The sequence below is a fragment of the Ischnura elegans genome, chromosome 3 (assembly GCF_921293095.1).
Source record: "Ischnura elegans chromosome 3, ioIscEleg1.1, whole genome shotgun sequence".
Taxonomy (NCBI): Eukaryota; Metazoa; Arthropoda; class Insecta; order Odonata; family Coenagrionidae; genus Ischnura; species Ischnura elegans.
The window spans coordinates 11,271,640-11,559,997 of NC_060248.1; the positions used below are offsets into that span (position 1 = coordinate 11,271,640).

General features: G+C 38.3%; 4 protein-coding genes across 8 annotated transcripts; 2 read left to right on the top strand and 2 right to left on the bottom strand.

Moving 5' to 3' along the window:
- The first annotated feature begins 22,641 nt into the window (after window positions 1–22,641).
- Window positions 22,642–38,319, top strand: LOC124154912 (putative mediator of RNA polymerase II transcription subunit 12). The gene is made up of 5 exons (XM_046528685.1): window positions 22,642–22,793; window positions 29,206–29,836; window positions 32,036–32,268; window positions 33,077–33,244; window positions 37,822–38,319. The coding sequence occupies exons 1-4, from the start codon at window positions 22,642–22,644 to the stop codon at window positions 33,234–33,236; spliced, it is 1,176 nt and encodes a 391-aa protein (XP_046384641.1). The 3' UTR covers window positions 33,237–33,244; window positions 37,822–38,319.
- Window positions 32,275–75,867, bottom strand: LOC124155437. Of its 3 annotated transcripts, none has more exons than XM_046529252.1 (11): window positions 75,738–75,867; window positions 75,166–75,368; window positions 72,288–72,464; window positions 69,451–69,873; window positions 65,694–65,797; window positions 65,421–65,608; window positions 58,027–58,244; window positions 53,430–53,615; window positions 47,340–47,750; window positions 41,826–41,899; window positions 32,275–33,232 (listed from the first exon to the last, which is right to left on the bottom strand). In XM_046529252.1, the coding sequence occupies exons 2-10, from the start codon at window positions 75,346–75,348 to the stop codon at window positions 41,861–41,863; spliced, it is 1,929 nt and encodes a 642-aa protein (XP_046385208.1). In that variant the 5' UTR covers window positions 75,349–75,368; window positions 75,738–75,867; the 3' UTR covers window positions 32,275–33,232; window positions 41,826–41,860. The 3 variants fall into 3 exon arrangements, with proteins under 3 accessions (XP_046385208.1, XP_046385207.1, XP_046385209.1); XM_046529251.1 differs by lacking the exon at window positions 75,738–75,867 and adding an exon at window positions 75,434–75,684 and having other exon boundaries at window positions 75,166–75,354; XM_046529253.1 differs by lacking the exon at window positions 75,738–75,867 and adding an exon at window positions 75,434–75,684.
- Window positions 75,868–75,910: 43 nt separating this feature from the next.
- On the top strand, window positions 75,911–78,202 carry LOC124155439 (NADH dehydrogenase (ubiquinone) complex I, assembly factor 6). 3 transcript variants are annotated; one of them, XM_046529257.1, is made up of 6 exons: window positions 75,919–76,020; window positions 76,116–76,250; window positions 76,327–76,565; window positions 76,701–76,860; window positions 76,950–77,191; window positions 77,272–78,202. In XM_046529257.1, exons 2-6 carry the CDS (start codon window positions 76,190–76,192, stop codon window positions 77,455–77,457), a joined length of 888 nt encoding a protein of 295 aa, XP_046385213.1. In that variant the 5' UTR covers window positions 75,919–76,020; window positions 76,116–76,189; the 3' UTR covers window positions 77,458–78,202. The 3 variants fall into 3 exon arrangements, with proteins under 3 accessions (XP_046385212.1, XP_046385211.1, XP_046385213.1); XM_046529256.1 differs by having other exon boundaries at window positions 75,911–76,250; XM_046529255.1 differs by having other exon boundaries at window positions 75,913–76,250; window positions 76,343–76,565.
- Window positions 78,203–81,962: 3,760 nt separating this feature from the next.
- Window positions 81,963–184,928, bottom strand: LOC124155438 (5-hydroxytryptamine receptor 1-like). The gene is made up of 6 exons (XM_046529254.1): window positions 184,770–184,928; window positions 112,483–112,896; window positions 102,752–102,929; window positions 100,450–100,562; window positions 87,307–87,617; window positions 81,963–83,122 (listed from the first exon to the last, which is right to left on the bottom strand). Exons 2-6 carry the CDS (start codon window positions 112,820–112,822, stop codon window positions 83,102–83,104), a joined length of 963 nt encoding a protein of 320 aa, XP_046385210.1. The 5' UTR covers window positions 112,823–112,896; window positions 184,770–184,928; the 3' UTR covers window positions 81,963–83,101.
- Window positions 184,929–288,358: the final 103,430 nt, after the last annotated feature.

Here is a 288,358-nt window from a genome sequence, read left to right on the forward strand (position 1 = left end):
AGATTTGAATCGTGCACTCCATTCATCCCAGCATTTAATATTTAATGAAAAAATCCGCATTGATGAATCCGTAATCGTGATACTGGCTTTCATCAGAGAAATGCTTTGACATTTATTGTAAACTGTATAAAACACAAACAGGAGAGGACATAGATTAATTCGAAGGAAAATTACGATCAACAGCCAATCAGATGACATCTCAGCTTTAATTGTTGAGCTCGACCAGTAATAATTCCTGAATTTATTATTTTGCACGGAGAAGGGCGATTTTTGTCTTTCATCTCACGCATCATCCCCTCTGCATGTGATGTCCATTGTTTAAGGGGAGGGACTTCCCTTACGACACGGCGGCGTGGTGGGATTGAAAGGTCATTGGGTACGAACGAATGGACGCCTTTGCTGTCGTCACTTTATGCTTCACACAGGATCCGTGTTAACGAACATTAAGGAGTGATGCTGGGAATAGCAATTAAGGCGTTTTTTAGTCTCGTTATAAGGCTGCGTAACCCATTTCAGAAACTGAACGCAGTATTAGTTAAACGAATTTTTTTTATATTTCCGCGCGATTTATTTTATTTAACACGACGCGTGTCGTTGTTACAACAACTTGCCGTGGTAACAAACTATATTGTTAAAATAAATAGTATCAAAGCAAATCTTGTGGAAATATTTCAATGTCTCATTTAACTAATATTATGAACTTCCACGACATAATGCCGCATAACGTGCAAGATAATGAACGCAATGATTTATAACTCACCCGAATTTCACTAATACTTTTCAAAAGAAAAAGAATTTCATCGCTGAGAAAGGTCACTCGAGTACTTTTCTAATTATTTCCGAATACAAAGCCACAGCCATTAAAATAATAATAATTGCCGCATTCATCGAGAAGATAGTTGAATTGCGGTAATCACTTGGTTATATTCGATCATAATTTTTGAAACTAATTTCGGCATTCGAGCACCGTATTCGTATTCGAAGAAAAACGTATTCAACTTGATTACGCTTGATTATATCTCTCAAAATTTTTTATCGACCTGACGGTTTGGATAACGGTAAATTATTATCATAGAGCAACAACAGCTTTGAATGTCTATAGTAAGAATACAGATGGTTGTATGAAAAGGTTGGGACCATAAAATGAATGTGGAAAATAGCAAGGGTGGTCCTTTTATGATGAGTATAAGAAAGAGGGATTTTAATACTAAGCTACCGCATAAAACAGACCTCATTTAGGGCATCGAGACAAACAATCCAATACGACTCCGACTATTTAGCCAAAGGTAGACCACTTTGGACATAACCCTGAGATAATATAGTTTCCTTGAATGTTATCCGTCGATAGAATAAGTAATGTAACGAAATAACTGCTTAATGACCAGAATATAAATAGAATAAGTATTCTAGAACAAAACCCCGATTTAATTCTAATAGCAAACGTCATAGATCAGTCAGACTGTAGTTCTCATTTTCACCAAACATGGCTCTCAGCATAATTCCTCTCTTCTGCAAACAGAGAAAATTCTAATTTCTGAAGAACAGCAATGCCAGCAAACACGATGAAAGTAAAATATAAATCACAACGGTATGGACTTGGATGAGAAATTTAAAAGCCTCTTTAAAAACTATATTTCGCTATAGGTTAACGCCAATTGTCATGAATTACCTAAGTATCATACAATGACGGTAGGGGTAAGCAAGACACTATACATTTGAGTTCGTAAATGCAGCATAGTTTTACATCTAAGCGGCGATTCAACCAGATTCAAAATCCTTTTCGTGCTAAAATTTTGAAGCTGTCACGCATATTTTCCCCATCTGTAAAGCGATGGCCATATTTTTTTTCTCCGCCATAGGGAGCAAAGAATAAGGGACCGTAATATACATCAAAACCTCGTCACGCTGTTAGCAATAACAGTTTGTTACTCTTTCTTAGCTTCAAGTACATAAATATTCCACTTAAAATTATGTTGTAAAGAGCTGTAATCCGTTTCTCAGCAGTCCCATTATCACCAAATATGCAAAATACTCAAACCATTGTTCTTCGCTGCTACAAGAACTCAAATTACATCAGGTAACAAATTATAGAATTCAAAGAGGAGAATAACATGGTAAAACGTCACAAAAAAACAAGGATTCTAATCCACAGATAAATTAAATCAGTTTTTAAATATACATTCCATTCCAAAAAAGCATTTCGGCTATTGCGAAAGAATCGAACAAAATTACCATTCGACAGGGCTCGAGGTAAAATATTTCCCGGAGGAACGCTCAGCGAAACCTCGTGGGAGAGGCGCTGCGGAAAGTTCTTTTGAAATCTTTTGGAGGCGGCCAAGTCGTTGGGATTCACGCAGGCTTCGCAAAGGTCGGAGGAGTTGCACGGATCAGGCAGTTGGCAAGCGAGCGACCGATGACGAAGGACATACGGAGTCCAAGTCAGAGATTCTGCCGCATATAGGTGGACACTATTGTTGCCTAAAAAAGAATTCATTGAATGGGAACTCGAAAAATAAGAGTTATAATAAAAGGATGTTCAACTTTATAATATTTCAAACCTATTAATTCTGCATGACAACTTTTCCGCGTGGTCGTACGCATTCGGAGATTTTTCTGCATTATCGATGCCAAAAATTCACAGAAAACGAATAGTATTTCGCCTGAGATATCAGTGTAAATTACGGATTTCGGCAAAAAAATGGCTGAACAAACATCGACAGTATCTGTTATATGAATAAGAGTTTTTCTTCATGTAACCATGAACTAGAGAAAATTCTTCTCGGGATACCGCGCGGGTAAGATTATATGAGACGTTTCGGGTACCGACTCGCTACCCATTCTCACGGCTACTTCTACGGCACGGATTCTTGTAGCCGTGAGAATGGGTAGCGAGTCGGTACCCGAAACGTCGGCGTTCTCATATAATATTACCCGCGCGGTATCCCGAGAAGAGTTTTTACATGTTGTTCGCCGGGAAAGAGTTAAATCTTACATAGAGAAAATTGCTTACTGCGAGACAACTTGTAAAAACATCACCCATCCGATTAACCACGGTGACTCCCGGTCTAAATTAGCATCTATTAAATGCCGCATTATAGCGATTGTCAAAAAAAAATCTAATTAATAAAACCATATTCAACATTTGGCGCTGATCGGAGAGAAATGCGAGTATCGGCAATGATTGTAGAGAATGATGCTTCGCTGTTATCGCATGGCTTTCACGCGAATTTTATCCACCACGAGATAGCAGTAGGTTTAACGCGTTGACTGACTTACTTATCCTACTACACACGTCCGCAATATACTTATCCAAAAGCAAAAAAAAAAACAAAAAAAAAAACATTTCAAAATGAAAAAAGTCTATATAATCTTGAGCGGAGAATAACATCATCACGCAAAAGTACCCGTTTATTTCATTGCGTAATGTGGTGAAAAGTCAGTAAATAATTTAATAATTGAATTTTTATTACGCTGAATATGACGAAAAATTAATCCACCGCAAATTTCTGGCTACTTCTGAGTGTTCTCCAACGAAGATAGTTCGTTGCAAGCAAGGCCGTAGCCAGGGAGGGGGAGGATCAAGGGGGATTAATCCCCCCCCCCCCCGAAATTAAAAAAATTAAATAGATATTTTATGCTCGCTTGGTGATCACACGACGATATTATATAGCGGCGCAGGGACATCTAGTAGTCCAATGCGACTTAAGTCAATAATTATCTGAGCGAATTTGTAGGTGCAGTGTGTGAAATAATAGTGCTGTGAATTAGTAGAGAGGTGAGTGACTTATGAACCTCCTGAGGGACCGCAGAATTGACATCGACACCGAGGAGTTAATTCATTTGTTCGCTGCAAAGAAAGCTAGTAGGCTAAATTCAATTTTATAATAATATTTTTATATTTTCCTTTAAGGGTTTATAATAAATATGTATATTTAACCGGTTACGCTATTTTATTTGTCCTATTAAAGTATTTTCATGCATGTCTACTATTCCATAAACCCCCGAAAATATTTTCTGGCTACGGGCTTGGTTGCACGTGTATGTACTCCGCGTTGGTCCGCCAGCATGAGTGTGCTTTGGTCAAACGCAAATATATATGCTTTTGTCGAGATGATGTCTTTTTTTTCCTCTTCCTTTTTCGTGGAGTCAGATGAAGGGAGCATGGAACTAAGAAGCGTCCAAGCGCCCGTAACTGACCTTAGCCTTGAGTTTTTTCGTGGGTTTTTATTTTAATTGCGTCGATCGGCGAAATACCATTCGTTTTCTTTGAATTTTCGGCGGCAGAGCGGCGAAGGGCGTTTCTCGGAATACGCGCGCGGATGTGTGTTTGCATTCCCGCATGCGAAGGCGGCGCTCGAGTTCCCGATGCCGTTCACCGGTTTTTACCGCGAATAGTGGGCGCGCTTTTCAAGCAACGTGACGTGATGCCCGCGCTTAAAATTTATAGAAATTGCGATTATCATGCGAATGGTCACTTTGGCTGCGAATTCTGTCGTCGTCATCTTGAAATTGCACGCCTCGGTGGCGTCGAGGTTTAAGTCCTTTCCCGTTGATTCGATGGTCGCGGGTTCGGAGCCCCGCCCGGATAAGATAATTATATCCAGTGCAATGGTGTTTGTGCTCGTACAGTTTTTAATTGTTGGGATCCTCGATGATCGCATTCTTTCTTTCATTCGTGACCTATGATGCCTTGTGTAAACGATTGCTGTCGTCTTGAAATTTCAAAGATATACCGATCCGATTAAATCCATTTCAACATTTACATATCTTTCTAAAAGAAAAAAATGACCTCCTAGAAAATAATGACGTCAGATTTCCTTATTTATAATGTAACTCATATGTATTTTATGCGCAGTGGAAGCTGCTGGGCCCATAACCTAATGTAACTCAATTATTCTTCTTAATTATACACGATGTTGTTGTCTTTTTTTAACTTATTTATTCAACTGCACTCGTAACTAGTCAACAACTTTTTCTTACCCATGACAACCCTTTGCCTATTTGTAAACTTCAACACTTAATGTTGTTGATTTAAATTAACATTTCGTTAAAATAATTACTATTAACTTCAGCAATTTAAGGACCGGTCAGATGTGAAATGTAGTGAAAATTCATTAAATTATTTAATAATTGAATTTTTATTACGCTGAATATGACGAAAAATTAATCCACAGTAAATTTCTAGCTACTTCTGAGTCGCCTCCAAACCAAGTCCGGGCAGATGTGTGTCGTCTACTCAAAAATTCGAGATGAACAGCATTAGTTATTAAAACAGAAAGTAAACGTGAGGAAAAAATAGCGTGAGTGGTGCGCCCTGTTGGTTGGAGCCGGTCTTTCCGTTCCGTGCTCGGCTCGGGAAAAATGCAAGAGCCCACGCGAATCGTCAAGACGAGATACACGCGCGGGGGTGGTGGTGGGGAATTGGGGGTGTGGGGAGGGGGGAGGGGGGGGGGAAGAAGGAGGGAGGGGGTGCTTTCGTAGCACAACTGGTGGCTCCGTGGTCGTAGTCTCCCGAGATGATGTGCTCGCCCGGAACATCCGAAATTTCTATTGTCATCTGTTTGCAATCACTACGCTTGTTTATGCGTAATCCTTATGAGATGTTATGAAAATTTTCTTTCGTGACGTTATTTGGGCTGGTAACATGTAGTTGGTATAGTTTTTTTTAGGTAGAATGAAAGGGAGTAGGCCTTATTGTGAATTTTGGAGGGAAGTACAAGTTGGGAGGAGAGACTGCCTGGATGCTTCTAAAGGACTCCATGGTAACCTACATTAATCAATAGAAAACTTTAATAATAACCGTAAATTTCTAAATAATTATTATCGTAGTTATCAATAAATAGATACTGAGGGCTCTAATTAATTGTTTTACATGATTACATTAGCTCGTCGTTCAAAGAATCACGTCCATGGGAGTGTTTCTTATGTAGGTACTATTTTTTTGATTATTTTTTCTCTAGAGGCATGGTTACACGGTACATTAACACGTACAAGTTAATGTACGTTTGCGTGAATGATTTTGGTGGACTGGAACGGAACATGTACGAATTCATGAACCGAATTAGAACAGGTTCTATTTCCTGTGCATGCATTTGCACAAGTTGGGTAGTTACACGGTACATTTTGGCGTTTATTCTCGCGTTCATACTTAAAAGGCCTGGCTACACGATACATGAACTCGTACGGGTTATTGTCTAAATGTATGAACGCGTGAATGAACACGAAAATGCACCGTGTAACCACCCAACTTGTGCGAATGCATGAACGGAAAATAGAACCTGTTCTAATTTGGTTCATGCATTCGTACATGTTCCGTTCCGGTCCACAAAAAGCATTCACGCAAACGTATATGAACTTGTACGTGTTAATGTACCGTGTAACCAGGCCTTTAGACATTAACCTGTACGTGTTAATGTATCGTGTAACCAGGCCTTAAGATACAATAATGCATTTATATTTTGAATTAAAGAGAATTAGACCACGAAAAAAGAAGTTCGAACATAAATAATTGTTTATATCCCTCTAAATCTGCCTTAGGAAATTGTAGATGCTTGGTTAAACGGTACGTTAACACGCACGAATTGGGAGGTTACACTGCGCATTTTCGTCTTCATGCACGCGTTCTTACATTTAGACATTAATCCGTAAGTGTTAATGTATGGTGTAATCAGGCCTTATTAATCGACAAAACTTTATATTGTATTTTGGCTATCACTGTCTAAAATTGCGTCTTCAATATTACTAATGTATTTCGCAGCAGAGGCGCAGCTAAGAATTAAGGCTGGGGGGGTTTTAGGCGCAACTAAGTATTAGAGATGTGGGGGTATTGCATACCCGCCAGGGTAATCAGGAGTTAACCTCCACAAAAATTTTAATATTAATGGTTCAAAATGGCGAGTTTTACGGCTTTATTAGGGATATTTGATTAATCCTAACACTATTCTGTTAGTAATACTGATCCAATTAAGTACAATGGATTAAAACTTAAAAATTTCTCAGAGCTCTGGGGGGGGGGTGGGTTTTATCCCCCAAACCCCTCCCCCTCGCTGCGCCACTGTTTCTTTCTTCACTTTTAAATGAAATTGAATTGGCGTTTAGCATGATGCGTGCGACAAGATATACAAGTTAAGCTTCATAGAGCTATCCCGCAAGAATACCACTGGCAGCGCATTTTCTACCCTTCAGGCCGTTTTACACGGTACACGGAATTGCGCAATCTGACTTACGTGCGAAGGCGCAATCAAAATTGCGTCGTGTGAAGCGGTGAATTGCTAGAACACATGCGAGAATGCGTGGATGCGAGACGGCAAAATAGCCCCTGTTCTAATTTCGTTCATGCATTCGCGCAATTCCGCGCCATTTTAGAAATTAATGCAGCTCTAACCTGCGCAATTCCGTGCCCCGTGTAAAACGGCCTAGTTGATTGTCCAACAATAAGTAAAAAGCGTTCCGGCCTGTACACCTCGAGGAGGCGGTGGCCCAACTCTATAGTTGCCGAGCGCACGCAACTTTTGAGAACTCGTACGCGAGGCATTCCGAAGAGGAGGAGGTGATGGCGAGCGCCTTTTTTTCTGGCTGCACATTTTCGAAAGTGGCCTGCGCCGCGGACCACGTGTTGTTCCGCTTCTTCCACGCCGCTGCTCTCGCGAATGCGGTCACTGGGTGGGAACGCACGAGGAAAACCATGACGTGTCCATCGCTCGTCAAACGCACCCAGGCGACCGCTACTCACTTAGACGCGATTAACAACGGAATTAATGATTGTTCAAATCGAGGTCGCAACAAACGCGATCTGAGGAGGGAGAAAGAGAAAAAAATCGCAAAGGAGCCTGAGATGTTGACGTAAAAAAAAGCATTTAGCCCGATACAAGACTCGGTATATCTTCGCGCATACTTCGATTGAGGGTTCTTCAGTTGAACGTATGATGAGTTACCGACCACAGCGCATTAAAATGGGTTACTCGCAGAAGTAGAAACTTGCGACGCTGACGGTCCGAATTTCACCAGATAACAAGCAATAATTTGGGCTGTTTACTGATACATGAATTCGAGATGATTTAATTTATCGGATTCATAACTCTCTTCCATGGACGTACCCAGAATAAAAACTGGGGGGGGGGGGGTAAATAGCTTTGGTCGTTCAAGTTGTAACTTTTTTGCACAGAAAACGTTATTGAAACCAAAATTTTTAAGAAATTATGACAGCAATTTTTTATGTCTTATACTAATATTATTTTTCTTCAAAAGGAGAATTTGTTTATAACTATTGTTTTGAACTACATTTATTTTCGCATCTAGGAGGGGGCCAGTTACCCCCCTCCCCATGCTCCCCGCTGGGTACGCCCATACTCTCTTCTGCTTGCATCGCCGATCGTTAAAAATAAATACAGCATGAAAGAGGGCGTTACGTATAATTGCTATTCTACGGCGTGCTTTGGAAAAAATAAACCATTCATGCATCTCTAATTCAACACACTTCGATATATTACTCGATTCTGAGTAGGGATATAACCGGTAGCGGGAGTTTAACCACGTCAGGCATTAAATTAGAATCATAATAATATTATTCGTACTTTTACACCAAATTTTAAGTAGTACCGCAACATGTTTCATCGGCATCTTAACCCATTATTCCCCAGCCAGTATGTAGGGCTTTTAATTTCGGTTGTTTCGCATTTTACGATTTATTTTGGCCTTATTAAGATGAATTTTCGGAATAAAAATATATTCACCATATTATATAATTTTCATAATGCTGCGTATACGCAACGCTGGGAAAACTTCAGTAAATAAATAAAACAATAAATTTTAAAACTTAGGTTACATCTTTTATTTTTTATCTTGATTTGCACACTCGACATCTTCGCCGGGAGTTATCAGTATTCCTTTGGAGGAAATGCCCCATTCTGCCTTCACGGACATGTTGGGGTATGTCATTTTTATTAGGGTGTCTCGTATATGCGCATCGATTTTTATGCCAAACGCCATCAGTCATTAAAATGCAATTATATGAATGAAAATGTTGGTGGAAATGACATAATTAGAACTAGAGATATTAAAAAAAGTCAATAAATCGAATAAAAATTTATTCTGAAGTAGAAACTTGTTCTGAGAATTAGGATTCAATAATGTTGCGTTAACGCAACGCTGGGGATTAATGGGTTAATGTACATTTCGTTTAGTTTTAGCAGAGAGGAGATTTGCTACGAGGCGCCTTCCATTGAAACATCAACTCCTTTCGCAACGGTGAGGATTAAGCGCCAGAAAAGAAAAGAATTTGGACAAGTGATTGAACATATGGGGTTAAGCTTTTCCCTTTCGCCTCGCGGGCAGCCCGAGAGGAAAAAAATTGATTGCCAAGCCCCCTCCCACCTCCAACCTCCCTGCACTTGGCACGCAATGTATTTTTCGTTTCTCTTTCTCGGCTTTTAATTTCGTTTCGACTTGCCTGCTGCCTTTCTTTCAGCAGCGGTGCAAACGGCACTCGCTGGAGAGCTCCGTGGAAACGGAGAAAAATGTGGACAAAAAAAGGAAAAAAATAGAATAAAAAAATAAAACGTTTCTGGCGTGGAGAGAAACGAAAACCTGAAACCCGTATACCAACCTCCTCCTCCCCCCCCCCTTCCCCCCGCCCCCCCCCCGCGCTGCCCTCTCGCGTAAAAAAATTCGTGAAAGAGGGAATCTCAAAATTCGTCCACCCAAAGAGAGAGAGAGAGAGAGAGAGGAACAGAATAAGAGAGGAGAAGAACGCTTTTTTAAAAAAGGAACGTTTTTTTAACTAACGCGATGCACGGGCTGCGAGCGTGATTGGACGAAAGAAATAAAATTATATTACCGTGAACGGCATATGGGTGAAACATGTCGAATTAAAGAAATAATAATGCATACTGTCTCATAATATAATCCAAGTTTCAGTCCCGAACAATAATATTTTCTTTCCTGCAGTCAAGAGTCGACCACGAAGAAAAGTTCTCAAAACCTTCAAACTTAAACTCTTCAGAGCGGTACTCACGGTATATAACATTACGAGATGAAAGTGTAGGTATTTTCTAAGTATTAAATATCGATGGCTAAGTTCTAACAACACGTATTTCAAAATTTGGCCGAACTGAGACAGGTATCTTAAACAAAGAGTAATGACATTTAAAAAATAAAAGGCAAGCAAAAAAATTCTATGTTTACAAATACATTCTATGCTTCTTTCTCAGTTTTATGAATTTTTAGTTTTTAATTTCTCTGTACAATTAAAAATATTAATCGTTTCTTTTGCTCTCCTGAAAAGTTGCTATTTTTGAGATACGTGCTGTTAGAACTTAGCCATCGATATATTCTCTAGAAATTAAAAAAATGATTATACCTATTATTCACGGGTTGTCAACGAAATGAGTTGGCTTGTGAATAATTGACCTTGATGACGAGGGCATAATTGCACCTCGAATGACCGCTTGCCAAAACTGACTCAGTGGACAATCTGGCGTAAATTCACGTCGTGATTACGCAGGAAAAGCATGTTATGTTTTTATTTAAAAAAACACGAATGCTCTCTCAGCAAAAAATTAAAACAGTCGATGGGATTCCACAAAATATTTTACACCGAACCGAGTTTCAACGGCACCAAAGAATCAAGGTCGTACTTCCTAACTCGTTCATTGACTCTAGAAACACGTGAATATAACACTTTTAGAGAACAGTATTAAAGACGAAATTATTTTTAAAATATATCGTAACAAATGTTATAGACTGCAAAAAGTTAAAGTGTTCCATCCCGTTAAAACTCATTGTCAATACAACTTCATAATACAAAATCAACACGACGAAGGTGCTACAAACCAATAGAAAGTGGGGAGAAGGAAAAATGATGCAATTTTTCATTCGTAAGACCATGACTGATGCATGAAATGCTTATGTTGCCTCGATAAGTAGGCGTTACGGGTCAAATCTGACATTAGTTACGCCGGTGACTGACGCGACCGCATGTAGAGGGAATTTTTCCCAGTGATGGGTCGTTCACGCCGATTGATCCGTTCTTTATGATTGAATCATCGAGTGAATCGAAGAACTCATTATTCATTGTGCAAATACAAATCGATCGTCAGTCATTTAGACTTCCATTTCATCAATTCGATCACAACGACTACCGGTCCACCTAATTTCTTCCTCAGAGACTCATATTTAACTGTTTGAGCTTCAATTAATTGAGTCTTACCAATGAGCCTCCCTTGGTTCAATAAAAGTATAATTAATTGCCGAAAAAATATTTAATAGGACCCTGGAGTCTATTCCAGATTCTTCCTTTTTCTGCACTGACTTTACCATCTAATTTCTCTAAAGGAAGGGTTACACAGTTAATTGGAGTAATCAGCCATCAATTATTCCACTTTTCGGGGTGCTTTGATCATTCACCTACTGTCTAACAATCTCAATCGGAGTGAGTCGTTCTCGCTGATTGACGAGTCTACGATTCCTTCCATTCAATTTCGAGACGCGAATGACCGAAATGATTGAATCTCGCAAGTGACTTGATTCATGAGGATCGAATCCGTGCAAAGAACGACTCTGTCCGTCTCTAATTTTTACCTCGGGAGCAAAGCGGGCGTGATTCAGAACGGGCCAACAATATCATTTTCCCGCGCGAGCACGTGGTCATCAAAACCATTTACGCTATTCGTTTATTATTTTTTTTCATCACAAGGGTTTAAGCGCACCCTATAACCCTTTCCCATCCACCACCCCTTTTCAATTCCAATCCACGCCCCCAATCTACCCTGCGGTAGTTTTTTTTTCTCCCTCTTTCTCTCTCCTCAAGTGAGTGAGTGGGCGGTAGATATATATATATTTATTTTTTTTCAAATCACTTTTTTTTTCAAGTCTTTCTCTGTCGATAATTTTTTTTCACTTCTTAATCTCTCTCTACGCACGCCGCTCTTCCTCTTTTTTTCTTCTGTTAGATGGGGAGTGGTCCGCTTGCCCCATCCCCTTCCTCCTCTCCTCTAATAACAGGTCCTGGGCCTTCTTTTTCGGCTTGGCCATGAAAACAAGGGGGCCACGTGACCTGTTGCCGGGTAAGGATTTGCCGCTGTGCGCTTTCCTCTCTTCTCTTCTTCTTCTTCTTCTTCTCTCTGCCGCTGCTTTTTAAAAGAGGATGCATACCTTACCTCCTGCTCGACTGGTCTATCTTCAGTGACGGATCTCTCGCTTTAAACTTAAGATTTATTCTGGAAATTTTCATGCGTTGAAAATTTTCTTGTAACTAAAATTTGCGAAATTACCTCAGTGTTTTCTCTCATCTACAATTTTCTTCGTATTCAAGAAACTGAAAATTTTGAGGTTCGGGTCCGTGTGGATTCTTTCCACCATGGGACAAAATTGAGGAAAGGGGATACGTCCTCTTCAGCCCGAATCGTGCAATCATTTTTTCCCTCCCTATCGAGCGATAGCTCCAGGGATCGCTCCAATGATGTCGGAAAAATGACCGTTCCTCGCAATCATTGTTCACGATGGCTCCAGGGATGGGAATCCCATCCCTTTTTCCATCACTCGGCACGTCCTTTTTTCCGTCGCTGAAACCATCGCTAGCACCATATTTCAGCCAATCAGAACATATGACAGCGAAAAGCAATTGTAACACCACGTTTGGATTTTAATTGAATGGCAGCAGCAAAAGACGGAAAGAGAATGAATAAGTGATGGAAAAAGGGACGGTGGGAATGATCGTGTGATTTAGAAAATGATGGTTCGGGCGATCACTCGTTTGGTCCCTGAAAACCTATCGCTGGGGTTATAATTATGAGGGAACTTAGAAAATGATCGTTTTATTCAGGTTTTTAAGCTGTTCCTCTCCTCTCTCTCTTCAAACTTAGAGCTCCGTGCGTAGATTTTCGGCCGTGCGGTCCTTGCTGTTTGGCGTACGTGTGTGTTGGGGTAGAGAGGGGAAAGTTGGAGGGAGTGGCTAACAATGGAGGGGGGATGGGGTTTTGAGGGGACCAACACGAGGAGCAGTTGCCCCCATGGTGAAGAGAGGTCGCCTCCTCTCAAGAGAGCGAAAAATTAAAAAAAGGGGAAGAATAAAAAAAAAGAAATCCCCCCGCTGTCCTTGAACAAGAGCGAGGAACGTATAGTAAGGGGGAAGAGGGATGGGGGGAGGGAGGGAGAGCGAAAGAGAGAAGAGGAGCGTGCCGCTTGCGCTCTCCGCCCTTCAACTGTTGTTGCATTATGTGTGCGCGCGGGAACCGCGGGAGGAAATGACCATGTGCGCGCACTCGGATACTCCGCGATGCGATTTAAAATCGAATATCGGGCTGCTGTGTTTAACGCCTACTCACGCGGTACTTTAACCTGTACGAGCTAATGTCTAAATTAAAGAATGATTCACACACTACACCGCAAGCCGCGTAGGATTGTGGGGCGCGTGGCAGCGGGTGTCATGACAACAGCCGTTAACAAATAAAAATGAAATACACTGACGAAGTTCCGTCTAGCATTTATTTAAGTCGTTAATCGTTCGGGAGAAAAACGAATTTTCATACATCCGTTCGGCAAAATATCCCTCTTAGTTTATCGTTTCTGAAGGATTTGGAAATACAGTGGGGTTATAACGTGATGCTCTCCGTGAAACCAATTTGAGAAGATGGAGCCACTTGGCCGAAACACTAATTAAGTTCATATCCGAGTGAATGGAGTTAGTACATATCTACATCTACATACTAACCCGCAAGCCGCCTAAAAGGTGCGTGGCAGGGGGTATTAGGACACCAGCCGTTTAAGGCCACTATACACGGCGAATGATTTCATTCGCATGATCATTCAGCATGGTCATGCGCATGATCATTCATCGTGTATGGCCGAACAATTCTCGATTGAAGCTTCATGCGCATGATCTTTCAGTGAAAATTAGAACAAGTTCTATTTTGCTCGCATGATCATGCTGAATGATCACGTGATCATTCAGCATGATCATTCACCGTGTATAGCGGACTTTAAGTGCGAAATCACGATTAGCATGTATTTAAGTCCTATATGGTTCGGGGTAAAAACGAATTCCCATACCTATCCGTTCGACAAAATACCCCTCTTAATTTATTGTTTCTGCAGGACCTAGATATATAATGGGGTTCTAACAAGATGTTCTCATTTTTGCTCTGAAAAATACCCATTCTCAACTGCTCAAACAATCGAAACCAAGCGCTCAACATCCAAGTCTCTTGCGGCTTTCAGCCTCATTTGTTTAACATCTGCGTAACGCCAGGGGCGTAGCCAGGAATTTCGTTCGGGGGGTCCAAAATAAGGGGTGAAAGTCTTTGAAAAACAGGGTTCTAGATAATGGGTTTAAAACTAATAATAACCCTTTTTTATAACCGAAAAACTTCATTTGTTAAAGAAATATTTTTTTAAATTCACGATTTCTCAACATTTTGTTTTCTTCTATGAAGGAAAATTATTTTGTTTTTATATTTCGGGGGGGGGGGGGGGGTTCAGGACAACCCGGACCCCTCTCCCCCCTGACTACGCCACTGCGTAACGATTTCTGTTCTTCCGTAGCAGTGTTTGAGGAATCGCGCGGCTTTGGTTGACCGGACTGGACGTCATCCATCATTCTTCTGCAGTGATATATCAGAAAACTACCGCATATAGGGTATTGAAATTCAGTTGAGTTTTTCGATATATTTTCGGGCGTGAAATTGTCGATTCTTTTTATATTGTTCACGTTATTTTTCATTCCACTGCGTCTTCTTCCTTGATTCACGGTCAGAATCGACAAAACACGGATTCTAAGCGCATAAATGCATAATTGTTTGACTTTGTTTAAAAGATGTTTTTTGTATGTAGGACCAAAGGTTTTTAATTTGTTACCCCAGTCATGCTTTATTTCAAAGTCTTTAAAAAAGTTTTTGCAAAATGCACATTCCTGGCTTCTCACTATAGAAAGTGTAGAACAAATATTGCTATAAAATATTGATGTAAATGAATTATAAATACTACTTTAGTTGTTTTTTTTCATTTACGCACTTGAGCGTTGTTAGTACAGATTATAAAGTCAATACAAAATGAGATACACTATATGTAAAGCATAATGTATTATTATTTTGGATGGTAGACTCAAACAGGTTATCCTTCGCGCCTTCCTAAAATTACTAAATTTTGCTATTGTCATGTAATTTGTGTGTGGAGTAATAAAATTAATATTATTATAAAAAAATTGCAGTAACCAAATTGGAACATGTTCGCCACGTCACGCCGAGATTTCCTTTTGGTTGGTCATTGCTCCCAGCCAATTTGGTTGTCTACAATTTGTTTCTAGAATTTTCATTTCAGTTTGAAATAATCACGAGCGTGCTGCGCCCGCTCCCAGCGGGCTTCCCCCGCTCTTTTCAATGCAGGTCCACAGAGGGAAGGGTGCGTTTCTAATTTTAAAATGTAGAAAAAAAGGCAGGGTCTTATGTACAAATTTAATTGGAATGTTCATGTATAAATTGAGGTCAGAGGACCTCTTTAAACACAACATTGGAAGTAATTACACTATCCTCTGTTAAACGCACATGGTGACTCATACTTACGTATCAACAGGAGACTTGAATGTGGAATCAGCCGAATTTTGATAAAAGTTATTTAAAGAATGCGATATATTGTTGCAAATGATCAAATGTATCAGTTTGTGCGCCGTTAACGTCAGGAATATTTACAGTTTTTTTAAATTATTTAAAAACCAATTTTAGGAATCAATAGCAATATTTAGGAAGTAAGGTATGCCGTCGCATGTTCTATGATATATTCTGTGCATTTTGGTACCTCATTTGAAGAGTTTGGTTGCGTAAAGTTGAGAAAAAGGTATCTATACAGTAGAAATAATATAGAGGATATGTAAGTCACAGTGTGGCAGTAAGGAAGAAATTAAGGGGAAGGGATATGGTGAGGGAGGAGGGCAGATTTTGGGGTTTTATGCGTTTCAGAATGCAAAGGGGAATAGTTCCAGAGATCTTGATGCAAACTATTGTTCGTCGATGCCAGAGATTTTTCAAAGGTTATTAAGCCAGCCTTGAGTTCAGTTAGAATTGGGGTAATTTTCAAGTCTTTCCCCATATCTTTGTTCCGTACGAACTACGGATCCCCAACGATCTTTCTAACAATTTTATTTTCGGGTTCCATTTTCTGCTCACGCATTCGAACAATCTGGGTGGTCGCAAGGCGCATCGCTGCGCTCATCCACGCCATCAAAAATTCAGGCATCAACTCCTACGTAACCGCACCGTGTAACAAGAAGGGCTTTTGCCCCCAACAAGTTATATCCGCCCGATCGAAGCGCCGAAAAAATCCAAGATTACTCTTCCATCAACTGTAATTTCCGTCCCAACGATATAACTTCATTTTCTCTCCCTTCACGTTCCGTAAAACACGCAGCAGCTATCTTCTACTCACGTCACTCTCCTTGCAATCCCTAGCTAACTCACTACCGCAACTGTGCAATGCATTCTTCTACCTTCCACCCATTACCAGAGCTATCCTTCACCTATTCAATCTATTAACTCACGTAAATAAATAAATAAATAAATAAAATTAGAATTTCATAATACGACCGGCTTCACGTGCATACTTTTCGATCGTCAGGATATTTTTGCTTTTTTTTCCTCCTTGCGTGTGTGTTATGTAGCTGTTTATTTATTAACCATACCACGATAAATGTGAAAAAAATAAAATGTAGGCTCCCGACCACATTTAATTTAGAGGTATTAGCAAATGATGTCAAATCACGTTCTTTTCATAAAAATGGCGCCGAGATGTGCCTAATAAGCTTGAAAAAGTATAAGTTTGTACGTAAAAGCACTGCATAGTTCCCTTCTGAGTTTATTTTAACATGCTTTTTAACATCGATGCATTTCATGTATGACGCAAAACCATTTTTTGATAAAAGCATGCGAAAAGTACCCATTCGTTTTTCATTTCACTTTTAAAACTTTTGAACAATGGCACCGGCCCAACAATAGAGCAACAAAAATCGATGACTCTTCATCAATACCGTGCCGAAATCTTATAAATACACTTACTTACGCGTCCATAGGACGGCGTGTTCCGATAAAGCGATGCAAATGGTGTTGACGGTAAAGAGCTTCGCACCAATGTGTTCCGCGCACCACATGTAGCATAAGAGCACTTTATCTGCAAATGTTTTGAATGTACCTAAGCTTCTTATAGTTTACTTGTTTCGTTATAACTTGCCAATAATCCAATTACACAACAATCGTACCACAATACCTAGATTCGCCCCAAAAACGGACGTCGATGATAACGCGAATAGGGTATAGAAAGCGCAGTGTCAACTCCCATTTTATTGACTCCTCCACCTATAACGTAAGTGAAACTTTGAGTAATCGTGAAAATGTCCCAAATAACCCCATCGCCTTTCATCGAATGCCTTACCTGAAGTGTAAAGGGAGGTTACAGAATAAAAATTAGCTATAAATATGTACTAGGATTAACGAAAAAAATACATTCACACTTCGCGGGGTACATAGAAAAGAATAGCGTTAGCCGGACGACATTCATCATTTTTCTGCAGACATGTAACAGCAAACTACAGCCCTTTGAAATTGATTTGAGACTTATCGATTTATTTTCCGGCGTTCAATTATCAATTCCACATCATGTCCACGTTAATTTTCATTCCGAGGAGTCTTCTGCAACGATAAAACTAGAATCGACAAAACACGGTTTCGAAGCGCATGAAAAAATTGAGTTATACACTGAACGTTCCTAAGTTTCACGTTAATTTTTCCTTAAATTTAAAATCGACCAAACCCCTCGCTATATTTCTCCATGTTCCCGCGCGCATTGACGCACGAGTACAGTAATCTCACGATGAGAGATCCGCAAGGATGATATATTTCGATTTTTTTTCATTAAGCGGCCTCAACTTATGCCTCGTTCACATTACGATTGTCCGAGCGATCGTCCTAACGACAGTTGGCCGAACTAGCAGTGTGAATGCATGTCCTGACAATAGTTGACGTAGTTCCGAACGTTGCCACTTAACGATGGTTAGAAGCTGGGAGACCGGAAACGGATGCGCCAAGAGAAAGACGAAAAGTTCGTGAAGCTTTATTTTTTTCATGGATTTGTCCTAGGAAGGAAGAATATCCTAGAAGTACATATACGTAATACACATATATAAGAAATACACGTTGAACACAGTCTTGTCCCTTCATACCTCAGCAGCTTTGTTAACCGTCAATTTCCCGTTCACTTTAGATGTCAGCACTAGAGGGCAGCACAGGTTTTAACAATCGTCGTGTGAATGCACGATAGTTCCGACAATCGCTGGAACAATCGTAATGTGAATGAGGCATTAGAGAACCCGCTACAGAGCTTTAAATCGCCATCCTCACGTCCTTTGGAGAGGCACGTGGCTGCACAGAGCTGGCTCACTTGACTAAACATGCGAAAGGTCCTCGGTCGATACCCTGCGCAAAAGATAAGGACATTAACCTCGATACAAATGGCATTGATAACCAGTTGAGTTTTTTAAAGCTTGTTCACGATCGTGCAGGTATGTTTGGGAAATGGGCCCACATATATTAACGCAATCATATTGGAATTTTTAGAATAAGCAGAGGAAACCCTTTGCAACATTTAGTTCTACTCCGGGCGTAAACATTTTTTATTCTGAGAAATAAAAAAATAATGTGCAAACTTAAGATACAGGCGTCAGCTGGTAAGGGCGAACTTTGTAAAACTTGAAAATTTCAAGACGATTTCGTAAGTTTTTTTAAACAAGAAATGCGTCATAAAAAAGGCCGGTGGAATGAGGGTGGTGCGTTTAGCTAAACGTGAAGTTCGAGTCAGAGGTGGATTGAGGGTGAGGGAGAGGGCGACCGCCCCTATGTAATACCGGGAAAAAAATCTGCAAACATAGGAAAGATGGTAATCATTCGGGTAGTCCAATGCAAGTTTGCATCCCACCGATTCTAAAAACAATGTTTGAAGATAATGGAAGACCGAAGTGCAAGAACCAGATAATTACCACTTTTTGCTAATTCACGCTGATAACGAATTTCAGCGGACCACCGTTCTATTTTGTTATGAACGAGATTTCGTTATATTCATAATAAAGGATTTTGCTACATACACCTCAGGATTGTCAGATTAAATTCTGTAAATCGTCTTCATTCAAGCAACAGTTCCATAGAGTTCCAATGGACTCAAAGAATAGTACGTAATAGCAGGGATTTCGTATCATCCGTAATAGTTACATGCGGGAAAATTAAAATAGGCTATCATAAACATGTCCAAGGGATCGGGAACTCACCTCGTCATAGGCGGGATTTTGTTACATGCGTGATCGTTAGAAGCGAGTTTTACTGTGTTTAATTCCTGCAAATACGAGAAGCCCCTCCTGCCCTTTAGCAGCAAACATTGTTACGTTCAACAATAAGTTCAGAATAAGTTCAGCCGACATTGTCGTAAAATTTTGTTCCACTCTCTGCGTGCAAGAACCATTTTTTTCTCATTTTTCTCCAAACTTCTCCTTTAGTTACTATCTCGTTCTTGGACTCATTTCTTCGCTTCGAGAACAACTAAGTTGCCGCTTGTCTATGAGCATCCACACTAACGCTGAGAGGCATTGTATGCCACCAAAGCCCCTAAAACAAAGGCTTGAATCCGCCCCTGGTGTGGAGAAAATACTAAGCGGAAAATAGCTGAAGTATTTGTAAAATATCACGGACGGCGGTAATTTGAGAAGCCAAATAAAACTTTTCAATGACGAGGGCCATTTAACAGAACATGCGGTCGGTGCCAAAGAGAAGAGCATGAAACTCAACTCACGCGGTAACGAAAACCGGTCCGAGTCCCTTCAACATTCCTCTGTACCGATGCTGTTTTCATGAAAAGGCTCTTGGAAAATCTGAGAGACACTGCCGAAACTTTCGTTGGTGCATGAAAGTGAGAGGAAGGCATGAAAGAGGCATCGCGTGCCTCGAGGAGAATACCTTCCACATATCCCCCCCTCAACGCCAAGGGCCTTCGCACAACAGAGCAGAGAGAGACCATAGAACTATTAAGAGAGAAGCGACTTTTTGAAAGCCCTGCCGTACTAATATCCCACATAGCACAAAATATCTTCTAGGTGTCTACAAAATATCTAGAACGTCTTCAGCTAATGTCTAGAAAATATCTTGTAATATCTTCTAGAGATCTAAAAGATATTTTGTAGATATCTGAATGTCCACTTTTCTGATATCTACAAGATATCTTTGAGAAGATATTTTCTATACATTCATATTCAAATTGGATCCATTGAGAAAATTCAGGGTAAACGATTCGCTAATGATCTCAGCCAACATAGGAGGATTTATGGGGGGTGCAAGGTAGCTCGTGCCCCCCCAGATGGTTTAAAATTAGGCAAGAATTTCAACACAGTTTATCAAAATGATCGTTTTATTTTGTGTATTACAGAGCCTCAATCAGTGGAATAGCGAGTGAGTGGGTCTGGGGGGTCCGGTTCCCCCCAGTTTTTCATATATATACATTTCAATACATTGAAGATATTTTCTAGACATCTAGAATATATTTAAGATATCCAAGGCATTGAAGATATTTTCTAGATATCTAGAAGATATTTTGTGCTATGTGGGCAGGAGCTAAAACTAAGAAGAGCATTTTCGTTCGTGATAGAATCGTTTAGACAGAAAGATTCATTGGAAGGAACAGAATGAAATGAATCATGCAAATGCTCCTCTGGTGAGATCGTCCGAAATTGTTCAAAACAAACGACGAATCCAAATCTACTTGAGTTATTTGTGTTCGGCTGCGTTGCCAGTGAATCGAGTGATGCAGCTGCCAGCCGAATTCACCGAAAATTGATCGTTCTTACCAGGGGCGCAGCCAGGAATTAAAGCTTGGGGGGGGGGGGGGGGGGTTAGGTGCAACTAATACCGGAGTGTGTTGGGGCATGGAATATCCACCAGGATAAGCGGTATGTGCGAGATTAAAAAATTGCGGAATTTTTAAGATAAATGGTTCAAAATAGTGAGTTTAACGGCTTTCTGAGGGATATTTTATTAATACTAACACTATTCTATTTGTAATATCCATCCAATCAAGTAAAATGGATTAAACTTAAATATTTCTCTGAGCTCTGGGGGAGGGTTTTAACCCCCAAAACCCCCCCTCGCTGCGCCACTGGTTCTTACTGAACGATGGTAGCAGATTTGGATTATGCGAGAATAGTGACCAGGAAAATTTGGTGACTTGAAGTTTTACTTTTGTTTGCCATCTGTAAAAGACGGGTTGGGTGTTCGTAATGCAGATTGGTAGACCAAATGAATGAATTTTAAAGCGGTGAACTATATTGGCATCATTTTGTGAACATTAGACTTTATTTGAAATAAAATAAACAGTTCATCTATGATGAAATTAAAAAAAAATCAATTGGGTCCACTACATATAAGTCATGAATTCGCAGATTTATTTCAGTCCAAGGAATCGCGTATTTAAATGATTTCGTACATTATGAACGATTTGAAGAATAGAATCACTGTCTCAAGTCAAATCACCTGAACCGAATCCTCAAAATGAACCGTAACTCCAACCCCTAAAACGAAGACAATTGAAAAAGGGAACACAATCATTCATATTACATTCGTAAACGTAAGCGCTATTATTTCAGATTGTGGTAAATTATAAAATAATCCGAAACCATATTAGAGGGAGGAAGTCTTCTCTACATGCCTAAGTATACACATAAATACTTTCATATATGACAGGAATTTTCTTAAAATATTTCATTTTCCTGCTCTTCCGATCGCAACTCTTTCATTGTTTTGCGAACTTTGATGGCGGCCGCGGTGAACTTGGAGCAACAATGGAAGTTCCCTTCATGAATACAAAAAGAGAAAACACAAAAAAAGACACGTGATCGCACCTGTGGCAACCATAGCGTGGGCCCGAGAAGTCGAAGGCCCGTGGCTCAGGTCTCTTTTTCGTTCTCTTATACGCAAACTCAATTTTACCATCCAATTTACACCTGAAGATATTGCCAAGTTAAATGACGTCATTTTGAATGATTTTTCATCTCAAACGAAGAAGGCAATCAACAATTTTAAATAAATACGACAAAACATAGTTGTAAATAATGGCGAAGTCCTTTTTATAATAACTATTACTTGAATGACCACATTAATGAAAGTGATTTAGAAACTGATAACGAATAATTTGCCCTTTTCAATACGGAAGAATTACAAGTAAATATTACCTTCAAAGTATCAGTTTGCGGTTATTCGAATACGCACAGTTTTTTTTATGAAAAACCTTAACTTCGGATGACGACATTAAACTTCGGAGAAACCACCGCTTAAGGCAGTTTTACCAGTAAAATACTGTCATAGATGAATCTGACTAACACAAATTTCAAAAGGCTCAACTGAAATTGAGCTCGACAACGTTTTTTCTTCTTTTATTCCACCCGATATACTACCTCTAACAATCCCTACCCAGCTCTCGCCTATGACTAACAATGGTGCGTATTTTCTATACGAACGCACGCTGGTTTTTTTTTGTCGAGCATCACACTCGAATCTTTAGCAAACAGCGGAGAGGACTAAAAGTGGCCCCACCTATCTCTCTCTCCAGAACCCGTTCCTGCTCGCCCTAATGGTGGTGTCGCTGGCCGGCGCGCAGCAGCTGCAGCAACGCGGATTCGTCGGTGGGCAAGGTCGGCCCGGGGCGGCCGCGCTACTGCAACAGCAGAGGGGCGGAGGGGGGAATGTGGGGGTCCGGACCACGCAGCAGCAACCCGCGTTCAGGTGAGGCAGGAGATGGACCACGAGAGAGCATGGCTGGCGGAGAGTTTGAAAACACAGAAATGGGACGCGGATCGCGAGATGCTGCTCTCCGAGCGACCGACCCTAGTAGCAACAAAAGGATTATATCTAGATTTAATACGTATCATAGTATACACTGTACACATATTATATCTGTATAAAGTACATCCAAATGTCCTCTACGGCGCAGACAATATCTAGATATTATACGTATTATATCTGCTGCCATAATATGGATTTTATATAGATTAAATGCATATAACTTGTCGTAAATCTGTATAGGAGACCGGGGCAGGTTTTCGCATTTTTTTAAATTTATTTTTTATTTTGTTCCCCTGCATATTTACAATTACCAAAGGCGTGCCATAACAATTAGTAGTATATCACCTGCAATTAGAATTTATTGTAACATATGAAATATATGTACCTGTTTGTAAAAATATAAAGAAGTAAATGTAAGTCACGTGCGAAAACGTGCCCCGTGGCATGTTTTCGCGTAGCAATAAGTTATACTGGGGCAAGTTTTCGCATACACTAAAATATAACCGAATGGAAAATAAGAACACATATGTCAGGAGGTAACTGTATATTTAACACAAATGCATTAAGAAAGTTCAGCAAAACTCAGAATCATTGTCGCTCTCACAGTTAAGGCAAACAAAAAATAATGATTCCCCTTTGATGCAAGAATCGTGTGCCCATCTTTTGCAGCGAGTGCATTTGACCCACTGCTCGCTAGATTTGGAATTAATAAATTTTTCCAAGCAGTAAATGCACGTACAGTCGGTCTCATATTCATCAATGGAATGGATTTGAAATAGATTTTTATTTACTGACTTTGCCATTTTTCCATCGTTCTTCATTGTCTCTTTGTTCACCTTTTTCTGTTTCTTTTTTCCTTGCTGTAGCTTTTGCCATTTCTGTTTAGCTCGTTCCTGTTCCATATTTAACTGATTCTTAAATAGCCGAATTTCTTTTTTTTTCACCATTACCTGGTTTTCTTTCTGGGTCGAGCTTTTTCGAACGGCCTGACATCCTCTGGCGATGTACAAGAAGTAGCAGTAGTTGTAGGGATGTTTTCAGCTAACTGATCCAAATTAAATTCAGTGGAACAGTTTTCAACATTGATCTCAGTTGGATCAAGCCTATCCGTGAAATAACTTGGCATGAAGTCGGTGTCAGTAAACACCAACTGATTCCAAGGGGCACTTTTTCGATGGCGAAAACTTGCCCCGCATCGTATTCGAAAACCTGCCCCGTCGCCATTATTTTACTTTAAACCAACCTAAAATGGTGATAATAAATAATGCTTTGTCCAATACCTATATCGTTAAACACAGCAGTTAATGCTCAATCGAAATATATTATTAAAACAAGGTACAACTGAAACGGTATATGTTTGTTTTTAGTTTAAAGTAGGGCAGAAAAAGTTACTCACATGAGTAAAAATCAACAAAAGGTGACACTCCTCCACAACACTTGCGTCCCTGTCCTTGAAACTCACAAAACAGCCGTCGATGCATAGGCGCATCATTCGAGTACGATTTGTGTTGCGCTATAGCGGATAGTTTAGGAGGTAAAGTCAATGCGAAAACGTGCTCCATGCGAAAACATGCCCCGGTCTCCCCTACATATCTTGTACATGTCTCATGATCCCTGGTTACGCCGTAAGGATATTATTTGTATATTTTAAAGATTCTGGTATTCATCAAGGACCATGGATCATCCAACATGCATAAAATATGTATAATGTACATATTTGCAAATCCGTACACCGATGTATTTCGAAATCTTAAAAATATACAGATATAACCCTTTTGGTGCTACCAGGGGAAGCAGTGATTTCCGAAACGGCGCTCAATCGCAGTCGTTCTCGACAAACATTTCATTCATGCTTCCAATCAAAGAAATATTATAAAAAGATTCATTTTAAAATATAAAAAAATAATTAAAATTTGATGATAAAATATAAAAAGCAAACAAACAAGAGATCGATTAAGTAATCAATACTTCGGTTGTAAAACATCGAGTAATTCGCAATATCTATCATTTGACATAGTGAAATAGACTAGAACTTTTCATTATGTTAAATATCCAAGATTACCGGTGAATTGCGCCGGAAACTGTATCTTTTATTTTTCATTTGGAATTTCAATTTTTTAAACGCCATTTATTTGCAGATCCAGAACAATTAATATAAAATTTGCGGATATTAACATCAAGCTTTCATTTAATATGAAATAAACTATTTAAATCATATATTCTTGTCGTTTTTTTGGAAATTGTACCATGGATGTGGCACTATCAAGGCAAAATAATGACGCGAGTGTCAACGCACCATGGTCGGTAGTAAATTGTCCGCGTGAAAAGTAAATTTTCTATTGCTATCTCGTGGTTTTAATAAATAATGTCGCAGGCGTAAAAATGCACACCTCTAAGCTGCGATAGACTTCTTCGAGGTCTTTTTTTCTCGCTCAAAGACGGACATGAGGTCATTATGACTATATTCAGGTAAGACGACCTATATTAAATAGGATTCACCTTAGTCACTTATATTAAGAAGGTTGAAAGCTTTTAATATTCATCTGAAAAAGTTACACGATGCTTTTATTTTTTTCATAGCATGAAGTAGAAAATCAAATTCCTTGGCGCCGGGGTTTGGGGGATAAACCCCCCCCCCCCCAGTGCTCAGAGAAATTTTTAAGCTTAATCCATTATACTTAATTGGATTGATATTACTAATAGAATAGTGTAAGGATCGCTAAAATATCGCTCAGAAAGCCGTAAAACTCACCATTTTGAACCATTTCTCTTAAAAATTCCGCAATTTATTAATCTCCGTATCTACCGCTTATCCTGGTGGGTATTCCATACCCCCGCAAACCCCCCCAACCTTAATTCCGAGCTGCGCCTCTGCATGGGCGTACCCAGCGAGGGGCAACGAACTGCCCTCCCCCCCTAGAAGCATAAATCGCAAAGGTCTTTAAGCAAAATCAGTACTGAATTGAAACGAAAGTATTCAACAAATTTTCTTTAAACCCACGAAAAATGATATGCATTAGTATAAGATATATAATTAAAATAAAACTATTTTTTCAAGGAAATAATCTCATAAACTAATAAAGCGGTGTTATAATTCTCTTAAAATATTGGTTTCACTCACCTTTTCCATGCTAAAATGTCACAACTTGGCTTGCCCCCTCCCCTCCTGCGTACGCCCTTGGGTCTACAACGTCCATTGGATAAAATTTCACATTTGAGTTCATACGACCAAAAGGAAAACAATGAGGGGGATAACAGATATAATCTTTGTTTTTTTTTTTCCTCCCAATTTTTGGACACCCTAATGTACGCGTTTATGTACCTAAATCTATCGACATACTACCCCGCAGACCATCTCAATAGTCGTGTGACGGGGGTGTCAGGATACCAGCCATTACAAAAAAATAATTAATATGGAAATGCTCTAACGAAGTCCAGCCTAGTATTTATTCGAGTCTTCCATTGTTCGGGGGTAAAATTTCCATACCAATCCGTTCGGCAAAATATCACTCTTAATAGGGTAGTTTCCTTCATCAAAGAAAACGAAATGCATTGAATGCGATTCGTTACCCGCCATTAGTGTATTCATAATATACAAATTACTTGGTATTAGAAATACCGGTTCAGGCGAATGGCAATGATCAATTTTAACTGCATTTGAAAAAGGCCAGATTGGCGCCCATGCGATGCCACTCCACGTGACGTCTCAGGGACCTAGTTTCTATTCGAGTAGATAGGAGTTTTTCATCATCCGAGATTACAAATGCACGCATGAGGCACAGAGCTCAGGGAAACATGTCTTAATAATCACCTATTAAAACTGGCTAAGGTCGGAAAGTTTTCCTCGTTTGACAAGGTATTAATAATCCTCATTTAAGCCAAGCGCTACCAACTAGCAGGGTACTCTGCTACCTGCTAGCATCCTGCGCCGTATCAGCGCTCCAAGCCTCGCCCCAAGGTCACCTCACTTGCGGTAGCGGGAACCAGATTGACGTCACACGTAGTTTTCCCATCATTTATACTTACCCGTCGCGTTTTCGCGCGCTTGAAAATTTTCACTTTTCATTTAATCGCGAAAAATAGATATCGACATTTAAAAATCTAAAAGCGTGAAATGCGTTCTCCAGGAGTAATAATCTTTCGATTAAGGCAAGAGAAATAATAGGAATCCACCCTATTCATTTATTCCGTCGGACCTATAAATAAAGTGGGGTTCTAATAAGATAAGTTCAACAGATTCAGGCTTCAATTGGTGGAAGTTAGACATATTTAAATAAATAAAAGATCGTAACACTTTTCCGCAAGAATTACATTAATTCTTGCGGAAAAGTGCTACGATCTTTTATTTCTAATAAGATGTTCATCGTGTCGCTCTTAAAGATTTCTATTTTAATTGCTCAAGCAATGGAAGCCAATCGTGCTACCTACGAGTCTCCATCGTATCCCGGTCTCATTCGTACAAAATCTGCGTAACTCTTTCTGTACGCTCATTGCAGTTTTTGACGAATCGCGCACCTTTGCTTTGGATTTCATCGATATCGATAGAATACAAAACAATATAGATATATACCGAAATTCACGGATTTCTTCGCTGGATCCCAAAAGGTCGATACAACTCAAGGTGTGGCCGGACGAGTGCGAAATACTTTGTTCTGTATTTTACCTTTTCACCCGAAAACTTCCCAAAATCCACCAATATGTTGCCGAGTTGCCTAACTGTGAAGGATACGGCGAATGTGCACTTTCAACCAAATCCTTTTCACACTCTCCCTGTCATTAAGGTGCAAACTCTTTATTTCTTAGGGGGAGGGAATTGGCCCCAGAGCTCAAGAGAATTTTTTTAGTTTAATCCATTTTAAGTAATCGGATTAACATTACTTATCGATTAGTGTAAGGATTGATAAAATATCCCTCAGAGAGCCATAAAACTCACCATTTATCTTAAAATTTTCTGGGGGAGGGCCCCCGCACCTCCTGTGTACGCTGGCGAGTACTCTATAACCCAACCCCCCAGTATTAGTTGTGCCTAAAACCTCCCCCTAGCCTTAATTCCTAGCTGCGACCCAGCTCAAGTGCATACTCCTACCTGGATAGGGTGGTTTCCTATTATTTTTTTATTGCCTAAATCGAAAGATCATTACTCCTAGAGTACATAATTCATGCTTTTAGATTTTCAAATGACAATATCTATTTTTCGCGATTAAATTAAAAGTGAAAATTTTCAAGCACGTGAAAACATGACGGCTAAGTATGAATGCTGGGAAAAGCCCAAGTGATGTCATTCTGGTTCCGACTGCCACTGTGTGAGGCCACCTTTGTGCAAGGCTATCAGCACCGCTACGACGCAGGCTGCTTGTTGCCAAGCACGGCAGTATCGTAGAGTACCCTGCTAGCAGGTAGCGCTTGGCTTAAATAAGGATTTTTAATACCCTATCAAATGAAGGAAACTTTCCGACCATAGGCAATTTTAATAGGTGATTATTCAGAAATGTTTCCCTGAGGTCTGTGCCTCATGCATGCATTGGTAATCTAAGGCGATGTAAAACTCTATCTACTCGTATAGAAACTAGGTCCGTGACGTCACGTGGAGTGGCATCGCATGGGCGCCAATCTGGCCTTTTTCAAATGAGGTTAAAATTGACCATTCCCATTCGTCTAAACTGGGGTTTCTAAAACCAAACAATTTGTATATTATGAATAAACTAATGGTGGGTAATGATTCACAATCAATGCCTTTCGTTTTCGTTGATGAAGGAAACTACCCAACGCTATTTTCTGACAAGTCTGTACTCAGAAAATGATTATGGGAGGGCCAAATATGAGAGGAAATTCCTAATGGTGGGGAGGTTTAACTATGAGAGCTGTCAGCAAAAATTTTGAGGATGGTTTTAACCCATTCACGCCCCACCTGCCTCTCCTACTTGGAGCAGGTTCACAGCAACTCAAAGACATCTGCATGACGTGACCCATCCTAATTTTCTCAAAGTGTAAATTACCGGTGCAAAATTCAATAAAACAAGAAATGTTACTCTTTATCATTCGTAAGTGAAAAGTGTACTTCATTCTACGATCTTTCATTACTATGTTAAATAATTATGAATTTTTTTTATGGACAGCAATGATTGAACTTACATAAATATAAATTAAATAAAATTTGATTTTTTGTCCTTCAACAATATTGAGAATATTCAAGTAATTACCATTTTTCAAATTCGACACTGAACAACAAAGCGCTAAATAATCAATCATCTAAAAAAAAAAAGAGCCCACTTTTATGAAATGCTTACAGGTTAAGAACTCAAAAAGTTACTGAATACATATAAAGTTTGATTCACTAATTGATTGATTGCAGGCCTGTGCCCAGAGCTCAAGTCCAACAGAGAGTGACACAGCAGTCAATAAATACACAACAACGAGTGGCTCCACTCGCAAATCCACAAGTGAGCCCAGTCGCTCCAAATCCTATTCCACAACAGCAGCAACAACAAGCAATCAACGTGCAGCAAAGGACTGTACAGATTCCTGCAGCTCAACCTCAGCAGGTATCAGTGAACCAGCAGAGACCATTGCAAGCGATCAGGTTGCAACAAAAACCGGTGGCACAAAGGGTGGTACAGATACCAGCAGGATCACCAAAACCAGTCTCCTTCGCTCAACAGAGATTAGCACAGACAGCGATCCCACAACAGCAAGTCATCGTAGCACAGCAACAAGATGTCCAAATACCCTTTGCACAGCACCAGCAACAGTTTACATCCCCCATCACAACTAACCGAGAATTTCCACAGATCACCCCGCAGGAAGCAACTTTAGAAGATAACGTCAACACTGGCTTTGCCCAGGATAGTTTCCGGCCACAGGAGAATGCTGGAGTGTCCCAGGGAATCCTGAGACAGAGCCCTCAACCAGTTCAAAGAAAGAAGGTCCGAAAGCAGAAAGTCAAGAACATCAACAGCAACACTGGCAACTTCCCTCGAGAACTGGTAAGACAGTCTGATGAAGGGACATGTTATCAACTACACACAAAAGTATCAGTAAGGCCCATAACCTCTATAATTATTCGGCAACCTAACACCTGTAATTATTGGGATACCTCACTTCCAATGGCAAATAAATTCGTAAATAATCAAAAAGTGGTGAAATTTTGCGATCAAATGATGAGGGATACCGAAGAAATAGGTTCACAGAATTCCACTAATCCTAAAGCGTTTCCATTATGCTATGTTTAGCGAGATATTTTCTCACATGACAGTTTTATGCACGATACTAGGGAAGTTATCCATGGTAGAAAGATGAAACATAGTTCAAGGTGTTCCGCAAGGAATGCATCACTCTGTTTCTCCAATGCACTCACTTTAAGTTTAGCAGTAAAAGTTCATTCTCAGCAGCAGTAAAAAACCTAAAAATGGATTATTTGTGAAAGTTAAAGTAGAATTTCTCATTGTACCAAGCTGGAAAGTCACGTGGACAGCAGAGACTTCACCCACACACATATACTAGTAGCCTGCATCCAAACACAATATGTATACGGTTTCACTCTGCCAACAGATAGAGCGAATGCTCTGACAGAGAAGGATTCAGGTACCCTTCTTCATCCCCTGTCCTACTAGAGGTGAGGGCCAACAATTGGGTGCTTTCCTATTACTTTTTTATTGCCTAAATCGAAAGATTATTGCTCCTTGAGTACGTATTTCACGCTTTTAGATTTTTTTAATGGCGATATCTATTTTTCGCGATTAAATGAAAAGTGAAAATTTTCAAGCGCGCGAAAATGCGACGGGTAAGTATGAACGCTGGGAAAACTCCCATGTGATGTTGTTCTGGTTCCCGCCGCCGCAATTGAGGTGACCTTGGGGCGAGGCTCTGAGCACTGATACGACGCAGGATGCTAGCAGGTAGTAGAGTACCACGCTAGCTGGTAGCACTTGGCTTAAATAACGATTATTAATACCTTATCAAACGAAGAAAACTTTCCGACCTTTGCCAGTTTTAATAGGTGATTATTAAGGTCCCTGTGACATCACGTGGAGTGGCATCGCATGGGCGCCAATTTGGCCTTTTTCAAATGACGTTAAAATTGGCCTTTAGCATTTGTCTAAACCGGTATTTCTAAAACCAAATAATTTATATGTTATGAATACACTAATGGTGGGTAATGAATCGCAATCAATGCCTTTCATTTTCTTTGATGAAGGAAACTACCCTATTGGGTGGGGGTGCGAAATGCTACAGGGACACTTGCTACTTTTTCCCTAAGCTATGCAGTCCCCTTTCTGGAGATAATTGGGTCATGCCCGTGTTTCCAACTCCCTGCAAGCCTCTAATACATACCTTCACCACATTTTCTGAGGCTTAGCCTCCTAAGGCTACCGCCATGGCCCTCTATCAAGTAAGTGTTCCCAAAGGTCCCCCACAGGTAGTACTTTCAGCTGGCAAACCTTCTTAGCTAGAAGTAAATTTGGAGTGCATCATAGCCACGTTTCCCAGGGTCGTTGCTTGCTCAATGTTCATAGGAAACTGGGAGTGGGGAAATTCTACGACTCTGAAAAGAAATCCTCTTCACCAAAGAGGATTTCTAGCTGGAAACACTCACTTCAGTCAGTGTAACCATCAATCAAGACAGGTTTAAAGTCGGGCAGATTTCAAAGACAATTACACTCTAGTAATGCTGTCGACATGTAAATTACAACACAATCAAGAACAAAAATCTACGATGCTTCAGTTCTGTTTAGCCTGCATTTTACAAGATTGATAAGATGTCCTCTTGAGTAAAAGATATGAGATTAAAAATCCGAGCATTTATCATATGTGCATTTAACTATCACAGCAGTTTGGCTGCATCAAAATAAGATGTTGTCATGCTATAGGTTACCAAAGTAGGTGATTTTCTCCAACACACCCTGAAATGCTTGCAAGCACTTTTGTAGTCGCAACTGCGGCAAACACTATTAAAATGCCTTTCTAAGGCAAAATTTTACCCTGAAAAATGTGGAATATTTCTAGGAAAATAATGATATGATACGTTTCTGTGTTCTTCGTCATTATTTAGCTATTTGTTTCTATACTCAAGAGTAAAAATTTTTTGTGCAAATAGTATTTACCTAACTTCCAAGATAATATGTATGTTACCTTAAATGTACCGAGATATGCTTCCAAAATTTTCCAATTTTTTTTCCATTAAGACGGAGGATGAGCAGGAGGATCAGAGGGAATGGGAAGAGATCCTGGCTGAACAGGCCCGGAATGCCAAGTACAGCTACTCGTCCACCGTGGAGGACGGACTGAACGACCAACTAGTCTCACGGCAAGAGACCAGGGACGGACTTCTGACGACGGGCTCCTACTCGTACAGTGACGGCTTCTTCCAACGAACTATCCACTACGAAGCAGATGAAAATGGGTTCAGAGTGACTAGGTGAGCTTCAGTTCAATATATGCATGTAATCCGCTAAGTTTCACATACAGTAGGAACATATAACAATCCAGTTCAGTGATACACTGCCAGTGGTTATAAAATAACTATCAAATCTTTTACGTCTTTTCACTTACCAAACGTGCCGATACTGATTTAAAAATATAGGACATTTTCCTTGAAACTCAAGTGATGTGAGTATCCTCCACATAAATGCTAGTTTTCTGAAATAATCACACCTTTAATCTAACTCTACTTCACTCTCAATGATGATATCCATCACATTTATGTCTTCTCTTCATTTATTCATTTCATATTTTTGTTTAACTCACAGAATCGAGAGATGAAGAAGACTTAACAGATATTATTGGATTCCTTTCTGTAGACTAAAAATTGCCCTATAATTTAAATAGAATTACGTTCAGACTCAAAAAATATCAACAGTTCAAAGCTATTGTAAAAATTAAATAGCATTTTGAACACAATATCTTCATATATCCACAAATCATTGAAAACATTTACCAAAGTGGAATAAATAATGCTATGTGTATGCAGAATAATTCACTGAAAATTTGGAACAGAATCACTCAATTTCACTCATTCCCCTATTCTGATGACATTTACAAACTACAAATTTAACATGTGTAATTTCTTTTACAACTACCACAAACTCTCACTTAACATAATAAAGATACAATGGACAATTAAAATCACAGACTTTGATGAGAAAAATTAAATGCATCTTCAAGATAATAAGTTGACCACACACTGCTGATCCAAATGTTTCTCTCCTTGCAAATCCCTGGAGCAGACAGGAAATCGAAGCTATTGGAGATGGACCACAACCTGACCCCAACGGATCAGCACACGTCACCAGTGAGTTTGGCAACGCACGCAACGAGTACGCCATCACAGCAGCCGACCTGGCTCCACCCGCACCCCCCGAAGAGAGCATCACCGGATCAATCTAAAGAAAGGAGTAAGCATTGCATCATTCAAATATTTTAAGAGTGTGAATTTGATATTTACTACAATCACCAAACAACCTCAGATTGTTGTTTGAACGAAAATATTGATGCATATCAGGGTTTTAACGCTTTGTAATGTTTATTACATTATATTTACAGTAATAAATTATACGTCAAATGAAAGAGCAACTCAAACAGTTTTGTTTTTAGCAACAATGCGCATGTGCGTGAAATGTTTCTGCTGTGATCCGCTAGAAAGCGGTAGTAGCAAAGATGGCGACTAGTGAACAGAGAGAGTTTTGTGTTTTACATTTTGCAAAGACTGAATCTGTGCAATGTGTGTTCCGCATTAAATTCGGTTGTGATCCTTCAAGTGACAATAACATCCGTAGATGGTATCATCAGTTTCAAGATAAGAGGCTGCCTTTGAAAAGGGAAGAGCAAGGGACAACCAAGAGTTAGTGATGAGACTGTTGAGCGAGTGAGAGTCGTTCACTCGTAGCCCAAAGAAATCAGTCTGGAAGGCTAGTCGTGAATTAGAAATTCCTGTGTTGACTGCTTGGTAAGTTTAAAGCAAACGCTTACAACTACGTCCTTACCGGTTAGAGTAATTACAGGCTCTAAAGCCTAGAGACCACAGATTACCTGCCAATTTCACCATGGAAATGTTGATTCTTGACGATGATGATTTTCAGGATCATGTTGTCTTCAGTGATGAATCGACCTTTTACCTCAGTGGACATGTAAACACTCATAATGAGCAAATTTGGGGTTACTGTGCAACACACGTTGCACAGTAACTACAGATTCAGTTTTAGCAAACTGTAAAACACAAAACGCTTTCTGTTCACTAGTCGCCATCTTTGCTACTACTGCTTTCAAGCGGATTGCGGCGGAAAAATTTCACGTACATGTGTATTGCTGCTAAAAAACAAAACTGTTTGAGTTGCAAAGCTGTTTGAACTGCTCTTTCGTTTGATATTTAATTTATAACTGTAAGTATAATGTAATAACTATTACAAAGCGTTAAAACCCCGATATTAATTTATAAACACCCTTTTCAATTAAAACATTTATCCTCCTGATAGTACAATCACAAAAACATTCTTTTCCTGCTGATGCCACATAGCGGCCCTCTTTGTGAAAGTTTGTTCCTCGGAAAGAAAGCAACACTATTCTGCCGCCTTTTGGTGAGTGACTATGAGGGGCTTCTTCACAGCAGATATCTTCCCAAGTACTTTCTACCAATAAGACAGCAGCAATATTCCACCTCATTCCCACTACTTCCTAATGGCCTTGGCATTGCAATATTTTGTGAAACACTTCTTTGGACACAACAAAACATTTCCCTGTATCAAGCGCAGATTGATCTGATACACCTTAAGTGAACTGCCTCACTTTTTTTCACCAACTCCCACACTCGGAATTTGGCTTGAATGAGTAAAAGTAGAGCTCATCCCATTCTAAGCTGCAGACATTCAGGGCTGGAAGACCTTGCAGTATTAGGATTTTTGGTTTGAGCCCAACACACACTTAACCCAGGACCCTTCAGTGATTAACAAAGTGCTCTACTCGTAGACCACCACACTCCCCCTTCCCGTGTTGAGGAGCAGAGTCAGTCTGGTGCAGTGACAAGTCCATGAGTAATTTCACTCACTCAGTGATTCAACCCAAAGGTTGGTTGGCATAGGTGAGGGTAGAGCTCACCTTGAACTAAGCCAAAGGCAGGTGAACATCACACATTCAGGGTAGGGGGGGCTAGTTCCTTTCCCTGGGCCACTTCGTACTTCAAGGATTTGTTTGGGGGTGTTTGAAGGCTTCACCTGGGATTTGAACTCAGGACCCCAGGATCAGCAGAAGAGTGCTCTACCCGCTAAGCTACTCCCACTCCCACATCAAATGCATAGTTTAAGGAGGCTGTTTAAGGAGATCCCCCTTGCATTGGGTTGAAACTTATAACGGATAAATGTGAAATTTTTTGAAGGTACCACATTACACAAGTACCTACATATTTAGCTGTAATTCCTGACAAATTCACCAACCATAAAATACTTGTTACACAACTCATAAACATGCACAATTGAGAGAAGGGATAACTGATTTTGGTAGACTGGAGCAAAACATGTGGGAATGAATGAGCCTATTTAGAACAGGTTCTACTACCTGTCCAGGCCTTCACACAAGTTGCAATTTCATGTTCATGCAACAATACATTAACTTGAGCTTAGTAATGTACTGTGTAACCAGGGCATAGTGAAAAAACTGCAGAGAGATCGTACAATTATGGTCTTTTTATACACACTAATGATACTTTACATTCAGAAGTCTTGATTGAGAAGTTGATTAAAACTTTTGCTGCCCATAGTGTATGGTAAAGGGATCTTGGGCGATTCGTGGTTCTCTTGGTTCATCTACCAACATATTGGAGGGGAAAGGTTGGCAGAAGAGCCAAGAGAAGGAACGACCACCCAAGGTATATACAATTCATACATGTACAGCAGGCACTCATTAATACTAAAAATGTTATTACTAAGATCTCGTTTTTTTCGGAGCAAATTGTTGGTCCCAATGAAAAGGCTCATCCAATCTATAATATAAGAAATGTTATTACGAATTTTTGGTTATCACAAAATTACAAACCTTAGTCCCAGAGGTTATAAAATGAGCTTCATTACGAAGTTCCACAGATAAGCAACAGCATTTAGGGTGGATACATATGCACTACTCTACGTCATAATAATTGCACTTCGTTTAAGTTCTCCCCGTGCACTGAGCCCAAGAGTGTCAATAATGGTTCTTTCTTAAGTAGGAGATACTTCATTATCCACGCAACATTATATAATAAGCTTAATTCCTGTGCAATCATTATGAACCACTCATCACTAATCGTAAATTTGCTGTATGATAAGTCTTCTTCCTACAAACATTCTACTTTAAGCGGGGTGAACATTTGAAAAGTTTGAGCATGCCCCAAATTTCACATTTGGCGCCTATGGAGTTGGCTGACGCCATGCGGCGTGGTATAGAGGAATTCGCACTCTGGGCGCAGTCTGAACAAAGTATCAATTTATCAGTTGGGAAGTCAGGAACTGTTCAGCGTTTCACCGATCCTTCCTTCCCACGGAGACGTTGATTTTTTCCAGATCCAGCCGCGTTGCAGGCGCAGCTAGATCGGTTCCTTGCAATTGTGAGTTTACGTAAAACTGTCATGCGGTGTTGCATTCTGCAGGATAACAACACTTTTCGACACCCTGCTAAAGTTCATGGGCTTACGAGCAAGGTCTCGGAACACATCCTTTTGGTATGTTGAGGACTTACTTCATTTGTGCATTATTCAACTGTGTATATCACATACATGACTGAAGCTATTCCGCAGAGCGACTATGAGTATTGAGATTGAAAAGACAATGAATATGGCAAGGTGTGTTTTTTTTTGCGATGATTCGTTAAAGAAATGCTCCTACGAATTTCGCTATGACGAACCTCTGGTTTTTCGGTCATGTAAACTTCGTAATAACGAGAGTTTACTGTAGCAACTATAAATATGTATGGTGGTACTAGCCTAAATCCACCATTTTAGAGTCCTGATAATAAAAACTTTTAGGGGAGACAATCTGCATTCCCCTTCAGCTTGTACCCCCTTATAGTTGAAACTTGGGTCCACCAATGACCTGGCGTCATCATTGTAGCCACTCAACAGCAAACTAAATTAATTTTAGGGGGAAGAAACCAAATTTAATTTGATAAAACCCAAGCACTTCCAATTTTGTATTTGTTCTGTTATTCTTCCAACTGTTACCTATTCCCCTCAAACCTGATCAACCTCCCTTCTAACTTCTCTTGACTGCATCTGCATTTTATTAACAAAAATAGCTAAATATATAGAGCTCGTTCAAGTCCACCCAAACGATGCTCTCTTCTCCCTCCATCCTTTATCTCTCAACGGTCTCACGGCAGACTTAAAATGCATTTCCAATATTCTAAAACTCACCATCGACTGCTCGATATTACTTTCTTTCATCAACTTTTAAGTTCCATCACAACTGCCGGCATCCTCAACATACCCACACCATAACTACCGACGCTTATGTCTCTTCTCTAAACTGACTCCCTCCCTTCACACATTCATCCCTTGGCACTTCCACTCAGCACCTTTACAAGCCTCACCCTATCAAATCTTGACATCTACTAACATAGTTTTATCTTTTTCACACTTCATGCACTTTATTTCTCATTCTTGTTTTTCCCAGTAAACTTTACTGTGCCACTTGGCCACCAAATGTCTACGTTAATTTCTAAAAATCAATGCATGTTACTTGGCCACAGTAAATTGGCTCAGAAATAGTGAGTATTCAAGGCCTTTAAAAGGAAAACAAGTAAATGTGCTTACAGATGCCCAGTCAGGGCCCTTCACACCACCTCAGTGTGCAGACTTAGGCCAATCACTCACCAGCTGACCAAGCCAGACAACCTCTGCCAAAGACACTATAAATACTAGTACCAACAACACATCGGCACACAGCCTCAAAAAATACATGCTGCATTAAATGTATACGTACTATAGTTTTCCCTTATTTTCTCTTCACAGGTGACTTAATCTCCTCCTGTTCAAGGAATCCAGCTAAGAGGGACCCGTATTTATGAAAGACAGCACAATTTCCAGGACCAGCATGCATGAATATCAGAATTTTCAGACCTTTGTGCACTCTGATGATGCTATTCTTGTGCTAACAATAATTGACAACACTAATCGTACTTGTATAAATCTTGGACAGACCCTATAACTAGATTCAACCTTGTAGAATTAAAAAAATGACAAGTGTAAATATTTAAATGATTAATGATGATAATGAACAATGAAAATTTTTACAAATTCAGTTCATTAGCAGTATCCTGGTGATTGGAAGAGCTACAAATATCGTCTAACTTTTCTCGCATGAAATTGTACAGCATTTTTTTGCTATCTTTTCACAGAACTTATCATTCTATTTTTAATTCTATTAAACAGCAAAATCAATGATGTATGATGTAATATTTTTGTAATTATGAGGAAAAATAATTATATAAATAAAATTAAGAAAAAGAAGTGGTGGTATCATTTTCTCAGCATTATGCTTGATACCATAATAAGAAATTCGAAGAATGTACTCCGCTGATGGTGGTTCTTTCACGGTTACTCCCTCGGCTAGCACTGTGGGAACAAAAGTTTGCACAGTTAACATTTTACCCAGAGTGATTTCAAAGATCACATTAAATCAATGTAATGGCCATAAACAGTGCCCTTTAATGGCTATCAAGTTGATGCCTTTGAATACCGTATTTCTCCGAATATAGTCCCCCCCCCCCCCAATTTTGAGGCTTCAGTTTTGGGAAAAGTTAAAAAAATGTGTTTGAATATAGCCCTTTACTTTTACCACAGGTATTTTCGGGAAAAAGGGGGGACTATATTCAGACATACATGTACGGTAATTTCTAACCTCATATTTTTTCTTTTTCAATTTTTGTAAAACAAATCAAATTGTTCTCCGTAAGAAGCTACTGTCGTCTTCCCTGCCTCATTTCCTTTAGATTCCACTCCATCCAAAGTCAGCGATAACTTCTTTCCTTTTGGTTCCCACAATCCCCCACCAACAAACCCCTTCGGCGACAGGAAGTGCTTGCATGGCCACGTAAGGTACGACATCTTGCTTAAGAACGTGATCATGGTATGCACCCAAGAGAATAACGGAAACACTGAGCAGAGGAAGGCGACAGTACACTGGGCAGTCAGCGTGTGTACACGACGGAAGTAAGAATAAAGTGTGATTGTTGCCGACATGAGTTCTTCCCTTTTTCTGTGCAATTTTCCCGATCAATCCCCGGATGACGACGACGAGAGGGTCTTGGCGACTTATATCTCTCTAATTAAGGATGAAAACATGCACTTTGACAGTATGCATGGTCCTCTGCTGGCATACTTTGAGGGTAATTTTCACTTTGGGGGAAAAGAAAAAAGTCTTCAGGGGCAAGGTCAAGGCTATACAGAGGTTGGGGAATCACAGTTAGGCCATTTGTTTGCTAGGTGCTTGGTATCCACAAACCCTGGATGCTGTCAAAGTGCTTGCTCTGACAGATGTTTCGGTCGATCACTCCATGAAGGGTACGAAGAGTGGAAATCTTGCTTACAGTAGTGTTGATGTTGAAGGAGCATACTTAGGAGACTACTTGAGTTTTGTAGCATATCTGTAATAAATTTCTTTAAATGGCTTTATGCTAGGGATGGAAGGATCCAGGATTTTTTTCGGACCTGGATTCGGATCGGAACCTTGATTTTCGGAGCCGGATCTTCGGATATTTTTGGATCCTAATGCATTTTCAATTGTCTGCTATAAAACGAAGTAATTATTCAACTTTCTTCTAGGTACATGCAATCAAAAGAAAGCAATTTAGATTTACATACATGTTTTAATATTTTTACTGATTAAAATCATTATTAAGCTTTCAAATTATTTAAAAAAAATGATAAAATCTTTTCAATCTCAGGATGTAAACTGTTATGCTTACGTTTGGAAATGAAAATACGTTTCAATCTCTGGATAAACCATTAACTGAATTTTGATATTCCTCACATAAGTTTCCCCCGAATTTTGTCACTTTCTCATCGCATACTGACTTGTGTTTCGGCCGCAATTGCTCCAGTAGTGGTGAGGTGGATTTTGCACTTCCTCACGATAGTTTCACGTCACAGTGTATGCACATGTTTCTCTTTATGTCAATAAAAATGTTTCTACACAATGAAAGACATTTTCATCGGTATATCATTAATCGGTATATCATATAATATATCATACAGTGCAACTGCACAATCTGCAATACAATTACCCATGTTTAGAACAGCATTAGCATCACGTGCGACGAGTTGCGAGAACAGAACGAGACGACCGCTCAGCGAGAGGAAGGGTTTCGTAGCAGAAGCACGTGAAGGAGAGGTGGAGGGGAAGGAGCGCGATACCTCCGTCCCTTCCGTCTTTTAAGCAACAACACTACGAATGAGGGAGTCAAACGTGAACATGTTAGATCTTGCTATTTTGCGACGTCGTTACCTTCCAAGCGAAGCCGGGCGACCTATGTGATATACACAGTTGGCTTTTCCGGGCCATATCTTCTTGTTTGACGGCACTGCTGCCACGCCTGTTTCTTTGATAATTGTGCTGCTTGGACAATGTAGAATATTGGTATAGTCTTGTTGCAACTAAAAAAACTTCAATCAATTTGAGTTTCAAAAAACTTAAAAAAACCTGAATGTGTTAGAAATGCGACACGTTTGGTCTCATTCTTTTTTGAATATCGAGCACGTCATGCCCAAAATTATCAAGACATATTGGGTCTAGTAAGTAACTCACCTAGTATTTCTCCTCTAGAAACGTAGAAATGAAGAAGGTAAGATGAAAAAGGTCAGTGGGTGAGATGGGGTAGGGATGAAACACGCTTCCATTGTTCTCATGTACCTAGATATTTTCCTTTGAAGATAATTATTTACAGACTGTATTACCTTGGAAAGGAAAAAAAAATATCAGAGGCATGGGATGAATGAGGGCCGAGGGTGTTTTATTTTAATCTGCGACGTAAGTCACTTTTGACATGGTTGTTATCCTGTGGCGTTGAGATTCTCCCGATGGTTGTTAAATCTCTTAGTAAGAGTCACACTATGTGCCTGTGGTATTTTGGAGTAAGAATTTCCACGGCTGAAATTCCGCGGCTTATAAACAAAATGGTTCATGAGTAGAACAAGCATCGCAGTGCAACGGCACATCCAAAGGTAGGATCGGAATTCTTACGACTCCCTTGAATGCGACGCTGCATTCACTGAAGCATAAATTCAAAATTTCAAATACAGATCCGATGCTTTATGCGAATTTGGATCTGAAGTATCCGACAAAGGGCAATATCCGCAGATATTTGTATCCGAAGTATCTGATCCGACCATCCCTCAATACTTAAAATGCACACCCTGTATGGGCATGGTTGAAGATGAAATTATAAACTACAGGAAAACTCCTGAATAACAAACATACATAGAGTGAAATTAAATGAAAATGAATGTTATTTTATGAAGTCCTGGTCCTGAGCCCTTCCCACACTAAATGCATGGAGAAAAACTTTAATTAATGCATCCGTATAATTGTGAAACTACCTTAGAATGAAGTCCACAAATAGGACTCACATTTTTTATAAAAATTCTGATAAAAGTAACAATGAAATGTAACTTTGGTTATGCTGGTCGAGGGTATGCATGAGTTAATGTTATAATTCACCCTGGAGATATCCACAGCAATATGTGCAATGTTATTGCCTGAACAACAAAGACAGATGTGTAAATATGTAAAACAGAAATAAAAGAATCATCAGACTTCAGCTTCCCCCACAGCCTCATGAAGACTAACATTTTCCGATGGGTTAACGCACATTTACTTGAATACTAAAACTCATAACAAAAAATTTTACCATTGAATGCACAAATCTCTATTTTGCACAAATCACGGCAATGGAGATAATTCAAACATGCACTGATCAAGCATGCTACGTACGCATAATGGAATAATATTCACTCACCCAAACATTTCCTCTGATACCAGAGAGAAGACTTTTCACTCATCTGCATTCAATATTTCCTTGCCGGTTTCATCCTATAAAACAAATGAGAGAAATTAAAAAACATTTAAACTGAGCTACCATTTAGGTAAAGTTAAAAAACCTTTTGTGCTCCCTTCTACACTGGCAACCACAAAAAGTAGGATTCCATACGTTAAAAGCCAAAATAGAATGAAACAAAAGGGAAACAACATCTAAATAAGAATACCCACTCTCAGTGGTAAGGATAAACATATGGAAACAAAATAAGGTCATCGGTATTACAACAAGTTTCGAGGTAAATCCCTACAAGAAAATCAGTACAAAAAAAACAGGCAACTAACTCCCACAGTCTGAGAGAAAGAGAAAAAAAGTAATCACTCTAATGTAAATAAGAACATGTCCTGCTGTCAACATGTCATGCGGCCTTTTTCAGACAACCACAGCAAAACTTTTTGTACATACATTGATTCAACAATTCCTACCCTAATAATAGAGAATCATAAAACGATAATTCAGTGCATCTTAAAAATGGTTATTCAAAAGAAACACACTTTAGCCATACAATAACAGAATAAACACATTTTTGAAAAAATAATATGTAGCAGGAAACTTGATTGTGTAACCACAAATATTACATGGCATATGCATATTCTTCTTAAATGAAATATCAAAAACTCATTTCATTAAACATCCTACATATTTTCAATTTGCAACTGTGGGCCGAGGTCCAAATAAGCTGACATAATCCAAACCTTACTTCAAGACCCAATTTGCCAAAGGGCACTGAATCTCTCCCACCACTTTTCTAAGAGTCCCATTTTGCTCACTCATTAATTTCATCTGAATATTAGTTTGGATAGATGAGGATAGATCTCACCCTGAATGCAATTATGAGGGTAGGTAGAGAACTTTTATTCCTTAAGTTGCCTAAAACTTGGAAGAATTTTATTTGGGGGTGTCTAAAGGCAGGTGTCATGAATTTCAACTGAGAACATTTCATCGATAGGTTAAAAATAAGGATGGTCGGATCGGATACCTCGGATCCAAATACTCGCGGATATTGCCCTTCATTGGATACATCGGGTCCAAAGTCACGGAAGACATTGGATCTGGATCCAAAATTTTTAATAATAGCTTCAGTGAATGCAACAAGGATGGAAAGAGTTCTGATTCTATCTTCGAATGCGCCGTCGCATGCGATTCTTGTCCTACTCATGAACCGTTCTGTTCAAAAGCTCTCGCAGAGGTTACGTAGGAGAATTTCAGCCGTGGAAAATAAAAATAGCAAAATACGACTGGCACATAAAGTCTCTTCCCAAGAGATTGAACAATCATCGGGGGAATCTCAGCGTCAGGAATTTGAAAATGCATTTGTATCCGAAAATATCCAATCCGAAAGATCCGGCTCTGAAAATCAAAGATCCGATTCGAATCCCAAAAAAATCCTGGATCCGTCCATCCCTAGTTAAAAACTTTTACGGTTCATGACATTTAAGGGATCTTATTTAGGGTACACCCACGTCACAGTCTAAAATATCTTCCAACAGTTTCATATCTGCTGTAGGAGACCACAAAGTAATGACAGCTGTTTATGCATGCCAATGATTTAAACTGCCAGGTGTGAGAGGGGCTGAGGTTAAGAGTGGGGTGCTAGTTCATTTTTTCTCTTTACCCTGTGAATGATGTCATAGCAGAGCAATATACTCTCTAGGCCACGTCACTCCCTCCCCCCTCATTTATCCTATAAACCAGTGGCGTAACTAGGGACGTGCTTTGGGGGGGGGGGGAGGGGATAGAGTAGTGTGTGGTGGTGCCTCCCCTCCCCCAGGCAACATTTCGGGAATATTTTTGAGAAATAACAAGCCTGGATATACATTTTATATCATTTTGGCCCTAAAAAATTAACTTTAAGAAGATGCAGTTATTATTTGTCAAAACTAGACAATAATGTTGAATAACTTTTTTATTTCTCTGATGCTTTCGGGGGGGATCTATCCCCTCATCCCCCCATAGCTACGCCACTGCTATAAACATTTAATTCTTGCCAACCATAGTCGAATCACTGACACACTGCATGGAATGCTTCATCATTCAAACGGAATCTTTGAGTAGGCCTTCATGTTGTGGTGAAGATTAAGAACAGAAGTTACATTTAGTTACATTACAAAGGGCAGGGCATTGATTTTACGTGATGTACATGACCTGACTGATGCAGTGTGCGTAACCGAATGCACACGAAAACTCAAATGGAAAGGATCCAAGTATTAAAACAAAAGGGAAAAGAAAAACACGTCAGCGCAGTGGGCGAATGTGTCTAAAAGTTTTAAATTGATTTTTTAGATGCATTTCCTAAGCTCAGCAGCATGTACCATGAGTAGGCAACCCGCGACACACCTATTTGGGATATACATAATGTTTTTTTCTCAAAATTTCCCTATTTTGAGCTGTTCGTGTAGTGACTGGTACTTTTAGATCCAGCAACATGAAACATGAAACATGCAGAAAACTGTGCTGAATAAATGGAATATTATAAATTTCATGATGTTTCTTTGCATATTTTCTGGAAGCACTTACAACATTAACACACCCAGGAACATTACACAAAGTATAAAAAAAAGCTCAAAAACGAATATTTTGCATTTCATGTACATAAAAGTCTATTTATGAAGCAATAGTTTCCGAAAGAAGGTCGAGGTAAATTGGGCATTTTTGACATCATGTTGCCTTAGGTGGTATTGAACAGCAATTTCCATTAAAAGTAACTTTTCTTTACAACATTACACTTGCACGTTTAATTATCTTTATTTACATGAGAGTATGTTCAGTTGAAATGTACCTAACATTTCTAATCCATGGTGCGCTATAGAATTTCCTAAATTCAGGGAAATTACATATACAGTAAAACCCCGTATTTGCGTTATCGGAATTTACGTTTTCCCGCAAATTGCAAGTTTTTTTCTGGGTCCCGTCATATTTCCTATCTCTCCAATGTAAATAGAACCCTGTATTTACGCCGTGTTTTTTTCGTTTTCCCGCCATGTGCATCACGACGTGCCGACTTAAAAAAATTTTTTGCGTAGTAAAACAATTAATCGCGCATATCAGCCCTTAAAACTGTCTTTTGGCTTCTTTTCGCGCATTTTTATTTAAAAATCTAAGAGAGAAAGACATAATGAGAACTATTTTCGGGAAGAATTTGAATGTGGCGGGACAGAACGCCACTAACGTCGGAAAGTTGAACTACGTCATCGCGTTTTCTGTCAGCGGCGAAAAGATTCACGATATGAAAGTAGGTGTATTGAGCAATCGAGCTATGTATTAATTATAATGCAAGAACTCCTGAAGGAATGTTGACAATAATCATGTAGTCGATACTTGATACGAGAGTTTGAAAGGAAACCAGACGTGATAAATGCCGGAACTATATAACTTGACCGACAACTGGGATCATTTGCGCTGACTTCATTCAACAGTTGCGTAGCAATTATGAGTAAATTAAATACTTTTAAAAAAACTTATTTAAACTTGAATTATCCCATTCAAATAGCAGTGTATCGCAAACTATTGTAACTTTCAAAAATTATGAAGTCCCATGACAGTTTGTCCTACGCACTTGATCGCCGAGGAGTAGGTCAGATACTCGTGTGTTGCCGAGTTATCCTCAATTCGTACGGGAAATAGAATTGATCCGGCTTGAAAATAAAACGGACATTTTTAATTGACGAGAAAATGAAAATTATAGAGATAGTTGATTCCCACACCGGAACCCGCATCGATTCAAACGCTGGCGACTCGAATGTTGGGACTAGCAATCCGTTCGGATTCCCAGTCTCAACATTCAATACCGCGGTGAAAAATCGCGATGCCATTGTAAAATATGCAAACCAGTGCGGACATTTATCAAAAAAGAGAATATATGTGAAGAATTCCGGGTAAGAATAAATAGAACGAATTCTAAAAGAGTAGTTTTTAGGTGCAAGATCATTAAATGTCCCAGCAAATGGTGTCATCTAAAGGCCTGTTTACATAGTACATTAACCCGTACAAGTTAATGTCTAAATTATGAACACGAAAATGCACCGTGTATTCACCCAACTCGTGCGTATATGCACGAACAGAAAATAGAACCTGTTCAAATTTGGTTCATGCATTCATAGTCGGATTTAGGGGCAGGGGACGTGCCCCTCCAGATGCTTAAAAAAAGAGACAAAATTTGAATACGGTTATCATAGGAGGATCTATGGGGGAGGGGGGGGGGGGGCACGTGCCCTCCCAGACACTTAAAAATATGCAAGATGTTTAATACGGTCCGGTTATCATTGCGTTCGTTTTGTATAACGTGGTATCATTGTGCCCCCCCACTCCAGAACAAAATCCTGGATACGGCATTGCTTGTGCCCCCCGGAAAGAAATCCTGGATCCGCCCCTGATGGTCATCATTATGTTCGCTTTGTTTTGTGTATTACTCAAGGAGGCTCAATCATTTAATTCAATAAGAATAACTTTGATATAAAAATAAATAGAATTTTGTAAAGTCATTGTTATATCTTGTTTTTAATCTCAATTAAGACAAGATCTTTTGCCTGTCAGGCCCTCTGTGCCCCCCCCAGAAAAAAATCCTGGATCTGCCCCTGCCTCATTCGTACATGTCCCGTTCCGGTCCACAAAAATCATTCATGCAAGCAGAAATTAACTCATACGTGTTAATGTATCGTGTAAACAGGCCCAAAGGCCCTTGAGAAAAAGTATTTCCCCACAAGATTGGGAATCGAAGATTCCACGGCATCTATAATGGTTGGTTGGACAGATTCAAAAATAGGTACAGTCTTGTATATAAGTTGGTGAGTGGTGAAAGCAAAGATGTTAACATAGAGACACCAACTCAGTGGAAAGAATCTGAATATATTAGAGTTCTGGAAGGTTACAGCCCAAAAAATGTTTTCAGTGCAGACAAAACAGGATTATTTTTTAGTTTTTGCTGCCAGCAAAAACACTGTGCTTCACAGGGAAACAGTGTTATGGAATAATGCTTAGTGAACAATCAAAAAATTAACATTTCCAAAGCTAGTGTATGAATAAAAGTGAAAATTCTCTATTTCCCACGATTTGCATTTTCCCGCAATTTACACTTTTTTTCTTGGGTCCCTAGAAAAGTGTAAATAAGGGGTTTTACTGTATATGCACATATATATTTTTGTATTATAAGTTTCATATTCTTCAACATTATTAACATTCAATGCTAAGTTCTGAAATAGTGTTTGCCCTGAAAATACTACAAATACATACATGGAAAAATGTTGGCATGAATGGAATGTCTTTAATTGAGTAATATAAATGATTAGAACTCCGGAGGTAAAAAAAATCTTGAACCTTGAGCTAGAACCTTGTTCGAAATTCAAGTGTTATTTTTTAAATTATTGCTCACCTAAAAAATTCTTTCTTGCCCAGCCCGTGTAATTTCTAGCCAATTCATATGATCAATAAAATACTCACTGTTTCCACTATAATTTGCTCTCCTTCCTGCAGTTCGATGCCTTCACCAGTAGTCAGAATGATGAGAGAACTACCCGGAGGCAACTGCAACGCTTCCGTGCAATTGGTGGTGCCGTCCGCACCCACAAAAGACACCACGGAGCCCTCCTCCCCCTCCTTCACCGTCACCTCATTCTCCACGACCATTTCAAGCGTGCCAGAGTCCATCCCTAAATTGTCGTGAGCTTCCTTTGTGCTTGAATACACTTTTTCAATCTTTAAATTCGATTCCTCCCCTTCCATTTCCTTCCCCTCCTCCACCGACGCCTCCCCAATGACAATGGCTTCCCCGTCACCCTGGCCCTGACCACACTCCTCCCCATTCTTCTTTCGCAGCTGCTGAAGGCGTCGCCACAAGGTTGTTTTAGGGACCTAAACACAAAACGGATCAAAATTGGAGAATTTACATTAAAAGCAACAGTTTCAACTCAAACATATATTCAGGGGATAAATCTATACCAGACCATAGATTACATTTGTAACATACATACATGGCTCATCATGGTGGTAGATTTGCTTGCATCTTAAGTTAAGAAAGCCTTGACAAGCTACTAGGGTTTCCGACTGGGTGATAGCTGGCATTGCTGCCAGTGTCTCAATAAAACGAGTCGGTTTCCATTTTCAGGGCTGAAGATGGGAATCAACTCGGTTCTCAAACTGCCCACAGCAATGCCAACAATCACACAGTGAAAAACTGGAGTGGCATTCCATGGCACCAGGAAAATGCACGAGAATAGTAAGCTAAAAAGGATTCCCAATCAAGAATTTTAATCTTTTGTGCCATATAGTTATTGTTTCCATTCAACTGCTTTATTGATACAGTAAAACCTCTGTGTGGTGAACCTCTTTACATCGTAAGCCTCCATACTTCATACCACCCCTACAGTCCCGTCTGATTTACATGTAAATTTATAGGCAAACCTCTATGTAGTGAACCTCTTTATCTCATAAAACCTCCTCTTATCATACCAAGGAGACACCCCCGAGACAGCCTAACTACCTCCTCAAATCGTACCGAGACAACTGCATAGAGACCATTAATGCAGCCGCGACTACGTACATGGAATGACATTTTCAACGATAAATGTTTCAGGCTTTTTTTTTTCTTAAACAGCTTTAATATGCTGTAATTTGCATGTTAACCATTAGTTATGGCCTTTTTGTTCCATATGAGAGCATACCTAAGAGTAAATAAGAAAAAAAAAAGGTATCCAACTATCCTAATAATTTTAAGTGACTGCTAAATTAAGAGAGCTCACATTGTTTTCTCTCAAATAATTGTAAAAATCATGTGATAGCGCTCGCTTTCTGTTATTATCAAATAATAACTATACGTTCACTAATGCATGCATGTTTGCTTAAACACATAAATACTATGGTTTAAAAGACAGCAGTGCCTTTCATTTCCGAAGGATACGAAAAAATGGTGCCTATCACTAAAACCTCTCTATAGTGAACCTCCATACATCAAATTGCCCATATTTTGCTCCCCTTCATTACGATTTAAAGAGGTTTTACTGTAAATGCAAAAACAACAGAATTTTTGCTCAATAAAAAACAAAGGCCCAAAAGTACCAAACGAAGAAATGTGCCAAGAAGAAAATCATTCGGCTAAAATGGAGTGATACATAAAATGATTTGCCAACGCATATTTCTTCTTTGGAATATACAACACTCTTAAATTTACTCTATCTGAGGGTAGATAAGGCCATGGTGAGACATCTTCATCAAGAATTTATTGTCATGAATAGAGATGCGTGAAAACCGCACTTTCATTTTTATTTTATCGCACTTTCAATAACTGATAATCGCATTTTGTAGCGTCTATTTTTTATTTTCATAATGAGGTAGATGATGATATTATGTAGTGAAACATAGTTATATGACAAAATACAGTATATTTTAAATAATTATGTTGTAGAACAATAATAAATTAAGGAATAAGACATATAGTGGGGGAGGTGTAGTTTGCCCACGCCCACTTGTAGTTCGCGGCCTCGTAGAGTCCCAGCCAACTAGCAGCTGGCCAGTCGCTCACATGCTTTAAGGGGTGAGTGTCGGCGGAGCATTCGAACTGCGCTCGGCACAAAATGTACAAATTTTGCCATCGATAAGGCAAATTTGCGTAAAAATATCATAAAAGCCCAGTCATTGCATCTATGTTGCATTTATTTGCGCACATCGCATCTATATCGAATTTGCGATTTTCACGCATCTCTAGTCATGAACATATTCATCAAAATTTGGTAAAATGCCACTTTCCAGCAAGGAGGAAAAAAGAGTTTTGCTACTTTTATTTAATTTGATGTTAATATACAATTCATATGTTTGTAAAGAAGCTAATGTCAGCTTTACTAAAGCATCAAATATAGCATGACAACTCCAACTCCACTAAAAACTTGTGAGTTTCTGCTCAACTCAAGATAGATATTAGGTTTTGCAGTGGCCATAAGCTTTGAAACAAAATCAATTACATATCCTCCATGGTCCCCATAACTTCTTCCTTCCAAAATTTACAACTCAATCTACCTATGGGTTATCACATCAGTTAATTTTATATGCTACGATTAAAGGATATATAATATTATTTCATGTAAAATAATATTATGCATGTGATATAAAGATGCTAAATTTTAGTAATCATAGGAGATGAATGACCATGCAAATTGAGGCAGTGAGATTTTTAACTTAGCAGTTGCAGGGGAGGAAAGCATGAAAACCAGAAGCAGCCACTAAAATTACAGTCTAATGTTATTAATTAATGGATTACCAGAAGCTTTTGCTAAGTACAAGCAATTAATACAAAGAACTAACAGTTCGTCAAACCCAAATGACCAACCTGTGATCCCTTACCCTGTAAGGTTATTTGGTGACACAAATATAACATATATAATTTTTAGAGAAGTATTCCAAGGAGTAATGAAAAATAATTTATTAGCCTAAAGAATTGAAGAGTGAAATTAGATGGTGAATCAAATATAAAATTGGCTCCTTCCATTTCCATCTCATTCCTGATGTATTAAAAGTAGAGATGGGTCGAATAGCAGATTTCTAGAACTCGAATTCGAATAGTATATCATAGTTCGAATAGTCGAATATCTCAATTTTCGAGTACCTCGAATACTAGAATTGAACAAAGCATATTAAATGTCATCAATCTATTTCACTTGATAAATATATAAATAGATAGGTGTAAACCAAATACATGCTAAAAATCAACCTTTTATTTGAACTTCAATCAAATCATTGGCATCAATAACATCATTAAAAACCGTAATTAAAAATAACATTAAAACGAAGAATCATTAAAAATTAGAGATGGGTCAAATACCAGATTCCTTGAACTAGAATATCGAATTCGAATCATAGCTCGAATACTAGCGTCAAATAATAGCGGTCCCGACATATAATTTTCCCGCTTCCACCGTTTGACAAAAATGAGGCGAAATACATGCAATGTGTCATTTATGGCTAATAACTACAGGCACATAGTTTGAATTTTCCCCACAAGATGAAACTACCATAGGGAGAAGCTCAATGCCGTGGGATAGTAACATAAGCGCATTTCCCAAGATTCGCTATCCCCCTCCAGTCAGCACTAGCCTCCCCCCTCTAATTGTTAGCTTTCCTTTTCTCCAAAATCAAGCAAAAGATTCCAGCTCGCATATGGATCGTATTAGGAAGACCTTAGCTTCGAAAGAAAATATCAAGTTACACGATAACAAAAGAAACCTTTTTTCACGCCTCCCCCTTTCTCGCCCGCTGACCTTTCTCATATCTTACTCCCTTCAAAGTTCCCCATTTCTGGAGATCAACTGCAGCATGAGTCACCTAATAGCCCAAAAGGTGTCTAACACAATGACTTTTGGCAATTGGTATTAATTATTTTATTAGACTGAAATATTAATAATGTGCACGTCATTTAAAGGTTATTTTTCGGGTCGGCGTATTTTTAAGGTTATTTAAGCATTTTAAGCAAGGAAATAGTTGGAAAAATGCAATGGAGACTTAGATTTCTGCCTCCACCCATGGTAGACCCATGCCTCGCCTAGCGCAATGTTGATATAGTGCAAATTCGTTCCTCAGGGAAACATCCCAACGCTGTGTAGCCTAATCAAATACCTTTGACACTCTCTTGATAAAATGTGAGCATGCGCTAAGTACACATGAAATTGCTATCATTTTACGCAAATTAATAGTATTGCTTGCCTCAAATCTTCTTCTTTGTTTACATATTAATCGAAATATATTGTTTGCACAATGGCCAAAAGCATTACTCTTCATGCAGTCCAGATAGCTGGCCTACCAAAGTCATTTATCTCGCCTCCTTAAAAGAATGTCATTAGTGAATTTAGATCATTAATTAAGCATGGAGCTAGTGGAAATGAGATTTTTGAAAGCAATACTGTGTGAGACATAATTTTTGCCATCATAGGTTATTGGGCAAATTGATTTCAAAGTAGAGGGTCTACGCCTCAAGCATTCAAGGCCATCGGTATTCACGGGGGAGAAATGGAGCAGTGCCTGAGTTCCGTATGATTAGCATCAACACGTAGAAGGGTCCGCTAGAGAGTCTCAAACACAATGGATATTCCTTCATTCCCTCCCAGCAGTCGTAGGCCCTCTGCGTCTCAGGAAGATAGTGCAGCAGTTGCCCAGCAGTAGATGATTTCGATAGAGCCATACGGAGTACAAGCCAAGAGAACAACGACAAAAAATAGGAATGCGGGCAGAAAAATCAAGAAGCTATCACGAAAAAGCATAAACCTAGAAGAGAAACTTAAAGTGATCAATTGCTGTGAAAATGGAGAGCGTCAAAGCGATATTGCACGTTTATATGTTTAAACTAGAGATGAGTCGAGCACCAGATTTCTCTAACTCGAATGGTAAATCATACCTTGAATATTCAAATATCTTAAATTTGGAATGCATCGAATACTAGAATTGCGCAAAGCATACTAAACGTACGTTTTCGGATTTTTTTCCCGATCATTTTCGGTTCCCCACGTCGAACGATATCTGTTCACCACTCTTTTCCGCGAATTTGATGTAGTTCATCAACTTGCCTAAAATGGCACTGCATGCTCTAAACGACTAGAGTTCTTTACTTTGTTTCCGAGTCAACTACCAACAACGTGCGTCTGACAGTGTATGGCTCGAAATTCAAAGTATTCTAGGTATTCGAGGTCGTACTTTTACCATAATGGTCGACAAAGTATTCGAGGTGTTCGAGTATTCGCAGATATTATTCGCACATCTTTAATTAAAAGCAATTATGGTGGCTTTAAATCTTGTTTTACGTTAGGAGTTCCATAGATTTACAGATTTTTTTCTGGTGAGTGGAGAGCCAACTGACAGAATTAACCCTCACTGAAAGGAAAAAAAAATAATGGTCCAGTCTCTACTTGATGGAGCATACATTTTTCTCAGGAGAGAAAAATATGGTTTCACAATATAAATTGATGCCGATGCCATTGATGATTAAACCTACTCATGATGCTAAGGTTTTCTTCCTCTGGCCTGTTGGTTGATAGAAGGTATTCCAATTACCACTTATCACCCATACATAGGAGTCATTTCCCCGTACATGACCAAGAGACATATGTACCCTCTAGAGGTCTGAGGGTCTCTTGAGGGGGGAGATAGACTTGAGGGGAAGGGCTATGCAAGAGGTACAGATATGTTTTTTGGTGCAAATTCATTCATAAGCACCCCAGGCAACCTCTATTTCTACATTTTGATGAAAATAAGAAAACCACCCCAATGAGATGTGCAATTTTGATGAAATATTAGTCTCAAGCTTTTAAGAACATTTTGAGCAATCAGGTTGTTTTCATGCATAAGAAGTTTAAAAATGAAATTGCACCCAAAAATTTATCAAATTCCAACTTTCAATATCCTACGTTGAGTTTGGACTTGCCCTAACTCATTTAATGGCTTGTCTACTCGTAACCATGCCACTATACATTGCAAGAAGCAAGAAGATCCTACTAATGAGTCCGTCACCAAAGGATAAAAAAAGGAGAGGATCAAAATCAGGTAATTTTGTACTTGATAAGTGACAGCAGCAAGGGCATGGGTCATCCCCCTCTTCAAACACGCGGCAACAGCCAAATCCAGCTGTTCCTGAATGAGATTCCCTCTCCTGGTGCCGTCGTCCCGCCTGTGGGAGCTCGATGGAATCCGACCACAAGCAATGAGACGGGACCGCTCACGGAAGAGAGTGGTCTTGGGAATCTGAAAACGCAAAGCATTAAATTCACAAGGAAACAGAATCAAGGTGCTGAAATATGACTTTAAGGAAGAAAGGACGAGTCCTCAGCATGCACTCCTTCACTAAAAACTTGAAATTTTGGACCCAAAGTTTTCTTGCCCAGTGAGATGAGGAATACAAATTAAATGAAAACGTAACACACTGCTGCATTGGCTTTACAAGGTTTTAACTAGCATTTTGGTGGAAGATTACTCATTGCTCATGACATCCATTTACAAATTAAAAGTCTTTGTAGCAGCCCACCACTGGAAAATTAAGTCACAAGCGTGCAAATCTGACTTTTTGCCACATACTCAATCTGACAACTATTTCATTTTAAAAAATAACAGAAACAAGTTGAGAGTATTTTTCTCCAGCTAACGCCATTGCAGTTAAAACCCTGTCAAACCAATTTAAGGATTGGCCATGCACATGGAAGACTAAGCAACCCAAGACAATACATACATATTTTCAAGCCCACTGATGGCCAATTATGTCACTTTTAGGGATGGTTGCGGATTGGTTTATGACACATTAGGGATGGTCAGATTGGATACCTCAGATACAGATCTTCGCGGATATTACCCTTCACAGGATACCTTGAATGCAAATTCTCTTAAGGCATCGGATCTCGATCCAAAATTTTTAATGTATGCTTGAAAGACAGGGAGGTCCCTCCTTTTCCTCCTTCAAGCGCTTCTGTTGCCCACCCTTACCTCTTGCTGAGCAATCGTCTTGTTCCGTTCCCGCAACTCATCACACATGATGTGAAAGTTGTTCTAAACATCGTTAATTGTGCAGTAAATTGTGCAGTTGCAATTTAATTTAATGATAAACTGATAAGGATGTTATTCACTGTGTAGAAATATTTTAATTGACACAAAGAGAACCATGTGCAAGCACTGAGGCGTGAAACTATCGCGAGGACGTAGAATCCACCTCACCACAACTGAAGCATTTGCGGGTGTGAAACGTAAGTATGCCATGAGAAAGTGACAAAATACAGGGGGCACGTACATCAGAAAATTAAAATTCAGTCAATGATTTATCCAAAGATGAAAACTTAACTTCATTTCCAAACGCAAGCAAAACAGTTTAGATCCAGAGCATGTAAAGATATAAGTGTTTTCAAAAACTACAGTAAAACCTCTATGTAGTGAACCTCTTTACATCATAAACCTCCATACTTCATACCACACCTATGGTCCCATCAGATTTACATGTAAATTTATAGGCAAACCTTTATGTAGTGAACCTCTTTACCTCGCAAAACCTCCACACTTCATACCCAGGATACACCCCTGAGAAGGCCTAACTACCTTCGCAAATTGTACCGAGACAACTAGAGACCATTAATGCAGCCATAATTATGTATATGGATTAACATTTTGAGCGATTAATTTTTTACCCTTTTTTTTCTTATACACCTTTATTATGTTGTAATTTTCACGTTAACCATTAGTTATGGCCATTTTGTTCCATATGAGAGTATACCTAACAGTAAATAAGAAAAAAGATATCCAACTATCCTAATCATTTTGAGTGACTGTTGAATTGAGAGAGATCACGTAGTTTTCTCTCTAATCATGGTAAAAATCATGCAATGGCATTCACTTTGTGTTATCATTAAATAATAAATATATGTTTACTAATGCATGCATGTTTATTTAAACGCATAAATTTAATGCTTTAAAAGACAGTAGTGCCTTTCATTTCCAAAGGATATGAAAAAATTGAGCATATCACTAAAACCTCTCTTTAGTGAACCTCCATATATCAAATTGCCTATATTTTGGTCCCTTCCACTACGATGTAAAGAGTACTGTAACTTGAAAGCTTATTTAAAAGATTTTTCATCAGTAAAAAAATTAAAATGTGCATGAAAATCTAGAAATCATTCCTTTGATTGTACACATCCAGAAGAAACTTGAATAATTATTTAATTGTATAGCAGGCGATTGAAAATACATTTGGATCCAAAAATAGCCCAATATCTGACACCTGAAATCAAGTATCCGATCTGGATCCTGGTCCGAAAAAAATCCTGGATCCGTCCATCCCTAGTTCCCATGCTCAATGAACTCCCAATGTTCCCCCAACATTCCATGGGATCTCTGTGGTGCCACCTGGGTACAGGCACTGGGACTTTTGTCTACCTCGACGGACATATGTTTGCCATATGTATGACAAAGTATAAAACCAATTCACAGGCAGTAAATTTTAAGTACTCAACTCATATCCATAATAACGATGATTATTATTCTATGAAAGTCAAAGGAAAGAAAAAGCCAAGCAAGCATGATTCCTTAACATTACGATACACAACTCTTTTGCTGTGCAGGACATGGTCAGAGTCCGGCTTAGTTCATAGGGCAGGGTGTACCCCGCAAGGAAATGGAGAGTCCGGAAAATATTAACTTTGTGTTGGTGGATTATAATCAAAATGCTACATTAACCAATATTTCAAGGTCATTAAATCTTCAACAATGTAAAACTTCTGGAAGTCATTTTACCTGTTGAAAGATGAGATCAAGGGGAGGGGGTACCCTTAGATACCCACAGTCACTGCCACACGACAAAGTAATGGTTCTTGTGGACTCAGGAGACTCAACATGTAAGGTTATCATACATTAACCCTTTCACTTCCAGTTAATTTAAAGAAATATTTACATTAAATTGATGTTAATGATGCGTAACATTGTATGCTAACCTAGCTCATGGCATACGCCATAGTACAAAGTGTAAAGATAGGACAGCTGAAAATATTTCAAGTAAGAGAAAGTACTCAATGAGAAGAGTACTCCTAGAGTAGGCTAAATTTAAATAACAATTATAAGCTGAAATCACGGATAATGGTTGTAATTTTATGACAGTTAAGGTGATTAACCTTTAGGCATGAACATCTCACTTGTTTGAATAGTACCACTGACATACATTCTGTACAGATAAATTATAATATTTTTTTCTAAGACTCATACTCCAACGAGTAAGATCTAAACCTAATGCAGGAACTTTGTGAGCAAAGCAAGCTTGCAGGCCTGATAAGTAAGCATCAGCTTGAAGCATTTGACTTTAACATTGAGTTCACTCATGATCACTGATTCAGTCTGGGTGATAGAATGGCCTTTTTTTGGCCCACCTTATGCACAGTAATTCCACCTCATGGTAGAAGGATGCAATAACTGATATCCTCATAAACTGTAATTGTGGTCACTTATTTACACCAAAATTTACATATATTTCAAAATTTACTGGTGTATAGGGTTCACTGAGGTAGTAGTTTACCTCGGAAGAATCATAAGGACAAAAAAGGGATAACATTCGTAAAAGTGAATAATTTTATGTTAATTTGGCTTCTGAGAGTCAAAATGTGAAGTGATGCCACTCACAGACAGACATAGTTGTTTTGCGGGTTGCCTACACTTGATTATTTTAACATTATTATAATTATCTTTTTATAATCATTATCACCCATCAAAAGCCCATAACCTCTACAGACCCATGGTACACACAGGTGCACCTCAATGATTTTATTACTATAATCTTTCAAGAGTGAATTATTGTAGTTTAAACAGGCCGCTACCCTTCTTTGTACCTTGTAGTACACGGCTCTGTCATTACATGCCACATGTGCTTTGTTTTACACTCGTAAAACATGATTGATGACACAAGGGCAAGCAAGATGAGTGTGCGTCGTCAAGTGTTCTCGTTAAGCTATGCATTCAGTTGTTTGAAACTATTCAATAACAGGGTTCCCACTCTAACTAAATTATAAAATTCATTGTTTTTTCCATGTTTTCACGGTTTTTAAAGTCGTCAAATTCACGGTCTGTTGATAAGCTTGTTTAGGCAGAAATTTTGATCACGTAACAATCACCAGCCGCACGTTAACTAAAAATTTAATAAACACGGCGGACGCCGTGAGTGCAAACGCAGCAATGAAAGTAGTATCTAATATGACGTCACCTATTGATATCAAAATTCAGAGTCGGCTAACGGTTGTGAGTGGGAAAATGGAGGGAGGGAAGTGAAGAAGTGTCTGATTTTTCGCCAGAGTTAATGATCACTTTGGCTAACGATCTTCCGATCACAGGCTCTCGATCAATGTGTCGTCATGGCACACGGACCAATAATTGCACTTTGAATACACGTGTGGAGATAAATTTGTGGACAGTGTCTGCACATGACTGACCTTGAAACATGTTCGACATATCGATTTTTCTTAGATCTGTCAATCGTAGGTATACATTCAAGTTTGAGAGATTTTTAAGGATATATGACAAAATTCACGGCTTTTTCCAGGTTTTTTCACACAAGTGCTGATCATGATTAAATTTAGATGTAGAACTGGAAAGTTTGAGTTGGGAACATTTTCCATTAGCGTGACCTACTCACCTGATATTCTCTAAACACCTTTGATATGCTCTCTCCTCTGACGAGAGCATCTATAGCAGCCTGCCTCTGTTCAGCAGTGTACGGAGGGCAACGAACGATTTTGTCTGCCTTCCGATGATACTGAATCGTCCCATTCTCCAGCTCCCTCCTCACTTTCCTCCACAAAACTGTTTTTGGTATTTTGAAGTGATCTGCAGCTCTCTTGAGACTGGTACCACCTGAGTCATAAAACCATTCGTTCCATTATTAGGTTTACTTTCCATTTGCACACATAAATATAAAGGCTTGAAGTACCAGACACACAGTATGAAGTGTAATATACTGGTACATGCATTGGTACACTCCAAGTTGGATTATGGGCTTACTTGTTGGGGTGGAGCATATTTTAACACCTTAAAATCAGCCTACTTCGTGCAGAAAAAAATTGTTAGACTATTATTACTTAAAAAGCGTTACGAACATTCCCGTCCTTTATTCATTGAACTTAACATACTTCCGTTAAGATATATGTATTGTTATAAAGTGTCAAAATTATTTTTTTTGCGTAGTGGATACAGCCCAAAAACTTTTAGGAGCAATGTGTTGTTTAATTCTCACAGAGGTTTCTCAATCCCTATGCACAAGCCTAATTTAACGATGTATAAAAGGAGATTTTTGTATATGGGACCAAAATTGTATAATATGCCACCAAATACAATTAAAGAGACAAATTTTTTTGGCAAATACAAATGGCTGATAAAGAAATGGATAATGACTTTTGAAGACATCGAAAAGTTATGGTAAAGGGTCGGTATATTGCAGAAAATACCCTAGGCATCATATGTGTTGTACATTTCAAGTTGTATATCATCTTACGGTCAGCTCTGTTATGATATTATTACGCACATAATGTTTTTTTTCTCAAGGTATTGTGTATTTTGGTTGCATGTGTTATCATTTCCTCAATTTATGAAATTTGAAGTTAGCCTAAACACAGGCTTATTGCCTTATAGGCTTCCTTACTTCCTTGAATGGATGTAATAATCTGTAAAAAATATGTATGCATGGAAGAATACATTATTATTATTATACAGTAGACTCTCGTTAATATGAACAACCTTATTACGAAGTTCTCGTTATTATGAAGCAAATCCTAGGTCCCGATGAAAAGGCCAATCCAATCTATCGTACGAGAAACGTACATAAGAAATTTTTGTTATTAAGAAATTTCGAACCTCAGTCCCTGCGGTTGCACAAAGAACTTTATTACGAAGTTCCACAAAAAAGCAATAGAATTTAGGTGGATAAACACTATGCTTTGTTGTAATCATTGTGCTAAATTTAAGTTCTCCTCGTGTACTGTGCCCAAGAGCATCAATCATGGTTCTTTCTTCAGTATACACGCAACACCATATAATCAGTAGAATTATGGTGACCCACTCACTACCACCCGTAAACTGGATGTGCCATAACTCATCTTCTTACGAACATTTGACTTATGAACTTTAAGAGATAGATAGGAACATTTGAAAATATGAGTCGTGGCTTTTGGGCATTCCTCCATGTTGTGTTGTCCATAGATGACTACGTCCACAGGGACAGTCACTTATAGACAACACAGCATGGAGGAACGCCCAAAAGCATTGACTCAAATGGAGAAATGCGAGCGAAACCTTAGATCCAACTTGAACGTTTGAAAAATTTAAGTGTGTCCGAAATTCCAAATTTGGCACCTTTCGAGTTGGTCGATGGGACACACTGTGGTGTAGAGGAACTCCCACTTTGGTCATAATCTGAACAAAGCATCATTCAATCCATCGTGAAGTCAGGAACTGTACAGCGTTTTGCCCATTCTTCCTTCCTGCAGACAGCAATTTTTTTCAGCTCCGGCTGCTTCGCATGCGCAGCTAGATCAGTTTGTCACAGACGTGAGGCAAAGCATAAATGTAATGCAGAATTGCATTACATTTATGCTCTTTTCAGAATTTTTTTCAGAATTGCATTCTGCAGGATAAATGCACTTCTCGAAGCCTTGCTTATGTTTATTAACTTACCAGCAAGGTCTCAGAACACATCTTGTTCATATATCGAGGACTTACTGTATTCGGGAAGATATTGACCATTGATTGCATTATGCCGCATTCTTCTATTGAAATAGCCCAACGAATGTGCTTGTTTTATATATTTGCATGCAATTTAACTGCATATATTACACTCATGACTCTGATTCTATTCTGCAGTGTAACTACATAAAAGTATGACAGATTGAAGAGATAAGAAATTTTGGCAAATTATGTTTTTTTTGTGTTGATTCCAATAGGAAAAGCTCATTCAAACTTTGTTATTATGAACCTCTGGTTTTTCGGTCCCGTGAACTTCGTAATAACGAGCGTCTACTGTAATCCAGAGGGAAGCAGGGCCTGTTTCTCAAATTTTTAACCCTTTTAGTGCAATCCTATTTTGCCTCGTAGACTGAAATGCCAAGGCATTTTTGGCAAATTTGTAGGTTTGCACTTAAAAATTTATATAAAGCCTAATATGCATTTTATGAAGTTAATATTTTTCAAGAGTTCTTAATATTTAAGGGTATGTTAACACGTTGCGTACAGATGGCGAGAATTCTCGTCATTTTCTTCCCGAACGTTCCGGATGGATGACGAAGATTCTCATCATTTAGGCGCGTCAACCTAAACAATTTTAAAGCGTACAATACGTACTCGTTACTATGTTTTCAGTTGTTGTTCGTTACTCATAATGAATTGATGCATCATAATGTTTGATTGGGTAAAGTTATATTCTAAACATCAGCTTTTCAACCATGTTTAAACCAAAGGCATTGCACCCTAATGGGCACATATTTCCAATCTCAACACCTCCACCCAGAATCGGCATTCCTAGGAATTTAAATACCCTGGTACGCAACGTGTTAAAGCATCACAGATGCTAAAAAACAGTCACAAAAGCTACAAGAAGCACAAAAAAATAAAAGGTCCTCTTTTCTATTTAGAAATTAAATATTTCAGCAATTTCAGCACCCTTTCGGGCCTCCTTGATTAGAGGCCGTGTTGGAATGCCTTTGGCACACATCTTACCTGAAAGAAACATTTTTGCTTAGCCTTATTAACTAGACCTGAGGGGAGAAAAGAGTGTTGGAGGTGCATAAGCATTTTTCATTAACAATTTCAGTAAACTGACATGAGAATCGCTCATTTCAAGGAACCAATACAATAATACCAATACTCAAAATTAATTTTATCTTCCATAGCAAAACGCTCAAAAATTAATCTGGCAGATTAAAGTTAAGACTTTTTTTATATGCATCCATTTTAATCTCTTAGTGCCTTAACTAAAAGAGTGTTAGCAATAAAACAACGATTCTGATAAACCACGCAATGCTTATTCCAGATAAGTAAGATCTACTTGATAACACAAGTCAGTGGCAGTAAAAGAATATGTATACATTACTAAACAAGACCATACTTGCTATGCCCAAATTGATTTGATAATGATGTAGGTATTAATGTGCGAGTAGTACTTTTTGACCTCGAGTCGAGTTGAAAACTACTCGTGAGCATCGAGTCGAGTATTGCAATTCCTGAATTAGGCAATACAGCAATGCATGCTACAACATATTCTCTAAATTTTCTACTCTGAATGCTTATCTTTACCTAAAAGGGAAAAGATAATGAGGAACGTTGATAACGTTGATGGAACATCTTCTAATTGGTCACAATTCTGGAGATGAATGAAAATTCATGTCTTTAACAGTTCCATAAGCACAATTGAAATGAATTTACCTCTAGTAGTATGCCATTAATTTAATCAATGTATGTATCCAAACTGCTAATAAGAGCCCTCAGTAAAGGCATTTGTACAATTCTAATAAAGATTTTACACGTAAATGAATTGTACAACATTTGATCCTTTAAAATTCTCATGCAGAAAAACTAACTGTTCTTCATGCTCACGAAGCAGGTTTTGACATCTCCATGTTACAGTGTTACTGCTTGCAGAAAATTATCTTTCACAACACACATGTGAGGCTGCACTAGTACATACTTTTCTACTCTTGCCAAAATTAAAAGATTTTTGGAATCTTAGGAATTTTTATTCAAAGATATATCAATGATTTTATGGATCATGGACCTTCATGGAATTTAAGTGGACAAAGCAAAAAAACTATGAAACTAAGCTAAAGCTTAAGCTGTAGAACAAAATTTTTAAAAAATTTCTTACTTAGTTTAAGCAACCATAGTTACTCTTTTTTTTTGTTAATTCAAGGAGGAAACCAAACCCAACAAAAGAATAAACAAAAATTAACATCGGAAGTACGTAGAACTCAAAAAGGCTAAACGATGACAAGACTTGCAACGTCGAATACCGGGATATACAGGCATTGTCGGCTAAAACCTAAAAGATGCATTTTTTCCATATAAATCCTTGCAATTCTTAAACGCATTATTTCAGCGTTTGAGCAAAGAAAGTACTGCTGGGTATAAAAGTATCGCATATGAAAGTACGCGCGATTCAGAGGTCCAATCTGACGCCACCAGGTCGGAAGATGGTCGTCCGCCGCTGCTGACGAAATGGAAGGTATTCAGCGCCCTCAACAACTGCTACGCATACAAAAGCTGAAACTCGTAGGCTAAGGCATTAGAACGACTTATCGGCACCAAAAACGATATTTTTATTGTTTCATGATAGCGCCTCCAGTCGGCAGATTTCTGAACTTACTGGCCTCGACAGCTCTGTAACCGAAACTACTCGACTCGACATTCGCAATACTACTCGAAAAGCTCGAGTCGAGTACCAACTACTCAACTCGACTCGAATTTTCGAGTTCTCACACATCCCTAGATTTAGGTATAAGTGGTTGAAAAAACATTTCACCTTAACAATACTATATAATACACTTCACCTGTATTTATACATAGGATGCCAAAAGTATACAGTGGAACCCTGATTTATTGTTCCCGCATTCATCGTTTTCCCGCATTCATCGTTTGCCGCTCCTGGTCCCAAATTAAGTTCCATAAAGACAATGTAATTTTTTCCCGCATCTATCGTTCCCCGAAGTATCGTTTACCCGCATCGATCGTTCGAAGATCGCGGTCCCGTCGAATAATTTTCCCGCATCCATCGTTTTACAAAAATAAGACGAAGTGTTTACAACGTGTTGTTTATGGCTAATAACGAGAGACACAAAGTTTGAATCTTCCCCAGGAGATTGAAATGAGATAGGGAGAAGCAGAGTGCCGTGGGACATTATCGCATTTCCCAAGATCCGGTATCCCCCTCCATTCAGCACTCGCCTCTCCCTGTCTGAAGCTTTCCTCTTCTCCGAAATAAAAAAAAAGGTCCCAGCTTGAGCAGGGATCGTATTACGAAGACCTTAGCTTCGAAAGAAGATATCAGGTTACTCGAGAACAAAAGAAACCTTTTTCACGCTTCCCCCTTTCTCGACCGCTGACTTTTTTTTTGGCTGACTCGCTTCAAAGATCCCCCCTCTGGAGGTCAACTGCTGCATGAATCACCAATTAGCCCAAAAGTTGTCTAAAAATGAATTTCGGTAATTGGTATTATACTTTTATTAGATTGAGATATTAGTGATGTGCACGTAATTCAAAAAAGAATGATACCAAACACGACGTATTTCTAACGTTATTTAACCATTTTAAGCAAGGAAATAGTTGGAATAATACGATGGTGATTTCTGGCGAATATCGATATCCTCGCAGCTGATAGTGAGCTTCACGGCAGTTGATGCAGATTTTTTTGGAAAACAGGGCGTCTGGCTACAATTTACGAGTTATGCTACAAGTCTCACCTGTCTGAGGTGCTAACGAAGCGATGTCTTCTCAGGATATTTTGTTTCTCCCTACTAGCAATCTGAATTCATCTGCTCATCTAGAGCTACGCGACTTATTGTTAGAAATGAGTGGGTAAGTTGCCTTCTCTGTAGGATAAAAAAATTGCGCAGTCTTATGGTCATGCTTAACCCTCTGCAGTAAGCTCTGCTTACGCCGTACGCGATAGCATTAGTGCTGAACTTCACCTCGTACGAGTGGTTCTGTACTTTCCAGGGTGGGTTGACTTAAAACCGGCGAGTGTTTTCCGTGTGGGTTCTATAGAGTCCGGTTTCATTTTTATTAGTTTTATTCTTATTCGTCTTCGGACCATGGCCCTTTCGAAGACACGAGTGAGAACTTTAATAGATAGACTGAAAATAATTGAAGACGAAGAAAAGAATCCGGGCTAGAAATGTGTGAATATTACAGCACGCCTCGGTATGTCCGCTAGTACATGACGGCAGGGGTAGGGGTAGAGCGAGATCCCTAGTGAAAACAAGAAGTGGGATGAAACCGAGGATCAGTTGGGCGTGCCGCTGACGATTAACGCCACATTGCCTCAATCATATTAAAAATTTAATTGCAAGAAAGGAACATTTCAATTAATAAACTATTTTTGGCCTTCTTGATCCATCTCATAACCAATCACTGCGACGGCGAAATCGGTTGTTTAAGGCATAACACGCACATTTCTCTCGTAAATACGTTTACTTGAAATGGCATTTGATGGATAAGAATTTTTACATCGGACAGAAATGCATAATAGCAGTGAAAATTCCGAGTGGAGTGAAACATTTTTTAGCAGGGCGGCGTGTTTCTTCAGGATATTTGAAAGAGATATAATCCGAATCAACAATATGACCTAAGTGTTTCGATAAAGGAATAATATTCCTGTAATCAGCTAAAATCTTTTTGAATCCATTAATGAATATCATAATTTGCAAAAATCCAGCGGATCCTGGGACATAGGCAACCCGGACAATCATTCCCACATTGATCGTTTTCCCCCATTCATCGTTTTTTTCATCCATCCCCCTGAAAAATGATAATTCGAGGTTCCACTGTAATTGAATTTATGCCTTTATGTGTACACTTAACTAGGGGCATGTAATGCCTTATTGACTGTGGCACTACATGCACCCTTCCTCACTTCACACACATTGCACCGAGCTATGCGTAAGTATAACACAGTGCAACCTTGAAGTATAAATTAAGAAGATACAAGAGAGTAGCAGTTTCAATTTAAAAAATGCAAACATAAAACCTGCACACACTAAAATTTAAGTTTAAAAATTATTGAGATATAATAGCCACTTCTCTTTTCAATTTTCATCATCATAGAATTCATGAGTTGTATTCACTTAACTATTCTGGACTCTGATTACAGTGCTTACCATTGTTATTTGGCAGCATCAGGATCAACAGGTCACACACGTAAGGATGAGTTCTCATGACATGTTTTACCCAAAGTGACCACACAACCTTGGCATTCAGATGCAGATCTCTAGATACAGATGCTGCAGAATGTCTACTTTGATACAGACTAAACAAGGAAATAAGTCTCACTTTGGACAGCTTGTATGGCAGCAGACATCATTTCCCCAGGATACTCCTGGCGTGTCAAAGGCAGCTGGATCCCAAGGCCACGAGCACGGACATAGAGGGTGGAACGAGGGATGTGATGAGCAGCCGCTGTCTCGAGCAAGGGGCGCCCTCTCCTCAGTTCATCCAAAGCTTCCGAGAGAGACTCTTCACTGCAAAAGAATTCAATGGGCAATCACAACCCATGCATATGCAAAGGCATCCACAATAATGCAATACTTCTGCACCCAGGCTCACCTGTACTCCTTTCTGTATCGTTGCTTGTGATTTTTCTTCCTTGTTGTGATTTGAACTAAGCCTTCACATCTTTTCACATACCGTGGAAATGCCCGAATGGAAGACTGCAAAGGATATAGATTTTTTAAAATAAACTTTAAAGACAAAATATGTAGAATGGTTTGAACTGGAACAGGATACACCATGGCACAAGAAGTATTGTGTCAATATACCCTCCACAATATCAGATGTCTTTATCGTTACTCAATTATCAATGCTATTTGATGTAAGAAAAGGTCTCAATACTCAAAAAGCACACAGGATCCGCGGCTACGTAAGTGCAGGAAGAAAGTCCTGCAAATCATATTGCTCCGACAATGATAGCAGAATATTACCCTGAAACATCAGTCACAAAAATATCTCCTCAGCTATAGTCCCAAAAATTATTTATAAGTATAATTTGCCAAGATAGGACTTAATCTCACACATACATAAAGTGGAACTGTATTAAAGCAATTACCGGCTATTGCGAGACTCCCGCCATTACCAGAGATAGCAGATGCACCATTAGTTGACCCAATGATTAACATGTAAAAAATATTGTTTTCGCGAGGCCCTATTGGTGTTGGCATTCGCCAAAGCGAGAGTTTCCATCGCCGGAAAACCTTCACCAAGATTACAAAACTTCTGTAATTGCTGATGATCTGTTAGAAATGAAGTCAACAAGGGGAGCTCAGTCTTAAATTCATGTCGTACGCTGTCATTCAATAAATATGTAGTTCAATTTGGTGAAAATATTGTGTCATTAGCATCCGAATGCACCATATTCTTTTGTTCCTCAGGCGGCAGAAAGCAGCCAACAGCATACCCACACCTCCGTGAGTTGCGTGAATAGAGATCATTTGAAGGTAGACACCAAGGCCAAAAAATGCTAAACACGTCAAGTGAGAAAATGAAAATAATAGAACAATACGAGAGTGGCATCATTAATTTATCTTCCTCTTCGCTCTGCACAATTACAGAAAAACAAAGAGAAGACTAGGTCTGCCGTGGTGCAGGAGGGCAAACCACCACAGCAAAAGTGCCCACATGGCATAACACAGACAAAATGGAGCTCTTTTACAGCCTATTCACCAATGAAACCCTTTAAGAATGGGTGTTTCTTGCAATGATGATTCTAGAGGCAGGTATGGCACTGTTAGCAATAGCATCCATGAAAAGCTAATGCTCCGCCTTTATTTTATTTAATTAAAGAAATTCATTCTTTTTCATGTTTTGCAGTCATTATTGAGAATGCTAAATCAATAAATTCATACTTGCAAGTCTTTTTGGCCTAAGGGTCCATCAGATGCGCATGCTCTTTCGTTTCTTTGCTGCATATTACTCATGCGTGTTTTATATTAGTCATAGGTTCTTGCAGCTTGCTTTTGTTTTATTTAAGCGACATCAGCATATAATTTACATAATATTTTTCATGAAATAATATCACGTTAATATCTTTTCTCATATTACTAGTTTTAATTCAAATGGTTTTTATTGCAGCGCCGTGGATACACTCAAAATGTATTATTTAAATAACGTCACGGGCGTAGCGTAACACTGGCTATAATTTGCTCCAACTCCGTCTAAGCAACAATTCATGATAGCTTGTGTTATTTGAACACCGCAGTATCTCCTTTTATCGAGGTTGCACTGTCTATGCTTGCCTGTTTCTTTCGGCAGAAGTGAACTGGGAAAAGCCAATTACACACAATTATAATCAAAATTATTAAATTGGCAACTATGAACACGATGATCATAGCCAAAAGACAACTCAGTCTGGGAAGCTGAGGGTGAACAAAGGAGAATAAGGGAAATTTATAGATAGGAGCTGCACCTGCCTTGTGGAGATTACAACCTGCATCCCAGCAGCCAGGGATGTCTTTTAACACTAGAATGACCGGGGTAAGCCGCATATCTATAATGATCACCAGCTGTCAACTGACCGTTCGCCCTTTTCTGGTGCTCTTTCATTCCTATTCTCTCCATATTTTTACCAAATGCTTAGGAAGTGCTTCGATTATGCTTTAGGGTTATATTTAGTGAAAGGAAAAAAATTTAACCTTGCAAAAAGATATTAATTACACCTAAAAAATTTATTGTATAATAAAATCATGTCTCACTTTCATAGTTAAAAAAATAATACGTCATGTGTTTTGAAACACAAAGAGCATTTCAAAACATGTTATTGGCAGTAGTTTTCTTGGTTAAAAACATACGTCAGAGAAAAAAGAATAAAAATGACAACATTAAAATGAAGCACTGCTAATTGGTCTCAAGGTATATATTTCTTCACTCTCTTAGCAGGTTTTCAAATTTTCTGATTACGTTCACAGCATTCACACATGTCTTTGGGAGACACACATCATTGTTAAAATGAAATTTTTTCTGGAGCATCAAAAAACATTAGTATTTGCACATGTGCATAAAAGTACATGGGATTTTTCTGGGTCAGAAACCGTGGTATAAAGGTAGTATTCTCGTGTGGTATAGTGCATGCTACGATATTTGATGAAATTGATACCAAGGATCGGCAAATAGGGCTAAATTACAGTATAAAATTGTTGTGTTGCAATGTAACATGGGCAAAACCCAATTTAAAACACGCGCCCCCAGTGAAGAACGCGGCACCACGTGACCCTCCCCACTCCGCCCCGGAGCCTCCCCCTCACACGTGCCACCACGTGATTTCCCCCACTCCCATGCAGGAACGCTCCCCTCACACCACGAACCTTCCCACCCCAGCTCCGTCCCATCGAACGCATCACCACGTGTCCTAGCGGAGCACCCTCATTGGCCGGAGGGAGGCCAGGATTGGGTATATAAGGCACTGCCCGAGACCGTGGAAGGCAGTTGCGGTTGAGGCGGCCTCAGTGAGAACCCAAGCGAGCATATCCTCAGAGGTTCTACCACTAGGCACAGACGATTTGTCCCCTCACTTTGCCGGATGCCCTGTAAACTATGGGTGGATCGGAACTGCACTCGCACCCTCCGCGAGGAGCGCGCACGCCGTCCCAGGGGGTCCTCTCCTCGGACACCGCCGGATTTGGGAGCCACCCGCCTGAGGTCATCACCCGCGGAAGCAGACAAAGCACGTGGTCAATGACCCCGCCATAGCGCTTGGACCCGCCGCCAACGCCGGAACCCCCTGCCAGAGCTGTCATGGATCCACGGAGATTCCCAGAGAGGCAGTTCTGGACAGAGCTGGACCCAACCACGCGGAAGCAGCAGCCGCGGACTTCGCCCGCCCTTACGCACCCCCCGGGTGTTTTAGAATTCCCATCTCGGCCTTCGCGATTACCCCACTCCGGGTCTGTCTCGCAACCGAGAATGTCACTGGACCCGCGACAAAATATAAAAACAGTCAATTGACCTCTCGCGGTCATTCTAGGTAAAAGCTGACATTTCTCTGGACAACAATGTTTTACCTCTAAAGGAACTTAATTTTCACGTTATTTGTTCAAAAGTATTAAAAGTCAAAAAATCTCAGCGATATTGATCGGAAAATAACAAAATAGTGCGTGAAAGAAAAATGCAAACGGTTAATGGACCGCCCCCAGTCATTCTAGCGTTAAATGTATGACAAGGAAATTTTTATGGGAGGCTAAGAAAGAGTTTGACTCTACAATAAATAAATAATGTATTCCATCAACAAATGCCTAGTGAATTGCTTGGAAAAGTGCCAAGACAAAGAAACTGAAACAAGAAAATCTTCAAGAGGCAAAAAAGAATTCATTACCTTCATTCCATGCACAGAAATTTTTTGTCCAAGTTCATTTGTATTGTCAGCCTCATTCTTTTCCTCTCCGCCTCCTTTGATGATGAGTAAACCGTGGTCTTCAGCAAGCTCCCCTCCATCCCTTCCATCTGTCTCCGTCCTGACTTCTTCACCTCTGCATATCTCCATCTCTTGCCCGCAGACCCGTGAGACAGAATCAGCATCATCTTTAGAAGCCTTCCCCTCAGCCATAGCTTTGACAGCTTCAACTCCTTCCATGGCATCCACTTCTGGTATAGGGCTGCCGGGGATAGATTTATCGCTGTGAATGGCACTGGGATCACGGACGGGACTTTTGCCTTTGACACACTCATCATTGGGAGCACCATCAACCAACTGTTCAATCCCAGAAACCTCCTCCAAGCCAGGTAAACAATAGCTAACCTAGAGGGAGATTAAAAAAATCAAGTTTAAAGTATACCGGGACTAGCCCCGGTGATAACTTTTTGCACGAGTCACCTGCAATGCACAATCGTGCGAAAGATCCACAAAGAAAAAATCATCCACCTTGACCGGGATTCGAACCTGGATCCCCAGATTTCCGGTTGAGTGCTTTAGCCAGTTAAGCTACCGAGGCATCATTCTTCCCTGTGGATATTTTTGGACACTACCGGACAAGGTGTAGCTGGACTGCTGAACATATGATGCCACAAGCAGTCTAGATCGTGAAACAGCGCCACAGCCAGAGAGCAGGCCCGGACATAGAACACATACAGGTGTTCGCTCTTGACTAGCTCTCCAGCTGTGGCACTGTGAATGCTCTTGGCATCATAGCTAGCTCTCTGATCCGAAAGATCCGGCTCCGAAAATCAAGGATCCGATCTGAATCCGGATCCGAAAAAAATCCTAGATCCGTCCATCCCTAATATTGATATTTGTAAAAAAATTTATTTTGTAGCAATAAATGTCTGATTATATGCTTGAAGTTTCTTTTATCAATATTTCTCAGAGCTTATCATGAGTAAATTATCCATCACCAGCTATTTCCTATCAATACTTAGACTGAATTAATTAAACCATTTGCTTCAAGCCTCAGACCAAATGCAGTTTAGCAACAAAACTATCACTCCTTGCCCATGTAATCTGTGTTTCATGAAATTCACTTCTCACGCCATTAAATTTATTTAAAGCAATAAGTCAGAATCATAAGTACATACTTATGGTGTACCTTTGGATAATATATTGTGACATACCGACCTTATGTCACGTATTTTCTCTCGTTATGTAATGACCCGAGTAGGGGATGATCACATATGTGTGGATGAGCGTGGGTATGTCTGAGTGTGTGCGTAATAGTGTGTCATGCCCCGGGCATGAGGTAAAAGTGACTCACAAATGTTCAGTGTTTGGTCAGCTCGGACCGATGGTTGCCCCACCCAACAGTGAGGCCCAAGTGTAACCCCTCTTGTCCCAAAAAACCCATCCCCTGTGTATCATCCCCCTCCAATATCACTATAAAGCGGCGGACGGAGAGAGCCTCCGGGCGAGAAATTCTAGTTTGGTCGACGGGCGAGAAACGCTATCCTGATCGACGCAGAAAGGGATTGATGACGTGCCAGATTGGTCGTCATTTTTCTGGGTGTACCCAAAGAGTGCTGTTAGCGGGACGAGATTGTCTACGGAGGTAGCCAGCAGCGGAGAGCAAGATTGCAGACGAGCGACAGGCAGGACCAACGCCCAGAGGTCGGGAGGAAGACAGCCCCCGATCCCACGGACATTTGGGGTCCAACGTGTCGCATCATCGACGGCTCCTACTGCTCAAGGCTCCGACGAAACCGTAAGAACGTCGCAGTCAGCGACTTGTCCCCGTGCTCGTTCGCCCAGACCCGATTTAATCCCCAAACTGTGTAGCCAAAATATTTGGGTTTTTTCTCTCTATCCCGGTGCGCCGTATGTAATCACCAAACTGTTGACTCCTTGTCAGAAATCTGATTCAGTGTTACCACGAGAGCAGCCTAAAAACTTAATTTGGGCAAATTGTAAACTCGGCCCACGAATTCTACCAATCACAAATTGTTGCTTTTTTTGTATTTCTTTTGGAGGGGGGGCAATTGAACCATATCATCTTGTGCACTTTTCGTTCACCTCATTCTCATCAGGGTATTTAATTTCGATAAGTGTGTGTGTATGCTATGTCTGAAGTGGAAAATATATTTTTTTTATGTCTCAAAGTACTCAATAATCGTTCGATCATTCCGTACTCGGGACCATTGATGCCCTCCCCACCCAGTAAAATAGGTGGCGTTTTCATGTTCCGCCACAATATCTATGGCAGTGGATATGGAGAATCACATTTGCAAACTACCCACTGACTACTACTTTTCTCATTAGGTAGTTTTGCCTGGATAAGACTCTCACCACTATTTCTGAGCTTTCCCTAACATCACATCTTAATAGCTGAAGTATAAAGGTCAATTGTTATACATAGTCCAACGAGTTTTTTTAATGATGCAAGGCCCACTTTGTAACTCTGACATTGCAAATAAAAGTCATTAACCAAATCTCTCACTTTTAATGGAAAGTAGTATTTTACTAGAATGATCCATGCATCCTAGTGATGTGACATGAAATCATTATTCTGAACGAATTACATAAAAAAATACATACCGGCTTCAATAAAAATACTTGAACGACCTTCCCTCCCACACTTACATCACACAACTTATCAGCCAGGGTTAAAAAAGGAACAATGCTAAAAGAAGATAGCCCTATATAAAACTGTCACTCAAACAATTAATAAAAGTGGATTTTTTTAAAGAGGTGGTTCAATAAATTAACTGTATTTTTTTGAAACTTACCTCAGATAATCCTCTAATTTTTAAATCATTAGCAAATTTGAGGACTGATGAAAATCTTGAGGCCATTACACAAAGTTCTCCTCTGTAGATGAACTCTAAAACAGATTTTAAATCATCTGGATTTACATCACTGAAAATGACAGTTGGATGTGTATCTTCAGCTGTGGCTAAAATATCCTGTAACAGTAAAACCAAATCACTATCCAAACTGAGAATATAATAAGAAAATCAGTTTATGAATTTAAAATTTAAAAAGCAATTCCATGGCTATGCTAATTTATTCCAGGAATATTTTCTCAAACAATACTCAGGGAAAAATATTTGCTTTCCAACTGCTTTGGAACCCTTTTGAAACTGTTTTGAAACACCAAAATCTGTATTGGAACTGCTGTGGAACTCATTTCCACTCATTTGTACCAAAATTGGAAATATGAAGACGATTGTAAATCATTTGTAATCCCCTTTCGAACTCCCTTGTACAGAGTGTATTCGTGTGGAACTGCTTTCTACACATTTGAAACTCCTTTTGAACGATTCGACAGGATTTCCAGACGTCATCATTCGTATTGTAACTGCTGTGTACTGAGAAGATTCATGTGTAACTGCTTTCCATACGTTTGCAATTCTTGTTGAACGACTCCATGCGGTTTATAGACATCATCATTTGTTTTGGAACTGCCTTCTACGTGCCAACATCCCATGGCCAGGTTCAGTCTGATTTGTTTGGTCGAGAAAACGAAAATTCTTTAATATAAGCAATAAAATGCATAAATGGTTTAAGAAATAATCGGAAGTCAGTTAATAGAAACGGAACTCCCAAATATTCACTCCAATGGGTTTTTAAATTATTCTATTTTCCTTGTTGCTTAAATCGTATTTTTGGGGCCGTTTTGAAATGTGACAAGGTTATCTTCACTACGTAAGTACCGAGAATCTTGGTTGCGTAAATTAAGGTATACAATAGCAACTTCTTGGCAAACGTTGTTAATAATGGCGTTTTTTGGCGTTTCCAAGTAGATTATTATTGTAAAAACATCAAAGTCAATGATTTCAAAGTACATTTCGCACATAATATTTCCGAAAAAATAGTATTTTGCATCGATTTATATACATAACACAAACCGGTCGACGTATTGACTTCCCGATCCCCAGGCAATGGTTTATGCCCATCTTTTGTTCCGTATTTCAGGACTTTTTTTTCGCAAAAAATGAATCCCTCCTTCGAAAATCTGTTTCAATCAGGGGCGGATCCACGATTTCTTTCTGGGGGGGGGGGCACAGCAAGGCCATATCAAGGATTTTGTTCTGAGGGGGCACAAGATACCTCGTAATGCAAAACGAACGCAATGACAATGGGACCGTATAATATATCTTGCATATTTTTTAAGGATCAGGGGGGGGGGGGGGGGGGCACGTGCCCCCGTGTCCCCCCCCCCCCCCTAGATCTGCCTATGGTTTCAATGTCGCAGTATTGAGACAAGTTCAGGTACCCGGAAAGGCCGTTTTTCGCATTTATGCATCATCAAATTTTCGGATATTTAACATGATGGTTTGAAAGAAAAAATATTTAAAAACGGAGGCATTTCACTCAAAAATGAACAATGAATGATCCACGACAACCAAATAAGACCGGAGTTAAGCTCTCGATGTGGACTTTCTTGACCACCAAATTGAGTTCCCCCACTTCCTCTATTGGCTAAGACTGCAACGACGGCGCAATAAAGATCTTCGTGCATTTTGGAACTGTAACGGGATTACTCTTGGAGTGGTGGCTATTCACGAAGTAGGACTGCAGTTAAGTCCGCACATCACTCTGCCATTGTCCATCGTCGTCTGGCCTAAATTTATCAAACTCTCGCCATGAGTTTCAAGAGAGCTCTAGAAGCCATCTTGAACTGCTACATGCTGCTACAAAGCAGTATGCATGGTGTACATATGGGTACCAAATGGGTGTCCGACTGGTACAAATCAGTTCCAAAACAGATGAACGAGTGGTACAAATCAGTTCCAAAGTTAAATCCAAATGAGTTCCAAAGGTTGAAAATTAGTTTCATAGCAGTTTCCAATGGAGATCCAAAGCAGTTCAAAATGTGTTACAAATGAGTTGATGACATGGTAGGACGCTATGGCGTCATGAACTGCTGTGTACCGTGTTTCTATTCCACAGCAGTTCGAAAGCACATACAAATCAGTGGTACAAAGTAGATACATGACAGTTCCGAATGGCTTACACAGCAAAAATTTTTCCCTGAGTAATGAAAACAGTAAAAAACATATTTCATTTCTATGTTTAGATCTTATGTGAAAGAAAAGTGGACACAATTTATGTGCTAAAGGGGTGGATCTACGGTTTTCAGGGAAAAGGCACTATATTGAAGTCATAAACTTGGATTAGGGGAGAGAAATTTACAGCACCTGACAGTATAAAGATGACCTATTTACACGAGTAAGTGACCTGTACCCCAGCATTAAATTTGGTCACAAACTTAAAACCAAATGTTTCAAGAGCTATCTTGTTTTTTTCAAAAGGATGCAATTTCAATTCAATGTTGTAAACAGGTTCACCAGTTATTAATGCATTAGAAAATTGTTGCACTAATATATTTTATTACGAATATGTGAGAGAAAAATACACATGAAATATTTGTGACAGACGAGGCACACCACACGAGGACGTTCAACAGTTGAATATGAAGACAAAAATAACTGATTATCAGAGAAATGCTAGGGAATTTTATCCCATGATACATTCTAATACACTGAACATACACGAAATAAAATAGGGTACAACTTCATGCAGGGAAGAGAAAGAGCTCGTTCCAAGACGGTTTTGAAACAAGCCTCCCTCATGACAACACTTAACAATAGAGAAGCTCACCTGGAAATATGGGCTACAGGCAGACAGAACAATCTTATGAGCCCTAATTCTTTCTCCACCGGCACTTAAGGTGACATCCACCATAGACTCATTTTCAAGAAGCTGTAAAAATGCTGATGATAAATGCTGGTGGTAGTTATTCCACTTCAAACAGTAATCTTGAAATTTTCCGTTTGCAGCCATGATGGTCTAAAGAGATTAAACTGGATACGAGAATTATAAATAAATAACAATTTTATATCAATATCTATGAAAGAACAATGCCCACAGCCTGCTGGTAAATAACTAGCCTAAGTGTGTCCCTATTTTTTCTTATAAACACGGAATGTATGTGTCTGTGGTCCTCGACGATGTGTGACAGGAATAATTGGCCCATTGAATAAGAAAACGCTCCATCACCACCGTTGTTAAGAAAATCACGGGCAATTTTATCCGAGATAAGTTGTGTTTGCCGCTCTCGAATGAATGGAGAAACGGCAAGTCCATAGTGTTTTGACGAGGGAACCTTTTAAAACGGAACAATTGGACTAGCCAACTACGTTTTCTAATTAATACAAAAGTACCATACTCACAGGGATAATAATCGAGTAGAATCTTTTCACATAGCAGGCAATACAATTATACACTAGCTCTTCGTGCAAAGAGCAAAGAATAAAGAGATTTCAACAACTAAGAACAACAACGGACATGAACGAAGATCCTTTTCTAAAAACAATTGAATGATACGCTGCGCACCATGGGATGCTGAGAACTGGGTGGGATGTACGAAGTTTACGAATTGAGGCCATGAAACGAAGCACTCATTGTATCAACAGCTGTTGACTCTTGCTAACCCCGAGTTTAGATTTAAATAAGGTATTTTCTGGAGTTTCATTGTCACTCGACCATGAACGTGCGCTTAAGAATTTTACTATGACTTAGGTATAGGTTACATTAGGTTTTATTGATAGGTATTTCATGATGTTCTCGAGAACTATTCGCTGTGTATTTTCTCGGGAAAGAGGAAAAGTGGTAATTATGACGAATGCTCGTTTCAAGTCTAAAACAACCAGTTTCCCTGCCGAATATTGTATGGATCTTGTGCGGTAGGTATCTGTAAATAGTTTTGTTTGTTTAATGCATGCATCACGTTCATCCTAAGCTGAATCATTTTCATCGTAGAGTTCTTTATTTACAGACAGACAGATCACGAGGCCTTCCTGTGCACCCTTCTACTGCCTGATAATGTTCGCACCATAGCTTTTGCTGTAAGGGCCTTTAATTCAGAGGTTGCTCGTGTAGGCGATGTTGCTAGTAATTCCACCATTGCTCAAATGAGACTGACATTTTGGAAGGAATCGGTTGATAAAATCTATAGTGATTGCCCTCCGGAGCATCCAATCGCCAAAGAAATACATCGGGTAGGTGCACAGTCTTGAAAGGGCATTTACTTCTAGTTAGGCATCTTTGGTGCGAATTATGTTATCATAAATCAATGCAGGAATCGCATTTTGTCCTCCATAGACTTTTAATTCATGGTATTTATTATATTTCAGGCATTATCGAAGCACAAACTCTCTAAACCATATTTTTCCCGTTTGGTTACATCTAGAATAAGTCAGAATACAACGAGAGGATTTCCAACCATTGAAGCCATGGAAAAATATGCTGAAAATTCTGTTTCTCCTGTTTTCTACCTCATACTGCAAGCAGCTGGTAAATTGAATCGTTTTTTTTTAACGCCTCATTTACCCTCAACCCTTCCATACCCGATTTGTTTCATAATGAGGTTTAATTTTTTTTAGGGGTACAGGATGTAAACATAGATCATGCAGCTTCTCATTTGGGGAAGGCTATAGGTATAACAAATTCTTTAAGATCCGTGCCATTTATAGTTTCAAAATCAAATCCGGATTTGTTACCCATCCCAGTGAGCACTCTGGTCAGCCACAATGTGTCAACTGAAGCCATATTACGTGGTGGAAATGACTCCTTCAAAGATGTGACTTTTGAAATAGCATCACAGGCAAAATTACATCTAGATAAGGTAAAGAAAGTTGTGATAGTCAAGTAACCAATAGAGTCATTTTGAGATCGTCACATTGGTAATTCCAATTTTTTTTTCAGGCCAAGTCACTGTCAAAAAAGTTGCCTCGCAGTAAATTTCCTATATTTCTCCCCATTGTTCCTGTTAGTGGATTCTTGAAGAGATTGCAAAAGGCTAATTTCAATCTTTTTGATCCCACCCTGAGGCTTCGGGACAATTACCTGCCGTTGAAGCTATATTGGGCAAAAGTTTGGTCTACATGTTAGATTCTTTGGATAAGTTATGGGTGAAAATATGTGCATGCACTGAGTAGTTATGGCTGTGTAGAACCCTTTTTAAGCAATAACTTTTTAGAGAAGGGTGTGTTATGTTTGATATAATTTGACGTGCTGCTGATGATATGGCAGAGGTCTTTGTTGAGGAAGCAGGCAAGGGAATTGATCAACTATTTTATCACCAACCATAATTATCCATGGCAATGGCTTGATCTTGTTTTTCTTGATGAGTGGGTATTGATGAGTACCAGTTGAAGTGTGGTACATTTGATATCCTAAGCAACTGTCCTATGCTCAGCGCAGAGTATACTAATTGTTAACATTCATGTTATTACATGACAGTGAAAAAGAATGAAATGAGACATGAGAATTATGGAGCAGAGTATACATTCATTGTTATTTTGGCTATTCAGCGGAGTATCAGTTTTGAAGACTGACTTGTATTAATGTGCTTCAAATGCCAGTATTTGGGATTGAAATTGTCGATCATTTCTTATTTTTTCTGATGGTGTATGTATTAGAAAATATCATGTTGATGATGTACAATCAAGTTTTTGTTGCTGTGATATGCTTTTTTTTACTAGCAATTGGTTTTGATTACGTGGTTCTGTACAGCAATTTGCCAAAATCCTGATGTTCATTTATAGCCGAGTGTTCTACTTTTTATAAATGGCAGCATTCATATTGTGTGTACTCCTGCTGTTTATGGTTATAAAAAAGGTTAACTTATGGTAAATTGGTTTTCATTCAGTATTTCCTGTTTGTGCAAGTACTCAATTTTACCAGGTTTTAGAGTGCCTTCACTAGAGGTTGGCAATCTACCGAGCTTCTCATGGGTACGTTCAAGAAAAAGAGGAAACCAGAAGGTGACTACATAGAGCACTGCATGAAACAGGTAACTTTGCACACTGTCACTTGCATGGTGCAAAGTTGTATACACCGAGGTTGGAATATGCCATGAATAAATCATTTGGTCATCATAATTCAAAAGTTTTTTTTTCATGGCAAAATCCATATCCTATTAGTGGCATGTGGCTATCTAAGTTTGATGAATATTTCTGGAGTGTCTTTAAGTGGTGGGATTACCTCTCATCAGCGAGTACACTCAAAGCACTGGTACTTAAAGCACAAATGAACCCCCACCAACTTTTTGCTCAGGAGAGCTTGCTGCAGCGCTATCTGCTCCATAGGAAGGCAGTCGCTGTGCCTCTAAGCCATTGGTGGGTACCTCTTAAGACCTATTACATGATACATGTAAATGTGCAAGTTAATATGAATGTAAATGCATGGATGCAAAAATGCACCATGTGACCACCCAATTTGTGGGAATGCATGAACAGAAAATAGAATTGTTCTAATTTCATTTGTACATTTTCTGATCTTTTTGATCTACATTGTTCATGCATCAACTTATACACGTTAATGCATCATGTAACCTTGCCTTTTATGCCGAATGGACCTGGGAACATTCCCAATCCTGAAAAAATTGGATTTTCTACCTGCTTGCAGGCCTCCACTATTCGCACCAAGCCTTTCAGTGGCATGTCTAAGTGATCGGAATTGGCATGATCCTACTCTGTGATAGCTTAAGCTGCATCCAAGATTTTTTATCAATACCTCCACTGCACAAACGCTCCACAATTGCCCTCTGGATCCTCCTCATCTAGAAGTCCAACAATACGCATACGCTAGGCTGGCAGTAGACGGAAGACAAATACTCATCTCGAAGTCTCCAAGCTTCGAAGGTTTGTGCTTCGGCTACTGCCAGCTGAACGCATTCATATTGTTGGGCTCCTTGATGAGCAGATTTGATCCGATGGATGATTATTGACTGTTTGTACAATGGAGGTATCGATGTACTTGGGAAACTGCAGGAAAAACACTCTTATACATACTTTTGACTTTTTCTTAATGAAAATGATGACCATAGACACTTAATTGTCCCACATTCAATAATGTCCGTAGGTCAGTGGTGGACTAACAGGTTGGAATCTCTCCCAGGGTCGGAGGCCCCAGCTGGCGTCGGGGAATCCTAGTCTCTCTCAGTAATTTCCATTTTCCTTGGACCCTGTAAGTAAGTGAGCTGTAAAATGAAAGAACATGCAAGACCCCTTCAGTGGTTATGGCCCATCTATCTTTCATGTCACTCTTGCCAACGTTCTAACCAGGTAGTAATAAGATATGCTGGAGATGGGGACCCCATCTCTCTCCCTTCTCAGTTTAATTTTAGCATTTGTTTTTTTGAAGAGGATATGCTCATTGGGACCCTTGAGTAACCGGCCCACCCCTATTGTAAATGCTTAGTTGCTCCATATAATTTTTTTACATTTCAATAATGTAGTTTTACTTAATGTGGAACAGCTAAGATTCTATGTTCATTATTTCAATCCAAAAGCAATTCCTAAAAGTTGATGTGTAAGAATACAGTGAATTGCATCTCTCCTATTACCTGCTTTCCTTGTCCCCTCCTATCTGAATGGCCAAAAATGCCTATCTCTTGTGAGTGATAATTATCGACCCTGTCCTCTTACCCTCTTTTCTGGCCAACCCTTGCTAATTAAGGGTTGCATTTCATCTCCATGAGTTGCAAACTTTATTTTTTCCAACAGTCTTCAATATGCTCTTATTGACACCCTTGAAGTTGGTAGATATGAGCTGATTTCATTCATGTTTGGCATAGAGCCAATGAAAAATTATGAAAAATATCAATAAAATACCTTTTTAAAATTAGCTTTGCTCTTTCTAAATTTCATTCAATGATTAGAGGTTTCATTAATCCATCACCTAATTACGAGTGTCCTCCCCATGGAACATAAAAAAATGCAGTGGGGGATATAATGAGGATATACTTATTGCACCCTCTCTTGTTACCATTAAATCTATACTATGCACAAGATCTTCTTTTTCTTCCTTGGTGCCAACTCCACCTAAGCAATGGGGTTGTGGTCCCTTCTCTCTTCCAAAGGATACCTGCTGCTGGCAGAACATAATCCTCCAAAGAATAAGCTAACAGAGGGTCTGGTTTTCTTCGAATGTTCATGTCAGCATTGCTCACGTTCCCAATGGCCTCCTTCAACATTTTGTGGTGAAACTCGCTCACTGTCTGTCGCCATGAATCAGGCCTGGAACTAGGGTGGGGGAGAGGGGGAATGTGTCCGGGCGGCAGATTTAAGGGGGTGGCAAAATTTCAAACTTTATCTAAAAAAGTTACTTATTTTTGTTGGAAGATTTTCGCAGCTTCTTTTATCAAGGTCGTTAGTTTCTTTCAGAAAATGTTACCATTGCAGCATTTACCAAAAGGAACTAACTTGATAAGTCACTTATTTTTTAAATTTAAATTACTAAACAATAATTATTAATTTATAAATTATTAAACAACAAGACAAATAAAACTTCTTAACGAAGAACATTTGTTGAATAATTTCAACAACAGCATCTCAAGAAAATAGTTTACGGATGTACATGTTATATTTTAGTGGTTGAGGGAGTGAGAGGGGATCAGAGGAGAGGGAACTGATCTTTGCCTCCCCTGACAAAACTCCTATTTCCGGCCCTGCCATGAAACCAAGGGCCAATAAGATTTCCTAGCCAGTTTATATGCCATCTTCATCATCAGTTTGGTTTCCTCTCTCCGTGCATACCTCCTGAGTGGATGTCCACCTTTGCTGATATCCAAAAAGTGGTCCCATGTGATCGTGCTTTGAAGCTAAATCACTGCTAATCATAGATAGATTTGATTGATCACTGTGGGAACAATTTATATATGCATATTTATATTCATTTCCTAATTAATTTTGTCATGTTATTGAGGTTCTAATCAATCAAAATGTTAATAATTATTGGGAAGCATTTACATATTGTATAAATAAGTAACTTTGTGAACCTGGAAAAATAATTTAAAGCATTACGTTTTGGTGTGTTTCTTACAATTGAGGAAGCAGAACATTGAAAATATAAATTAATAAAGAAATAGTAGAATGGAAATATTGTGAGGAAAGCTAGATGTGGATTGGTGTGTGATCTAAACTGTATATTATTGCATCTTTTCCCCTCTCAGGAGTATGCACAAAAACATTTTAAAAACAAACTTGCAGGCAATATAGGGTGCGTATACCATGTAAGAAAATATTTACGTACATGTTTGGGAAATACTTCCAAATTTTTACTGAACCTAAAATGTAACTTACATATGAGTGGAAATTTGAAATTATATAACTTTCGTAGTGAAGTCCGAGGGTTAAATAGTCACGGTTTCTATTCCATTCATGTTCAGCATGGTTTTGTTGTTGTTGAAGATGGTTGGTTTTGTTGACAGAATTCAGTTGAAGATGTTCTTATGAAATCATTGGTTACCCATAATGATTACATTGCAATAAACATTTCAATTACTTAATCAAAAATGTATTTTTTGTCATCTAAGATACTATTACTAGCTACTTGTATAAGCTTAGTAAGATTATCTAAGTATTAGGACCCCTGTAACATTGAAAGTACTATTCAAATGGTCATATAGACATATTTATTACAAATTATTCTCAATATACAGTCATATTACTACAGATAGGACTACAAAAACTATCCACATTCTTCATTAAATAACATGAATGATACATTTTAATAGCTTATACAAATATTTGGTTAATACTAAAAAAAATATACATTAGTATGCATAGCTAAACCTTACTTGGTCACCATGATTAGCTTAAAATTCACAAGTACAAGTTAAAATGAGCAGCTGAAAACATGGCCCCCTCCATTTCTTTGCTGATAGGTAATTTATATATACATTAATAGCTGGAGTGAAATGTTTTCAGAGCTACATTAGAAGAAAACAATTACCTAGTTACAATCCTCCAGTATTTATTATACGCCTACCTTTTGCTGGAACAGTTAAACATGATTGGTAAATCTTATGTACACACATATCACCAGTTAGGGTTTCCATTGATTGTTCAATAGATGATAAGCTCATTGATTGCAGTTCATATGCCACTTTCTCATTATCTAATTACTGAATCATATTGAATTAAATGAATCCATAACCTTGACAATGCAATGTTCAATTACACTAACTGAGCATTATAAAATATTTACTTTAATGTGTCCCATGTAAAGTCTATGTCCAACATTTTTGTAACTTCATTGGAGTATATTTTCTGTTTCTAAAAATTAGTATGGAATTGAATTGGCATTGAATGATATTTTTAATAGTAACCACAATTATGATTATAAGAAAGTTTAAAAAATGATTTAGAAATAAAGTTTTTTGCTCCAAAACTTTTTAAGTGGATGCTGACAATTTTATAGTGATAAAGTATTCAAGAGTAAAACCTCCTACTAGATTTACATAGGAAAAATTGTCTTACCTATAGCTTTTACTTATGTTTTTCTTCTAGGAGAAGTTCAACACATGTGTTCCATATCAAAATAAAATGTAGCCTTAACTGCTTCCAAAATCTTAGAATGCTTGGAATTCAAAATCCAATTTGTTTGAAACCGTAGGTCAATTTTTTCCATATGATGGGAAGAATGGGCATCACATTGCTGATTCAAATGAAATTTTAAATCTAGCACAGCAAGGTATGCTTGGATAAATGCTCTCTTTGGTATGGCTTATCTCCAGTTCTTGCCCACTTTATGCCTGGCAAAGGTCTCCCTGTTTAAAATGATAAGGGATTTGATTCTGTTTTCATGCTATTAAAAAATAAATATGTAATCATGTACTATATTATAATAACTTACAAATTGATAAAATGCAATTAAAATTTTATGAGAAATATTTAGGAAGTTGAAATAATATATGAGAACTAGAAAAATTAGAATAAGTTCATACTTATATGTAAAGAATTAGAAAAAAATAGTGAAATTAGAATTATAATTAGCTACATTTGGACAAATTTTTGCACGATGAACAGAAAAATGGACATTCAAATTCAGAAATTATATGACAGGAACGTTCATAGCATATTAAAGAAAACTTCTGAAATGGTCCGAATTCATTTGTTTTTGGTAATTGAAATTACATAATTATGTAATTGTATTTTGATTGCAAAAAATTGCATGCTTCAATTTCAATCAATATGCATTTTTAAGGGTATTATTTGAGTGATAAATTTCATTAAGATAGACACCTTGTGAAATTAAAATTTTGTGAACGAGTTTCATTAAAAAGTTATGACATACATGTTTGATGATGATTCATAAAAAGGAATATATACCTATGTGCTTATTACCGAATCATGAAATTAAATATTTAATCGCAAACAAGAAGTAAATTGTTTTAAATTTTAAAACGAGATACAAAATGAATATGCGGACTTGATTGAACTTAAAAAAATAATCATAGCAGTATCACAAAAATTACTAAAAAGGAATAGCTAAAACAAATTTCAGCATCAGTAACAGTAAGCTGTGGAATAACTGTAACTAAATTTTCGTTGACTTAAAAATAGTGAAAAAATAAAAACTTCAATGGCCACAGAAAAAAAATCCCCTAGACCATGAATCAATCCGTAGAACTTTGGTTCTTTGGGCCCCTGGTGCAAACCACTGCACTATCTAGGTTCCTCAGTTCACATGAAAATTTACCAAGCTTCATGGTGATTGGTTGTTTGGTTTTTAAGGTCCATTGAGGATGGTAACTCAATTAGGAAAGATAAGCTTCCGTGAAGGCCCTACCAAAGTTGAACCCCATACCAGGGCTAAAGCTGCTCTTGGTTGTGGAATATTTAAATCCTGCCATCTGAACTGCCAATAAATTCATCTTAATTGGTCATTAAAAGAAATTCAATGTAAAAGAGCCTAATTTTTTTCATGGTAATTTTCCACTGTTATTCATACTCGCTCATTCAGCAATTCAACCTGAAGATTTAGTTAGGCAAGGGTAGAGCTAACCTCAAACTAAGCTACAGGATTGTGCATTTGTGTAGCTTGGTGAATCCAGTTAATTTCCTAGGGACATCTCGTACTTGGAGGTTTTTTTTTAAGGGGTGTTCAATAGCTTCACCCTGGATTTGAAGACAAGACGTGGCCAAGCCCTTTTCTCACTAAGCTACCAAACTCTCCCTCCCTTGTTATTCATGTAGCAGGATTCAACAATTACTGCCAAAAGTGGCTTCAACACTGGATTTGGGTTCATCTTCTGAAATGGCTTCTTGGAAGCCCATATTCCCTCATGTTGCCATCTTGGATTGACCTTGAGAGCCAAACAACGGTACACCTCAAGTTATCCTCGCTGTGTTGTGGGTGTGATTTTCAATTTGCTGCCATCATGGGTATCACATATTGAAAATTTGAACAACAGATTACACACCCCAGGTAACTGATCATACAAATGATCACAGTTTTAAATTAAGGATTGGGTACACAAGATTATGAATCATACTTGAAGTGCATTGGAACATGAATGGAGAAAGGCAATCATAATAATAAAAGAGGAAAATATTTCAAGTTTTTTGGAACTCATATCATCTTCGTGTACATCTTTGAAGTAAAGTTCCAGCACACCTATTGAAGTTCTTAGTTGGGCTTGAAATAGAGTGATTAAAGAGAAAATGGCTGATATGCATTGAGGGAAAATAGTTCACAGTCATTAATTACTGTAGTTTACCTAGAACTATAAAGATGATATATGTACACAGGGTATGCTGGGAAATAACTGTGACTGTTCATCAAATTACTACAGTGAGTGGTACATACATACACATGTGTTGCAGATCATCATAAAAGAATTTATTTCTGAGCGTGTGTACCATTATTATTCTCAAAAAGACTATTGACCCATGAATATTTCCAGAAGTATGAAGAATATTTTACCTTATGTATGCTATATGTTATAAAAATATATTATGAACCTTTAAAAAACTATTATTAGCATTGTTCACAAAAAATAGGAAACTTTTGAAGTCATGAAAGAAGTGACAGCAGTATAAGTCTGAGTCGGCTTTGAGTATGCTGAGAATTAAAAAAATATATCTTCTTTTGACTGAGGATATGACTTTATATCATGCAAATTTTTTATCCCATCCCAGTCTTATTGAGAATAATATGTATAGTATTGAAACCAGTTACTTACAGTATGTATTTACATGATGTCAATAATTTGACTGTACATTGCTTTTTCAATTTGACAATCAAACTTCAAGATAGTGTAAAACTAATTTCAGTATTCATTGCACAGATAATAGAGTCACTGAAATAAATTGTCCAGTATATAAAAAAAGACTTGCCCCATATTGCGCAGAAATGGGTACAAAAGTTTTTATAAGTACAGTTTTCCCTTGTGGTAGAAAGTCTGAATGATTGAATGAGTCTATGTTTTAAATAACTTTTGTCTTACTTAGAATACCATGATCCAGAATACCTATTTATTCACCATCCTGGGTATTTAGAAAATACATATTACCATCCCTTCCTCCTCGTAAAATTGAGCTGAATATTCCTTGAAGCAGTATTAAGTGTCTTTCTAGTTGAGGGATTCTGCCATGGCAAAACTCAAATGTTGATCTCCCTTACATTGATTTGCATCAACACATGGACTGAGAGGCATAAATATCAATGAGGCCTCTATTTTCATGACTAAAGCTCATTCATCAGCTCGCTAAGTCATTTTCATTGTAAATTAAGTACAAACCTAATTGCAAAGTAAAATTGTAAAAGAAGAAATGATCAAAAATCAAAATGGCGTAATTCTTAGAGGCTATTTGACGTCAATGGCAGGAAAATAATAATTTTGTATATTTGGGTCATGCATACACTATTCTAAAACTGTTCTAGAAATGTAAAAAATATAGATTTCCTGCATTTCTCTCTATTCAAGTTCCCCTGCTTCATGGGATAGCATTCATTTTGAAATAATACACATCTCTCTTTGCCACAGTTGGTTGAAAAATCAACCAATTTTCATCGCATTAAATATTCTAACTGCATATCACAAGTAATGGAGTAAAAACTTGAGCTAAGCCCCCTTAGGCTGGCTAGAGGTGTCTCTGTTGCAGCCAGCCAAAGGTGGACACGAGTTATTTAAGTACATATACTTAAAAGTTAGCTCTATCAATACCAAGGAAGGTACTCAAGTTTAAAGAATAAACTCAAAGATAACTTCCCCCTGTAAACATAATTTCTAAAATACATCCTGATAAAATCAGTAAGCATTCTGATCATAACTATGCTTCCACCCTATTGGAGATTACCCTGCACAGTTCAATTAATGCAAGACTCTGGATCACTGGGCCAAATAACATTATACTCTCAGCTAACTATGCATGGTGTTTAGGATGGACGTCTGCTTAGGGAAGTAAGATGGGTCCTTTAGAATTTACAATTAGGAAAGAATTTAAATGTTGCGGTTACTTTATATGCCTATAGCATCAAAATGACACTCACTTATGTGTAAGAAATTTTCCTTTTATATGTCTTGGTACTTTCTTGACTATAAACCCTCACTAAAGAACCTTAACCAGTTCTGATACTGCTTCAATTTTAACTACAGCAAGGCCATGACCAACATTAGGAAGGGTTTATTTTGAGGGAGATGAATTGGAGGGAGGTTCTTTAAAAATGTGCTCTTAAAAATTTAGGGGGATTTGAATTCCTTACCTCTCCTAATGGCTACAGCCTTGAAATACATTCCTTGCTCTCTGTAAAAGAACTTAGGGTACAAATATTTTTTAGACCATGTAAAGAATTTGTATGCACCTTTGATAATATGGTAAGGACATATGCAATTGGAATTTATGTGGAGGTGGCTTAGTCAACATCGACCACCATTATTGTGCCTGAGCCAAGCCTACTCAACGGGAGGACTTCTGTTCGAGCCGTTGCAGCATAACTACTACCAACCTCAAAATCTTCGTATTCTGTGGCCATAGCACTCCTCGGGCCGTTGGCATTGTGACGGAGGGTGCTTCTGAAGAGCGACTTGTAGTAGGAGCTGCCTCGGCTGTGGCCGGTGGTCGTCGACGCGTTCCTCGTCGAGTGTCCTCCCCTTTGCCTGCCCTTCAACCAACCCGTCATTCGCCAGCCACCCTTCTTGATACGAGTGCTTTTATCCATCAAACTCCCATTCACTCTCCTTCCAACTTGAGCTCTATCTCGTGGCCTATGCCTCCACCAGAAGCAGAAGGTTCGACGGAATTCTTTCCGAAACTTTCCTGAAGTGGATAAAAATGAGAAAAGTAAAGTATGCAATGAATGATTCTAGATTTTAAGTAATTCAAACCTAATTACTGCACTCGTGAAAAATGAGATGATTTTTTTGGGATGAGTTGGGAATGAATTTTTCTTTTGGGTTGCAAATAATTGTACTATAAAGCTATCAGTAAATGAGCATTAATTCTCATCAGTTATTACCTTCCATTCAAAAATCATACTTTGAACTGAACTACACTATGATAATAATTGAAACCATATCTGATGGTGAGAAGTGGTGGAACAGTGGAATGAACCATGCTAAGTGGAATAAGAAACAGCAAATGGCCATCAAAAATAATAGCCCTATGTTTTTTTCCAAATTAATGAATTCTATTCCATAGGGCCCATTGTTCATTCCAATTGTGTTTAAGTATAGATAGAAATACCGACTTCGATCATTTCAGGATCGATGCAAACCACTTTGGCTGTGTGTATATTGGGTTGCGTAAATCTAGGCATTTCTGACAAGCGAGGCCAATTGTGTGCAATGCTCCAATGAGCCTGCTCAGCAATTTTATTCTCTTGTCAATTGTGATAGAGTTTGAAGAATTAAGCATCTTATATATTTATGTTTTTCAACCCATTGATGACTTCTCAAGATATTTGGGACGAAAAATAAACGGCCTTAGCCCTTTTGCAGCTGAGTCAATGATGTCAAAAAATGGATGCACCTAAGATTGTAAAACTATCGTTAGCACTCCAATAGGATGTTCAGTATTTATTATTGTCGTAATCATTGATTAAACACAGCAAAATAATTATTTAAGGGATAAATGCATGAATGTCATAATTGCTTTGAATTTAAAGTAGATAAAATTATGTCAGCATATACTACTTTATTAGGCATTTTTCCACATGAAATCCACACAGTACACAAAACAGCACATATTTGTGTCATGTAGTCCTTAACATTTTTGATATGGTTACGAGATGTTAGACAATGGAGATACCGAATAAAAAAGTGCTGTATAGCACTCTGCTCTCCAAATTAGTGGCCACCAATCCATACTATTTGCAAGCATAAAAAATGATTCATTTCATGAAAAAACATTTTCCATTCAAGTATGACAATTTTTAAATTTCTCTTATCAGTGAAGTTGGAGCAATACCCATGACTGGATATTATTTTAATGAAAGTCTTCCAAATCAAGTTTGGTAAACACTTCCTATAGGTTATTGATATTACAAGCGCACAATTTCCCGAACTATAGGCTGGCAAATTATCCATATGAATATGGTTTCTTCAGCTAGTAACATATTTAAAAAATCTATCCTAACACTTACAAGAAAATTCTCAGTATTAATTTCTCCTTTAGGTAACTGTTTAAAAATTCTGTAAAATAAATTTATCTTCTAAATCATGAATCCATGAAAACTGTATCTGAAAATGATTATGCTAGAGAAATACACATATATATGTATTTTATTTATCTGGAGACGGAGATCAGACCTCAAATAAAAATTTTCTGACTGATATCTTGTTCCAGCCTAAAAGTTGTACATCCACAAAATAGGCAACATGAATTTCATGAGAATATTCAACCACATAGGAAAGTAATATGTGCATACAATACAAATAATACAGCTATATATGTTATCTTTTATAGGTACATATTGAAAAAAAATTCACCAAGGAGATACATCCTTAGAAATGACTATTTGAAAAGAAATATTTTCACTATGCAATATTTTTGAATTTATATGAAAAAAAGCTAAAAAGCTTATAAGTTATAATTAATTGTTATTTGAAGTAAAAAAAAACTATCATGACTTTAAATGAAAAATTCTATTTTTACTAAAATTTTTGCAATGAGTAGGGCCACTCTGGTTACCTTATTTGAGCTGCTTCTACATCTATTTATTAGGATATAGGATCTATAGGACACCTAGCTTAAAGGACATAATGGTCTGAGGATGAAAATCCTCAGAGGAAAAATTGGTGGGAAGAATGGTAAAGAAAGGCATCAGATTAAATGCATAAATGAGGTGATGTATAAGGCAGTACAAGAAAAATAATAAATATGCATGAAAATATGAAAGGCTTAGCTGCTCAGAAAATTAAGTTTAGATCTGTACAAACTCATCCAAGGATTTTTGGACAATTACGAGGCCCCTACCCACAGCCATTGGCACAGGAAAAGTGAAGGTGTAAAATTCTGCTGAGATGAACAAGGGTTTTGATGGTGGACCCTTTGCGATGCAAGGCCTTACCCATTTGGACCTATGAAACCTGCACTGAAATGCATTCAATGCATCCCTGTTTTTATAAGCCTTCACTATGTACGTTAGTTATTTAAAAATATTTGTTTTTTTTTTCTATTGCATACGTATCAAAAGTAATTAAAACTCATTTATATCATTTGGATATCTTAATCATATCATCTCAGTTAAAGAGAAAATGTATATTAACAGGGAAAGGGCACAACTCAAATATCTGCGGTGGTGCTCATAAATTATATTTGGAATTGCCAAACTAATACAATGCTCAAATAGTGGAGCTACCATTTTTGGAGTGTCAAAAACCATGATCATGAAAAACAAAAAATATGATTTCATACAATGCCATTTAAAAAATTGTGCTGAGAGAGTGAATTGCTGAAGATATTGAGAAAATGTAGAAATAAATTTCCTTTCATATCCAGTTTATTTGATAACTACCAATCAAGTAATTTTCGAAATGCAACACTTCATTCTTGGGTATCCAGACTTTTTTTCAAAGACAGTGTAGTAGTACAAACTCACCAGTAACCGATGACCTTAATCAGTTGGTGGAGATAAGCTGTCAGCAAAAACTTATGGAGAATATATGAATTAGAGGAACAGAAATTTTTCCAAATGTTGATGAGAAAATCCATTAATTACACTTCAATATGTAGTCGGTAGGTATGCATATTGTTATGACTAAGTATGAAGCATTATTTCCCTTAGCTAAAGATAATGAGACATAATAAGAATACTACAAAAGTTTCCAATACTTCGTAAAGTAATCCTGTAAAGCAACCAAGAAAGGAAAAAATAATGAAGAGCTCTGGCTCTAAAAAAATATGAAAACAGCACAGTGTCAACAGTCACAAAGCAGAATGAAACCTCAAATAATTGCATAGATAATTCCTTGGAAGCACAAAATTTAATACTAGGATTAAACATCTTACAATTAATGAGGACACAAGAGATAAAATAATGGATAAAAATATTCAGGTCGAATAACACTGAGTTTTCTTAGAACATATGTACTTTTAAGGTGTTTCAACAAGAATCCACTTAGAGAAATAAAAAATAAATCAAAATCATGTCACTTATGTTTTAAAATGCGTATACCCATAAATTTAGAATATTTTAACCACACTTTAGAAATAATATTTTCAATAATTGATGTACAATAAAAGAAGTGAAACGATTTTTGTAGAGTTAAGGAACCAAGGCAATCTTAAACATATTTGTAAAACAGTGAAAAATTCTAAAACCTAAGGTCTGCCTGTACAGGAAGGCATTGTTGGCAGGTTTAACTCCTAAACAATTTCAATTTTGCATAGGCTTATCTGTATTTAGCAAAAGCAAGCCAGATTCTCAACTACAATTTTTTTCAACTTAATCCATTTCTCAGAGATAATTCCCCTTTCTTAAAGCATTGGCAGCTCGTCACCTTTGAGAAGAGAGAAGTACCTACTGGCCTGATTCTCTTCATGGTAGAGCTTTTTCTGCCCCTCTTATCCTCCTTTCTCATAAGTTAATCAAATAACAGTCATGCAGCAATATTTTTTTGTAATTTCAGCATGTTATGATGATATAATACGCTTGTTGTTGTACATCGGATTCTTAGTGAGGATTATGGTTTATCACTTTGAATAAGACCCATATAATCTTTGGTATTCCATCTAGTAAATGGTATTTCCAACAAACTGAAAAGTGATGAAATAAGATAATGGCTTTCGCCTCACAAAGCTGAATTTCGTAAAGCATGCACAAATTCACATATTCCTCTGGAGGAACATGAATTTGTGCGTGGGTATGGAAGGATTCCCACAGGCAATGCTAACAGTGATGCAAAATTGAGCTGATGATGTGTTAGGGAGGCACTATCAAAAGCACGTCACACAGCAGGTAGAAGCCATGGCTACACTGACAATGCTTCTCGGGCTAACACGTTCATTCCACCATTTTCCCCTCCATATAACCTCACTCCCACGTGAAATGGCGGAGCAGGGCTCTTCTTGTGATGAGGCAACTTAAAAGTTACCGATTGGTCGGCAGAGCCCCATTGGACAACTCTTTGCTACTTATGATGATAATTGACATTCTCTAATACTCTGTCAAAATACAGGTGATGCAGCACTTCATTCACTTCACAGGACAAGCTGCCACTGACATTAGTTACCCCTTACCATCCTTTTAAGCTCATGTTTTCATTATCTAGTGGAAACCAGTTTGGCCAAGCTCATTGCAGTAATATACATCTTAATACTTGCAACCATTATTTTTTAACCAAAATGAAATTGTGGTATAATTTAAAGGACTTTTGTTATGAGTAAGAAAATATTTCTGTCAGGAATACATATTAAATGAAGATTTCACAAAATGTAGTCCACTTAAAATAATGCAGATTTTGGTGAAAAAAACGTAAAAAATTGAAAAGATTAAACTTTGGAATGACTGCATAGTCATGAATATGTACTCTTAAAACAGCCAAGTGAAGAACAACACACTTGATACAAAATTTTAGTTTACATAAATTCAGAGAGACATTAATTTTTGCTTTCAACAACCTCAGTATGTATATATTTCTCAGCATTTTTTGTGATTGATTAGCACAAGTGAGCAGTAAATTGTAGTGGTATACGACTTGAAATTCAAAATCACAATAAACATTGTCAACTGCACTACATTTGGAGCATAATTTTTGAGCAAAATATAAAACTTTTAGGTCTTCAGGACACACCAACTTGATTACAATATGCTCAATCAAACACCATGCTTACTCATGTAAAGGCTGAACCCATGAATTACTAATTTATAAACAAAATTATTTGGTGAAGAATGTAATGGGATCCTAATGCACTAACTGCAGTATTATAACAGTAGCAATGCCATCACAGCTCAGTATCATAGGAATACTATGGACACCAGGTAAAAGTTTTGCTTTTTAATCTTTACTTTCCACTGCACCAACTGTCAGCAAAGCATTTTCTCATCGAACAACTGTAATTTTTTTAGTGAAAGCAGTAAAATGAATGCCAGCATGCACAAAGGTGACCCGTTAAAAAATTGTATAAGCAATCACAAAGCTTTAAAGTGGACTTAAAAATTAGGTTGATCTTCAGGACAGCAGAATGTACGTCTACTGTTCAGAGTGAACTAAGTAATCGGACACATGTGCAACAATGATGTGGACGTGTTATTAAAAATGCTAGATTGGAGATGGGAAGGAAACAAATTAAATTTCCCCAAAATAGTGTTTTCAGTTATGTGAGAAGTTAAAGATGAATTTTTAGCTATCTCAGCAAAATTATATGTTGCCACGCTCCCACCAAATCTTATTTTCTTCCATAATTTTGTTTTCTTTTTACGATATTGTGAGTCTCATCACTAAAACTTCATGCACATTATGTACATACCAAATAACAGAAAATATTCTTACTATACATAGAAAAACCTTTGATTTATAATCGATGATGCGATTTTAGCCAAATATGAGGTCGTCAGCCAGGGACACTGAATTTCTGGACAAGTTAAATAACCACAAGTCTGGATAATGGATATTGCACTGTGTTATAATCTTGTTTGACAGTGATTGATGCTTCTTCAAAATTATTCCAGTAACACTTTGGAGTTATATCTTTTCAAAATTTCATCCATGTTTTTTATTTATTTATCCTCGAAGAGGATTACCATTGCATAGTTTTCTCTTTTCTTTGAGGGAAAGCCACAAGTGAGCCACTTCCAATAAAAAGAGTTCAGCCCCCATTGTGCCATGAAATTTTGCATTTGAAGCCAAATGCCCTCTTCCTTTTACCAAATACATAATTTGCTGATCCATTGCAGAGGTGGAAATGCAATAGTCAGGGCAGCAGCCATTGAATATTTTTCAAATCATGTAACTTGGATTGTATGTATTCATAGTTTACCAAAAAGTCTCTTACGCTGTATTACTTATTAGAGGTGATCTGCCAGCAATGGAAGATTTGCACTGAAGATAAAACTTTCATTTTGCTCAACGGTCTCTCCTATCAATATTCTAAATTTGAATTTCTCTCTCAAATTTCACTTGAGACCTAATAAAGTTCACTCAACTTGTGATCCTAGCTACTTCTCTGGGATTAATTCCATGCTTGCATTTTTTGATGAGTACAATACTTTTCTGGACCTTCTTCCATATCCTTCAGTTAATCTTTACTGTGTTTCTGGACTCACAACTCTTCAAAAAAGAAATCCGACCCATTTTTTCAATGGAATTTTGAATGTCGAGTCATTTGAAATTACCCCTAATCTATAATTCTTCCAAGTTGATGTTTGCTGATGTTATCAGTGATTCTATGGTCTAATTAATCAGTCTTGGGAAAGAGAATATTTCCCTCAAAATTAGTTTTATTTTTTCAGAGTTGAAATTATGAGTGTAGGAGCAGGAAAGAAGTCCATCATAGTATTGAGTAAGAATGAGGAACGAATCCAGGAAATCAAATGACCACCATTGCATCTTCTGAAGTCTACAAGCTGATGCTAATGAATCTGTTCTTTACTTCCCTTTTCCCCAGTAACTCAGCATACCCCCTGCTATTTTTTATTATTTTAATCTATAAAACACAAAAAGTTATCCAAAAAGTTTTGGAATTTTGCTAAAAATAATGATTGAATTATTTTATTAAAGTAGTTTTATCATTTCACACAAATTAACTATTGATCAAGTTTATACATAATTCATATTTATAAATATACTAACTGGTAGAATATGAAAATTTTTTGGAGAGAAAAAATTACTTGTTAATACTACTTATAGTTAACATGCAGGTTTTAATATAAATGGGAAAGAGAATTTAGATAGTCTGTGCTGTTCTTTGCAAAGAATCATCTGGAGTGCACACCCCTTACTCAGTGTTCTGCACGCAATGTTTTCTAAACTTGGATTTACACTATTATTTTTATTGTTGAAGTTTTACATATGCAAGACTTTTGTAATATTGCTGACCAGCCTATGACTTTGTGTTCATCTCTTTTCCTCAGTACTCTTCCCTTCCCGTCCCCGAGACATCTCTCTGCCTGTGTAGGCATTCCTTCTTCCACCCACTCCCGCCCACTTTCCCCCTTTCCTCTTGCATTGTCAGTGCCTCCTTCTTACCTACAGAGTAAGCAGTGTACTTTGTACCTACGGGGACGATGCACTGGTGACATCGGGAGCTAATGAGGGCTTCGGAGTTTGACACGAGGGGCTCGCCGAGACACCAAGGTGCTATTGGCACGCGGCAGTCGCACACGGGACGTAATCGAGTAAAGACAATAAACGCCATCTACCGTTTGTATGTCTGTCATTGCCCTTGGTTCCCTTCCTCCCTTCAGCCCAATCCGTTGATCGCTGTTGCTGGCGTTACACTTTTTAGAATATTTTAAGATGATCAGAAATGTTTCAGAAGCTAGCAGAATTCGGTTGTTGTTAACTAGCAGCAATATACTTCCACAAGCATTAATCAGAAGCAATGAAAATTTGTGACATTAACCTTGTGGTCTTTGGAATATGGTAATTTGCTCAAAATTGCAGTGTAAATACAGCTTAGAGATGAGAGTGGGAGACTTGAAATGGCAGTGTTTGGAGGGAACTACTCGCATTGCTGTCTCCACCTCCTTGGGGGCGTGGTAATGATTATACCTCCTTCATTTCATTGCTATCCCTATCCATGAGATGAGCTTCGATTGTTGCTCACTGCTCATTAAAACCACTCTTGGGGCTCGTTGGATAATACATAATTTGTGGTTTTAAGGAGCAGACAATCATTGATGAAAATGAACAGGTGCTAGGGAATCCATTTGAGTCTTTTCCCCACAATTATTTACCCAAGGGGTAGTGGCAGTGGATACGAAGATGGATCAAAGGGGTCATGACCTCTCCAAGACAGGAACTCTGCAACCGTAATGCTTTGAAGGAAGGTCATTATGTTAAACAGAGGAGAGGCAGTTAAAACCATAATGGTCAGGCATCGAAAGTATTTCAATGGCTTATTATCATGGTTCTGAATATGGATGAAGAGGAAGAATGTACAAGATACAGTGACTCTTAACCCATAAAAGTCTTAAGACTGTATCGGCACCTTCCTGAGGATGAGTTGAAAAAAATAATTGGATGAGCATAGTTACTCTTACAAAATATGGGTACTGAGAGAGGAGAAGAAAAGACTGGAAACCTTTGACAAGTGGATGTGGAGGAAAATAGAGAAGATGGTATAGAGGGAAAGGGGAAGAACCAGTGAATTGCTGGAGATGGTGGTCGTGGAGGGGAAACTTCTACGGGTGGTACGTGGGAGATAAAGATTGGATGGATGGAGTTCTAAGGAGGGGGGGGGGGGGGGGGTGTTGAAAACAGTGCTAGAAGGAAGAATCTTACGTGAGTAAGGGAGGGGAAGGAAGAAAAATGGATTTATGAGGAAAATGAAAAAGAGGAGGCCTTGCGGTGAATGTAAGAGAGAAGTCCAAGTTTGGGGGGGCTAACTTGCAAAACATTCACATAAACCTACCTTAACTAGTAGAACACCAACTTTAATACGTGATAAGTTAATCATTCATGGTATTCATTGTATGGAATAAGTGATAGCTCCATTCAGAAGGAACAATGTGTAACTGGTCTTACATGGTGTCACAATAAATTGTTGCAATTGATACAAGGCCTCTGGAGAAGAGGCATTCACATGATTTGAAACTTCTAATGAACATTTGGAGATGTACATGTGTCTCTATGATGAGGAAACGTGAAGATGTTTATGCATCTGCTAACTGCTTCAAAGAGATACTAAGATAAATAGAATGAAAACCAATGACGATGAGCCACATTCCTCTATTCTCTTGAGCCCATAATAAATGCACCTCTTCATTGAATTCCTATATCTTTATTCCATAATATATCAACCCCTACCATTTTCCTCTGAAAATCCAATTGATGCACTCACTTTTTCCCTAACTTATCAACTACTCTTTTCCAATTATTAATGTTAAAAGCTCAAATTTTATTGCAGTACCAGATAGTTATAATTCATGTCACCAATTGTGATATGTTATTCTGCAATTAATAACGTGAAAGTATTTCTAAACGTCATTTATCATTATTTATTGAGATACCTACTGATGCAATATTTCCTGTTACTGGAGCAAGTATGGACGTACATGCAATTTAAGTTCAGGGATCTAAAAAATATGATCAAAAACTAAATGATATCAAAGTAAATAAAATTCAACAACATAAAAATCAATCAACTCATTTTACCTGGCATAGCAGAAATGTGCATGGGTAAATAATTAATGAGTACCTACAGCATTAACAAATTTTGAATACTACATGAGAATAAAGGATTAAAAGCACGATTCACACCAGTGGTGGATTATTTTCTCTAATAAGAGTCCTACTTACAGCACCTTGATGGAAGATATTTTAAGTTATGAGGCATTTTGTAAGCAGCAGATGAATTGATTGTGGAGTTAATTTCAACCTCTCATCCCACATTTGATCACCTATCCATTGGCAGCGATCCCACCACTTCTGAGTGACAAAAATGACCTTAAATCTGGAAGAATCTCATGTTTTCCCACTGAACTGACTGTAAGAAGAGTACTATCATTTCCCGCTGGGTCCAGGCGTGGCACTTATGTTTCAAAGGCATAGTCTGCTATTTTATTTAGACTGAAAGTCCCAACAGTATTAGTTGTATCACAATTCTCCCTGAAGATGATGGCAGACTACACCTTCAAATCATTGGAGCTTGGGTGTTAACCCCTGGATCAGGTGGGAAACCCAATAACTCTTCTTTCGGACTTCAAATCTTACCAACTTCAATAGCAGCAAAACAATTTACTCAGAGCTCTAAAATGCAGACATAAAAATTTATAAATAATTTGTATCAGTTTTTACCAAATGTATCCACCATGGCAGTTTAATTTACTAATAGTCAAGTAAAAAAACCTATTGTAATACTTCTACTCTCTGTGTGGCTTTAAGTCAATTCAACCATGGCATTCTCACTGTGAAGCCATTAATGTAGATAAGTAAGACTAGTTTTTGGGGCCAGTCTACGATGTGAATGGGCTAATTATTAATAAACTGAAACATTCATGTTTACTTTGAATTCAAGTGGAGTTATTATACTGTACCCTGCTGAGGTCTCCCAAGATCTGATCTTACAAAAATCAAGGCAAATGGAATAGTAGCATAAGTAAAGAACTTATTTTTCGCAAAATAGATCATGATTCCATGAGAGATTCGTACTGAATAACCTTAATTGAATCACATACCTTTACATGAGTGAGCATACAGAAAGTGAGCCCAAAATTATTTCCAACAATTACTAATTTCTACGCGAGAGAGAATAAAACATCGTATTTAATCTATGGATGGTTTTGCAGGTGTATTTGATGGTTTCTGTGGTAGCTCCGCTGGTTAGCAATGTTCCTCTGGTACTGGCTGTTGCTGTAGTGATACTGGGAAGACGATGAGGCATCACTATCCCGACAGCAGGGCCCATATAGGAAAGCGTGCTTGAACTCTCTTCGAAATTTCCCTAAAGGGTTTTCCAGGGCAGGAATCGATGTGGGGAAAAGGCCAGAATGTTGTACAGAGTGGGAGGGAGGTGGGCGAAAGAAGGTAGAAGGGGCCATGAATTAAATCCATGATTGTGGAAATGAATGTTGTTATGGGAAGGAAGCCTTCAGAAGCATTAATTTATGGTTCTCTTAGATAAAAATTTAATGTTTAAATTAAGTTTAAACATATTTATCATTTTTAACCAATCTCAGGAATCAAACTCTTGTAATGCTATACATATAAAAGATTATAGTTGCGATACATTAGAGATTAATTCATTTTACCTTGTTAATCCAGAGATTCAGCTATTAATTATTTAATTAGTAACTGTGGGATGAAAACTTTGAGGTCATACCAGATGTACAGAGATTAAAATCAGTAGACAAATATTCTTGGGAAAATTCACTGAAAATTTCAATATGAGGCCATCTATTCCCAAATGCAAAATGGATTCCATACACAACATAAGGACCAATAGTGCCTCAAAATGAACACTGAATCATCTGCTACATCATGAAGCAATTATATGATGCATAGGGGAATCCTACTTTCTGTAAAGTAGTCTGTAAAGTATACATGATCCTCCATTTGCAAGAGAGTGGAGCATTACACTGAATTCCTTTTATGACATAATAAATTGATATGGGTCAGGATTTTAAATAATCAAATGTAAAAATGAAAGGCAGCATTCCTCAACTTCAAATGTGGCAATACATATCTTTAAAAAATTCCACATTGCATATATATAACAAGTACCTACATAATATATTCAGTCATTTCAACATAAGAAGCAATGAACTTTGGAAGAAACAGAAATATTACAGTTTACAAATAAGAAGGGGAGCAAACCTCTATCATTACACTCATTTTCAGTTGGTACAAGATTTGAGTGCCCACATTACTTAGAGACCTGCAAGTTTTGAAAATGCAAGGATGGCAACACTCTGAACATCCCATAATGTAAGTAAAACCTAAAGGCAAGGAATGCACTTGATTTGGAATTAGCCTAGCCAGAAAAATGAATTCCAGCTAGTCATAAATAGGTACTCACTCCAACCCTTGGACTAGAGCCCAAAGCCAAGAAAAGAGTGGAAAATTTTGGATTTTCTTACTGAAAATGAGTTAATGGTGTAACAACATCAGGCACACCCATGAATGATATAAGCATCAGCAAACACCTGTGCTAGTGACTGCATGTTTTGTGCTGTTCAGATATTTCATTTGCCATAGCTCTAGTCATAGTTTTATATGATTAAAGTATTAATACAAAGACCAGTAGATGAGCAGAGAAATAATAAATCAACGTTGATGGGGGAAAATAATGCTCCATCGACTTTAAATTGTCTTTAACATGTATATTCTCATAAATCCAGAGTACAAGTAAAGCTTGATGAAGCAGAATATTTACTGCATTAATTCTGCATGCATTACTGCACTCCTTGGAAAGTTAAGAGTTAGCTTCTGAAGACCCTTATACCTACTGTAGCAATGCAAATGTACTTTTTTCAAGCTACGCAAGTAATTGGAACTTTTTTGCTGTATCAGACAGTTTATTCTTTAATGAATAAAATATCAATGAGGTATTAAAAAATATTATTCTCATGTCATCGGCAATATTTAATCAGTGTGAGTCAATGGGAATCCATCCAAACAGTGGTGCAGCGAGAGGGGGGGATTTGGGGGATAAACAGTGCCATCATCCTTCGTTCTAATAAGTTAGTGATTGGCAACCTGTTCATAACCTGTTTTGATATCTATGAGGGATCCATTTACTCCATTTGTATTGTCTCAAGATATTTGTATTGATACGTAATAACCTCACTAAGTTTAATCAATAGCTGCCTCAAGGTGAGATCTTTTTAAAGTGTTAAAATAATCAACAGCTATTTATTTTCTGGGTAGCTTGAAGTTTGTTTGATCAGCCAATTTGTAGCAATCTCATGCTAATGTTGTTAAAAATATATGAAATATTTTCATCTTCATTTTTCTGAATTCATCAGAAAAACTTTGATCCTACTCACCACTCATGAAGTTGTAGATGACTGGATTCACAGCACTGTTGGCGTAGCAGAGCCAATGTGAGATCATTGAAAGCGCCACCCACTCATCTGTCTGCGGCAGCTTCACCATGTACCTTAGCAAATGGAATAAAAATTATGAAGGCCTTTATTCTCAGCTCAACATGGAGGTATAGTCCCTGGGCTATGGATGAGATTTCTGGGAATGCCTAACCTGGATCCTAATGAATAGTACATAGCATAATTGTGAAAATAGCAATATTTTACCAAAAAGTCTAGTTAAATTTCAATTTAAACAGCAAAAATAAAAACAATATTGTACAAAGGGTTATACAGGTTAAATTTATGACATAATAAATTGACGGAGACCTAATTTTGGCATGCTACCCGGGAGGCAGGTTGTAGGCCAATTTTTGCGAGTTGTTTCAGCTGAAACATCGTCGCAGTTACAGGAACCAAAATTACTGTGAACACGGTGAAAAAAGTGACGACAAAAGTTCCGAGTTCTACACGGAAAAATGCCTTGAAATCACTTTTTAGGTTAATGAAAACCATTACGTCAAGTAAAACCTTGTGCACCAACCTAAGAATTCATTTAGCTGAATATTTGCTAAAAACGTAATCGCAATTAACAATAAACACACCGTTTTACACTTTGTATAGACTGACTGTATTACCGCCCACAAAACGAACAACCTGCAACGCCTGCCGCTTCGCCTTTTTTTCTTGCGCGAAATTTAAAAGAGACGTTATCGCAAAGCGAAGGTGCGATGAACGAATGACGATTTCAAAATCTTCGTGATGTTATCGCGAAATGACGTTAAACGGGGTGACGTAAAACGAGGACTCACTGTATTAATAATCCTTATTTACGCCAAGCGCTACCTGCCAGCCGGGTACTCTGCTACCTGCTAGCATTCTGCATCGTATCAGCGCTCAGAGCCTTGCCCCAAGGTCACCTCACACGGCGACGCGACAGTGGGAGCCAGAATGATGTCACACGGGGTTTTCCCAGCATTCATACTTAGCCGTCGCGTTTTCGTGCACTTGAACATTTTCACTTTTCATTTAATTGCGAAAAATAGATATCGTCATTTAAAAAATCTAACAGCGTGAAATACGTACTCTAGGAGTAATAATCTTTCGATATAGGCAATAAAAAATAATAGGAAACCACCCTATTTATTAATGCAAAAATGGTTCATTTGCTTCAAAGTGTAATGAGTCACAGGCCATGGTGAACAAATATCAATGAGAACAATCTACTAGGACAAAAGAAAGGAGTCTACCACTTTCCTTCCTTGCCAACAATGTGACTCTACTCATGGGGTACTGTAAGAAGAATACATACAGTAAGAAGAATGCAAGTCTAAAATGGGAGACTAAGTATCTAAGGAATTGCTGAATGATTTCATAAAACTGACATAAAATTTTTAAGCATTGTAATCCACCTGAAATTACTACATGTTTTTTACTCTGAAATTTCTTTACCATTCCTGAGAAAGGAAAGAAAAAAGAACCCAGAATATATATATCTTATCATCCAACCATGTACAGGGTGTTCTAAAAAAAGTGTCCAATGCTTTGAGAGGTGGTAGAACCTAAGAGAACAAGAAAAAAAAGTCCATAACCCTTGGTCCAGAAACATATACATTCCAAGTTACATACACTTGTTCATAGCAGCTGAAGATGTTCGGTCCACAAATGCATATTGTCTGCAACCTGAAGTACACCTTTCCTTACGATAGGTTCAATGTGATGTGATGTGATGTCTGCCCTTCCAATGCATCCCTCTGCCAATCACCACAGCAAATCATACCAAGGATGTACCCAGGATCAAAACTAGAGGGGGCAAGCCGTGGTCGTTTAAGTTGTAACAAAGAAAAGGTTTCAAAGCCAAAATTTCCAAAAAGATACAATAGCGCTTTGTTGGTTTTTAAAAATTATTTGCTCAAAAAATTTTTTATTTTGACTACATGTTTTATAGTAATATCACTTTGCTTGGATTTAAAGAAACTTTGTTCAAAAATTTTGCTTTAAGCTAAATAAACTTTTGCTTCTTTGCACCCGATTTCTCTTGGAAATTCCTGCATGCATTTAAAATGCGGTCTTCATCTTCAGCTGCTCATGACTCATGACTCAGGAAGTTTGTATGTGTTTCTGGACCAAGGTTCATTGGACTATTTTTTTCTTGTTATGTTGGGTACTACCACCCCAAAAAGTATTGGATATTTTATTTTTCCAACACCTTATATCGCCAGAGGGAGGTAAGTAGGGGGGGAGGAAGAGAGGAATAACCAGTTACCTCATGATGCCCAATAAATGCACAGGAAAGTAGCACACAGCAAACATAAGTACGACTGCCACAAGCATTTTAGCTGCTTTGCGCCGAGACCTCAGCTGCCCTTCTGTGCTGACATTTGTGTTGGTCATCAGAACAGTCCCACCGACCGATGAGGTAGTGTGCCGAGATGCGCTAGATGCTGAATAGGATAAGTAGGAAATTATTTCAGAATTTGTTACCATACAAGTACCACAAAATAAATTAATTTTAAAGCTGTTGAGCAAAATGTGTATTCAGAAAAACATGCATATTTCCTTGAGATTGAAAAAAAACTTTTGATGCCTCATATCTGCTAGCACTTTTACTTCATCTCATTCAATTAAGGAGGATTTTATTGCATAGAAATTATATTGGATACCCCAATCTGCAGGATTGTTGCAAGCAATCCTAGGATAAGGCAAAGTCCTCATACCCAGTTGTCGACTTCGAATTCGACGAAATTTCGACGAAAAAGAGGGTCCGCCATTTTGTATCGTATCGACGATAAATATCGCAAGAGAGCGAATAAATTAGGTTATACTAAATGTAAAATAAATATGGCACTGAATAAATTATATCTTATACACAAATCACTTGCTAAAAGATTCACTTTCCAACGTCCGTCGATCACGGTACTCCCCGTGGCCTTCAGGAAGCTCCTAGCTACGCCGCACGTTCGAAAAATCGATCTTAATTTCGGCGTCGCAGGTGGTCGCAATTCTACTTTTGGTATCATACTCTATAGTTTTTTTTTGTATATATGGTGTAAATATCTCTTGGTAACTCGGTGATCCTTTTTTTATAATCCTACGCGAACACAAAATTTCGACGAAAATCAGGGTCCGCCATTTTGTATCGTATCGGCCACAAATAGTACAACCACGGCCGTCTTTAAACAGGCCGGAGGGATGATATTTGGCAACAACGCGGAGGAGGCCTGTTTATTATTTGTTTATTATTCTACAACAGTGGACTCGTGGTGAATAAGATACCCGACATGACTCGTTTGAAGTTAATTTTCTTCCTCTAAACCCTATTTTTGCAGGAGATGACGTTAGAAGATTAATTTTTTAACCTATCATATTAGCTGTAGTCGAAGGTAAGTTATTTATTTGTAAGTTGAAGCGTTGGAAGATGATGAGCTCATACTCAATCAGTTCGACCTCCTGGAAATTATGAGCAAACCAATATTAATCACTGCGGAGGAATATTCGGGTCTCATTTACGTTTGTGGGTATGCTGTCAGGAAGGGATTGCAGCACTTAACCATTGATATATGTGCATGTTCATGTATTTCAAATGAGGGTAGTGAAGATGCCTATTTCAAAGACTTTACACGGCACACGGAATTGCGCAATCTGACGTACGTGCGAAGGCGCAATCAAAATTGCGTCGTGTAAAGCGGTGAATTGCTAGAACACATGCGAGAATGCGTGGACGCGAGACGGCAAAATAGCCCATGTTCTATTTTCGTTAGAACAGGGGCTATTTTGCCGTCTCTACTTACTACTTCCTCGGCACCACAGCCCGGTATGGGCTTTGGCCTCCGTTAAGACGCCTGTCCATTCTCTCCTGTTCTGCACTTTCTCCCACCATCTGACAATCCTCATAGCATTTATGTCTTCTTCCACATCCTGCATCCATCTTTTCCTCGGTCTTCCTCTTTTTCTCTTTCCATCCATATTTCCATGTAGAATCTTCTTAGGCATCCATTCTTCACTCATTCTTTTTACATGACTTAGCCAAGCTAGCCGTTGGGTCTTCACAAATCTCACTATGTCTTCGCCTCGGATTATATTTTCTATTTCCTTGTTTGTTCTTATCCACCAAGTTACCCCATCTGTCACGGGACCATTTACCTTTCGCAAAATCTTCCGTTCAAATATCCGCAGAGCTTGCTCGTTTCCAGCGCAGATGCTCCACGTTTCTGCTCCATATGTCACGACCGGTCTGATAAATGTCTTATAGATCTTGAATTTCATCTCCTTAGATAGAAGAGTTGACTTCAAGAGCTTAATATTAGCAAAGTAAGCCCTATTTCCAGCCATTATCCTCTTGTTGATCTCTTCTGTCATTGGGTTCTTACAGTTTAAATTAGTACCGAGGTAGCTGAAATATTTCACATTTTCAAAGTTGCACTGCCCAAATGTAACGTCTTGAGTCCATCTTCTGTCTTCCGTGGTCGACATTCTCATGTATTTTGCTTTTCTCTCATTGATTCTGAGCCCTATATTCTTACTCTTCTGTTCTAAGATTTTGAATATTTCTTTCAGAGAATCCATATTCCGTGCCATTAGAACTATGTCGTCGGCATAGGCACATGCCTGAGTAGATTTATGCACAATTGTCCCCTCTAACCCCAGTTCTTTCATGGCTTAATGTGGACACAGATTTAATAGTACTGCTGATAGAGAATCTCCTTGTCTTACTCCAGTTGTTATCTTAAAGGCTTCAACAGTCTTGCCCCCGATATAGGCCTTAGCTTAATGAGATCCTTCCATAGTCATATTTACCAACTTAATTAGTTTTTTTGGTATTCCAAATCCCTCCAATGCCTTCAACATTTTTCTTCTATTGACACTATCAAAAGCTTGCTGGAAATCAATGAAAAGCATATGTAGGTCAATGTTGTACTCATAAAATTTCTCCATGCATGCATGTCTCATTAGAAAGATTTTGTCGGTTGTTCCTCTTCCCGGCCTGAAGCCACATTGGTATTCACCAAGGATTACTTCAGCATACGTGTTAAGTCTCCTCTGCAGTATACAAGAAAGTATCTTATAAGTGACATTTAGTAATGTGATTCCCCTATAGTTGCTGCATTGCAATTTTTCTCCCTTCTTGAATATAGGGCAAATTAAACCAATTTCCCATTTCTCAGGCATCTCTTATTTCTCCCATATTTCACATATCAGTCTATGTAGGTTCTTTGTTAAATTTTTCCCTCCATACTTGATTAACTCCGGTACAATTTGATCTTCCCCTGGAGCTCTCCCATTCCGCTGCCGTTTTAACGACTCCTCCACCTCCTCAATTGATGGCCTACAAATACTGGTGTCCACCCTCTTGTCCAACATATCTCCATCCTCCTCATCTATCTCATTGACATTCAGCAATTCCTTAAAGTACTCGGCCCATCTTCCCATTACTTCTTCCTCTGTTCCAACCAACCTCCCATTCTTATCCTTACATGCGTTTGTTCTTGGTTGAAATTTATTTGTCATCCGTTTGATTGCCTGGTATAACTTTCTACTTTCATTTTGTGTGTTCAGTTCCTCAATCTTTTCCACATATCCTTTTAAGAACTGTTTTTTTTTCCGTAGCATTTTATTTGCTTGTCTTCTGCTTTCTTTATATATTTCGACATTTGTCTTGTCTCTTTCTGGATGGTGTTTCTTCGATCTATAATCTTCCTTTCTATAGCTTTTCTGCACTCATTATCAAACGATTCTTCATTCCTTGTTCTCTTTCTTTCTCCTTCCTTTCTCCATTCCTTGTTCTCTGGTCTCCTTTGCAGCCTCTTCCATAGCCTTCTTTATATTAAGCCATTTTCTCTCTATCGAGTCATTTACACTCATGTTCTTTGCCCCTTCTTCTAGTTTCTTACCCAGGATTTCCTGGTATTGGGCTACACTTTTGCCGTCTCGTATCTGTTCTAGCAATTCACCGCAATACACGACGCAATTTTGATTGCGCCTTCACACGTACGTCAGATTGCGCAGTTCCGTGTACCGTGTAAAACGGACTTATTTGTCCTTGTATGTCTGTAATAAGTGTTGGTCTTCATGCATTGGCCATTATGATGACTCTAGCAGAACCCAAGTATGAGGCTACATTTCTTAAAATTATCCTCCTTGACGATAATTTAAGAGGAATTTATGAAGACAGCTGTTTTCAGTGCAATGTACCGAACAGTTATTTTTTTGCAAGATTTATTAAAACTCTGACAAATGTATTTCTAAATAATTATACTAAAGTGAGGAATAACAGATTGGATGTCGCTAGACACACTTCCAATAAGAGAAAATACTCTACAATTATGTGACAGCTTTCAATTCGGTGACTATATATTTCAATAAAATCATCTGTTTTATACATAACTAATTTGTATCATTCCTGTCTGCTCCTGCTTCACAATCAGCAATGGATGCACGCTTATCCCGTGGTAAGTAAAACAGCAGTTCTTTTAGTGGATTTCTTTGCCGCAAAGTGATTTCTTTTGCCGATATTCTACGCCGAAACAATAGACTTGGTCGCAGGTGAGAGCAATCCCGCAGGCCTCCTAGATGACGGGCGCGCGACGTTGCCACATCGGTCACTCCGGCCTGTTTAAAGACGGCCGTGGTACAACTGAGTCGTGAAAGTTGCCAAGAAACAACAATAATAAACTGCATGATAATATTGTAAATTTTTGTTTCTATTGAATTACTACAGAAGGTGTGGCATTAGTTTTAACATGCTGAATTTCGAAAAAAATTCAATGACGACAATTTTTGCGAAATTTGTTCAACTTTGACACCAGGTAATTTGTTTAATAAATTTACCAATGAAAAATGGTTTGCGTCAAAAAATGCAATAATGTATCGGGAACAACTATGAAAAATTTCAAATTCCGCCCTAAAAAAAAATCGTTTTTGAGGTTTTTTCCAGCCTTTTTCGATTTCAGCCCACTGTGCGCCGATGTGAACGATGTTCCGGTCCCTCATTAAAATGTGTTCAATATATGCAATTTAATTAACTGTGGCAGCGCTTTTATCAATATCTGGGATTGTTACGAATGTTAAATGAGTGAAATACATCCTAAATTTGTTGAGAATCTGAGAGAAAATTGGCCATTCGATAAAACTCGAGTGTCACCGAGAGGAGAATAGCGACCTCTTTCGGACCGAGTGGAAAAGAAGACGAATACGACGAGGCAGCAGAGGAGGAGAAGATGGCGGACTGAGTGACAGCGGGCGTCTGTTTGTTTCGCAAACAGTCGAGGGCCCTCATTCGCCCCACCCCTTGCGTTCGGTGGACCCTCGAAACGTCCGTGCGGTTCCCTCAAAGGCCATCAAAGGGACCTCGTGAGCAGAGGAGGGTTTGTGGCCGAAGGAGAACGGTCAAGCGACGGACGGAAAAAAAAGCTGCATGTGGGGGGGTGGGACGAGGACGGATAGGAGCCCACAGGATTACCCTGGGGGCTCGGGGGATATTAGAATCTGAGTCGGAGGAGAGCAAAAGGGAGTCGGTAGCGTAGTTCACAGGAGGAAGTACCGATTTGAGTTTTCGGAAGGGAGGATTAGTGGGAGAGGATCATCATCGCCGGGAGGGCCGCTTCGAGAGTTAAAGCGATTAGCGCGACGGGAGGTTAATGGCGCGGAGGGGAAGCGACCGGAAGGGGTACCTAACACGGCTGGATCGAGATGACCACACTGGGGATACGTCCTTCCACTCCAGGGGCTTGTAGGGGTGGAAGAGATACTCCGCATATGGACTGCAGAATATAACTGCGGCGGAAGAGCGAAGGCATGGCGCGATGGGGACATCAGTTTACAGAGTAGAAGCACATGCTGAAAACCTGAGAGAGGGCTTCGATGAATTGCGAAGGGCGAAAAGGTAACTCACGGAGAGTATTGTCGTTCGTTTCAGCTTTGCTGATCACCCAATCATGTTTCATACGGACCCAAAAATGCTTATCTTTTATTTTCGCAAGGAAAACGACGATTCAATGAGGCAGCCCCTTGCCTGAACTTTAACGATGGTATCATTCCTGTACATCATTGATGATTGGATAATTGTTTTTCGGGTTAATGCCGCGTTGACTCATTTTGATGGACGACAGTTTCGGGCGCATTACAGCTCCCATCTTCAGTCACTTATTATTGTTAGACCATCGCTTCAACAGATGCCATTTATATTACTTGCCTTCCTTGTCCTCTCGCTCTTCTTTATCAAAAATATTTACTATTAAATTATTGTCTTGGATTAAAAAAACTCAATTAAAAATATTTACATCATTTACCACTCCTTTGCGTGTTTATTGTTTACTTCTATGCAAACAAACTCCTTAATAACAATAAGAAAAGAGAAAAATGTGAAACCAGTCGAACCAAATTCGGCCTCTAACAAAGAGATTTGTCTTGGAAAAGTAATTATTAAATGAGGAAGACCCTGGAGTAACAAGCTAGCAAGACAGTGGAACTCATGCCGTACGGTCAATTTGGGGCTACCTAAGTAATTTGCGATTGTAGTAATTGAGTATCCATAACATAATAAAGTTTATGAGTGAGAGGTAACATATTGAAGTTAGGTGAATGTGTAAGACCCCCGATGCTCTTAGGGGTGTCGCTGATCAATTGGCAGGGATTTTTGAAAGGAAACTCATAGACTACGGAGAGATGATTTTATTCGACTCGTTTACATTCTTCGCCGCCACGCGTCCGACTACCGACGACCGCCTCTCAACGGCCCCCTCCGCTGACCTCCCCACCTCCTCCTTCTCCATCCTCAGCCATCGTCTTATTCTTTCGCCAAGCTCTGCAGTTTCCCACGGGAGGATAGAACAGCCACAGGATACGCGGGGGGTTAAGCGATCCGACTCTTCGCAGAGACAGAAACTTGGGAAGGAATATGAAAGAGAGTGTAGGTGATGGGTTGGGGGCGTGAAGAGGGTGGGAACGGAAGTGAGTCTGCTGTTTCTGTCTCTTACAAATGGACATTTTTTATCACTAGGCAGTAGCTTTATTGAATTTCGACTATTTGGTTTTCTTGTTTATGACCGTTGAAAAAGTAATGAAAAAATTCATATACACGAGGAAAAACTAACTTTAATCTGATTTAATAATATTGAAAAGAGTTCCAACAAAATATATGGCTTTGTAAAATTTAGCGTTATCAATAAATTGTGTGTTCCGAGAAAACCCGCTGAGAATGTTTTAATCACAGAATCGGCTTTATATAGGCTGGTATTTATATTTTTGCATTATAACGTCATGCGCAAAGTGTTCTTAGTTCCTAACACTTTCCATCGGTTAGTTGCAGATCGAGTGTTTTTGGACGTGGCCATATATGAATCATACTAAAAACACCATTTTTAAATAATGATAAAACATTCCTGGAGTATAGGTTATATGACCGATACTCCAGGAATTTTTGATCATTAATTAAAAGAGGTCAAGACAAGAGAAAAAAGAAAATCTAATTACATACGAAATACTCCATTTTTTACTCAAATAATAACTGCACAATCACCGTTTCGAATTTAATCGTGCCCGGTGACATTAGGAAGTATCATACTGAAAAAATAAGAAAAACTTGGAACTTTTGTAATGATCACTTTTCACTCAACATAAGACGTTATTGACACGTTAAACATAACACGTACTTCAATACCTACTAGCTTCAACATTATCATCAAGAAACAGACCGTTTAGTTTTTATTATGTATCGCCGACGGTGCAAAACTTCCAGTTTAACTTGTTCTCAGACTTCTGTTTCCTTTAAATCTATATTCAAACACTGGAAAAGTCGTTATCCACGATTATACTTTTTCAATTCCTCCCACATATTCCCTGTATTTGGTATAATATGCGTAGTAGCCCATAAGTATCAAATAGAAATAATGAGATAAACTTAGAAAATATTTAGATTCTAATTTTGGCCAGTTTATGGACGCTAATTATCGTTAGGCACACGTCATTTGTTGTTTCTCTTTATTATCTGAAGTAGTATTTTAGATCAATCTAAATTAATTCAACCGGTCGTGCGTACTTGGGCATCATTACACAAGATACCATACAAGATATTAAATGCTCTGAAAAATCATTAATCAGGAATTTTATTAAATTATTTAACGAAGCAATATATTATAAGAGCATCTAGGAGACAATATTTTAAAATTTGATAAGGAAAAGGTATCAATCGTTTTCTAAAGATAATAATATCTACAAACAAGGAGTAAGAAAATAATTTTTGAAGAACCTTTGAGGAGTCTACCCTATTAGATAACCACAATAAAAAATTCTTGAGACTTGTAAATCTCACCATAAGAATTGAAGAAAATGTATATTTAGGAAGAGCCGAAAAAAGTTTTCACCTAAGATTGAAGCCAAACGTGAAAAGTTTTACCAATAGTTGGTTTCATTCTTTCCGGGAAATACACCTCGCCAATTTGAAGAGGTTCAAGCAAAATCTTCTCAAGCCCAACAATGATGAGTAAATTATATCAAAAAATTTCAAGAAATAAGAAACATAAATATTGGTGACAATATATTGCAAAATAGAAGACGGGGCCGTTTGCGAAATAAAAAAAATGCAGTACTACTGAAATTGTCCTGTCTCACTAACAGTCGATACCGTTGAGTATGAAACAGATAAACAGAAGATAAAGTATAAGAAAATCAAGGAAACGAGTCAATAAGAAATTTCGTCTGACAAAAAAACTTAGCATGCGTGAGATAAGTACAGCTCAATGGTACTGAGAAAAAAATAAATCAATATTTCCTATTTTAAATTTACTTTGCCATAAAATAACATTATACACTTGTTAAAATGGGACTATCAATACTTAAACATGGATAGAGAATGAGAAATGCAATATTTTAGAAGACCTAACGGATTTGTATTTGAAAACGCCTGCACAATACTGGAACACTTCCCCAGTCACAATTAAGTACAGAAATTGCATATGTTGCAGGATACCATCATTTGTTGGCCAATCTTTGCCAATAAGAAGCATGTCCGATTTCATCACCAGCATGCGAGATAACAGGTAACTATTGAAATGAAAGCGTTTCGATGTTAAAATCAGAATAGAGCTTTTAATATTGTATTCTAGGAGGTGGAAATACGCTGTTTATCATAAGTTACATGGTATTTGGCTTGAACCAGCTGAGCATACTCAATAAATAGCTGTTCACTGTGTGAAAAATTTAATGGTTGTTAGGTTATTTATTGAAAACAAAATAAATTCATAGAATATGAAACTGCTAACTATGAGGACATCAAAAGTAGAATTACGTCAGCCACTTCATTTCTTACAACGATCTGAGTAATAATTTCTGTGCTCAGGGGAAGAAATTTCTAGGAGTGTTTTTCTACATTTAATTCTATGACGAATAGTCAGTAAATTTACTATGCAGTACGAAGTTGCTATCAAAAAAGAAAAGACTGAAAAAGACACATCAGACACATTCTCCGAGCTTGGAGGTGAGCATTTATGCTTCGGACACTGCCAGCTAAGCGGATTCATATTGTTGGGCTACTAGATGAGCGGATTTGATTCGGTGGGCGATTGTTGAGCGCTTTTGCAGTGGAGGTATGGTAAGAATCAATCAACTTCCATTTTAATAACTCACCCACAAACCTGTATCAATAGCAACCGTAATATACCTGTTTAAAAATGTTTGGTTTGTCAATCTGTGGGCTTCCTGAGATGTTCCAAAGCGTGGCCATTGTTGCGCATGTGTTTGGCAAGCCAAACTACGGCTTGCCGGATGGCTGCCACAAGCTGCGGCTAGCCATAGCCATAGTTGCCACAGTTAAACCACAATTCGGCCTCATTGTGGCCATAATTTTTGTGTTGACTGGGTGGCAATGCCGCGAGTGGTGATTTTGAAATCTGATTTCAATACGCGCGGAGCAAAAATTCTAGCGGTGGTTTTGAGAATCCTCTAAATTGCAAATATTCGTGGATTTCATGCTGACGCTTCCTCATCATAGAGAGCACTCACCCCCCGATATTCCCCTGCCGTTGTTGGTGCTGCTCTGCTGCCGTCCGCTGCAGTGCCCCCCCTGGTGGAAGCAGCACCGGATGGCCGCCGACCCGGCACTCGAGCAGGTGCACCCGGCGTGGCTGCCGGTGCCCGAGGACGAGGACGCCGAGGCGGCGGAGGCCGCGACGGCTGCGGCCGCGGCCCGCGCCTCCGTGTGTCCGGGGATGTTGGCCGACTTCCAGAGCACGCGCACGATCTGGTAGTAGGTGAAGGACATGAAGATGAGCGGCACCGTGTACAGCAGGATGCTCTTGGCCACCGTGAACGTCATCTCAGACGTCACGGACCACGAGGGCATACACTGCGTCAGCAATATCGTCTCGATGCGCAGCTCTTTGGGCTGTGCCTTCAACACCACCAGCTCTGGAATGTCTGCGAACAGATAATGGAGAGGGGATACGATAATGGAGGCTTCAACATCACCTAAAATATCCAAAACGAATTAATAATACACCAACTTCGTACGTTCCACACCTTTATATTTACTGGATCAGGAAAGGTGCGTTGGAATCAGTCAAAGTTTAGTAAAATTGATTGCATGGAGCATACCTGTTCGCGTATTATTCATTCAAAATGAATAACCACGAAGTCAAATCTCCAGTGATTAAATTAAGGCACCGCAAATATGTGGTGCTAAAATTTCGCAAATAGTTTTAAATAACCCTGAAACCTATCAAAGGGAAATGGACGGATTGGAATATACCATTAGCCGTTTTCAAAAGTAACAAAGTCATTATCTCCACTACCACACCTACCAGACTCTAAATTGCGTCGAAGTCACGGCACCAATATCAACATCAGCACCTAAGAATTACTGCCATTGATAGCCTGAATTTGGCGCAATTTGGTCTAGATATAAGAAGTGAAGATAAGGTCAATGGCATTTTCTGAGGTGACTGCTGATGACACAAAGGATTAATTGCACTCAAAATTACTATTATTTTTCAGGAGCTTGTACCGTCTGTAGTGTATTTTCGTATTTTTTTATTTAAAGTGGAACTTTTAGTTGCCCAAAAACAGAAGAATTCATTCGGAAAAGTACACACATTTATGGTTTAGCATACTTTCCAAATCACTTAACTTCAATAGTAATTCATTTTCCCCTATTTTTTGCTTAAGGGCACGAAAATGATTGATTTTTCTTGAACTTACCTTCATCCTTTCGATATCAAAGAAATAGAACAATAAATCTCTAAGAATTTCTTTTATTCCTTTGGATAAAGCTCGAAATAAAAATTTAGATCAAAACTCAAGGTTCTGAGGAAACCACTGGGCGTGTGATGACTTGAAAAATAATTGCGAACGTTATCCTGCGACCTCTCTGTCGCTTAATCGCTTGTGCTAAATCCATCTACTCCTTAATCCTAAGCGCCAAAGACCAATCCTCATCCCCTGGGCCATTGCCTCCGAAATATCCGATTGAGAAAGTTCAAACACAGCAATTCAGCAGAATGTTCCTATCCCTCTTACTCAAAAAACACAATATACAAGCTTAACTGGCACGACAAACTTTGACCTATTCACGACAACCGCCATAAGACCGTATGCAATCAACATTTTTTTTATAAATTCGTAATAAGGAAAATAAAAATCTTTATTTTCAAAATCGGCAAAGAAAATAGTTATCTGTTTCCACAACAGTTATGATTGTTACATGTATTTCCTTTTCAGTCGTGGATTATTGCGTATGATATGATATTTGGCCGAGAGTATTGATATGAGAATTCGTTTTCCCCGAAATAATAAAGCACACAAATAAATGCTGGGTGGAAATTTGTAAGAGCATTTCCTTTTTATCTGTCGACGAGTGGTGTCCTAACCCTCACCACAACACGCCTATTAAGACGGCTTGCTGTGTAGTATGTAAATATGCTCCTATATATTCCAATGGGAAAAATCCGGTGTGATGTATGCATGGGATCAAGGAGAAAGGTGGTGGCATGGGAGAAGCCATCGCTCGGATTGATGACCGTCATCGAAACACCCCACGTGAGCACACAAATCAACTTTCCCTCGGCGCGGGGATTAACTCTCTCCCGAAGACGGATTGGAAGGCTGGGATTCCCTAATCGCGACCCTTTACGAGGCAATCGGGACGCCACGCCTCGGTGGCGGCGAACGGAGGAAGCACTCAAGAGGCGGAGGCAAAGTGGTCTAATTTCGAGAAGTTCATTTCAAGCGAAGCAACCCTCCATCGCTCACTCACGCCACAAGTTCCTGCGGTCGGCGAAAGAAACAAACCCTTAAGCCAGCGTCCATGATTTTTTTTAAACTACCGGAGAGAGACTCCTCACTCAAGATGGATTGCATCGTCCAGCAAAATAAATTGAATAATAAGATTATCAGTGGATCTAACTGCAAAAAATGAAACTGCTAAACGAAGTCCTTCATAGTTTCTGAAATGTTTTAATTGCATGAAATGCTGGGAATAATTCCAATAAAGAAGATTTTTCCGCACAACTCAGAGTAAAATAATTCCTCACTTCTTCAAATTTCCCAAATTGGGTATTTGAATGCATTTATCCTTATATTGGCACTGAAATTATGAATTAGAAGAAAATATCTGGACTTTTTAATATTAATTTTTCCTTACAAATGAAACATTTAGTGACTTCTGTGGGAAATGAAAATTATAATTTTTTTTAGATAATTCCAGTTTTACCTATATAAAGCTAACCGATGGAAATTTTGCAACATCCAAAGCAATGTCAATACATCAGTTGTCTTTTTCTAGAGTCATCATTCTCAATAGGTACCCTAATCAAAGCAAGTGGTTCAGACGGCCACGAGAAAGTACAGAGTAACAGTGACAGTGGAAATTCTTCATGAAGCCTTCCATAGTAACTGACAGCGCATATTAAAACCTCATACTTGCTAAAAGGACTCGGAACAATTCCATTCAACGCAATTCAAACTATATGCTTCACGACCCCTTATTATATATATATATAATAAGGGGTCGTGAAGATTTCCGTCAAAGATTTGGTATTGATGCTACGCATGCCGCTAATGAAATTTCCAAACTTATGAGACGCTTAGCAAGTAAAAAAAACAGTCTCATTTTTTTGCTTAAATGTAAGAAATCAAACTTTTTTCCAACTCATATTGTTAATAACGTTAAATGTACCTACTCACTGCTTAATTCAGTTCATCCATTTTCTAATGATGTCGAAAAAATAGTTTACAAATTCAAAAGATCAATATTAATAACTGAAATAAGAATTTGCATTTGGGAAATAGACCAAACTAAGAAAAACCTTGAAGAAAAGAAAAAATCATTTTCAAATTTAACTCCGAATAGTTTTTACAATTCCTTTTTTAGACATCAGGAACAGTTATATGAAAAATATTTCAATCAAGTGAAACAAAGACACATTAAAAAATTTGAGAAACTTACCAAAAAAATAATTGAAATAGATAATTCCATATGGCTAAAAAACCTTACTTCCATTTCAATACCTAAAGATATATCTAATTTTCTCAGTTTTGGACCAAAATTTGGTCTGCCATACACAATCAAAGATTTTCCAATGTCTCAATTATTAGCTGACATAGACAGTATTATATCTGAACTAAAATATCCATCTGAAAGAGATACAATTAGAGCAAAATGCACAAATATAATAACAAACTTCATACATAAAGAAAAACAATGCCCACATAAATCTATTTTCATTAATCTTCTTCATAAAACTAAAATTTTTTTAAAAGATAACCCTGACATTATTATACTCAAAACAGATAAATCAAACAAAACAGCTATTATGTATAAACAGGAATATGACAAGAAAATACATGACTTACTTGATGATAACGAAATCTATGCTAAAGTTCCCATAAACAAAAACCTAACCACATCACTTCAAAATAAAGTAAATACTCTTGTTAAAAAACTTTTTAAGGAAAATAAAATTGATTTTAAAACAAAATTCAAACTAATTAAGCACAATAGTACTCCACCAAAACTCTATGGATTAGTTAAAGACCATAAACCGGAAAATCCTCTAAGACCAGTAGTAAGTTTTGTAAACAGCCCAACTTACGAATGTGCGAAATTCATTTCCAACATTCTTAATAATTTATCCTCAGATAAATACAATATTAAAGATTCTTTTCAATTCTTTGATAAAATTAAAAAACAAAATATTCCTTTAAATTATAACCTTTGCTCATTAGACGTCAAATCCCTTTTTACAAATATCCCCCTCGACTTGGTAAACCAAATTGTAATGGATAATTGGGAAATTCTAAACCAAAATACAACTCTAAACAAAGAAGATTTTTTTGAAATTTTTGATTTATGTATAAACCAGGGGTATTTACAATATAAAAATTGTCAATACCATATAAAAAATGGTGTTCCTATGGGATCCCCAGTGGCAACCATTTTGGCAGATCTCACCATGAACAAACTATTAGATACAGTGCTACCAAAGATACCTTTTAATATACCTTTCATCTATAAATTTGTTGATGACCTATATTTAGCAATACCAAATAATATACAAGATAACACTATTTTAAAACATTTCAATGATTTCCATCCCAAATTGCAATTTGTAATAGAAAAAGAAAAAAATAATGAACTTCCTTTTCTGGATATGATCACTAAAAGAAACTCTGATGGTTCCATAATAATAGATTGGTACAGGAAACCGCATAAAGCAGATAGATATCTAAATTTTCTTTCCCACCACCCTCTAAAGCACAAAATAAATACGGCCATGGCACTCAAATTTAGAGCACTCAGTTTAAGTGATAAGATTTTCCATAAAAAAAATTTGAAAATAATTGGTAATATTTTAGAAAAAAACCACTTTCCAAAAAAATTAATCAATAACATACTGTATTCAAATAAAAAATCATCTTCACAGACTCACAATACAATAACTACAACAAATATATCAAACACAAATACAGACCAATATCGAGGAATGATTTATATAAATGGATTATCAGAACAAATTACCAAAGTATTCAAAAAAACAAATTTTAAAATAGCACATAAAAACTATAAAACCCAACATAAACTCATATATTCTAAACTTAAGTCAAATACCCCTATGCAGCTTAGAAGCAATATCATTTATTCAATTCCATGTAAAGACTGTGATAAAAATTATATAGGCCAAACATGTCAATATTTAAAAAATAGGATCTCACAACATAAAACATCAATTAAGACCAAAATTCAAATTTGTGCATTAGCAGATCATGCAATTACAAACAGTCACTCATTTCGTTTCGAAGAGGCCAAAATTTTAGATACAGAACCAGTTTTATCAAAAAGATTATTCAAAGAAATGTACCACATATCCAGAAATAAAAAAAGCTGCAATAAAAGAACAGACATTACTTACCTTAGCAAAATTTATCATAATTTAATAAATGACATAACCAACAAAGAATGAAATCCAAGCAACCAAATTGTAAATAAATAAAAACAACATCAGACTTAAAGGTAAATTTTGAATATGTATTTCCATGTATTTTAATGTATAACAACTGTAAAATTGCCTGTATTTAACAAATTTTATATCATAAATTATCATTTTTATAGCCCTGAGGATGGACAAATAAAATGTCCGAAACGTTGGCAAAGTTTGGAAAAAATTAAATAATATTTACAATGACCCACATCTCGTGATTAAAAAAAAATATATATATATTCAACGCAATGTTCTCCACAACTCAAGAGTAAAGTATTACCTCATTCCCCTTCAATTCCGCAAACTTAGCATTCGGAAATACTATTTTACTTTATTTAGTCGATACCTACACCAAATAATACGAGAATATTAAGCATTTTCCATCTCATTTTTCCCTGATTGCCATATTATTCTCTGAAATTTCCAGAAGTTTTAAATATTTCATAAAATTCCAGACTTTTTTTTAGCTTTGCTGGAAACCGACCACTATTTGGAAGTTTTCAACATACAAAGCTATATTAATTAACCAGTCGCCATATTTTCCCGAGAGTTTTCATACCCTGTGACGTCTGCAAAGTCAACGGTTTAGGGAGTCACGAGATGAGATGAGGTCGCTTTACTCACGTCCTCGATAAACAAATGCATATTTATAGGCGCACGCGAGGGAGTTGGCGATGCACGTTCGACCATTTTGCCGAAACTATCTCTGATCCCGATGAGTGTTTGTCGGTCACAGAAGAGGTCGCTTCTGGGCGCGAGGGAGGACATGGCAAACATTGGTAAGCGCCGTGGGGAAGACAGTGTTCCACCGCTTCGCAGTGATGAGAAAATTAATCCACTGCCATTTCGCACCGAACCTTCCGGTTCATATCGCGGGTCGACCGGGCGATTTTAATTCCAGACTCTAATTTTAGGAATAAAATTCCCCATCATCTAAGAAGGCCGCCGTGCTCGCGTGCGTCGCGATGGTGAACCGGGAGGGCGGTTCCAAATTAATTCCTGCGCTCGACGCTCCAGATATTCCGCGCCAATCTCTTCCACTGCGTGACGCGGTCGTATTTTGATGGCCGCCATCCCCCGAGGGGACCAGTCGACCTAAATGGAAGCGGCACTGCGATGGAACTGACATGAAAACTAGTGCAGAGAGCAGACGTCGGTTTTTCTATTAAGATTTCGCTAATTAGCAGGGAGGATTTCCTTCTAGGGACAAGAGCCCGGGGCTATTCCATTTCATGCAGCCCATATATGAATAATTTCGGAATATTCAGCGTCATTTGTATGAGACCGTTGAAAAAGATAACTATACCATGTAATTTACCAAATGAGTTATACGGATTTTCCGCGACATATTTGAATGGTCAGAAAATAAATACCTCGTTTTCTAAGGAAAAATTAAACATTGAAAGTTTACGTCAAAATATGTGGTGAAAATTGGCGAGAATAATTTAAACACCCCCTTTAATACCTCAGATTTAATCTACTTAAATGTTTCTTTCTCTTCCATTGACCGTATCCATACTTTTTATGTTGACCCTCTCAACTCCGCAGTCGTTTCAAAATATCTTGCTGTTATTATTAATTTGAATCGAGTCGTTGAATATCGGCCAAATAAAAATATCACCGTATGACCATGTTATATTCCAACAACTGTATCTTATTTTAGTTATATACTTTCATAGTCTTGATGAAATACAGATTTAAGAGCAAAAATGTGGCCTAAAGTGAACAAGTGTTATTTTTTTATCAATTCTCCAATACCCTCGATGCCCTAGATATTCCAACCCAATATCTTTCATGAAGTAACGCGGTTGTATTTGATGGGCTAATTCTATTTCTCGAGGAGCCAGTAGACCGATTTGGAAGTCGTACTGTGATAGAACTAACATGAAAACTAGTACAGAGAGCAGACATAGATTTTTTCATTAAGATTTTGCAATTACATCGGGGAATCCCAATCCTTTGTAATTGCATTGTGAAAGAACCAAGTTTAGTCTTACTCGTTCTCCGCCTGCCCATAGCTATTCCATTTCATCCAGCCTAGATGTGAGTACTTCGTACATCTAGCTATATTTTTTAAAAGCCTTAATGAAAATAACGTTAATTCATAATTTTGGGACACGTAGAACGCTGCAAGTTTACTTCAAAATGCGTGATTAATTCTGATTAGGATTATTTCAAGAGTATAAAAGAGTTTATCACCAATCGACCGATTTCATATATCCTTTATTAAACCCCATTTAACATTCCCAGACATAAAGACATTATTATACGTAATATGCTGAATGATTTATTTACATCTGAATTGCGAATGAATGAACATGACAATGAAATTTTCGAAGTAAAAGAAAGACATATAAATTAAGCAAATCGACTGGAAAATAAAGGAAAAAAATCCCTGAATCAAACTCATGCCGTTATAGTTTTAAATGGATAACTATCATTCTCAAGGTGTGTCTATTCCACGCAGCTTTTTTCGGCACAACCTCGACCGGTTTCCTGTTTCAACCCTTCCACATCATTATCAAGAGGTTGTACCAAATTAAGCTGTGCGGCATAAGACAAAGTTATCAGCTTATTTATTGAACTATGAGCAATTTCCACAAAGTTAGCTCGCAAACAATTAAGATACACTACTTGAAAACGCAATAAAATATTGATTTAAAGTAAGTACAATATTTTGGTAAGTTGGTTAATGGGTTCATGAAATACATTATATCGAAACTGTGGCGGCTGAGTACAATGAGGGTAATAGAAACACAACAAACATTTTCTGTTATTTTTGATTAATGAAGAAATGAAACTTTAGAGATCCTCTAAAAATAAAATGGGAGACTTTTGGCTTCGTGGGTAGAGCGCTGGGCTTCTGATCAAACGGTCCTGGGTTCAGAGCTTGGGTGGTATGCTGGCCTCCATACCCTGAATGTGAGATGTGACACGCTCGTGGCTTAGTCTGGGGTGAGCTCTACCGTTACCCTATCGAACGGACATAGGGTTTACTCACAGTATTAATGTTAGAACGTCACTCACTCATACACTCAGTGATTCGACTCGAGGGTTGGTTTAGTCAGGTGAGGGTAGGGCTCACCTTGGTCTTGGTCACAGGAATGTGAAGTTCACGCATTCAAGGTATGGGGGCCAGGTCCTTTTCCTGGGCCACCTCGCAATCCGTGGACTTTTGATTTGGGATGTCCGAAGACTTTTCGAGGCCCTTCGATCATTAGCTAGGCGCATTACCAGCTGGGATACCACACTCCCTCTATTGAGTAAATGAGTGAATGCAAAGTGCCAACATTTCGAGGTATTTTCATCGCTTAAACAAGAGTGGATTTGGGGTAAGTAGTCAGAAAATAAAAAGAAAGCGCCACTCATGCGGTAGATTTTCCCAGCCCAGGTCCAGTATACCATGTTATTACGCCAGAAACAATTGTATTAGCAGGAGAAATTGGAATGGACTACCGCCGTTTGACGGATGATGAAATAATAACCATAGATAAGATGTGATGAAAATATCATTTCGTCCAAAAATCAGTGAAAAGTAGAAGCGTGGGATTAATAGCGCAATTTTGCAACGTGACAGTGATAATTATTGTAATACTCGTGCAGAGTCCTTACTAATCCAACATTTTTTTAAACACTCTTCCATATCGGAAATACGCACTGAAGCCCGTTCCAAGAAGTTGCCACCTGTGAGACCCACTCAAACGGCCATAGGTGGAGACAAATTTCGTTCCCATAAAAAAGTAACCCAGATAATAAAATGGCGGCTGCACGACCGAACGTATGATTTTTTTATAGAGGTTTTCATTGATTGCTTGGGCTCTGAAAGATGCGTGTTGAATGATAGGGACAGTACTTTTATTCTCTTTTTTTATTATCTTTATTTATTAAATTAAAAGAATTTTCCATTATTTTTCGTTTACATGATTTAAATAATTTTTATCTTTTTCCTCTCACTTTAGTTAATTCTCTGTTCAAAATGACAGTTCACAATTCATTGAAAAATACAAAAGAAAATAATAAATGGAGAACTAAAATAAGAAACAGATAAAAAAATGAATAAAAAATTTCTAAGGATTTCTTACGCTCATCTTCCCAAAACCTCATCTTCATGTCTTCCGATAAACTATCGCAAAGGGCACGTTTCACGGATAATCTCGTCAGTGTTATTCTCGAGCATGGGATAAATTCTATCCCAGCGCTTCTTTAGTGAAACTATTCCGCTCGAATTTACCAAAAATTCCGTCGAACTTCCCCTCCACTTCGAAACACAAACTCCCGAATCTACTCTCACTTTCCTCTCACAGAGAGTAATGAAAGACCTACGCAAGACACATCAAACCCTCAAACTGGGCTCTTATACGCTTCGAAAATTTTGACATTATGAAGTCTGATGGACCAATGCACATGCTTGGTTAAAACAAATCACACTGTTCATATTTTAACGTTGAAAAACCTACATAGGAATAATTCGCGATGATACTTAATTTATAGATGCCACTCAAAAACACATTATAATTAACATCCAATATGATTGAGGGAGTGACATTTTGTATTTAAAAATAAAAATTTAAAGTGAGTACCGCTGATGATGACGACGAACTTAGGTTTCACGTGATTTTTAAAATGATAAACACAAATTGTGGTGAAGCGATAAGAAAGTTAATTGACGACTCATGCCTTACTCTTACTATGTGGTACTTGAATATCCTATAGTTCACAGTTATTTATATGTAGCAAGTAGCCCTAGCAACTGCTATTCAAAATAATGTTTGGTGATAAAATAAAAGAAAAAAAATTAAGATTGCCTTAGAAACGAACGAAAGAAGCAGATTGAAAATTTGGAAGTAATATTTTAACTACGCTTGTGCAATACGCTAAGTTAAATAACATTTCAATTTTATTTCTTCTCATAATTTTATGCTTTAGGCGATGGATATTTAACGGAAAATATTTGGAACGAAGGTTACTGGAAATATAAGGATTGTATTTGCATTTAAATTTTTTTATGAGCAATGCTAGTTTGAAAACATTATCTTTGCATCTTATGATTCTTGAGGAAGGATGTTTATAAGAAAAAGACTCTACTACGGTTACTCTAGGCTACAGTTACATGAAAGATAACTTACCGTATTTGCATAATGCAACGTAGGATACTATGTACATAGAATAAGGACACCGGAGATAATTTGCGCTTCCACTGAGCCTCAGCTCTTACACTCAGGATGCGGAATAAAATATCGGGAGTGTAGGACAAAAGAAAATCTCCAGGCTCTCAAGCTTTCAGACGCCCATGCAAGAGATTCAGAATGGAGGAGCAGAGCTCTCCCTCCCACACTTAAAGGACATTGTGGGACTCACTGGAAAGGATTTCGGAAATGAAAGAAAAAGGAAGAAAAAAAAACACTCAAGATGATATTTCCTTTGTTCCAGCCGCGGAACAGTTATTGGTCCTCTTTCGGGTCTGTGAGAAAACAATGAAGTAAGCTCCTCCCTATGGGCAGCCGGTATCCAAAAACCTACCCATGTATTCCACCAATAATCTTTCACGAACGGAGCAATATAAGAAGGCGGCTCTTACTTTTGTGGCTCTCTTTTTTCCCTTCAAAGGAGGCCGGCAAAAAAAGGAGAAATAAGGCAAGAGGAGTTCACGGGGTGAGCTGAGTTCGGGACAAGGAGGGACGATAAAAAAAATAGAGGAACCAAAGTGACGCCAACAGTGAGGTTGGTGGCCCCTGAAGGCGCCTTGATGCACCCACCAACGGACGCACAAATAGTTTTTTTTCCGTTTATTTCATCTGAAATGTTTTAGAATGGAGGGAGGAGGAGGGCCAACTCATCTGGTCAGAGTCTTGCGCTAAAGAGGATGCAATCGTACCGCTCGATCGGTCTCCTTTAGATAAGTAGGTATCATTGACTTTAACCCTCAACCAGTGACGTGCGGTCCGGGAGACCTCAATAAAACAAAAATTCATAAAACGTTGCAAATTCATTTATATTGCTTAGTTCAACGTTTTTTTGACTGCTTAACTACTCTGAAACTTATATTTAATATTATACATTCCCAATACCAACCAATTTTTCACTAAAAATTGATATTTGAAATAGGGTCAAAAAATTGATATAAAAAACACTTGAGTTGTTATTATTATCGTATTTCTTTGAATATAGTACTGAATTATGCACGTAATGCCACTAAAAATGCTTCCTTGCAAATTATTAATTATTATAATGAAAAATCACTAGGGAATTGTATTTAAGAACCTTTTTAATCATTCCTACTAGCATTACGTTTGTTGTTTTTTTTCCAATTTAGTGACGTGAGGTCTCACAGACCGCTGCTAAAATTCAGTTGCAAATTTTCAGAAATAAATAATAAGAACGTTAAATTTTAAGTGTGATATGTCCTTATTATACAGCATTATGGACGCTCAAGAGGATTATAGATATTTTGAAATAGCAATTTTGAAAATATTCATAATTTTAGAAACGCAGCGGTCTCTCAGACCGCACGTCACCGGTTAAGGGTTAAACCTTCACTATCATCGTCTAAAGCAATAACGACGGAAGAACTATATAAGACTAACACGTCACATGGCCTTGGTTGATCCTCCGTGACTTCTAAATCAGAGACTGTTTCTTCATCGTGAACTCAGCAGAAATTTCAATTACTCTCTGAGAGGTAAATTCGTCGGGATTTTATCCCTTATTTTTGTGGTTCGAGAACTTTAAAAATTAAATGATACCAACTTAAGGGAATGGAGAGAGAAATCATTATTCACATGCTTGCGATTCTTAAGACATCTAAATCGCCAGTAGATAACCGATGGCTTATCTAGGCGCTACGCTAGACGAGAAAAAAAGTTGCTAACTACACAGACACGTCTTTCCACCTTCCGCTCCTTTGTTTTCCGTAGTCATATCAATATTTTTCATCCTCACTTATTGGAGATTTAAAAGAATAAACTCAGTATTTACATAAAATAAATTATTCAGGCGAGATATGTTGGGAGGATATCCTGAGTTATCGAAAAATGAATGGCACTTTTCCTCAAGCCTATTGAGTGCCGTACAACGCGTTTCGGCCGGTACGTCAAACAAATGCTCGAGAATGACCTGGAGGTTGAAACGAATGTTACGGTGTGCGATCTCTTTTTCGTTAACTCAGAATTTAAAAAAGTTACGAGCGTGCTGCGCCCGCTCCCAGCGGGCTTCCCCCGCTCTTTTCAATGCAGGTCCACAGAGGGATAGGCGCGTTGCTAATTTTAAAATGTAGAAAAAAAAGGCAGGGCCTTATGTACAAATTTAATTGGAATGTTCATGTACAAATTGAGGTCAGAGGACCTCTTTAAACACAACATTGGAAGTAATTACACTATCCTCTGTTAAACGCACATGGTGACTCATACTTACGTATCAACAGGAGACTTGAATGTGGAATCAGCCGCATTTTGATAAAAGTTATTTAAAGAATGTGAGATATTGTTGCAAATGAACAAATTTATCAGTTTGTGCGGCGTTAACGTCAGGAATATTTACTGTTTTTTTTGTTTTTTTTTTAATTATTTAAAAACCAATTTTAGGAAGCAATAGCAATATTTAGGTAGTAAGATATGCCGTTCTCTGATAAATTCTGTGCATTTTGGTACCTCATTTGTAGAGTTTGGTTGCGTATAAGTTGAGAAAAAGGTATCTATACAGTAGAAATAATATAGATGTCAAAATGTGATGAACTATGAATTCCTCTATCAATGATAAATTATCACGAGTATACGTGCCGATATATGTACCTACGCCTATGAGTCAAGACAAAAGCGATTGTTCTCTAAAAGCAGCAACCCCAATCCACCTTCGGACCCCGAGAGGGCGTTGCTGCCCCATTTCTGCCCCTCCCTTCCCACGGTCGTTATTTTCCTGCGTGATGGATACCAGACCATCAATCTCTCCCTCCATTCTTCTCCTCATCAGAAGGCAGGGAAGACGGAAATAAGAAAAAGGGGATATATATGCATCACGTGACACTTTCCCTCTCCTCCGTGACCTTCCCCCTCGCGATTCCCCGCGCGCGAGATTGAATAGTCATACCAAGTGATTCCATTTCCCGCTTTTTATGGCTTGGACCGGCTCACCCTCTGCGTAAATGGACGCCACACCAGGCAGGGAGAGAGAGAGAGAGAAAAAAGAACAGGAATGGATGTCCTTCTTCGTACGAGCAAGCTAAACTATATCTGTTTAGGCTGACGCTGCCGTTTTTCTGTCAATTCCGGGAAGATGATGGGGTGATCTTTCGTGGAGTCAAATCCTGGAGTATAAGGCGAGGCCGAGGTCTCGGAAATAAAAACATAAAGATAAGGATTGGCGAAATTACTTTCACGAAGTATTCCAGAAAAAATGGAACTTATAGATAGGTAGATATATTTTGCTATTGAAGCAATCGTGGACCTTTTTATGGCCAAGAAGAATGGTTCCACCGAGAAACCAGAAATGAAAAATATGTAAATGTATATTAAAAAATATGTATTCAAATGCAATCTTAGAGAACAAAGATACAAAATACCTGGAGGTGGAAGAATCCTCTACTAAACATTATTCATGCAATATTCCACAGTTGATAGAACTATGTAAAAAAATGATTACAAAAAAATATTGAAAGATACACATATCTTTATGTCGTAAAATCAAAGTGACTACAGTCTTTATTCAAACCATGAGTAAGTAATTTATATATCATTAAAAAACAGATTTATAAGGCATTAATAGTCATAATAATTTGTGTATTACAGTTTGCGTCAATGCTACATATGGAGCATTTTTCCCTATGAAATCGAGGCTTGGACATTGACAGCTGCAAAGAAATCAAGAACGGAAGAATTTGAAATGTGGCACTATTGAAGAATGATGAAGATAAAATGGATTGACCGTGTAAATAACGAGGAAGTGCTAAGAAGAGTGGGAAAATAGAAAAGTCTTCTAAATACCTTAAGAAGAAGATGGGACAACTTAGTTGGCCACATTATGAGGCATGATGGCCTGATGAAGACAATAGTTGAAGGACAGGGAGAAGGAAAAAAGGGCAAGGGACGGTCTACAATAAGTTACACATCACAGGATATAAAGGCTGTAAAAGAGAATAAATACATAGGTATGAAAAGAATAGCGGATAGGAAAGCGGAATGAAAAACTGTGTCAAAATAAACTCAGGGTTGTTGACTCATCATGATGAGTTTACGTCAAATGCATATTAATTCATGAGTAATGTAATATATATTCTCTATTGAAGTTAAAAATTAAGCAATGAATAATCAAGAGAAAGTATAAGACCAACAGGCGCGCCGACTTACAAAAAATATTGGGGGGGCCCTAACCGGGGATCTTGCCCTGGGAAATTTTATAAGTAGTGAGTTTTAAGTTTTTTAAGCATTTTTGAAGAGTCATATGATCAACATTAGAACACGATAACTCGAATCTCGATATCTGAACACTCCGGGGAAAATCTACAAGCCTGACACATTATTTCCTCACACCCATAACGAATTTTTGAGGGGGCTCGGGCCCCTTCAGGCTCCATGGAGTCGGCGCCACTGCATGATAATATCACTTAATTAATTTCTTGAATTATTGGGGGGGCTCCGCCCCCCCAAAAGAATTATTGAGGGGGCTCGAGCCCCCTCAGGCCCCATGGAGTCGGCGCCTATGAAGACCAACCAAATTAGGTAGTCATTGGAGCATCAAATTTAAATGAAAAATCCCTCCTGGGAGGTTCATGAATGTGATAATTCTTTAACTTATTCTTAACTTTAACGAAAAGTACTTAAATATAAGAACACAAAATAAATTATATTTTTTTGACAGTTACTATGAGGGAGAAAGAATCCAATCATTACTTTGGTCATCAATCGTGACGGAAGTGTAACAATTGCGAGCACTACGAGCACGAATATGAGATAAAATGATGAGAGGCCTCGACATAAATTTGAAAGCGCAAGTGACTGCAGAATTAATCTTGACAGCTTGTCCATTCACCAAATAGAAAAATTATGGAGAAGTTTTATCTTATGTTGTAAACTCATCATGAAGAATTAGAAGACTTTTATTTGGAATTAAAGAAGCTTTCAGAGGTTTTACGATTTGAAATCTCAGAATCTCTAGAAACTTGGTGATGTTCTTACAGGTTTTCAACCAGTTGAGGTTTTTTATTTCTCCTTCCAACATTTCGACGAGCGGTATCCTCATCATATTCAGGGATCCAGGAATTCCCATAGATTTTGGAGATAAGGAAAACCTCACTCGGTGTGAAACTCGAGAGATATTAACAAATAAAATTAGCTGAAAAAGCATCAGACAGTACTTAGAGAAAAACTACTGAAAAAACAGAGGATTGTTTTCAATAAGAAAATGAAATATTATTTTTCCAATCGAGGCAAAACGGTCATCGGTGAAAAGATGAAATTTATGAGTATCACGTTGACCCCCAGCTTTAAGTTTTGGTTAGGAGTCACACAGTGCATAATATACGCACCAGTTGACCTCCATTCAGGAACATCTAACTCTTTCATAAACCTCGATTTGGCAAGGGCTCTCTTTGCTGCTCCCACCGTTTGCCAAAACTCACCCTGGCTCCGTGCCCCTGTTACTCCGCCCACTCCACATTTTCGGTGTGAGTTAACAGCCATCCTTTAAAGGCCATTATTTTACGATAGCGAAAATGATCGTCGGGGAAAATACTCAGATATTTCAAGGCTCCAATAGACTTTCTTCAAACTACTTCGGTATCTGGGTGGCGTTTCTATTAGGTACGATAATAAAAATCTGCCAATCATGAAAATTAATGTTTACGAATAAGAAAAGATCTTTTTTACCCATAATAATAGTGATTTTTTATTTTGGCAATCAAGGAATCACTTAAAGGAATGACCTGGGAAAATAAAGTTCTGGAAAGAGTTAATAATTAAAACGTATGAGTGAGCGCATATTGCAAAGCCTGCCCAAGGCTTATGCAGGCCCATCACTTCATAGCAATATTATCCATCCTTGATTTCCTGTAAAATTTTGAAATAGGCAAACAAAAGAAGAATTCCTAGCGAATATAGATACATTTACATGGCAGAAAGCAAGTATGGAGGGGTTGTTCGAAAAACTTGAATATATTTACTTCTATTCTAATATACCCACAGGGCACAAGTAATTATGGCAGATGCGGTGTAGAGGAAAGATAACATGATGTCAAGGAAAGACTCCTTCTTGTTTCCTTACCATCTTTCTTTTGGGAGTAGAATCTATTACTTAAAGAAAGCATTGGAATGTGTCTCTCAATAGTAAGACATTTTGAGTTTTGAGATATATCTAAGTTTCTAAGAGTTCTAGATGTGGGTAAGAAGGTTGGCGAGCATTAAAATATTTCAAAGAGGAAAAATGAGGAAGCAGGCGCTAGGAAAAGGGAGCTTGGTGATTTGTGTGCCTAACCTAGAAATAACCTAGAAAATACGTTGCTAACAAAGAAGGGCAATAAGGAGATTAAATACGAGGGTGGTTTGAAAAGTTCTCGGAATCTCCACGAGTTGTCAGCGCTAGTGCAACAAACTTTTCACGTGATGTCCATAGGACTGTTCGCTGTAAACACATGCCAATGATCGTGGAAAAGAACTGTGTCGGTGACGAGGCTTTTTTGTTGTTCCCACATAGTGATTTGCGAAGATGGAAAAAATCGAGATTCGTGCAGTGATTAAGTACTTCGTAAAAATAGGTATGAAAGCAAAGGACGTTCATGCCGATTCCCAGAATACACTAAGAGACTCTGCTCCTTCATAGTCAACTGTTGCCAAGAGGACAATAGAATTTAAATTTGGTCGGGAGAGCTTAGATGATAGTCCGCGCAAAGGTCGGCAAAGAAGTGTCACTACTCCAGAAATCATAGTAAAAGTGCACAAAATGGTAACGGAGGATCGCCGATTGAAAGTGGGTGAAATTGCTCTTGCTTGCTAGATGTCATATAAAAGGTTATATTATAATTTAACGAAAAAATTAGAAATGAAAAAATTATCTGCAAGATGAGTGCCGCGACTCTTGACGCTGGATCAAAAAGACATAGAATGGACATATCGGAGCAATGTTTGACCCGTTTTAGGGGAAACGAACTAGTTTTTTTTGCATGGGATTGTGACCAAAGATGAAACTTAGGTCCATTACTATTCCCCAGAGACCAAAAAACAGCCAAAACTGTGGAAACATGATGATTATCCACCACTAAAGAAAGCAAAGACAATTCTTTCGACTTGAAAGGTCATGGCATTAGTGTTCTGGGATGTAAAGATAATTCTGTGTATAGTTTGTCTCCCCACTAGGCAAACAATTACTAGAAAATACTATGCTAACATCTGGGACTGATTTCAACAAAATATACGCGAAAAAAGGCCAGGTTTAGCGAGGAAGAATATCATCTTCCATCAATACAATGCGCGCCTGCACACATGTGCTGTCGCCAAGGCAAAATAACACGAACTATGGTATTAATTGTTGCCACTTCCACTTTATTCACCTGATGCGTTTCCGTCAGACTTCCATCTCTTCCCAAAATTGAAATTTCTTGAGGGTGGACCAGGTGGATAAAATGATTTACTTCAAATGAAGAACTCATAGCCGGAGTTAACAACTATTTTGCAGGGCTAGAGAAATCTCATTTTCGAGATGGGATCAAGGCACTAGAATTTCGTTGGACCAAATAAAGTAATCTACAAGGAGAATATATTGAAAAATAAAATAAATTTTAGTGATGTAAGAACATTTTTTTCTATTCAATTCCGAGAACTTTTCAAACCACCCTCGTACGTTAAAAAAATATAATGAAAAGACATGAGCTGTGCGCATAACTGACAAAAAAATTTCGATTAAAGCACTGCTGCGATATGGTGGCCATGTGAACCTACTTGAATAGGCGAATAAAAGAATACATCGTCGATGGCAATATATCCATCCTTTAATGGAAAACGCTTCTCTTCAATTTCCATTATATGATTCGAAAAATCATAATAAAATTTTTCAATTTAAAAACATTTCTAGCAGTTTAAACGAAACGAATGATACCAGCGGACATTTTCGTGATATTTTGCTGTGATGGCAATATTATATGTAAATATATCTATGAAATTATTATGCCGTGAAATTTACGTATTTTTTATCATTGCCACCAAGAAGCTTTTTCAACCAAAATTTTATGAATAAGATTGGGTACCGTCGAAAGAGGTGATTATAACCGAAGAACAAACAAAAAATTCTAACGATTGCGAGAATAACGCAGGGACCTTCATATTGATCCTAAATTTTTCCATGTCAGCCGCGACAAATGTAAAATCGATTGCATCCCTCACTTCTTTACCAAAATAGTCAGGCAGGGTATTTTCACAACATACCCTCTGACACTTTGCTGTCTTCTCTCTTTTATTTTCCCACAAAATCTAGAATTAATAGGATTTAAAATTACTTCATCATATCCTAAAATTGACTCCTAACGGCCTTGAATTCCATTCTCTGTTGAATCTTAGGATACCAATAACTCGTTCCACCCGCTCGCTCTCCCTACTCTGACATCTTCCTATTCTGAGGATTTCTCCCTTACCAAGCGCTTACCTTTATATCGCCTCTCCTCCCTTCCAAACTCACTCAAACCCTCCATAGATCCTTCTTACTCATACTTGCAACAATTTCACCGTACATGTACTTACTTCACACTTACAACCAGTGGGATTGGTCCCATCTGTCAGCAAATTGAGTGTTTAAAGCCGGAAATACACTATCATTTTATCCGTCATTTCCTAGTGATCACTATCGCGATCATTAGAGTGATCACTCGCGAATGATCGTCGCCGGCAATTGTTTTTCGCGATCACTCTAATGATGAGGATTCCCATTACTATTTTTCATAACTCCTCCGGTCGCTTTTTCCGTCGCTGAAACCGTCATTAAAACCCCATATATCAGCCAATCAGAAAGAATGCCCGTATGGAGCAATTGCAGCGCAACGTTTGACAATTGTGGAAACGACATAGATAAACAAACATGCTATATATTTTCGTTATGCGGGCCCTATGAAAACGAGCTGCGATATCGGAAGTGATGCGAAAAGCGAAGGCGGGAGGGACCGTGTGATTAAAAAAAAGGATCACTAGAGCGATCACTTAAATTCCCGTCTCGAAAAGCGATCGCTCAAGTGATCACTTTTCGCGACGAAAGACAATGATCGTGTGATTCAGGCTTAACCTACTTCTCTGGTTTATTATTTTTTTACGAGTAGATGTTATTATTTTGTTTGTTTTTTGTAGTTTTTGGTTATTTTTTTGTAGTTTTTACCTACATTGTTTTGTATTTTACCTCATTACATGCATTTGAGAAAAGTTTCACTTTAAAGTGGCGTCACAGCTGTATACGAAAAATTATTTGAATAAAGTGATGAATGATGGGGGAAGAATCAACAAATTGTTCCCGCGGAGGAACAGAAGGAGTCAAACGGTGCGACCGGGCGATGGTTGGAGTGAGCGAGGGACCTCGAGGGTGAAGGCGGAGTGACACGGGCACACAAGGGGTAAGTGGGAGGGGGAGGAGAGGGTTGAAGAGAGAGGGTATTGGTTGGGGAGAAAGGATCTCTATATTCACTCCCTTCCAGTCCCTTGGAGCGGAAGGGAACACCCTCGCCATTGATTTCACATTGGATGTCGTAACGTGCGATTTGGGGCCTCGGCGGGAGAACACGAGTTAATACGAGGGAGGGAGGAGAAGTGCCTCTCCCCCTCTGGAGAGGGCGTGACGAAATCGTGGAGGAGGAGAAGACAGAAGGACTCTTAAGAGAGGGAATGGAAATAGAGAGAAGAATAAGACACTTGACGAATGTGCAGGGTAGAAAAAAATGACTAATAACGTATATGACAGAGCTGGATCAATTATATGTATATATCCATACGTATGCATCATTACTCATATGACCAAAAACCTCGATGGTGGAATAGATGAGAAAAAATCCAAAAAAGAATTTAAAAATCTGTTTTTAAAATTTATAAATCTATAATATTTAAAATAAACAATCAACTAGTCTAAAAAATAAATCTATGGGAAAAATAAATAGTATTAACCAAGATAGGCTAGATTCTACCGCCACCATGGATTTACATGTAATTTCATTAAAAGCTTGGGAAATTCTAGAAATTATCGCGTTTTGTAGCAGAAAAATTAGTAAATGCAACTTCATTCAAACGTTTCACATATCATTTTGAAATTACACACAAATCATGCATTACGTAAGCATTAGGTGAAAATTGCGGATTAAAAATACGTAGTTCAGAAATTCAACTCGTTCACTGTCTCACGCTTAATGGTGCTGCTTTATTGCGGAGAAATAGTAGAATCTAATCAAGAATTTAAACGGAAATAAAATAAGCGAGAAGAAATTCATAGAACCGTTACAATTTTCAGGAAGCCTTCAGTATGCGAGGAAAAAAGTCAGTAGAAGTGATCCAAAGATACGCGGCAAAAAAAATATGAAGAAAAATACCATGTTTTCAAATATTTAAATTTATATTTTTATTTACAAACAATCATCTTGCTTAAAGCAAAGCCATGGGCAAAAAGAATAGAATTAAGTAGAAAGTTGTGTCGGAACAAACAGTAAATAAAAATTTGGCCGAATAAAACCTTTAATTGCGTGGACCATGGAAGAGATCAGATGAAAGTTCACATAGAGTGTTGGAGCGGAAAACAGAAGAAAATATATGGTATGGTATTTGGAGGAGGCGACCGACATCTGAGGTCATTTGCGCCATGAGGGAAGGGTATGGAAGGAAGGGTGGAGAGAAACCCGGCGTCGGCATTAGCGAGCTCTTAACGAAAGGCGCCAAGGAGACCACGGCTTAACGTCCCATCCGACGGACGGAGTGTTGCGCTTGAAATGTCCTCCATACAACATTCAAGCAGGGATCGGGCAGTCTCTGAAAATTCTCTGCCACTGCCGGGATTTGAACCCGAGCCCGCCGGGTGGGAAGCCAACACTCTAGCCACCACACCAACCCGATCCCCAGAAGAAGATATACAGACCAGTAAATGAAAAGGATCAATGAAGAATATGGTATATTACAGAGCTGGATGAATAACAGATCTTTAAGCATGTATCATTATTTGTGGGGCAAACATCCTCGCAGGGAATATATATGAAGAGCAAATTGAGCTGGGAGCCGCTATAAACACGGAGGCTGCGTGTTTGGCAGCAATTAAGAATTTATTAGATTAAATTTGACTAAATATTATATTTATTGAGCAATTGATAACAGATATCTTTTAGAGCGTTATATTAGAAACCCACTATGTTTCCAGGCGTGACATCGACTATAAATTAAGAGAGATATTTTTACGAAGGGTTAGGTATAGGAATTGGCTTTCCCTCAATATTAAAGGAATTGAATAAATGAATATAATGACTCAATAAAATGAATAAATAATATAATGACTCAATGGGCAGGATGAATAAAATTGAGCAAATGCTCATGAGCATAAGCTTGGAGCACTTGGGAAGAGAGAAACCTGGCGCCGACATTGCCCTTCTACCAGCAAAAGGCAACATGGGGACCAAGGTTTAACGTCCCATCTAAAGGACGGATTGCTGCACTTGAATTGCCCTCCTCTAGGCTCTCAGGCAGGGATCGGGCAGCCTCTGAAAAATCTCTGCCACCATTTCCCTACTACATTCCAATAAATTACCACATCCCACATCATTCTTTTACGATAACCATGTATTTTGAGCATAGTCCTTAAAAAGGTTGTAAGGTGTTTTTCAACTTGTTTCCTATCTCTCCGTTAATGAAAATCTGGGCATTATTAACATTTCAGAAAGTTTGAATGCGTTTCTTGGACGAAAGAGCACCTTTTGCATTTTCGCAGATTTCCACCGATATCATAGTTGTTCACACTTAAAAATCACTGTCTGATCGATAAAAACATATTTGATGCCATTATATAGCCATACGCAACGAATAATGCCCCTAATCACGAAAAACTTCCTTGATGCATCCAGTCCGGAGGAGATGCATTCATTTCTGAGCATTTGCTCACTCTCTGAAGCAATTGCTCCACTTTATTCATACAAAATGCTTGAAAATTGAGCATTTGCTTATGCTCCGCAATTAAAGTGAGCATTTGCTCACGCGCCGCCGACAGAGCTGAGCAAATGCTTATGCTCCCGATTTTTATTCTTACAAACTGAAGCAAATGCTCCAAATCCAATGAGCATAAGCATTTGCTCACTTTTATTCATCCGGGCCAATAAAATGAATAAATGCTAAGCGGAACTTTGTTAGAGCATTTCCTTTTTATGTGTTAATGGGTGGTGTCCTAAAACTCCCAGTCACACGCCTATTAAGGTGGCTTGCGGGGTTGCATGTAGATGTAGACATATTTAAGTGGCGCTAGTGTCCACTAATCGTTTTTTAGTACTTCAAAGCGAATAGATAAAAAAATTTCCCTTTAAATGGGATTTCCAGTACAAATTAGCATCCAATTCGCATTGCGGGGCAACTCGTGCTCTTTTTCTCGAAACCTCCTTTTGATCAGCGAGATGGGTATACACAATCCCCTGGACCACTCCACTGGAGTATGTTTCTTCCCTAACTTTTCAATGCTCAATGTCAAATTGAAATCTAATATTCGGTGGTTATCGCAAATGAGATCGTGAGAAAATAGCTCTCAATATGTGAAAAAAATCAGAGGAAAGTGCCGAGGAATTCTTTATTTTGCACCAAGTCACTACCTTGACTTTTATCAACCTTCCTATCGTCCATATAAATAGTAAATTTGCAGTTTGTAGACCAGTGGGAAACCCATTGTGAATAAAACTCGAGAGAAATATGAAATGTAATGAAATCGGTCGCGTGAACATTATTGTTTGCCGAAAATTGCGAAAGCAATTAATTTATAATGTGTTTGAATTCCGCCAGATAAGCTTGAATCAAATCTCAGCTGCGGGAAACTCGATTATAATTCATGGATTTTATGGGCCGGGAAAAAAGTCTGCATTTACTGAACGAATTAAAAAAAAGCCATTATTTTGTTTAGTTTGCGTCGAGAAGATTTTACGGTACACTTATGGAATCAAGGAGAAAATTTTGGACAATCAAAAATATCTCGTAATATTTCCTTGTTAGCTGTATACTCTGTTTGTTACTGTATCTACCTCTGCTGAGGGTGACGTTGAAATTAAGTCAAAGTCCCTCAGTAATTTATGCCGTTGTAGTCCACGGAAGTCATTAGTAATGAAAGAGCACTCGTTGCTGGCTGCTACTAAAACTCTTAAACTAGGAAGAAACTTTTACGAGGAGGAAAACATGTGCTGAGATTTACACTGAAACTTCCGTCGGACCTTGGCTTCGCCTTGTCTATTTTAATGAGATTTTGAAATGAATTACGGCTAACGAGGCTGAGTCCTGGAGGCAACGTGATTTCCCGTGTGGTGTTAATCTTTTGTGCACGCTTTAGCTTTTATTATTAATTTCGTGCCCCTGTGCAGATTAAACATCAGAAAGCCCTGCTGAAAAATTGCAAAATATGGTGCATAACCACTTTTCCTTAGATATAAGAAGAAAATAAATATATTTTAAAATTATCTTGCAATAGGAACAGTGAGATATATCATAAGGAGCTTTAAGAGAAAAATATGTTAGACGCTGGCCTGACCAGTGGTAATCTGCAGGCCAGAAATGTGGAGCTTAAAGAGGTAGGATGGAAGTGCACATAGGATGTTCGATGCACAATGGAAGATTTACAAACCAGTAAAGCAAAGGCCTAAATGAAGAGCTGGATCAATATACTGAAAATCAAGAAAATGTCATATACCAAAGTAAGGGTACAGAAAATGGAGAAGCTTGACCAATTAAAATGAATGAGAAAAGTAAGAATAATGACGGAAGAATAATCATACAATAAATTTTAATGTTTTGTCTTAATTGGCGCATTCTATTCATATTCATGCTGAAGGTGCCGAGTCTCGGATGCCAAAAAAAAAGAACTTATGATGAATGAGACTTAAATGAATGATTTACGCTTGACCACTTTTAATTTTGAGTTAATTTTTATTAAGCTACAGCCTCAACCCGGTAACGCCTGAATTAAAAAGTTTCTGCGATTTTTGTGGCAATCATGTATCCAAATATCAACGAAATTCTGAGTCATTAGGTGCAAAAAGTATTCTTTTAACACTAATAGTTAAGCCTTGCGGTACCATATGCAATCATCAAAATGTTTTGCATTATAGCATCCCAAATATTAGGCTCACATTAAATAACCATACTTTATATGAGATATACATGTTATAGCAATCATAATTAAATTTAAAAAACTTTGCATTAAGTGTACATAAGGCGTAAGTAAAGAAAATCGAAATGCTTGCTCTAAAACTTCCGTTTTTTGGGCTAGTTGATAATTCTCAATTTTCAAACGGCTCTAATAACGTTAATTACAACTTTAAAATAGCAAACTTTTTGGAAAAATGTTATTTAAAATATTTTTATCAATTTAAAACTCTCAAAAATCCTAATAAATTACGATGACAAAAAAGTTACGTTTAGCACTGCACTACCAGTTGGTACCATTTGGTACCGCTAGGCGTTAACGGGTTAAAAAAGCACTGGCATATTGGCGAGGTAGGGGGAACAGTCATTTTGCAAATGTTTACAATTCGGACAATGGTGAGGTTAAAATGTTCAACATTTCTTTTCTTTGTAGTGATTACTTATTCTTTTCACAATTTGGAAAGGAAAAAGTTTTACGTTTAGTGAGAAGTGAAATATAAATCTCGCAGTTGTTTAAAAATAATAATATAATCGCTTCAATATTTTTTTACCACCATTTAAAGTGCTATGAGAACAATAATGACATTGATATGCAGTCCTTGCACATGGTTTTGGCGACGTATTTTTGAATTCTTGCAATATTGTTGCTCTTTCATCAAATACGACTTTGAATTACGGACAGAGAAATTTTTGCATAAACAAAGTTGTAAATATCCAAAAGCGCTATTTTAAAATTTACCGAGAGTGGTTAAAATATGACAGAAACAGTCAGCATAAAAATTAATTAATAGAGTGAGCAATGCTTTTATTGTATTTACTTAAATATACTATAGCTTATATATAATGGTTTATAATTAGTAGTTATTGATTAATTATATTATAATTAGTATTAATAGAAGCTGTATTCATTTTCCAAATTCATTTAGCGCGTTAGCGTAGTGATGGAGCGAGGGATGTCTCTAGTAGACTAAAAATAGTTCTGCCACTAATGCAGCATGGGTTTTTCTATCAAAAATGATGGAAATCCATATGATAAGTACTTTTCATAAACCATCGATAAAATTAACAAATAATAAATGCGCACATACCGTGCATGCTAGGGATTATATTTTTACTTATAATACTGAGAAACATTTTCATAAAATACTTTTCGTATTCATATCGTTTATCAGAATTAACCAATTTAATCTGAAAATTTCAAGATTAAAGAGTGAGTCACATTCAAGTGATACGTCGCGAAAAGAGAACGGTCAAGGAGGTGGAGTAGAGCGTCTATTGAACAGAATATCGCATCAGAATGAGAGGGAAGTGCAAATGTAATATTCACGCGTCATTTGGCTGATACCCCCTCCCCAATACCTATATATTTCCACCCCGACATCCACTCTCGGATGACGCTGAGCAGTCGAGAGTGAAGCCATCACATTTCCGGAGACGACACTCGTGGAAGGAGAAATCCGTCAAGGGTGAGAGGCAGCGCGGAGGGTGGATGAGGAGTTTTCGGATTATATCGGATTGAGAGTCACCCACAAGAACTCTCAACATTCTGAGCAAAGGGGACTTCATAGAGGAAGCCCTGATGCGTTCCGTAAAAATCATGATTTATGTTCACACTTTTTCTGTATTTTAATCGGTTTTTTAAAAAATGTCCGTAGCGTGGCAGTAAGTGCCGACCGATCCATTTATTCATAACCCTTAACCGGTGGCGTGCGGTCTGAGAGACCGCTGCGTTTCTAAAATTATGAATATTTTCAAAATTGCTATTTCAAAATATTTATATAATCCTCGTGAGCTTCCATAATTCTGTATAATAAGGACATATCACTTTGAAAATTTAACGTTCTCATCATTTATTTCCGAAAATTTGCCGCTGAATTTGATAAGCGGTCTGTGAGACCTCACGTCACGAAATTGGAAAAAAACAATAAACGTAATGCTAGTAGGAATGATTAAAAAAGTTCTTAAATACAATTCCCTAGTGATTTTTCATTATAATAATTAATAACTTGTAAGGAAGCATTTTTAGTGGCATTACGTGGATAATTCAGTACTATATTTAAAAAAATACGATAATAATAACAACTCAAGTGTTTTTGAAATCAATTTTTTGACCCTGTTTCAAATATCAATTTTTAGTGAAAAATTGGTTCGTATTGGGAATGTATAATATTAAATATAAGTTTCAGAGTAGTTCAGCAGTCAAGGAAACGTTAAACTAAGCAATATAAATGAATTTGCAACGTTTTATGAATTTTTGTTTTATTGAATTCTCCCGGACCGCACGTCACTGGTAGTGTAACAATAATGGCACGTCACTGGTTGAGGGTTAATATATGGTGTCCTCGGATGAAGAGGAAGCGAAGTGATGTAACGAGTGTGTCTGCCAAGCTTCCATATTATTTGAAATGGTACCAAAATATTGGGGTTTATATTCCACTTGCCTTACCTTTGTCAGGAATAAATGCTGAAGTACCTGAAAATTACGTACTATTCGTAACGACTGATTCGAAACTAGTAGTGCGACGAAGTCATTGAAGAGGACACACCATAAACAATTTTGGGATTCATTTCGCATCATAATGTTCCACAGTTCCAGATGAGTTACGGAGGAGAACAAAGGTATAGATGGAGCGAGTACTGAGCGGGAAGGGAATTGACGTTAATAGTTTTAGAGGGTAGAATGTTGGGTAAACGAGGGAGAGGAAGGAAGGAAATAGGATATTTAGAAAGAATGGAAGGGAGTAGGCCTTATTGTGAATTGAAGAGGGAAATCCATGAAGGGAGGGGAGGCTGCCGGAATGCTTCGTCAATAATCCATGTAAAAAAATCCCTAATGGGCTGAATACTTCAATATTAAATGTATTCGCGATCGCAATATTTAGCATTGGTAGTTTATGAATTTCATAAATCACACTATGAAGAATACAGATTTCCATTAACAGTACTTATGTATATCTTGTATGATGTTGGGCACGATATGGTGGAAGTTCTTAATATTATTAAAATAAGACATTGAAATATTTCCACTCAATTGCAATGTCTTATTTTAATAGTACTTGCGTAGCTTACTTCATCGTGAAATTCGGATCACTCTGTCCGTCAGCGACGGAAGCGGCGACTCTTGTAAACCCATTTAAGTGCGCGGTGGGTGCTTTCACATTTTATAGACGACTGACGAATCCTCAATCGTAGTTTTCATTATTAAATTGTTTAGAGCCAATGTTCTCATGATGTGGCCGATAGTTTAATGTTATGCAGTACAGTATCTGCAGCCCCAAGGAATAGCACTGTAGAATTACGTATTTGATAGATTATATGATCACGAATATGAATTTTGCTGAATAGCTCTTATAATAGTTATAAACTTCGCTAATTATAGTTTAGTTCCCCGTGCAATTCAGATTGACTTTCCGTCAAAGAGGCTAGCAGGAAATTTATCAAATGCAATTCAAGACGTGATGGGTAACAATACATGCGGTGGCCGAATGGAGAAATCATCAATTGTAATATTCGTGAATCTAACGCCAAACAGGGTAATAAATCGCAGCCTACGTTGCTACAGATTTATGCTATCTTATATCTTTATGCACCTTCCACGCCCACTTGCTTACCCAAAGCTGTGACAGTGACAATTCTGAATGGATTTCTTACACTTTAACAAATTTATGCCATTTATTCGAAGGAATTCCTGGAGATGATGTGCAATAAATGGAAGATTAATACTGGAAGTTAGGAAATAAAACTTTGTAAGGTTCACTGTTATTTAATTATGGGCACGACCCGGGTATCGTAACTTGGTTACATGGTCAGGTCACCAAGTTACGAAACCCGGGTCGTGCCCATAATTAAATAACAGTGAACCTTACAAAGTTTTATTTCCTTACTTCCAGTATGGAGAGGTTTCACAAAGTAAAGCCTGAAGTTATTAGTTATATTTTGGAAGATTAATAGTTTGAAGAATTTTTACAGTAAAGTTAGTGCATGCGGAGCAAAAGAATTGGCTGTGAACTTGTATGAATGATCTTTTCACACTACAGCACCTTTGAAATATGTAAATTAAACTCCGTTGACAAAAAACCAACCTATATGACTAGAGATAGTTGCTCAAGGAAAATAATGACATGACAGAACTAACGACAGCCTACCTACTTAATTCTCCAAATTTATGACTGTCTGCGGGAGAATTACAGAATCAAGTTCAGGGTACATATTAGGATTAGGTAAACTACTTTCCAGGAATTCCCAGTGGATCTTGGGGGAAAAATTTCAAATAAACGGTGAAGATCTTTGTTTACATAAAGCTAAGATACATAGATGGAGTTAGGAGGCTGAACATATGAATGAAATCCCAAACAACATAGAACAAAATTTTTTTAGGTCTCTGAGAAAAATAAAAAAAAATTGCAATCAAAAAACTCGGGATAAAAGTTAGGTTGACGCGAACAGTATGAAAAAAATAACGAAAAAATGGAAAACCGTGAATCTTTAATTAACTTTAGCATCTATCATTTAAAAACATCCATGAAATCGTAATGGGGTTTTGATGCGTGAAGAGAAGGGAAGTCTTTCACTCGCGAAGTCTACTTTTTCATGATAAAGTGTGAGATAGTTTAAAGTGGATTTCTCCTAAACTAAGTGCACTTCAATAAATTTATACAAAAATCGCTGAGATACTCGATTTTATGATTCCACTATGGAAAAGATATGTGGCAGGGGATTATGACTAACTCTCCCATTAATAGCGGGTGGAATTCTGATACTGGCTCTCCTTAAAGGACGTAAAAAAATATGCTGGTATCTGGGCCATCAACAAACCGAACACTCGACCGAAAATCCACTCCCTCTCGCGATTGCATTCGAAGCATTTAAATTCAGTTTCCACAGAATCCACTCCTGCCAAACATTTAGAGCTTGCTACGCGAAGCATTCAATGTGGATGAAATGTGCGCCACGCACCATTAATTCGAGTTGGCCATCACTGGTATCACCGACGTCGATTCGCTCGGATACGAACGGAAACGCATCGATATTATTCCGGCATTCGCCTTTCATTCGGCGAATGTAAACACAGGTCAGTGACCCCAGCCTAAAAATAATTTTTATTCCTACTGTTCAAAACTGTAGAACATGCAGTTGAAATTTATGAATACAGAGACAAGGTCCCATCATATTACAAGGAAGAAATTGGTTCAAAGCTAGCAAAAATCAATATAAAAGATACAGGAGCAGAATTTTTATTTGAAAAGTATTCTATACGGAAGTAGTCAGGGTTTCCATTCTGGCAAAAGAAGTCTTGTGGCCACAAATAATGTAAAAAAGGGATGAAATACATATCGCGGTGCCGCTATTCCAGAAATAACAGAGTCTACTAGCGACTACTGCTCCCGCAAAAATCTAAATGTGCGCCTAAAAATGAGCCTTCGATTTTCGGCTCTTGACTATTTGTCCAGAGCGAACTGCGTTCACGGATTCATCTCGAGTGTAGCTGATCGCAGTTGACGCGAAATCTTTTTGCGACAGCTCGTGCTCCCTTTCCCCGCCGTATAATATCGTCTCCCTCTAGGTCCTCGCGTCATTTCTGCTGACCGGTGCCGTCAAAAATTCAGCAGGACCATTTTGCACCCGCGGGGGATCGACCAATCTCGAGCGGGGCGACAACTGCCAATCGCATTCCGTCGCGAGCAGATTACCCAGCGGCCAGCGCGTGCGAGGCGACAGCCCTTGCTTGTTCGTTGACAGGCAATCAGATCCCACTCGGTGGAAACCACGGGATGGCTGAGAGGCAGACCAGTTTTGACGGAAAACACGCCGTGAACTGGTCGCACGCTGTATGATTCCACACCACATTTTCCGTTTCCCGAGATGTCAGCCCACGACATATGCAGACGATACAATTACCACGGCCTCAAGCATTCTGATCGAGTACTCTCAGTGGTGTGACTTTGGACTCGTCCAAAAAATTTTCGACCAAAATGTTTGGTAGAACATAAAATAGAGTCATATGAAATGAAACTTGATCGAGCGATGAAGGGATGAAGAAGGAGAGATAAATGAACGAGCATATCTCTATCAATAAGAGGAAAACTAGGAACGTACTGATGTATTCAACGGTGTTTTGCGAGATGTCGTGGAACATATTGATGATAATTGAAAATTAAAACTTTGTGCTTGTCCACAGTATTTATTATTGTACTACGCGGTTCAGCGAATCACCTTCGCCATCATCAGGTACAAATGTTTTAATTTTCAATTATCATTAGGAACGTACGTTAAGGTATCCGACGAAACTGTCTGGAAATAAGTTCAACAGATTCACGCTTCAATTGGTTGAAGTTAGACATACTTAAATAAAAGATCGTAGCACTTTTCCACAAGATTTTTAATGCGCACAACGCGGTCAAGAAAGAATTTGACCATTTGTTTTCGGGAAGGGTATCTTAAGGAGAGGAGAGTGGGTGAAAAACACTTGTTCATTCATGAGCATATACATATCACTCTGCATAATTTTGAATTGCTCTAAAACATCAAGTCTTGTGCCCTTACTTTCGAAGTGTAGAATTTCAGGGTGAAAATGACAACAATTCAAAGTCTGTATTGAGTGTTTGGCGAGAAGTGACATTTAATCCCCATTTTTCAATCCTCCCCAACTTTCTCAAGGGTATAAAGGAGATTTTCAAATGTTTTGCAGTGTATTGTACCAGATGATGGCTCAGTGAGCCGAAACGCGTTGTAGGCATTAAAAAATCTTGTGGAAAAGTGCTACGATCCATTATTTATTTAAGTTGCCTGGAAATACTTAATCTCCATGGATCAGAAAGTACCGACCTGGTTTCGACTCTTTAGGCCATTATCAAGGTACAGGTAGCCTCCTTTAAACATCTATTTATACCGTTCAGCATGAGAGCAGTATGTAGGGGGTAGAAAGGGCAGTGGGGGAGGGGAAAGAGTTTGACTGGGGAGGTAAATAATAGGGCAGGCCATACATAAGGGGGGAAGAGGTTCACAATCCAAGATCCACTGGGCATGTCTGGAAAGTTGCACGACTAATCTAAATAGCCTGATCTCGATTCAATAATTCTCCGATAGTCTCATCATAAATCTTAAGAGTATTAAGTTGGAAGACTTTCGTCTGTTCTATCATGTTATTTGTTTTCCTCTAAATAATATCTCTAGTTCCTCTAGGTTGGGTTTTTGTTGAAAAAGTTTAATTTATACGTTTCAAAGGTGCTGTAGTGTCACACGGTATTTCAAGCGAGTTAATTGCTAGCTCTATTACGCCGTATACACTAGATTTACAGTAAAAATTCTTCAAACTGGTGATCTTCCACGCATTGCACATTATCTCCGGGAATTCCTTTGAATAAATAACATAACTTCGTCATACCATAAAACTTCCATTCAGAAATACAACTGCGCACCGTCACAGCTTTGAGTAAGCAATTAGATATGCAAGGTGCATAAAGCTGTAGCATCACGTAGGGAGCTATGTATTTCCCTGCTTGGCGTTAAACTCACGAATATTACAATTGATGATTCTACACCAGTCTTGTCACCCACTGCGGATATAAATGAATTTACGAAATTCTCCACTAGCCTCGCTGACGGCAGGGCGATTCAAATTCCACGGTGAATAACACACTATTCTGCCAAGTTTATGATTATAATAAGGGTTGTTAAGCGAAATTTATATTCATGATGGTTTAATCTATCAAATTCACAACTTTACAGTGCTTTTTCTTTGAGAGTGAAAATACTATGTTGCAAAATATTAAATTATCGACCTTATTAAGGGACCACGGACTCTTATCAGTGAGATCACGAATGCTACGACTGAGGATTCTTTATTTGGCCATCAAATGTGTCTGCCATCCTTACCAGACCTGTTGGAAGAACTACATCGGCGAAACAGGCAGATCAGTCAAAACACGCCTAGAAGAGCACGAGGGAGCGATTCGACTGGGGCAGTCAACAAAGTCCGCGGTAGCCGAACACGCAGCGCTTGGCCATACAATCGACGCCAAAATCCTTGCCAAAGTATAAGGTTTTAAACAGAGACTCGTCAGAGAAGCCATCGAAATATTCAATGAAGAAAAGAACAATATCAACAGGGACACCGGCATTAAAATTAGCCGTACTTGGCAACCTGCAATGAGAAAAAACAAGCAGCGACCCACTCCTCCAACCTGCCGCTCCCCTCCCACCACCACCTGACACAGATACCTATATGAAAGAATTTAAATTCCCAACTCTTCAGAATCCCTTGAGAAAGCGACCAGCATCGATCGGGAAACGTTGGGAGCACCCAAGAATTGACGCGGCGACATAGCCCGAAAGTTTTTATTCATAATGACGAGCACCCGCGAAATTTTTAACGAAGCATCAAATGTGTTGCCACTCACCGCGACAAGGTTGTAGTCCAAGGGAAACGTACGAAAATATATGTGATTAAATATCCATTGCATGCACAGTCTTTTTTTGGTGGAGAAGGAAAAACGTGGCAAAAACAAAAGCCTGTTTCATAGCGTGGGTCGCATTATGGAGAGTGGATAAAGATCGGGGATTACCCACAACGTGGAGGCTTTATGGAAGAAGTCAATGTGTCTGGCGGACTGTGAGAAAAGGTCACAGGGAACGAGGGAAATAGCCAATGATATTCAGGGGCACGAAGGGCACACGCTCCCAAGAGACACCCCTGGGGCTTTTGGAAAAATGATGAATGGACGATAAAAGGCAGAAGATCAATATTTGGTGACGCGGACCCGACGTCTGATGACAGGATTGCGTAAAAAGGGCGGAAATAATGCAGTAAAAACAAAAGAGCTTCTTCGAAAAGGCAGGATGCAAAGATCCGGGAAGGCAAAAGACGGCGAGAAAGGTGCGGAGGAAGGAAAGGAAAGACCAAGGGTGTTTGAGATACAGATTCAATGCTTTCAAAAGCCACTTTATTGTAGCACCGAGGGATTTACTTTGACAAGCCATCGAAAATAGAGGCAATTCGCATTTAAGGTGTCACTATATTAGGGTTGTAAATACCGGTAATGATATCTACATTTACGGACAGATGACTACAACAATAGCCACACCACCCTGGAAGCTACGAAAACTCATTCCTATTAATTTATTCGTCAAAAAATTGTATTAACCTTGAAAAAGGAATGTCGTGGATGCAAAATCTACGATGATAAATGGAAACTGATTCAAACTCATTCTGAGAAAAATATTACTTTTTGGGATTATTGACGTCATATAGAGCAATAATTCTGATAAATAAGCGAAATTAACGTGCAAAATAGCCGATAAAAGCATAAAAAATTCTGATACTGTAAATTTTAATCTAATATGCATATTTGACTTTAAATCTTATCTGTTATCCTTTGGCAGAAGCATGTGTAGAAGTACACAAAACAATGATAACACAAAGTTACCAACTTCTCACACTCTTTAAGCCTCTAATTACTTCTTTACCTCTACCACCTTTCACAATGATCGACAGAAACCCGACTCAGCAATGAAATTTCCACACAAACAACACTGGAGGTTAATGATATCGACACACAAAAATCGATGAAAACTATGGAGGGGGGGAGTTTCAAATGAAATTATTGAAGCGACTAAATTGTAGAAGATAATTCCTGCACAGAAAATAGGTACGTAGATCAATTTGAGATAAAACCAGAACTCAAATCCACTAAGAAGCCATCCATATCTATTGTCAAATTATAAAAAATGAGGTTTAGGGTAATTCTTCCATGGATTACAGTAAAAATGGTATATTTTATAGTTCATTTGAAAACTTAGCGAGCATATTTTTACTCATGGATCCTCCCATGAGCAATTTATCGCCCTCCATGAAAAAGTAACTCTTATATAATACTTCTCTTATACACTGCAAAAGCTCAAATTTTTCTTGATAAAAATTTTATATGTTAATTTGAACTAATTAAAGATAGAGGCATATTTGGAAACAATAAACAGCACATAATTAAGAGGGATAACTAACTTTTCAGTGAAAAACGTAAAAACATTATTAAAATCAGATTTTCAACTAGACACAATACTCTACTCTCGAATAATAATGTAAAAATTCTCTGGGTTAGTATCAACTATTTTATTCAGTGCATTATAAAGGAAAGTTAAATTTTGGATGAAAGGTTTGTTGATCAAGGAGCATTGACCCTTCGCTGCGTACAGTGGCGTAGCCAGGAATTTCGTTCAAGGGGGGGGAGGCGGGTCCAAAACCAGGGGGGGAAATTTTTGAAAAACAGGGTACTTAGTAATGGGTTTTAAACTAATTTTAACACTTTTCATAATCGAAAAACTTTCATTTGTTAAAGAAATATTTTTTTAATTCATGATATTTAAATATTTAGTTTTCTTTTATGAAGGAAAATGATTGTGTTGTTATATTTCGGGGGGGGGGGGGGGGTGGGGGGGGGGGGAAGGTTGTCCGGACCCCCCGAACCCCACCCCTGACTGCGCCACTGGCTGCGTGTCAAGAGGAATTCGTGTCCTAACGCCTCAGGTCGATGTATCGAAACATCTCAAATCGCAATATAGTGGAGTCCCGCTTATCCGAACAAATTGGGAGTGAACCCTGCTCGGATTACTCGATTTTTTAGGTTTAGCCGGAATAATGGTTAAACAAACCGGTTAGAAACGGAAGAACGAATCACAACCGTACGCAGTGCAAAGGAAAGCGTGACTGGACAAGATTGTACTCGCCCTAACCCTTCTTCGACGCACCACAGCACTCTACTAACTAAGCAGTCGTTACTCCCTATAAATGTAATTTATTTTAAATACAGTATGAATATTTGTTGTTGTTGTTAATGAACATAGTTGAGAGTTTACATTGTGTAATGTTATTCAAACTTAGTGTTTAAAGGAACTTTTGTAACATGTCAAGGGCTAAATATTAAAGAAAAGTACTGTACTGTAAATGTGAAAAGATTAATTTTGTTAGAAAAAAAATCGTCTCGGAGCAGCTTAGATCGAAAGCGTTCGGATAAGCTGAGCCCCACTGTTAAATTCCTGCAACCTATTGTGTACGAACATGCCTGATTCCAGTCAAAATTACGAATAATTTGATTATTACTGTTTGTTGGCTGAAGAAATTGGGGAGAAAGAGAAATGATTTTTCTGATTACTTAGCAAATGAGCCCTTATTTACCATCATCTGTGTCCCACCATTCTCTCCATTCTACCTGCCTTCTATTAAAACCATAAGGACCGCAACTAATCTTACAATTCAGCCTTCCCAATGAACTCGATGCATTTGCCTATGCTAATGAGCTATTAACTCTCTTGAATTTAATAACAATATGCAAAAAGTGCAAGAAACCGTAGGAAAGAATAAATTACCATAAATACTTAGTAAGAATATAGGAAAACCAATATTAAAGGATTACACTTACTACCCATGAAAAAGTTTTGTTTCAGAACATATCTTCATGAAAAGAATCGAGTTTTTTTTAACCATATTATTGCAAGAAGGGGTGATCGTAAATAAATAATTTTATCTTATATTTTAGAGTACTGATTTTTTCCTGTCTCTCGACCTCGATTTTACGTTGATTAGTGTCTTGGAGTATATACAATACAGTTACAATCAAAAATAGCAAATTTATCGCAAAAAAGTCCTGTTGAAGATATACCGTAAAGTTGGCAAAAATTTGCATTTATATTATTGAAGACCTACACTCCATGACACTAATCAAAGTAATACAGTACTTTTAAAAGATTGCTGATACAGGACGCCACTGCACTTACAGAAGAGTAAGCCACGAAATGATACAGGAACCCGAAGGACAAAAACTATCTTTTTACTATCCTATTATGCGCCGAGAAAAGATAAAGGGGTTAATTCTACGAAATAGATCGCCGATCGGTTGGCTGCAGTGCACACTGGCCTGGACGCTAAGCTCGTTCTCCATTTTCCATGCCGCCGCATTGAAAGGGCGGGAGTCCCACGGTAAGAGAGACCCCTCATGCATAATATTTCGGAGGAGCGAGGGCCGTAAAGGGAGCGACCGCACCCTAGAGTCGATTTTCGTTATTCACGGAGGCGAGAATCGCGCGCGCCGGACAGAACAGAGGGGACCACGGGAACAATCGCCGGCAAAAGACAAAGAGAACAAAGCTTCTTTTCCTCATAGGTGGCCCAAGATCAAGGAGATTTCATAGAGGAGGCCCAATTCCATCCCACAGAAGGCTTATTTCCATTGCAACTTCGGTCGTATACTAATCAGTTTTCAAAAATATCCGCGGCGCGGTGATGAGTGCAATGCTATCCAGAGTCCTCTGGATCCTCGAAAATACACTACATACGACCCTATGAGGGATAATGTAGTGTAGAGAACTGCCATCCAGAGGACTCTGATGCTATCCACATTTTTTTCCAATATTTTGCATTATAATGTTTGCTATTGCGAGTAATAGCATTGAAAAGTAATGAGTTTGTCAGATCACATCATCATGTATATAGATATCAGTGAATACCCCAATTATACCTTATTTCCTCGTGAAACTCGGATCAATTTGTCCGTCAGCGACGCGAGTGGCGACTTTTGTATACCCATTTAAATGCGCGGTGCATGACAACACATTTAAAGGCCGACTTGAGGATCCTCTATTGTAATATTCGTGCCCAAGATATTGAGAACCAACTTACGAGTGCGGCCATTTAGTGTAAGGAAACGACTGCGTAATTTACTGTCGCCGTAAGAACTAGATGAATAGAGGATGGCTCGGTGAAGAAGCAGCTATGGCGAGTCTCACAAAGATAAAATCTGTGATGCGAGAAAAAACAGAGAAAAATTTACATGTGTGATTCTGCAATAAACATCCTGTTAATAAAAACAGCAAACAGAGATCACAAGTTCCATTTATCATAATATTAAGGTAAGGGTACATTATTGAAATGGTAACTTTAAAATATTTGTACAAAGAGCTGCAACGTAACACTTAAGAAAAAAAAGAAGAAGAGAAAACTGACTACAAACCCACTGCCTAGAAAACTAGGAATTTCAGATATGAATATGGAAAGGAGTGGAGAAGGCTATGTGGACGGAGAGGATCGATGATCATGAAAAGTGTTAAAATTAGTTTAAAACCCATTACTTAGTATCTACCCTGTTTTTCAAAAATGTCCCCTCCTAGTTTTGGACCCCCCCGAACGAAATTCCTGGCTATGCCACTGTATGCAGCGAAGGGTCAATGCTCCTTGATCAGCAAATCTTTCATCCAAAATTTAACTTTCCTTTATAATGCACTGAATAAAATAGTTGATACTAACCCAAAGAATTAATATATTATTATTCGAAAGTAGAGTAGTGTCTCTAGTTAAAAATCTGATTAAAAAATTGTTTTTTCGTTTTTCACTGAAAAGTTAGTTATCCCTTTTAATTCTGTGTTAATGCTGTTTACTGTTTCCAAATATACTTCTATCTTTAATTAGTTCATATTAACATGTAAAATTTTTATCAAGAAAAATTTGAGCTTTTGTAGTGTATAAGATAAGTATTATATAAGAGTTACTTTTTCATGGAGGGTGATACATTGCTCAAGGGGGGATCCGTGAGTAAAAATATGCTCGCTACGTTTGCGAATGAACTATAAAATATACCATTTTTACTGTAGTCCATGGATAAATTGCCCTAAGCCTCATTTTTTATAATTTGACAATAGATATGGATGGCTTCTTAGTGGATTTGAGTTCTGGTTTTATCTCAAATTGATCTACGTACCTATTTTCTGTGCAGGAATTATCTTCTCCAATTTAGTCGCTGGGAGTGCTGTACATGGTTGGCGAGGAGAGGCAGCTTTTAGATGAGATACGGAGGAGACAGAAGCTATGGATGGAGTTAGTGCTTAGCGGGGAGGGGATGTTGCAAATGGTGTTAGAGGGTAAAATGTTAGGGAAACAAGGTAGGGGAAGGAAAAGAATAGGATTTTTAGATAGAAGAAAGAATTGAGATAGAATAAAGGCCATTGAGATAGTCAAAAGACCAGCGAACTTTAACAGGGAGGATGGCTATCCTTTGCACAGCGCGTGGAAAAGGTATATTCGACGCAAATACGAGGACGTTCCCTGATTGGTCGAAAGAAATCCACCGAATTGGCGCCAAAAATTGACTATATAAGAGAGGATTAAAAGCTTCACTTCATCCTTCACCTGAGGACGCTGGCAGGAGAGCTGGCGAAACTGTTGTGGTTCTTCGACAACGGACGCGGATGCAGCCCGAAAGAATGCTGAACTTATAAAAGCATACTTTTTTCGCATCAAAAAAGAAAACCAAATATTAAAAAATCATGAATTTACAAAAGATTTCTATGAAAAATGAATTATTTTTTTTCGATTCTGAAAAGTGTTCAAATTAGTTTAAAACCTTCAACTGTAAGTACCCTGTTTTTCAAAAAATTTCCCCCCCTGGTTTTGGACCCCCCCCCCCCCCGAACAAAATTCCTGGCTACGCCACTGGGGGAAAGGCCTGGGCAATTAATGCTGCATGTAAACCTCCTAGTAGAATTCTTCAATAACAATAATCATATTCGCCGTCAATGGGAACCAGGAGAATCGTCAGCAAAGGCAGAGGGAGCGAAGGCGACCCGCAAACGTGACCCTTGAGATTGAAGCATAATGGGCGTGTATGGATGGCCCTTTTGGGCGGAAACGAAGCTGCGCAATCAACACCGCCCATAAGAATTGCGCACAAAGAGGCAAGCTCCCCGTACGGTAGCGAGTTGAGGGAGCTACTTCGTGATACTCCGATGATGCGCGGAGGAAAAGAGGAAAGTAAAAAAAATACGCCTAAACAGAGATGGTTCCACCTAAGGATGAAGAAAATATCAATTTCACTAAAGTTTAAATAATACGAATATGAATTTTCATACACTAAAATTTAACCAAATTGACTTTTCCCTTCAGCCCTTTCTCGAAATTACATTTGCAGATCAAAATTTTCACAATTCCTCTTATTACGGTGTTTATGCAAGCACTGGAAACATAGAAAAGTTTTCTGCTCTGACAAAAACTGACGTAAAGTTATTCATAACATCATAAATATAAAAGGCTTGGAACTTCTTGTCCAATAATTAGCATGTCAATACGGTGACTGAAGTCAAGTCCTGCTAGTCGTGAGAAGGGAGATTTCCACGGTGTGCGATGAATTCCTTCATTTCCGGTTACTATCGCGTCGGTTGCTATGGTAATGACAACATCTTAGACCGGAAGACGCTGGAAGAAGTGCCAGAGAAACTGTTGTCATCGCCATAGCAACCGACGCCGAAGAAACCGGAAATGAAAAACTTCAAGTCATGCTAGTTGCATGCAGACGGCGCGACGGTAAGCTCATTAAGCTCCAAAATGAAATTTAATCACTAGTTTATACAATTTTTCTCTAGTTTATTCAATTATGCCCACATTCTGTGTGCCATTTTTTATATTTTTGGTTTCAATGGATATTATCAATGAAAGTAAAATATTTTTCAACTCAAACATAGGAAAAGTATTTATTTCAAATTCATAAAGAGAATCCGTTGCGGCTACGTACTTTAATACTACAAACTTCTTTTAACTTTTCAAGATTATTTATGAATGAAATAATGGAGGTTTCTTGCACGAAATACTGCGGTGAATAAAAGAACAAATAAATTTTTGTTCTTGTATGCAAGTCATTCAATTAAAATATTTTTCAAGGATCACTTATTCACGCAGTTTGAGCCGACTGAGGCAACATTTTGAATTAATTAATTTTGACGTCATTTAAATATTTGATTTGATCACCTTCCAGTAATATATAGCAGTAACATCGGTACTTCTGCCCAATTCGCATTATGCTTATTATTTTTTATGCAACGACGTTTTTAAACCATTGGGTATTATTAAAACTTCTTCGATTTTTAATACACATTCTACAAAAACATCCAGGAAATCCTAATTATATTAAACAATCGTGTAAAAAGACAATTTCGCAGTGGGTTACGGACGTTTTCTTTCGTTAAATCAAGGGTCTTTCCAACGACTCTAGGTTTTCTCTTTTAAGAGCACCCTTTTCAATGCAAGATTTTTATATTTTTTAAAAAGGAAGTTCACTTTCACGGTTTCAGCCTTAGTTGACTACGACATGCAACATAAATAAAATAGCTAGATCTATTAAACTTATATAACCCTTAAAGATACGATGCAGTGGTGCGATGGTGACTTTCACTTTTTATAAGAAACCTAAATGACGGTGGATATCCTTCCTTCTTTTCCCGTCCCCAAGATGAGAGGGGTTATTGACCCCCTCGACCCTTTGACGCACTCGATTGCACCTCGGGGCGTCTTCCAAGGCATTTCCAGATCTCCAACGAGCAAAGGAGGAGCCAGGAGAGGCTGAGTGAACGTGAGGGACACTATTGATGGCAGCGACTACTTTTGATACTAAATCAAAGAATAATGACGCAGAGTTTAAAGTTAATATGGATATTTTTTACCTATTTGAAATGAACAAACTCAATGATTATCACCAAGGGATGATTTTCTTCCTGATAACCGCAATTTCTGCCGTAGAATCTGTAAAAACATGGCAATATCCCCTATAACTCAGGAAAAAATTATATTGGCGACTGGTTCAAATATTAGCATTATCTACCTAAATTTTTGTATGGTTTATTTACTGTTGATGCCAAAATATTTACCCACAATATCAAATTATAGGATGCAACACTTGTTTTTGAGTTGTTTTGGGTTGGATGTGGCTGTGACGATTGATGGGAGAAGGACAATGAAAGGGGAAATAATGAGCAGCTGAGGGGAATGGAGCAATTGTTGTTGACGGCGCGGGAGGGAGAGTATAGGAAGTTGAATTGTAAAAGTTGTGGCGTGCGGGTGTGTCTTTGCTCCCGAGTTTATAACTTATAAATAGTGTTTTTAAAGTGTAATAACAATATTTGTGAAGTTTGAAGAGGAAATAAAAAAACGTCACAAGGAAAAATGGGTGTCCAGTGGTTCTGAGGGCATCAAAGGCGGAGTCATAGGGATGTGGGAGTTGAACAGGGGAGGAAAGATGAATACCGCAAGAAGGGGTTAGTGGAATAGGTGGTGAGTTCCCAACCCTCTCCCTTTGGGCAATGGAAATTCATATCCATTCAATTACCACACCGCATTACCGCTCTCTGTCTGCCCTCCACGCAGGCCTTTTGATCCAACTCACACCGAGATATAACTGAAGGCGCAAACATAGCCCTAATAAAAAAATTCAACATAGTTTATGATCAAATATCCTAGTCAATTATTCAAATATTCTATTTTGCGATCACTACTTCATTCATTCATACGGCGTCTTAAACGCAAACATACAAATAAATTCATAGGCAAGGAAAGAAAGGGATAGGACCATAAAATGGTAAAAGGACGAGGACAACGGTGCTGTGGTAGATTGTGGAAAAAAAGCCAGAAATCAGAGGGTAAGAATGTGGCCTGACTGGTACTCTTTGCCCTGTCGTATAACCAGGATTCTGGGTTCGAGTTCCAGTCAGGCCGCATTTTTATTTTTTTCCATCTGCCACAGAACCATTGTCCTCGTTCTTTTTCCATTATATGTTCCTATCCCTTTCTTTCCTTCCCTATGAATTTATTTCTATTTTACGATCAAATATTCTTACGTAAATCAAAATTTTCGCAAACATGGTCTTAATAACAAAACTTTTGCATGTGTTGTACCATCGTTGTCATCAACAGTAATGCTAGGATTTGTTTTGATGCATCTATCCACTCAATTTTCCTGTCGGCTAATCTTTTAACATCTACGTATTTCTTATACTTTACGTCCTTCATCTCCTTCTGTATTCGTGCCATCCTAGGCCTGTCCCTGTCGATCCTTCCTCCCACCTGTCCCTCAACGACACTTTGGTCATTTGATTAGACTCCTGAGCCGATTAAACTGTCTCATATTCTGCCCGGGGTTTTAGAAAGAATACTCTTCTCTCCCACTCATCTTAGAATGTCCTCATTTATCACTTTATCTATTCACTTGATCGTATCTATCTCCTGTAGCACTACGTTTCGACGGTTTCCAATCTTAATTTCTCCGCTGGTATCATAGTCCATGTCCATACCAGAAAGAAACTTGCTCCAAATGCTCTTCTACTCTTCTTAGAACTTCCGCATTACCCACACACCATAACGGTAAAAATCAAAGTAGAGCTGTAAAGTTTGACTATTGAATTACTCAGTCAAAATAATTATAAAATTACACATATATTCAACGTTTATACCAGTTTGAGTAAACTATTGCGCAATTTTTATTCAAATTATATGTATTGAATTCTGTTTCAACATTACGCATAAAAATCAGAACGATACATGATAAGGTACCTTTTTATATAATTTGTAACGATATTTTCATTTTTATCAAAAAGGGTTTTACATTTTTGTAGTGATATACATTATAACTTACTAAAGAGAAGCGTTGACAACGCTAAATTTGCGATTACTTCGTATCAGAATACAATCTCCTTAAAAGCAGGAATGTAAAGCGGGGTACATGAGGAGAGGATACAGCGTGCGATGCAAGGCAGTAGAGTATAAGGAGTAGGTTTTCCCAACCCTCCCGTGGTCGAAGGACATCCAAGCGTATTCAATTGCCAAGCCACGTTCTTCCTCCCTGCAGGAACTCGACGAAGACCATTTGAGCGACTGTAAACCCAAATTGCTCGGGACATGACTTGAGGATTAATTGCTGGGGTTAAAGGAATGAGCTAATTTGATATTCAGCACTGGTTGTTCCTTCCCCTCAGGGCCTGCCTCCATTTTGCGTGACCGCATTTTTAGGGACCATATTTCTTTGTGGCCACTTCAAAATTATGCTCAAAGCTACCTTTGTTACGGATTAAAAAAAATAATAATAGCAAATGTCGTCCCATCCACCAATTAATATGTTTTCAACGTCCTTCTCATTTATATTCTCTAATTATACAATACTGTTCCAAATTCTCTAAAACATATTGTCAAGCTCGAATTTTTTTTCAAGAAAAAGTCGAATCATTTTTATTTTAAAACTTTGTTTCCTGGTGAATACATTGACTCAATAAGGGCTAATGTATTTTATAGAGCGCTATATAATTGAAGTGAATGATTTTTGTTTAAATGGCTTGCTGCTAGATTGTTTTTTTTCTAGGAATTCGAGTCTTTTGACGTAAACTTGTCATCACGACTTATCTTTTTATATACGCATTTCAAAATCCACATTTAAAAAATTCCTAAAAATAAATGCACAGCTGCAGTATGATTTGAATTGATACCCACAGACTTTTTTTTCGCCGTAAGAGGGCAACCCTCCGACTGAAACTCAATTATACCCAATAGGAGCTTTTTATTTCGTCACGAGTCCTTCGTTTTATTTCGGCAAAATTCCTTCGGAGAGCGCATGAAGCGGACCAACCGGAAGTACCATTCAGTGGTGATGTCCTGCGGGCGTTTATTGGCGCAGGTGTGAGTGGGAAAGACGGACGCCATTCGGCAGTCCAGACGCACGGAGATTCGACGATGGACGGGACTGTACAGAGACTCCTATTGCCCTTTTCGCGCCTCTGGGGACACTCTAGTGCCTCTTGAAAGTAGCAGAGGAGGGTCTAGCACTCGCCTTCCAAGGACGTTGGAGGAAACGCCTGGAAAACTCTTTCGATGAAGAGAGCGATAAATTAAAAAGAGAAGAACCATTCCCAGACTCACTCCAGTGTTACTGCGGCAATAAACTCAGTCAGGGGACCAATGCATCCCTATAGTAAAAAGGCATTGGGCTGGACTCCAGACGATTTCAATTATAGATTACGCACGCAGCTATGGAACGATCAGGATAAGAAAAAGACACCATCGAAGACAGCTTGAAAATTAATTACAAAAATCGGTTCTCATGTGAGAGATTGTTCAAGCCATTTCATCAGTCCACATCAGTATGAATTAAAATGGAAACGACTTTATTATCCCCTATCCAAAGTATTACGACTTACGAAATTATATTGAAATGCGATGGCTACCATGTAATCAGCCGCTGAAAGAGCTTTTGGTAATTAAAATTTTTTAATGCGGAACATTTGTCATTTCTTTTTATACATACCATATTAATGTATTGTCAAAAATGGCATTTTCTTTGATTTTTTATTATTTCTTAAATGTATCATGATAAGCAGATTTTTTGTCTTCGAGTTCCTCACATTATGTTACCATAACATTTAGAACCAAAGAAACCGCGAGATACTTATGAGTTAATAAATACATATAACTATTCATAGTTTTTCTGAGCAAATCCACTATGAATGGCATGAATACAACTTCAAAATCACTGAAAAATTATAATCCCTTTACTCGTATTCCAAATCCAAAATATCGTGTTGATTTAGGTGCAAAAGGTAAATTCACATTAAATTTCTATTTCTTCTAATAAGTCCACATAATTACCAAAAATTACACCCCAGTTATAGTTTATTAGAGTTTGCCTGATCATCACATAATATGGAAGATATATGTGAATACCTGTGTAAAATATTCAAAGGTAAGTAGACGTTAACACGTGAAGTTTACGACATTTACATTTCAAAGTTTACGAAGTTTACATTTCAAGTTTACGACCTGAAACGAGGTCGGATGAATTGCTTCGTGAGGTACGAGACCCTTGAATTGCATTTGCGGCTATTCAAAGCTGGAAGGCCACGTGAAAGATGAGATCAATTACTCTATTCTAACTCTCTCACTCCAACCGAAAATTTTTTGGATGAGTGAGGGTACAGCTCACCCTGAATCAACCACAGGCGAGTGAATTTCACACATTCATAGTACTTTACCTTTCCATTGGATACCTTAAATCGGAGGATATTTTTGTTGGATGTCGTAGAATTTTAGCAACAATTTATTTGAAATACGCCGCCATATTTAAAAAATTCGCTACCAAACATTCACATCCAAGCAACGAAAAAATAAACAGCGGCGTCGTTAATTCTGACCATAAATTGAAATTCACTTTAAAGATTCAGGAGGTGGAAGGGAAATAAATAATATAAAAGGCAAAAAGCAATCTTCCCCAATCAGAATTTATCTGTTATTTTTAATATTTTTTAAATTACCCCAATTACCCCTAAATACAGCACAATGAGACCTTTACATACGGAGTTTTAAACAATCAACAACAGACGATCACACAAAACTATGTCCTGGAAGGGGCAACCTACCGAGGCGGGATTCGAACCCGCAACATTCGGTAGGGTAGGCGAAGACATCCCCGCCGCCACTGAGGATCTTAGAATTTCTACGAGAAAACATGAAAATAAGTTTCCTATAATTTTTTTATTGCCTAAATCGAATGACTATTACTTCTGGAGTACGTATTTCACACTTTTAGATTTTTAAATTACGATATCTATTTTTCGCGATTAAATGAAAAGTGAAAATTTTCAAGCGCGCGGAAACGCGACGGCTAATTATGAATGCTGGGAAAAGCCCGTGTGACGTCATTCTGTTTCCAGCTACCACCGTGTGAGGCCACCTTGGTGCAGGGCTATTAGCGCCGCTACGATGCAGGTTGCTAGCAGGTAACAGAGTACCCTGCTAGCAGATAGCGCTTGGCTTAAATAAGGATTATTAATACCTTATCGAGCGAAGAAAACTTTCCGACCTTTGCCAGTTTTAATAGGTGATTATAAAGAGATGTTACCCTGAGCTCTGTGCCTCATGCATGCATTGGTAATCTCAGACGATGTAAAACTCCTATCTACTCGTATAGAAACTAGGTCCCTGTGACGTCACGTGAAGTGGTATCGCATGGGCGCCGATCTGGACTTTTTCAAATGAGGATAAAATTGACCATTGCCATTCGTTTAAACCGGGATTTCTAAAACCAAATAACTTGTATATTATGAACACACTAATGGTGGGTAACGAATCGCAATCAATGCCTTTCGTTTTTTTTGATGAAGGAAACTACCCGATTCCTGCCCTCTATTCGTAACTTAGTGATGTCATTAGGAATCTGGTTCACCCATTAGTTCAGGAAGAATCTTTTTTTTTATGGAGGGACTCGATGAAAACTCTATAAACTTAAGTGAACTATTCGAGGCCCATGCACAAAGCCTAGGAGTGGCTGAGAAGCCGCGAACTGCTCGGCATATGCCTGTGACTTCAACAACGTATTTGCGACATGATTGAGACTCTCGATATTTCGTCGCAAAGAGCCCGAGAAGATGGGCGATGAATACGGGTATGATTTCATTTTAAAATTATATTGAAACGAGCGTGCTGCGCCCGCTCCCAGAAGGGCTTCCCCCGCTCTTTTCAATGCAGGTCCACAGAGGGATAGGTGTGTTTATAATTTTAAAATGTAGAAAAACAGGCAGGGTCTTATGTACAAATTTAATTGGAATGATCATGTACAAATTGAGGTCAGAGGACCTCTTTAAACGCAACATTGGAAGTAATTACACTATCCTCTGTTAAACGCACATGATGACTCATACTTACGTATCAAAAGGAGACTTGAATGTGGAATCAGCCGCATTTTGATTAAAGTTATTTATTTTAACAGTTATTTGAAGAATGCGAGATATTGTTGCACATGAACAAATGTATCAATTTGTGCGGCGTAACGTCAGGAATATTTACTGTTTTTTTTTAATAATATAAAAACCAATTTTAGGAATTAATAGCAATATTTAGGAAGTAAGATATGCCGTCGCATGTTCTCTGATGAATTATGTGCATTTTGGTACCTCATTTGTAGAGTATGGCTGCGTATAAGTTGAGAAAAAGGAATCTATACAGTAGAAATAATATAGAAGATTGTCAAACTACTTAGAAAGGTATTCTAAAGAATTCATGAACGAGGCATTTTGGAGGATGAGATAAATTAGTGAATAGAGATAGAGTTATAAAGATACTGATATAGTGGCATGATAAAAATCAACAGCTTAAAGATAGTCAAGGAAGCACTTAAGGGAAAGCCGGATGGCAGAAGACCTAATCAGGAACACAGATGAGAAGACCAGTTGGGGAAAGACCTTAGAAAACTAGGAGAGGGATGGAATGAGGATGCCGAAGGTGGAAGAGAGTTGAGGCAGATATGTGACAAGGCCAAAAACATTTGATTTTCAGCAAAGGGTAGAGAAAGTATATCGGATGTGTCGTTCGTTGACGAATCATTAGAAAAGAGCTATTTACTAGAAGGAAGTGAATTGATTGAATCGCGATTTCTAGTGAAATCGTTCACAATGAACGAAATCTTTCGTAGTGTACCATGATACCATATCCAGTTGAGTTGGTTTCGCTGATAGAGAATCTAGTGATTCAGCTGCTAGCCGAATCCGACGAACATACCATCTTTACCATCATTAAAAGCTAGTTGGGTGTAGGCAAAACAGAAATTGGCCGCCGAAGCAAAACAATTTTTATCGCCGTGAACCGATTACCATTTATTTTAGGTATATATAGGTATGAGACGTTAATGGTAAAAAATATATGGATATCCTTGATCGTTCATCAATAAAATGAAATCAAAAATACTTGGATCCTGTAGTCATGGGTTATGGATTCGTTGATATGGTTCAATCTAAAGCATTGTGTATTTTATGATTTAGCTCCTTATGATTGATCTGAAGAATCGAATTATGTCCATGAATCTAATCACATGAACTCATTCCCAATAATGAAATGGAACTCAAACCTATACAAAATATCGCAATCTACTATAAATTAAAATTTGTGAGCAGGTCCATTCCCATACAGCCACATTTCTTCAGAGGGAGTAGAGGCAGACAACAATGAAGTAATGAAAAAAAATAAACGAAGCACAGAGGGAGGCCGACCTCAGCAATTGGACAGTCTGACGTTGTTGCGTCACGAACGATGGGCACCGCAATTGTTGGTCTCATGGCGCGCACGAAAATTGCCATGTCGGCCGCGGACTCCTGAATCTGACACTTGTCATGCACGAAACGGTCACGAGTCATTATATTTCGGCCCAGTTTATGAAACGAAATGACCCGAGAGAAACTGTGTAAATAGACCGAGCTACTTCAAAGGCTGGTGATATTACTATGATAATAAAAAGGAGATGGAATTGAGCTGTCGGCAAAATTTGTCATACGGCTTCATGCTTTTTTTTTTGATAAGACTGGTTGGAGATGAGACATACTAATGGAGAACACATAAATACTGGAATCAACTCTCATTGTTCATCCATTACGAGTAAAACATGGAAAATACAGCGGCCATGACTACACAAACTCACTCATAGAACACAGAATGAGCTCGCAAACGAAAGGAGATAGTAAGGAATTTAAAATTAATACTTAAATTTATTTGTTTAAACATATTTCACATGCAGTATAGTGACGATAATTTAAAGTGAAATTTTTAACAAAAACAGGAAATGAGAGAAAGTAAAATAGCAACATAAAAACCAACACGCAATAAACCAAAGTAGGGAGGAAAACATTCAATTATCTGACAAATGGGACAAAAATTGTTCGCTGATATTATTGCATGATAAGTAAAAAGGATCGATGGAGGGAAGGATTGAGTTTAGCAGGAATGAGAGGCGATATAAAGGTGAGCGCTTGGCTGAGGAAATCCTGGAAGTAGGCAGATGAAGTACGGAAAGCGAACAGGTGGATAGAGTTGGTATTATAAAATTCAACGGAGATAGGAGTTCAGGGAAGTCAGAAGTCGAGTTTAGGGTATTACGAAGTAATTTTAACTCAATTTTAAATCTAAGGGTCTGTGGGTTATGATGGATGCAATCAAGGGATGTTAGATAAGTCGGGGATGATATGGACCAAATTATGGAGAAATCAGAGCCAATTATATAGTAAAAGGTCATAATGAGGATGAAAAGCAAAGATTATCGGAGATAAAAAAAAAACAAAAGCCAAACCGTAATCAAATAAAATGTTTTAAGCCTTATTGACTCCAAATAAAATTAGAGTAACCATGGAGATGAATAGAACTTGCCGGTTCACAACTGTAACCGGTATGAATCGGCCTAGCAAAGTCACTAGTGGTGGAAGTTCATATCTATCTAAATATGTGCCAGTGGAAAGAAATATATTATTGCCTATCGAGAGAATTTTCGGGAGAAGAAATTCCTCTAGAGTCGATTCCTCGATTAATGCACGGTCTCAGCTTTGATTGATGAAATCTTACATGTTTTGCTCCAGGTCGTAACCAGTTACGCTAAGTTAATTTATTGTGAACGGAGATTAAGTGTAGAGAAAACTACTTTTTACTTAAGTTCGTTCCATTCCAGGACTTCAAGAGAATAATTTATGATTTCAAGGGAAATTCTCACAATTTATCAATCTAAACCCTGCCGATGAAAATGGAATCAGAACAAGGCTTTCCACACATTCGTCATATCCACTTCGATGGCAGTTCCAATAATCTATACATTACAAATTTATCACACATGCAGTCAAAAGCTCTCTCGCAAAGTCCCAAATATCAGTCAATTTTTATTTGTTCTATCCATTTCACTGATAAATATTGTGCATTCATCTCAAGAGGATATTCCAATCAAACTGCAACGGAAACGATCAGCTTCAGATTTACGCCCGTCAATAAATTCTAAGCAAGGAAAATATCAGTTTCGAGGACGAAAACAGTATTTCCACGAAGACTTCATTACAATTAAAAAGATATTTGCGATTCTTCATGTGGTAAAAGCAAGGAAACAAAGTTTCTAGATATGTTTTTGATAACTCTTATCAATAAATTTGTACCACTGTAAAAAGCTGTCATTAATGTTTTCAAAATTAGTGATAGATTTTATCTAAACTATCTTAAAAAAATTCTAAAGTAAGTTTCAAGTTAAAAATTTCATATTTATAGACTTTTTACTCAATCCAGGCACCAGGGATGCACACAATCACAACTCGGTTAACCACAGAATACAAGCAGGGAGGAGAAACTTTAAAAAAGTATCAGAAGTGTTGTGTGATCGCAGAATTGGGAAGAGGATACAGAGAAATATGAATAAAACAGTTATACGGGCAGCAATGACATGTGGAAGTGAAATTTAGCCTTCTACCACATAAGAAGAACATGGATGACGTGGAGATGAGAATACTGATATGTATGATAGGAAATAGAAGAAGATATAGGATTAGGAATAAGATAATAAAGGAGACGGCAGGAGTGGTTGAGATCTCAAGGAAGGTGCAAGAAGGAAGGATGCACTGACGGATACAGATTGGGGGCGTAGGGTCCCGCGCCCCCCCTTGTGGGGCCACCCGTATTGACAAACATTGCAGAACCACAATTTTAGCTTCTTTATATCATAAGATGGCATTGTCTTGTATTTTTACATGATCACTTTAATTAAAAACTTCGAAACACTTTGAATTTGACTTGATTATATTTTATTACGATAAAATTAAAGGTAACTCAAGGTATCTTTTGCACCCCCCCCCTTGAGTTTTCTATTGTATCCGGTACTGTAAGGATGCAATGGTTTCGGAATATTTTTTGAAGAGATGATGAGTACGTGAGCAATAGAATTAGAAATTTAGATTGTAGAAGAGTGGAAAACGAAAGGAAGACCAATGAGAAGATTGTGTCGAGAATGATTTGAGGGAGAAAGAATGGTTTCACTGAAAGGGATGGATGCCCAGGATGTCATAGTGACTAGGAAGCGACTCATTAGGAACAACGACCCCTAACGGTAATAGCTACAGAGAAAAAATCTGATTTTTTGCACAATAATGGTAAAAGATATTTTCAATTTCTCCACGCAGCTTGGAGAACAACTTTATGGACTTGCAAGTCACTATTCGAGGAGTACCAATATAGTTATATGACGATATCCATACGATATCCAAAGACCTTATTTTTTCGATTTAGTCCGATTTACCCGACTTTTCTTTCACTGACCTTCGCAACCCACTCCTGCTTTCCGAAGCCTGAAAAATACTTGCGGTGGAAATCTCACCGCAAATCCCCATATTTATTCAGAGAGGATCAGAGACACAAATCCGTCGTATATTCCGCGTGGAATCAAGTTCGGGGAATGGCGGAGGAAGTTCGTCGAAGTCGCAGCCATTAAGAGAGAAAGTGAACGACTATTACCGCAATCATTACGGCGATAATGGGCGAGGAGTGAAAGGCCCCTGTGGGTAGGATTAGGTATTTGCGGTGAACCCTCTCCTCCGATTAAGCTTTAATCCTCAAAAAGCAGATTCGAGAGTTCTATAGCTCTTTAAACAGCCCACTTAAACGGAAAATACATTGCAGTCCCGCAAATCCGAACACGTTTAACCTGAGCACCCAGTAGACACAAACAACTATGAGACGAAATACATCCAAAGAAAATGAACCTTTTGCAATTAAGAGTACTGTTTTTTATTTAATTTTTAACCTTAAACAGAGTACAATGCTTTCTTTTTGCACTAAGTTGTTATTTTGTAAACAGTGTAATAGTGCACAGTAATGGGGTAGACTAAAGCCAAACTGCTTAAATATCTGCGCGCTTATGCAATCTTAAATATTACATCACATAAACTCATTGAGAGTGACAGGAATAAATTAACTAATCTTGCTGCGCGTGGTATCCATGTATGGTTGGTATACAACCGGGGAGTATCTTCATGTTCACGGTTTTGTGTTATAAAGTGTAAAATAAGCCTTTATTAATTAAAATGGATTCCCTCTGATATTAAAACATTCAATCCATTAGCTTACATGTCCGTACAAATTGGAGAAAATGTTTGTTCAAAGAAAATTACCTAAGTTATTTACAGTACAGCTATTTTCTTTCTAGGCGTTTTGAACAAGTACAATAACAAAAAAATTTTGTTGGAAAACTTTTTTATTTTAATAGCTGACCATTATAGATTTTGATGTGCCAAATCCAAACCTGACCTTAGTTTTTTTGTATCACCCATAATTTCCAAGCAATATGTATTTAATATTTAGTGTAATGCCCCTATACGGTATACAGGGAAATCAATGAAACACTGTGTTACATCATAAAATTGTTTGTATTTACTGTTCACTACATCGTGATAAATTTGTCTGTATTTACTACAGCGTGATAATACAGGGTTCACTTGTCAACTGGAATTGGTCGACATTTTATTTCCCTTTTTTCCTTGAAGCTTCTTGTGTAGCTTTCTCTGCGATGAATCGCTTGTTGAACTTCTCGGCGAAGTACCAACAGTAATCCCCCATTATACACGTTCATTAGACCTATTTTTTCCATTTTATTATAGCTATAAAAAAGCTGTTAAATTCTAACAATATTGCTTGATTTCATAAATTTAACTGTAAAATGTGAATAAATGGTGGGTGATACAACTTCAAAACCATCACATTTGGATTCAGCAACTTTAAAAACATAATAATAAGGTATTTTCAGTAAAAAAGTTTGTTTCTTTTTGGCCTGTGAAATTCATTTTTGTTCAAAGTTTGAAATATAGCACGAAATATAAATTATGAACTATGTACAAAATTCAAAGCTGTGTTTAAGGTATATTTCAGATGTGGGTAGAGACTACGGCCGAACGTGCAAGGCGCGCCTATGAGTAAGCAGCGCGGTGCGTCGAAGAATAGCGAGCAGAGACTTTTCAAGTTATGCGTTCCTATTCACTGCATACGCTTGTGATTAGTTCTTCCGTTTCTAACCGGTTTTTTTAACCATTATTTCGACTGAACCTAACAATGAGTAATCCGATCAGGTTTCACTCCCAATTTGTTCGGATAAGCGGGACTCCACAGTACTGATATTTCAGATGTTTCGATATCGGCCTTATGCGTTAGGACGCGAATAGGGTAGCTTCCTTCATCAAAGAAAACGAAAGGCATTGATTGCGATTCGTTACCCACCATTAGTGTATTCAAAATATACAAATTATTTCGTTTTAGAAATAGCGGTTTAAGCGAATGGCAATGGTCCATTTTTATCCTCATTTGAAAAAGGCCAGATTGGCGCCCATGCGATGCCACTCCACGTGACGTCACAGGGACCTAGTTTCTATACGAGTAGATAGGAGTTTTACATCGTCTGAGATTACCAATGCATGTATGAGGCACAGAGCTCAAGGAAACGTCTCTTAACCCATTATTCCCCAGGCTGCACATAGGGCTTTTAACTCCGGTTATTTCGTATTTTACGGTTAATTATGGCCTAATTAAGATTACTTTTCGGACAAAATTAATATATTCAGCATAATATATGATTTGCATATAGTTGCGTTTACGCAACGCTGGGAAAACTCCGGAAAATGCAAGCAAAAAAAATTTGAAAACTTAGGTTGCATATTTTATTTTTCATCGTCTTTTCTGATGTAATGTTCAATAATATGCTGCTCGGAATTAGACGTGGCGCTTTGAACAACATAATTATCCTTGATTTGCAAATTTGACATCTTCGCCGGGAATTATATGTAGCCTGCGGATGAAATGCCGTATTCTCCCTTGACGGGCATGCTGCGGTTAACCCTACATACATGTTATTTTTCCTAAGGTGTCCCGCATGTGGACACCGATTTTTATGCCAAATGTCATCAGCCATTGTATTGGAAACGATTTCTAGTCTCAGTAAAGTTTTACGATCTCGGACCGAAATTCTAACTGAGGAATTGCTTTGCCTGTGATTTAGGCATAAAATCACCACGGATTCACCACTGCACTGTCAACCCCTTTTTGGAATAGAGGCCACCTCCATTTTTTGCTCATAAAGTGGATACGGTAACATACAACATAATTATCGAGAAAATCTACCCCTCCCATTCCCTGATTGTAATCGTTGATGATATTTCGACTTTCTACGGGAATCTCCGGGAATTTCTTTTCGTCCTTACTATGGGTACCATATTCCCATAATTTAAAGCAACAGCGATGACAGAGTTATCCTGCCATCGCACTAAGAGAATATTTTTTGACCTGGCAAACGAATAGTAGAAATCCCCGTTAGGTTTTTTGTCAAATCTCTCGAAGACATGAGTGCGCAGTTTTCCGTTCGATTTCCTCTTGCTTTTCCCGTTGAAAATAACAATTATCACTTAAGAGTTACTAATAGATTGTAACTGATGAAGAAATTATCAAAATACTTGGCAAGAATTTTCGGAGACTAACAAAAAAATTCAGCAAATTTATTACAACCCTTTCTTCTAGTGAACTTACAAATCCTAGGCATATCACTTTCAAGTTCCGCCTCACGATATGGCAAAAATTGATTGAGATAGCCTATAGATGAGGTCAGACACCACAATGTATAACCTACTCGAAATGGTTCCCCACAAATGAACATTTTAGCTGTATGCTACCTGAAATATGAAACCATTTGTTGGGAAAATTCCTAACTGAATGGAATTTTGGTTAAGCCTATTGAGAAAAAGTCCAACTTTCAAAAATGTATCACTTTGTGTAATTGAGAGTTATCGGAGAGCTGTCGATATTTATTTAATTCATCAAACCAAATCCTCGTCATAAATTGCCTCACAATTGCGACAGACATCTACTCTTGGCTTGTCCAGTACAACTTAGTGCGTGGTAATATATGATACCCCGACAACATTACCATTCCAGTTATTTTTTTTATATCTGCCTCACTCTGAGTAAATGTATAGTTATTAATCTCCTCAGCGTAATTATTGAGTAGCTCAAAATTAATTCAATTAATTTTCCACTGAGAAATAAGTGACGGAGCTCAATTGGTGAGTGGCCTCCATACTGAGTAATGAGTGTTTCTATTGCCTTTTTCACACAGAAATTCGGGACTCCTACGGATGTAGATTCTATTTTTTCACATTCACCGCTGTTTGTTCTTTGCATCTTTTACCTGGGCGTGCGCATTTACTGGACAATTTTTCTTTTGATACTGCTTGAGTAAAATATGATTTACCTTGCAGCACCTCCTGCAATATTCGAAATACTGAGAAGATGTAATCCCCATTGTAGTTCTAAAGTTAAGAAAATATAATAAATCGCCTCTCCTGTCATTTTATATTCTTCAGTTACCTTCTTGACGCTTCTTATAAATTATACGCCTGAGGCGTAGAAATAACGAATAAAACTTTCTTCAATTTTAAATCTGAAGGAAACCCCTGAATAAATTATTTAGCAAAAAGCCGAGCAAAAACTACTGCGGTATGATTAATATAATTACTGGATGAGAATTAAAGATGCATTTCAGAGGATAATTTCACTGATACGAACCCAACTGAAGCTAGATAGCCTTACATTACATAAGCGATAGAAGAAAAAATAGGTAACTCAGGATTGCACGGAGAAAATTCCAATGAGCGACTAGAGGAACGCTCCACCTTCCATCACAATCCTGCTTCAACTAATAGGTTTCTCACCCTCTCATTCTACCATCTCTGAAAATGAATGCATCTGAAGCTGAATTTAACGTCAACGAAGTAATCCTTTCACTCAACGACATGGGAATGACATTGCCCTGTATCGGTTCCACGTGCGCGCGCAACAGTTTGACTCCACGAAGTATCATAGTGTTCGATGTAAAATTCGTACCGATGGCCATGTTGGAATTCAAGATACCAATCACCCTTTATTATGCAAACTCACAACCTGTGAGTGCCACAAATGCATCTAAACTGCCTCCAAAAGACTACGTTGTCGATTAAAAGCCATATTGACGATTTTCGTTATGCTTTGAGACAAGCCCTCTGGTCTACCAGAGAATTCTCATCGTTGCGTAAACGCAACATTATTTACAACAACCATATTTATACCAGTAGCGATGAAAGTTCGTGACAAAAATAAACATGATGAATAAAGAAGCTTAGAACTAAGAGAAAACATTACCTCTAGCAAGATCGCCCAATAAATCTTTGTAAAAAAATATTTACAGTTTGTAGTACTTCAGCGCTTCGAAATAGGCAAATTTCGGAGTAAAATAAAAATTATTATTTTGATGAATATTTTTCCAAAAATAACTGAAAAAGAGCGAATGGTATTTCAGGAATTCAGAAACCCTGAGAAAAAATTATCCTGAAGCAAAGGTTTTTTATAATAATTTCAATTCAATAATGTTGCGTTTACGCAACGCTGGGGATTAATGGGTTAATAAACACCTATCAAAACTGCCTATGGTCGGAAAGTTTCCTTCGGTGGTTAGAGTATTAATAATCCTTATTTAAGCCAAGTGCTACCTGCTAGCAGCCTGCATCGCAGCGGTGCACATACCCTCGCTCCAAGGTCACCTCCCTTTGCGACAGCGGCAACCAGAATGACGTCACACGGGATTTTCTCAGCATTCATACTTAGCCGTCGCGTTTTCGCGCGCTTGAAAATTTTCACTTTTCATTAAATCGCAAAAATAGATATCGCCATTCAAAAATCTTAAAGTGTGAAATTCGTACTCCAGGAGTAATAATCTTTCGATTTAGGCAATAAAAAAATAATAGGAAACCACCCTATTCCTATGAATACGCAGCGAGGGGTTAATGCTCCTGGATTAGAAAAACTTTCATACAAAATTTAACTTTCCTTTGTAATGCACGGAAGAAAATAGTTGAAAATAGTTGATACTAACCGAAATACTCTTTTTATATTATTATTCGAGAGTAGAGCAGTGTCTCTAGCTGAAAATCTGATTAAAACTATTTTTTTTGCATTTTCACTGAAAAGTAAGTTATCCCTTTTAATTTTGTCTGCTGTTTATAGTTCCCAAATATGTATCTATCTTTAATTAGTTCATATTAACATCTTTAATGTTTATCAAGCAAATTTTGAGCTTTAACGGATCTAGTAATACATTTATGTTTGGTGAAGCCGCATTAAAAATCACACCCCTCAACAAATCACGACGAAGTCTTTACAGGACACCAATATTTTTATATGAAAAGAGAATAGAATACTACTATGTCCTCACAGCATCACTCTTGCTGCCAAAAATAAATTAGCGCCAATTACGTCTGATTAAATTCATGCGAATCTACCGAGGAGCGAATAATAAAAACATCTTATTAACTACAAATATAATTTCCCAAATCCACCGAAAGGGAAATTCAAACTGCAGCTTTGAATACCTAATATGTGGCTTATTCGTATTCAATTTAATCTGGAATTTTTATTTCCCTAAACGATTGAGTAGTTAAAAATTTGGATCTCATTCAGAAAATACAACAAAGTTTATTGCTCTTATCTGCAGGCTACCATACAATTATCTTGCTTATTTAACTCTGAGGTTTAAAATTATTTCAATTAGATGATAGCTGACGTTCGGGAAGGATGTAGTACATTCACGAAAGATAACTAACCCGTATTTTTCAAGCAAAAATTTGTAGAAATTCGTTGCAACATTCTGGAGTGGATCTGCTACTGGATGTTAAAGACACTTCGTCTGATATAGCCTTAAAGATCAAATAAAAATATTTATATTCAAGTTTTATGAAAATTACATCAAAATAGAGATAAAAATGCCCCTTGGCTGGAAATGGCTAGAATGCGGAAAGCGTAGGCGTAATATAGGTTGGATCCACTATTTCATGGGCTCCGTAGACAGAGATCTTCGATAATTTATTCAGATTAGTGTAGGGTTCATCCATGTCACGCCAACTCAGACCTTTCTCCATCTCAACACCATCATTAAGTGCCGCTTTCCCTCTGGGAACCTGCGTCACACTACCACGCGGAGTCCATGTCCCAATGATTGTGTCTGCCGCTACTCAGAGAAGCAACCGAAGACCAGCATAACGGGGTGCTCTTTTAAAATTAAAAAGGTAATTTCTTTCAACATGTATAGATAAGTAATTAAATTTATTAACGTATGCAAAATATGACTTCATAATTCTCAATATTCTTGTTGCTACAGAGCTTCAAAGTTCGCAAAAATTGCTAAATTATTTCACATAACTAAGAACGCACTAAGACGTTAGAATGCGAGTAAACAGATTCGCTCCATGGCAATAACAAAACAGCAACGGTGATAACAAACGTAATACTGAATCATTACTTGAAGGGTGAGTCAAAAACAGTTGTGAATAGTTTAAAAGTTTTTACGGTGCGTGTATTGCGCAAAGGCTGACTCCGACTTCGTACAGACGCATTCTTTCTGGGAACATTCTGAAGGTAGATTAATTCATGGTCGCTTATTTCTTCTCCAATAATGAAGATTTCTCGGGTGGAGAAGCCGCGAAATTGAAATGCAACATAAATTAACAGTTAATAAATTTGAGCGTTTGCACTGTTGGTGCTAAGGTGACACCAGAAAATTAAGTGAGAACAATAATATTATACTGTGGAAATCGCCGTTGATGAGGAGGATGAAAAAGTATTAAGCGCTATTTGCCAAGACTGTGCCGCATCTTCCAGTATGCGTACATTCTTTAAACCTGCCAATTATTCAGGATAAATTTATATGACTGATAATGAAATTAACGTATAATACTATGAAAAAATAAATTGTACTGAGATACATGGGTTTTTCTAAAACTGGGACAAACAGTCTACTGATAAGTGACACGTAAACGTATTGTTTACTGGACTCTGACGTCATGCTCAGCCAACATGGCGATGGGTCGTTTGGAGCGCAAGATTACTATACGATTTTCAAAATGGGATTTTACCAATAATATGAAGGTTAGAGAAGAACTGCTTGCACTTTAATTTTCAGCACGAAGAATACTTCTTTATCGCATAATCATCCATTTTCAGTGGTATTACCCATTGGAGTAATTGCGGATTCGATGAATAGAGGAAGAAAATGTACAGTGATTTAGTGGGAAGATGAAATATTCGCGTGCACTTAATCTCGTGACTACTATTCTGCAATCGAAGTAGTAACGTGTCGATGACGTATCACAATAAGTGAGGAAAAATAGTAGGAAATGGAGAAATTATAATGAAAATGGTAGGTTTTGTGATAATAAAATGAGAGGACACAATAATACCATTTACTCCAAAAAAATTTCCCAGTTGTAATGTAAAATATTAAGATAAAGTAATTGCAGATAGATGCATATTTGAGAATAATGAACAGCCTTCAGATCTCAGAGAGATAAAGAAATTTTCAGTGAGAAAAAGAATATAGACAAATTAGGAAAAATATAGTTTAAACTCAGTTTTTTATGATACCAATTGATGAGCTATGAATCTACATCCTAATTCGTGACTTATTTCTCAATCACTATCGATTAAAATTTATTTTTCCTGGAGTTTTACTACATACATGGCTCAAGAAACATATTTTGAATCTTATTGACACATCCAGGCCTAAAATAAACCATATGTGGAATGAACTTGAAATAAATATTGTGAAAAGTTTAGGAAGAGTAAACGCTTAGAGTTTAATAGTAAAGCTGTCTATTTCTTACAATAAAATAATGTATTCTTCCAAAAAAACGGATTCATAAAAAATATAAACTTATTTTCAAGTTAGGTGCAACATTTAAAAAAGGGATATTTTTAGGAAAGCAACAGGTTTTTACATGCACATCACACACAAGAAATGTTTAACAGAAAAACAATCACACTTTCTTTAACGTACAATTTTACTCTGGCAACAAAAGAAAAAGAAACATTAATAATATTAACGAACTAAATTTGCAGTGTTTATTCACGACTTTAACCAACATTTAGCTACTCTATGGAAAGTTGTATTAATACACCTCTAGGCGAGGAAAAAAATGGATAATGCCCTCACTGAATGGAAATATCGAACGAGAAAAGCCTATTTACATCCGCAAAGGTTCGGTTCAAGCCCTCCCTACCTGAAAGGTTCAAATAACAAGGGAGGAAAGGGGAGAGAGGGGAGGGTGGAATCGCGATGGGGTGAAAGACAGTAAGAGAGGGTTGGGGTGTGAGTCTTCATCTGCATAAGGTGGGATTAATTGCGGTCCAATGCAAATTTCACCCTCCTACACCCCTTACACTACACCACAGGTCTCACCACATACTATATCCTCCGTACCATTGCACATAATTAGTTAACGTATAAAATCGTTTCAGGCTTATTGTTGTGGAATAATGCTATATCCACGATTAAAACACAAACGGTAATTTCCACACTATTTTATTTAACACTCAGCCGACCATGGTTTCGACGCTTTGTGTCATTTTCAAGGTAATCCAACAAAAACTCTCTCGGCAACAAAAACTCTTCACTCCTCCCACTTCCCTCACTCCAATTCCATATGCCCCCACCTCCCACCTTGGACTGGGTACAGTATATATACCGAGAGAGTTTTTGTTGGATTACCTTAAAAATGACACGAAGTGCCGAAACCATGGTCGGTTAAGTGTTAAATAAAATAGTGTGGAAATCACCATTTGTGCAATCATTATTAGTTAAATATTTAAAAGAGTACGTCTCTCCGCTATGCGTTTCCATACGGCTGAATGGATTGCGACCAAAGTTAGTAAATAGGTGCATCACATACTCTCAAACCCCGATGTGCGACTTTTCGTTGCCTCCGACGCGTTCATTGCTTCATTTTCTCATTACCGAACCACAGAGTAGATATATACAGAGGGGACATTAGGTGGCAGTACCATAGTAATGAAAATGTAATTTACCAATGTAATGAAAAATCGCACGGTGGCCATATTGAAAATAAGTAAAATTATGCGGTAAATTCAAACCAAATAGTGCTAACGACTTACCATCCACCGAAAAAAGAGGGTTTAAAATTCAAAGTAGCCTAATTATTTATTTACTAATAAAGGTAGAGCAAAGAACGCCAAATCGCACGCACAAATCCGGCAGTTATTATGTAAATAACTGACAGTCTTGTTTCCTAAATCCGACCGACGACATCGAATCACCCATTCCTTGGACCTGCGCCAACACCACAAGTTCTTATATAACTTTTTCGATAATTTCATTTCGCATGCAAAATAATACTCGAATATAAGTTTAGTTTCTTCGATCAGCAACGTAACTCAGAAAAAATGTGAAATTACTTACCTCTCAGGGTCTTTAGAGACACTGAAGAAACTCAACTTTGCTTCCGTCATGCCCGCATTGTTTTTGCAGTTAATGGCTGAGCGCCAAGCAAAAAATTTTCTTCTAGTCTTATTTACCACTTCCTTCATTTTCTACGTTTATTTAAAATACTAGCACACTACGTGAAAGCATTGAAGAGTGGAGGAATAAAAAAAATTGTGCGACAACACTCCACGCCAAGAGCGAATGATAGCAGCAATAGCAACCAAATAGCAACTCAAGCCACGTTTCCTTATTTAGAACATGGTGAAATGCGCAATGAGCTGATTACCGCCTTCAGCCGTTTTGTCCTCTCTGTATATCCCTACTCTGTGACCGAACCGTAAAAGTGCGCTCTGCGCCTCCTATCGCCCATTCTCTACCCTCTGCTTACTCTCCTCCCTTCCGATAACATCCCCATCCACTCTGCTATGTTTGTATATCCTTGTGCGCGCTGTGTGCGGGGTGAAGGCCGATTTGGCCAGTTCTACATCTACATCTACATAATATCCTGCGAGCCACGGGTGTTTGGCTGGGGGTGATCAATCACCAGAATGCAGCATGCAATTGTACTCCAAAATGCACACCACATAGTACAAAAAACGTCACACATATTAACAAATTATACTACTATATGCTGTTAGAAATAATAATAAAATTAAGAAACATGCATTAAGTTTTACAGAGGTTAGTTGGCTACACCACAAGTCATACAATCTATTTATGAGTTCTATCGCTGCCGTTATAATCTCTTATTGATAGTGGAAAAAATGACATTCTGAATCTGTCTGTTCTACAATCTATCTCTCTTATTTTATTGATATGATCTGATCTTCCGTAGTGTGTTGGCGTCCGTAAGATATGGTTAACATCGTTAGAAAAGACACTGCTCTTGAATTTATCTAAACGGTTTAGTCTATTTTTCAATCTACGGTCCGACAGAGATTCCCATCCGAGTTTATGTAAGGGGTCAGTTACACTAACAAGACTATCGTAACGACCTTTCACATACCTGGCAGCTCTTCTTTGCACGCGTTCTAACTCTGTTACTAAGCCTTTTTCATGAGGGTCCCAAACACTGGCAGCATATTCCAGTTCCGATACCTCTCGCAACTTCAACTGTTTCCCACTGCACAATTTATTTCCATGGAATATTATAATTAGGCTTACTTTGTTTTTACTGAGTAATTTATCTTCTCTGATGGCATTGGTTGGTAGTATGTGAGCGAGGGAGGATTAGCGTGCGCATCTGAGTGTTTCCAGAGGAAAATGTATCATCGCTTGGGAAATAAATCCTATGATTTAATAACAGAGAAGCCATTTCATTAAAATGAAAATGGTTTAATGCCAAATTATCGTTAATGTTTTTGACATAGGAAATAAGTTTTTTGATTGAATAAGAATAATTAAGTATCGCGTCATCATGAGTATGGAGTAGTGGCGGTGATTGTACTATTGCATAATCCATTTTTAGCATTATAAAGCAAAAATGCTCTGTTTCAGGTTACCTACACTTATTACCCATTTATTTCAAATTTGTATTTATATTTTAATTACTATCACATGAATTTCTTGAGCGCTGAGAGAGGATTTGTCAAAAAGGAAAATGTAAACTTATGGGATAATCGAAAAAAATCGCAGGAAATCTCGAGAAATGTTTCAAATGTATTATGTATGTACCTACTTCAAGAAAGGCACTCCTTCAAATTTTCGTAAAATCACATTTTTTACATCGTGCATGCATTGTTGGTCGCAGTTATCGTCGGGGATGGCTGGGAAAAATTGGTTGGGGAGGAGGGATGATCGCGATGGAGGGATGAAAGTGAAGGGGGTGGAAAAACGAAGAAGCGCACCCTTGGTGGGTGGTGGTGGGGTCGCTCCTTACTTATCCTCGATCCCCATTTGCAACAGACGGAGTTAATCGCTTTTCCATGCAAATTTCCCACTTCGCTACATCCTAACTTCGGGGCATCCCTTTCTCTCAACGAAATCGATAGGAAACAGCGGCGGATGGAAAAAAATATATGTAAGGCCCATCCCCCCAGCAAATTGAGATTTTTTTGCTGACGCGGTGAAGAGGGTAGCAGGAATCATTTGCGCCGGTGGGCAGCTGACGTTTCTCCCTCGAACCAATCCTTACCCCCTCGCACAGCACATCCGGCCAAGAGTGCTTGCCTAAGCAAAGCAGATCGAAGTAAGTGAAGGACCATCTGCAGGAGATCTCCGATGTGAGGCGTGTTTGGGGTGGGGCTGTTGACCTTACGCAATCCTCATCTTCCACAACGTTCTTCGCATCCATCCAGGCGCTCTCTCCAAATTTCCATCAACATCCATCCATTCGCCCATAGTAATGAATTCCGTGCCTCCTCTCAATGCGCGCTAAAGAGCTGAGCATTCGCTGGAGGCGTTACCTCAACGCTGAAATCAGGAATTGAGTGAAAACTAGAGCCGAGACGCACTCCAGTGCAATGACCCAGCTTCGTATTCTGGAATCGTCGAGGAACTTAAAAAAATCATAATTTAAGTCCCTATAACGGTCAGGGCGACACCTTTGATCCTTTGTCGATTTGAGATGAATGCAATTGGAAAACGGTGGGCCTTGTAGTAATTTGAATTCGTGACTTTTAATTATTTCGTAGGTCATACATGGTTGTAAAAGTAATTCTTACTACTTTGTATGATAATGCCAAGTTTAACTTAAACGGCCGTGGGGATCAAATCGATTCATCTGCAAGAAAGACTGTATTTCAAAGAACGGAATGTTGAATTTGACATTATTTCTGTTAAAAAATGCAATTCTATGCTCAGCTTTGTGGAATTGTAGCACAGAAAAAGAATTATCATATTACATTGTTACAGCATATATGTGCAGCTAACTTAGAGGCCTCACCGTGAAGCGCTACATTCCAAATAGAACTCTTCACTTGTCGTTTCTTTAAGCTCTAACATAAGCTCCTTTCTGTTCATGAACGCCTCCTTTGCTAACTCAGTTCTCTTCCTAATAACCCCACCACGGTGCCTGTTTTCTTCTATTGTGCTGCCCAAATAGCTGAACCGTTCTCACATTCATTGCTCGCACGGACTGCAATGTAGTGGATAAAAAAGGTACCCATGGAAAAATCATCGTTGCATACCACACGAAAGTAAGATTGAATAAGAATATCTGAAGTATATATTTTTTTAGTGGTTATTACTCTGTTATTGACGGTTGTTTAATAAATTTAGCACTTAAACATCCCCTCTGGTTCGTAACCCACTACCCTTATGGAGTAACTCTCATGTTTTTTGATCGATCAAACGGTTTTATTTTAGGTTGTCGAACAACAACGAATGAATGAACAACTTCGTTAAAACGCTAAGGAAGTTAATATCAAATTCTCATTATCTGCCTGAAACAAGTAACTTTTTATGTAGTCTTTCACACGGCTGCAAAGTTATTTAAACCAAGGATGAAGGTCTCCACTAAAAAAACCATTGGGCTTAGCCAGGATTCAAACCCAGATCTCCAAATCGAGATTGAGGTATACCATCAGTTACACTACCTAGCCATCTTCTCCCTCGGCGTATCTTAGGCTGGATTTTAGGTGTTGAAATCTCGAGTCAACACTTTCGCAGAGGAGCAGTGAGCTTACCAACATGCTACTAACATGTCTCATCGACAATAGGGACATATGGGTTCGAATCCCGGCCAATTCAAACGACATTTTTTCATCTTTGGTGTGAATAACATCCTCACTTGCTTAATTGAACAACGATATAACGAAATCGCTGCACTTTTTTCTAGCATGTTCCACACGATTATTTAAATTTACTCACTTAGTCTAAACTCTAAGTTTTCATGAATTCGATGCCTTGATATTACCTTGATAATGACCCGTAAATAGTTGTAAGGCAAGCGAGTAAATAATATTAACCGGTGAGAGTTTTGGTGAAGGTGACCAAACATCACAGAGTGAGTGAAAGACTATAAGTAAAGCAAACACGACACATCTTGGAATTAGTCTGATTTCGGCTTTCAATTCATTCTTCTCGTAGCTTTTACTACGCCTTCCCTCCTTTCAGTAATGAACCTATCATCCGTAACGTCGCAAATGCTTATCGTCTTCGGCACAGCCCCTTCGAGCGACGGCAAGCACTATCACTAGGCCATTGGCCCCGTAGGTCGGAGACGCCACACGAGGTTGACGGGAGAAAGCAGGCCTTTAATGACGATGTAGAGAAAGGTCTGACTAAGGTAGGCGTGAGGGAGGGCGAGAGTAATTTGAATAAATTACAGGAGATATCTCGACAGATCCAATGAAATTGCAGATTCAACCCTTAGATTACGACTACGCTCGCCATGTTCTGGAATAGGGATAAATACCATGACGACGCATCATAACGCGAGATTCCTGTTATAACCACCCGAAGGTCCCATCGTAAAATGACTGACAAGGAATTTTATTCACACTCTGCCATCTGGTATCAGAGTATTCTGTCTGATTGATGTGAACTACAAAATAGTATTATAATTTGTTCATCCGGATGAAATTATATTATTACCATGAATATGGTAAAGGGGAACTAAGGTAAGAATATAGTTTGGTTACATCCTTGATCAATGCGCTTGTCATAAAAAGTAGAGAAATGATTTGCGACCTCGGTTGTAATCCTATCGAAATGCCTAAATTAAAATAAAATAAATTTGCACATAACATAGACTGGCTTTCCCTTGGTTTCACTATGCTGCGATGGAATGCGTGGTGCTGCGGTGGATATCTGAGCACACTAGAATAATTAGGAAAAGGACTGTCATTACAAAAAGTTCCTGGAGAAAAGTTTTCGTTCGCTAGAGTAAGGTGACACACTCATCTAGCTTACGTAGGGAAACCATTAATATTCAGTACACTTACATCTTGCAGTTAATAAGGAATGTGTTTGTAGTTCCATGCAAACAGCACGGGGCAAAAGAAATTGTTTCAGCTTAAATATCTCCCCAGCATAGAAATACTCAATTATTCTCCATGAAGCAAAAATATCCATAAGAAAACGGAATGTTCCAACAATGCGGCGGCGGAAAATAGTAATCTGCAAGCAGTATGAAACACACTAGCGAGTAATTATTATTCCACATAGAATTACTCTGAAAAGGAAATGGAAAAGTCACTTTGTATGTTCATTTCAATCTTATTAATAACATTATTCTTTTAATATAACCGACCATTGTTTAAATTGGAAATGCAGCCATAAAGTTGTAAAATATTCGGAAACAGATCAATATAAGTATTTTAAAATCGATTTGAGAGCTCATAAGGGTCCCATCAATGACTGCATAGGCCTGCTCTAAAGTTCTTGATAATCATGGAGCAAGTTAAAAACACGCTAGGTACAAATAAAGCGTAAAATATAAAAAAAATGAGAAAAATGACTGAAAGTATGCCGGTGAATGATTAGTTTGTAAGTTAAGTATTTCGATAGCCGAATCCAGAGTCGTCCTAACGTACTGAGTGACTCAATTGTTGTCTGAGGAAGACATCAAACTCAGCTGTAGAACCGTTGGCATGGAGCCAAATACTCGGTCAAAAGCTCGAGTGTGCTTCATACTATGAAAAGAAGATTTATTTTGACCTTATGATGAATGTGTGCGTGTAAAAGCGGAGATAAAGTGTATTCCGGAACGCTTGAAGTGAGAGATGAGGATATATAGGACCTTATCGCACCTGTTTCGGCGGATACTCCGCCCCTCTGGTGATTGAGTGTGGAATTATGCGGATGCCGCGGGCGCAAAACCATTCGCTCACACACACTTCTCGAGCGTCATGTTCGCGAGAGCCATCTACCATCTGCGTCACTAGGTACATTACCACGCTGCAATTCAACATGTTGTCTCCATCATCCGCCAAAATATTTGACGTCATAAAGCTTCCTTTCACCCTTTAGGCACATGATGGCATGTTGTGGGTAGATTTTCGTAAGAAAAAGTTTTAGTAAGGTGCTATTTCGCACACCGCAGCGAATATATGGGACCCGGCTCTGAAAGACTTAATCCGCGTACTTAATAAAACGCAAAGTAAAGCTGCGCGATTCGTCAATAACTAGTACGGGAGTACAGAAAGCGTTACATAGATGCAAGACGGATTAGACTGGGAGCCGCTAGAGACTTGTAGGTTGCGCGCTAGGCTTAGAATTTATTGAGCAATTGAGATGAGATCTTATCATTAAGAGCGACACGGAGAACATTATATTAGAACCCGCTACATTTCCACGAGCAGCAGAAGCGATAAATTATTTTGCCGAACGGATAGGTACGGGGATTAGTTTTTGCCCCGAACAATAAAGGACTTTAATAAATGGTAGGCGGAACTTCCTTAGAGCATTTCCTTTTTATTTTCAAACGGCTGGTGTCCTAACACCCCCACAACACCCCAATAGGGTGGTTTCCTATTATTTTTTTACTGCCTAAATCGAGAGGTTATTACTCCTGGAGTACGCATTTCACGCTCTTAGATTTTGAATGACGATATCTGTTTTTCGCGACTAAACGAAAAGTGAAAAATTTCAAGCGCGCGAAAACGCGACGGCAAAGCAGGAATGATGGGATAAAGTCCGTGTGAGGTATTTCTGGTTCCCCCTGCCGCCTTGTGAGGTGACCTTGGGGCGAGGCTTGAGCGCTGATACGACTCAGGCTGCTAGCAGGTAGCTGAGTACCCTGCTAGCTGGTAGCGCTTGGCTTAAATAAGGATTATTAATACCTCATCAAACGAGGGAAACTTTCCGACCATAGGCAGTTTTAATAGGTGATTATTAAGAGATGTTTCCCTGAGCTCTGTGCCTCATACATGCATTGGTAATCTCAGACGATGTAAAACTCCTATCCTCTCGTATAGAAACTAGGTCCCTGTGACGTCACGTGGAGTGGAATCGCATGGGCGCCTTTTTCAAATGAGGATAAATTGACCATTGCCATTCGTCTAAACCGGTATTTCTAAAACCAAATAATTTGTACATTACGAAAACCCTAATGGTGGGTAATGAATAGCAATCAATGCATTTAGTTTTCTTTGATGAAGGAAACTACCCTATTAAGGCGGCTTGCGGGATAGAAAGTATATGTAAGATAAGTTTGGCGTGGTGGTTTACAAAATCAGGGCTTTTTCCCGTGTCCCCTGTTATTCATATGTCATTTATATTATTTTCACTTTTATCGCAGCCATAAGGAGGCGTTCATGAACATGAGGCGTTCAGGAAGGAGCTTCTGTGAGGTTCGCTTTGTAAGAGGTTAAAGAAAAGGTTAGTGAAGAGTCTGATCTGGAGTGTAGCGCTTTACGGTGCAGAAACGTGGACACTTAGGAAGGAGGACGAGAAAAGGCTGGAGGCATTCGAAATGTGGGTGTGGAGGAGAATGAAGAAGGTGAAATAGACGAAAAAGAGGAGGAGGAACGATGAAGTGCTGGACATGGTGGGAGGGGAGAGGCATCTTTTAGATGAGATGCGGAGGAGGCAGAAGGCATGGATGGAGTTAGTGCTTAGCGGGGAGGGGATGTTGAAAACAGTGTTAGAGGGTAGGATGATAGGTAAACAAGGGGAAGGAAGGAAAATAATAGGATTTTTAGGCAGAATGAAAGCAAGTAGGCCTTATTACGAATTGAAGAGGGAAGTGGTTGATGGGGAGGGAGGCTCCCAGAATTCTTCTCAAGTACTCCATGGAAACCTACCTCAATCGGTAGAATACTTTAATAATATTCACAAAAACCTGTTATAAATGCGGAAAATACCTGATTTACTATCTTTTAAATTTATGTTTCAACCAAATTAGCCAAAACTTGCTTGCTACATCTAACAATTCAGTTTCAAGACAATTTACACAATTAGAAATCCAATGAGGTCCTGCGAAGTGAAGTGGAGTTAGGAAACGTGTATGATTTTTGGCTCAAACCCTGTCGTTAAACTTGGTTTAAACCAAGTTTGTGACTGTGTTAAAGCCAAGTTTAAAAGAACTGCTGGTGCCACATGCAAAATCTGATCAAACCTTGACTAAACTTGTTAAACAGAAGTTTAATCATTTTCATCAAGCTGGCAATGGAGAGGAGTTTTAATGGCTAGGAATTTACTACGCGACTATTTTTTCGTAATATCATCGACAAATTCAAAAATGCCATGCCAATTCAAGTATTAATTTTATGCGTGACACCAAAAAAACCGTAAATCTGTATGGCTAAGACCATACGTATTTGTTATGATTAAGCATCAAGCCTCAGGTGATAAAAGATGCCCATTGGGAACGGCGAGGAATACGTTGCCAGACGACGCGACGCGCGAGTTAAATGAAGAGACAAGAGTGATGTGGCGAAACGATGGCGAGAGGGTCAGAGTGAAGGAGGGAGGGTGCTTTCCACGCGAGATGCGACGAGATACTCTCTGGGGTGAGAGAGATTCACGAGCTGATTAGCGCCTTCATTAGCGATGGGAAAGGACCCCCCCCGAAGCAGAGATAGATGCATCCGTCGCATAAATCGCCGAGGAAGGAAGAGAAGGGAGGCGCGAGTATTTTCCGCAGGCGAGGCATTCCACCGCAATCATTACACTCCTTACCGTGATGGGGCGCCGGGAGACACAGTTAGGCAACCACACACCGCCACGGAGACCAGATGTGTGATCATTCTAGCCATCTTCCTCCCTCAGGGCGGCACGGCACCATTTCTTATCTCTAGACTCCATGTCTCTATACGATGAATGGACGGGAAAGAGGTCGTGAAATTCGTCCCCCACTCATCACATTAGTACAGTGGATTTTGGGACTAAACCTCAATTACGAGCCAGACATCAAGATGCTACGCGTCTAATGAATGGAATGCATTCAATAGCATAAGCCTCAGCGTCGTAGAAGTTGAATTACATTCACTCACCTGAATACACCCACTTCCATTCCGTCAATATCATGATGTAATGCATGGACAATATTTGTGAACCATTGCGCCTCATCCTTAATAATTGCCATGGGAAAACATTTTCAATATTTACATGATGATGAAACCGATTTGTCAAAATACTTTATATCAAGAAACTACGACAAAACAGTGGAAGAAATCTAAGTAACTAATCGATTTTCGATGGGAATAAACTTTGATGGTTTTAAACCACTGAATTTCTGAGGCCTCAGAAGGAGAAAAAGCTAGGAAACATTACGAATTAGGGCAAAATGTTTGCGCGGATTAACTTGAGTCGTGAGTCTTAAGTCCCATTATAAACTTTAAAGTTGTCCTCTACTTGAGCAGCAAACAAGAGCGGACAAGCTTGCGATGAGCCTTTCCACATTGGCGCGAAAATTCAGGAATAACAAGAAATTACACAAAGCGGAGGGCTCCAGAGGCCAGGCCAAGTTGAATAATTATGGAGGAAGATTGGGGTTATCTGGGGAAGTTCGCAAGGAATCGAGAAAATTAGCAAAATATAATTTTTTATCTGAAGAAAGAGAATCTTAAGTACCAGTAAAACGGATTACCCGATAACGGATTTAAGATTAGCGGCTTTATCACCCACGAGGAGGTGAACCATCGTCATTTCAGCCGCATAAAGTCATGAAATGAACTTCCCTTTTTTCCACATGATGATAAAGGTTAATTTAAATACGATTATCGATTATTTTACTGCAAATTGAAGTTGCATTTGGGCTTTACAAATCCGCGGATAAAAGTTTTTACCAATTTTACCAATGTATCTTCTATATTATTTCTACTGTATATATACTTTTTTCTCAACTTATACGCAACCAAACTCTACAAATGAGGTACCAAAATGCACAGAATTTATCAGAGAACATGCGACGGCATATCTTACTTCCTAAATATTGATATTAATTCCTTAAATTGGTTTTCAAATAATTAAAAAAAAACAAAAACCGGTAAATATTCCTGACGTTAACGGCGCACAAACTGATACATTTGTTCATTTGCAACAATATCTCGCATTATTTAAATAACTTTTATCAAAATGCGGCTGATTCCACATTCAAGTCTCCTGTTGATACGCAAGTATGAGTCATCATGTGCGTCTAACAGAGGATAGTGAAATTACTTCCAATGTTGTGTTTAAAGAGGTCGTCTGACCTCAATTTGTACATGAACATTCCAATTAAATTTGTACATAAGACTCTGCCTTTTTTTCTACATTTTAAAATTAGAAACGCGCCTATCCCTCTGTGGACCTGCATTGAAAAGAGCGGTGGAAGCACGCTGGGAGCGGGCGCATCACGCTCGTAGTAAAATAAATCGCCAACATGAGTTTCACACGAATTTAGTTCGATAATTCAATCTCTGACGAATATATAAAAGCTGCTGAAACAGGTGAGATCGAAATCGTGCACGGCTAAATTATAAGAGACAGAAGAAGGCAGCTAAACAATTACATACGTTACCCATCCATTCTCCTGAACGCCTAAAATACCTAAAATCTCTTCATAATCGCATGGAGAAAATTTCCTGGGCGGAAATGCGTTAAAGCCCATCGATCACTACATAGGCATGAGTAGTCATCAAGAACAGCATGGCTCAGTTCATTGGTAAAGCATAAAATAAATGGATATGTATCATATATGTAATATGGCTTACCAAAGCAGAGTGCGACGAACCAAATGACCAAGATGGCCGTCTTGGCCCTTCCGGTGGTGGACTTGAACTTGAGCGGGAAGCAGATGGCGTACCAGCGATCCACGGAGATGAAGGTGAGGGTGAGCACGGACACCGCCACGGAGACAGTCTATAAGAAGAGGAGGAAGAGAGAAAGAAAGAACCATCACTCACAGAGGTAATACGTACTGAAATATGATAAGACAGTGGCCATGGATATGGAACATTGATGCACTAGTATTAGCTATTTTACACTTGGCAATACACCCGAAAATGTCCAATACTATGGACATCCAATCGCTGCGAAAATATTAAAAAACAAAAGTGAAAAAATGATATCTAAAATTCACTCCAAATAAGAGTTTAAAAAACTCTCAATCACACTGTAAGAAAAGGTGTTGCATAACATTTAAAATAGTTACAAGTTTCAAAAACATGATTTGGCGAAAATGAGTGAGTAATTATTATTATTGTAAGGGTGTCGCTTGCCGTCTCGTGTCAGTTCGGTTTCGGTCTCGGGGTAACAGAAGAATTAGACGCAGAGTCACGTTCAAGTGGCGGGTCGAGTATCTGGAACTCCTAACACCTCTCGCGTGGGATCCGTCTTCGCGCATGTCTCTAAAACCCTACGCCGATTAACACCTCGCAACCTCTCGCATGGGAGTTGGTCTCAGCATAATTCTCTAACACTATTCCGTTTAACACTTTGAGTGCCGGCAGCAAATTTTAAAGCCCTACTGAAAAATCCAGCCATTTTTACTAAATTCGTACATTTTTTAAAACATTAGCATCAAAAATATATTTATATCTATGTGTATTTCAGTAAAAATGGACTTTTCTCTTCTTTATGAATGAGTTGAATAACATTTATTGCTAATTTTTAAATATATAATTTAGCAATGAAAACCTACAAGGAAAAACAATGAAAAGTTTTTGAGAAATAAAAAAGTTGCAACATATGATGTACCGCCATAACATGCATAATAATTTTTTATTACACTCAATTGGAACTATTTAAAGCATGGAAATCATAAAAAGCATTTCTCCAAGCAAAGCATTATAAATCCTGGATGACATAAGGGTCACTGCACCCTCAACGAACGGTTCTTTCCTCCATAGAATTTTAACAGAAAGTGGCCTAAGTTAAGGATACCGGTAGCTACAGAGGACTTTTCGTCCTCAAGACACAAAGTGAACTCTTTTTCCATCGAGCAGTTGATTTTTGAAAAAACAGAACCACTGAGTAGTAAACTGGAAAAGTACCACGGGCAAAATATTACGGCTCCACGCATACAAAGCCAATTTAATGGAAAGACGAAATATTACGTCCATGGCACGCAAAGTGTTAACACGTTGCAGTATCTTGGCGTGGGAAGGCGTAGGAAATGCATAATCATGCTGCCTTTTCTGGCCAATAGGAAGACGCCGAGAGGGTCACGAGACGGAAGCGACACGGGAGGCAGCCTCTCGGAGGGAAAATGCAAAGAGAGTCTTACGCTGTTATGTCGGAGGGGGGGAATGTAACTGTGTGCTCTGTGAATTAAAGACGTGGAACCAGACGTCCGACTTGCCATCTCACTCTGCCTTCTACGAGCCTGACCATTCCTATTAAGATAAGCGCTTACATTTTTTTATTTATTTACATCTCCCCGTTAACGGCTCATCCAAGGTTTTTACAACAAGCAATCAACAGCAGTCAGCTATGGAGGACATTCACACACGCCCATGCCCTGGATAAGTGCAACTTACCCAGGCGGAACTCGATTCCGCGACCTTCGGCTTGGCAGGCGAAGACTTTACCCCTCCGCCACCAAGGCCGAAGAAACAGAGAACAGCCGAGCACATCCTTCCTGATATATATATTAGTTTCTATTTTACTCCATAGTTGGTTGATAAAATTTCGTATCGGTACCTTGTAAAAGTTCCCACAAATTTACTGTCACCCTCAGGGATATTAAGCTACGTGTTCCTCCGAAGCCAGAGACAGGTGTCATTTTAAACCATACGGTTGCAATCTAAAATATTCTTGAAGCAATAAAAGTTCAGATGTCTATATATGTGTAAACATTTTAAGTATAATTGAAATAAAAATACTAAAATTTTAAGTTCTTTCCATAAAAAACCATACATATAGAAATCGCTTAAAACACCAATTTTAAATATTTTATAGAATGTTAAATTATCAGTTAGGAGTATGTAAAAACCACAGTCGAGAAAAATGTAGCATAGTTTATATACATGCCACACAAAACCGAACAATGCGTGATGTTCAAAAACCCCTCCAAATACACAATCACATAAAATAATCACCAGAATCATTTATGAGACAATATTTTATTTAATGTTATAACTTCAGATATAGATTTCATCTTATGAAGCTCTGTTGGTAGTTTATTTAAGATCATACGAATCATTATATTTAAAAATTTTACACCATGAGGTGTAAAAAATTGGGGAACGCTATTAGTCTTTGGCCTACGTCATGCCCTCACACGTGCTTTGCCACTATTTTTCCCACAACTCTTTGAGAAGAGAATAAAAATATAACTAGGTATTGATATTATCAATAATAAACAAGATAGCAGGTATCGAAGTATTTCCTTGCCTCCGTGAGTCGAAGAATGAAATTCTCTCTAATTAAAAAACATTTTACCCGGAAGAAGTGAAGAATCCGCGAAATCGTCATAATTATGCAAAAAGTATAGGCTTATGACATAATTATCCTCGGCGAGTTGAATTTTTAGAATCAGAATTCGAGAATTATTAGAGCATTATTCAAATAAAAAATATTTTTGTCACTTAAATTGATAGGGCAATGAATACCTGACCTATTTTATTCATAAAATCAACTCTATGTACATCCAATTCGTTTTAAAATTTGCATTTCCTGATTGGTGATGAAGATAAAAGGAAAAAAAATAAAAATACCAAAGGAAGTAGGTTTTTTATTAATTTATTTATATTAAGATGACAAGATGGACCATATTTTTCCATCAAACTAACATTATAGGTAATGTTAAAGGAAAATGAAAATGTGGGAAAATATTATTTAACCACATATATTTTTGAGGAATGACGCAATTAATGTCCGTAGAAAACTTAGATTTCTTTTTAAGATACGCAACTCGAAACGTAAAAGATTTCACTTACTAATGCAGAATTACGCATCCAAAGAGGAGAGAATTTTATATCTCAACTCATGCACGCAAGGAAATACTTCGCTACTCTATCTCTTGTTCATTATTCATAATCTTATTAGTTATATTTTAATTCTCTTCTCAAAGAATTGCAGGAAAAGGAGTGATGAAACACACGTGAGGTTATGGCGTAGGCCAAAGGCTAATAAGGTTCCCCAATTTTTTAAATATCTTATAGGAAAAATATTCAAATATAATAATTCACATGATCCCAAGCTACCAATAGAGTTACATAAGATGAAATCTATGCATGAAGGTATAAAAAATTGAATTATCGGAGCATAATGTATGGGTTATTATATGAGCTGCTTGGAGCGAGAAATTATTCCCTCATCACTTTAAATCTTCATGCTATAAAGGGCTAGCAAAGTGAGATGGTAGGTCATAAACTTGCGACTGTGATTAACTTATCCTACTCCATATTCAGTATAAGGATAAATTAGATTCATGTCTCCACTCAAGAATATGAGATTTTCTGGAGAAGACTTCATCATCTCCTCTTCATGAGACATTATTCATGGAAATACTGGTACCATGAATATACCCGGAGAGTGGCTGAATCAAACACCACTCAAAAAGGTACTTTGGACTTTTAAATTCCACAGCGATGATATTTTCTTCAGTGAAATTAGGGTTTTCTTGGAAAACGTTATGGATTTGACATGCACTGCATGAAGATGTTTATTGCATCTGGGTAAAAGGATGTCTCCTAGACGACTCGGGTGATTTCATGCGCCCCTTGCTGCTGCTATACATTCTAAAATAATGGTGAAAAAATCACAAAAGCTCTTATACGCGCTAAATTGGCAATAAATAAGAAGTCCTATCCTCCTGAAATTTCTCATCAAGCTGTAAGGAAGTCGTTGCGTAGTGAGGGATAAAAGTTACACGATCCTGAGATTCAATAACGAGATTATTCTCGGGAAGGAAGTTGGCGGAGGGATAGGAAGGCCAATTTGTGTTTTATTCTAGGATGCGATCCTCCTTCCGATTTTTACATCGCCGAGGAGATGGGTGAAATATTTTTAAGTTTTTCCGGCTTCGGTGGCGGTGGGGTGAAGTCCTCGCCTGCAAAGCAAGAGGTCGTGGGTTCGAGTACCGACTGGTGGATCGGTCCATATGCAGTGTGAGGCTGATTGTACACGGGTTATCGTTACCTTGTTGAAATCTCGATGCAAAAGGCCAATGTATGCTGATTAATAAATAAAAGATTTTCCAATGTCCACTTAAGCCTGAATCACACGATCATTTTTTTTCGTCGCAAAAGTAATCACTATCGCGATCACTTTTCCCGTCGCGAAAAGCGATCGGTCTAGTGATCACTTTTCTGAATCACACGGTCACTCCCGCCGTCGCTTTTCGCATAATTTCCGATATCACAGCTCGTTGTCATAGGACCCGCATCACGAAAATATATAGCGTGTTTGTTTATCTATGTCGTTCCCACAATTGTCAAACGTTGCGCTGCAATCGCTCCATATGGACATGCGATCCGATTGGCTGATATGGCGTTTTAGTGACATGTCAGCATAACTGCAGTTTTAGCGACGGAAAAAGCGATCGGACTAGTGATGAAAAATAGCGATGGGAATCCTCATCGCGATCGCGAACGCGAAAAACAATTGTCGGCGACGATCATTTCGCCTAGTGATCGCGATAGTGATCACTTTCGCGACGAAAAAAAAAGATCGTGTGATTCAGGCTTTAGACTTTAAATTGTCTACAATGCGTTTCAACGCCACTGCTTAATCACCCAGAAATATACCTGATGATGACTCAGGAGCTTTGAAATGCGTTGTACTCGATTAAAATTCTAAGTGAACATTGCAAAATATTTTCTTTGTTAATCCTCGTAACATTTTCATCAACATCTCGTCCGTTGAAGCCAATACATGCTGTTTTCCTCGGAGTGGAAATTAATAAAAAAGTATTAAATAAAGTTGTTTCCCTTTCACCTCTATAATAAATTCATTTGAGACACATCTAACTCTAAACTAATCGTTAGCTCCGAGGAAATGCACGAGTATTCATCCGTACATCTAGATATACATTATTATAAGTTGCTTACATTCAAATGAGATGCTGATGGGTAAATTCAAAACTCTTAGGACATTTCTAAATATCTTTCATCGGCTCACGCTACGTAGGGCTTATTATGAGTTTGATATTAGTTGTCTTATCAAGCTAATGGTTGCCATGTAAATTGTATTTATCGAACAATATTTGTCAAACTTTTTTGGTAAAAGTAACGGAAATATTCAATGCTCTATATGAATCCAAATTGCGATGAGTTTGATCAGAAACTGGTATTTTTAGGTATATTTTTTGCATTGTTTATTCGATTTATGTAATGCTTTATCAATTAAAATGTAGTTCACTGCAGTTCATTGTTATGTTATTTTAAGATATTAAGTATGAATTGAGTGCTACAGTGGAATATGCTCTCAACGTGTTTTTGTATTTGAATTGAATATTATAGATACTCTGTCGGACTCATAGAAATTTTTTTCATTTTTTAAGTCCCTCAGAAAAATATTTCTCTTCTATAAAAATTTATTTTCATATTGTAACCTACGTACCATACGCTCGTTTTACTTGAGAGTAGAAATATTGCTTATATCTAATCTAGCCAACTGAAAAGTAAACGATTCTCAAGTAATAAATGGCAGGGTAAGAGTATATGGCCTTCCATATTGAGCATAACAGGCCGCAGGACTTTTTAGGGGGGGTTGGGGGTCAGAGCCACCCCAGCGAGCAAAAGCGAGTCATTAAATTACGCTTGCTTAAATGTTTCCTTTCGATTTTTTTTAAATAGGGGAATTCGCCTTTGTGCGCTCCTTGATTGCATCTTTGCCAGGGCACTTGGCTAACCCCATCGCCCCCTTCCAATGTATATTAGCACTTTCGACACCTGCAGAAGAGGGAGGGGTCAAGAATGAATTTTTCGGAGAAAATGAACCTTCATCGTCAAAGACGGACGGTCGGATCTCAGGATTGCTGGGACCCATGAAATCACATCGTCGCTACCATGAAAAGCTTCGGAGCCCTTTAGGCGCAGATTCACGTAAGAGACGAACTTCTTCCGTGATTGAAACGACCAGTCCATCGCAGACGACGATGCATTCCTTTGACGGAAACGTGCTTGGGATATGGACATCTGATATCCGGGGTAGCAGGAAATCATCAGCTCACCCTGGCGATCCGCCTTTAGATTAGGGTGGGTCAACTATAAACTCGCCAACTTTTAAGGGATCTCAATGACATGTATAACTCAAAAGGGAATTGAGTGAAAGTTTGAGTGAGGTTTTCTCGGGTTTCCATCCGGGTGAGAGTGTCCATTTCCACAAATGTTTCGAGGTCTCACACGTTCCAAGTCGTAAGGGAATGGTGCCATGACCATGTATGTCCTGATAATGTAGAATACATTAAATTACAGTGGAAATTCAGTCTATTGATATGGTTTGGTGCTGTGTTTCTTCACCATTGTCTTCTTCACAACTAATGGGGATGGGTTAGTCTTTTTAGATTAAAATTATTTGTCGACTTTTATCACCAACTTTTCTCTCAATGATTTGAGCATCCACAGGGCCAAGAACAACAAAGTAACAATAAAAAATGCCAATGAAATTAAATTAGTGATTGCACGTATATTATTAATTTTACCATTAGTATTTAACAAAGCTATGAAGTTTTAATGCCATAATACCTTTTGCCCACAACCATCGGTGCGGTAAGCAACTTTAAACTCACTCTCTTACATTTACATTTGTAATTCAAATCGTGTTTTCGTTTGAATAGAGCTGAAAAAGATGTGAGAATTTTCGTTTGACTTGAAAGCGACGACGCGATTTTAATGTCAGGAAAAAATGGAGATCCGAAATTGCAAGAAAAGTTTCATTCCCTCAGCATAAGTTCAAGTTAGTCAAACATTGACAGACAATTTGAAAGCCTGATGGAAGAAAGTAGACTTAAAAATGCGTTCACACCATTAAGTATTTAGGTCGGCATAAAGTTACCGTGAAGCTAACGCAATCAATTTTCCATGAAGCTGCTAAAACATGTATTAAAATAAATTTGCGCTTGATAAACTTAATTTTCTAAAACAAATGTTTCTATGATTAACTCGAATAATAAAAAAATCATAACTTCAAAACGAGATCTTGACCATGGTAACGCTTTCAAAAACTAAAATCGATATTCAATAATGTGAATCAACACGGAGAAAGAAAAAATAAAAGTCGCCTCAATTTTTTTTCTGTTAGTTATATCTAATTAAATTGATTCAGCCAAAAATTGCAACATACAAGGAGTAGTACTCAATAATTTCAACTAATTTTGAGGATACAGCTTCTTTGGGTGAAGAAGACAAGATATTTATCACGGTAGGAAGAAGTCATAAAATATGGTTTCTACGGGCACGTAGATTCATACAGAGTGAAATAGAGTTGTCACTGAGGTCACGGAGTTCTTCGCCGCACTCGTGCCACACATTCTACAAGATAATTGCAAAACTTTTTGAGTCTATGCGTGATGATAGAATGGAAACTTCTTTTACGGCTCCTTTCCATAAGATATTCTGTAAGCTGTTGAACTGAATTGCACTGTATGAGAAACTACTTGTCTGGTTTTTTATTAAACATTGCGAAAAGAGTTCTAGGTCATGTATTTCAATGTCTTCAATCCAACAACCCGGAACTGGCGGGCGCGAAATTGCACTGCATTCAATTTCTCAAAATAATAAGTAAGCTAGCTGTTAGTTCACGCAAATTGAGGCTCGTCTACTATCACTGGAGTGAGGGAGTGTTTTTCCTTCGAGATCAATGTTTACGTGATATTCAAGAAGTAGGAATTGGTAGACTTCGGTGTGAGCATCAGAATATTCAATGGTCAAATATGCGTGGGAGAATTTACCTAAATTGGAAACCTACTACTTGAAATCTTCCAATAGAGTTGTTTTAAAATGTTGGTCACCCATAAATAGAAAAATAAATGCTAAAAAAGTAATATTTTTTAATTGTTGGCAAATTATGGAGAAAACTAATAAAATTTGATTATTCTGAAATGATATATGAAAAAAACTGAATTGATCGTTGGAAAAAAGGAAGGTATTTGCGTTACAATAAAATTTAAATTTGTGATTGATTATGACCAAATAAAGTCAATAAGAGGAGAGAAAAATATCATTAAATTGAGGAAGTTGGAGGAAATTAATGTGTCGATAGCCAATTCCCCAAGATTCCGGAGAGAGGTACTGTTAATTAATCTATTTAATCGTGACAGGAATAGTGATCTTAAATTCTTGGAGTTAATGCCAAATAGTGCAAAAGTGATCTGCCTACGTTTCGGTTTATTTCAAACCACCCTCAGGGCTTTAAATGAAAAAATGATTGTACAATATTGATAATGAATAAATAGTTAGAGGATTTTTTTACAATAATATAATAAAAAAATTAAATAAAAAAGGGAAAACAAAAGAATTTTGACGTACATTATTTTCAAAGGATTGCTTTTTTATAGTAACTTAGTTATTACCTAACTCCGTTACCATCAATTTCCATTCATTAAATAGAAATAAATTTTACTCAGATTCTCAATGTCTCAATGAAACAAGGAATAAGCCACGAAGGAAATGAGGGCAATTGTGCCCGAAATATCTGTGGAAAAGTGAAAAATCATGCACATTGTGCTAAAATACTACCTGAATTCCGATACATTTACTCAAGTACTTTAAATTATTCAGAATGCAATCAATTTTACAGAAGTAAAAGGGATCCTATTGGTCATTACGAATGGCAATCTTGCTGAAGTTTTGTTGCTTGAAGATGGAATAAAAATCCGCAATGAAGGATGTAAGATGAAAGAACTGCCTTTAATCCTATAAAAGCGCAAATGGAAATACAATATGCATGCGTTGTCGGGAAAGAACCTATCATGGCTGGAGGAGGAATGCTAGAGTAACGCTCCGTCTTAAAAGCCTTACTCTTTTGATCTATTTTCATACCGCCTTTCAGTTTTGAACGCTGGAGGAACTCAGTTGTCCATATCTGCTACTCTGAAATAGGTCAGCAGTGTTTATTGAAGCCACGTCTTCACCCAGGGTAGAGCAGTTCATTAAACAGATTTAAAAGACGGCGTAAAAACACAGGTGCCCTCGCTCACCCCCAACCGTACATTGTATGAAAAATGAGGAGGGGAAATATTGTATGATCTTAGGTTTTCCCGGCGTATCAGTTGCAGTAAAGTTTCTCGGGTTTTCCACCGGTTGATGTCGTCCATGTCTCCCGACGTTTCGATCCGCGACTTGCTGATCATCCTCAGGGAATCTTCCGAATGAGATAGGAATTCGGAAGATCCCCTGAGGATGATCAGCAAGTCGCAGATCGAAACGTCGGGAGACATGGACGACATCAACCGGTGGAAAACCCGAGAAACTTTTCTGCAAGGGAAATATTATTTGCCTTAACAGAGATTCGAATCAATTGCGAGTGACTCCTTAAATGCACGCTGCTAGATATTCTACGGTTACTCACAATAATGTATGTAGTATCCCTGATACGAAGCGCAGTATTTGGGTTTAATTCTAGCATACACCACTATTTCATAACCCATTATAAATGGATCATCTATGAAACAATCCTTTTTAAATGTATTAATTACGGATAATTGTACCTATTTTTCAACCGAATTTCTATTAGTAAAACTCTTTTCACCGCTGAGCGGCATCATAAGGTACATAATTTGTTGGAAAAGTACGAATTACCATTACAAATACAATGTACTTCCACGAAGTGAAGCGTAATGCCGTTAAAAATAATCGTTTAAAAAATAATTTTCCCTCATTCGACCCAGTTTATAGTTCCTTACAATTTTGGAATGCATGCGAAACTAAGTTGTCCACGTCACCTACCTTGAAACAGGTCATCGGTATTTCTCGGGGCTGTGAACTTCCCTAGGGAGGCAATTGTCATCACCCGGAGGCCCATGACGGTGTAAAAACACTAGTGCCCTTGCCTATTCCCAACTGCACGTAGTAAGCTTGAATGCGTCGTCTTTTACTCCTGGCCACCTGCGTTTTCTCTGCCACGCCACTACGACCAACACGAAGCCTTGCTCCTTAAATGACTCCTTCAATGTCTTCCCCCAGTAAAGCCTTCGAGGCGGTTTTGTCACCCCAATGGCTTCTTCTCCCCATTGCGAACGAATGGCCACCAAGGGACAATGCAACAAGGCTCAGCTTGGTTGGAAATTAAGAAGAGAACAGTGTAAGAGAGGAGACCATTCGATGAAATGTGAGCCGAGTGGAAAAAATAGGTAGGAAAAACTTTATTCTGAAAGCATACTTTTTCATGAAAAGGGTTTAAAAAATAAAATATTATATTTTTATCTCACTCCAAATATATGGTGGACTGACGAATGCAATACATTTAGATGCCGAGGCTAAGTTTTTGGCGGAGGAAAAGCGATCACATTTTTTTCAATGCTTTATACATTTTTAGCTCTTTGAAGAAAAGCGTAGTATTATTTTAAAGTTTCAGTTTGTACTCGCTCTTAAACGATCATTTTGATTGATTTTAGAAATATTTCAAACGACTTACTAGTATATTTTTGCACAGCCGTCAATCGAAGGCCATTTTCCTCACATTATTTTAATATTAGGTAATATTGGTAAAAACTATTTCATGCCGCATTTTAACCAGGGCTGGGTCACTCGAATTCCAGCGCAATGAGGCATTGAACAGTGGGTTTGATTTCCATAACAAGATTACGCGCAGTAAAAAAACCAAAACTATGCTGAATTCATATTAATCGTAGTGATAATAATCGTTAAAAACCTGAGTGAAACCTCCAGAATCTCTCTCAACCAATGTCTCCACAGGGAAATAAAAAATGTACACTGATCATCTAGTCTTTGTGCATGGGCTGCACTAATTCAGCGAAAATCACAGCTTAAGCCATCTTTGGAGACAAGGTTATCTTTAATCTCTCTTTTGGACTTAGAATTCTCTTTGGAGTAGAATTTCAGTTGTGACCAAAATATCGTACGGGAGAAAGAGGCATCCATGCAGCACTGAATTTGACACGGCTCTCTCTCTCTCAGATCGGTCGGGAGAGTCAAGAGCTTGTACGCCGAATCTGGGAAGTTCCGAACATCGCTTTTTCGTGAACGTCCGCGCAGATTGGTTTAGCGATCCGAGTGCGAGGAAGAACACGCATGTTACAAACACATTTTTTTCCCGCCCGTTTCAAGCGCCGAACGCGCACAATTGCTGCGACGAACGAAGTATAAACAAGAGGCATGGTGTAGCTGAGAAGCGAGGCACAAATCCTTCAAAGGGAAACAGTAGGCCAGTGTCGAAGCATGTTGAAATACTACAAAACCTCGACGAATCCATTATACGATCTTATGGTTACCAAAAACACTGATACACTTTTAAAATATTTACAGGAACGTAGAGCAAAGCACAGGATAAATTTACTTGGAAAATTTAGCTTGTAATTTGGTAAACGTGATCACGAGAAGAAAATGACGGAATTGAATTGCAAAACAGATAAATTTAAGTTGTTGTTATTGCGAAACTAATAAGGGTAGCCCCTGTTTCGCGATTAATAGAATTATTGACGTAACTCGCTTCTCATTGCATGTTTTTATTTTTCTGTTTTTCTAACTATGCATGGGTTCACGATATGAATTACTAACCGATGGTTGGTTGTTTTCGCCTCCGTATGAATCTGCACGTTTTTTTACTATGCGCAATATGTTCATGACAGTATGCTGTGAATCAGGGGATTGTCTTGGTCAGCATAATCGTGATTGGTCCCCCCCTGCCAAACACCTTGGAAGTAGCTCGCGGGGCTTAACTAGACGTAGGTTTAATTGTGAATAGTTTCCTCACAGCTACGAAAACACTTTATACCTCAAGCCACAATTATATTTTTTTGAAAAAAGTGACAAGAAATCTGTTAGACGAACAAAAACTAACTTCTCTGACAACAAAACGATGGTACAGCCATATAAAAACATGAATCAGGTTTCTGTCGATAATTTGGCTGCTCCTAATCAAAGTAAATAAGTGCAATTTAAGAGAACAAAAAAAATATTCAATTAAAAAGATATGAGTTTCGAAGGGTCACACTTTTTCAGCAGATAGAATATTTTTCAAGTCAATATCCGGCGAGGAGGACTAAATAGGGTAGTTTCCTTCATCAAAGAAAACGAAATGATTTGATTGCGAATCGTTACCCAATATTAGTGTATTAATAATATACAAATTATTTGGTTTTAGAAATCCCGATTTAAACGAATGGCAATGGTCAATTTTCACCTCATTTGAAAAAGGCCAGATTGGCGCCCATGTGATTCCACTCCACGTGACGTCACAGGGACCTAGTTTTTATACGAGTAGATAGGAGTTTTACATCGTATGAGATTACAAATGCATGCATGAGGCACAGAGCTCCGGGAAACATGTCTAAATAATCACTTATTAAAACTGTCTAAGGTCGGAAAGTTTTCATCGTTTGATAAGGTGGTAATAATCCATATTTAAGCCAAGCGCTACCTGCTAGCATGGTACTCAGCTACCTGCTAGCAGCCTGCGTCGTATCAGCGCTTAAGCCTCGCCTCAAGGTCACCTCACAGGGCGGCAGCGGGAACCAGAAATACGTCACACGGACTTTTCCCATCATACCTACTTAGCCGTTGCGATATCGCGCGCTTGAAAATTTTCACTTTTCGTTTAATCGCGAAAAATAGATATCGTCAATCTAAAATCTAAGAGCGTGAAATGCGTACTCCAGGAGTAATAATATTTCGATTCAGGCAATAAAAAAATAATAGAAAACCTCCCTATTGTTAAAAAAAAACATTCACGGTGCAATTAGCACATTTATTGTCCATTTTACTTCACAACCAAAGATAAATATGGCATTGATTTCGTCGAGAGACGTCATAAACTCTGGTAATGCCAAAAAATAACTTCGCTGCTGGAGACCTGTGATAAGAAGAAATAACAACAGAGAGACTAGGAGATTTCCATGTGACGGAATATACTTCCTAAATATTGCTATTGTTTCCTAAAATTGGTTTTTAAATAATTAAAAAAAACAAAAACTGGCAAATATTCCTGACGTTTACGGCGCACAAACAGATACGTTTGTTCATTTGCAACAATATCTCGCATTCTGTAAATAACTTTTATCAAAATGCGGCTGATTCCACATTCAAGTCTCCTGTTGATACGTAAGTATGAGTCATCATGTGCGTTTAACATAGGATGGTGTAATTACTTCTAATATTGTGTTTAAAGTGGTCCTCTGACCTCAATTTGTACATGAACATTCCAATTAAATTTGTACATAAGACTCTGCCTTTTTTCCTACATTTTGAAATAAGAAACGCGCCTATCCATCACTGGACCTGCATTGAAAAGAGCGGGGGAAGCCCGCTGGGAGCGGGCGCGTCACGCTCGTTAAATATTAAACTTGATCAAAAAAGGGTTTTTTGAACGTATAATTTGGCAACGCATGAGCCACTCAGGATGATTCGTTCAACAAATTCAATGAGTTATCCTTTATCGACCATTAGAAAGTACCACCATGCACTCAGTTAGTGACGAAAGTTAGGAATGAGGAACGCTACTTGGAACCGGACAAGGATACTTGAAGTGCAGATTAACAGGGGAGCGAAAAAATGTGTAAATAACGGAGACAGCACCATCACTATAGCATTTATGGATTTGGTTACGAAAACCACATAGACGAACTTGGGAATGGCTTGCGACCTGGCGCTCATTTTCAACGAAAGCTCAAACACAAGCTTGGAGCTGAAGCACGGTAAACAAGATGAGGAAAAGAGGGAAAAAGGGAATAATTAAAGGTTTTTGGAGGGAGGTTTTGGGGGAAATTGATGCCGCAAGGGAACCGTGGCCTCACGAAATGAAGAAGGGTGGTCGTGAAGGAATTTCAAAAGGGACCGATAAAAAAAGAAATGGGTGTTGAAATGAGAGGGATGAAAATAAAAGGAACAGGCTCAAAAGGAAGTTAGAAGGGACAGGATAGTGCGGGTCAATTGTTGTCAATATAAAAAAAAAATATTTGAATTTCGCTCTGTTCAGTCTCTAGTTCTTATTCCATAACTGACATGCTGCGGAAGTTTTTGAATACTTATTTTAATATATATTTACCAAATTTCCTTCTGGCCGTTGTATACGGGGCACGTAATAGGGTAGTTTCCCTCATCAAAGAAAACGAAAGGCATTGATTGCGATTCGTTACCCACCATTAATGTATTCATAATATACAAATTATTTGGTTTTAGAAATACCGGTTTAGGCGATTGGCAAGGGTCAATTTTATCATCATTTGAAAAAGGCCAGATTGGTGCCCATGCGATGCCACTCCACGTGACGTAGCAGGGGCCTAGTTTCTATACGAGTAGATAGGAGTTTTACATCGTCTCAGATTACCAATGCATGCATGAGGCACAGAGCTCAGGGAAACATCTCTTAATAATCACCTATTAAAACTGGCTAAGGTCGGAAAGTTTTCATCGTTTGATAAGGTATTAATAATCCTTATTCAAGCCAAGCGCTACCAGCTAGCATGGTACTCGGCTACCTGCTAGTATCCTGCGTCGGATCAGCGCTCAGAGCCTTGCCCCAAGGTCACCTCACTTGCGGCAGCGGGAACCAGAACGACGTCGCACGGAGTTTTCCCGGCATTCATACTTAGCCGTCGCGTTTTCTCGCGCTTGAAAATTTTCACATTTCGTTTAATCGCGAAAAATAGATATCGTCATTTAAAAATCTAAAAGCGTGAAAAACGTACCTACTCCAGGAGTATGATTTTGATGATGATACGCTGTATCGAAACCGGTCGCAATATATTTTATTTTGTGAAACAGCTAAGTGTTTTCTTAACCTTTGTGCATCATGAAGGAGTTTCACCATGTTACGCCAACCACCATCGCATTTTTCATTGTATGATTTTTCGATTTAGGAAATAAAAAATAATAGGAAACCACCCTATTGCACAATCTGACTTGTGTAAGATGGCGCAGTCAAAATTTCGATGGTGTATGCGTTCCATTCAAATTCAATTGAGATGAAAAATTAGCCATTGTTCTAACTTAGCCCATTCAATCGCGAAATTTCTCGCCATAATGAGGAATGGATGCAGTTCTGCCCTGCGCCACTGCGTACCCCGTGTAAAACGGAGTAAATCAAGTAAGCAGCATTGTATTTTTATTAAAACCTTTGTTGCAGGTGGTAAAATAATAGCTAAATTCATAACATACATCGATTATTTTCACCATGAATTCTGTTCTATTAGCTGACTTCTGCAAAACATAACAATGATTGAAGCAGGTTTAATAACCATAAAATCGTTATAAAATAAATATTTGTAATGAAACTGAAAAATCGCTATAAAAATTATAATATTTGTGGCTGGCGGTAAAATAATAGCTAGATTCATAACATTCATCGATTACTTTTCACCATGAAATCTATTCTATTAACTGAATTCAACAAAACATAACGTTGATTGAAGCAAGTTTTATTACTATTCAATCGTTAGAAAATAAATATTTATGATGAAACTAAAAAATCGCTCACAATATGTCATCCAAGAGCTGCGAAGCAACGAGAAGTAAAGGAAAATAGCTATAAGCTCACTGGGCAGGTTCATATTATATATTGACAAAATGGAGCACATAACTAACGGTGAGCATGAATTTTTACTGTTAAACAATTGTTGGTACCTTTCCGATATTAAAGGAATTCCAAAACGTTGGGAGATAAGCCATCGAAAAAGAAGTAATATTACTACCATGGGGAGTGCTAAGACAAATTCGAAGGTGTCCTTAAGGTCTCATGAATAAAGTTAAGTTCCGATTGTGATATAATGATTAGGTTAAGTGTAGATAAAACACTAAGTATGAAATTTTCAATGTATTAAATTGAAAACCTTTTAAATTGTCAATAACTCTATAAAAACGGTAGAGCACAAAAAATTACTATGAGAAGCAAACAGAAGAGTCAATCGTCATGGCGATAGTTATACATAATGTCAATTGGTCTGGACAGAGCAACAGCTTTGAAATTTATGTAATTGATACGCAAGTGCCCTATAAATCCATTAGTCTCACTAATATATAAAATAAGAACTCATTTAGACGATGTTATTCGTTACTTTAAATTAGGGACATTTTCGATATTTAACAGCGGTTTTCTTGTCGATGCGGATTTGGTATTTAAAATTTTCATTCCTGAGTTTAATATACATCTTACATTATTTTTCTTCAGTTAATTTAAAGATTTTGAGTGTTATTGAATTGGGAAGGGTGCCAATGATTATTTTCAAGTAACAATTTGCTATTTTGACTATATTTATAAAATATTTTAGAATTATTCATTCATATAAGAATAAAATATTTAACTCGATAATTAATAATAACATGGGAACAAATTGCGATTTGTAATGCAGGATACAGACAAAAAAAAGTATTCAATATGAAAAGAAAATATCGAGCTATTCAAATGCAATAGTTACCAAGAAGGAAATAAAACTGGTAATAATGACGGAGAATCGAGTAAGGAGAAGATAAGAGATTCGTACGGAAATAGAGGTGGCCACCTTCAGGTACCCGTATCGATTGATTGATTAACTCATTTTTATAGGATCATTCACGGGAACATAAATCAGGAAAAGTGTGTTCTGAAGTGGAAACACTGATATCTACCAAATTTTGGATTCGCGGACAGTTTCATTTTTTTACATAATACTTAGATTTAATATCAAATGGGAGGAACATGCATTCTAGTTATTTTTGTGGCCAAGAGAGAGGCTTCCGCTATCTCATTTCTTTCCCACTTACCCCCGTACATCAGCTCATTTAATTATTAGTGCTGCATTATTTAATAAGGAATTCAAATGAAAATGCTAAGATAAAAAATATAAATAAAAACTCAACGGAGCAGAAGAGAAGAAATATAAGTTCATCATCTGGAATACAGCTATTTCTAATCGCGGGGTTGGAATTGAAAAATGAACACAGTAAATTGAGATAAAAATAAGCGAAATGTAGAGGAAATGGTAAATAATGAAGAATAGGAGAGTTGAACTATTACCAGATAAAAAAACTGAAACGGGCCTGTTTTAAAGAATATACTTATTTTAAGCATTCTACCAATTAAGGTTTGCAAGGAGTATTTACGCAGTATTCTGGCAGTATCATCTCTCTCCTCGGACTTTCCTCTTCAATTCACAATAAGGCCTACTCCCTTCCATCCAATCTAAAAAATCCTATTCTGCTCCTTCCTCTCCCTCGCTTGCCTTACTTGCTACACTTTAACACTGTTTTCAACATTCCCTCTCCGCTAATTGTTCGCTCCATTCATACCTTCTGTCTCCTCCGCATCTCATCTAAAAGCTGCCTCTCCTCACCCACCATGACCAGCACCTCATCTTTCCTCCTCCTCTCCGTCCACTTTACCTCCTACATTCTTCGCCACGCCCATATCTCGAATGCCTCCAGTCTTCTCTCGTCCTCCTTCCTAATTGAACATGTTCCCGCACCGTTAAGTTTTAGATGAGACTCTTCATTAGTCTTTTCATTGAACAAATAAATAACGATCCTCTCATCAACTCCTTTCCGCTCATGAACGTATAGCATCACAACACTATACAATAAAGAAGGGCAGTGCGGACATACATTTTGGAACTGTCTCTTTATCAAAATATCATGTGAAAATAACTTTGATGAAATGTAGGATTAATATTTAATCACTCCACTCACTTCAATTAACGTCACAGTTTTCATTTTTGAACCAATCCCGTTTTCTACAAACTAGAAAAGGCATCATCCGGGTAATAGAATTAAATGCGAATGGATCTAATGGCTTCACTCTTGAGTTTAAACTCCGGTCGATTCAAAAATCAATAGCATGGATTTAAACAGATTTATTTTGTATTGAGGATACAAAAACATTCCGCCAGGTAAAAGGCTAAAACGATTTCTTCTGCTCCTGCATAAATTCACACTCTAACGTGACGCGAAATACAAATGTTTCCCTCCGACTCAAAATACACCCCAGCTTATTTTTTTCCCATTAATTCGGTCCGTTCAGTCCCACGTGTGTAATACTTCGTGCCCTCAGCTGGAGTCCTCTGATTCACCAGAGCGCATCAGTTATTTTTTCTCAATATTCGTGCGATATCTCGACGTTCGTCGATTAAGTTTATTTTTTTCATATAAACGAGTGAGGAGCCTTTCCGCTTTATTTTTTTTTACCCGAGGAGTTGCGGCTGTCTGAGATGTGTAAGCCCAGCAGGTCTTTTGAACTTGCTTTTCCCACACTCGTTACAATGATCACGTGACTATATCCCTCCATAAAAAAAACTATGTTGCGGAGGGCCATAAAACTACCGCAGAGCATGTGGATTCAACAATCCGGGTGCCCTCCGGCCTACCCTATCCTTCCTTCCTGCCCTCGCAAAAAAACTTTCTGTGGTTCCGAAGGGACAGAAAAATTGCACGGGACGCCAGAATAATGGAAACTCATACATAATGACCTTCTTCTTCAAAATAGATGGAGTCAAATGTGCAAGAGCTACGATAAATTCAAATACATAATTTGGAACACATATAAAAAATATTTGCAGCTCTGAATAAAATCTTTCCATCTATTAAATAGCTGTTTTTTGTAACAATGGCATTTATATTCCAAATGCTATCATCAATTTCATACGCGTGGAAATGAATCACCATGGATACATGATTTTATAATGCGGTTTAAAGAAAACATAACTTGGTAAACAAACTTTTTTGCCGTCAATGGAAGAACTCATCCATTGGGAAACTGGTGAACACCCTGACTATGAAATACTCTCATCAGTCAAACTAAGTAGGACACAATACACGGAAATGCATTCCTAGCGTAGTACGTCCAACTATCCAACGCAAATGTTGCGGATGAAATTTAAATATGCATGTGCGTCAGCTGAGTCACCTATCTGGAAGTTGAGTAAAGATGAGAGTAGAGATGAAAGTTAAGATGAGAGTAAAAGATTAATAATTAGGAAACCAATGTGCAAAAAATGCTTGTAGCGGAACAATGAAGAATACATGATTAAGGAAGTGGGAGATGGGAGGGTCTCCAGACGAAATAAAAATGAAGAAGAGTTCGTGCTTCGCATTCAGCCGGTCGCACTTTGAATACGCGGCAAGCATATGGGGGCAAGGCACAGGAAGATTTGTAATCCGTGAGCTGTGAGAAACACGAAGGAAAACAGCACCATTCGCCATAAAATTCTGCTAGCAAACAAAGAGGGTTACACATATTTTTCACCCCGGAATAGGTAGGCAGCTGCTAGAAACTCGGAAGCCGCTGAGTACCAAGCAGTCATGGTGCGGGGGGAGTAAGAACCTAGTTTTGCGGCCACAGCGCGGGGGGACCAAAGTTTTTGGAATTTCACGATGATTGAAATAGTCATATATCGATAAAGAAATGTAATACTCCACCTTATCGGGTTCCTCGCATTACATTCTCCTTTATTAATACTTGCCATTGTTGATAATTTAAAACATAAAATTGACTTAAAAGGAATCATTACCAATATTTTTCATTGTTCTACTCCCGTACTAGAAAAAGGACAAGCATTTTTACATAAGGAGCAATTCTCCATTCGGTGAATAAAGGTGTCAACGTAAAATTGAATTTATAGTAGGAATTGGTTGACGTTTATAGCCAGGGGAGGGATTTCCAGGATCGGCATTCGTTACATGTTTAAAATAAATATTTAATTACCTAAAGTTCAAAAAGTTTTCATGACATTTTTTCCCACATTGCAATTGCAATTTTAATAACATTCCAATTGTTCTTTTGTCAGTTGCTTGTTTCCACTAAGAAAAACTTGATTCTTTGTATATGTTAGTTTACGAGCGGTAAATATTCAGTATCATTCCTTAGTTATAAATAACTCCTCAAGATAATCTACCTAAAATAATTAACGATGAATTGACGGCGAATATTAATTTCCGGCTAAAATTTTTTGAACCTACACTTCAAAAACTTCTTCTTTTATCGTATCGCAAACGAATAGCAATCAGTGGATTATTTAGGTTTACATAAAGATAACTTATGTTTGAATGACGAAAACAATCACAATTGAGGGGTTGAAAAGCCAAGGGTACAAGTGATTTTTTTCTCAACAGAGTTAGGTGAAGTTAATTGTTAGAAAATATACACTAAAAATTGGTTGCCACGGGATACGAGCGAGTCTCTTTTTTGTGCTGACATCGAGTGTAAAATCAAATGCACTACAAAATATCTAGTTCATATCGTTTGTTTTCTATACCTAATTTCTGTACCTAACTCTGGATAGAAAGAAGAAATCAATTGTACCCATGGCTTCTCACCCACTCAATTAATAATGTTTAAGAAAAGTTAGTTGTATCGTTCCTGCCTGTTGCTACGTATTCTTAATACAACTCCTCCAAACAGGGAAACGGTCAAACACAAGGAAGAAATCGGGACTGAAGCTAATAATGGCGGTTGTAGAAAGAGAGAAAGGTGTCCAAGAACTCTATATATCCTCTCCTCCAGCTGAATAAAATTAAAAATTAGAGAAAAATAATTTTGAAGCAAGTTAGTAGATTTATTTTTCATTCTGTTTTTTTTTTTCAGGCACTGATTCAATTTCCACCAAAAAGGAAATGGTACTCTACAGGTCGAACGATAACTGAAGATTTGATGAGAGAGGGAATATATGGTGTTCTAGAAGGTTTTTTTTATCCTTAAATGCCTACATCCCTCCAGCTGTTTTCCGTACACTCGTCCCCGGGGGAGTTAACGAACCGTAGCGTAGTCGGAGATCAGCGGGCTTCTAAATATACGTAGTTTTTAAAAGTGGACGTGTGGGATTTACACACAGAAGATCGAAATAAAGCGTGCCGTGTTATCATTCTTTCTCGAACTGCAAGGGGGCAATTACCGCGCAACGGTGCTCCACGTGAATATACGAGGTTAGGTTCGATTTGCCGAGCGTTTAAATAGTGGGTAAATAACGCCCACACTTGTGTTTATCTGGTCAACTGGACCGGTGCCAAGCATTGTTTCGCTGCTGATTCAGAAAATCGAGGGAAAAATCTGGAGCATCACCAGTGTTCTATTTATAAATGCACATGCGAGACCATTGCTTTCTAACACAAAATCTCAGACACACGAGACACCTGCGGTTTTAGAACAAAAATATCCATTGAGTAGGAGAAACATACGACCTAAAAATAATTACAAATCGAATAAAAACAAAACGCTAATTGTATGGTATGTGAAGAAATAAGTTCGTTAGACTTGATAAATTATAGGGGAATACTTCTAAAGTTTTAAGAGGCAGCGCAAAATAAGAAGGCTAGCGATTCAATGACGGAGGTTTTACGAGTGTTTTCGGTCATTATATCATTTATCGGTCGTCATAGATTACCACGATTACGTTTAAATACCAGCCGGTTTACGACCAAAGAAATCCAGAAGCAATAGCTACAAATACAGATTCGTATAGTCGTCTTCAGGTTAAGAGAGTGTCGTCAAGAAATTCTACAATTACAATTACATCCGATGTTAAAAATTTCAATAGCAACATTTATTATCATCACACTCTACAAACGAATATGCGGACAAAAAGTCTTTTATGATAAATCGTTTATAAGCAGCATGTGAGCAAAATTATTTGGTTGCAAATAAACACAAAATGATTTGATTCTGTTTAATTATTTTTATTTAGGTAATTTGTAAAAAAATACACATTTGACCTCGTTTCGGAGGTTTATTTTCAATTTTTAAGGCTTAATATATGAAAATATGAGAGGTATAATAAATTTTATATGAATTTTGATAATTTGATTAAAATATTTTTTTTTGCTTAAATTATCTGTGCCAGTTCTTTTACTACAATTTTTGCGTGTTGGCATAAAAAACCATTTCTTTAAATAATATTTTTATAAACTACATTCTGTTGGCAGAATTGTATCATAGCAACTAATAAATAAACTTAGCAACTACCGTAATGTCATGTCCAATCAATTTTCTTTATTTATTTTTAAAATTTGAAATCTATCCCCTGAAATGCTTTCTTTGATATTTTTTGCATACTAAAATAAATTTTTTAATCTTGACCACTTTTCTATTTGTGGTACCTCTCATCTTTTCATACAATAAACCTTGAAAATGGAAAATAAAATTTCGGTGCGTAGGCAAACATGTCTTTTTTATAAATTACCAAAACCTCAAGAGTTCATATTTAAATATAAAATAAGACGTTAAGAACACTAACAAATGTACTTTTTTATATGCGACTATTATTTTTATACGCAGGAACTGTTGCACCGCTCATCTAAAGAGCTAGATTCAAATTATATCATTCACATTCAAATTTTATTATTTATAAAATTAGGCTTCGCTCAGCGCAATAACACATTGCCCACGGAGGAAAAACGAATGTGTTTTGTCTCCGCGAAACTGAAAAGAGAGAGTACCCTTGGACGGGGAAGAAATGCGGATGCAGAAGCAACCCTTCCAACTAATACCGCCGTTCTGAGCAGGCAAATTGCGCGGAGCAGAAAGACGAATAATAGAAAGAGAGAGAGAGAGAGAGAGAGGGATTGGGGAGGAAAAAAAGGAGTGGACTTGGTTTAATGAACCCCGAGGCACGCACTGCGCTATGCGAAGGCCCAAAGAAACGACTGAAATGGGAGAAAAGGAAAAGGCCTTCACTCTCTCCTCGACTCATGAACAGAACTTCTTTTCCTTCAAAATACTCTCTTTCGAAAACTTGTACCCTTCTCCCAAACCTCCAAAGTGGTGAGGTTGCATTGTTAGGTGCATTGAGAGAGAGAGAAAAAAAGGACGATTTTGTCTTCCAACTCTCCCAATAAAAAAGCATCCTTAACCTGACCTTTTTTTAATTTTATGATCGCATTGCGCCATAACAAGCCCTTAAAAGTATTTGTAGATTTAATGGAATTCAGGAGCTTTCATAGTAAGTATTTCATAGAAAGTACTTCATACGAAGTACTTATTTAGCTTTTCATTTATATTTAGTCAAGTAACTCAGAAGCAAAACAACAACAATGAACATGTTATTTAATAGAAACAGTCGAAGCATTAAATTGCAATTTCAACAGTATCGAAACGGGAGGAAAATTTTATAGTCAACATGAGCAAAGATGTTGTTAAGATGCAAAGATGTTGTTAAGGCGTGGAGACGCTTCAAAATACCGAAATGAGGAAAAAACTATCTCTTGCGATAAATATACCAATGAGAATATGGAAAGATACTCGTATTACATTGCAAATGTCAATAATATTTTCCAACTTAAACGGCTCGAGACAGCTCACATATGTAAAACTTTCTGTGCACAGTGTTTTCTTTCTGTGCACCTCAATGAATATTTCCACGAACTTCAAATGTTTATACAACATGTTTAACCACTGAGGGACATCATCTGGTGCACTTATGTAAAATAAAATTCCATATCAAGATGTACTTGATAATGCCACTTAGCATTGGAAATGTTGTCCAAATAAAGAAGTCTATTGGAAAAGTACAAATATAATAATGAATATGAATATCTTCCAAGAAGTGGTGCCTGATGTTATGAATATCTCTGCATAGTTTTATAGGTGTTCAATATGTATGCATGTGATTAAATTTTTATTCGTACTGAATAATTTCTGCAACAGGATATAAAATGTACCATAATTGTTATATACCTGGTCCATAGGATACTATTCTTTGAACAATATAATCATTCCATAAAAGAGAAAAAGGTGAGACCTCAGCCTTTTCCATCCACCAGTGCAACGGCATCAGTTCTCTTCCCCTTCAAAAGCCTGCATTACTTCGAAAACCTTTTCCAAGGGCGTCTGCTTGGCCGTGTTACGAAAGAAAAACACGGAGCCATCATTCCCAATTGAACACATCCCTCGTAAAAGGAGGGCGAACTATATTTCCGAAGCCGCCACCACGAGATTATTTTGCAGCCGCAGCACTCGTCGTACATCTTGCTTGGCGAGGAGTAATCAGATTTAAGAGGGAAACCCATCGTGTATCCTACATTATGAAATACAAAATCACCATAACTCATGCATGGTTTGGTATGGTGTTGTATTTTAGGAGGCCATCGACAGCTCAGGTCACTCGTGTAATGAGGGAAGGGTAGAGAAGAAAGGGTGGAGATAAACTCGGCGTCGGTATTACCGTGCTCTTGACGAAAGGCGCCTAGGGGACCACAGCTTAACGTCCCATCCGACGGACGGAGTGCTGCACTTGTCTCTAAAAGGCACTCAAGCAGTGATCGGGGAGTCTATGAAAAAAATACTGCCACCGCCGGGATTTGAACCCGGATTGACTGGGTGGGAAGGCAACACTCCAGCCTTCTCACCAACCTGATCCTCCACTATGACTCATTTCAATCCAGTATGAGCAAGATCAAAGGGAAAATAAATGGATGTAAGCAAATACATATTTATTTCACCAAGCATTCCACTTGTTAGGATTACCAAGGGACAAAAATCCTCATCCCCAAAAACTTTCTGCGCGAACAAAGAAATCAAGGCAGAGGTCTCCCGTCTCCATCGTTTGTCTCCATAGCGCGATAGCCGCTAAAAATATAAAAAAACACGCTTCTGTTATCAACGTCTTAAGGAATAATTACTTTCAGCATATTTTTATTGGTTCCATGCAGGTCATATTTGCTAAAGAGAAGTCATAGTGGGTTTTTCGTTAAAAAAATTAGGAAATAAGATGTGGTGGTTCCTTAAATCTGATAAATTGTCGTAGGTATATCTCGGTTGAAAAGCGCTTACAGAGAATAAACTCTCCTCCGGTGCCACCGGCTGGAAATTCACCTACGTTCTTTGATTATTTTACAATGCGTTTTAATTACTATTTAAAGATTTTTAGACGGGCTTGGTTATTATTCCTATTCGGCGAAGGGCTCATTCAGCATTCGGCCAAAATGCCTTTAGCCACACGCAGTGTTTCGCGCTGGTGTTTTCTGGAATTGTGGGAAGAAGACCCGTGGAAGAGGAAAAAGGCTAGACATAAATAGGGAGTGGAGTACGTGAAAAACACTAAGGTAGGTAGGAACGAATGAACACCCGCGTATTCAATGTGTTTCGGTGGAGAAGGTCTGAAGATTGTGCGGAATGAATTCTGGTCCGCACGGGGCGATCACATGCATTGTAATGCCGCAAGGTCGCTTCCAAGACAACCCTTTAAGGGAAGGGTTGCCAGGAAACGGAAGGGATGTCTAGGGGAGGAGAGGGAGAGAAAAATATGCAGATTTACATTAAAATTCGATCTCACAGAATGCGACTTAATATATGACAAAACAGAACCAATAATACATATGTATGTATATAATTATCAGCAAGACAAACGTATGAACTCATAAATACATCTGATTTTATTAAATTAAGCACACTATTCAGTTAACTTACAATAATCAATTCACAGATAGCAATATTTCATAGTATTTCTTTTTTAATTCACTTACGTGATTAGATTTTTTTTAAATCTAAACACGTAAGTGAAATAAAACCTCTGGATATCCCGAAAGATTTGATCCGTAAACTTAATAAAATTCAAAGGAAATCTGCGCTATTCGTCAGAATATTTCGGGGGTAAAGAAAGCGTTGCATATATGTTAGACGCATTAGGTCAGGAGCCGCTAGGCATAGGTTGCTTGAGATATTGAGAAAAGATATCCTTCAGAGTGACACAGAGATCATCATATTAGAATTCCACTACAATTCCATGCCCGACAGATAAAATAAATTTAAAGAGATATTTTGCCGAAAGGATGTAAATGAGAATTCGTTTTTCCCCCAAGCAATAATTAATTAGATAACTATTTAAGTGATTTCATGTAAATTATTCTTCGTTGCCACTAAGCCGTCAGATTTGTCACCTAGGTATGCATATTAAATTTCAGAACTATTTTTACGAGTAGAGTGGTACCTGGAGTAAAAATTAGTCAACTGTAAATGCGAGTTATTACATAAGTCACATTTTGCATATAGGTATGTACCAAGATTAACATCATATAATAGTTCTTGTGGATGGGATCAAAGATGTTAAATGCTCTTCTGTTGTAAATTCATTAACTATAATTCTAAAAATGGATCAAAAGTTGGCATTTTTCTTTTGAAAATGATTAATTTTTAACTTGAATGTGTTACCTTGGGTTATGAATAGGGTAGTTTCCTTCATCAAAGAAAACTAAAGGCATTGATTGCGATTCGTTACCCACCATTAGTGTATTCATAATATACAAATTTGGTTTTAGAAATACCGGTTTAGACGAATGGCAAGGGTCAAATTTTATCCTCATTTGAAAAAGGCCAGATTGGCGCCCATGCGATGCCACTCCACGTGACGTCACAGGGACCTAGTTTCGACGAGTAGATAGGAGTTTTATATCGTCTGAGATTACCAATGCATGCATGAGGCACAGAGCTCAGGGAAACATCTCTTATTAATCACACATGAAAACTGCCTATGGTCGGAAAGTTTCCTTCGTTTGATAAGGTATTAATAATCCTTATTTACGCCAAGCGCTACCTGCTAGCAAGGTACTCTGCTACCTGCTAGCATCCTGCGTCGTATCAACGCTCAAAGCCTCGCCCCAAGGTCACCTCACACGGCGATAGCGGGAACCAGAATGACGTCAACCGGTGTTTCCCAGCATTCGTACTTACCCGTCGCGTTTTCGTGCGCTTGAAAATTTTCATTTTTCATTTAACCGCGAAAAATAGATATCGTCATTTAAAAATCTAAAAGCGTGAAATGCATACTCCAGGAGTAGTAATATTTCGATTTAGGCAATAAAAAAATAATAGGATGGCAAGCTGCTACTTCGATTACAAATACTGCTTTTTTTTAATGCATTCATTTTTCAATCTTATGGACGGGTAACTACAGATCTTATAACATTAGGACATCCTAAGGCTCCAGCAATATTGCTTTTTAGCATAACTGAAATTATGGATAAAGCAGTATATGTAATTTATCAAGTATCGAATTTCGCGAACGAAGAGAGTGTATTAGGGTGTAGACTATTTTTTTAAATTCGTGCGTTTAATAGTAGCTCGGCCTGCAGCCTTTTCTTGCCTCTCTGCCAAGTATTACAATAATTGTCTGCCGTTTGTACCTTAAAGATTGTTTTTTTCGGTGACATCTAGCCTGATTAAATTGAATCCTAGGAATACCAAATAGTTCATGACTTCCAGGCTTTCTGACTGTTAAAAGGTGTGTGGTAATGGCAGAAAATAACTTTGGTTCCATTAACAAGCTTCCCTGCGATCTTAAAATTCCTCATTAGGCATCGATGTTTGATACCCAAATGCCCTAAAAAAGTAGAGGAATAGTGGCAGTTGGCGACATGATAATGAATAGAAAATTTAGTGTTTCGACATCTTCTCTTAGGGATTCAGACGATTTTTGATGGGGTCGAGCCTATGACTTTTTGTCGTATCTCGTCTTGTTCACCGCAAAAATTTGTCTGAGTCAGTGAGTTAGTGGTCAGAAGAAGGTTTAGCAGTATTTATATGAAAGGGAGTTGACCTTATTGAGAATGGAAGAGGGAGGTCCATAAGAGAAGGGGAGTGAGCCAAAATACACATTAAATACTGCATGAAAGACTATCCAATTCGGTAGAATGCTTAAATAATAATGGGCCATGATTATATGTAGTTCTCCAGTCAAAAGTATCGTACATAATTTTGAGTGTTAATCCTGATGGACATGATTTTCGACCAGAATCAACCTGAAATTCTTAGCATAACGATTCCATTCACCACGACACATTTAGGAGGTAGAAATGATAAATCTAAGGAAAATTAAGCCACACCCAAGAGCGTATCCTTTGGATCGCGTCTCCAGCACCGCCCAACGCTCTGCAGTAGCGACAAAGGGTCCACGACCATCGCCCGAGGTGATCAGCGCGCAGAGCCCAACCCACTAGCTCCCTCTTCAAAACCTCAGACCGCAACGCTACCAATACCCCTCCTTCTCTACTTCCCTCTCTCTCTCTCTGAACCTATTTATGCTAGGTCTTTCTATGTCACCTCTTGCGAAATATGGAATCAATTGTCATACGATTTTTAAAAAATCTACACACGTAAGTGAATTAAAAAAGAAATACTATGAAATATTGCTACCTGTGAATTGATTATTGTAAGTTAACTAAATAGTGTGCTTAAGTTAATAAAATCAGATGTATTTATGAGTTCATACGTTTTGTCTTGCTGATAATTATATACATACATATGTATTGTTGGTTCTGTTTTGTCATATATTGAGTCGCATTCTGTGAGATCGAATTTTAATGTAAATCTACATATTTTTCTCTCCCTCTCCTCCCCTAGACATCCCTTCCGTTTCCTGGCAACCCTTCCCTTAAAGGGTTGTCTTGGAAGCGACCTTGCGGATTTCCAATGCATGGGATCGCCCCGTGCGGACCAGAATTCATTCCGCACAATCTTCAGACCTTCTCCACCGAAACACATTGAATGCGCGGTTGTTCATTCGTTCCTACCTACCTTAGTGGTTTTTCACGTACTCCACTCCCTATTTATGTCTAGCCTTTTTCCTCTTCCTCGGGTCTTCCTCCCACAATTCCAGAAAACACCAGCGCGAAACACTGAATGTGGCTAAAGGCATTTTGGCCGAATGCGAAATGATTCCCGCGACGTGGAGAACGATTTTGAGTGCAGGAAAGGACAGGGAACAGGGAACATTGGGTACAAAAGATATCTAATCCGATGGAGTGCGCTCACGGTCATGCGGCAGAGGGATTTGGAAAGCAAACATTATTGCAATCGACGCATTTTATTAGTAACGAAATCAGGAAGATAAATTCTTGAATATGTTTCGAGTGATGTATGGAGTAAATAAAATATTAAGTGTGGATATTATTGCGTACATATTTATACAGGCATCGCCACATTCATTGGCAGCGGCTGAACTCCTTCACTTGCCACGCAATGGGTTGCGGGTACGCAATTCGATTCTCTCTTTCATAGAAAATAATTATCACAGCCTGGAAATAACTATTTGAAATTCAATGGCATCTAAAATCATGATGAAGTTCAAATCTGGAGTATTTACCGGGATAGTTTATAAAATATTAGCTGGTTTACTGGGCCAATTTATCTATACAACAGGTAAAAAAGGAATGCATGACCTTGAAGTAGATTAAAATTATGTCAAAAACGGTAAAGGTTGATGAAGTACAAAACGAAATGCAGATAACATATACGGTGGTATCGCTACACTCTGAAATTGTATTCATATGTTAATAAATGCGTTTATACTATCTCAGAAATTGATGTTTTCTGTAGCTGCTAACACCTTGTACAATGTATAGCATAAAATGAATACACAAAAGGTCAGTTTGTGCATATAAAAGTACGGAGAAACAAAAATAATAAAAATAATGAAAACGTATAAAAAAAGCTAAAATTACTTTTCATTAATGGGACGACAAGGTCACGGAGCGAAATCAACAACGGGATAAATCTGTGTTTGCAAGGAAAATAAGCGAAAGGAGGTAAAAACTCTTCCGAACTATGAGGGATATTTTCGCCGTTCTAAAAACGCTATTCACACTGAGAAATCTGAAAGAGGCGAAATGAATGCCTGTGCTGCCGCTTCGCTGACGGGCGACAAAGCCTCGCGACGAAGAATATGATGGCGGAAGCATTCCAGAACATTTTCACCCATGTCTGCACACGAAAAGAGAAGCACGAGGAGAATGTTTCACTTTCAGAGCGAATGAAATGTACGAATACTTTTGCATAACCATTCTCGAGGCATCTAAGGATTTCCTCTTTTGTACGTGCCAAGGGCAAAGCATTATCTTCAGTTATATTTTCTCTACACTGAGCCTTCTCCGCCAGGAAGTAGAAATAGAGAAGTAAAAAAAAGACTTAGTTGAGGCGTCCATGCTTGTGAAAATAATAAGAATAGATGCAGAGTGAACGAATACAAGGAAAAAATCAACAACCATTTCCTAGCAACTGATTGCCTCATGCCATGCTATCAAAACTAAAACATGTACCAAGGGCATTTTTGGACGGGAATAATTTGTGAGATCACTGTTACGAAAGAGTGCAAGCTTAGCATTTTTGAGTCGCACATAATTTAGGGAGACTGACGCAAAGGAAGGTGGATGAGATTAGGTTCAAAGTGTTAATAATTTAGTTGTGGAAGAGAATGGATAAGAAAATATGGACGGAGAAAAAGAGGACAGAGGAATGGTGGAACTGGTGGCGGAGAAGAAGAGAGAGATGAAATAGGGTGGTTTCCTATTATTTTTTTATTGCCTCAATCGAAAGATTATTACTCCTGGAGTACCTATTTCACGTTATTAGATTCTTAAATGACCATATGTATTTTTTGCGATTAAATAAAAAGTGAAAATTTTCAAGCGCGCGAAAACGCGACGGCTAAGTAGGAATGCTAGGAAAAGTCCGTGTGACGTATTTCTGGTTCCCCCTGCCGTCATGTGAGGTGACCTTGGGGTGAGGCTTGATACGACGCAGGCTGCTAGGAAGGTAGCTGAGTACCCTCCTAGCAGGTAGCGCTCGGCTTCAATAAGGATTATTATTACCGTATCAAACGAAGGAAACTTTCCGAACTTAGGTAGGTATTTTAAATGTGTGGTTATTAAGAAATGCTTCCCTGAGCTCTGTGCCTCATGCAAGCATTGGTAATCTCAGGCAATGTAAAAATCCTATCTACTCGTGTAGAAACTAGGTCCCTGTGACGTCACGTGGAGTGGTATCGCATTGGCGCCATTCTGGCCTTTTTCAAATGAGGTTAAAATTGACCGTTGCCATTCGTCTAAACTGAGATTTGTAAAACCAAATAATTTGTATATTATGAATACACTAATGGTGGGTAAGGAGTTCGCTATGGGTGAGAGGAAAAAATGTGTCAGGCTTGTCGATTTTCCGCGGAGTGTCAAGATATCGAGATTCGAGTTATCAGGGTTCTAATGTTGATCATATGACTCTTATAAAATGCTTAAAAAACTTAAAACTCACTGCTTATAAAATTTCCCAGGGCAAGACCCCCGGTTTGGGCCCCCCAAGATATTTTGTAAGTCGGCATTAGCCCTGTTCTGACAACAGCAGAAAAGAATTTATCTGCACTTATCGAATCGAAATCCCCTCAAAAGAGTATTCAGAAGCTCAAGATATTTGGGTTCCAAATACGTAAAGCATTAGGATCAATTGGGACCAACTTGCTTATCTTCACCATGGAAACAGAGCATCACCTGATCAAGATGAGTGAGTCCCGCGTAAGAACGCTGCTCATTAAATGCCTTACCTGGAGCCAAAAGCGAGAAAAATTTGCTAGCATTGTTAAAGGCCTGGTTACACGGTACATGAGAATGTACAAGATTCTGTACATTTTTCTGAATGGTTTTCTGAACAGATTCTTGTACATTCTCATGGACAAGATCCACGAATAGGTGGTTACACGGTACATTTTTTCGGACATTTTTTCGTACATTTTTGAATGCACAACAAATTATTTCAACTTCAAATATAAACCAATGGGGAAGTTGCACACTTTTTTAAAAGTACTAGAATAATAAGAGCCTTACCTCAAATGTACTTTCCGAAAATTTCACGGATGAATAATGCTTTATAGCTGAGATATGAGTCTTTAAAAATAATCTTAATCGACTGATTGGAAACACGTGACGGAGCGTGCGCGCGTTTCATCACGGCACGGTATCCACTGATGACAGACTGAGGAAGTGGATAGAAAAACTGTCTATGTAGGGACTCAAACGCAAATTTGGCGAACATAAATTGCTGTTTTAACGTCAAACTTCGGATTGTGAATATATTGGGTTGCCAAGGCATTGTTGAAATAAATAAAGGCGATTGTTTGGGGGAGCTTTGGAAAGATTAAATTAAATTAAGTCGATTGCAGATTGTGATCTACGTTACACACCTACATCATTTGCTTAATGCAGTAAGTGTATTGCAGCATGGACCTTCAATAGAAAAACGTGTGAAAACCATATAAATCGTGTATCCCATAAAACCACATAAAGTGCTCCGTCGTCTAGTACCTCTATTTACTCGCCGGAGAAGTTTTTTGCTTGTGTTCGAAAGGACAAAAATAAGAGGAATAAGTGGTTTATGATTCACAGAATGGAGTCAAATACATTATCTATATTGTCAACGGGATATATTCAACGTAAGTACACTCTTAAATCATGGTTACCGCAGGATTTTATCAAGTTACTTATTTCACTTTGTAAACAACTATAAATGTACCTATCATTCTACCCATTGTAGGATCAAATTATAAGGAAAGTGGCCGTTTACGAGAATAAATACTGATTACGTTTAAGCCACGGAGAAAAATAAGGAATGTAATGGGCGGCCGGCCTCTCGTCGAAAGGAGCCCCTAATAAGGAATATTCACGAAGTGTCTTTCGCCGATATCGTTCAAATTTTGTTGGATAGTAGTGTTCCATAATAAAAACACATTTTCAAAATGTCTCGTGCCCTTAAGCCTTGTCATACAATAAACAGGACATAGTAAAGGCAGTTGAATTTTAGACTTGAAAGCGAGTGTGTCGTGATTTCTCTCCATCCTTCTCCTGTGAATCGGCGCACGCTACAGGAATATACGAGAAATATGAGGCTTTTGGCAAGGTAAATTCAATATTTATTACTGCGATGCCCATAACGTTTGCTGCATGTCAACGCAACACCTAAAATTTCGACTCGTTTTGCAGTCGGTCTCGATGCAAAAACAGGAACTTGAGTAAATACTGCGTAAATAGTACTTGAATCTTATTTCTTTGCCTATCACATGCTTTTTTATGACCTTTTAACGATCATTTGGATCTCAATCTTGGACAAATCTCGCGGTTCATACATTCAGCGCCTTTCCATCTGATCCAACCTTTTACCCATCCGCTTTTCTTGTGTTCCATTCTGTCGCTACCCATATCCAATCAGTGAGATATCCAAGTCAAGCAAGATCATATCAAATCGAAATAACTATCGGGGCCGTGCGTAAACAAAGAAGTCGCCTATACGAGCCAGATGAAATGAATGTGTCGTTTTCGTAGTCTGCCACCAGGTGACTGAGTTCAAATTGTATGATTGTCTGAATGAAATTAGAGCAGGCGTTCAGAAATTCATACATTCTTACATTTTGCGTGGTTACACGGTGCATTTTCGCGTTCATTCAGAGATTCAGACATTCTCACATTTTCTTGTACATTCTCATGTACCGTGTAACCAGGCCTTAAGAAATATTTTCCAGAAACTCTGAATAGAATTCGTTACAGTGATGATCCTGCGAGGAGGGACCTAACAAAGCGGTTAAAAGGACCAAGTTATCTGGCGAGGGGGGATCATAATTATAAGATTAAGGCTACAAGGCAGCTGTCAAATAGACTAAAATTTTCCTTTCTACATCGGGGGATAGAGGATTGGAATGGTTTACCGGAGGACATTTTTTGAGCCCTTCCCAACTAACACCACTATATTTATCAAAAGGATAAATAAAATTGAATTCTGAGGGCTTTATAAATGTAAATTTTTTGAGTTTGGTGTTTCTTGTTTTTTTTAACTTTGGTCTTCGTATATTATTGTGTAAAAATGGATTTTGAGGGCAATGTAAATGTAGACATGTATTATTTTTTGCTGATTTGGTGCTATGTACATGGGGACACGTATTGTGTAAAAAATGGTATTTTGAGAGCTTTTTAAAATTTTTTTGTACTTAATATTTTGTTTTGTATTTTGGTTTATGTATATTTTTGTGTGTGATGTAGCCTATCAACCGAGCTGGTACTTTGCATTTTATATTTTTGTCTTAATGTAGGTACTTCCTGACTTTATGTTACCACCCGACTTCATGGTCGACTTGTAACAAATTATGTAATAATAATAATAAATTGTAAAAATACCCTCGCAGAAATTTGATGAATTAAGTATAAAATTGTTCCGCAAAGCGCAAATTCCATAGGCCAGCAAAGAAAAAACTTTTTTACTGAAAATACCTTATTCTTATGTTTTTAAAGCTGCTGAATCCAAATATGATGGTTTTAAAGTTGTATCACTCACCATTTATTCACATTTTACGGTTTAATTTATGAAATCAAGAAATTTTTTAGAATTTAACAGGTTTTTTATAGTCATAATAAAATTGGAAAAGTAGGTCTAATGAACGAAGATAATGGGGATTACTGTTGGTACTTCACGGAGAAGTTCAGCAGAGCGATTCATCCCAGAAAAAGCTACACAAGAAGTTTCAAGGAAAAAAGGGAAAGAAAATGTAGACCAATTCCAGTTAACAAGTGAACCCTGTATTATCACGCAGTAGTAAATACAAACAATTTTATCACGATGTAGGGAACAGTAAATACAAACAATTTTATGGTGTAACACAGTGTTTCATTGATTTCCCTGTATACCGTACAGGGGCATTAGACTAAATATTAAATACATATTGCTTGGAAACTATGTGTGATACAAAAAAACTAAGGCCAGGTTTGGATTTGGCACATCAAAATCTATAAAGATCACCTATTGAAATAAAAAAAGTTCTCAAAAAAACATTTTTTTGTTGGCTTGTGTTATTGATACAAAAAGACACATCTCTTTGCCATGCTAAATATTCAATTCATGATTGTTTTTCACAGGGAATGATAAGCATTAAAAACAGGCGAAACGTGGCAGAAGTCATAATTGCACATCATTCCGGGGATATAAAAAATGCGAGGGAGGTTGGTAGCGGATAAGGGCGTGGACTGATGAGGAACAGCCTAGCACCTCGGTCGAAGGGTATGGGACGGGTTGGAGCCGAAAACGACGGCCCTCGTTCTTCGAGAGAGCCGCTCACGTACAAGCGTCCGACTCATCCGTGGAGACCGTAATTCCGTACGCGAGTCATGACGCATCGTAATAATCCTCAAATGGAGAGACACGTATCCGAGGAGAGCCGAGCGATGCGTGAGATGGAATTAAGAGCGGGAGATAGCGGTATCTCTAAATTCTGAGCGTAAAAATGTGAACGGTCGATTATTTCCGAATGACTTCTCACCCCAAAAACTTTCCCCAGCAGAAAACTGAAGAGGGATTCCATGAAGGAGGAGACAACCAGAGTAGTTCGTAAATACTCCATGCTCACCTATCTTAATCGGTATAATACCTTAACAATAATAATATTGAAGTTTTCGTGATTCTACAACTCAAATAATACATTTTGGATCCATCCCTCAGATAAAAAAATGTCCTAATATTCCATGAAGTAGCAGCCACTCAGCCAAGTATAAAAAAACCGTGTAAAATAGCAGACGATAGCAAGAGGCGGTTAAAGCACAAGCATTGACCTTTTCGCTGGTAAAGCGTTTGATAAGTTGAACCGAATTCCGGCAAACGATATGCAAGAGCAGTCCTGAGTAAACTTGGCATTTGACCAATGCAAATCCAGTCTCAGGGACTGGATGTTGAAGCAGGTCCATTAGCATCATAAATTAGACAGTTCGAGTTACCTGAGAGGAGTACGATAGCCTAGTCGGCTCCCCATTACCTGAATATGTAAAATTCGTACACCCGTGGGTTAATTCGCAGTGAACTCTACCATCACCTATCCAAATCAATTTTTGGATTGAATTGGAGGCGCAAAAACTAAAGAGGAATGATAGCACCCATTCGCAGAACACAACACAAAACACAATATCTAAACAAGGTGGGCACAGATTTAAAGAGTAAATAATATTTGTGCGGAGATATTCCAAAAATATGATGTATAAATGACGAACTTATTCTACAGAAGTAAATGGTGTCCCAACTGATTCTCCATTAAAATACATCTGCGATACCGTTGCAGATGCACTTCGTTCAATAGAGAATTGAATGCAATAGCATTAAACATCAATGAAACCGTCTGGATTTGGTCCGATTAATTTGGATTGCGATGGATAACTACAATCGATTGCGCAGTTTGTAAGCAAGGAAAAGACAGACGGACGGATAGTGCAAATAAATAGTCGGCCTTAGCTAGAGACATTAAGAACTGTGGTGTGCGTAGCGAACGAAAACATTTACTCTGCAAATTTCAACTGTACACCTCGATTTGACCATGCATGGAAACGTAGTTTCCTGAAAAATATTTCTGAAAACAATACTTAGCCCAGGGGAGTTGGGAAACTAACACTATTACGGAGCTCCACGTTTCCATAACGAGTGATCCAAATATGTCTCCTGCCATGCGTGATGGGATCAGTTTAATATCTAATTCGGTATGATATATCAGAAGGCCTAAAAGAAAACCTTGACATCCTTAAAGCCTTAGTCATGAAAAGGGCCTTGGAGACGAAAAGGAAGTCGACCAAGCTGTAAACCTAATACCTTTGCAATACTGCGGAACCCAATCGCTACTTAATAAGCCAACTGATATCCGAGGCGCACGGCTATGATACCGAGGAAAAATATTACAAAAAATGAGGAGAAAAAAGAGTTCACCTCCCTTTTCGCCGTTTTTATTGCATTTTTCGCGAAAGAAATAAGAAAGGGATAGTTGAAGGATGAGTATATATTTCTTGTAAAGATGAAAAAAAGCTTCGCGAGGGGAAATGGAACGGATAAGAAATGGTGTTAAAAAAAGAGTTGCACCTCTCTAAAGTTGAAAACTGATCTTGGAACCTTGATTGAAACCTGAATACCATCCGGGAGCTACCTACGCCTATTCACAACGATCGATCACATTTCACGTTAATTTAGGATACGCGGTACGGAAGCACCTGAACATCAATAACAGAATGACGCATTGCGAGCACAAAAGTATAAGACCTCAAAGAAAATCTCACAATTTTTTTTAAGTTTTAGAAATGAAAAGGAAGTTCACAAAACGATAAACCTGATAGGAAGACCTTTTGGAGAGGGAAATAGTGTACAACGCACTCGTAACTTAATGAGCAACCCTTACTATACAAAGGAGGAAGGGATACATAAAAAAGATTGAAGATAAAAAGGAGTTCACTATCCCGGACGTCGTTTTTATTGAATTTTTTTGCGAAGGAAATAAGTACTAAAAATAGGTATGGAGAGGGAAGGAGAATACGTCGAGGGGGTTATGAAAGGAAGATTCGCGAGAGGAATTGGAAAGGAAGGAGATGGCGTGGCAAGGAGAGTCCTTCTCCCTCCTTCTTGAACAAGTGGATGTTTTTTTCGGATTCGTGGATGAGTCTCGGAGGTTTAACGAGGCGTGCTCGCTTCAACCCTGAGCACCCCATTGGATAGAAGAAGGGGAAGAAAACGGAATGGGGGATAAGTGGCCCTCTTCTTTCGCTTCCCCTTCATTTCCTCTCCTATCTCTGCAACCACTGAAACTTCTTAAAGTTCTACTTTAATTTCCTTTCGCAATCATTATTTTTTGCTAAGGGTGCGCAACAGTCCAATAACATCACTAGTGGCGGGAGATATTTTAACTTCATACTTTTCCCGCAGAACCAAATTGATGCAGATTACAACTATCACAGCTTTATAAATAAGAAATGCAAATAATTACTCTCATTGAACGATTTAATGGGCTGGTTGCTTAAATGCGTTGTTCTATGTAGCGTGTATTTAATTAAAATTTGCCTGAACCGTGTATAAACGTTAAGCAACTCCCACAAAGTATAAACCACTTAAAAAGACGAGCAGCGCAAGTATACCGATTGCTGGACAGGCACGCAGAGAGGGAGGGGCCTTTGCTTCTCGTCCCCCGATTTTTTTCCTTTATGGCGTCTACCCACGCTAAATGTGCTGAGGAGACCATTCTGACAATCGTTGCTCTGACACTCGATTTGTCGATATAATAGCAATTCATAATGTCTGCCAATAACTAACGATGAATTTATCTTACAGCATTGCGAAAAGGGAGCAAATTGCTGATTTGTTGTAATGTATGGTTCCCCGCGAAGTAAATTTCCTGCTGCCGCGATACGACGAGACAGCTCGCAACCGAAAAGTGATTCCACTTCTTCGGACAGATTTAAGGTCCATTCGCTTCCTAAGATAGCGCTCAGTTTATTAGTGAGACTACTCAACCACAAGAATGGGACACCTCGAGATTAAGTTTCCGACTGGGATTCAAAATTCAGACCATTTCACTTCTGTTGGCATTTTATTTTTAAATGAAAACTACCATTAAGGAATTCAATTCATCCAACCACTCCTCAACTTCAAGAGCATAATAACTCAAGAGACAAGGAAACCTGTGAATGAAAACATTAGTTAGGACGTAGAAAACTACGGATGAGAAACATGAATCAGTGGAGAAGCTGAGCAGAAAAGAATGAACGCTCTCGAAAGGTGACTGGCGCTCATGATCACATGGAAAAACAACGTAGGGGGTTTAATATAGAGGTAAGGGAACTCTGGAATAGGATATGCCAAAGAAAGACCTAGTGAATATGGCAAGCCGTAAAGCACGATTGTTACGAGAGGAATGTAATGAAGGGAAAGGAAACGTGAGGGTTTGTTTACTCAATGCTTGGTCTTTTATGTTATTCCTAAGAGACAACAGTGTAAAAATTGCACCATTTACCTTTTTGTGAGAAGGCTTTTTTAAACTATTGTCTCAATAATTATCCTACCTTATTATACTAGTGAAAAAGGTAAACCAGTGGGAAAAAATCAATCATTCAGCGCCAACAATTCGTGAAGTATAATCTCCTCTTTCTTGTGATTATGTACGCACCTTCCTCACCCTCCAGATCTCCTTCCATATTCAACGCGCCGATTACAACTTCCCACGCACTTGAGCCAAATCTCCACCCACAAGTCCCGTTCCGACCACCTTTCCACCACGCCTTCTCTCTACTACAAAGGCGAAAACATTCCCCCCGGGGATCTTACGAGGAGAGAAGCTTGAACGCGCAGGTTTTGGCTTCTCCAGGTGTTTAGCGAGTTCCGCAGTAGTAATTAACGCCGCACAAAAGATGAAAATTTCTCACGAGAGAGAGGTGGCGATGCGGAACAATGCAACAGCGGAGAGAAATGAACTCAGTCGGGAGAAGAATGCGAAGTCACTCGAGCATTAATGCGAGCTAGCTGCAACAATCCACAGATTAATTCATTCCCTTCTTGGCAAGGGAGCCAATACGGGAAAAAACACAAGTATTTCATTTTGCATTTTTCGACGAACGAACAAGGATATTTGGAATTAAACCTTCAGTGTGTGGAGATTTCATGATGTATTCGAAGAAACAGATCTCAGAATTCTCGAAGACTTGTTCCAGACATCGCCCAAGCATCATTTTAGATTTGAAAATGGAAGACTTGACATTCAACTTATGTTGCGTATCCACGATTCGCACCACAGACACATCTTGGTAGAGGTTGAAGTTATGAACGACTCAAGCTTTTGCCATTCAAGAATTCTAATGTTACATGACTCAGAGCTTAATGATAAGAAATCGCATTACACTCCCTATTCACTCTCCTAATACAAATGAATATCCAGTACTTAACATTTGGCGATGCACACCGAACAAAGTCATATATTATTAAATAGAACATGAGTCATATTTAATACCCCCAAGAAGCAAAGAAAAATGGAATTTGTTTTCCCATCAAACCACGTAACATTCAGAATTCTTCACATTTTAAGTAAGACTGCATTAAATTTAAAAAATCTATTTACTACTTAGAGGACAAAAACACATTTTATTATCACGATTGGTTTTCCCGGAAATATGCCATCGTTCAGCAAAGAGAAGAATGTGAGTTACCGAAAATAATTTCCAGCCCTCTCTAAGGACTGAGTTGACATCGGATATCAAATCTCTACGCTTGAAAAATAATTTGTCAGTGTAACCTATGATAGCCAAACCAACCATGGCGTTGAATCTAGTCCAGCCATATCACCGATTCTCATTTAAATCGTCCAAGCGAAGTTTTAAAACTGTTTTTCAAGAAAAACTAAGAAAAAAAGCTTTGCATTACAAAGGATATTTATTAATAAAAATTTAAATTATTAATGAAAATATTTTTAAGAGATAATCTTTGAGGAATGTGAAGCAAGATATAATTGGAATAATATAAGGTGGAAGGAAACGTTTTATGTTGAATACTGGAATCGATTTATTCGACGCCAAATATCGCAAAAAGGATTTATTTTACGTTTATTTTGACAGCGGTTTTTACAGTGCCGAAAACGATCGCTAAAATGAACACAGATTAAAATTTATTTACAGTGAAATTGAAGGAGTTATCGTTTTAAAAAGATGGGTCGCTCATAGTTTTAAATAAAAAAAGAGCTAGGTTGGAAGCGTTTTTGACACATTCTCCTACTGTGAACAACGTTTCATGTACGTTGGTTTACCTTCGAAGAAATCGGAGATGACAAGTAATTAAATCTAAATAAATCCGCATCAAAGACTATAAGATTGTACGTAGCAAATTGTAAAGTAAGCCGCGTCACGGCATTCCATACCATCGGGGAGCTGTCGCGTACTGCGTGCGCGGCCAAAACATCGATATTTATTTTGTTTGATGCTAAAGGTAGTAGTTGATTTCTTTGGATGGACACTATAAAACGTTTGATGTAATTTAACGTAAATACCTCGAAGTAACTCGGTGATCCTTTACTTATAACCCCAAATAAACACAAAATTTCGACGAAAAACAGAATCCACCAATTTGTATCGTATCGGCAATAAATATCATAAGTCAGCGAAGAAATTAGGTTGTATAAAATGGAAATGAAATGTGGTACTAAGATAGTATAGCTTCCATACAATTAATCTGCTTTAAAATGTTCCAGGACCAACATTTGTCGAGCACGATATTCCTCTTGGCGAACAGCGAACTGTGCCGCACGTTCGAAAAACAGATCTTAATTTCGGCGTCGCAGGTGGTCGCATTTCTCCTTTTGGTATCATACTCTATAGATTTTGTTCCATATGTGGTGTAAATATCTCGAGGTAACTCGGAGATCCTGTTTTTATAATCGTACATGAACACAAAATTTCGGCGAAAAATAGTGTCCGCCATTTTGTATCGTAACGGCCACAAATAATACAACTGAGTCGTGAAAGTTGCCAAGAACTAACGATAATAAACCGCATAATAATATTGTTAATTTTTGTTTCTGTTGAGTTACTGCAGAAAGTGTGGCATTAGTTTCCACATGCTGCATTTCGAAAAAAATTCAATGAGGCCTTTTTTGCGAAATTTGTTCAACTTTGAGGCCAAGTAATTTGTATAAACAATTTACCAATGAAAAACGGTTATCGCAAAAAAATGCACTAATGTATTGGCAACAACTGTGCAAAGTTTCAAATTCCGCACTCAAAGAAATCGATTTCGAGGTTTTGTCCAGATTTTTTCGATTTTAGCCCACTGTGGGGCGAGTCACTTCAAAGCAAAAACAGATCCCGGGAAAGTGAGAGGAAGGACAGAGCCCATCCGGCCCAAGTCGTCCCTCGGATTAACTCCCTCTCTTCTGCCACATACCTCGCTCATATTTCACTATAAAAACATCTTTTTCTTCTGCTCGTGACTCGGAGCGTGGGGCATGAGGCTGATATATGCAACCCTTGGAATAAATCATGGTGGAAAAAAGCACGGGAGGAAACTTCGTTGCTAGCCAGTGCTGAGAGTGTTTATTCATCTTATAGCTTTAAAAAGACTATCAATTACATGGTGGGCTTTGGGGGCAAAAACTTGCGGCCGTTGAATACAATGGAGCTCCTATAAAATACGAGGCAAGGGAACAAAATTTTGGCTTGGTCAACATACTCGATTTAGGTCATGGACGCTTGTTCAAAAATGGGTAGTTTTTTTTATAAGAATGAAAGTGCTTTATAATTCACTAGTAAAAATAAAATTTAATCTCATAATGATTAATAAGGTATCAGAAAAATTAAGGCCATTTAAATAAATTCACTGATTCAAATTAACACCATAAACGTTGCAGTAAATATGATATTTATGCCTTGCACCCTCCGTCCAAGTATTTGGCGGATGTAAATAGGGTGGTTTCCTCTTTTTTTAAATTGCTTAAATCGAAAGATTATCACTCCTGGAGTACGTATTTCACGCTTTTAGATTTTTAAATGACGATATCTATTTTTCGCGATTAAATTAAAAGTGAAAATTTTCAAGCGCGCGAAAACATGACAAAGAAATACATGTAAGGAGAATCACCTTCATGCACCATTCAGGGGGTTAGCTCTCAGAAAAGATACTCTGAATTTAAGCAGAAGCAGTTAGATATAAGAATTAGACATGGAGAATAAACCACTGCTACTAAGCCCGTTTTGGTAATAAACAGTGATAAATATAACATTCAAGGTGATATTGACGAAGTTTAAAGTTCATCTAAAGAATTTTATGCTTTTACAACGGGTGAGAATGGTCAGCGAACATTGAGAGTATGCGTGCCACCCAAAGTGTCTGACTGGGGTGGCGCGCGCTCACCCTCGAGGCGATATCTTGGGAACCAACGGGCAGAAATGAAAGAAATTTTTATTAAATGATAGATCTATTAAATGGATTCATTAAAAATCCAGCATTCATATAAGAGCACTAAAGGAAGAGCATTAAAATTACAAAACAGCTAAAACTGATAAATAGTTATCATAGGATTTCCATATACTCAAGGAATAAAAAGCCTAAGGCAAGGGCAAGCCTAAGATCGGGTTGGTGTGGTGGCTTGAGTGTTGGCTTCCCACCCGGTGGGCAAATCCCAGCGGAGGCAGAAAATTTTCAGATACTGCCTGGTTCGTGATTGAGTGTTGTGTGGAGAACATTTCAAGCTCAACACTCCGTCCGTCGGATAGGACGTTAAGCCGTGGCCCCCTTGGCGCCTTTCGTTAAGAGCAGACTGATGCCGACGCCGGGTTTCTTTCCACCCTTCCTTATGGCGCAAATGACCTAAGCTGTCGGTCGCCTCCTCCAAATACCATTCCATACCTAAGGCAAGTGGTTCAAAACCCGGTCCGTGTTAATTTTATTATCCAATGTAATTAGTGTGAAGAACGAGAGGAGGTTAGATTGGCATTAGCTTCATGCATCCGGGATTAACGCTTCGACATTTTATGCGGTACGGCATTTAGATGAAGTCAAGTTGTCAAAATACATGTCTTTTATGCGTGCAGAGTAATAAGCTTAAACTATTTTATAATTTAATTCAGTACCATTTTAGAATTCTGGTCCTTCGCTGTGCTACTGAAAATGTATGAACAACAATAACCCTCAATTACCTTCATCAATGAGTAATTTTTGTGATATGTTCAACGCGTACATGAACACACTCTGTATACACTCTGCATATTTTAGGCATATTTTCAGCGATTTTGCCATACTTCGAAGGAGATGTGCGACCGGAAAATAGGGTTCGATTTCCGTAAATAAATATATGAATTATAGAGGTGGCTGGTGCAACTATTCCGCGCCACTTCGATTATGAAACTTTAGCGTTTTTTTGTGTATCCGACTTTCAACCACGCGATTTTGCATTACCACATCGATTCGTTGAAACTTCCGGATGAAAATTAAGAGAGAGGTGCTATTTTTTACTCGTCTGGCCACACCTTGAATATGCAGCGAGCATACGGGATCCGGCGCAGAAAGAATTAAACCTTGAACTTTTAAAAATACAAATGAAAGCTGCGCGATCCGTCAAAAAATGTACCTGTGTTCAGAAAGTGTTTCAAAGATATTAAATAAAATAAATCTGGGAGACGGTGCAGACTCGCAAGCTGCGCGCTTAGATTGCTGAAGAATTGAGAATAGATATTTAAGAACGACACGGAGAACATCACATTATTATTATAATAGTATTTTACCGATTAAGGTAGGTTTCCATGGAGTGTTCAAGAAGTGATCTGGAAGCCTCCCTATCCTTCCAGCACTGCCTTCTTTAATTCACTGAAAGGCCTAATCCCTTTCAATCTATCTAAAAATCCTATTCTTTTCCTTCCCCTCCCTCGTTTCCCTAACGTTCTACCCTCTAACACCTTTTTCAACATTCCCTCCCCGCTAAGCACTAACTCCATCCATACCTTCTGTCTCCTCCGTATCTCATCTAAAAGCTGCCTCTCCTCGCCAACCATATCCAGCACTTCGTCGTTCCTTTTCCTCTCCGTCCATTTCACCCTCTCCATTCTTCTCCATACCCACATCTCGAATGCCTCCAATCTTTTCTCGTCTTCTTTCCTCAGTGTCCACGTTTCCGCACCGTAGAGAGCTACACTCCAAATCAAACTCTTCACTAACCTTTTCTTTAAACTCTTACACAACGATCCTCTCAGAAGCTCCTTCCTATTCATGAACGCCTCCTTTGCTAGTGCAATTCGCTTCCTGATGTCCTTGCTACTGTGTCCGTTTTCCTCTAATGTGCTGCCCAAATAGTTAAACTGCTCTACCTGTTCAATTTTTTCCCCACGTACTTTTATCTTGAGTCTCACATTCCTAGCTCGCGATACTTTACAAAACCACATTACCTTAATAAATATACATGTTAGGTGGAGGTTTGTAGGAGCATATCCTTTTTATTAGTAAACGACTGTTACCTTCAAAATGTCCAAATCATTGTCTAAAATTCTCCCCGCGGGAGTTTTTGTTTAAACGGATAGGCTGTCTTCCTCTTTCGTAGTTCTCCAGACTTGATGTATTTCAATATGTACCCTGACAACGAGGCTGTACTGGTTGCCCTAACTAAGGGTGATTGTTTAATGTTTTAATTTGATCGGTTTTGTGAATTTTATTTAAAAATAATGAAAGATTCGACGCTCACTTCGTCCTGGAGATTCGACGGAAGTTTGGTCCGTGAAAACTCATATATTCCATCTCCTTACCGGTTAAGAAAATGATTCACTTAATGATGCTACAAATTGACTATGTAGGTATTCCTCCATCGACACTGGTCAGGTAAAAGAATTGAAAGGAAATGTTTTACGTAGATATATCTATCAATATGCTATGCAAATCAGTTCAATTTTTAATGATAATGAGCGTTTTATGCAAACAAATTTTCAGTAATATAAGTGGAAAATAAGTTTTAATCAACGAAATAATTTATAGCTCGGTAGTGAAGAAATATTATAATATGTAATCAGATCATCAGTAGCTACTACTATTTATGTAATTCTAACATCCCGGATGCATTCCATATGTCTCTTAGCATACGGATACTTTCTGGAATGGGAGCGCTTTCACAAAATGGTCTCAGAGCGTTACTCATCGCTCTCCAAATAGTATGAGGGATAACTTGATTATTTTAATGCCTTTTGATATTCACTTTTATGATACCGTAAAATAAGGAAATATTCCACGGCAATTAGATTAAAAATACACATTTTTACGCATGAAATAAGGGAAATAATATCGTGAAAATGGAAGCGATATGTAATGGTCTGAAAGAGCTGCAGTAAATTAGGAATTCAAGTAAAAAACAACTTTACCCCGCCGGCCTCGGTGGCGCCGGGGTAAAGTTAACGCCTGCCAAACAAGCGGTCGTGGGATCGAGTTCCGCCTGGGTAGGTTGCCCCTATCCAAGACATGACTGCTCGTAAACGTTTCCCACTGTCCCTATCTGCACGGAAAAAAAAGTTTAGTTAGAACTATCGAATTCTGATGAAATTTATCAAACTTTTGGGTTCATATGGCACATTGAAAAATTCAGTAATTATTACCAAACCAGTTTGATAAATTTTATCAAACTGATTTGGTAATTGTTACCGAAATGGCTACAGCAGTTCGATTAAAACTATCAAAATCGAAAGGGTAATAAAATCGACGTAGCGTGCACATGTGAAAGATTTTCAACCCAGAAAACACTATTATGATTGAAAATAATAAAATTAGGAGTTTGGCGTAAGTTTCTGCAAAAAAATACAAAAAAAAGTGGAAAAATAACATGCCTGCATGAAGCATTGAACGTGTGCCCTCCGCGTGGTAGCAACGAACTCTAACAACTAGTCTAAATCGGTTGTCATAATAATGGATAATTTAAACGCTATAATATATATTATTATTGTAAGTATTTAACCTTTGTTTTGAAATGTGAATAAGGTGTGACTACAGTTTCCCTTTGTATGCTTAAGAGGAATACTTGATGCACACAATTGTATTACGCAGTAACTCCATATGAATATCTAGTGCAGATGCGCAAGAAAACTTTATTTGCAGGCTTATTACATCGATATAGAGATGGCTTTAACGTGCTGGGTGATATCCTTAGCATGGATTGGGTCTAGTATCACGGCTTTTATCACATGTTATTAAACATGATCGTGAATGATTATACCACAGGAATACCTCTAATTAAAGTTTTAATGTGTCTAAATACACAAACATCTCCTTACAGCTTCAATATCTATGATAATATGTGATTAAATCAATGTCTTTGATGCACCAGCTAACGGGTAGTATTGCAATTTAAAGCAGGAAAAAAACAGAAAAATGAACGTAAACAAAATTAAAACGTTATCGCCATCACAAATAATGAAAACAAAATCATTTCTACCAACTTATCTTTTATGTAAGGCCTGTTTAAGAATCTTTCAACTGCAAATGTGTATTGGTATAAACATAAGAGGAACGATAGACCGTTCGATAGATTACGAAACACTTGGTAAATTCTATCAAACCAAATTTGCATAGCAATGTAGAGTTTGATAATTTTTACCAAACAAGCAATCACCTTCGTAAAATTAATCATAACTTCGATAAAAGTTATCAAACTCAGAATCGTATTGAATTAATTCGGTTATTTTAACGAAACTCTTCCGTACAATTGACCAAATTATGCAATACCAAAATGTTTGATGAAATATATCAAGAGCTCACGCTAGCGTTTGGTAAAATAAATCAAGTGCTTAATAATTTGCATCAAAGTTTAAGTATATTTAACAAAAATACTCCCTATCACACCAGTTCGATAGTTTTAATCAAATCATTTTTTTCCGTGTGGGATTTTTCTTCCTCATAGAAAAATCCACTAGAATTGGTAGAAAATTAATTGCGTATGCTTGGTTTCGCTACTTAGTGGGCCCTTTTCGCTTCTATAGCGTTGAGGTGTTTTTCCCCGTCCCTCCCTTCCGCTCCTATCCCTTCCCAGAGGCGTCGTCGGGCTCCCATCGCGGCGGCGCCTCTATCCTTTTTCCTTCCTCTCCAGCCCCTCCCCGGGTGATCGGGCGTATAAGCCACGGGCTTGGTTCCTCGCCCCGGTGTGTTGTAACCTCTAAGGGCTCCCCTGAGCCCTCATTCTCTGCTCGTAAACGTATATTTGTTTTTAAAAAATGTTAAAAAGCCCCAATGTAAAGGCCAACATGAACTGTTTTCGGTGTTATGAAAATAAATAAATTAGTTTTCAAAAACATAATAATTTAAAAACGTATTTAATTCAGTCGAAATATTTTAGACCATATCATACCTCTTGCAACATATGGCCCAAATACCTTGACTTTCAAGTAAGCGAAATATCTCTACAGCATTGGAAAATAAATAAAATTAGAGTAATATGTTACGCGGGTGAAGTGTCGCGCTATGGTGTGCACAGCAGTGGGGCAGCGAGGGGGGTTTTGGGGGATAACCCCCCCCTCCAGAGCTCAGAGAAATTTTTAAATTTAATCCATAAAACTTTATTGGGTTGATATTACTAGTAGAATAGAGCAAGGATTAATAAAATATCCCTCAGAAAGCCGTATAACTCACCATTTTGAACCATTTATCTTAAAATTCCGCAATTTATTAATCTCGCACCTAACGCTTATCCTGGTGGGTATTCCATACCCCCACACACCCCGGTATTAGTCGCACCTTTACCGCCCAGCCCAGCCTTAGACCCCCAGCCTTAATTCCTAGCTGCGCCCCTGGTGCACAGTGCAAACGAATGTTATAGGTGTAAAACCTAATGCCTCAGTGGAAATCAAGGAGACAGGCGGGAAACGGGTGAGGAACAAACGTCCTTACCTTTTCCACAAAATGAGGGGGACGTCATATTCATGCGAAGAAGTGCCAAAAAGGAGGACATCGTCCAGGAGCTCACCTGAAAGGAAATAAAAAATCAATCAATACATAAATAAAACATAATAATAAAAAATGTCACAGTATTGGCTGATAATCTATTTATGACATTAATGCACTAAATAAAAAATCTAGCATCGAAAACGTGCCCAATTGCGGCAATTTCAGCAATGTATTAACACGATTCTTTGGAAACGAGATGAAATTTACCAGTTGGATCGTAAATTATCATTACAGCATATTTAAATTATGATCCTTTTTTATTGCGCAGTGTGTGTTTATATATATTTTAATTTTGTATTTATAAAATTTTAGAAATCACAGCTTATTTTATTACTACAATATAAACAGAATAGGAATAGAAATTTCATTGCATAGTATGATTCAAGTAGTACTTGATTTGATACTTGCTGCGAGCTGTTATAGAAAATTATTTGCATATTTTATTTTCCTCAAAACTCCAATAATGCGACAATTTTTCTTGTTCTGTGGAGCTGCATGATACAAAAATCAGTTTTAGTCCGTGTTTTTGCGTAACACCCTTAGAGATGCGGCGAGACACCCGCAACATACGGTTTAGACACCGCAAGGTAATGTTTCATAAAAATAATTCTCATTGATAAAAGAATAATGATATAAGTATACGTTTTTATATGTGCGTCAGACACAAGACTAGTCACAGTATTTACTACATAGTTTAATAGAAAAATGAAAGTAGTACAAAATATAGTTATTTTAAGAATGTAAGGCATCTCTCTCTAATTGACGCCTTCCGCCTTCTACGATAGTCCTGAAATTTGATCTGAACAAAATTTAATTGGAAATATACATTTATGTAATAAAAAATTCAAACAATCCTATCGACTGTCTTCCTGAACGAGACCATGTCACTGAAAAATATATCACTGGGATTACTCCTGGCCGAATGGGCGGAAGCTAAAACCTGTCCTTCCGCTCTTCACACTGTGAATGATTCTCACCGTATTTATTTCCATCCTGCACCGACTTGGTGCTAAAATTTTTCGGGTGCTTGACCAATGGAGGAAAATGCATGAGCCAATTGGGTCAAGGGTGGGATAACGTCCAGAGTCGAACGCATGGATATAGATCTAGATGACTAGAGCGGCGATGGAAGGATGGATGCTCTCTCCGTTGTGAAGGGCCACACCCAGATTAAATTTGGTTGGTGCACGCCTTCAGCCTAGGAGATGAGATTAGCAAACGCGCGCGCTTTCAAAGAGACGGGATTGAAAAGAAGAATAGGGTAGTTTCCTATTATTTTTTTATTGCCTAAATCGAAAGATTGTACGCATTTCACGCTTTTCCTGGAGTACGTATTTCACGCTTTTAGATTTTTAAATGACGATATCTATTTTTCGCGATTAAATGAAAAGTGAAAATCATCAAGCGCGCGAAAACGCGACGGCTAAGTAGGAATGCCGGGAAAAACTCCGCCTGACGTCGTTCTGCCTCCCGCAGCCGCAAGTGTAGTGTCCTTGGGGCGAGGCTCTGAGCGCTGATACGACGCAGGATGCTAGCAGGTAGCAGAGTATCACGCTAGCTGGTAGCGCTTGGCTTAAATAAGGATTATTAATACCTTATCAAACGAGGAAAACTTTCCGACCTAAGCCAGTTTTAATAGGTGATTATTAAGACATGTTTCCATGAGCTCTGTGCCTCATACATGCATTGGTAATCTCAGACAATGTAAAACTCCTATCTACTCTTATAGAAACTAGGTCCCTGTGACGTCACGTGGAGTGGAATCGAATGGGCGCCAATCTGGCCCTTTTCAAATGTATAATATGGTATTTCCTGAGGTATAGGTCATTTAAAAAAATAGGTCATAAAAATAGTATAGGTCATTTATCACTGGCGAATAGGTATTTAAATGACCTATACTCTAGGAAATACCATATTATATATTAAATAAGGTCAAGAAAAGAAAAAAAAATAATAATTATTAATCAACCAAGGAGAAATATTATTCATCATCTCTTTTTCAAATGAGGATAAAATTGGCCCTTGCCATTCGTCTAAACCGGTATTTCTAAAAGCAAATAATTTTATGTTTTATGAATACACTAATGGTGCGTAACGAATCGCAATCAATTCATTTCGTTTTCTTTGATGAAGGAAACTACCCTATTGGAAGTTAGCGAATTAAAGCACACAAAAAATGTTAGAGCTAAGTAAAATCTGATACGAGTATCGTCTTCAATTAGAGTTTTAATGCAAGCATATTTTATTCAAGATAACCTGAAGGTAACAAATAAAAAAAATTCTGTAGAAGGAACCAAAGGTTGGTTTAGCATCAGCAGGTTGCAAGTTTTGTCACGTGACTGCGGTGATTTTACCTTGATCTCATGCACAATCCAGTTTCCAGTGGCGCAGCGAGGGGGAGGGGTTTGGGGGATAAACCCCCCCCCCCCAAAGCTTTGAGAAATTTTTTAGTTTAATCCGTTTTACTTCATTGGATTGAAACTACTAAAAGAATAGTGAAATGTTACATAATTATCCCTCAGAAAGCCGTAAAGCTCACCATTTTGAACTATTCAACTTAAAATTCTGCAAGTTATTAATCTCGCACCTACCGCTTATCTTTGTCGGTATTCCATACCTCCACACACCCCGGAATTAGTTCCGCCAAACCCCCCCAGCCTTAATTCCTAGCTGCGCTCCTGTGCACAGTGACCAATGATGTCACTTTGATATCCTGCATCTTAGAATAATTTAAACCTACATATTTTTTGCCCATTGTGTACTGCTTTAATTCTTACATTTTTGGAAGACTTTCAAGTACCAAGAGAATAATGGTATTAGCCATAAAGACCAAGGACAGAATAATCGTCTGCGGCAAAGGCATGGCCAACCGAAGTGACGATGAAAAGATAGAGAGCTCCGTTGGATGCGCCATGCCCGGATTCAATTATGGTGCACGCCTTCGCCAAAGAGATCAGATTAGCACCCACTCGCTTTCAAAGCGATGGACGGGTGAGCTTGTGGAGGAGGCGTGGGGTGAGGTATTATCGAGCAAGGGTATGGATGAGCACGGAAATATCCGTTTAAAGAGAAGAGAAAATAATCCTAAGAATCGCCTGAAACCGTAATATGCGCTGTACGCGATCATCAATGTGTAATTCCACACTCATGTGCGACAATGACGCCCCGGCAGAAATAGCACTTTGATCAACCGTGGCTAGAAGCAATGCCACGGCAACATGCAGGTTCTAATATAACTCCCTTCTCATATGATGCTCAGCTGAATCGTGGGTCTCCCTTTTATTCCCCAAAATCATACATTTTCGAAGGACAAAGGTCGATTAATTATCGGCATGGTACTTAAACTACCTTTATAGAAACAAAATCGCTTCATAAGATTCCACAGAAATTTGTTTCACTCACCTAGGTTTCAACAAAAACAATCATCGTCAGGGCTTTTAACTTGAATACTAATTTGGTGTCATAATTGGTAAATTCCTGTGGAACATTACTTAAAGTCGTTTTATTTTTTACGCGTCGTTCGGTGGTTCCACCAAGTGAAGCATGAAAATATGTGAGAGAAATTTTTTATATGGTTAAGAACAATATATCTCTACATTACGAACTTTTTTATGATCAGTATCCACTCCGGGAAAATAATAATTCGCAATTTTTGCTTATGTCTCCGTGGCGATGCTTACAATGTGTGCAGGATCCCGACTTTTCCAGCCTCGTCTGTAATCTGAAGGTGACAACTGTTTGGAAAGCCATTCTGCATTCCAGTTCAAGTTTAAATGGTGGGAAACCTTCAACTCACATTCAATGACCTCATTTATAGGGCTGGAAATTCTTCCGCTGAACGTTGATTGGCTGGCACAACGTGGTTGGACAATACGGAAGCCTGCACTCTTCACTCAAAATATTGTACATTGTAAGGAACATTTTTAATGGCTCATGAATCGTGTTGATTGCATAGTACTATCTTTATATGATATATCATACTTTGCAAAGGACTAAAAAATAAATAAAAATGCAGTAATCTTTATAATATTAAGTATACTGAGGATTCAAAAGCAATAAGTGGGCTTTGGAGAAGAAAAAAAAGGAGATAGACCACTGTAGCCATGGGAGGAAAGAGTATACTAGGAATTAAATGAAGCGGGAAGCAGGAAATTTCAAGCAAAGAATATCAAGATAAATAAAAAGACTGCAAAGTATGACTTTCTCGTTATTCTAGCGTCACAAAAAGTACGGATCGTATAAACCTATGCAACATGAATTCAGAATTATATTGAACTCATGCCATAAAATATCTCTTTGATATGAGGAAAAACAGCAAAAAATCTAAGGAAATCAATTGCACGTACCCATCTTCACAAATTTCAGAAGAAATTACATAAGGCGAAAAATGGATCCCTACCCATTGTTTTTGTTTGTCCCAAGGGTCAGCTGAATTGGGCTATAGGTTTTCCAGTCCCAGGAAAAAACAAGGAATGAATGGAGTATACGAGGAAGGCATCACACGAAGAACTTTGCGAAGGATATCAAAATACCGAGAGCTTAGAATTTAAATTCTTATCATAAAATAAAAGTTAAACAATAGTGTAGTTTCCTTCATCAAAGAAAACGAAAGGCATTGATTGCGATTCGTTACCCACCATTAGTATATTCATAATATAAAAATTATTTGGTTTTAGAAATACCGGTTTAGACGAATGGCAAGGGTAAATTTTTTCCTCATTTGAAAAAGGCCAGATTGGCGCCCATGCGATGCCACTCCACGTGACGTCACAGGGACCTAGTTTCTGTACGAGTAGATAGGAGTTTTACATCGTATGAGGTTACCAATGCATGCATGACGCACAGAACTCATGGAAACATGTATTAATAATCACCTATTAAAACTGGCTAAGGTCGGAAAGTTTTCCTCGTTTGATAAGGTATTAACAGTCCTTATTTAAGCCAAGCGCTACCAGCTAGCATGGTACTCTGCTACCTGTTAGCATCCTGCGTCGCATCAGCTCTCAGAGCCTCGCCCCAAGGGCACCTCACTTGCGGCAGTGGGAACCAGAACGACGTCACACAGGGTTTTCCCAGCATTAATACTTAGTCGTCGCGTTTTCGCGCGCTTGAAAATTTTCACTTTTCATTTAATCGCGAAAAATAGATATCTTCATTTAAAAATCTAAAAGTTTTAAATACGTAGATACTCCAGGAGTAATAATCTTGCGATGTAGGCAATAAAAAAATAAAAGGAACCACGCTGCGAAAAATCCACAGAGGAAAAATCATTCGCCTTGACCGGGAACCCGGATCCCTCGATTTCCGGCCGAGTGCTTTAGCCAGTTAAGCTACCGAGGCGTCATTCTCCCCTGTGGAAATTTGTGGACTGCGGGTGACTCCGTAAAAAGTTATCACCGTGGCTAGTCCCGGTATACTTTCATGGAAACCACGCTATTATTTGAATGACAAAGGACCAGCAGGGCTCTGTAGAAAACGTAAATATTTCGAGTCCCCGGCTATCTTCAGCTGTTGAATTGCCATTAAATTTCGCATTGTAGTTTACTTTGCCAGGGAAAGTACATCGACCACGAAATGAGAGAACGAAAATATTAAACCCGAAATCATGAATGGAATGGATATTTCAACCGAATTCAATTAAAATCAGCGGATTTTTAAAAGCTTACTTTCAAATTTGCTATTAAAAAATCTAATCTTGTACGCAATGATGTGGGAAAATAGATTGGCACTGAAGTTATGGCTTGAAATCCGATGCAATCAGCACCAACACCAAATACAAGAAAAGTTAGGGAACCCATTTCTTCAGCCATCTCAAACTAGCTCAGATTGTAAAGCAATGGAATTTAAAAATAAATAACGGTCAAACTAAATATTAAAAGCAGCAATCTGATTGTTTCGAGTTGAAAATAGATATCATTTACAAATATTTATTACAATAAATCTATTCGTCGAATGTGTGGAAACAATTTTGCGATGGTATTAGCAAAGGACTAATTTTATCCCGAAATTATGTTTGAATACGAGACTAGCGTATCAGTATATTCATGATCCGCATCACCAGGGGCACTTTTCCCTCCTCTCTAACGTCTCATCTATGGTGGATGAGGAGAGGCAGCTTCTAGATGAGAGGCTGAGGAGACGGGTTTGGATGGAGTGAACAATGAGTGGGGAGGCGACGATGAAAATAGTGTTAGTGGGTAGAATGATGGGAAAGCGACTGAGGGAAGAAATAGAATAGGATTTTTAGATAGAATGAATGGGGTGTAAAAGAATGAGGAAGATAAAATGGATTGACCGTGTAAGTAACGAGGAAGTAATGAGACGAGTGGGAGAAAAGAGAAGCCTCCTAAAAACCTTAAGCAGAAGACGGGACAACTCAGTTGGCCACATTTTGAGGCACGACGGCCTGATGAAGGCAATCGTTGAAGGACAGGTGGGAGGGAAGAAGGGCAAGGGACGGCCCCGAATGAGTTACAAAAGACAGGTTATAAAGGATATTTTTTCTCCTTATCTTGACCTCGTTTAATACATGTTAAAATATTTCTTGGAGTTTAGGTCAACGTATATTATGCAAACAAGTTATAGCCAACGTTTCTATTTATTTAAAACCATCATCAGGGCTATGAAAGAAAAAAAAACATAAGAACAATATAAAATACAAATATTACAAAGATATACAATATTTTTACATAAATAAATGTTACGATAGCGTTTGACCTACACTCCAAGAAATATTTTAACATGTTATAAGGGATGTAAAGGAGAAGAAATACGTCGCTATGAAAAGGCTAGTGGATAGGAGAGAGGAATGGAGAGCTGCGTCAAACCAATCGTAGGATTGTTGACTAATGGTGATGATGATGAATGGCTTTATGGTGAATTGAAGAGGGAAGTCCACGGAGGGAGAGGAGACTGCCAGAATACTTGTTAAACACTCAATGCCATACTACCATAACCGTTAGGATACTGTAATAGTAATAATGTCTCACCCATTAATGAGATTGCATAGAATGCTTGGCACACCTCCAGCAGTTGAAGCTCCTTTCTCATTCACAGGTGGAACAATAGAAAAATATTGTTATTTCCATACCATTACTTATTCATCGTAATAAAAGTGTAATCAAAATTCCTCTGGTAGCAACAGCCTACGAAAATTAAACAATGAACGCACTAATAATTGTGTACAATAAATACTGATCGCATTGGAAAAAAAGATGCAGCTATGCTACAGCAAATGCATCAGCGCATGACTATTACGAGCGAGCCATACATTTAAAACAATTTTCTACATTTTCACTGAAAATATTAACGGAACAGAAAGTCAAGCATATAAAATCAGGTTATGGAATCAATTCCAAGAGGAGGAAAAAAAGGAGCATCGCATTCTCTGCTTCACGGCGCGTGGCAATAGAGCCATATGACAGAATTTGAGAACGCAATCATATTCACTAGTTGCCTCGGATACGTAAATGTGGAAAGGAAGCAAATGATTCCCTCTCAGAAACAAAATTACAAGAGGTGACGTAGAATTCTGTGAGACGGCAATCAAATTATATCCGAGAGTCTGAGGGAATAGATGTTTCTATATGCTATCCGAAAGATTTCAGTCTGACGCGCAGAACAATCAAGGATCGGAAATTATCCCTTCACGTTTGTAAAGCAAACTTATATCATTATCTACCCAATGAAAGTTGGGGAATCAGGGATTCACAAGAGTTGCTACGAGAATCAATTCTCCCCAACCGCGAATCGAACCACGTACCCTTGGCTATCAGAGCCAATGCGCAGACCACTTCTCTTTTTACGTTCCTGACTCCCTGTGGAAAAAGTACCGAGAATCATGGCAATAGATATTTTTTACTCGTGGCAATTCATGTGTATTTCTCCGTCCTTCACGCGGCGAGATTGAAATATAGCAAATTAAAAACAAAATACTCGAGATTACTTCTACGACGTGATATCTTTCACTTGGTTCGCATTCTTTCTTCTGCTTAAGAATTGAGTGACAATGAAAAAGAACAGGAGTGTAAAACTTTCTTATTATTGTGGCCAGTAAACAATTATAAATTGTTTCACTGTTAAGTTTGAAACTACTACTTTAAAAGGTAGCTATAAACTAATTTTTAAAAAATGTGATACAATACGTCAGGAGAGGGTCACATTATAAGTCCCTCACTCGAAAATAGAAAAGGTTGCAGTTTCAGTTTTCCGAACACCATATCTTTAGGAAATTATAAACATGATAACGAATAATAATAATCACTTAATCATGACAGCTATTTATTATTTAAGCAATTCTTAATGAGACGGAACCTTGCCAGTGACGTAGAAGTTTAAAAATATAGATTTTTCTTCTAAAATTTTACTTTCATTCGTATTTAAAAATATTGATAGAAGTCAATATACTCATATTGGATACCTATTCCAAAATTGAAAATATTCATCTCGAAAAACACATCTTCCTATCAACCCTAATTAGTCCTTTTTACAGCAAACACAGACATAAGCCGTCAACTTAATTTAGGGGATTTTGGCTGGGAAGTAAATTACGTTTCTCTAAGAACACATGATAGAATAAAATGGCAATGGAAGTAAGGTCAAGCGAAACAATATGAAAGTTATTGGAATTATTTCTTCTTTTGCTCCATAAATAACCATTAGACACAGTATTAATGTAAATGACGATCTTATTAATCTCAAATTATACACGTCGTTGTTGTCTCTTTGACTGATCGATCGCATCCTGTAACTAATCAACAAATCTTGACCCTTGAAAACCCTTTTGCTCATTTCTTTTAATTTAAATTAGAAATTGATTAATTCATTAACTTCGACAAAATTAACCTAGAACATTTGTTGAGTTGCCGCCGCAAAACTTTCAGTTGTGACAGGAGTAGGTAAATTCTCCCTGCAGCCCTCGTTTTCCGATAAAAAAGCATCGTCTTGTCGTCGCCATGGGAACGCCGCCGCCCCCATCCTCCGTAATGAAGCTCAGATTAAAAGCAAGCGTGGCGCAAAATGCACCCTCAACGATCTTCTGGTTTCAAGTTGCACTGCTCCGAATGAAAGGGGAGTTAATTTTGCCGAGGCATGCGCTTGTAGTCCTCGGAAAAGTTCTTCTCCGCACAAAGGTTTTCCTGCCTCTCCTGCTCTGGCTGGAGAGATTGAAAGGAAAAGAGAATAAGGGAGAGGAAACGCATCTCGGATCCACCAGCCTAATTATTTTCCTGAAGGTCAGAGCAGAAAAGCATAAGAGGGACTTTGAAAACAAGGACGGGAAATCCCAGTTCGCGGCTCACCTCCTAGAAGATGAAAATCAGGCTGATTTCATCCCAGAAATGCTGCAACGGGTTAAAAAGGGGGAAAAATGGACATTTGGAAACAATTGTACATCGTTTCGGCCGTTAGTAGGAAAGATATTATTACTCTTGACCATGTAGGTCAGAGTGCGAATGTTAAGCTGCTTTGACGTAGAATCTCCTCTGTGACATTGAGAGCAAACAATCCGCTTACTCCAATTACGACAACAGCAATGGCTAATTGATAAATATTAATAATTAGAATTTCTTTATTATCCTATCTTGATCTCATTTAATTTACGGTTACAACATTTCTGGAGTATAGGTCATATATAATGAAAAAAGTTCTTTGCCAACGTTTCGGTTTATTTTGAAACCTTCGTCAGGGCTTAGTGCTGCACGTATTTGTTTATTGATACGTGCAAAATTAAGCCCTAACTAAGGTTTTAAAATTAACCGAATCGTAGGAAAACAACTTTTTGCATTATATGATCAATACTCCAGGAATTTTTTAATCACAAATATTGACTCTATACTCACTCACTCCCATTATGCCCTATTTATACCCTAAATGGTATTCCGCCCCGTCAACTGTCTGCCTACCAACTCTTTCTAACTTCTGCATACGTCTCGCTGACTTCCATTTTCCCCATGTCAATCAGCACCTCATCGTACCATCTTTTTTCGGTCTTCCTGTAAGTCGTCTTCCATCAGGGTTTTCTGCTGCTGACTTGTTTCACTAGCGCCTCCTGCTCTCTTCTTATTGTGTACCCTGCCCATCGCAATTTGCTGCTCTTGGCTTCGGCTACTACGTCTGGCGAGTTGAAAAGGTTCCTGATTTCCCTGTTGTGTTTTATTCTCCAGGTTCCATTCTCTCTTGTTGGACCAAAAACTTTCCTTAACACTTTATTTTCAAAGACAATTAACTTCTTTCCTGTTATTTTGTCGATAACCCATGATTCAGCTCCTTATAGAAGGAAATAGAGCTCCATAATTATAGGAAATAGATAGCTCTATATAGAAATATTGAATAACGAGCGTGCTGCGCCCACTCTTTTCAATGCAGGTCCACAGAGGGATTAGGCGCGTTTCAAATTTTAAAATGTAGAAAAAAAGGCAGGGTCTTATGTACAAATGTAATTGGAATTTTCACGCACAAATTGAGGTCAGAGGACCTCTTTAAACACAACATTGGAAGTAATTACACTATCCTCTGTTAAACGCACATGATGACTCATACTTACGTATCAACAGGAGACTTGAATGTGGAATTAGCCGCATTTTGATAAAAGTTATTTAAAGAATGCGAGATATTGTTGCAAATGAACAAATGTACCAGTTTGTGCGCCATTAACGTCAGGAATATTTACAGGTTTTTCATGTTTTTTTTTAATTATTTAAAAACCAATTTTACGAAACATTAGCAATATGTAGGAAGTAAGATATGCCGTCGCATGTTCTCTGATAAATTCTGTGCATTTTGGTAGTTCATTTGTAGAGTTTAGTTGCGTGTAAGTTGAGAAAAAGGTATCTATACAGTAGAAATAATATAGAGGATTACACGACCAAAATGTGCTTAAATAAATAGATAGTTTAGAATACGAAGAAAAGTACATTTAGCATTTTATTCAACAGGGAAAATATTTTTAAAAACTATTGAAGAAATGTTATGCAATATTTTATATTTGCAGACATTTATTTAGAGTATCGCTGGAAAAGTCAAGGTATCAATTCTTTAATATTTCCTGATATTTTACGTTATGAAAAGGCACAAGTCACTTTAAATTCTAAAGGTAAAATTTGCCTGGACTAGGAATCGAACCACGAACCTATGGCTTTTAAGATTTCATTTTTAACGTTATGGAAACATAATTGCTTGAGGAAATCTACCACTTGCTTCCCGTCGGAAGGAATTATTTTTCTAACCGCAATAAATGTAAATTTCACCGGCATTCATCCGGTAGGTATGGCATACACTTATATATTGTTTTGTATAAATTTACTGCTATAGGACTGAAGGTGAAGAGATTACGTTTTAATTCTAGTGGTTATCTACATTTTTTCTGCGATTAAAGAGACATCGGCATAAGATCCAAGGACATTTGTTAAGTTTAGGGAGTCGAAATCTCCCAAGCATACGTCAATGAAATCAAATTATATATCTTTAAGGTTCGATAAAGAACTAACTCCTGGGGATCAATGGGGCAGCCAGGAATTTCGTTCGGGGGGGGGGGGGGTCAAAAACTAGGGGGGAATATTTTTGAAAGCAGGGGATTTTAACATTATTCACTACGAAAAAAATAATATTTTGTAAAGTCTTGATTTTTCACTTTTTTTTCTTTCATGAAGTTAAGTAACTGCGATTTTATATTTCGGGGGGGGGGGGGGGGGGAGGTCCGGACCCCGCGCACCTCCCTCCTCGCTACACCCGTGCTGGGGATCTTCAAGCTTATCAGGTTTGCTATCTCTATGGACAATCCCTTAATAGTATCGTCGACTAATATGGGTTTTCTAGGGTTTACATTTAAGAGCAGGCAATCTGTATCTTGCCGCAAATACTCTATGGAACACAAGAAGATGTAAAATTTCCAGCTCTCAATTTTTAAAGCGGAGAGTCACACAAGATTTCTTTTTTCGCTTAGAAAGGTCAAAGTTAACGGAGAGGATTCACGCGGATGGGGTCCTAACAATAAAAACTTTGCCTCCAGCGAGGACAAAATGGATTCAAGGAGACGGGGGGCCAGGATGAAAGTTTTCATATTATCATTCAGTGTCGGAAATGGAAGATCAAAAGACTCGCATATTCTGATTTAAGGGAGCATTTGTCCACGACAGCCATTCTCTAGATGCCTATCCAACAAACTCATTCCATAACATATTCGAACAACACAAAGGGAGGATTCTATCTTCGCAAGAAATCGCAAAAGACAAAGATTCCGAAAGCCTTGAAACGCAGATGGTCTCGTGAACACATACATAGTGGTCGCCAATTCCATTACAAAGCGTCCCATTGTGATTATAAAATACTTTTAGATCAGTCGAATAAAAAGAGAACACTGGAAGAAATGACTGATTATCACTCAAGGATTAAAAAAGGTGATTAATGATAAATTCAATCTCATACGTACTTTTCCTTTGTTTAGAGCATAAACTTATTTTCTTCTTATTGATTTGATAATAAAATAGCTCGCAAGGACATAATGGGAACACGAAATCACACGGAAAAGACGGGAACATGAGATTAGATGCAGTGCAAAAAATATGTCCGAAGTTAAGGTAACGAAGAAACTCTCAAGAAGAATTAATTATTTACATCTTACAAGAGCCTCACACAAAAACTAATATTATTAAAAACAATTCCTATTCCAATTCCAATTCCTCGATCGCAAAAACGTTGCATTCTTATAGGCCCATTGAGTAATCATGGCGATGAAGCCACAATAAAATCGTCTGCCAAATAAACAAACCCTGAAAATATGGAAAAAACATTTTGCAAAAATTCGTATTTCGCTAAAATTGAATTTGGAATTTAAATGCAGCATCAGATTTTCCAATATATTCAATGATATTATATAAGGCCCCTTGATTCTATTACCCCATCATAATGAGCAAGCCAAGTGTGAACGAGAAATAAAAACGCCTTGTCAAGGAGAAAAGTACCTTGTTTTAAGTGAACGAGAAATAAAAACGCAAAGGAAAGCAAAGAGTCAGGTTCGGTGACCTCGTCCAGTATCTAAAACAGTAAGAATATACATGAGTTCCGTTATCAGAGGAGGACTTTGTATTCCAAAGGAATATTCGCACAATTTATAGATTCCAACTTCCGCCTCCATTCTCCGGAATTAGCATTGCGAGAACTGCTGCGCGGGATCGTAACGCCCTCCCCTGATAACGTTGCGGGGAGCTCCATTTACTATTCAACTTCAGCGAAAGGAGTATCATAGATTTTTTTCATACCGATAGACGAATATTTACGTGAATAAATAAAAACGCCTGGGTATCAGTGACCTCTTCCGGATACAGAAATAATACTCTCTAAAGCCATTGCGCCACTGGAATTTTGTTAAGATCTCTTTTACTCTACTACTACATTAACACTAACTACATTAACAATAAATAGTGCAAGTTCAAATGGGGACAACGATACTTTTATATTCGGAATAAAAACTTTTTTGAGTTTTCCTGGATATAGGAAACCGATAATTAAGAAACTTCGCAAAACTTCGAAACTTCTACCCATGATTACTCAGTGGGCCTATATGAATGCAACCTGTTTGCGATCGAGGAATCTGGTTTTAATAAAATTAGTTTTTGTGTGTATTAGTTTTTATGGATACAAATTTTTTTCTTACACGAGGAGAAAACTAAAAAAAAAATGAATCATCGCGTTGGAAAATGCACGAAAAATAGATAGAGAATAATTTTTAGTTAAACGAGGTACTATCTGTACTGGAAAAAGTAAAGAAAAATGAAAATTATCTAGTTTTTTAAATGAAATTTTCACTGTTAATTTCATCATTTTGTAGGCTAAAGATAGTTAAATAACGCCGAAGTGAGAATAATTAATCGCTATAAGAAAGGAGTGATGATCAGAACAAATCCTAAACGACCACTGCTCTCAGTTACAAAGCCACGCCAAACTATGAAAAAAATACACCCCAAGGCGGTGTGCAGAGATCCCGAGTCAGTGCTGACTGAATAGTACTCTGTCTCTCTGTTTGCTTGCTATCTCTGTTCCTATTTATGCGTTTCATCTGAAACCTCTATTTTAAGAGATGGTAAGTAGAAAATGATACATTACTACTCGAAAGGTACTCTCAATCGCATATTCTGCCTCCAATTCCCAACTCAATGTATCTTAGCAGGCTTCATTAGTAATTCGTATGTCTCTTACGTTTGAAACCGTCCGTATACGGAAATAATCAAATGCCATTGCTAGGGAAACGTTACGTTATCTAAAAATTTACCAAAAAACATTTTTATGACCGTTTTGGAGAGCATGTGAACTTAAGAGGCCGTAACGGTGTGATGATAAGAGATAACCTGATCAGCAACATCTACATAATACCCCATAAGTCGCCCCAATAGTCGAGTGACAGGTGTTGTCATGACAACAGCCGTTAACAAATAATAAGGAGATGCTCTAACGAAGTTTCGCCTGACATTTATTCAAGTGCTTTACTGTTCGGGGGGAAAAACGAATAGGGTGGTTTCCTATCATTTTTTATTGCCTAAATCGAAAGATTATTACTCCTGGAGTATGTATTTCACGCTTTTAGATTTTTAAATGACGATATCTATTTTTCGCGATTAAATGAAAAGTGAAAATTATCAAGCGCGCGAAAACGCGACGGCCAAGTATGAATGCTGGGAAAAACCCGTATGACGTCATTCTGGTTCCAGCTGCCGCCGGGTAAAGCCACCTTGGTGCGTGGCTATGAGCGCTGCTACGATTCAGGCTAGTAGGTAGCAAAGTACCCAGCTAGCAGGTAGCGCTTGGCTTAAATAAGGATTATTAATACCCTATAAAACGAAAGAAACTTTCCGACCTTAAGCAGTTTTAATAGGTGATTATTAAGAAATGTGTCCGAGAGCTCTATTCCTCATGCATACATTGGTAACCTCAGACGATGTAAAACTCCTATCTACTCGTGTAGAAACTAGGTCCCTGTGACGTCACGTGGAGTGGCATCGCATGGGCGCCAATCTGGCCTTTTTCAAATGCGGTTAAAAATGACCTTAAATATTCTTCTAAACTGGGATTTCTAAAACCAAATACTTTATATATGATGAATACACTAATGCTGGGTAATGAATCGGAATAAATGCCTTTCGTTTTCTTTGATGAAGGAAACCACCCGATTCCCCCGTACCTATCCGTTCGGCAAAATGTTTGTCTTAAAAGGTCGTTTCCGTCGGTCCTGGAAATATAGTGGGGCTCTTAGATGATGTTCCCCCCGCCCGTTTCCCTGAAAGATATCTATTCTCAATTGCTCAAGCAATCTAATCCTAGTACGCTGCCTCGAGAGCACTCGGATTCACAAGTGAAAACATAGTGACCCAAGCTATAACATCAGCGGTGCGAAATATCCTAAGAAAAGAATTTAAACAGGGACGAGAGAACTCCGAACACCTGAGACTTAGAATGGGGTGAAATTCACTAATAAACATGTATCCGGGGCAAAATTCTGGCATCGAGTGACTTTTTCGCGCTATTATTCAAATTCGCTCGCTACAAATTGCCTCCAATTAAATCTATTGCAATAAATTTATCTCCAAGTTACCCTCTCGCCCTAGGCGTTGATGTGAAAAATTTGATGGAAAGCGTAAAATTAAGGTAAGAATAAAGGGCAAAGCTGAGGAGTATGAGAAAATATAATATTAAAATATGAAATTATTACGGAGGTCACAAAGTATGTTTTAATTACTATTAATTAAAATATGTTTTGACAATTTTTTGAGCTAACCCTACCAAACTGTGCCCTTAACTTTTATGAAACGTCAAAAAAAAGAAAATGTTACCTCTCTCTGTGACTCCATAGTAATAGCGGATCAATTTAGAGCACATCCTAGAGTTAACATCGACGAAAAAATCCGCTTTCTTTTTCACATCCCGTGCCCTTCGAAATTATATTAGTCCCGTCACTGCTCGCAGGAGCGTTTCTACTGGCCACGCACAATCATTGCCCAAAGGCACCATTTATTTTCACCGCGGCGATTCGATGGGACAGGGGAAGGAAAAAAAACGTGATCCCAAACGGTAGGTATCACCACGCATCCGTGGGTCGACCCTGGAGCACCTTCCTCACGCAAAAAATGTGAATTCTTCCATGGAGCTGCCACTGCAAAAATTGAAGGGGAGGATTCGGAGGGGACACGGTGTCCACTGAAGAGACAGGAGATGCCAAAGAGTGTGAGGAAAAAAGTCAAAGAATAACTTTATGAACGGAACTTTGGCTCCAGAAGGACCAGACCAGTTATGCCAGAGTTATGCTACCCAGAGTCATTATGACGGTTAAATTGTACTTAGCCTCAGTTACCGTACAATTTTCGCTGAATGTCATTTATTTGTAATGGTGCGTCGATTGTCAAAGATGGTATGGTATTTGGAGGAGGCGACCGACATCTGAGGTCATTTGCGCCATGAGGGAAGGGTGTGGAAGGAAGAGTGGAGGGAAACCCGGCGTCGTCATTAGCCTGCTCTTAACGAAAGGTGCCAAGGGGACCACGGCTTAACGTCCCATCCGACGGACGGAGTGTTGCGCTTGAAATGTCCTCCACACAACACTCAAGCAGGGATCGGGCAGTCTCTGAAAATTCTCTGCCGGAATTTGAACCCGAGCCCACCGGGTGGGAAGCCGACCCTCAAGCAGCCACACCAACCAAATCCCCTCATTGCCAAAGATAATTTAATATTTTTTTCACATAAAAATGGAGCAAAACCACCTGCTTACCTTAACAGAAGAACCCTTTTCAGACTGACTGGCTAGACGTTTCTATTTTATTTGTAACGCAAAGGCCTGTTTACACGGAACGTTAACCCGTACGAGTTGATGTCTAAATGTATGAATGTGAGAATGAACACGAAAATGTACCGTGTAACCACCCAACTTGTGCAAATGCATTAACGGAAAATACAACATGTACTAATTTGGTTCACGCATTCGCACATGTTCGGTTCCGGTCCACAAAAATCATTCACGCAAACAGACATTAACTCGTAGGTGTTAATGTGTGTAAACAGGCCTTTACTCGTACTTTATTCAGAATATCACAACTTTATATCACGTCTGGTTATTTTGATGTTTTTAGTTAGCACTATTATGCATTTCACATTCCTTAATACGTTTTTGTATTGAAGCATATCTGCCATACCGAGCGCCGTAAGGTAGATCAGGGCGGGGGAAGAGGGAGCGATTAGACCGCTGTTCATTTAAAGTTTTCATCGAAAAATTATTTGTATTAAAATACTCAGTTGTGTGGCTAAATAAGACAAAGTTTAGGTTTAATGATGTTATCCATTAATTTTAACATAAATCAAAAAGTATTTAATATAATTACTAACAGTGAAAATGACGGCTAACGGTCCTTCAAGGTAGCCATAAAATCCCATCCCTCTAATGCTGAAGACGAGTACAAGAGATGGACAGGAACGGAGAAAGATGTAGAGAGAGCTGAGAAGGTACAGAGAGAGAGAGAGAGAGAGAGAGAGAGAGAGAGATGGGAGATCCTTATCGAAAAGGAATGAAAATGGAGGAAATACTTATCGGACGAAATTTCCGAGTTGGAATAATGGGAGAGAGATAGGAGAGAAAGGCAGGGTTGAATCAAGGAGAGAAGCATTTAGACTTCAGCGTTTTTTTTAATAAAACCATAAAGAATCCAGCCGTACGCAAAGTTAGATAGCTGCCCTATTTTGATGGTTTCAACGCGACTTTATGAGTGGAAACCAAGTAGCATAATCAATTTAATTTTTCCTTTTCCTGAGATAATATTCCAATCGCCAGGAGGAAAAATATCAATCCATATTTTGTAAGCACAGCATCGAAAGAGGGTCGTCTACGTGTGAAAAAAGTACCTCAGAACGAATAAATAAAGAATTTGTAGAAAGAAAGCCACTTGTAGTCTACGAAGACATCAAGCACATATCGTGCGAAGATAAAAAACCGATGTGTTTGACTATGTCAATTTTCTCGTGAATGCTTTATTCCTGGAAAACCTTGTTGTTTGCTTCCGAATAGTCTCCTAGGAGTCACGCCGGGTTAGCCTCTCCGCATCTCCTTTCCGAGAAATGAGATATGGAAAATCTTATCCGAAGTGAACCCCGAGAATTGTTCACTGCCATTGCTTATAGGGGAAAAAATGAAATATTTTCTACATAGGAGATATATTTTCTATGCTTAATATATGCTTTCAATACCTATATTCCAGTATCAAGAGTAAAAATGTACTATTAAAATAACATGTAGAGACTTAAAAAACCGGTAGACACAGTGCTACAAGACATTAATCACCAGGGAATCACTTGTGATTGATGAAGGACCGGAACCGTGATGAAGTAAATGCAATTCATATTGTTTTCCCAATATTTGTTTAATATTCCTGGCTTGAGTTCTTCTGCATCCATTTAATGATACCTTAAAATTGTCACATGATCTGTAAAGTATTGCAAAAGGTTTAAAGGTTGTTGATTCCTAAGATGAGAACCACAGAGGATCATCTGACAAACGAAGAGCATTGAGGTGTTATTTCAAATAATTATCGCTTAAATATGGCCACTGATATAATTATCGTCTATGGATGTTTACGTAATTTATAAGGAAACATATTTTCCGGCTCATTGGAAATTTATTTCCTATCTTCAAAGGCTTTTTATGAGAGAAGTTGATATGCACAATAAATTTAAATGTGACTAAGTATCAAAAAATTATAGTGAAAAAATACCTCATAAAACATTGCAACAAATAGATTTAAAGTAAAAAAACGAACTAAGAAAATTTATGTGACATAAATTTTACGCAGTTGCTTAGTTTAGTTTTTTTTTATTTTACCTCTAATTATTTCCTACAAAAAGCCTTGAAAATTGAGAATATGATTAAAATACGTCGTAAATCTTTTGTGCATTTTTAATAAATGACCTAACCTTTAAGAGCTCATATTTAAACAGGAAAAATAGGTAAATAAGAAATAAAATATAATATGGCCACTCTTACTGTAAAATTGTCATAAGAAATTGTACAAAGACTTCAAAGCCTAGAGCTAACATTAAATTGCTATATAAATTTAATATTAGTAATATATTCGATGGCACTATTTATCTGATGTGAAATTCATCTCAGGAAAAAAATCGGGGACAAACGAGGAATACAATGAGAAGCTTTTCCAGCAATCGTCATTCCTCTATTTTCGTATCTTTCGTGTATTGAGATTTGCTATAGACTCGGTAGCAAATCCTTTACGACATCCTTGCGGGAGTCCCCGAGTAAATCATGGAAGAACAAGAAGCACAAATGATTTATTCGCGGAACAACGCTGAGGGATGGAAGACAGGGAAAAAAAGTCGCGGAGAGTGAAGGATTTCCGGTAGCAAATGAAACGCGAAACAGCGAATGAGGAGCGCGTGGGCGTATTACATATACGTCAACGGTCAACTCCCGCTGGCAACACGAGATGGCTCTCACTCAGTGGCCCCGTGGGGTAAGCAGTTCCTCCAGAGACGTCCTTATCCCTCAGCCCCCTCCACATTTATTACCACGTATAACTCCCACGGCGGGAAGACTGCGCACTCGTGGTGTGACCTCAAAGTTTCATGACTTGCACATAAAAAAATAGTCGGAAAGTTATATGCGTCAGGAGAATAAACTGAGTTTAAAAGAAACCGTGAGCACTGACTGAGTGCCGATGTGGTGCCGGAATAGATACTTGCAGGGGTACCGACATACAAAAAATATTGGGGGGGCCCAAACCGGGGATCTTGCCCCGAGAAATTTTATAAGTAGTGAGGTTTAAGCTTTTTAAGCATTTTAGAAGAGTGATATGATCAACATTAGAACCCTGATAACTCGAATCTCGATATCTGGACACTCCGAGGAAACTCGACAAGCCTGGCACATTTTTTCTTCACACCCATAATGAGTTTTTGAGGGGGCTCGGGCCCCCTCAGGCCCCATGGAGTCGGCGCCACTGGATACTTGCCACCTTGAGCTGAGCTCCCAAATTTTTGATTCAAGGTAATCACCGAAGAGACAATGAATATGCCTTGAATGATGGATGGAAGTTAGGAGATAATGTCCAATATAAGACACGGTCTCAGGCGTTACTCTGTGGAACTGCTTCATCATAGAATAAAATGAAAATCTGCATCTCATGCTATAATCATCAGGTGGTACCATGAGATGCAGAAACCCGGGTCGTACAATTTAAAATAAAGTGTGGAATAGAACAAAGTAATTTTATTTTATTTCTATGAGATAGTCTAAGGCTGCCAAAAAAATTATCAATAACATAAGAGTATATACAGTGTTGTAATATCATGAGTATCAATGAAACGAATTCGCGAGATTGAGAAAAAACTTCTGAAGAATGATTGATAACATGTAGTCCACGGCAAAAAATACTAGACAATACGAAAATGTATTCCACGAAATGCGTTGCATTTGTAGCGAACTTCAAAAATATTACAACAACGATCAAGGTCAATGAAATAATTTCTTTCCTTTACGAATAAAAGAAACTTCTAAAAAATAAGAAATCTCTATGTAAAATTCATTGAAAAAATTAGTTCGCTAACGGATGCACGTGTTCATAAGCGGTAGAAATATGTAATGAATAATATTTAAAACAACTTAAAAAGAAAATATTACATGTAAACTATTGGTGGTCGTCCATCCTGGGGTAACATAAATAACCTACGCAGCACTACACAGAATACGTTGAGTGATTTTTAAAACCATTATTCGATATTCTTCGCAATTCATAAATTAAACGTGTCACCCTAGCCATTGATATCAAATATGAACTATAAGACGTCAATTAGAATCCATCTATGACGACTTTTCCTTAACAAAATGCAGAAACATAAATGTGCATGAATGAAACGCAGCCCTTTTATTTTTCCGACGAACTTAAACAAAATCACAAATTTCAATCATTAATCCTCGATTACCGCATTCCACGCCTTGCTGACGAAGGATCCAAAAAATGTCTAAAGGAGTTTAATCACATTACCATACCAATGCTGAACCTGATTTTTTTGTACATGTACAACTAAAGGAGTCCCACCACCTCCCGCCATACAATCATTGAGGCGGCTTTTGGGGTAGTACCTCGATATTGATGTTTATGCGGAGACTGTGTTCAGCTGCTGAATCATTTCCTCGATTTGATTTCTCTCTCCATGGGATATCTTCCTCATCCCTCACATGCTAGCGGCGTGGTTTCGAATACATGAGGGCGAGGCAGACAGTTGGAGTGACGGGGAAATAGGAGATCTGCCAACTCACTGAATGGAATTGCGGCGGCGGGCATAAGGAAATGATTCATCGGAGTAGCTACGCACATCATTTTATGGAATGAATTGCGCGATTATGAAATACTGAGGTAATAGCTCTATTAAAACCATAGGACATAATGTATTTTCATAGTCATCAGTAGTAAAAAATCCTGATATAAATTTAACGTAGCTCTCCATTTCTCTCTCCTATCCGCTAACCTTTTCATAGCGACGTATTTTTTCTCTTTTATATCCTTTATAACCCTTTGTCCTATGAAACTCAAACTTTGCCCTTCTTCTCTACCATCTGTCCTTATGGCATTGTTTTCATCAGGCCATCATGTGCCATAATGTGGCCAACTAAGTTGTCACGTCTTCTCCTTGAAGTTTTTAGAAGACCTCTCTTTTCTCCCACTTTTCTTAGGATTTCCTCATTGCTTATTAGGTCCGCCCATTACATCTTCATCACTCCTCGGTAGCACTGAATTTTAAATGCTTCCACTATTGACTCCTTTGCAACCTGTCAACGTCCAATCCTCGCTCCCAGAGAGGAATATGCTCCAAATGCAGCATCTGACGAATCGTTTCCTTACTACTGTACTTTCAGCTGCATGTAGATAATTCCTTTTGTAAATAGCTCTCCTCGTCATGTCCTCCTTATAAGGTAAGTCATTCTATTCCCCCGACTTAAATTGTCTCGCAGGAAAACACGGAAAATGATTCAACAACTGAAAAATGGTTTCCCAGTGATGTAAATATCTACATACTACCCCATAAGCCGCCTTAATAAGCGATAGGGATATGGACGTTACGGTAAGTACCTTAAAATTGCAATATGGGATAATGTCAATTAATGTTTAGCAATTAAGAACAAGTATCTAAAATATACATCAAAATCAGAATTATAAAAATCTTCAGTAATTAAAAATCTTCTATGAATTGGGAGATGGGATTGGTTTTTAGATGCAGCTTAAATAATAATTGAATTTTCTGGGGAAAGAATAAGCACTCCACATATTTGTCAAACGGAAAATCTGAGCAAACATAATTTAATTCAATTTTTACAACACACGGTTAATTTACTTCATTAGTAAGATACATGTGTCATTTGAAATGATATCAAGAACTACTACAGTTTAATCAGCGCTAAAATAAATTTCAAAACAGATTAACATAATGACTGTCAGTCAAACTGGAGAACCTTAATCCACCAAGGGTAATAGATTGAATAACGCTGGAATACCTTTACTAAAAGATAAGCAAATAATATAATTTCACCTCCTAGTTCATTTTAATCGACCACTGAGGACAGCCATGCAAAATTTAATTTTACCATTGAAATGGAGCTACGCTAATAGTTATTATTACTCATCTGGCAACCTACCGGTTTTGAGAGAGTGTATTTCTCCGGGAAAATCTCATACCGCAATGACTCGGGTAAAGCATTAAAAAGATAGCATTGTTACAAGTAATAAAATTGTGTTAACAATGCTTGTGTGATAGGATTTCAGCGCTAGATTACATGACTGTAATACTTTGGTGAATTTATACTATTTAAACACCAACCGGATTTTCGCAACTTTAAAGAAGCTTAGAAATATCGCAGGATTAAATTGAATCATATTAAGCAATTCCAGCCGCCAGATTTAATATCCTGACTATCACAGTGATGCAGAGAAATAAAACTAGACAGGGAATGTGGGAAGCGGAGCTAATAATCACAAAATGCCATATCCTGTCCCGGAATATGAAGTAGAATCTTTCACGCGACTTATAGAACCACGATATTGCTTGGAGTTTCCTGTCTGCGAGGGAGATAGGAAAATTCAAATGCATTGAGGTGGTTGGGAACTCTTGATAAAAGACTCCTGTCTTCACTTTAAAGGCGTGCGGTACACAGATTTTTAACCCTTTTCCAACCGCTGTGCATTTATAAGATTACCTAAGGAGAAGAAGGCAATGGCAGGGGCGGTCTGGGGTGTTTGGGGGCCCTCGGCTGAGGCTCAAGATGGGGCCCCCTTACCGGGGGATCTGCCCCCCCTGTAAAATTATAGGAAATTACATGCCCGGAAATGGATTTGGACACTATTCTGGCAATTGATTACTAAATTTATTTATTTGTCTCAATTACCCCCGAAAACAGCACAGTGAGGCCTTTACATCGGGAGTTTTAACAATCAACAACAGACGATAACACACAACCATGTCCTGGAAGGGGCAACATATCCAGGCGGGACTCGAACCCGCGGTATGGTACGCGAGGACCCCGCCGCCACGGAGGCCGACATCAAGTTCCAAAATACCAATTTCGTTAGAAATAATACTATGAGCAGTGAGAACTTCACAGCTTATCAAATTTAATTATGGATTATGGTTCTATTATCTATTTAGTAAATTTGTTCCTTGAAACTGCTCAATGGTGTTTCTTAATTCAATTATTATTTCTAACAGCATATAGTAATAATAATAATAATTTTATTACTCCACACACAAATTACATGACAATAACAAATTTGAGTAATTTAAGGAAGCCGCGAAGGATAACCTGTTTGAGGCTACCATCCAAAATAATAATATTTATGCTTTACATATAGTGTAGTTCATTTTGTGTTACCTTGATAATCTATACAACCAAAGCTTAAGTGCGTACATGAAAAAAAACAACTAAAGTACTATTTATAATCCATTTACAACAATATTTGTTCTACACTTTCTTTAGTGAGAAGCCAAGAATGTACATTTTGCAAAAACTTTTTTAAAGACTTTGAAATAAAACATGACTGTGGTAACAAATTAAAAACCTTTGGTCCTACGTACAAAAAGCATCTTTTAAACAAAGTCAAATTTGGTTGTGGTAAGGGAACACTTCTTTTACGCAGGGTAAAGGGAGAAGGCAGGGACTGAAATATTTTAGAGTTGCCACTTCTAGCATAAAAACATCGTGGGACCTTATAAATATATAGATGCCTCAACGGAAGCAAACCCAAATGAAGAAAAAGTGGGAAGGATCTTTCAAATCTGTCCTTTTTCACAATAATACGTACAATTCTTTAAAAAAAAAAACAGCAGGTTTCAAGGAGTTTAGATATGCGCCACCCCAACAAAAAATGCCATAGCTTAGCCTGGTATTTACTAAGGCGTTATAAATTGTCTTTAGAAAGCTTTCAGGAAATTTATTTCTAATGAAATAAAAATTTGCCAGTGTGTGACGCATAACATTTGTGCGACTTTTATATGTTGATTCCACTTTAAGGAATCGTCAATTGTTACTCCTAAGTACTTAATACTAGAATCCCGTTCAATGGGTAAACAGCTATTGCATAAAGTTATAGGACAATTTTCTTCATGACAATGTAAAACCCAATCAAATTTGTACCTGTTACATAAGTTATAACATATATACTTCGTTTTAGCTACACTCATATTCAATTTGTTGGAGGCAAACCAACGTCGAAAATTGATCAGATCTGACTGTATATCATTTTTACATCTATCCAGTTTAAACCTGAATAATATAAGGCGACATCATCAGCAAATGCTGTCACATGACCTCTAAAATTGAAATTACACAGATCGTTTATATAAACAAGAAATAAGATTGGACCCAAGACAGAGCCTTGAGGCACTCCAGAAGTTATCATACTATAATTACTATAAACATCACCAATTTTCACACACTGCATTCTCGATGACAGGTAACTGTTAAACCATTTCAGTGGTATTCCACGAATTCCGGTCCTCTGAAGCTTAAAGAGCAGAATCTTGTGATCGATGGAATCAAAAGCCTTGCTAATGTCAATGAATAAGCTGCCAGTGCGTCGATTTGAGTTTAAGGCACTGTAAACACGAGTGAAATAATTTTCAAGAGCATCTTCTGTGCCCTTTCCACTTAAAAACCCGAACTGGTTTTTGCTGAAGAAGCCTTTTTTGTCTAGAAATTTAATTAATCTCGACTTGACTAGCTTCTCTATCATTTTGGAAAATATCGATAACAATGAAATTGGACGATAGTTGAGTATACTTGAACGATCCCCTTTTTTATATAAGGGCGAAAGGCATATTTTAGATTTCAGTGCAGTTTCAATGGCATATGGTATTTGGGGGAGGCGACCGACAGCTGAGGTCATTTGCGCCATGAGGGAAGGGGTAGGTAAGGAAGGGTGGAGAGAAACCTGGCGTCGGCATTAGCCTGCTCTTAACGAAAGGCGCCAAGGGGAAAGGGAATAGAAGTAGTATAGTTTTTTAGTATGCGGGACGTTTTTTGGACGGTGTGGTGTGCATGTGGGAGTCCAAATGCATGCTGCATGCTGGTGATTGATCATCCCCTGCCAAACACCCTAGAGGTGGCTCGCAGGGTATTATGTAGATGTAGATGTAGATGGGGATCGGGTTGGTGTGGTGGCTAGAGTGTTGGCTTCCCACCCCGTGGGCTCGGGTTCAAATCCCGGCGGTGGCAGAGAATTTTCAGAGACTGCCCGATCCCTGCTTGAGTGTTGTGTGTAGGACATTTCAAGCGCAACACTCCGTCCGTCGGATGGAACGTTAAGTGGTGTTGCCCTTGGCGCCTTTCGTTAAGAGTAGGCTAATCCCGACGCCAGGTTTCTCTCCACCCTTCCTTACCTACCCCTTCCCTCATGGCGCAAATGACCTATGAAATCTAAAATATGCCTTTCGAATAAACCTTTCATAAAACCATCAGTTTCTCTTTTGTCTCCTTAAACCTATATTTTATTTTTTATGCAATATTTTTACACTGAGTACATTGGCGTACCCAGCGAAGGGCAGGGGGGGGGGGGGGCAGAAGAAGAAGTAGCTGCCCCCAGTGGAAGCAAAAATCGCAAAAGTCTTTAGGTAAAATCATCAGTGCTGAATTGAAACGAAAGTGTTAAAAAAAAATTCTTTAAACCCACGAAAAATGATATTTATTAGTATAAGATAAGCAACAAAAATAAAACTATTTCTTTAAGGAAACAATCTCATAAATCCCATGCCCCCTCCCTAGACCATGGCTCTCCCCCCTAGTTATGATCCTGGGTACGCCCTTAGGTGAGTATGCTGTAAATAAGGCAACTAATGGAAAAGTAGAATATTATAATAACAAAAAAAATGGTTAAATCTATCTGTCTTTTTTATTAAAAATAAAGGTGTAAAATATTACGAATGAATATTTGGGGCAATATAAAGGCTTTTGGTTGTGACCAATTAACTATGTCGTTTACTATGTTCTTGCCAATTAATTTTTGCATGGTATATAGATATGATCATAAGTACGTACCTTTTATCCATAATCGTTGGTTATTGTTTTAAAGTGTGGATAAAAACTTGTACACAAGTTGATGTATTAATTTTGTAGAGAAATTTAAGCTTGAGTTAACTAACATATCTCATACTGTTCTTTAAGGATCATGTTTACAAATTAGTTTGGTCTATGGTAGAGCCAAATCTCACAATTTATCTCTCTATGAGGGTTGCGGAGTGCTCAAAAATCGCCAAAATCACCTTACGTAATTACCTCCATGACAGAATCTCCTATGGACAAAAAGAAGTTAATCACTATGGAGGCATTGAATGCATTGCTATCACGATTCCGAAACCTGTAAATACATGTTAACTGTACACGCCGAATATGTGACGTTAATTAGCGTATTCAAATATCCTTATGGCCTCTTCTTTTGGCACAGGCTTTCTCACAGAATGGGATGATAAAGAATTTTGTGCGCGAAAGCGATAGCGATGCCACCGGACGTTTTATTTGGGGATAATCACCATGGGTCGATCTTTATAATAATGATTGTTTGAGATCAGCGTGGCCTAGGGTCAGTGTCCCATGGAGTTCGGAGGGATTTATGATAGCGGAATGGCACCACCTCTGAGAGGCTGGTCAGCTTGAATAACCCTGCTAATCTCCGATAGGACACACTCAGGATTTACATACGCTGTCCTTACCTTTTGGATTTTTTGTTTTATTTTCATTTTTTATTATTTGACAATATGAAGAATTCCTTGACATTCAATGTGGAGGTCACCGGTTTGAATCCGGATGACGACTTGCAATATTTTTCTTCCTTATCTTTTTTTGAACATCATTTAAAAATTTAAAATAAAAAAAATCATCACGCGGAACTTAGGCTTCCGAAGCGTGATTCATTGCTGTCGACGACTTTCGGGTGCCGCTGCGTATTGCGCGTTGTCATGGAAACTTTCACGGCTATTGCAGGTCGCATCATCAGGCGATGAAGCCTTCACACCCGGAAGTCGACGACATCAGTATTAACAACGTGTTTCCTTTAAAATTTTTAATGAAACATTTTTTTCGTTGACAATTGCTCTTTGATTTAATTTTGCGTATTTTTAAAAACTCTTAAAGTGAAAATACGAACATTACAACATATGGGAATATGCATCTATACTCATTGTCGATTTGTGCTGGAACCACTTTTCTTGTTCAGCCAAGCAGTCAAGTTTTTTTTTGAGATATAAAGAACATTTTAATCTTTATTTTTCTTCTTATTTCGTTTCTGCGCACCGCTTTTTTATAACATTTCACATGAAAACGTTTAAGTACATGAAGCTCTTTTACTAAACAAACCAGCAGTCATTGAACAACGCAGGATTTTACGATCTATGTGAAGAAAAATGCAGAACAGCTGCGCCGTGCGAGACTACCCACCCTCAAGAACCGCTTTCTTCCTTACTTCCTGTCCGGGGCAGCGTGTTTCATGATCCCCTTGACAAAGACGCAGAAAAGTGAGATGTGTAATAGTACCCACACATTGTAATATGATATTTTTCTCGGTGACCTAATTGGGGTCTCAACTACCCAGAACACAGCTGCTGCGATATCGGGTTTCGCTATGGAACTAGAGACTTCGGGAAGAGTGGAGGAGAGAAAAAATGGATAAGTGCGGGACAGAGTGGGAGGAGAAAGAAGACGTCCGACCAGCGCGCTGAAGATTGCAGCGCCCCAGCGCACAGTGGGCGGAAATCGAAAAAAGCTCGACAAAACTAATATCTCCGTTATTATGCAACGTAGATTCTCGATTTTTTCGATTTACAATTATTTCTACCTCCTCAATCCGAATCTAATGTTATTTTTGCTCTAAAACAATCAGGGGCCTCTCCAAAATAAAATGGCGGAAACAGTAGAAATTCCCTAATTTTAATATTAAAAGCGCAGCATGCTTATTATATTCATACAAGTACTATCAATGACTTAGAAACTTCGATCCATAACCCTAAACAACTTTACCGTGATGTATCGATACATCACAGAATATGTATCGATGCGCGGTATCTATATGATATTAAGGATATGGACTTTACGGGTATTAATGCAAGTATTTTTCGATTATTTTCATTAGAAGTTAAAATCATATTTCTGTATCTGAAACGAATGACTAATGAAATGGAAATAATGCATACCTGAGTAAATACAGTTATAGGTCTTCGTCATCTGAATTAATCTCGTCTCCATCCGACTCTGCGTTCTCGGCAATCAGAAGGAGGTTCCTAGCTCCTTTAGGTGCCTTCACATTTCCGTGATTCGAATCAATTGATGAGGATATTATTGCGTCCGAAGATAGAAGAAGTCTTCGAAAAATATCTTCGAACGACACCATTCTTGAAAATTTGCTGGGGTGCTGCTCCCTGAACCTCCTAATATTCTTGTGCCTCGATTCAAGGGCCTCCGACGACAATTGTCCAATGGGTAGCACTGCTGCGTTTACAATTGACGCTCCATGTATTAGAATCTTATGCACAGTTGAGGACATAAAATACCATTCATAGTGCTCCACATAAAGGGCAGCTGTGGAAGAGCAATACTCGCGGAAACGATCTACGTCAGTTGGAAGTCCCAACTTTCCCAAAAAAATCCTTTAACTCTGCATCTCCTTCAATGCTTAATTTTTTTATAAAAATTTGAATGGCAATAGTTTTTTCGACTCTATCGTCTACATCATTCCCTTGCACATAGCATCGTGCAGTTCTTTTCGAGTCACTTCCCTCCTCTCCATTTTCTCCGCTGTCGGAGATACAAACTTCTAAATCTACAAGCCACAAAAAATAGCTACATTTTCTAACGTTGCCTTATCGACAGTAAATCTTTCTACAACTAGTGGTGTTAATCATACCTGTGACCGATTAATATATTCCCTCCGTCGTGTAAGACCTCTATGCATTAGAGTAACTTCGACAACCGGTAGCCAATAGTCCCTGTCAGTAGCCATTGTGGCTAAAAGACGTCGATCTTTCTACATTCACCAGCTAAGTTAGACTGACCGTATGAGTAAAACTGAGGAAGCAAGACATTTTCTAAGCCAATAGAACGGGCGCATTTTTGGGAAAACCGCCTTGTAAATCGCCAGCTAACTCGTTCACTAGCGTGTTCTAGAGAAGCGATTTTCTGGAGGGCATTAACCGATGCACGTGCGGTGGTGAAACAACTAGCGGCGACTTTTCAAAGAAACAACCTAGCCCGAAACACCAAATTCACGAGCCCCACATTTTGAAGGAACAATATTCTGCAGAAGTCAAGAGGTGTTACTTAGTGAACTACTAGTAGTGGAAGCGGATTACCGCCCCAAGGAATAATTGCGGTCTGTCGGTCGTGTGCACTGACCGCGCCTGCTTCGATTCTTTTCCCTCTCCTCAAGGTCGGAGGGATTTCTGGTTTGAAGGGACCTAAAGTGCGGGAAATTCCCTGTGAATATGCATGTGAGAATTAGCACGAATAAGGGAACAAAGCACTCTGCCGACGTATGGTCTCACGTCCTCATCGGGCTCATGGGTGACCGGCGGCAGCGGCGAATTTTCCACTTTCAATGTGCCACAAGGGAGTACCTACGAAAGTTTTTTGGAAAAAACGTTGCCTTTACTTTTAGATTACACATCTTTCCTAACGATTGGGGTAAAAATAATAGTTGTGGAAACATTATTTGCCTTAAACTGGAGCAAAAACCAAATCAGGATATTCCGCGGCCGGGCCGGGCGGCTGCGTTGACTCTTTAAAGCAAGGTAGCAAGTTGGAGCAAGATTTCTCTTTTGGATCATTTAGTGAAGATTCAGGTCTTTCTTTCCATATGAATTTTACGATCAAGTCTCGTCGCCCTCATAAAGTTTTTTTCCACTTTATGTTAAAAATAGTCGAAAAACAATGCACTTTTGAATGTTTAATTATTATATGAAAAATTGATAAAAATAAATAAACTATCACGTATAATTCTTAGGAAAGGTTTGCTCTTTTAGAAAATATGCGTTGAAATTTACGGAAAACCATATTAACGGCTCACTAGCGAAAGTAAATACCCAATTTTTGCAGAAATTCAGAATTGAAATTTTTTATAATTTTTTCTCGTCTTTAACGGCTTCTAATGATTTAATGGGTGAACCAAATATTTAAATAGCCATAGTTCCTTGGTCCTTGGACATTATTCCTTCGGATCCCCGATCCTCAGATCCCCGGTTTGGGCCCCCCTAATATTTTTTGTAAGTCAGCATCCCTGCTACCAGCTGACCTTGCCAGACCGTCCCTGCGTAAGGAGATTATTATAATTATAGTATTTCCCATGGAGTATTCAAGAAGTGATCTGGGAGCCTCCCTTTCCTTCCAGCACTGCCTTCTTTAATACACTGTAAGGTCTACTCTCTTTCAATATATCTAAAAATCCCATTCTTCTCCTTCCCCTCCCTCGTTTCCCTAACATTCTACCCTCTAACACCATTTTCAACATCCCCTCACCGCTAAGCACTAACTCCATCCATACCTTCTGTCTCCTCCGTATCTCATCTAAAAGCTGCCTCTCCTCGCCAACCATATCCAGCACTTCGATGTACTTTTCCTTCCCGTCCGTTTCAACCTCTCCATTCTTCTCCATACCCACATCTCGAATGCCTCCAATCTTATATCGACTTATTTCCTCACTGTCCACGTTTCCGACCGTAGAGCGCTACACTCCAGATCAGACTCTTCACCATCCTTTTCTTTAAACTCCTACATAGCGATCCTCTCAGAAGCTCCTTCCTGTTCATGTACGCCTCCTTCGCTAATACAATTCTCTACCTGATGTCCTTACTACTGTATCCGTTTTCCTCTAACGTACTGCCTAAATAGTTGAATTGCTCAACCTGCTCAAGTTTTTCACCACCCACCTTTATCTTGAGTCTCACATTCCTCGCTCGTGATGCTTTACAAAACCGCATAATCTTAGCGTAAGGGGATAGAGAAGTAGAAAGAGAAACCACATGAGACCCATATAGAGATGCTAAAAGAGGTTCAGGATACATAGATTGTCAACAAAAGTGAGTTTGTAACTTGAGACTCACTCGGCTTGACTGAACAGAGAATACCACTTTCGATTCTAAACGGACATTACTGGTGAAGAGCACATTCGTGGCAACACATCCAATTTTCTATCACCTGCTCCGCAGTGGAGTTGTATGGCGGGTCGGGGAATCAGCGCACCTTCCCAGGGTACCACTCTGCAACGGAATAAAATCTCCACCGTTTATAATTAAAAATTCATCCAGATATTATTCCCATAAAACTCTGTTACATGAGAGAATCAATACAACGTACGTTCCTGGCATATTAACAGCCGGTTACGTTAAATATGAAGTTGACTATGATATCATCGATTAGCAACAAATTTCCCCGCGTAATTTCCGCTGTTTAGCTAGGAGCAGGAAACAGTTTTGCATAATTTACTGTTTTTGGCAGGTTTACTTAGAACATAAATTCTCACAATCATCCTCACCCCTTTCTCACTTGTACTTCCTTGTACTTCCTTGTTGAGAGGGAGATAAGGCCGGATATTTATACTCTACTTAATAATTAATGAGCCCTGTTCTCTTTCGCTCCTCCCGCGATTGTCCAACATCTCCATCACGTTTATTAGAAACCCTAATACGTCAAGTACACCCTCCATCCTTAAATTTCCCCTTTTCGGCAGTAAATAACTAATTGAAATATTAAAAAACTAAAAAAAAAATTATTCGCTCGGAGGGGGTCCTCATCCCCTGACCATCCATCCCCCTAAAAATATTCCTAGTTACGCCACTGCATGAACCAGTTTAACTTTTATGCAACTAAAACACTTTATTTAAACAATATTTAAAACCCTAGTAAAGAGGGCACCTGCAAGCAGGCGGAACCCACATAATAAGCCTGCTGACGGTGGTACCCTTCGAGGCGCCTCCAATATAGATCATTGCCAGTTGTCTAACAGAAAGCGCCCCTTGGACTGTGACGCCCCTGGGCACCTGCCTATTTTACCTTACAGTATATCCGGCCCTGGATACTGCGCTTCACTCTTCACACACGTGAATTAAATTTTAATTCATCTCGATTCTCAGTGTTTATACATCGCAATTTACCAATAAAAAATTTTTAGTCAGGTAAGATTTTAGTCCCGATGTATTTGTTGACTTAATGCTATTATTTATTATGCATATTACTTAAAAATAAGCAAAATTTATCAGCAAAAATATATGCTACGCGAGAAGAACTTTCAGAAAATTGTAATTATATTCCTACTTTATGCCGTGTAACGCCTATCGCACTGTATCATTGTTCGGAGAAGTGAGCAAAAATAAGCTTAAACAAAAAAAAAAAAAACACGGCGTCTAACGGCCTCAAATAACGGAAAATAGATCAATCCGCAAAAACAAAAGCTTAGTCTGGCGGCATTTCAAAATGCCAATATTTCCAATTCACCGATTTCCAATACACATCAAAAGACTGGGATACTCCTCCAAAATAACCGAAAGAATGCTCGGAGGAGGATCGACTGGGAATGTTCAATACTCTGCTCTGACAGTTTACTTTCAAACTTCCACCGCACTCTTTTTCAAACTCTCTCTTTTTAGGAATAGAAGTGCGGAATGAAAGCAATGGTAATGAGAAACAGTCTTTTGAATAGTATTTTTTGCAGCATCGATAAATCCTAGAAGTGACGCAAGTAAATGATATACCGAGGGGAAAGATGTTTCACATGATTCAAAAAATCTTCCCATTCTCTTGAGGTCTATCGAGCTATTCACGTTTCCTGTGTTCTACAGATGCGATCCTTCGGACACCTTTCTTTTCCTTTCTCTCAAATCGTATGAGCATATTTTCATGGTATTATGATAGCATATATTTGATTTAAACATACCTAGTAATTTATCCCTTCAGAATTTCAGATTATAAATTACTTAGCGTAAATAATTTAATAAATGTTATTGACAGGTAGGACGGGGTGGTATTTTGTTTTCCGATTTGATATCAGTGCTATAAAACACTAAGAAAGGCGTGGGGCAGTTTTAATTTTACCAAAGTATTACAGGCATATTATTAAAAACACGACGTTATAATGTGAGAATATGCACTCATCGGGTGATTTTATGATGGTCTATATTCATGAAAGCAGCGTAAGTTTCAATTTAATGTTCACTTCATGCTACTTTAAAATAAGGGTAAATTAGATGTAAGCATTGACCAGTTTTCAATGAAACCAAATTTTATTTTTTGTGAGCATGAAATTATAAATAATTTAGGTAATTAAGCTGAAGAGAATGGAAGAAATTTATTCTCTTCCCGAGCTTATATATGTTTTTCGCTACGCATTGTTGTGCCGGATTTGAATTATAAAGAAAAAAGATCAATAAAACAAAATTATTCGAAAAAAAATGAAAACGAACGCTATAAACAAAATTAGATCTTTACTAACAAATTTACTTTCATTTTTGAATCTTACTGCTTTTTTATAAAGCAGTTTAGTATATTCATTATTATTCGGAGATTTTAGATTTGTTGGAACAATGGGTAGCGAAAAACATATATAAGCTCGGGACGAGAATAAATTCCTTCCATTCTTTTGATAACGCTCCCAGTAGGAGGAGTGAAACGTCGAGTTAAAATGTTTTCTACACAGCAATACCCGAAAACCACCAACAACATAGATAAAAGAAGCTGTGAAAGTCTTCAGACGAAAATTAAGCTGAATATAGTAAAAGTTTACTAAAAAAGTACGGAAAATATAAACTAAAATTTATGGACTCAATTACAATATACGAATCCACTTGATCAACAAGAGTAGAGAGAGACCACGCTGAGAAAGAAGAGAAATTAAGGTGAATTTGAAAATGACCTTAGATTCTATCACTTGAAGTACATTCAATGCGTTGATTAACTGACACAGTATCCAAGTGTCGCATTATTCTTCGAAATTCTGAGGGCGGGAATATTTTGACCCTTACGGACTTGAGGACTACCATGCATCTGATCTGGTCGTAAATTTTTACTATAAGCTGCTCTCCAAAGATTATTCAACTAAAATGATAAGCCTTAATAAAGTCAAATACAAACCACATGGAAAAAAATATCTGCAGAGAAGGTGGGTGGTGTTGACGGAAACTCAGCGATGGCGAAGAGTAATATCAGTATCCATGCTTGACATGGCTCTTCGAAATGCTAAGGGTCAGGATTATCTAACCCTGACGGACACGAGGTCCGACCATTTCCAACAGATGCCCAGTCATAAATTTTTATGACATTCCTACCGCGCTATCTCATTCCTGCCCTTGCCTAGGCCTCACGGTGACTTTAAATCACGCGTGTTGAGCATCCATTTCACATGCATGACGTCAACAAAACGCCTTTGTTCTCGCGCACAGTGGAAAAATATGAAACTCAATTTAACGACGAGTTTTCTAGGGCAAAATGGAAGTGTGTCATATTAAAGAAATAAAACTAGTGAAATGGATAATAAGTCGAGAAGACTTCTGCCAATACATAGTTAATTAAAAAGGAAATGGATGTGGAAAATGGAAATAATATAATAATATTGTAAAATGGAAAAGGAGAAATCGGATACATAACATTGCCAGTCAATCATTTTATTGCATATACGAGGTTTATAATAATTTTTGGTTAAATTTAAAGTTATAGCCGCCATGTTAAAATAAATCGTCTAATTATTTTATATTTTAAATCGGGATGCATTTAAGCGTGTTTAAGTAAGTAACTTGGAACCTAAAAAAACTATATAATTTTTATCCATTACATTCATCAGTTTCTGGAATGGGAAATGATTTTAAACCCTTATTGGCCAGCATTAAAAAAAATGAGTTTTTTTTCAAATGACTTCCTTCCTTTGTATATTTAACCCCGAAAAAATGGAAATAAAAGTTTATCAGAAAGGATTAAATTGATGAACTATATTATAATAAAGACAGGCCACAAACGATACTGACCGAAAAATTGTAGGTAGGTACTTATTTGATGACATAACTATCTGCAACAAAATGATTATATAATCTGTGACGAGTTTGAAAGACGGGACGAGCATCAAATGATTGGACTTAAACAGATATTTTAGAACCAAATGAAGAAATGATTTTAGAAATGAGGTATTATTTTGTTCTTTCGCGGCAAATGATGCTGGTGAAATATTCTCGTGTTTTTCTCCGGGTGAGTTCCTTGTAGGTCGACGTTTCGAAGGTTGCCTCGGCCATCGAAACGTCGGCCGAAAAGCAAGTAACCCGGGGGATAAAAAAAAAATATTTGACCAAATGAAGAAGTGATCGTCTTTTGAATTCGATTGTGTGTTCACAGAATATTCATTCAGAAGTATTCAGTGGGAAAGTTTATCATAGTCTCCGGCAGCAAAGATTTGCCGTTAAGAGCTCCCATGGGCAGTGCTGAATGAAACACAAATCCACAATTGTTTCAATAGAGTATTCTGCAGTTGGCTTCTGGATATGATGGCATTGGAATGAGTTTACGTAAGTTGCTGAAGGTCAAAGCGACCCGAATATCAAGGGAAAATAAGGTATGATTAGGGGTTTTTACTGAAATTTATGCTCATGGCAGACGTGGATCCAGAGCGTGGCTGGTGCCGCCCTTTGGGGTATCCAATTTAAAATGGATAAAATGTCAATTTTGTTCAGTTATCGACAGTATATTCTGGAGAGGAGGGCCCCGAAAACACAAGTGTTCACAAATAATTCCGTTCGCCGCGGCATTTCTGCTTTGGATCTTTTTTAAAAGGAATAGAGGCGAAATGCATCATAGAAATTTACGGTGAAGTAAAATTACTAGAAATGTAAACAAAGTTTGTTTTGAAAATTTAATCCTTTGGAAAATTAGTAATGAGACAACGTTACAGTATTGATATAATCCTCGAAATTCTCAAAATCGCTCAGCATTGATTACCACGCTGTGGACATTATTGAAAACCGATTGAAATTCAACCGAAGAATCAAGCTTCTGTGGGATGGTCTGGGGCTCCCTCTAGGCAGTAACATTGGAGAAATCCTTTTCAGCACAAGACAATGTAAACGAACGAGTTAAATTGATATCATGTTCAGAAAGATGGAACGTTCTCCAGTGACGGATTTTTTTTCTTCCCAAGGGAGCTCATTACATTGCAAAAGGAGACTTAAATTTCACGCCGCAAAACTTTTCTGAGGTAATTTTAGTTTGCTTTGCGTTCCAAAGGCTATTTCCAACGAGGCGAAAAATGGGATGTCCCAAATAATTCCATCCTCAAACAGCCACTATCTCAACCTTACTTTGAGATTCGTCGGCTTTGAGTTCAAGCAACGTTTCGAATTTAATTGAAAAGAATGACATAATCAAAATACAAAGATAAAAATCATCACTTTGACGCAAATTGAAAACGACATTTTTTTCTTCTTCGCGAATTTAAAACATTTTTTTAACCAAAGTCCCCATTTCATTCCTCTTAAATACTGGGAAGAATTTTTCCCAAGAAATTCCTCGTCTTTCCACTTCACCGTACAGTTTCTTGATCTATGTGGTCAAGCTTTCGATTTGAAGGAGAAGAAGACGAAGAACTCTTTATCGGATTCATGTAAATGGTGAAACCTCCCCGGTTTGAAAATTCAAAAGAAAGACTCGGTATTAGTACAGAGAAAAATATATAATTTGTTCAAAGAATTCATTATTTCAGATCGAACCTTCGACCAAAAATTCGGCAAAGCAATTCTTTAATGAAAAATTCTTCTATACCACTTAATATCGTCTATACTCATACTACCGACATTCCATTCTCAGTAAACAAGCCTTTATTTCTCATTATACCTCTCAAGACGTTTCCTATACTTCCCACCGTAGTGACTCTGAAATGATTCGCTTTTTTTGCCACCCATTGGCGACATCGCCGCTTCCTCGCTTTCCAAATGTTCCTCATAACTTTATCACGCCCTTACTTGGTGTTTCTCGTAAAGGGTTTAAAGAGGAATCCATACGAACGTGGAGAACGCATGCAGCCTTGAGCAAATTTGATCCCTCCGGGATGGGAAAGAAAAAAAATGCCCCCAAACGTCACCCTTAGAAGGGGGAAACAAGTATTATTGAAAAAAGATATAAAAACATCATGCACAAAAGAATATATGATTTAAAAGCATATTTACCACGGGGTATTCGAAAAAAAGCGCCCAATACTTTGAGAGGTGGAAGTACCCAGAAAAATAAGAAAAGTCGTCCAATAAACTTTGGTTCAGAAACGCATAAGGTTAGGCAAGGATAATCGTATGCTAATTGAAAGAACTAGCGTTCTGCGTGTTGCATATAATATGCATTTCCGGACTGAACATCTTCAGCCGCTATGAATAAGTGTGCATAACCCAGAAAGTTTATAGAAATTTTTCGTCTTGCTTTCTTGGGTACCAACTCCTCTCAAAGTACTGGGCCCTCATTTCCAGCACCCTGTATTTGGCAATAAGAAGTGGTTATCTTGCGTCAGTTTACTCTTCCAATTGCGGTGTAGTAGAATACGAGGTTAACAGTCCCCTTGAATAACTGAAAGATAATCATTGTGTGGCTTATTGAGGTAGGCCTGCATTGGGTACAAATACTGCAGGATGGGGAATTATTAGAAGGGAAGAAACAATGAATAGGAGGAAATAAATGGCTCATAGCGCAGAAAGATAAATATTTCACAGGGAATCGACAAAACCATCTTCGTAATTATTCGATGAATAAGCTTATCGATGGAATAAACTAAGTAAATTACATCAGATCATGATCAAAATTGACAGAGTGGAATGAGGGAGCCAAATAGTACATCAAGAGCGATAGACAACGGTTTTGTGAAAGGAGGTATAAGCCGAGTATCAGAGCGTAAATATGTAAGATGAATGAGCGAAGTACATACATTGAGGTTATATATGTAACGGTGAGGTTTTATGTGCAAGATGTCAATGCTAATTTGTGTTATATTGCTTGTGATTTTTGATTTTCATTCAAAAAATGTGAGGATTGCTGATTTTTTTGACATCCCCACTCTTAGGCCGATTGTCTTGAGGAATACCTAGCTCCAAATTATTTAAAATTTCGTTCATTTAATTAATGACCAATAATTAATAATTTTACACGGATATATAGATTTAAATTTCAATAACCAGTCGGAGAAGAGCAAACGAGAGCATGTTTCCTTCTTATCTCGGGTGGTGTGAAGATTGGAGGAGATGATCGTCAGCCAAGGTTATTTGTAGCTTAGGTAGATTAGGAAAGGTAGAGAGAAACCCAGCGTGAGAATTATCCTGCTGATAACGAAAGTCGCCAAGGGTACCTCGCCTTAACGTCCCTTCCGACGGACGGAGTTCTATTGAAATGCCATCCACTAAGTAGGGGAGACTAGGGAGGACTGGGACGAATTTTGGAATACAATTTTTTGTGAAAATATGAGCAGCTTAAATCAATGTTTTGTAGTCCTTAGTTGCCTTGACTCTTCTAAATTTCATAGAAAATTCCACGAGAAATTAGAGTAGGTGAGTACCTACTGTGGAATTAAGCATTTTCTGGAGACATGACATTTGTCCCAGTCCTCCCTCATTCCGGGAGGAATGGAATACTATTGTAAATGTGCAAAAATAGCTAGAAAAAATACGTAATTGATTCAAAATACATAATTGATAGATGTTTTAGTTATTCCTGATCATATTTATACGATTTACAGTATCAGTAGTAAATGTAAACAAGGATTTCACTCTTTCAATGTCTTTAAACAGAATTGGAGAATTCAGTTTCAGAACGATAACTTTTTTCTCTATGAAAGTAATGTCTTCTTGTCGAGGGAGGGAAATTTTTATATTGGCTCCCCCTTTTCGCATGAATTTAACATTACATATATCCATCATCATACTCATTACTAAAACCTTTCCCACTGTGGTTCAAAAGAGGGAAACCATTCCACATATCAGATTGCTTTGAAAATTTACACTGTACTTGTCCTTGGAAGCAAATGCTTTCATTTCATGTCTTGATAATGCAGATTTTGATGATTTCTTCACTCTTGCTGCCTCTCTCACACTTTTTCCTTCATCACAAACCAACTTCACAGTTTCCAAAATGGTAGATACCATTTGGCACTGGTACCATATCTGGATTTTTTCACTATTACCATTCTGGATTACTTATTCGGCATAATTACCTAATACTAAATCTTATAATGCCTTATAAAATAAAATTTAAAAAAATAATAGCGCTGGGAAGGAGTGGGACAATGTCCCATTCCTCCCACATATCTGATGTCCCAGACCGCCCTTAAGGGGCTTTATGATTTCACATGTATTATTAGGTTTAAAAAAACAGCTAAATTTTATTAAAATTATCAGTTATAAACCAAAAGAACATGAATTTTCATTAGTCCTTCCAGCGAGATAAAGTCATAATTAAAATAAAAGAAATTTAAAGTTAAAGCATCTCATGATAGTTTCCAAAATTGGTGTGAAAACTAATATCCACTTCTTTATTCACATTGAGAGAAGTGAGCAAGGAGCCATTTTAGGAGGAAATGCAGCTACTGCTTCTAATATATGTGAGAAAAGCAAGAGCTAAAAAACTTAAATCAAGAGAGAGAAATTTGTGCTGTCCCATTCCTTCCTTGTCTCCTCTACTCGAGTAAGCATCGAGTAGTCTCCGAAAAAATCTCTGTCATTGCCGGGATTTGAGCCAGTGCTCGCAGCGTGGGAAGCCAAAACCACTCTTTATTTCGATCAAGAGGTCTTGAGAGAGATTTGGTGCAATCAAGGGGAGCACGTGGGAGTTAGTCGTGAGTGGTGAGAGCAGGGACCTATAGACTCGTGTTCCTGCGGCCGCACACTCAATTTCGCGAAGGGCTCGTCTTGCTCTCCACGTCTTTCGCCGTCATCCCTTCATTTCTGCTCCGCGGACCGAATAAATTGCGGGAGAGCGGGTGGGATATTCGCTCTCTCTCTCTCACGGCGAATCGAACGCGGAATGGGGGAAGCAATTATCCGATACACACTCCACTCTCTCCCTATACTCCCTCCTAGACCTCTCACCCTTATGGTCTATCCTTCCATAGAATGCGTTAAACATAGCGCGGAGAGCACCAGAAGATCATATCGTAGGTGTGACACAAGTTTTTGGCCGAGAAAAATGCGAAGCCACATGAGGAATCTAAGAATTAAAAACGGCATTAATTCCACTAGCTAGCACAATTTCCAATAAGTGACATATGTGATGAACAAAACACGTTGCGCAATTCACTAATTGAACATAATTTAGTCATGTCTTTCAATGAATTGAAATACGTTAAACATGGTGTAGAGAGCGCCAGAAGATCATATCGTAGGAGTGACACAAGTTTTTGGCCGAGAAAAATGCGAAGCCAAATGAGGAATTTAAGAATCAAAAAGGGAATTTATTCCACTAGCTAGCACACTTTCCAGTAAGTGGTAGATGTGATGAACATAACACGTTGCTCAAATCACTAATTGAACATAATGTAGTCATGTCTTTCAATGAATAGGGCGAATTTCAATTTAAAAACATTTGAAAATATAATGTAATAACAGCAGTAAGAAAATAACAATTCCTATCTATATACAGCCCTTGTGGTGACTGACTCACTCATGGATACAAATTCCCGACCACTTCTAGAAGTGCTGGAGAGCTGAAATTTGGCACGCGTGCGGGGAACCCGAAATGATCCGGAGGAAAAATCCGAAAACCGGAAGTTTCCGCCACGTGTCGTCGCTAGGTCGACAAAATGGCCGAAATCGCGCTTTTTCCGGGGACCGTCTTTCGGTTTTAATTTTACTGCGCGCGAACCGTACGTGCCACATGCATGCTTAATGCAGTTTTTGAAAGCTAATAAACGTAGGCACGTAATTCTGTAATGTTCTTAGTTTCTGTTAAAGAAACTTGTAGCCAAAATGGCGTCCAAAAATTGGTTTTTCGAAAATAATTTCATCCCTTCCGCTCCCCTCGACTTAATTTCAAGTGTATGATAACGAAAATGATTATTATATATGCTCATAACATCGTCTACGAAATGTAGGTAACAATTTTCTTTCGTCGTCCTTGGTTAGTCAGAAAAAAATTAAAATATTCCGAAAATCACCGAAAATTACGATTTCCAAAAGATTAACACAAGATTTTGCCAATTTTAACCTGACCGATTTCTTTCAAACTTTGTAGATACATACACTTATTTATTGTCTTTCAGAAAACATGAACGTTTAATAAATGATTCAGTGTGTTTAACCTTAAAAAAATAAAAATGGCGGGAACTACTCACTTTTTTCGGGGACTGGTTTGCTTTTTATTGTATTACTCTCGAAATATGAATGTCATAGGGCACACTTCTGTTAGATATGACAGTAAATGAATGTGACCATATAGTATCGTCATCTTTTAACCCCCCGAAACCCCATAAAAAATTAAAATTTTCACATAAGTAACCTTTTCGGGTACTTTTCGTCACAATTCCGCCGCTTTTCCAATCCTTACCACTCATCGCTACGGAATTGATGTGGACGATTGATCACCGCTGGCAGTAAAAACCTATAAACCCCCGGTAAACCCTCATACACCCCCCCAAAAATTAAAATTTTGCATATAAGTCTACTTTTTGGGTACTTTTCGTGACTATTCCACCGCCCTCAACGACTCATCCCCACGGAATTTATGTAAATGGATGGTGACCGCCAGGAGTAAACACATTTAAACCCCCGGTATCCCCCTGAAATCCCTCCCAATCGTAAAATGTGTCATTTAGTCTCCTATTTGGGTACTTATCGCAAACATTACGCCACACTACCCGTCCCCTCTGAGCTCTAGATCCGGAATATTTGGTGAGGGCGAGCAACCGTAAACCATACGGGAAAAAATACCAGAAACCTTTCGCTTTTCCGCCGAGTCGCCTTTCCGAGTAGTTTTCGTCACAATTTAACCGGTGCCCCAACCACTTATTAAAACCCCCGATAACCCCGTGAAACCCCAAAAAAATGTCTAATAAATCGCCTCTCCAGGTAAAAGAATCGTCAGACCACTGTTCCGGACCCCTAGGACTTATCGGCACGGAATTTATGAGAACGATTTGTGACCAATGGTTTAACACAAGTATAAACCCCCCGGTATTCCGTTGGAACCCCCGCAAAAAATGAAAAACTTGCCATTAAGTCTTCTTTTATGGGTACTTGTCGCCACTATTACTCCGCATCGCACTATCCTTTACAATCATCGCTACGTGATCACTGTGGACGATTAGTGACCGCATGCATAACACATTAAAACCCCCGAATCCCCCTGGGCACCCCTCTCGGTGGAGAAGAGCATTAATGAAGACTAAGCGGAGCAGCCGCGGGGGGGCTCCTCGACCCCAAGGCGGCGAAGCCGCCCCACAAAGAGGAACGGCGAAGCCGTTCCGAGGAGTGACTGGCGTAGGCGAGGGGGAGCTTCAGTAACCCTCGGGCGGCGAAGCCGCCCCAATGTTCAAGCGGCGCAGCCGCTGTAGACTCCACCCATCTCAACTCACACTCAACCCCTGGGCGGCGAAGCCGCCCTCCAGCGAGGAACGGCGAAGCCGTTTCGAGGAATGAGTGGGGCGCCTCCCTACCCCCTGGCCGGCGAAGCCGGCCCCTAGCTGAGGTGAGATTATTCGAACTTTAAAAGTCTTCGAGCGACCAGAAATGTAGACGGCGAAGCCGGAACCGGGGTTTTTAAGGGGCGGAGCCCCTTAACGAGCGCGCGGAGCGTGCGAGTATTAATCTAAACTCATAAAGATACAATTAAGACGTACAACGTATATGTCTTAAAAACCTATACGGGAGTGAGTTAACATACCTTAGCAGTCTAGTAGGAATAACTCATTTGAGTCCTGGCCAGGAGAAGAGTAATAAGACAACATATATGAATTGATGGATCTTTATGAACCATCCATTTATCAGCAGTTTAGCTTTCTCTGTTCTTCGTCCGGCGCAGCTATTTTTTTTTCCTAGCATTGTTTTACTTAAGACTGAATCACGAGGTTATTTTCTGCGATGGATCCAGGGATGGAAATCCATTTCCTTTTTCTATAATACGGCACTTTCTTTTTTCCGACAGTGAAACCATCGCTGGTGCCGTCTTTCGAAGGTTTGAAAACGCAGAAATATGAGTTAAATACAAATTACTGTGACCAAGTGAAATGGCGTTTGTCTGGAATGGTATTTCCCTCTTCTAGTCAAAAGTGCTTTCGCTTAACTTTCGAGTCATGGGCGTACCCAGCGAGAAGCAGGGGGAGGGGGGCAGCTACCCCCCTAGAAGCCAAAAATTGCAGAAGTCTTTAAGAAAAATCATTACTGAATTGAAACGAAAGTATTCAACAAATATTCTTTAAACCCACGAAAAATGATATGTATTACTATGAGATATGTGAATAAAATAAAACAATTTTTAAAAAGAAATAATCTCATAAACCAACGTCACAACTTGGCTTGCCACCACCTTAGACCATGGCTTGCCCCCGCCTAGCTATGATCCTGGGTACGCCGTTATTTCGAGTCGCTTTTAATTTGCAAATTATTACTGCTGGCTGGGGATAATATTGAAAAGGGTTGCATAAATTCAATACCTAAGGGAGAGCTTCGCATCTAAGGGCTGAAAATTCTACCTTAACGTTTCCTGAAAACACCAAGAGCATTTTTTTTCCTTCAGCACTTATTCTCGTTATCATCAACCTTCTCTTGCCCAAATATTTCATTCTAGTTCCTACGCATTCTTTTCGCTGAGTTCTGAAACCTTGAAAAATGCTAAAAAACAGTTTTGCGGGGCCGACTGAGGAGATAAGACCCGGTGGATGACGAGTGACAGAAGTAAGAATGGAATGAGAGAAGATAAGGAAGGAAGAAGATTCTCCACGCACCAGGACGCTCTTTCTAAGGAGTGGAGGACGGAAGATAAAGTTGGTGGAGACACGTTGCTTCACAATTGCGACTCCACCTTTTCAAGACTGTCTTTTGAAAGTCCGTCGCTCCAGGACCACCGAGATAGAAGGCTTAAAACGCTCCACCGTGACGTCACGAGTCGTAGGCGGACGGAGAGAGCACCGCATTGCATGGAACGCGTAAGAAAACCGAACTGTACGTAAACAGACATTTCTTCGGTGACGATTTTCCTCATATAACCAGACTCTTCTGTTTAAACGGTGTTAACAGAGAGTATATCCATACCTCCGGGGTGCATAATTTTTTGGAATGGAAAAATGCATTCGCCGAAAAATCTACTTCATGCGGAAACAGCTTGGATACAAATGCACTCGAAACCTCGAGAATATCATCAAAAGCACTTAATTCCGCAGAAAATTGTTTGCGCATTAGTATTAGTTAGAACACAAAAGTCACATTATGTTTACATCCCTATCAGAATTTCCACTTTTTCAGCATCGCTGTCGCACAATCGATAAACGCGGAAGCAAAACCGCAAGAATCACTGCCCACAGTCAAAATCTCCGCGGAAGACTACATGGAAACATTTTCTTGTTATTTTAAAGAGCCATGTTGAACAGAAAAATATAATTTCTGGCGCGCTAAAACTCAATAAGGCCAACGGTACTCGGCAAGTGAGCGGTTGCAGTTAATGAGAGGAATAGATTATTATTGAAGGGCATGTAAATATTACCATTTTGCCTTCCTAAGGGTATGATCGTCAGCAAGGGGCTGAAATTCGAGAAAAGTCCATACTTCTACCTAACCCATCATTTTCATCCTCCAAAGGGAATTTAAGACGCTTGGCGAACAGGATTTGACAGATCAAGAGAATTCTTGAAAGATCCCCATAAAAGCTTATGGCAAAGCAAATAGCGTTAGGAAAAAATGCATATCAAACCGGTGAATAATCAGAACCGAAGATTTTATGAAATAGAATTTCACTAGAAGCAGTGACTTGCTGTAAAGAAGTAAATGTAAAGAAAAATTCACAGTTCCGAATTCTCAGGGTTCCGCGCACGTAACAGCAAAGAAATATTACAATATTTAAAAGGAAATTTCCGAAAAAAATCTCTGAAAAAGTGATAATTATTAAGCTCATTACCTTCTTTACTTAAACTTCTTGAAAAATGAAATGGAATTAATTTTCCACAATAATAATTAATGATTCATAAATAAGACTTAAATTCTAGCTACATTTGTATGATTGACAAATTATTTTCAGATCTGATGAAACCCAGCTAGGCTTTTTTTAATACTTGTATTGTGCGTTACATTTTTATATCTCCGATCGCATTAATTTTAAAATCCACGTCTTAGCATCTTAATTCCTGGGATCCTTGCTTAGAGATTGTGGTCACATATATTTCGAGTTACTTTGAAAGTAAAAATATTTTCTTCCTTACTGCTATTAAAAAGAGCGCCGACGAAGCTTGGAAATGAGTCCGACCTCAAGCGTTCTTTCCTTTGGCCTCGCACTTGCACGCTCGCGAGCTTTCGAGTACCGAATGAAACTCGTGACTTCGAGTATGAACTCGAGTTTACTTTGAGCACTAACCAGTCTCCCTTCGTAAGAAACCAATAAAGCTCGGGTAGCGAGGCCACGGTACCTGAGCTAGCCTGCGTGAAGAGACTGAACGCAAGAGACGGAACACTCCTGAATAACATTTGCGAATTTTTTCAGTTCGTTAGCTAAGTTATGCAACTAAAAAACTGCTTGAAAATAATGTCATATAAGTTTTAATATTTTTTAAAATTTCATTATAATCGTTTAACTATTTTAAAGGAATTTATATTGTAAAAAATAATTTTTAATAATTGAAGAGACATAGAATCAAAGTTCGTTAACCAAACATGTCCGATTAATGGCTTCCAAGAAGGATCTATGTGTGTGCAAATAAGAGAAAAAACTAAAATATACAGTGTACCTATCTAGAAAAAATTATTTTAAATAAAAGTTACTGGATCTTCCATTAAAGTGATTCAGATTTCTGGGAAATTTACTACAATATTCTACCAAAAATAATTTTACTTTTCCTTTGATTTAGGTGAATAGTAACAGTTCAACCTATTGGTTTTTGAAGAAAGCTTCACGCGTCAAAAACAGCTTTTTTTTAAGGTCAATCGCCGAATATCCTCAGTTTTCCTCAGTTATCCAAGTTTTCTTGGAAAACAAAAATGCACGGAGTATTCAAGTATTTTACAGGCTATTAGGCACCCTGATTATACAATATGTGTCATAGACATTATTCCCAGCTAAAATAACTATTGCGCAATTGTTTTTTATGTTTACAAGATTATCTCATGATATTACTCTTCAAAATATTTATCTATTGTTATTTACCCTTTCGCCTGAATTAACTTAGGAGAAATATTCTAATGAGAAAAAATAGGCATAAATCACTGCTTGAGCAAAACATAATGCCCTGAAAAAGTTCTCGAGAATCCTATTTTTTTCAGTCTTTTATTACAGTCAAATCTTTCCAAAGAAGATTCCTTCCACAGCTACGGAATCCAGTTCGTTCGGGATAGAATTAGGCGGGCGAATACCCTTTTACTCCACGCGTATTCCACAAAAGCAGATTCAATTTACGAGCTCCAATCGGTCGCACCTCGAAACTCCTTTGTGCGCGGTGATCTCATTTCCCACCGATCTATATACACACCCGTCGAATCCCCTCTCGCAACAAACAGCCACTTCTCCATCTTTTCACGTCACTCTCGTTCAAATCCGCCAAAATCCGACAGGATCTTCAAAATTGCTCCCTTGAGCCGTGTAAAAATAAATTTGACCGAATATTTTATAAAGTCGCTGAAGGCTGGGGAAAACACTTAATGAGTTTGTAACTTGAAATCACATTATCTATTTTAATGAGGCAATTAGAAAAAAATCAGAAAGTTCATTCTCTCCTTTGAATAAAAAAAATTGGCTTTGAAAGGAAATCCTGATTTAACCGTGTCCGCAAAGATTGTCATTGCTTTTCAAACAACTAAAATTGAAGTTTAGCAAGAGACATTGGCATTCAGAAATTTTAAATTTTACATTCAAATAATATTTCCCAATGCACCTCATCAATTGCATGAAATACAGTAAGCGAGGGCAAAAATTGTGAGAATATTCCACAGAGAAAAAAAATGCATTCGCCTTAAATGGGGTTCAAAGCCGGATCCCCCGATTTCCGGTCAAGTTCTTTAGCCTAAAATTCCGAGGCGTCTTTCCCCTCTGGAAATTTCTGAACTTTACCGGACAAGATAGTCTGGACTGCTGTGCATATTATGCCACTAGCATTGCAAGTCTTGCGCATCGCCACAGCTGGAAGCAATATATTTCAACAAGATTTAAATCAAGCTGAAAGAACTTTTTACGCATAAAACATGATTTAGTTTATGATATATTTACCATGAAAAGGGAGCATTAGTTCAAAATTACCAAAATTATAAGGGTAATTTCTAGAGATCTATCTGCTCCTTTCTAGTGCCTTTGCGTGGGAGATGAGAGGCAGGACCTATTTCACCAGAGTCGGATTTCAAGTTCCATCTGTTTGTCTTTCACGAAACAAAATATTTCTTTACTTTTCATCCTGAACCAACTCTCTGAGGAAAGCTTTCCATAGATTTCCTTAATAGTAAAAATAGTTAAATAAAACATAAAATGGACGGCATGGCATTTGTTAAACCAAAAAAAGTAATTCTTCATAAATATCTATTTTCTCTCCTTTTTTCCTCTCTATCCCGTTGTCATCCCAATGAGCACACTCGTAGTAAATTAGGTCATGGAACATTTTTGCACAAGTAAGGCATGCGCACAGAATCCGGACTTCAGAGATAAGAATGAATAATTCCTTCACAAAAAGTTCCCACAGGCCATTGAGGTCGATGTGACGGGGAAAAAGCTGTGATGACGAGCGAGGTGAGGAAGAGCTTGCAGGTGAAGCGGAAATGCGCGGCTGAGGCGTCAGATAGCCTGGAAATATGTTTAGCTTCACCCATTTACGCCCGGCAAAAATGTCTAAATGCGATTTTGAAGATATATAGGTTTTCAGATCCTACGGTCGTCATAAGTAGTCTATTTAAATATTTTGGTGATGCATTCATCTAACAGTTTTCTCAGAATATCGCTTGTCCACAGAGCTGCACTGGGAGGTAAAAATGACAAGGTCATGCGTAATACATCTTATGCCAGGATAAAGAAGGATGCAACCTTCAGGGAAAGTCTGGTTTTGGTTAAAGGGAAGTTAAAAATTACCTTTCCAATGTTTCTCTCCAATTTCCTATTTCTATTTTACTTGCATCTTATTTACAAAGAGCAGGCGTCCAAACAGAAGTTTTCCGTCTCTTTCAGCAAGTGCGATTATTTCTACCCGATTCAAAAATAAACTAATAGATGGATTAGATTGACAAAACATTAAGCTGTATATTTGGGAACTATATAGTACCCTGTTTTTTTCAATCCAGAGCCTCATTTTCCCAGCACATTAGGGTGTAGCCACTGGACTGCGGTGGGCGGAAATGGGTTGAAGGAAATTTCGCCAGGTTTCACGGTTTTGGTGGTATTCTATGAGTTGACTCCATTTTGACGCACAACCGCTTTATCCTGGTGGTTCCAGGCCACCCGGACAAAGATGAGAGGAATTCTCCTGAAATCGGCTGACGGGAGTTGGCCAATCATCGCCGGTAAACGCTCCCTGCCACCCACCACACCCTAATGCCATGATCCCTCAAGGAAGCGACACCTCTCCTAATTTTAATCTCATTTTAAGCCGTTTAGTCGTAATACTCAAGGTTTACTCTAAAAAAACTTTATGTTTTGTAGCAAATGCCACCGCATTAAAAATAGCTACAAATATTGTGCTATCTTGTTTTCTTATCAAATAAAACTCGTTACGTTTAAACATGAACATGTACGCAGGATGGGATAGGCAATGGTAATTTATCTCAAACAAACGAAAAAATTATTACATACTCTTCCTTTTATTCACCTTCAAATTTAATTACGGTGGACTAAAGCGTATTCATTCTTGAATACATTACTCGTATAAAACTGAGTAAGTGTGTTCATTATTTTACCAGTGATTGAGGATATATTTACAAACTTATAGGTAGTAAATTGAACCATTGAACGCGATGGGAATAGCACTCACAGAATGTTGGAGAGCTGGTCACCGGTCACTGAAAGCACTAGGATGGTATGGAGTCAATCAAATTTACATGCATACCCTTTATCTCGAAAACAAACAATGATAAAGGTAGCTAATTTCGTTATGCAAATAACAAAGGCTGCTAGCGTGACTTCGCTCCGAAGCTAAAAATGTTATTCGGAGATAAAATACTCCAAGCGCCATCACGCTCCGATTCACGATGCATAGAGACGGAATATCCATAGCGTCCGCCCACGTCGAAAACGGCATATTTGAGTAGTGAAGTGGGCGTGTCTCCAACAAGAAATAACGCGTGGGAAGGAAAGATTTCATTCATGGTCAAATGAAGGAAAATTTTTGTTTCCAGGGAAATTTAAAAATTTTTGGAACATTGGCAAACTATATCATCCTCAGTTGTTGTGGTTTACATTCATCGCTTGCATATACGAAGACCACGGTTTCAATTCCCACCTCAGCTCATAGTTAACACCAGCTCAGGATATAAGTGCTTAGGATTGTTATCCTTACAAACCTACCGATATAAAAATCCCAAGAGCGAATGTTATTCAGTGTCGTAAAATAGGATAATATAATAATAAAAAGTAAAGGCAAAGGAGATAAACGTAAGACAAAGAGGTACCTATATCACAAAAAATCACTGCATTAATAGCGTTGAGGTAGTCTCATGACTGATGATATTTTCGGGCTAGCGCAAATAATGTCAGTGAAAAATCGAATATCTGCCAGTGAAGTTACAAGGGATTCGGTATAGGGGCGCACTTATTGAATAAATAATCTATCCAGACTAACTCAAAAGATCTCAGCAAGGACTATGCTTTAGGCGCTAGCCTTCATGAGGTATACCTACAAGGAACTAAGCAATGTCCTCAGGTCGTAATTAGCTACTGAATGGATTCAAGTTATTTTTGTAAACTCAAAAGTAAAAGAATACGCCAAATCATGAGAGAAATTCATTGAGGAAAGAAATGAGCTGATTTTGTTAATAGAAGCTGTCACCCGGTTTCCTGCAACCTTTTCTCCTCGCCTAAATGATAATAATGAAAAAGCTCAAATGATTTCATAGCGTCTAAATGGGTTTCCGCTAGTATATAATAACTGTTTTTTTTTACCAACCTGTACTAAGTACCACAATGCAGACACCTGATAACCAAAATCCCTTTATTTTTTCTTAGTAACTTACCAAGATATCCTGAATTTATTGCAATGTGAAGTAAGTCGGACTCAATTTATTAAATGTTAATCAGTCGATTATTCTTAAAATTTTCGTCGATGTATATCAGCACCAGAAGGGAACCATGATCAATACTAAATATTTAATTAGTGACCATCAACAGAAAGGATAAGTCACAGAATTAATTACCGCGCTATTGAATTGGGTTTGAAATGTTTCACTATTATTCGTATGCTAAAGACGTGGGTGCTATAACCTTTTGAGCTAAGCTACACTTTTTAAAGCTTGAACAATTATAACACAGTGACAAGAAAGGGCACTACGCTAATTTATACAGAGAGGAAATTTAAGGGTGCGGAAGAAATACAGTTAAGAAGACGCTTCAGTTCCTCTTGAGCTGTCTTCTTCCGTGATCTAGTACTTGCATAAAACATAATTCATATCTTGAAATTTTCAGTGTAATTTAAAAAAGATCCTTGTCAAAAATTGTCAGTACCTTAAAATGAAAGTTTTACGTACCACAGCATTATCAGTGGAAGAAATTGTATTTCTACATACTTCCCCGCAAGCCTCCTAAAAGGCGTGTGGCAGGGCGTGTTAGGACACCACCCATTTACACATAAAAAGGAAATGTTCTAACGAAATTACGAGAAGCATTTATTGAAATCCTTTATGGTTCGGAGTAAAAACAAATGACTACGTCTATCAGTTCGGCAAAATATCTCTCGTAATTTATCGCTCCTGTCGGACCTGGAAATATGGTGAGGCTCTAATATTATGTTCTCTGTGTCGCTCTTAACCTGGATCCGCCCAATGTAATTAAAATGTCACACCCTGTATCGCTCCACTGTAATGACTCTTGCATCGCTCGGGCACGGTACGTTGTTGTGTTTTACACATTACTAGAAAGAGGAAGCTAAGTGCTTCAATTCAGGGTAAGAAAATTTGAGTGACAGTGAATACCTATACTTTAAGCACCCCTGGTACTTAGGTACCTTCTCTAGGCACTGAAAATGGACATTCGCTTTGTGTAAATATCTAATTTTTTCATTAACTAAATGCGCCATATTCACAATTTTGGTATATATCAACATAATGATACAATATTATTAACAGTACATTAATATGTTTGGTATTGCTTTCAATTTCTATAATATTCTTTGATAAATGGTACTGTGACATAAATGTCACATTGGGCGGATCCCTAAGCAAATCTTCGAAGTTGCGAATTTTATACTTTAGTACAATTTATTGTAATTTCAACGTTTTTTCCTTCGTATTCTCGCAAAGCTATTTATTATTTATCGATTAAGCGATAAATTTGCATTTATTAACTTTTATTCCGGTAAATACTTTTTAATTAAAATTATAAATATTAGTGATATCGATAGCTCAGAGATACTACACTGTGTGAAGCCAAATAGCTTCCGGAAAACGAAGACTTTGACGAAGTGTAATCAATATACCTTGAGCCACCAGAAGCAGCAGTTGTCACTGATGAGGACATTGCAGCTGATGAGGCTGGTGGACTCGTGGAAAATTGAACGAGAAGACAACATCGGGCAAGAGTGGAGCTTGTTTTTCGGCTTGATAATTACAATGCTAATGAATGTCAAGAGAAGTCCGGAAGAATTTCGGTACCAGTTACACGCAAAGAAAAGGTTTCGAAGTCATTTAAAAAATTTAAATAATTAGCAGCCAATTAGCGACGGGAAGGTCATTTTGTAAGATATAGGTTATTCCCCGAAACAGATCTTCCTGGATTGAAGAAAAAATCATGTGTAGAAATTTTTAAATGGGTTTTTCGTATCAAACTCTTTCTTTCTCGTGGCACAATCAGATAATTATACCGCCCTTATTGTATTTTCATCTCCTAGTATCAGTAAAGAGGAGATGAAAATTTTCATAGGAATTATACTGTTATGGGGTTTTAACAGGGTTCCATGCAAGAAATGCTCCTGGGATGATTCTTGGGATGTTCACAGCTCAATGGTTGCAGTAGCCAAGCGAAGGAATAGGTTCCTTGTGATAAGTAAATGCCTTCACTGTGCAGACAATGCGATGTCCGGCATGAAAGACAAATTGTGTGAGCTACGCCCATAGATCACTAAATTGAAAGAACATTTCAGGGGGATTTTTCCCACCAAGAAAACTCTCTTTTGACAGGAGTATGATTGCATATTTCGGTATCCCTCCTTGCATGCAATTCATTCGGCGGAAGACAATCCGTTTTTGTGGTCGTAGTGGAATATTTTTTCATGGCTCTTGGATATAGCTGTTCACAATCTGTTCACAAGCGGAAATCTGGTCCTTGCATGTAACAATTACAGTTCAGGCGTGTTAGCGCAAAAATAACTGGCCATATATCTATACGAAGACAAGTATAGCCGCCGTTCTACTTCATTTCAACACAGGCAGACAATGAAATATGTTACGATGCTAATGATCATTTAGTACCTTTTGAAAAATCTCCTCGGGATACCGCGCGGGTAAGATTATAATAGAGCGCCGACGTTTCGGGTACCGACTCGCTACCCATTCTCACGGCTACTGACAGAAAATCGGATCTCGACCAATCCGGCCCCTCCTAATGCTGGGCTTCAACGGTCACTTCGAATTTTCTATCAGTAGCCGTGAGAATGGGTAGCGAGTCGGTACCCGAAACGTCGGCGCTCTTAAATAATCTAACCCGCGCGGTATCCCGAGAAGATTTTTCAAAAGTTGTTCGCCGGGAAAGTGTTAAATCATATATAACATTTAGTACCTGTTATACTAAATAAAATATGGCGTCGCCGTGCTGTTGAATATTGCGCTTTCGTCAACCACTCTGCATGCGATACATGTGATATGGAAATATTGCTTTTCAGCTTACCACTCAAAATGGTACTTATACGTCGGCATTCAAATCTAAATCAATCTTTAGTTAATTAGAAACAAATTGATTCACATTTCATTACATTTTATACTATAATACACTCTATTATTTTGTGAGAATATTTTTCAAATATGTATTTATTCTATGTATTTACTAAAATTGGGGAAATACATTTTCAACTGTTTTACTCGTTCGCAATGTAAAAATATTATTTACATGTACCTTTAGCAAATCCATTGATTGCGTCAATTCAAGGTTCTGTAATTTCATAACACTCCTGACAAAAACTTTACATAAATTTAAAATCATTTTTCTTGATATATATTTGACAAGTTTATGGTATTAACATTATACATTTAAACTCGCACGCTCCGCGCGCTCGTTAAGGGGCTCCGCCCCTTAAAAACCCCGGTTCCGGCTTCGCCGTCTACATTTCTGGTCGCTCGAAGACTTTTAAAGTTCGAATAATCTCACCTCAGCTAGGGGCCGGCTTCGCCGGCCAGGGGGTAGGGAGGCGCCCCACTCATTCCTCGAAACGGCTTCGCCGTTCCTCGCTGGAGGGCGGCTTCGCCGCCCAGGGGTTGAGTGTGAGTTGAGATGGGTGGAGTCTACAGCGGCTGCGCCGCTTGAACATTGGGGCGGCTTCGCCGCCCGAGGGTTACTGAAGCTCCCCCTCGCCTACGCCAGTCACTCCTCGGAACGGCTTCGCCGTTCCTCTTTGTGGGGCGGCTTCGCCGCCTTGGGGTCGAGGAGCCCCCCCGCGGCTGCTCCGCTTAGTCTTCATTAATGCTCTTCTCCACCGAGAGGGGTGCCCAGGGGGATTCGGGGGTTTTAATGTGTTATGAATGCGGTCACTAATCGTCCACAGTGATCACGTAGCGATGATTGTAAAGGATAGTGCGATGCGGAGTAATAGTGGCGACAAGTACCCATAAAAGAAGACTTAATGGCAAGTTTTTCATTTTTTGCGGGGGTTCCAACGGAATACCGGGGGGTTTATACTTGTGTTAAACCATTGGTCACAAATCGTTCTCATAAATTCCGTGCCGATAAGTCCTAGGGGTCCGGAACAGTGGTCTGACGATTCTTTTACCTGGAGAGGCGATTTATTAGACATTTTTTTGGGGTTTCACGGGGTTATCGGGGGTTTTAATAAGTGGTTGGGGCACCGGTTAAATTGTGACGAAAACTACTCGGAAAGGCGACTCGGCGGAAAAGCGAAAGGTTTCTGGTATTTTTTCCCGTATGGTTTACGGTTGCTCGCCCTCACCAAATATTCCGGATCTAGAGCTCAGAGGGGACGGGTAGTGTGGCGTAATGTTTGCGATAAGTACCCAAATAGGAGACTAAATGACACATTTTACGATTGGGAGGGATTTCAGGGGGATACCGGGGGTTTAAATGTGTTTACTCCTGGCGGTCACCATCCATTTACATAAATTCCGTGGGGATGAGTCGTTGAGGGCGGTGGAATAGTCACGAAAAGTACCCAAAAAGTAGACTTATATGCAAAATTTTAATTTTTGGGGGGGTGTATGAGGGTTTACCGGGGGTTTATAGGTTTTTACTGCCAGCGGTGAT

Bases quoted from the DNA above. Each gene is read 5' to 3' on its own strand.
- LOC124155439 (XM_046529255.1), top strand. From the start codon at position 76,123: ATGATGTTCTCGAGAACTATTCGCTGTGTATTTTCTCGGGAAAGAGGA. The intron at 76,251-76,342 runs GTAGGTATCTGT...CTTTATTTACAG, and splicing joins TATTGTATGGATCTTGTGCG to ACAGACAGATCACGAGGCCT. The intron at 76,566-76,700 runs GTAGGTGCACAG...ATTATATTTCAG, and splicing joins TCGCCAAAGAAATACATCGG to GCATTATCGAAGCACAAACT.
- LOC124155437 (XM_046529251.1), bottom strand. From the start codon at position 75,541: ATGGGCCAATTATTCCTGTCACACATCGTCGAGGACCACAGACACATA. The intron at 75,355-75,433 runs GTGGGCATTGTT...TAATCTCTTTAG, and splicing joins TAGTTATTTACCAGCAGGCT to ACCATCATGGCTGCAAACGG. The intron at 65,798-69,450 runs GTAATGAATTCT...TATCCTTTGCAG, and splicing joins TTTCTGTGCATGGAATGAAG to TCTTCCATTCGGGCATTTCC.
- LOC124154912 (XM_046528685.1), top strand. From the start codon at position 22,642: ATGGTGGTGTCGCTGGCCGGCGCGCAGCAGCTGCAGCAACGCGGATTC. The intron at 22,794-29,205 runs GTGAGGCAGGAG...GATTGATTGCAG, and splicing joins CAGCAGCAACCCGCGTTCAG to GCCTGTGCCCAGAGCTCAAG. The intron at 32,269-33,076 runs GTGAGCTTCAGT...TCCCTGGAGCAG, and splicing joins AATGGGTTCAGAGTGACTAG to ACAGGAAATCGAAGCTATTG.
- LOC124155438 (XM_046529254.1), bottom strand. From the start codon at position 112,822: ATGCCCTCGTGGTCCGTGACGTCTGAGATGACGTTCACGGTGGCCAAG. The intron at 87,618-100,449 runs GTGAGTAGGATC...TATCCACTTCAG, and splicing joins CATCTACAACTTCATGAGTG to GAAAGTTTCGGAAAGAATTC. The intron at 83,123-87,306 runs GTTGGTAGTAGT...CATTTTAAACAG, and splicing joins CAGAATACGAAGATTTTGAG to GGAGACCTTTGCCAGGCATA.